Source organism: Ammospiza nelsoni, chromosome 12, assembly GCF_027579445.1.
Source record: "Ammospiza nelsoni isolate bAmmNel1 chromosome 12, bAmmNel1.pri, whole genome shotgun sequence".
Classification (NCBI taxonomy): domain Eukaryota; kingdom Metazoa; phylum Chordata; class Aves; order Passeriformes; family Passerellidae; genus Ammospiza; species Ammospiza nelsoni.
In genome coordinates this window covers 13160788-13444846 of record NC_080644.1, presented here as the reverse complement: position 1 = coordinate 13444846, position 284059 = coordinate 13160788, and the positions used below count along the sequence as shown (strand labels likewise).

At 47.7% G+C, this 284059-nt stretch overlaps 2 protein-coding genes across 6 annotated transcripts; one reads left to right on the top strand and one right to left on the bottom strand.

Annotated features, from left to right (window-relative positions):
• Window positions 1-67323: 67323 nt before the first annotated feature.
• On the top strand, window positions 67324-79767 carry EIF2S2 (eukaryotic translation initiation factor 2 subunit beta). Its single transcript, XM_059480861.1, has 9 exons — window positions 67324-67477; window positions 71708-71891; window positions 72798-72901; window positions 73879-74014; window positions 74291-74391; window positions 74980-75128; window positions 75960-76016; window positions 76432-76517; window positions 79292-79767. The coding sequence occupies exons 1-9, from the start codon at window positions 67463-67465 to the stop codon at window positions 79465-79467; spliced, it is 1008 nt and encodes a 335-aa protein (XP_059336844.1). The 5' UTR covers window positions 67324-67462; the 3' UTR covers window positions 79468-79767.
• A 9260-nt stretch (window positions 79768-89027) lies between these two features.
• Window positions 89028-225179, bottom strand: RALY (RALY heterogeneous nuclear ribonucleoprotein). Of its 5 annotated transcripts, XM_059481014.1 has the most exons (11): window positions 224350-224389; window positions 178680-178764; window positions 176673-176816; window positions 110971-111235; window positions 106812-106884; window positions 98485-98532; window positions 97364-97521; window positions 95593-95706; window positions 94416-94561; window positions 90844-90892; window positions 89028-90619 (listed from the first exon to the last, which is right to left on the bottom strand). In XM_059481014.1, exons 3-10 carry the CDS (start codon window positions 176679-176681, stop codon window positions 90848-90850), a joined length of 858 nt encoding a protein of 285 aa, XP_059336997.1. In that variant the 5' UTR covers window positions 176682-176816; window positions 178680-178764; window positions 224350-224389; the 3' UTR covers window positions 89028-90619; window positions 90844-90847. The 5 variants fall into 5 exon arrangements, with proteins under 5 accessions (XP_059336997.1, XP_059336999.1, XP_059336998.1 ...); XM_059481016.1 differs by lacking the exons at window positions 176673-176816; window positions 224350-224389 and adding an exon at window positions 225075-225179; XM_059481015.1 differs by lacking the exon at window positions 176673-176816 and having other exon boundaries at window positions 224350-224427.
• Window positions 225180-284059: the final 58880 nt, after the last annotated feature.

The following is a 284059-nucleotide window of genomic DNA, read 5'->3' as shown; positions in this document are numbered from 1 at the left end:
GGATGGATAATTGGGTTCAGCACCCCCAGAGATCTGTATTTCTTGAGACAATTGATCGTTTGTACTTTGAAGCTGCTTCCCATTTTCTCAATCAGCCCCATTTGAGAAGAGCTATTCATCTGATAACTTACTTGTCAAAACTTGCTAGGCAAAGCAGGACAGAAGCAACGAGAGCTGTGGGTAATTTAAGAGATGAATTTGTGCTGGTGGCTTTCAAGAATCCCAACCACTGTAATGGAGATCAAACACATCTCTGAAACAGTTCAATCTAAGCCAGGGATCACATGGTAGAAGAAAATAAGCAGGCCAGGAATTATTATCTCATTTTATGTAAGGTTTCTAGAGAAAAATAAAACCTATATATGCACACATAGAGCACATAGTGCTCCAAACCTGGGGTGATGCAAGTCCTCTACTTAAAATACTTGTGTACAGAGCCATAGAACAGAATCACAGAATATTCTGAGCTGGGAGGGACCACAGAATCACCCAAGGCAGCCTCAGCCCTGCACAGACACCCCAACAGCCCCACCCTGGGCATCCCTGGCAGCCTCGGGGCTGTGCCCATTCCCTGGGGAGCCTGGGCAGTGCCAGCACCCTCTGGGGAAGAGCCTTTCCCTGGTATCCAGCCTGAGCCTCCCTGGCACAGCTCCAGCTGTTTCCTGGGTCCTGTCCCTGGTCACAGAGAGCACAGGCCAGAGCTGCTCCTCTGCTGCCCTTCATGAGGACATTGAAAACCCCAATGAGGTCTCCCCTCCAGGCTCTTCTTCTCCAGCTGAACAGACCAAGTCCCCTCAGCCTCTTGTCATATGGCTCCTGCCGACCCTTCCCCATCCTTGTGGCCTCCTTTGGATGCTCTCTAAGGGCTTAATGTCTTTTTTTATATTGAGGTGCACAAACTGCCCTCAGGACTGGAGGTGAGGCCTCTGCAGAGCAGAGCAGGACAATCCTGGGGAGATGTTGGGCCTGATGCCCTCCAGGACAGGGACATATCTCCTGGCTGCCAGGGCACTGCTGACTCACATCCAACTTGCCATCAACCAGGAGCTCTTCCTGCAGCTGCTTTCCAGTATCCCTTTCCCAGTCTGTGCACACACCCAGGGTTACCCCATGCCAGGTGCAGAACACAGAACCTCCCCTTGTTGAGCTCCATGCAGTCACTGATGGCCCAGGTCTCTCCTTGTTGAGCTCTCCCTGCAGGACCTCTCTTTTCTTTAAGGGAGTCAACAGCTCCTTCCAGTTTTGCATCATCTGTGAACTTGCTCAGTTTTCCTTCCAGTCCTGCAGCCAGGTGATTTATGAAGGTGTTGAAGGGCACAGGGATGAGGATTGAGCCCTCTGGAACCTCACTAGTGACCTGTGCCAGTCTGATGTCACCCCAGTTACTGTCACATTTGTGCCCATCCCATGAGCCACCCCATCCACCCCATGATGTGTTTGTCCAGTGCTGGGATGGATGTTTTGCCCAGAAGAATCCTGTGAGAGACAGTATAGAAAGCTTTGCTGAAGTCCAAAAGAATTACATCTGCTGGCTTTCCTAGATCCACCAGGTGTTGTTCCACACTTCCATAGAAGTAAATCAGGTTGGACAAGCAGGACTGTCCCCTCATGAAGCCCTGCTGGCTATGACCAATGGCTGCATTGTCCTCCAGCTGTTTTTCAATATTTCCCAGAATAACCTTTTTCCATGATTTTACTGGGCTTTGAAGGGACACTGACAGGCCCGTAGTTTCCTGGGTCCACCTTCTTGCCCTTCTTGAAAATCAGGACAACATCTGCCTACTTCCACTCAGCTGGGACCTCTCTGAATTCCCAAAATTACTCAAAAATCATCAAGAGAGGCTTTACGATGACATTAACAGCTCTTTGAAGATTTTTGGACAAATCCCCCATTGATTTTTAGGGATTGAGCTGGGGCATCAGATGCCACACAATTTCAACCGGGATTTGATCAATCTCACAATCATGGTCCTCCAGCAGAAGACCCTGAGACCCCCTTGGTCCATCATCCATTTTTTGCCTCCATCTTCAACAAGAATGACTGGGGGGGTCCCAGTGCCCTGAGAATCAATTGAAGTCACTGCCATGTCAAATCAGACATTCATTACAGACTTGGGAAGGCAAATGTGAAAAAGCTGCCAAACAGCAAAAGCATTTCTGTAGAAGGAACATCAGAATAGAAATTTGCAGATTTTGCCCCTAATATTTTAAAAAGAGAGCAAATTATCACTGTCAAGCAAATCCTTATCCACATGTGTGAAAATGGATAAAAACAATCAAAAATAGAGGAATGAAGTGTCTGAAGAATCTTGAGAGGATGAGGTTTGAACAATACAATGAGTCATGAGAGTTCCTTTGCAGAAGGGCTGCCAGCACTCAGTGAGGTCTCCCATTCTCTTACACCTGAGCTCCTGATCCCTCCTGAAAGCAGCCAACTGGGTTAAACAGGTTATACCTGATAAATTCTTGCTTATGCACGGGAGTAAATATAACAAATATCCCCGAAACATCCGGTTATGCACATTTGTCTTTGCAAAGTTCAGTGGAAAGCAGTTTAAGACCTTTGTTTTTTTATGTGGCACATCCCTTGCTGCTGGTTCTGCAGTGTTGCACTGCTATAATTTTTTTTTTCTGTGATAAGTAATGGAGAAGACAGGCATGTTTGAAAACCATTCAGAGAAAGCTCTGAGTTGGCAGTGGGAGAAGTGACAAATGAAGTGAAAATGAAACCAATCCGGTTTATGCTTTTGAATAAAATACTGTGAATTGAAGCATTGCATTTTGGTGTAATACTGCTACAGCTCAGGAGAGCTACATTATTATGTCTTTAATATTACATTATTATGTTTTACCTTAGACTCAAGAGGTCTGGTGTCCAATGGTTGCTCTGAAAGTCTGAAATGAAAGGATGCTGTTTTACTAGAAGCAGTCAAAAGGACTGAAACCACACGGCTACAGGTTGGTACTGGATTTACTGCTGGGTTTATGCAACATAAAAACCCCCAACCTCCCACTCCCTGTGGATAGTTTTAGCAGCTGGTCTGCAGGCTAAACAACTGAGTTAGCAGAATCAGAAATTGATAAAATATGAGTTTATCCATAGCAAAGCAGAAAGCAAGGCCGTTAGCACGAAAACCAATAAAATAGACACATAAGGGATGTTTGCAATTAGAGGATACATGCCTTAGTGAGCAGCCTACGTGCCTAAATAATTTGTTGTAAACTCTTGCCAATTAATTATTGATGTTAGTTGCTTTGTACCAATAAAGTACAATGAGCTATTGCTTTGCCTGATGAATATAATGAGCTGTTTTGATGTAACTAATGACTGAAGATCACGCTTTGTTAAGGGTATAAAACTTAAGAACAACTTGTAATGAAGAGAAGGCATTGTTGCCTCTGCACAAGTCTGTGTGTGTGTTATCTGTCCATCTCAACAGTGACAACTCCCTATTGATATTCTCTGGTTACTCTTTTCCCATTATCTCTCATCCCTTTTCATTGCTTGGAAATTCATATTGTGAGTTGTCTTTCACTCTTAGGATTATCTAAAATATTTCAGTCAGATTTGACTTAATTTCTTTACCTGTCACCCTCATTTTTAGAATCTTGTGGTCAATATAAGATTTGTTTTGCAATTTAAATACTTTAAATCCCTGTGAAGAGAAATAGAGTGTTTTGATGATGGAAATATTGAAAATGGATTGGAACAATTATAGGTAAAGTATTTATTGGAAAGCTTTATCCATCATATTTTTCATTATGTAATTTAATAATAGCAACTGCCCATGAACAGTTAATCCTAACCATCTCTTTCACTTTCATATTTAATCAGGAAGAGTTTTAGCCGAAGACTAAATGTTTCAAATTTGTGTGATAAACTTGTCTGAATTGATCCTGCTTTCATATTTAAAAAAAATTAAAAAATAAAAGAAAGGAAGTAAAGAAAAATAAAATCTTTAGAGGATACGTTCTTTGTTAAAAGTTTCTTCACTTGCCTAAAGAATGAAGACAGCAAAAGCAAAGCATTAGGAACAATGAAGGGAAGAGAGGGGCAATAGCAACATGAACTGAAAGGTGGCAGATGTACTTTTTATTGTCAGTAACATTTTCAGGACTTTAAACTGAAAATGTTTCTATGGAAGAAATTTCCATTACTCTGTGAAGTACCTGCTGTATTTCTGATCACTGCAAAACCCAGTGCCTCACTATGGCTCAAAATGCCAAATATGTTCACTATATATGTATATTTTACAGATAGAAAATGAGGTCTCCTAAGTGCTTCAGTATTTTACATGAAATTTTTGCATTCTTTGCATTTTAAGTTACAGGCTCTAACGATTGTCATGACCAACTCAATTGAAAAAAAAAATCATTTTAATTAAACAGCTAATTTACATCCAGCATTCCTAACTTTGGTAATTCATGTTACGTTCATAACATTTTTCCTATCTTAGTGAGTTACTGTGCTGTGAGGGATATATCTGAACAATAAAACAGGCTGTACTGTTGGGATCTTAAAATGTCCTAAATCAAATTTAATTGTTCTGCTACAGCCATATTCTAGCTAATCACAGAAAAGGATTTTAAGGACTCCATAATATTCAGTAACGATTGCCATTTTCTCAGCATCAGACATTTCTCAGTGGCACTGCTGTATGTTTCGAGATAAAGCACTAAATTTTTCTGTTGCAATGGAATTTGAAATGGAGGGGCAAAAATCCACTACAAAACCAGTATCACAATACATTTCTAATTTTAAAAATTATTTTGGTTTATACTTTCCTGCAACTTAAAATTTAAGATACAGGAAACAAAGATCAGTGGTCTAATTACCCTGCAAAAAAAAATTATCTGCGCTTGCCATCCTCCCTCACCAAATGAAGAAAAAGGTCTCAGAAATTTGCTAGAATTAATCTGAAAGTGCAGAACGTGTTCAGCACTTGTGTGGGAGCCACAAACATGAAACCCAGCGGCGGATTCAGAGACCGAGGCACCAAATTCATCAAACATTCAGAACTTCTGCCTTCTTATTTTCTATACCAGAAAAGCAGCAGGCATCTGATCCTTGTTAATGCTATCAGTGTGTTTACAGGTTTTGGAGTTCTGCACAGGTCATAAAAACATCTTGCATAAATCTGAACATGCATGATGATGTAGCATGTTCATAAATTTATTAAGAGTTGCTGGTACAATAACAAGAACATTTTGGAAGTGGTTTAAAACAACCCAACTCAACATTCAATGAAATCTCTCCTTAAAAAGAAAACTAAACTCTCCACAGTGAAGAAGCTACTTATTCTATCCCCATAATATAAGGAATTTGAGCCTGGTGTGTGACAAAACTCTGGAAGAAGTAAAAGTATGTTTCACATGAAAAGATGTTTATAAACCTTAGCTGTCCAATTTCTAAAGGCAAGCTTGTAATTTAAAAAGCAGAAAGAAAATACTGTCTTGCCCATAATGGAGATTTGCAGAAATTAATATGTTAATTTAATGAAAACTTGTCTCCTTTTTAAATATATTCAGTTTATATTTCACAAAAAATGGTGAGTAGTTATAATCTTCAAGTTTCAACCAACCTGTGCTGCTATTTTAAAAGTAAAAATATATATATCAATTTATGCCTACATATAAGCAGAATATTTAAACTATAGATTTTTCTGGCCCCTGTATTTTTGTTTTAGCTTGCTAAAATATCCATATCACATCTAGAGTTCTCGCTGGAGCTGTATCTTCTGAAAATATTGTGCTGTAATTTAAAAAAATAATGAAAAAATATAAAATCATTAATAACTTATAAATAAAAGCAAAGCATCCACTTACACCACAAAGAATATACTCACCCCAGGAGTGTAGATGAAGAAACTCTACCTCCAGCCAGAGTGGAATGTCATAAAAGTGCTGTCCATTTACTGGTAAGTCTGGCTTTTTTCATGGCGAGAAAGTCCACAGTGACTCAGATGAAACTAATCCTACTAAATCCTTTGATTTTTCTAGAGCTTCTTTGGGAACTCAGCTTTTAAGGCCTCTATCTACGTTTATTTTCCCTGAAAGGGAGCCACCAGAGCAGAGGAGGAAAGGGAAGAGCTCTGGGAGCGCGAGGGCTTCTGGCACTGCGGTGTCAGCCCAGGGGAGAGAGGCGCAGCAGGGTGTGCTCAGTACATCTTGTTTGGCTGCATCAGAGATGAACCTCCACTCTGCTTTCCTGGTTTTATAAATCAGACATGAAGTGAAGGAGGGATGTGAGCAGTCTTGCTTATAATAAATATCTAAAGCACGTTGGTAGAGGCTGTGCTTTGGATGGGTTATCATTTCTTTCCTCCCTCTCCAATCCGATATCAGCTGGGAATTCTGCTGTCAGTTCACCCCATCCTTTAGTTAAACAACAGAGGTTTGTAATCAGGTATGTAGGGTGCAGGAGACCCACCCAAGGGCATTTCTGGAGAAGAAAGAAACTTCTGACTTAGTTCTACTCTGTGGGTTGTGTTGTGTAACCGTGTTCGCAGGGGTCTTAGGATGAGGGAAGAGATGAAGATCTGACTCCATGTTTCAGAAGGCTGATTTATTATTTTGATATATATTTATTTATTATGATATATATTATATTAAAACTATACTAAAAGAATAGGAGAAATAATTTCTTCAGAAGGCTAGCTAAGAATAGAAAAAGAAAGAATGATAACAAAGGCTTGTGGCTTGGACAGAAAGTCCAAGCCAGCTGACTGTGATTGGGCATTAATTAGAAACAACTACATGAGACCAATCACAGATGCACCTGTTGCATTCCATAGCAGCAGATAATCATTGTTTACATTTTGTTCCTGAGGCCTCTCAGCTTCTCAGGAGAAAAAATCTTAAGGAAAGGATTTTTCATAAAATGTGTCTGTGACAGTATTGCTTGTTTTGTGCCTTTGGCCTTGGCAGCTATCACACGTTGAAGGCAAAGCCCCATCATAAAAGGAAATCTATAGCTTTGGCACATTCCTTCTATGAATTACAAAGTGATCAAGTGGCCTGGGTTGAAAGGGACGTTTACAGTTCCATCCCAGCCATGGACAGGGGCACCTTCCACTGTCCCAGGGTGCTCCAAGCCCTGTCCAGCCTGGCCTTGGACATCCCCAGAGATCCAGGGCAGCCACAGCTGCTCTGGGCACCCTGTGCCAGGGCCTGCCCACCCTCACAGGGAAGAATTCCTTTCCAATATCCTAACATTCACCCTGCACCCATCAGTGGGAAGCCCTTCCCTTTGTCCCATCACTCTAGGCTTGTGTAAATAGCGGCTCTCTCTAAATCTTGCTTGTCCGCTCCTTCAGGTACTGGAAGGCCACAATCAGGTTATCCTGAAGTACCTTCTCAAAGAAGATGCCTTCTTCAGAATAGTCTGATGGGATTTTAAGAAAAACACCCACTTGCACCCCCAAAAAATAAATTAGACTTCGCTAACTAGGCACTTCACCCGCTCTGTGGGCATGAGGCCTCCAGTCACCTCTCCACCTCACTCATGGTGGGCAACAGCAACCTTTGAGCATCCAATGCTAAAATCAAGCCACTGAGTGCTGGGTTTCAGACTAATTTATGAGGAATTAAAAAAGGCCACTGAGCTTTGTGATCTGTAGAGAAGGCAAATGGCTCTTCTTGGCTTCTTTGTCTTGGTATTTTGTTCATCCTTTGTCAGGAAGTTCTGATTAGACCCTGGCCTCCTCTGCAAAGGAAGATGGTTTGTGGAACAATGTGCAGATTACGACTTGGGGCTGCTGCTCTTTTGTCCCCTTCTCCAGTGGGAAACCTCTTCCTTCCCCAGCAGAAGAGCATTTCCTTCCCTTCCACCCTCAGGACACTCACTGATCCCAGGATGCCATGGCACTGTTCCAGCAGCTTGTTCAGGACGTGGAGAAGAACTAATGGCCCCCAAGGGGAGGGGGAAGAGGAATGAAAGCTGGCACTGGCTCCTCATTTCCCACTCCTGAAGGAGAGAAGGGACACACTGTAGGACTGTCATGGTCTGGAGACACAAGATGGGGCGAGGACACAGCAAGCTGGGGGTTCAAGTATTGCATAACAGAGTCTGACTTGGCCACACAGGGCAGGAAGCTGAGGCACAGAGCTGCCACAATGAACACTGTGGGTGTTTGGGGCCTGGTTGGAGTGTATGGCCAGCACTGCTGCTGCCATGGTGCTGGTGTCATCCATCCTGACACTGGGACAGTGTGAGTCAGATGCTGTCCAGCAGCAGTGACCTGAGTCAAGACTCTGCCAGGGCACTGCTGACTCCAGGGAGGTGGCCAAAAGCCTCTGGTGTTGGAAGAATCCACAGTGTTTTGTACAACCTGACTCATGTACTCTTGGAATGCTTTGTGTTCAAAGGGACCTTAAAGCCCACCCAGTGCCACCCCTGCCATGGCAGGGACATCTTCCACTGTCCCAGGCTGCTCCAAGCCCTGTCCAGTCTGGCCTTGGGCACTGCCAGGGATCCAGGGCAGCCACAGCTGCTCTGGGCACCCTGTGCCAGGGCCTCAGCACCCTCACAGGGGAGAATTTCTTCCCAATATTCCATCTAACCCTGCCCTCTGGCAGTGGGAAGCCATTGCCCCTTGTCCTGGCACTTTAGGCCCAAAATCCCTCTCCAGCTCTCTCAGAGCAACTTCAGGCACTGGAAGCCTGCAATAAAATCTCCTCAGAGCCTTCTCCAGGTTGAACAATCCCAATTCTCTCAGTTTCCTTATAGGAGAGGTGCTCTAATGATTAAATATTCTGCTTGTATGAACCACACTCACAGAAAAGAAAAGTGCAGATAACACCAGAAGAAAGAACTCTTCTCTACCTCTGTCTTGCCCTTGGTCATCACCCTCCACTGTGTGTGTCAAGGACTGGGAGGAGAGGCTGTTCCAGCCACCAAATGCCCCTTGTATTGATGACAATTAAGGGGATGGCACCAGGACAAGGGGAGAGGAAGAAGCCTGGAGCTCCAGCATCCAAACCAGTTCCTGCTTCCCTGATGCCTGGGCAGGGCACTTTGCTGAAGTGAGTCCTGCAAGACCTGCTCGACCATCACCTCTGCCACCAAGGCCTTCTCTCAGCCCTGCCTTTCTCAAGTCTAAAGGCATTTACTGGAATGGAAATTTTTATTAAGCAATAACTAAGCATGAATAAGCATTGTGCAGCCCTAAAAACCTTCTCCTTCTTTTTACTGAATGCAACACTTGTGGATTTTTATTTTTGCTAGCGGCATGACAGCAGTGCTGGGCTGAAAGCATTGCACAAGGATAGCTGTGCTTTTCCAGAGCCTCAGCTGTACCACACACAGGCTGGGAGAGCATGTTGGTCAGTGCTGAGGATGGGCACTGCAGCTACACATGTAAGCAATCTTCTGCCTCCAGTTTTCCCAAGAAGGCGACAAGGACACAGAACCCCTTGAAGCAGATAAAAGCATAAAGATTGGAGCCATAGAAAAGATGGTTAAATAACATGTCAGGCATTATTTCAGCGACAAGAAATCTCAAGAGTCTTTTTCACAAGTTTTGGGGCAATGCAGACCGTTGCATAAATGATGGTCTATAGCTGAAAGTGAGGCTTTCAGTTGATTAAAATATTGTTTATTAAGTGGTTATGAAATTGTTTTGTAGTAACTTTTGTTGTATGGAGTCAAGATAGAAAACCAAGAACAGTTAATCCTTCATAATCTAAGAGTACTTCATTTCAAGATGTAACCACAGAAAATCTGCATTTCATTTTTAAGGGGAAATAATATAATTTAATTCCTTTTCAGTATTTTCAGTTGATTTTTCTGTTGTTTAAATTACTTTAATTTGCATCAGGCTGAGCCTGGCCTAATATATGATTAGCAGATAACCTTGCTAGAACAAGCTGGAGACTTCCTCTCAAAACTTCTGATTCTTTCAGCTTTCTGTGACAGTGATTACACAGGGAATTTCCCTCAGGGAATTTGGTTGTATATTCACCAAACATTCCTCTTCGGGTGCATAGTAGTTGAAAATTTAGCTGAGAAAGGTAATTACATATTTTTGGCAGTGAAGCTGTTTTAAGAAAAACATCTTTTGCTTTTTCCTGAAAGTATTATAATTCTGACTGAAGATGCAATATAATATAATACAATATTATATAGGATGCAGTCTCTTCTCTCTCAATCTATAAATTTTTCTACCATACCCTTTCAAGCAACACAATTTTATTATGCAATTTTTCTGTCAGCCAAGAAGTAATGAAATTCAGCACTGGGAAAATACATTTCATAATGAGAACCAAATCTTCAAGTAATTGAAGTCAACAGGTCCAAATGGAGTTTGGTTGGTCATTTGAAACCACCTGTAAATCTTGACTCAATGTTCTGTGTACTGTCATGAACATATTTTATGAAAAATCCTTTTGCTAGGATTTTTCTCCTGAGAAGCTGAGAGGCCTCAGGAACAAGATGTAAACAATGATTGTCTGCTGCTGTGGAATGCAACAGGTGGATCTGTGATTGGTCTCATGTGCTTGTTTTTAATTAATGGCCAATCACAGTCAGCTGGCTCGGACTCTCTGGTCAGTCACAAGATTTTATTCTCATTCCTTCCTTTCTATTCCTTGCTAGCCTTCTGATGAAATCCTTTCTTCTATTCTTTTAGTATAGTTTTAATATAATATATATCATAAAATAATAAATCAGCCTTCTGAAACATGGAGTCAGATCCTCATCTCTTCCCTTGTCCTGGGACCCCTGCAAACACCACCACAGTGTACCTGGTGTAGAAACTCCCAGTGATACAGCTTGAGAAGCCTGTGCAAGTGGGCACAAAGGACCAACTTTGCAACAAAAAACTAACTTTGACTCAAGGAGAAACATGTCTTTTCTCAGGATGGCCTAGTTAACTCCACAGCCCCATCAAGACGTGCAAGAAGGCTCTTACCTTTGCACTTACCTCAAAACTAAATGGCCAAATATTAATGGACAGGGATCTGGCAATAATTATGGCAGTAATTATGGCAATAGCCAATATTGGCAATATTGGACAGGAATCTGGAATTTGCAATAGCCATTATATAAAGCCCTTCCTTTTTGATCAGTTCTCATTGTAGTATTTATCTAATTTCCCAATTTATCTGATTTCCTTTCTAATTAGAGTGATTGCATTAACAGAAAACATAACATCTGTCAGAACAATTGTGCACATAGTGAAGGCAGTATATTGCAGAGAAAACTTTGGTGCCTTGCCACCAAACATGCTCAGTGGTTTGTTTTGGGGCCCAGCACAGCTCCAGGAGCCCCTGTCACAGAGTCCTGGCAGCCCAGGAGTTAACATGTGTGTGAGGCACAGACCTGCCCTGCAGACATGTGGCTCTTCAAGCCACTGCATTTTTGGAAAAATCTGAAAAATGCTTGCAGCAGCATCAGAACAGAGGACAGGTTAAAAACTGCTTTACTCTAAAATCTGTTGTAAGACAAATGAACATGGATTGTTTTCATGCGCTTAAAGAAGGCACAGATTTTAGATGAACATGTGGAAAGTTAGAGGATAAATGAGGGACTCAGTTTTGATCTTTTCCCTAAATGGATGATGTCAAGCAACTGGCAGACACTACTGCAATTTGTCCATCAGAGCTGGCTGCAGTTGAGTGGTATTGGAATATTTCATAGGAGACTTTATTTTCTTCATAGTGGAAAAAGCCCATTCTTTATTCACATAACTAGTTTTTATACAGTTTTACAGACCTTGTGTGTGACTCCAATTAGTCAATAGCTTTCTTACCAACTACTTTAGTAGTAAAAACTATTTTACTTATCCATCAAATCTCTCTACTCTTCAATTGTTTACATATTTTCTTCACTAGTTTTCACAATTTTAATGTTTATACAAGTGCTAGTTGTTTTTCACCCAGGAATAGATTGTTATGTTAACAAACTACTCACAACAAAACTATTTTCACATGACAACTTGCAAAGTACTAACTTGACAAAGCCAACCATCCATTTAACAGAACAGACCTGATTTTATGAAGCCTTGCTTTTATAATTTTTCTACCTTACAACAGAATGGGACGACAATACTGCCAGCCAAAGTAGCTGCATCTTGGACAGGGACAATGTGTGAAGCTTTGCAAAAGGGTTGAGTAATGGTGTAAGTGCAACAGGCAGGGCAGTCTGCCAGCACTGATCTGCACCTTGCAGCACTCTGCTCCCAGTGCAGCAAAGACTTGCTGCTCACAGCTCCCCTCTCTTTACTTAACATCTTCTCCTTTGCTCTGTCCAGGGAGTTAAAAGCTTTCTTTTTAACTTTCCACTCCTGCTTGCATCAATTTTATCTCAATATTAAAATATCCCGTTCCTCTGGTCCATGACATGCCCTTCTGGTGTTACAGCAAAAGTGGCCAAGAAACTTTTTTTTTTTGCACAAACCTCCTGTCACATCATTTTTAAACCCCTGTGGTGTCAGGGTGCTGAGGGGTCCCCACTTTCCCAGTGGGATTCCTCGTCTGCTCCAGCCTGCCTGGAAATGGGGCTGGACTGGGGGTTCCTGTGACAGCTCTGTCCTGCCCGTCCCCCACCCCTGTGTAGGGCTGGAACTGGTGGGACAGTGAAGACAGAAGCAGAAGAGCCACATTTTGGAGAAGCCCCACTCCAGTGTGGCTGTGGGGGTCCAGAAATGACCATGGTGGTGCTTGCAGAGCACAAGAAACTTGGTGATCCTGCATTACCTGATGGTGCTGACATGCAGAAGGGATCACCCTTCACCTCTGCAGGAACCACTCAGATGTGTGTCCCAGAAAGAGCAGGCACAAAGCACCTCTCTGAAGTGTTTCCACACTTCTCTATTTCCCATCCAACTCTTCTAAGAGGAGCTCTAGGAAGTCTGTTATCTCTTCCACTCCTGAGCCAAAGATGTGTTCCCAGAAGTGCTCTGTGAGTGGGATGTGCTACTCCAAACATCCATATGGCTGCTGGGCTTGTCAATCTTATTTATAACCAGTGTCATCTATAAAGTCAAATGGAATTTAATGAAAGGTTTTACATAAGAGAAATGGATGCTCAGTTTCTTTTGTGCCTATGGAAAAAAAATGTTAATCATTGCCAAGATGATGCTTATATGGCTGGTGGCAGGTCCCCTCATGGTGCTTTTTTGGGAACTGGGAAGAACAAAAGCCTCACCTGAGGCTGGCACACATCACTCAGCTGTGGAGCACTCAGCTGTGGTTTCTCTTTCTGTGAATGGACAGAAATGCTACAATAATATGATAGTTTTCATTGAAGGGAGCTTTCTCAGTTTTGCTTAGTGGATGGACTAAAGCTACTCCTCTCTTTTTGTTTAGGACAGGGTGTCTGTATTCCTGTCCAAAAATCCTGGACAGAAAACAGAAATCTAGGAGCAACACAGAGGCAGCAGGAGGTCTGAGCAGAGTTGGTGTGGGCAGGGCTCTGCCTGGTTTTGGGCATCTGAGTCACGACACTGTTCCAGCTCTGGCTGATCTGCTGGGGCCTGGGACATTCTGTTCTGCCAGTGCTCCACCACAAACACATTCCTGAGCAGCACATAACATCTTCATTTTGTTGTCCATGGGTGGCACAGGCTCAGCATCTCTCTGGGGGCAGATGGGAGTGCTGAGGGGATTGCAAGCTCTGGGAAATCCATGGAAACCACTCAATTTCTTCAACATCTCTTACTTATCTTCCACCTGAACTCAACTTGTAGTGGAAGAATGGGTTGTGTGCAGCCCCACACACCTGGAAAAAATACATTACTTAGCAGATATTCCACTGGACCTGGTATTTTCACCACAAGTTTTGTTTTGCCCCAAGTGCAGTTTTAGGGCACAAACTTGGTGTTCTCAGCTGCAATGCTCCATCTGTCACATGCCTGGAGAATGCTGTGGCATTTTCATACTGCACTGGGACTTACCTGTGCCAGAGACTCAGGTAATTTTAGTTGTCTCATCCTACTCAGAGAAAACACATATTTTGCTATGCTTTCATTATTGTAGCAATGATGTTTAGCATTATATTGTATTCAAAGTGTCTGCTAAACACCAAAAAAAAGGTGAAAAAATGATAAAAAATGTATGATTTAGGAATATAATGTATCATGGAGTTATTTTTCTGGTGCCCAGAGAAGCTGTGGCTGCTCCATCCTTGGAAGTGTTCAAGGGATGGGGATTGGCCCAACTTGGTCTAATGGAAGGATCTCACTTTTACTGTCCAAAGACAGAAAATGGTGCATATAGAGTACCTTTCCCTCAAAGAAACTTGGGAACTTCCAAGACTACTTGCAGTGAGTGATGAAGCAATTAAACAAAGGCATGAAATTTAGTTTTGTCAGCAAATGTTTTGGGAAGCCTAAGTGAATGCGTGTTCACTAATGAAGCAACAATGAACAAGACTAGGAGGAATTTTCTGTTAGGCAGACATTGAGCAATAAGCAGTTGGGCTATTTAATCTGGTTCTCTACGACAACATCTAGTAAAAGATCCTTTGTTGCTTATGGGCTTTCTGTGAAAAGTATGAAACTTATAATAACTCAAACTTTGAGTGCCTGACAATGTAGATAGTGAGTAAATTGAAGAAAAACTTCAAAGGCTGAGTCTCCAGATACAGAATAGTGGATTTGTTGGAACACATTCAGCAAGCTTGTAAATTACCATCCCATTTCTTGATTCTGCAGGTTTTCTAGAATTCAGAATAAGACTTGGCCAATTTTTTTTAATCCTTAAAATGAAAACAATATTCATCTGTTTGGATCAGGTTTTGAAAGGTTTGATTTATCAAGGCTGGTTCAAGATCTGAGTGTTTGAAAAGGGCAATGGAAGGAAAACACTATCACCACTTAAGGCTGACTATCCATAGCAGCATCTGGCCTTGATATCCTCTTAGATCTATGATAGATCAATTCTGGTGTTTGAAATCCTGCACAGGGTAGGTTACATTCCCCTCCAGATGTTCCATAAGGTTTTTCTTTCAGTTGGCTGCATCTCCTTGAAAGGGTCAGTTTGAAATAATACAGTCTTGGGAGCTGAGGGAAGGTTTAAGGCAAAAGTCTGGAGTCCTCGAGAAATTATTCCCACGTTAAGAATGTTCTTTGTTCTTTGTTCGGTTTTTTGCAGAGGTCAATGCTTTATTGTCATTCTCTTAATAAATCACACTTTTTGTTTCTTGTTTCTCCTCCCTTAAGGGCTCAGATTTGTGCAATGCTGCAGTGCTTTGTGTAAATCGTGTAGGTTTTCCCAAGGATGGGCAATAAACTGAGGGAAATCCTGGGTCACCATAAAGGGCACGTGGGGCCCAGCACCACCTGTGTGCTCTCAAGTCCTCACCTGGACTCAAGGATGTGGTGGCACTCAGTGTTCTCTGCTCTTCCCTTACCCACAAACATCAATTTCCTGATTCCTATTTCCCAAACCTGAGTCTCTATTAATTATCTAAGCATGGCTACCTGAAATAAATCCAACCAAATTAATAATACATAATAATATTACCCTGTTCTGGTGACCAGCAGGTCAAAATGAGAGTGAGTGGCTAGGTAAGGTCCCTTCTGTTCCTGCCAGCTTTGGCTGTTTAAAGGCATCCTCAGTGGAGAATACAGAAGGTGAAATATGAAACTGTGAGGGTGGGCAGGCCCTGGCACAGGTGCCCAGAGCAGCTGTGGCTGCCCCTGGATCCCTGGCAGTGCCCAAGGCCAGGCTGGATGGGGCTTGGAGCAACCTGGGACAGTGGAAGGTGTCTTTGCATGGCAGGGGGGGGGGCAGGATGGGCTTTGAAGTCCTTTCAACCCAAACTTTACCATGATTCTATGATTTTGCGATTCTGTACGTCTCTGCTTTTGCTAGAAATATTGAGGTTTGTGGCTTTTCCCTCTGTCTTTAGTAAAAATAACAAAGCCTATAGACCAATACCCAAATTTGTTTTCGGTGTTCAGCTGGATGAAGGAGCATCACTGACACACAGGCCTTGGTAGGATTTGCTAGCGTGGCCTTCAGGCAGGGAGAGAAAGAGGCTTGCAAATTCCTGTTCCAGCTTATGTGTATTGACCTGGCAGGATCAGATATTCTTCAGCCACAAAAACCTTACAATGGAAAAGAAAAACAAGAAACATGGCCAGAAATGCCATCTAGTGAGGCTGTCAGCACAGGCCCAAGGAAGATCCCTATGCAGTGCAGGCTGAAAAATGCTTCAAAGAGCTTAAAAAGTTATCAACAAAATTAGAGCAGCAGCTGAACTAAGTGTGTGTTTCTAAATCAGTGGGTTTGTTTTGCATTTCTCTCTTTCACTCCTCTCTCTAGATGGAGCTGCTTGTAAAATAGTCCAGGAAACTGATTAAAATATGTTTTCAGTTTGTTCTGGTCACTGTTATTCTGATTATGGAATTAAATTTACATTCATATTTTCCCAGCCTTCGTGCCTTTGGCGTTGCTGTGGTTCATAACTTTGGTACCAAGGAGATCAACCTGTGCCAAAGACCCTCAGAGGAAACAAGAGGAATAAATCCTCCCTTGCTCAACCCTGCTCAGGGTGAAGCCCAGAGGGACCTGACACCTCCTGCTGAGCCTCAGGTGTCCTCTGACAGCTGCTTTGTGCTAAAATCATGCCCCTGGGACACATCCAAGCAGGACAACTTCTTCAGGGGCTGCCCTGGCTGTGCCCCTGCTTGCTCTCTGTGTTCTCTGCTTCAAGGCAAGCATAATAAAGAAATTGGGAATCAGGAAGACGAAGTGCAAGTTGTCATGATGGATGTCGGGGAGGAAAACTGATCTCCTGAAACAGCTTTGCTCAGAGCTCCAGGGAATGAGCAGTACAAGGGGAAGTGTTGCAGTGCTCACAGGAGGGAAATCCCACAATGATGCTTGGAAAGAAGTGAAAGTGTCCCCAGCAAAACAGGCACCAGGGAACGCTTGAGCTCTGGAACGGGATTCAAGCTTGTGTGTCTTTGTGTGCGCTTGAGGGTGGGAAGAGAAAGCTAAAAGCTGGGCTCTGGAATCTTTAAAAGATGTCAGAAACGGGATTTTGAGATCCTCTACACAGAAGACAACATTTGTTTTTATGACCTGGTGCAGTCAGTAACATTTCCTTTCCTAAGGAGTCCCCAGATCAGTAATGATTTCCCCAGGCAGTCACTTCTCACTTTGCTCTGGGCATGTTTAGTGCAACACCTTTTATCTGGTAAATATTTCAAATATTAACTATTTTTAAAGGGAAGTTGTCTTTGCCTTCTCTCAGCTTGCATTAAATCAACTCTTTTCAGCTCCCAAAGCAAGAGCAGAGACAGCAAAAGTCTGAGAATATCTGGAGATGTTTGCCCATGTTGGATTGATTCAAAGAGGCTGCCCATGGGACTGTGGCTGTGCATTTCCCCATTGCTGATGGGACTCAGCAGCCTCTAGAATTTTCTTCTCCTTATTTTCATAAATAAAACTTTGATTATATGGAATAATGACTTGAGTTTAAGTCTAAATATTCAGAATTATAACTTTTCAAAATGACAGTTTGAGAGGCTGCAGTGTTTCCCTGAATATAGAACAACTGGCTGTATTTATTTACTTTAACTCTTACTGCCATTTAGAAATGACAATAAATTCATTTATTGCATCTGTTCTTTAAGTATTTATCATGCAGATTTGTCTGTGAAGAAATGGTAAAATAATACACAAAAAAGAAAAAATAACAGAAATGTGTAATACATTTATATTTCTGTTGAAACACAATTTATTGTTTCTGTAGAAAATTCTGGCTGAATTCAAGAAATTGAACTCCAGAAATAATAAGAATAGCAGGGGGGAAATAAATAAAATTCTAATAAGTTAAACTCACTAAATATGGAAGTATATCTAGTAAATTTTTATTTGGTTTATTTATTTACCCCCTGCTATTCCTATTCTTTTTAACAAGAGCTTATAATACTAATAACTTATGAGAAGTTTAATAACTTATTGGAAATTTAATAGGCTATCAAGCTTCTATTAATTTATTAGAAGGGTTTTTAAATAAAAAAGAAATAAAAAAACTTCTGAAGCAAGTTTAATGAACTTCAGGAAAAAAACAATAGCTAGGTACATAAAATTCTAATTAGTTTAATAACATCTGTCTATTAATATCTTTATTAAAGACCTGTTTTTAATCTAATTGTGAAAGAAATTCTTTGTCATAGAGATGGGAAAACCTCCCAAAGGAGTTGTGAAATGCAGATAGTAGCATCTAAGAATACTCCTGTATTATTTCTCTGAGCTTGTGCTGAAGTAAGAGCTTTCTGCTGTTTTGTGTGCTCCCTTAGTGAGAGAGTTCAAGGGTTTTTAAATATGCATTTTGAAAATTGATCACTGATTGCAATTTCAGAAAATGTAACCTCTCAAGAGTCAGTTTTGTAGCAAACCCCAGGCTGAGCTGAGAGATAAACAGAGGCTTGATGGTGATATGGGAACTAAAAGAGACAGAAATTGCAGTTATTTGCTTCTCCTTGCAGATAGAAACACACACAGGACTGAAACAGAAATCAAGCAGTTCTTTGAACTTCAAAAATACTGCTTAAATAGATTATGCTGAAGGCAAAGTGTTTACAGACTGTAGCATGAAGAGAAACATCTGCTGGTGGATGGCAGCTGAGAACTGAACATGGACCACAGTAGGACAACATCTGGAAGTGACACAGTGCTGAGTCTCCCTGTGAAAAATGAGATTTTTTGGTATCTGTGCAAGGAATGTATCATTGGGAAACTGCTCAGAACTGTGCCTAGTTTTGTTGCCCTTTTTCCATTGGCCCATTTGTGTGTGAATGAGCAAACCCCAAAACGTTTTGGTGTTTTCCAGCAGCTTTTCAACTGCTGAGGATGAGTGAAGTTCATAAAATTTATGCAGCCTTCTGTCTTCAAAACACAACTGAAATGCCTTCTGGTGTGTTTGAGAAGCTGCCCTTGAGTGAGGCTGGGCAGAGCGGTTGAAATGAAATAGTGGGAGCTGAAATGTGTGGGACTTGCCCAGCAACCAGAGCTGTGCTATAGCAAAGGAACACTCTGCCCAAGCCCGACAAATAACTGCTGCAAACCTGCTGCTGGGGGCATGGTCCCCTTCCCAAAATCAGGTTGTGCAGGAACAAAGTGCCTCCTTTACTTCCGCCTAACTTTACTTGCTCTTTCCATCCTCTGGAAAGCTTAGGGCCTCTCAGCATCACCCATGGGACAAGTTCTTAGTCTGAATTTTCATTTTCCTTTGACTCCAGCAGTGCAGAAGGAAAGAGTCTTGACCAAATATCTATAAAATTATAAATTATAAATATTCTTTATAAATATATGGATATTTCATTCCCTAGTCCAGGGAGAGGTATGGGAGCAGAGATGCCCTTCCTGGCCTTCTCACCCCAGCCCATGGTCAAAACTCATAGAATTCAAACTTTGATCCCAAAAGAGCATTTAGCCACCAGCCTTTGCTGATTGTTCCTCAGTCCCAGCCTCACAGTCGCCCTGCTGCCACCAGCTCAGTTTTCAATCCAGATATTTGTGCAGTATTACAAAAAATTTTCTGTTTGTCAGGACAAAGTGCTTTAAGCTACCAAGGGAACACCTGGAGCTGTGTCAGGCAGGGTCAGGCTGGATACCAGGGAAAGGCTCTTCCCCAGAGGGTGCTGGCACTGCCCAGGCTCACCAGGGAACGGGCACGGCCCTGAAGCTGCCAGGAAATCTTGTGGTTGTCTTCTGAAACTACAGTGCGATGGGAATTTTTGGTTTGCTTGGTTTTTTGCTTCCCCCCTCCATCTTAAATTGAACTGTGGTGTAAATTTTGCTGGAATTTAGAGTAGTCATTTACAAAAATATGCCTGTCAGGGGGAAATAGCTCTCTGCTCCACAGAGACACCCTTCTGCTGCTGACCAGCATGTGCTGAAATGGTCACAGTCAGAAGAACTGGGAATTAAGTCATGAGTGTCCCAAGGGAGCCCCTTTCACCAATTTGGCTGATTTTCAGGTAATAATACAGGACATCTCAGAAACCCCAACTGACTGATATAGCCAGTTCATCTCCCTCTCATCCATACAAACCCCACAGTTCAATATCCTGAATTAGACACAAAACAGGGATTCTATTCCAGCTGTCTGATCTGAACTTTATCTGATTTCCTGGAACTTCAGAGCCCTGAATGGGTTGACCTGGAGGTTTTTGTGGCAGTAGCTGTGCAGAAAGTGGAATTCAGAATGAAGGTTATAACACAGCCTGCAGACTCTGATTCCAGGGAGCCAAACTGATGGTACCTCCTTCGGTACAAAGAGAACAAGAGAAGAAAAGAAGAAAGAAAAGAAAGAAAACTTCATTTCCATGAAGAAAACTTCCTTTCCAAGGAATGGCTGCTTGGCAAAAATGCTCTTCATGGGCTGGGACTGGCATTTCTGGCACCCTCTGCCTTCAGAAACAGCCTGATCTCCATAGAGAAAAATGGGTCTTGGTCACATGTAGGCAGAGCTCTGATGATAAAGGAAAAGAGTTTTGAGGCAGTGGGGAGTGTCCTTATCACAAAGTGCTACAGACAAAGTTAATTGGCGCTGAGACCTTTTGAGACATCCTTGCAGGAAAAGAAAAGGTATCTGGGATCACCATGGCTTTTGTGCCTTCTGCAAGGGCCACAGCACTGTGTGGGGGCAGGAAATTTGGCATTTGGAGCTGGCAGCAGGGGCGAGCCTGGCAGGAGCAGAACAGGGCGATCACTGGCTCCATGCGTGTGACGCTAATTCTTGGCCTCATAAGGAGATTGTAATAACACTGCTTTGTTCCACAGCTGGAACCCTGGATATAGAGAATTTCAGACTTTCTGTGCTGCCAGGCACTGACCCCCAGGAGAACACTGCATTGACCCGAGGCTGTGGAGAAGCTTCCAAAATGGAATGACAGAACTGAGATTGTGGGTGTGGAGTTTGAACAGAAGTGTGAAATATCACAGGGTGGAAACTCAGAGTTTAAGGGTTTAGAGTACAGTAATAGATATAAAGCAAGATGGAGGTTTTAAAGTGGGGCCTGGTCCTTCTTCTTCACCTTTTTCTCCATGGGTTTGTGTGGTTTTGTGCAATTGGATAAAAATGTCCACATTGCAGGTGGTTGGTTATTGGGTTAAAAGTAAAAATAATTTAGGTATCATTTCTTAATTGGACAGTTTATCCTTAAAAGACCTTGTAGAGAGAGAGATGGGGCTCCATTTTTAGTTTGAGTGAAGTGCTGTAGAGCTCAGGGTTTGTGAGACTGTGACATAGATAAGAACTAATAAACATCTGATTTCCAACAAGAAAAACCATCTCACAATTTAATCCCAACCTTGGCAAAAAGAAGTTAAAACTTGACATTCCACCTTATTGTATTTCTCGCCTTACTAACATCCAATTAACTTCTATTCAGCACTGCTGGGCACAAGCCAAAGCCAGCTGTGCCCCCCCAGATGTCCCTCAAACCCCTTCAGAGGCTGGATGCCTCTCTCATCTGCATAAATGTATCACCTATTACCACAAATGTGATGTGTATTTAATTTCTATATTCCTATCAAAGCAATTCCAGCAGTTTAATGCCTTGCCCTTGCCTCTCTCACTGACTCACAGGGGTCCAGCTCTGGAGTGAAGCTTTTTCACGAATTCCACTTATTTGCCATGGAGAGAATTTGGAGCTTGATCAACTCTCTGTGTTTTCTTGTAACTCTGTCTTGGTTTGGAAAGACAGGAGTCTGCTAAGGAAGGCTGCAGTCTCCCTGAAATGGAAAATGTAAACCCTCCCCACCCCTCCAAATTCCTATACATTTTAAATTAAGGCGCCCTCAGGCAAAACAAAAATGTGGGAACAGGAATAACAGTTCCTTACTAGGGAAGAAAATAAAAGGATAAAATAAACAATGCAGTAAACCAAACCAACACTGCCAGAGTCAGAACCCAACCTGACACCCTGTTGGTCAGGGTGTTGGTGGCAGTCCCATTGGAATTGTGGCTCAGCCCTCCTGCAGTGTCAGGGCTGGTTCTGCTGGAGCAGGGATCCTGGAGAAAGGTGCAGTCTCTTCCTCTGAAGATCCAGTGGGAGAGGCAGCTGCTGTTCCTCTGGGGAATCCAGTGGAGAAGATGTGCTGGTGTTCCAGAACCTCCAGATTATATCCAGGTAGGAATGCTTGGCTCCTCCCTCTGGGCTCACATCTCCCAATGGGATACCGTAGTTCTTATCAGACATGTAGGGACATTCAGTAGCTGTTATCAGCAGGTGTCTCCCCTGAGGGAGGAGTGGGTGTGGAAGAGATAAGGAAAACTGCCCACTGAACAGAAGACAACTGCCATACAGATGACAATAGAATACAATTTGTTTGGCAATCCAGGACACTCTGAGTGAATCAGCTGCTCCCAACAGCATTTGAGGCTTACAATTACAGAGCTCCTGCCTAAGGGAATATTTGACAAGAAACCCAGAGGAAACAATACAAGTTGACTCTGAAGTGGTGGCTTCGTGCAGAAATTCAGGAACTTGAAAAATACTGGATTCTTTTCTTCTATATTTTGAGGTTTTAGTGTACTATTAGTGTATTATTAAATGTTGGGGGGTTTTTTGTTGAAGTTAAGATTGAAAGTAAGATAATAGTTTGTGTTTAGATTTAAATGTTTGTTTTTTTTAAATTTATGTTATAATTTTATAAGTAGTGAGTTTTGTAGTATTTTATTAATAAAGTATTAAATAGCCAACTATTTTTATTATGAAGTTTTTAAAAGTTAAACTATCTAATTAAAAAAGAATACTTAAATTATTTTTATTTTTAACTTAATAACTAATAACTTGATCTCTTAAGTTACTTATCTGTAACTTATATTTTGGTTTCAGGTTTTTCTGACCCACTGCTGGTGGAGAAGTTTTGGGTGATTTGTTGGCTTTGGGTTTTTGTTGACTTGTGGGGGTTTTTTAAGAGAAAGAAAACAGAGTGTCTGCATTACCTGAACTCCACTTCGTCTTGTAAATCAAACAATTGAAAAAATACACCTTGCTCTTGCAGACCTGGATACAAAACCAATTCATTGCCATCCACAGGTCATTCTGTTGGTTGTCATTGTATTGCCAAGAAAAAAAAAAGCAGTTTGTCTGTCAATTATTTGAGTGCCTAGATATGTTAAAAGGTGATGAAGAGTCTGTTGCATGTCTAAAAGTGGCTCTGGTGGCTCCTTTCTAAAAGACAGATGCTTTTTGGTGTAGGTTTTGGTTTTTTTTTTAAATTTTCTTTTTCCTCTTGGTAGCCCAGCTTCAGCTTGTAATCAAATACCATCCCCCTGTGAAACTAAAACTGCTGTTTACTGTAAAGATGCGTTCCTTAAATTGTTCCTGTTGATACTGGGAAAGTTGTGTCTTGGTTTTTGCAGCCCAGTTTATGACTGGAGGGATGTTACTGAGGGCTGGCTCATAACTGCACATGTTGGTAAGCAGGGTGAGGCTCCTCTGCATCTGTGGGGGATGGAGTTAGGAATGCTGGGTCCAAGGTCACTTATCTTAAATAACCTCACAGGAACATCTTTTTACATTGTTTGAACACATAATTAGGGGGAAAGGAAATCTGTGGTAAGAATCAAATAATCCAGTTAAAAATTACAGAGAAAACTTCACATCTGAAAACAGAATGGGTTAGAATTATTTTGTGTGCCTCTCACCATAAAGTGAGATGGGAGCTGTGGATGTGGTTTATTTACCTGCCAGTGAACCCTTTCCCAAAAACACCAATCTCATGGGTGCAGGGAGGAGGAAGCTGGATATTGTCTTCATCATTCAGGAGGGGTTCTGGCAGGAGCAGAGCTGGCATCCAGCTGTACAGAAATCGGGCCCTGACTGCCGTGGTTCAGCTGTATTTCTGACCTGATCATTTCCCTTCTGTCTCCTCTCTGTCTTAGCTGGCCTAATACGAAGAGACAAGAAAATCTTTCTACATACCTGACTGTGGGCATTGAAACAACTCCAGTTTCAAGATCAAAGTCAGACAACTCGGGGTGAAGGAGAGGTAAAAGCTGCAGTTACTGCTATGGAGAGACACGGTAATGGGAATAAAACCAGACATCTGCAGTGCTGGTCTTACTGCAATTATCCATCTGCAATGGCTGTTGCTTCAAGGGAAAAGCAGCTCAAAATTCACAGTGAAACCATGGGCTGTTTGAACAGCATTTCAGCAGCAAGGAGATACCTTTGAAACAGCCTCCTGAAGGCTCTGCCATTGTTGCAGCAATGGGAAAGCAAAGGAGCAGCTTAACAACAACCAATAATGGAGGTAAAACCTCTTGTCATTGAGGTAAAACCCCTTGTCATTGATGTAAAATCTCTGTCCTGATTGCCAGGAGTGTAAGGGCAGACAGAGCAGGGCAGGGGTGGAGCTTTGGGCTCTGCAGAGGATTTTGTGACAGGGACAGACAGGATCTGGGGCCCTGTGGGATGTAATTATGGGATGTGATGCTGGAAGACGTTGGCTTTTACAGTGGTGCCCTTTAATGAGGTTAATGACTGTTTAAAATGCCCCAGAGGCAGAGTGACACTGCTGTGCAAATCCCAGAGCCCACCCCTCATCCCCAAGCTTGTGATGCTCACAGCAAGCAGATTTGGGGATGTAAAGTCTCTGAGTGAAATATTCTGTTTGGAGACATGTGTCAGATTTTCTCCAGTAGATCTGCACTGATGTAAATTAGTTCATATGGTGATATTAATTTAATTTGGGAAATTAAAGTCTGTGAGTATGACACAGCTCTTATTTTTCTTTTACTTCCCTCCTGGCTAGGAAGGTAGATGATTTTAATTTTTTTCAATAGTTTATATTATTTTTATTTATTTACTGAAAAATGGGTCTTGGGAGAAGAAATACACTAAGTTTAGCTCTTCCTTGTGAATATAGAAAATGTGGAATAGGTATCATTGAATTCATGTTAATGATGTTTTATTTCAAGTACTGTGGGAAAAGCAATGGAAGGAAAATAAACCTTTTTCTTTGGCTTCCTGAGGCAGGAATAGAAGAAGGGAGGGATGGTGATTGTACCCACCCTCATCCAAACAGGCAGCCTGCATGGAATTTTGTCACTGTAAGGCAAATTTTTTTAAAAGTGCTGTCCAGGTCAGGTCACCTCAGAAGCACTTGTTAGCCAGATTTCAAGAGAAATAGGTTTTCTGTTTAATGCACATTTCATACAAGGATTTGGAATCTCTTCTGAAAAAAGAATCTGTAATAAAGCCAACACTGATGCTGTTCCTGTGCTTGTCACCTTGCCAAAAAAATCTCTTTTACACATTATTGCAGGCACTTCAAAAGCACTTTTTGGCTACTCCCTTACCAATACTGCTAGAGGACCATTATTTCTAAGTCCCCCAAATTAAAATGTCTTTGTTTTTTTGCAAATCTTCTGCTACTTCTTCTGCCACCAGTTCTGGTGTTTATGACTCTGGATTTGCAAAAATAATCTGGAATTGTTATTACTTTCCACTCCTCATCTTAAGACACTTTTCCTTTGCATGTTTTCCATCCCATCTCTTTGTCTTCTGATGTAATTTTATGCCCTGCTATTCTTTTCTAAGTTCTGTTTTAAAATCAGCATGGGTGGAATTACTGAATCAAGCAGTAATCACTTAAAGAGATTTATTTTATGCTTTTTGCAATGAAGAACTTTGAAGCAGAGAGGTTTCAAGAACTTGACTTTTTGGATGCACTGAACACAAGGGCAAGGAAACATTGTGTCAGTTAAACATTAATCAGAAAATGCATCTTCATAAAATCAAAAAGTTTTACAGAAATAAATGAATTTCAGTGAACTCTCTCCAAAGCCCTTCCAGGTTTTGATGAATTCTTTCCTGCTTTGTCTGATGCCTTTTTCCCTTGGCTTTGTGTTTTCTTTAGAATAGTGATCTGAAATGCCTGACTCTTGTTTGGTGGTTCTGCTTTAGGGTGGGGGTTTTTTTCCTTCCCTTTTCATAAAGAAGCTTTTAGGGAAAATATCTTTTTTTCTAGGATCCATCCTTACCTCTGTGCAGATGCAATCCAGTCCACAGCTGCTGCAGCTCCTGTCAATGCTCTGTCAGCTGCTCTTGCTCTGTTCCTGCAGTGCCCAGGGTGATAAATGATCATCCCTGGGAGCTGGGCAGGCTTTTGGCAGACTGTTGAGCATCTGAATGTTTCATTTCTTAGGTCCAAGGCAATTTTGCTGTTGCTTGCTTCCTGGAAACAATTGCAATTAAATCTGAAAGCCCCTTATAAAAATTGCCCTTATTTCTGTTAAAACTTTTTTTACAAGCTCCGCTAACCGCTTCAGTCTGTCCCCAAGCTCTCAGAAGGGCCCTGTGTGTTCTTCTGCCTATTTCTATGTTGATTTAATTTATGTGATTTTCCCATGTTATTTTTATTTGGTTTAGAATCATGGAACCACTGAGGTTGGAAAAGACCTTTAAGATGGAGTCCAAACATAAACCTGACACTGCCAAGGCCACCCCTGAACCACGTCCCTCAGTGCCATCTTCATGTCTGGCAAGTGCTGAGGTTTTCTGAGAGGCTTTTCTGTGTCCTGCACAGACAGGACCTGCTGATCACGCTGGTGATTTGTGCTCAGCTCTCTAAAACCCCCTTGGGTGGATCTTTCTCAGCTCCATCTTGTCTTGCACCAATTATTTCTCCTCTGTCCCTCTCCCTCCATCCCCATTTATTCTTTCCCAGTTTACATTCTTAAAAGAAAATAAACATATGGCCAGACTTACAACTCTCCATTTCCAGCTGTGCTTGATTCTAATTTCATGACTGCTCATTTTAAAGCTATTTAATGTGCCACTGTTGGTTTGTATGGTTGCAGTTTCTCAATCCCTGTTTTGCACCGCACTGCATCCCTCTCTGAACGAGTGACACTTGGCACTAATGCTCTAAGAATACTCTGTACACATTTCATCTGCCCTCAGACTGCCAAAGGCTTTGCACAGAGGAGGAATCAGCCTCAGCACAAACAGGGAGTGATTCCCAGTTACAGGTTGGAACTCTGAGTCCCATGAACAGGAACTGAGTGAAAACAAATGTAACTGATTATTATGAAACTCAGAGTTGCCTGTATGTTCTGGTTTTCCTCTAGAAAACAAAGCAGTTTGAATGTTTAAAGCTGGTTAATTCAGTCCCCTCTTGAGCTCTTTGATGCAAAGGCTGGCTTCAATCTGGTTACATCTGATAGAAGGGGCTGAGGACAATGATAGAAAACAATTAATTCTTACTCATTTAATCTTGGGATCCAGTGGGATTAGGAGTTTTTGTTTTCAAGTGGCCTGGTTGCTGTGCAGGATGATAGAGTAACAATGCCACAGTCTGAACACAGGAATAAAAATCCATTAATGGATCTGCAGAGGGGCTGCAATGTGCTGCTGTGCAGCCCCTTCTGCTGGCCAGTTTAGAATTCAAAGAAATGAAATCTCTGTATGGCACAGTCCCCTCCATGCAGGTACACAACTGAGTGAATTCTTCTGCTCCTGGGAGATTTTCAGCTCCAACACTCAGAATCCAGAGAGGGCAGGGGATGCACCAATTGCTGGGGTTTAGCTGAGAGCAAGCAGGATCAAAGAAATCATCTGGAATATGGATGGAAATGTGGAACATTGCTATAATTCTAGATATTTGTTATTATTTTAACCACTTAAAATTTTTCCCTCTTTGTTTTGGTTTGGTTTGTGCGGGGTTTTTTTTTGTTTTGTTTTTTTGTTTGTTTGTTTGTTTTGGTTTTTTTAATTGGGAAAAATTGTCTCATTTTTTAATCTCTTTCCCTTGGGCAAGAAGAAATACAGAGAAATGCAGTGAATGTCAATGCCTCCTTCTGATCTCTCCAGTGCCTCCAGGGCCAGCAGTCAGAAATACCATGAGAAAAACATAATTAATTAACTTACAATTGCCTTTTGCCCAACCTGGAAATGAAACTCGAGATGAGTTTAGTAATATAAAAGTGGGTTTTTATTTGAAGGTTTCAGGGGCAGTTATGGAAAGCTGTCCACAAAAACCCACCCCCACAGGGGTGAGTACATTTTTATAGGTTTTAGGACATTAGCATAACTGATTAAAAGCACCAATTAGCAGCACAAGTGGTGAGGCAATTCCCCCCCAGGTCCAGCCCTTTCTCTGGAGTCCCCCTTGGCACTGGCTGTGCTCTGTCCATGGAATGGATCTCCAAGAGTTGTCCATGGCCTTGGTTCCCAGGAAGAACCAAGACAGCTCTGGGGTCTTGTAACCCCTCTGGGCTTGAAGCTCTGGAATTTGTTTTGGTTTTTTTGCCTGGGGAAAGGCCTTGGAAAAGTATTGGGAAAAAATAGTCACTAATACAATAGGTGACAGAGGTACAAATACATGTGTGAAGAATACAGAGAACATATCAAAGAACAAAATGCAAACCCCAAGCAGCATCACAGAGGTGTATTTAGTAGCAATCACTGACTGAAACTCCACATGTCACAGAACAGAACAGTTCCTTTCAACCACCAGTGGAGGCCCAGCTTCTATTAAAATTAAAAAAAAAAAAGATTTTATTCCATTCGCATTGTCAGATGTGGCAATAGATATTTTTGGTAGTTACAGGGAAACAGCCCTAAAATTCACTCAGTGGATTTTCCCTCAAGTATTACAGTCAGCTGTGATTATGGGGATGATTTTATCTTCCTAGAGACACCTGCAATGCTCCAAGCAAGCAAAGTCACCAAGCCATGCCTAAGAGGAATGTCTGAAGAGCTTCACAAGTGCACAGAACACCATTCCTGCAATTCTCAGGAAAAGCACAGCTTTTATTAGCAGGGAATTTGAAGGAAGTTCAGCAGGTAAAACATGGTGACTTCTAAAACTGAGCTGTATTATCTCATATTTTGTCACTTTCTAAATTAATTATAAGTGAGAAAACTAAGGGAAAAAAGAAATCTGAAACAAAACCTGGAAACACATATTTTGAGCTTAAGAAAGGTGCTTTTTGTGTTTCATGTTTGCTTTGACACATGGAGTATGTATTGTTGGTTTGCATTAGAGCTTGACTTTATGACAAATAAGCTTGGTCCATTTGCATATTGGGGGTTAACCTTGCAATTACACCATCAGGTAATGAAGTCAATTACCCCAGGTTTGCTCCCCCAACTCACTTTTGTTTCCCTCTCTAGGCCCTGAGGCAGTGAGGTGTCCTTGATTGCCAGGCCCGGAGAGGAATTGTTGTGTCTGCCCAAGCTGGGAAAGCAGCAGCTCACAGTGAGTGTGGGGTTTGGAGTTATACACTAAAGAACTGCAAGGTTACAAATATATGAAAAATAAACAAGATAAAATCCTAAGGCATCAACATGAAATGAATGGAATGGGTGATCCATAGGTGTTGCAATATTGGAAACACTCCACTTTAAGTAAAACAGTTTATGTTGATTTTGCCAAATTGCCAAGGGGAGCCTGGAGCTGGTGCCACAGGGGCTCACCAGTCCCTGCAGCTCTTCCCCCCAGCCCATGGCCAGGGTGGCTTTGCCATTTCCCAGCCATTTGTCACCCCTGCACACCCAGCCTGTGCCCAGCTGGTGCCACTTAAAGCTTGGCCTAAATTAAAGCTGGCCCTAATGCTTGAACAAAGAGAAATGTTATGGTTTCAGGCTCTTTCTTTCCATTTACAAAGTACTATCTCAACTTCAAGCAAGAAGAAAACCAGCCCTTCAGCAAATATTTCTCATTGATGGATGAAAAATCTCCCCGCAACTGGATCTGCTCAGTTTTCTCCTCCTTGGCTTGGATCACACAGCTCTTGACTAAAATGTTAAAATTTAACTTGATTTCTTTGGCTTATCAGGATTTTTTTTTCATGGCTGAGGTTGTGTGATTTCAGGCACCCTGGAAATTTCTAGTGCCTTCTGCCCCACCTTATCTTAGGGAACACTCTGCAAATTCTAATTTACCTGATACTGGACAGGTATAATCTAAGGGGAGGGATACAGGTAAATAATGTCAGAGCAATTATAGCCTAATTCTACTTTAAAAGAAAATTCCCCTTTTGAGCACAGGCCACATAGAAATGTTATCTACAAATTTTTTCATTAACCAGCTCACTCAATCTGCTAATTCAGACCATTTTACAAAGGAATCTCTATTTTCTCTATTTTTTATGATTCCAGCAGTGCTGGGAAACACAATTCAGCTTAAACACAAGAATAATGGGGGAAGCACACCATGGACAAGGCCTGTGGAAATGGAATTGTTAAATGTCATTTTGGGAGGTTTTCTAGGATCAGTGGAAATAGCTGCTTTATTAACTGGCATGCAGAAAAAGAAGAATTAGCTTGCTTAAAACTATAAGGATGCAGTTATCAACCTTTTTCCTCTTCCTTCATCACTGCTTCCTCCAGGTCTGTAAAGGACACTGTAGATTTCCCTTTATCCATGGAACTCGTTTGCTATGGTGATGCACAATGACAGTTAGTGCAATGTATATTCCCAGACAATTTGCCCATTTGCAAGGAACTAATTTTGTCTCAAAACAAGCAATTTCTTTCATGGATGTCAACAGCAAGAAGTGGAGTTGTTCCAGTCCTTGCTGTGAATGATGGGGAGCTCAGGATTAAGAGCTGTGATGGGAAAGAACATAAATGTTAGCTTTGACTGTTAAAGAGTGCTGAGCATGAGTTAAGCAGAGCACTTAGAAGCATGGAATGGACAGAATGTCCTGAGCTGGGAGGGACCCCCAGGATCAGCCAGGGCAGCCCCAGCCCTGCACAGACACCCCAACAGCCCCACCCTGGGCATCCCTGGCAGCTCCTGGAGCTCTGGCAGCCTCGGGGCCGTGCCCATTCCCTGGGGAGCCTGGGCAGTGCCAGCACCCTCTGGGGAAGAGCCTTTCCCTGGTATCCAACCTGACCCTGCCTGGCACAGCTCCAGCCATGCCCTGTCCCTGTCCCAGAGCAGAGATCAGAGCTGCCCTCGGGAGGAGCTGACCTCAGGCTCCTCCAGCTGAACAGACCAAGTGCCCGCAGCTGCTCCTCATGGGCTTCTCCTCAAGGCCCTTCATCCTCCTCCTGTCCCTCCTTTGGACTCTCCAAGAGCTTTAGATCTTGTTTATGTTGTGGTGCCCAAACCCACCCCCAGGACTCGAGGTGGGGCCACCCCAGTGCAGAGCAGAGTGGGACTGTCACCTCCCCCAGCCAGCCTGATGCACCCCGGGACACTCAGAACCAAAGCAAGGACTGTGCTCCTCAAGGTCATGCCCAAACTTTGATTTTCACCCTAAACAGCATTTCAATCCTTGTTATTGTGCCTCCATTTTTCCCTCACTGTGTGTCACTGGGTTTCAACATTTCCCCCTGCAGTGCCATTGTCAGGACTTTTTCTCTTACTTCTTTCCCTCTCTGCTCATTTTATTTTAAAATAATTTTTCTGTGGACAAACCCATGCTCTCTTCTTCCTTGCCTCCCCAAGACATTACCAACCCTCCCCAAACTCCAGCCCTGGTTAAGCTTGCAGAGTCTGCCTGGGCTCGGGGATGCAGCCAGGCTCATCCCTGGTCCCCCAGCTGGAGATGGGGAACCCTGGGATAGACAAATGTACACAGGGCATCTGCAGATCCCCAGTGTTGGAAATTTGACCATGATTCTCACCACTATTTTACCAGCTCTGGGGCACCCTGGATGGATCCTGGAGCTGGTTCCTTGTCCAGGACTGCTGATGGATCCTCTCTGCATCCTGTGGGGCTGTAGCTTGCTAGTGAGGGCATGGCTTGCACTGGGGCCACCCTTGGCTTCTGGCCTGTGCCCCCTCCTGGGGGAGCCCCATTCTTGTTGCTTTCTGATGCATCTTGTTGCACAATCCTCATTTTGGAGTTCCAGTCAATTATTGCTGCCTTCCTGTGCTGTTACAAGCTGCCTTCTGGCTTGTGCTTGCATGGAGCAAGAGCCCACAGCAGCTGCTTTGGGATGGCAACCAGAAGGGCAAGGACAAAGCAGGTGTTTTGTGAGCAGTCCCTCCCTCTGGCCTTGGTGGCAGCTGTTCCATGGTTCAGCCGCTCTGAGCTCATTTTCTCTCAAGCCTGCTTGGATCACCTTCAGGCCATGCTGCTGCTGCAAGGGGAGCAAGGATCCAAAGGGAGCAGGGATTCACAGGGAGCAGGGATTCAGAGGGAGCAGGGATTCAGAGGGAGCAGGGATCCAAAGGGAGCAGGGATTCAGAGGGAGCAGGGATTCAGAGGGAGCAGGGATTCAGAGGGAGCAGGGATCCAAAGGGAGCAGGGATTCAGAGGGAGCAGGGATCCAAAGGGAGCAGGGATCCAAAGGGAGCAGGGATTCAGAGGGAGCAGGGATTCAGAGGGAGCAGGGATCCAAAGGGAGCAGGGATTCAGAGGGAGCATGCCTCGGGGGTGGTGGCAATGCTCACAGTGCCACCGGGTCACACTGTCACTGAAAAGGGCTCTGAGGCCCCTGGCACTGAGCCTGGGCTGGGTGAGGAGCGCTCCCAGAGCTGAGCTTGCAGCAGAGGCACTGAGCCCCTGAGGAGAGGCTGGGTTAGCCCAGAGCAGCCCCAGAGCAGCTCCAGCATTGCCTGCCTGATGCTGGGGGCTGGGAGAGGCACAGAACCCTGCCTGCACAGGGAGGATGAGGAAGAGGCCTGGGAGGAACAGACCTCAAGCTCTGCATGTCTGCACTGAGTGTAGGGGAAGCATTTTCCTGAGGCTGGTGAAGTAAAACTTAAAAAGAATGTTTGTCCAGTTGGGGAAAGATTACTTGATTATGTGTTGAAAATAAAAGGGAAAAGGGAAAAGAGGGAGAAAAGGGAGAAAAGGGGGAAGGGAAGGGAAGGGAAGGGAAGGGAAGGGAAGGGAAGGGAAGGGAAGGGAAGGGAAGGGAAGGGAAGGGAAGGGAAGGGAAGGGAAGGGAAGGGAAGGGAAGGGAAGGGAAGGGAAGGGAAGGGAAGGGAAGGGAAGGGAAGGGAAGGGAAGGGAAGGGAAGGGAAGGGAAGGGAAGGGAAGGGAAGGAGGGAAGAAAGAAAAAAAAGAAAAGAAAAGAAAAGAAAAGAAAAGAAAAGAAAAGAAAAGAAAAGAAAAGAAAAGAAAAGAAAAGAAAAGAAAAGAAAAGAAAAGAAAAGAAAAGAAAAGAAAAGAAAAGAAAAGAAAAGAAAAGAAAAGAAAAAAAGAAAAGAAAAGAAGAAAAGAGAAAAGAAAGAAAAGAAAAAAGAAAAAAGAAAAAGAAAAAGAAACTTATCTGAGAATGATAGTGGAGCCCTGGAAAAAGTTAAAGATAGAATCTAAAATGTTAGACTTTGTGCTTTCCCAGATCAACAGCACCTGCGTAAGCAGTATGATAAATGATATAACTGTTAGATGTGATGATTGTTTAGTAATTAAATATAATTATTATATAACCTTAAGAAGAATATTGAGAAACTATGTTGGAAATTCAGAGAGGGGCTAAATTTATGTATACAATAGAAGAATATAAGTTTAATAATTAACATGAAAGTTATATAACGATAGAGTATAAAAACATGATCATTTCGGATGTATGGTTGGAGTCAGATTTGGGTTGAATATACCCCTGACACCCAGAGCTCTTAATAAAAAGCACCGCATATAATCGCTACGTGATTATGTGTTTTTGACCGCTAACAAGAATGGAATGGATGCTTTGAATTTTCAGTGTTATTAAAGACATTTATGATAAAGGGCCTAAAGTATGAAAAAGGCTTTAAAAAGCCACAAGAGAAAAAAAAAATCCAAACCAAACAAAACCCAAACAAGATGAAAACAAAGCTGACTGCCAAGAGAAGAATACTCAGCCCTAGACCATAAAGAACAATTGCAGTCCAGACAGAAGGCATCCTAAATACAGAGACAGTCTGACTTAGAAATCATAAATGAAAACAACTGTCAAAATAAAGTTCAGTAGGGTGAAGAACAGTCTAAATCTTAGAAAAATAATGTCTTTTCATAAAGTGGCTCATAACAGTACAATGATTGATTAGGCTCAACTCTGCCCAGTGACATTTATAGTTCCAAGGTGATTTTTTACTGTGGAATTTTGGATTTGTTTGCCATGTAATTAGGAACATACACGTTTTTCTGCTCAGCTTTTAAAAGTGGACATGTTCTAGCCTAATGTCTCTGCTTTCAGCAGTCATTGATCCTGATGCTCTGAGCATTTCTCTGAGCTCCCTGGAGCTCAGCCCTGCTGCTGTGCCCCTCACACAGCCTTGGAAGGCACTGAGCTCCTCTGCCCCACATGCCAGGAGTCAAAACCAGCCCAGGACTGCTGTCCCCATGAAATCTTGGGCTCCTACAGCAGTTCAAGGGAGGAAAATACCAAGTCTCTTTGGTAGGCTTCTTATTTCCACCATTTTGGGCAAATTTTAAAGGCCATAGAGGTTTTCTGTGAGAAAGCCAATGAGAACGTGTCTCCACTTAATACCAATGTTATTTTAAATGGCTTCACTGAACACAAACAATTCCCTTTTGTGCAATGCAAATCCCAGAATTGTGGATTCTCAACTTTGGCCTCTCATTGGTGCAGTCAAAAAGAAGCAGCAACTTTAGAGCAATGAGAGACTCTAAGTCTCCTTTATAACAAGCCCTGTGAAAGCAAGAGACTCTTCCAGTATGTTATTTTAAATTCTTTTTTTTTTGCATTTTGGAGATTGTGAACATGTCAGAACTAATTTTTAAAGCTGCTTTGGCCATCTGGGGCTATTTTATTTTGCTTCTATCATGGGGTGCACGAGAAGAATTTAGAAATTCAGTTAAGCAAAAGACTTGCAGGACCTGCAGTTGCCTTTGGATGCTTGTACCTGATGCAGGAGTGAGGACTTGAGAGACACCTGGGCAAGCTGCAGAAGATGAATCTGTTAACACAGAAATGTAACTCTGTCCACAATACAAGGGTTAAGGTAACTTTTACAAAATCCAGATTTTTCAAGGTTATGTGACCAAATCCCAATGTAAAATTATTAATCAAAAAAGAGATCATGAGTACTGAAAAAGAGATACTTTGACTTTGTATCATCAATCAAGGATGAGCTAAACATCTTAGCACTGAGGAAGAATAGTGCAAAAAGTATAAAAGCATTTCATAAAATAAACTTTTCTTTTGGTTCCTATTTAGTGTCTGTTCCTGCTGATTTGTTTTTTTGTAAATCAGAGTATCGATGGAGGGAAAAGCACTTCTAAGGGATTTTATTGACTTGTTAACAGCACTAACAATTAATAGAAATTGTTAATAGCAACAATTGTAAGAGCAGTCTATAGACCTGATGGGAATCAGGTTTGACCCTTTCAGATGAGGTGATGATGAACCCCAATCCTGCAGTGAAGGTTTGCAATATGTTATCCAAGCTGTTGATCAGTCCTACAGAGACACCTGGAGCCTGGGGGCCTCAGGGGGTGTAACCTCCCACCAGCTTCACTCCTGGTCCCCAAAGTGCTGCTGCGTTCCCATCTCCTGCCTCCAAGTGGACTGACTGCACTCCTGACAGAGGAAAACACCAAATCCTTGGGTTTCAGCCCAGGGGTTTCCTCCTGTTTAGGAGAATTTTCAGGGTTTTGTGTCCATATTATTTCTGGGATGCAGGGTGTACTGCCTGGCGAAATATTCCTGCATAAACAAGACTGATGATATTGTTTTATATAACAGAGAACCAGAGAAAAAGCATGTAAGAGCAGTTGTGTTCAAATCAGGCCTCTGTGCAGCACCCAGATTTTAACTGCAGAAGCTCCTAATTGTGTGTGCAACTTCTGGCAAGGGCTCCCTGTCAAAAGGAAGGAGGCATGGAGGGTGTTTGATGTGCAGCAGGGATAATCAGTTCCTTACACATGGACCAGGGTGATGCCAAGATTAGTTGTTTGCTTTTGTTTTAGATGCCTTTTCTATACCTTTTATGTATCCTCAGTATTCTTAGCATGCATTCTTGCAATTCCTTAAGTCTGATAACAGCAGAGTCCTGGTATTCTGTTAGGCCAGGAGACCAAAATCCTAAAGGCCTCGTGGTGGGAGACCACAAAACCCTACACAGTCTTGGGAAACCAAGATCCCCTCTAGAATATATCCTGTGAACTGGAGATCTTCCCATCCAGGGGGCAATTTCACAGATGGGGCAACATCATGCCATCCATCCAGGCCTCCCACTGGGAATCCTTGTTACATATGCTAATTTGTAAGGTCTATAAATTGTACACACCATCTATTGTGTGCATGTATTGTCTTGGTTTGAACAGACAGGTGTCTGCTAAGGAAGGCAGGAGCTCCCCTGAAATGGGAAATGCAAACCCCCTCCCTCTGAATTATTATCTTTTTGAAATTAAGGGGCTCTCAGGCAAAGATATAGGAGCAGGAATAACAGTTCTTTTTTAGGAAAATTAAAAACACAAATGCAATAGTGCAAACCAACCCTGCCAGAGTGATCACAGGCCCTGGCCCCTGTGTGTCAGGGGGGTGTCCCAGCCCCATGCCATGGGGGCTCAGCCCTCCTGCAGTGCCAGCTGTGGCTCTGCTGCAGGAGGGATCCTGCACAAGGGGGGAGTTTTCCTCTGCAGCTCCAGGGCTGCTGCAGATGGGCCTGGGCTCCCTCTGGCCGTGCAGGGCAGCAGAAAGCTGCTCCTCTGGCAATGCAGGGGGCAAAGGCTGCTGTGCTGTGCCAGGCTCAGATTGGATCCAGGTAGGAATGCTTGGCTCCTCCCCTGGGCGGAGCATCTCCCCATGGAATGCTGGGATTGGATCAGCCCTGCAGGGACACTCAGTGGCCATGGACAGCAGAGATCTCCTGGAGGGAGGGTTGGTGTGGGAGAGATAAAGAAAAAACTGCCCCATGGACAGTAGAGAGCTGCCCCAGCTCTGACAGATACAGAAATCGAATGCACAGTCCTAAATCATATCTTGCAACCCAGGACAGGGCTGTCAGCTCCAGGAGAAAAACCAGGGGGATTGGTACAAGTTCTGCTCAGTCTTTTTCCAATCAGCACCTTATTGTGCAAGGTAGGAAAGAACTGCAAACACTGGAGCAGTCAGCTGGGTGAAGGGACACTCTGCAACTCACCCACATTTCTAGATGGGATTTCTGTGCAGTCATGGTTGGAAAATGGAGGCTCAGTGTTTTTGGTACACAATGAAAAGAAAAATGAACAGTGTTATTCTGGGCATATCATGGCCTTGCTCACAGGGATGCAAATGTTGCTTCCAATATTTTTAAGTTGCTGGCCTGAAAATTAACTTTTTTGTTCATCATTCTGATGGTAAGGATCTTCTTTGATTCTGTGAATTATTTTGAAAACAAAAAGAAATAATATTTGGTTCTTTGATCTTATTTTCAAGTGGTAATGTCATGGAAGCAAGCTGGAAATGCCTTTCCTTGACAGGAGAGGAAACTGTTCAGCCCAGAAAGTTGGTGTATTTGGTAAATTTGAAAGTCATTGCCTTGCCTCAGTGGTGACAGCAGAGCCACAGAGAGCATTCAGTAAATTTAAGACCAGGAAAAGGCATCAAGGGGACCAATGGCTCGTGAGCCATCCCAGCCCCTGTGCCCTCAGCATCAGCACAATGGAAAGGCAGGAATTGCACTGGGAAGAGGGAGCAGCTGGAAGGTGTAAAACAAATATGGAATAGACCTGGCCCTCCTCACAGTGCTCAGGCCTTGGTGCAGGGAGAGAGCCAGTGCTGGACACTGGAAGAAGAAAATGGGGTGTGTGAAAGGGTGCAGGAGAGATTAGTAAGGGATCTTTCCATAAGGAGACTGGGACCTAAAGAACTGCACTCCTGGTTTAGGGCAGCTGGAAGTATTCCAGTGAATGAACCCTGGAGTCCTGGTTACTATTTGGCTGCTGTAAGAGTAGAAAGGGTTGAGCAACAGGCAAAAATGTGAAACTACCACATTATTTTCAACACTTTCAAGGTATTTCTGAATCTATAAAAATGTCAATTCTTCAGACTTTCAGGGAAGAGACAATTTCCTGCTGATCTGATCCCAAACCAATTAAAAGCTTCAGCCCAGCAGTTAAGCCCTTGAGGTAGAACCAGATGTTGTGTGCTCTTGGAGAAGGGAGCTCGAAGGACCCAGCCAGCCCTGCCAAGGAAGTGCTACTGCTTCTGACCCAGCAGTTGTAAAAACTCAATTAAACGCAGCTCCTGCGGTAGCAAATGATCACAGTGCCATGTGAGCTTCAAAAGCAAGAGCAGAAGTAGAAAAGAAAGAGGAAAAAAATTATCTAAAAGAGCACAATTCCAATGAAAGCAGAGAAATATCTATGTGATTGAAGGCTGCTGTTTGTGGTCTTTTAAATAAGAGCTGGACAAGGCTCCAAATTATAACCAGGTGGCATCTAAAATAATTTTAGTAGATGGCCTGACCCCAGAAATGTGTCCATGTGTCTACCCTTAGGGTATGTAGATGTGGGAACAGCATGGGATGTATTAGAAAGTCTGGGGCAAGCAGGAATAGATTGAAATAATGAATATAGTAAAAAAAAAAAAAAAAAAAAAAAAAAAAAAAACCCAAAAAAACAGTGAGGCAAAGGAATAGCCTTTGCATCTGTAACTCCCTGGCATGTTCCCTTGGGGAAGGACAGAAAAGGAGAGTGACTGGGCAAAAAGAAAAATGGAAGACTTTGTGGAGCTTTAGATAAATAATGTAGGAATGGATCAGCAACAGGAGAAACACCAGCTCAGTATGGAAATGGCCTTGAGGGATGGGGGAGGATGTAAGACAAGGCTTCGGGATGTGCCCTTGGTCCCCAGGCAGAGACCAGGATGGAAGAAGGGAAGGTGAGCCCAGGGCCTCCATCCCATCAGGTGTGGATGACACAGGAAAAGCAGGTGAGGGACGGGACCCTGCAGGTGCAGGGGCTGCCCAAGGTACCAGGGCAATAAGGGGGTGCTGCTGGGAACTGGGGTTTCCAAACCTCCAGCAGGGGGGCACCACACCAGCCATGAATCTGCTATGGGATGCACAGCAAAATCCAAAGGAATTTGACCTACTGAACTACACATTGCCTTCAGAAGAGGAATTAAATAATCTTGTGCACAGCCTAATGCTACTGCCAGGAGAGTAGGAGCAAGACCTTCTGCCTCCAGCCTTTTTGTGGTAAACTGAATTAATACTGGGTTTAACAAAGCAGCATCCTCATCTTTTGTCACAGAGAAAGCTGAAATACCCTTGGCCACAGTGGAAAGCGGGGAGCCAACCCAGAGAGGCTTGGTAGAGCAAGGACTGGTGGTACAGTGCCACATCCCTATGGGGATCCTGTTTAGCAGAGCCTGAAAGCAGCTGCCAGGGCTCCTCAGCAAACCCCTTTCTGTTTATTAACAATTCCAGTTTAGTTTTTCATGTGGGAATTTGTGTCAAGAAGGTTTTTATTACTGATTTTTAGGGTTTGACACTGTTCTGTACCAAACACCTGTTGCAGCCCACACCTGTGCTGGCAGCCCTGATGTGAGGGGCTGGGACAAAGTGTAGCAAACTTAGCAAGTGCTTTACTCGCCCTGCTACTAAGGGGTGTTGCTACAAGCTTGTCTTGGCAAGGGACAGCAGCAGGGCTTGTGTTCAGCAAGAATTTCACAGTGCCCAGCTGTGAAATCATCCTTGCATCATCTGGAAGCAGGAAAAGTTATCCAGAGTTTACCTGGAGAGCCTGTGCTGTGTATGTGGCTGTGGTGTTCCATGGCCACTCAAATACAAGATAAAAAATTAATTACCCAAGTATTAATTATAGTTATGGAAACAGGATTCAAAATAAATTGGGAAGAGACCTGCCTGGTACAGAACAAACTGAAATGCCTGGAAGTAGATTTAGGTGAAAAGGCTGACTTTGCAGGAGCTCTTCTGGAAACACACTCATTTCAGAGCAGCCAGGGTGTGTGAGCCAGGTTGGTGAGAGCTGAACAAAGCTCTGAACCCCCAGAGTGGAACTATCTGCAGAGAATTGTGCAGCCTGGCAAGTGTGGCTGTAAGGGGCTTGTGCCAGCAAGGAGGCTGTGAGGGAGGGCAGGGTTTGGGGGGCTGTCAGCAGCTCTCCAACCACACCCATGGGCAAGAGCTGCAGGAGAGATAAATTCATTTGGATGTGCTTTGTATTCTCAATGCCCTCAGAGAAGAACAAAATTCAGGACTATTGCCCTGACCCATGCAGCCCAAATAAAAATAATGGGGGAGTATCTACTTGTAGGTTGTGCCATACCTTAGGGTTATGATATTTATTTCTCCTTCCCTTGGTTCTCAGTTTCTCCTCTTTTTTTTTCCCCAAAAAAAGAAAAAAAACTTCAAGCACAAACAGAGCAGAAGTCCCATGCTGGCAAATAGTGAAGTCCTACCTGTTTCTGGGCACAGTCCAAGTTGTTGTCATTTGTCCCTGTTTCAGAATTCCCCCTTGGGTAACTGATCCTTGGGGTTTTTTCAGCTGGCTGCAAAATTAGGAATTGGAAATATGAAAGGGAAGAATTTGCATTTCAAACTGCACAAAAAGGTCTCCAAAACAGCAAATGATCCTGTCAGTCTCAGGAGTCACCAGAGTAAAAACAAAGGTCATAGTTTGAAAGAGGGTGGCTAAATTATTAGAGCCTGTATAGGTCTTGACTTCAATGGCTTAAATTCAGTTTTCACAGAATCACAGAATCACAGAAATTCTAGGTTGGAAGAGACCTTTAAGGTCATCGAGTCCAACCCATGTTCTAACACCTCAACTAGATCATGGCACTAAGTGCTACATCCAGTCTTTTTTTAAACTCTTCGAGGGATGGTGACTCTACCACCTCCCTTGGTAGATGATTCCAGTATTTGACCACTCTTTCTGTAAAATACTTCCTCCTTAATTCTAGCCTGTATCTCCCTTGGCGCAGCTTGAGACTGTATCCTCTTGTTCTGTCTATTGTTGCCCGGAGAAAGAGACCAAACCCCAACTCACCACAGCCACCCTTCAGGAAGTTTTCCTTGATGAACTCTCACAGTATGAACTAGAAAGCTATGTACATAATTTTCTTGTTTCCTCCTTCTTCTCAATTTCAAATATGTCTAATTCGAGGCACATTTGTTCAATTTGCCAGATCTGAAATAATTTTTTTTTTGTTGTTGTTTCTGTCCTGCACCTCAGGCAAGAAATTCTCAGCTAAAATCTCAACAAAAGCTGGCAAAAATATACCCAGCTCATATCTTGTTTCTTAGCTGAATGGAACTGTTAAAGATAGACCCCAGAAGCCAGATGGGGCAGAGCCTCAATGCACAAACAGCCCCAGCCCTGCTGAGCCCTGAGCCCATGGATGGCTCCTGTCCTGCCCATGGTGCCCCAGTGGCATCTGACACTGCCTAGGACAGCCTGGCTCCATGCTCAAGTGGCCTGAGGAAGGGAATTGATAGTGGAGCCCTGGAAAATGTTAAAGATAGAATCTGAAAATGTTAGGCTTTGTGTTTTCCCAGATCAACTGCACCTGTGTAAGCAGTATGATAAATGATATAATTGTTAGATGTGATGATTGTTTAGTAATTAAATATAATTATTATATAATCATAAGAAGAATCATGAGAAACTATGTTGGAAATTTAAGGGGGGCTATGCTCGGCCGAAATCTATGTATACAATAGAAGAATATAAGCTTAATAATTAACATGGAAGTTATATAACGATAGAATATAAAAACATGATCATCTCAAATGTATGGTTGGGGTCAGATTTGAGTTGAATACTCCTGATTCCCAGAGCTCTTAATAAAAACCACCGACACAATCATTTTCGTGATTATGAGTTTCTGAACGCTAACAGAATTATTTCTGCTACAGGCATTGGATTCTGCCCTGGCTCCATCCTGGATGAGCCCGTGGGAAGCAGGACCAGAACTGCAGAGCTACAGTGCCAGGACACTCTGGCTGAACCTTAACCACTGTAGCTGAACCTCAACCACTGAACCTTAACCTTAACCACTGAACCTAACTATTTGCCTTGGTAATTTTGGGCAAATTTTGGAGAGAACTCCTAAAGTGGCTCCTCTAGGAAAGCAGATTTAATTGGCTCCTCTTTCTAACTAGTCTGGGAGAAAAATACTTCATTGGAGAAAAGTGTAAAAAACTTGTTTATTAAACAATAAAACCTAAACAATATTAAACAATAAAACCTCTTGCTGCTCCAAAAGAGATGACATACTCAGAAAAGTCCCCTCTCTGGGTGGCAGCTCAGCTCACTCAGTCTCTGATCAGTCCCATCCAGTGGCCCAGGCCACAGGTGGAGCTGCTGGTGCTCCCCTGGGTGTTCAGGCCAGAGCAGGTTTAAACAGGTCGAAAGAAAAGGGAAAAAAACCCCAGAGTCCAGGGAACTTCTTTGCCTCAGCTAGCTAAAACTAACTAAAACAAAGGAGAGCTCTGTCCCGCTGTCTGTCTGTCTGCAGACAAAACATAGTTCAGAAGGAATGTGGAGGAGCAAAGAGCTCCCTAGTCCACTTCTGGACATTGATTTTTCAGACTTGTAATAGGGCCACAAATCAATCAGGGAGAGTGTCCTGGGGTGACATAATTGATGCTCATATCTCCACTCATCTGTTTAGCCCAGAAATGGGTTTTGCACCTTTAAGCCAAGGCAGGGAAGAAGTAGCACAGGGTTTGTTTTCAGAAGCTGCACTTGTGTGGTGGTGTTTGCAGGGGCCATAGGATGAGGGAAGAGATGAGAATCTTAACTCTATGTTTTAGAAGGTTGATTTATTATTTTATGATGTATATTATATTAAAAGAAAATTATATATTAAAACTATACTAAAAGAATAGAAGAAAGGATTTCATCAGAAAGCTAGCAAAGAAAAGGATAAAGGAATGATAATAAAATCTTGTGACTGACTAGAGAGTTTGAGATAGCTGGACTGTGATTGGCCATTAATTAAAAATAACTACATGAGATTAATCAAAGATGCACCTGTTGCATTCCACAGCAGCAGATAATTATTGTTTACATTTCGTTCCTGAGGCTTCTCAGCTTCTCAGGAGGAAAAATCCTAGCAAAAGGATTTTTCATAAAATATGTCCATGACATGCACTCACTCCCCCACATTCCTGCTCCTGGACTGTTTTGTGGGAAGGTCCCATTGCTGTGCTTGAGCAAGGACTGGCTTCTTCCAAAGACACCTCTGGTTAACTGTCTCTTTCAGGAGCACCTTCAAAACATGATCTGCCTGGATCATTCTCATCACCTTCCTTAAGCCACTCTAAATCACTTGTTACCTGTTCTCTATCCGGCCATTCGCCCTCTACCATTGTCCCGGGGTGACGTTATGATGCTTGTATCCTCATTCATCTGTTCTGTGCCTTTAAGACCGGCTCTGAAGAGTGAAAGTTTTGTTTGGGTTTCTCTTGTCAGTGACACAGAGATGGGCAGCACATAGGGCTGTTTTCGCTTCTTGCTTTTGGCTTTCTGCTTTGCCCGCTCTCTCTCTGCTCTCACTTCTGCTTGCTTTTGCTTCTGCTTATTAGCTAGTTTAGCTAAACAGTCCAAATTCCTTCCTGGACTGTTTCTCCTCTCCTTTTTCTTCGACCATCTCGAACCTGCTCCAGACTGGGCCCTGGGAACACCGAGGGTTTGCACCGTTTGGCTGCAGCAGCTGCCCCAGCACCAGAGGGACTAACAGAGCAACCACCCCTGAAAGAGACTTTCTGATTTTGTCACCTTTTTCAGAGTGGTGTCACCCAGTATTGTTCATTTTGTGTGCTGGGGGTGCTGTGCCTGTTAAATAAACAGGTTCTTTCCACTTCTCTCTGAGGAATTCTTCCCGAACCGGTTGTGGGGAGGGGCTGTGTGGGTTTGCTTTCTGGAGGGGCCCCTTTGGAGATTCTCTACCAAGTTTGCCCTAAACCAGGACAACCATCCAGTGCTGAGCCACCGATCAGGAAAAGCCAAAATGCCTCTCTTACCTGCTGGTTGGTACTTGGTGTTTACAGGTGAAGGGAGCAAGGAGAAAAGATTCCTGGGAGGAAATTTTTTGGACTATCCTGCAGAACACCCTGAGATGTGATGAGGGCAATCTGTTTGCTCCATGTGGCATCAGCGGCATGGTGGCTGAGGGAACCTTTCCTTTAAACATTCACCCCAGCACTGGCAGTCGGGGTGCCAGGAGAAGTTGTACCTCTATGCCAGTCATCTCTGGGGCAGCTTGAACTCCTTCACAGGCTGCTAACACTAGAAACTGGGAACAGAAATGTCACCTCCATTGCCAAGGGGCTGAGCCACTGGAGGTACCAGGTTTGGAAATGAGGAGTGGAGATGTGGAGTGAAACAGGGTTTCTGAAAGGGGGGGAAAGACAAACCTTTGCAGCTGGGTTTCTTTCTCCCATCTTTGTTTTTAAGGACTCAGAAATTTTCTTTCTTTTCCTTTCTAGGAATTCAATAGATTCTCTGATCTGCTGGGATTTACATTAATTACAAAAAAAATGTGTCTGGTCTTTCCTTCTTTCTGTTTATTCCTTTCTTTCCCTTACACACCATCCATTTTTTGCTCTCTTTTTTTAAATTTTATTTCCTGTAGAGACTTGAATTTCAAAAATCTGCACTTACCTGTGGCAGTACAGCTGTGCAGAGGTAATATATCATTGCATCCAGTTCTAGGCTCTTTGCTTTCTCAAGAGGGAGACAATGGCCCTAATGTCTGGGGGCATTTCCACTGGGTGATTAACCAGGGTTCATTAGTTTTCATCTGCAATTTTTCTGATTCCATAAGGTTTTGCTGTTGACAAATCTGTCCTACTTATAAAGGTGTAAGAAATCCTTCCCTGTGAGGGTGGGCAGGCCCTGGCACAGGGTGCCCAGAGCAGCTGTAGCTGCCCCTGGATCCCTGGCAGTGCCCAAGGCCAGGCTGGACAGGGCTGGGAGCAGCCTGGGACAGTGGAAGGTGTCCCTGCCATGGCAGGGGGTGGAACAGGATGATGTTTAATCTCACTTCCAACCCAAACCATTCCATATGCTCCCAGGTGTTAAATCCCAGTGAATAAGGATGAACTCTACTGCAGATTTATTCAGTTAACATTGATGTTTTGATCCCCTCTTGCATTTTTTCTTCACACATTGCAAGAATCAAAATGTGTTTTGCTGCAGCCATACTCAAGCCATGCCAATTGCATTAAAACCAAAAAGTCAACTCAGAGGGATATTACATCATAAAATATCTAATAAACACAGAGGTAAAGCTGATACATCCTTTGTAGATAGTATCTAATGTATATAATATGTTGATTTTGTTCTTTGCTAAGCTATAAATACCACTTTTTTTATTCTTTTGAAATATAAGATTTAAAGGTCATGGTGTGGGCAACCATGTACTTTTAAGAATGATTGGGCAATGAAGAGAAAACCATTTCCATGTTATGTTTGGGGTAGCCTCAGGTGGTGCACAGGTCTTAACTTCTTTTATTCCAGTGCATGCCATTTTTATTACATACTTCTGTTCTCAATTCTCTGACTTCTGCATCGGGAACAGAAAATTAATTATTTTATCTGAATTACACGGAACAAATTTACAGGAGTTTCTTTTACGTCCCCCATTTTGCTCTGAATAATCTGACCAAACCTGAGTGCATCCAATGGGGCACTGAAAACCCACCTAATTGACAGGATTTCTTCTAAAAAAGAAATCCAGACTATGCCTTAGTACTACGGCTACTGCAAAACCAGTGCCCCGGGAGATGATACAGATAGTGAGGAGATGCCTTTTCCTTATCTGAAGAGATGCAAAAGTGCTTAAGGGTAAGCTGGCACATAACTTGTAAACCCATAAAATGGGCTGCTGTGCCCTAGGCCAGGGACTGAGCCAGCCCAGGTGTTGTCACCAGGTCTGAGGAGCTTCATGCTGACACCTGGAGAGGGCTCAGCTCAGGGACCAGAATTTCTCAGTCAGCTTCCAAATGTCTGTCCTCTTGGTAAATACAAATATTCCTGTTAGTCTTATGACTCTCTAGCCCTTTTCTGGATGCTCTTCAGTTCTTAACTAGTTTTATTTCATGTCTATGATTTTCAATCTATATCACAGAGGTAAGAAAACATCTGTTTGCAACCTGCTGCCTTTCACTTTGTTGTGTCTTCCCTTGTTCTTCCATTGTTCTTCCATTGAGTAGAACAGAACCTGAACCACGGGGGCTGAAGAAGACATCCAAGATCATCAATCCACTGTTAACCCAGCACCACTGTTCACCCAGTGCCACATCCATGTTTTTTAAAGCCTGCACTGCTTCCCTGGGCAGCTGTTCCAATGCCTTACCACCCTTTGTATTGTCTTAGGTTACAATGGAAGATGTAACCAAAATTATGTAATCTATCATCATCTTTACAAGCTGTTAAAAACAGCTGGGGCAGTGTTCTTTATCTCCTCCATGACTTGTCCCTGATAACTCCCTCCCTCCAGGAGATCTCTGCTGTCCATGGCCACTGAGTGTCCCTGCAGGGCTGATCCAATCCCAGCATCCCATGGGGAGATGCTCCGCCCAGGGGAGGAGCCAAGCATTCCTACCTGGATCCAATCTGAGCCTGGCACAGCACAGCAGCCTTTGCCCCCTGCATTGCCAGAGGAGCAGCTTTCTGCTGCCCTGCATGGCCAGAGGGAGCCCAGGCCCATCTGCAGCAGCCCTGGAGCTGCAGAGGAAAACTCCCCCCTTGTGCAGGATCCCTGCTGCAGCAGAGCCACAGCTGGCACTGCAGGAGGGCTGAGCCCCCATGGGATGGGGCTGGGACACCCCCCTGACACACAGGGGCCAGGGCCTGTGATCACTCTGGCAGTTTAAACCAGTCTTTTCTGCCTTTATTCTGATTTTCCTATGAAATTGTTCTGACTTGGAATTTCCTGCTGGTTTGTTTTCAAACTATACACCCATGACAAAACTTCCCCCAATATCCAACTCAAACTTTCCCTGGCACAACTTGAGGCTGTCCCTGTTTCCTGGGAGCAGAGCCACCCCCCACCCTGGCTGTCCCCTCCTGTCAGGAGCTGTGCAGAGCCACAGGGTCCCCCCTGAGCCTCCTTTTCTCCAGGCTGAGCCCCTTCCCAGCTCCCTCAGCCTCTCCTGGGGCTCCAGACCCTTCCCCAGCTCCGTTCCCTTCAGACATGATCCAGAAAACTTGATTTTCTCTATAATAAGCACAATCTTGTGTAAGTCTGTCTATTTCCACCTGTTCTTTTCTTTAATTTCTTACTTGAATGAAGAAATGAATTAGCATAGCTGTACCTTTGCAATTTATGTTACAAACATGTGGAAGATATTTCAGTGCAAAGAACTGGAAACTTGGCTATTTTCATCTTTTTCATAATTGGTTGGTCTAAACATTAACATTTCTTTGAACACAAGAAACACATTTTATAGTCAGAAATACTGTTTTTGCAGATGGCTCTGTTTCATCTAAGTAAATAAGGCTTTGTTTGGGATTGCACTGAAGTAAACAATGTGGTTGGAATTTCAGAGAAGAGAATGCAAATTAAGAAAGAACGAAAATTGAAGCTATTTAGCTTTGTCTCAACTTGAAAATCAAGTTTCATGTTTGGGACTTTTTCGTCAAATCAGAATTTTGCAACTGTTCTAAAAACCTTACAGAGACTATTTCATTCCCTTAAAGTCTTTCTGGTAGAAGAAGAGATGTCACTGCCCAGAGAACCATTTAATTTTGCAATCTTTCAATTACAAAGATATTAAATCTTTTCTCAAACACAAAAGAATTATTTGAGCCTACTTTTGATCATAATGCAATAATTTCCAGAAACTCAATAATTTTCTGTGTTTTTTACAGAGAAGACACCCAAACTTTATAGATCCTAATAGCATATAGGACCGAGGGATTGGTGGATGCTTTTTGTTGGATTATCTATAATCAATTATCCATTCTATTTGCAGGCCTAAATATTGGGGGGGATATGTTGCTTCACATTTCTTTCTTTCTCTCTTTCTTGACAGAAAATTGGAAACATCTTGAGTTTCCTGGGTGCAGCCATCTCAAAGTGTGATTATGAGCTTGTCTTCAGCCTGGAATGTAAGTGGTTTCTTAGTCCTTTGCTTCTCCAAGCCATTGGCAAGGAATTGAGCAACAGCACCAAGTCATCAGTGAGACAGAACTTTGTGAGGAATAATGTGATAATCCCCAGAATGGAGTTTTGCATGATGTGGAAACCCAGAGCACTGGGAATATTTCTCTGTCCACTCTGGGGTGCCCCGACTCCCAGGGGAGCACTGACTCTGACCCTCATTCATGGAGAAAGTTTCCTAGACTTCAAAACAGACTAGAATCCACAAAAGTGTGAAATAGATTATAGAGAGTAGTGTAGGTGTATCGCTTGGTGAGAAATTGAGGTTTTGGGATTTTTAGTATGTAGTGGATGGAAGCAAGATGGAGGGCACAGGGTGTCATCCTGGGCTTCTTCTTCATGCTTCTTCTTCCTCCTTCTTCATGGGTTTGGTGGCATTTTGTAATTGGGCAGAAAAGTCCCCATTGCAGCTCTTTGGGATCAGTGATTTGGTTAAAAGGGGAAATAATCCAGGTGTCAGTTCTTAATTGGGTAGTTTAGTCTTAAAAGACCTTGTAACAAGAGTTTGTTGGCCATTTAGTGCCTTCTAATGAAAAGCTGCCGAACTCACAGTGGTGAGACTGTTTTACTGATAAGGAATAATAAACACCTGAGTCCCAACATGAATTACTGTCTCAAGTGCCTTCAATCCAGAGCCAGAGAAATCGATACCTGGTACCCCCACAGCATGAGTGCACAAAGTGCTTGCAGACGGATAAATTACATCAAATATCTTCAGGCAGAAGGACAATCTGCCTTACCAGCTCCTCCTGCTCCCCAGACAGGCCACCCCTGTTCCTGGTTTCCTCTCACTATATTTAGAGTTTCAATAAGAGTATTATTTTTCCATATCCAAGATCACTCTCCTGAAGCCTTCTTGTGAAGGTTGCATTTTTGGCAAAGAAAACCAGTGCTGTTTGTCCAGGATAATGTGTCTTCTTGTTCCATCTTCTGCCCTCCTTCCTGTCCTTTCAAACAATTCCAGGGATATTACTGTAACCTGGGATCCTCTTCAGTGTTGCAGATTATCCTCAACACCATTTATATCATTTTAAGTTATGAGAAAGCTAAAGGAGGAGCAGCAACATTCAAAGGAAAAACTGTGAAACAAAAAGATAAAAATGATCGAACAGAAGTCAAAAATAATCAGGAATGTGGGAAATGGCTGAGGAAGATGACACCTAGCTGCTTCTTGGGGAAGGGATATTTCTCCTAAATTGTGTCACCTTTTGGGATTGCTGGGTCTGCACAGGCAGTCTTCTCCCAGAATTCCCAAGAGATCCCCACAACTAGCCCAAATTGGAAAGGTGCCTTTGGGTGCCCCACCACCCCCTGCCCGTTTTATGCATGTTTTGCCTGCTGATCTTGAAGATAAGCACCTCAAATTTCCCTGCAAGTGCAGAGGGGGGCTCTGGAATATTTGAGCAGAATGGTTCTTAATTGTTAAGACATTTGGGCTTTCCTCCTAATCAAGCAAAGTATTTGAAATGCAGCAGCCTTGTATTAAAACATATTTATGACTCAACCAAGCATCAGATGGCAGGAGAGATTGGAAAAGTACATTTTTGTTTCCCCAATCATTCTATTGCTCCCTCAAAACACGTTGTTCCCAAAATCCTTGTCCTGGCCCTGAAGCTCTGGCCCATCTGGCTCCACTGATGATCCATTGCTCTGGACACCTCAGGCACATGACTCAGGAGTTTGATTCCAGCCAGGCTTTTCCTCAAGGCTGCTGTGAATCCAACCCTCAGCAACTTGGACAGCCTCCCAAAGACAGTCAAGAGCAAAGTGTACTTCAGGAATCCTAACCCAACACCTGATCAGTGACCTTTGCAAAACTCAGCTGTTCTTTAATGGATCAATCATTTTGGCAAGGTGGCAGACAGGAGGCTGTGCCAGCCTCCCAGGGCAGGAGCCACATGGCTGCTGCTGGCATTTGTTGTACTGCTTTCAGTGCGATCTTGTCACCTCCCTCTCAGGACTGGCTCTCCCTGGAGCACTGATTTAGGCATCCAACTGTGGCCAGCAGGATGTCCAGGATATCCCACAGCATGCACCACAGTCATGGGGATTATCATGTGCACATTCTCTACCATGATGGTGCTGCCTTTCTTCATCCCTCATTGAAGAGTCTTCAGCTAAACTGCATCACTCTGCACTTAGCATTGCCTAAAGTTTAAACACACAATTTATGGATTTTAGTGAGTGTGATCTAGTGAACAGTAGCTCAGCAAATGTGGCAACTTGCCACATATACCCTAAATTCCTCATGTGTTGTTTCCTGGTTTAAGTTGTGCATGAAAGCATCTTTTATATATTGCAATGAATAAGTGATGAAGCAGACAGAAAGAGAAAATATTGAGGCAGAAATAGAGAATGATGTATTACAGAATCCCAGAATGGGTCAGGCTGAAAGGGATCATGGTGAGGCATCTGGTCACACCTCTCTGCTCACACAGGGCCATCCCAGAGCACATGGAACGGGGTTGCATCCAGACGGTTCTGGAATGTCTCCAGTGAGGGACACTCCACACTCTCCCTGGGCAGCCTGTTCACGGTCACTGCACAGGGAAGAATTTCTCCCTCCTGTCCAGGTGCAACTTCCTGGGCATCGGTCCCTGCCCGTGGCTCTGGTGCCATCGCTGGGCCCCAGGGAGCAGAGCCTGGGCCCTGCTCTGCCCCTCCTGCACACAGGGACAGCCAGGCCTGAGGCCCCTCTCAGCTGGGGCTCCTCTCCAGGCTGAGCAGCCCCAGCTCCCTCAGCTTTTCCTGGGCTCCCAGATGCTCCAGGCCCTTGCTCAGCTCCAGGAGCTCCTGTCCCTGCTGTGCTGAGGAGCCAGAGCTGGACCCAGCACTGCAGATGTGCCTCCCAGGGCTGAGCAGAGGGGCTGGATCCCCTCCCTGACCTGCTGGCAATGCTGTTCCCGGTGCTTTCCAGGATCCCAGTGGCCTTCTCAGGCCTTGGGGGATAATTCTGAGCACCGCTGGCTCATGGTTAGTGGTGAAGGACCAGGGGGAAAGTTATTTGCAGGTGTGATCCCTGTTACAGACCAACAGAAGCTGTTATTCCAGGTACCCTGTTTGAGCTGACCCATTCACAGCCTGCACTGGGCAGTGTTGTGCTGACATGCTGCTGTTGCTGGCAGAAACGCAGCTCAGAGGTGACCTTATCACTCTCTTCAGCTTCCTGAAGGGTGGCTGTGGTGAGCTGGGGGTCGGTCTCTTTCTCCAGGCAGCAACAGACAGAACAAGAGGACACAGTCTCAAGCTGCACCAAGGGAGATACAGGCTACAATTAAGGAGGAAGTTTTTCACAGAAAGAGTGGTCAAATACTGGAATCATCTGCCCAGGAGGGTGGTGGAGTCACCATCCCTCGATGTGTTTAAAAAAAGACCGGATGAGGCACTTGGTGCCATGATCTAGTTGGGATGTTAGAACATGGGCTGGACTCAATGACCTTAAAGGTCTCTTCCAACCTAGAAATTCTGTGATTCTGTGATTCTGGAGATGGGCCAAGTGCCTGCCTTCCAAAGAGCACCAGTGGGCTCAAAACACAGGAAGGGAACTGGCTGAGAGTAAAGTACCTCCAGTTTTCCTTGAACAGCTACTGATGCTTTGTAAAGGCTGACATAGAACAGAGACTAGAGAGAGCTAAAGAATAAAGTAGGGATTTATTAAGAGGCCTCAATGGATCCACCTGGGGCAGCACAACCCAAAATGGCCACAAAAATGGACAACTGCTCACGGGGTCTCTCCCTTTGATCAGTTCTGCTCCATTTGCATCTTGCAGTTCATTGTCCCATTCCAGCTTTAGCCCATGCAGTCCCATCCTGCTTGTTTTTCTCTCTCCAGCCCACGGTGTTTGTGCTCCTGGGCTGAGATTGGGATCATTTGTCCTTGGTGCCCAGCTAGAGCAGGAATTGTTTTGTCTCCCTGCTCTGTGCACAGAGCTCACCATCCCCTGATGTGAAGCCCAGACCCACACACTAAAGCAGCTCAGAATCTGAAAAATATTGAAGCTAAAACCTGAGACATCACTACATCATTTTTTTTTTCCTAAGGACTCCAAGTTGCATATAAATCTCATTAAAACCACATACTAGATGTGTTAAAGCTATAGCAAAAAGTTGTCTGGTGAGGCCAAAGATGACAACAAAAAGAGTTAAGAATGTTCCTTGGTAAAAAAAATTTATTTCATTACCAGATGATGAATACCACTCACTGGGAATTCTCAGTTCTCCTGCAAAACAACACTGAGCTGCAATTTTTCATAGTGAAGTTTAAAAATAGTTCTTGATGGCAACTGTGTGGAAAGCAGCTATATTTTTCAGGAAAGCTGCTATTGGTTTGAGTTGTAGAAAGTATTTGCTTCCTGTCTGCAAGCTGAAAGTCTCCAATGAAGTATATGACCAGGATGTTATTTCTACTTTCATTTCAGGTTCAAGTTTCTTGCAACAAATGGCTTCAATTATCACCGTAAGAGAGGATTTTTATTTTCTGATATTAAGAGACTTTGTTCTAGATTCTCTAGGGAGAGTCTTTCTGCTGTTACTTGCTCAGAAAGAATATAAATCTTGATCTGGGTTTTCTAAATTTCACTGGTATTAAAAATTACAGCAATTGTCAGAACTTTTTAAATGCCACCTCAGGTAGAACAGGCAGGTAAACTGCTCCGTTCCAGGATTTAAGCCCTGCGGAGCAGGCCTGGATAAAACACATGGCTGCAAGCACAGGATGCATCCCCAAAGAGAAAATGGTTGGGGTGACTCCACAGATTTGGTCATACATCTCTCAGGGCAGGAATTGTCTTCCTATATACTTCCAGAGCCCATGCTGTGAAAGAGCCATGGACATGAGAGAATGAGGCTAAGGAATGACCTCATGGATTGCTCCATGTGCGTGCTGGCTCAGGCCTTTCCCAGAAGTTTGGTGGCATCTGGTGTCCAGCCAGGGCCAGTCCACCACGTGCTCGTTTATCTCTGGGAGTGGATCTCAGGTTTCTGTGGCTGAGATGACCCCAAGGTATCAGAAAGTCTCTTTTTTTCCCAACCCTGTGACCAAAGAAGAAGCTGAGATTCGTTGGTTCTGGTTTTCAAGGTTGTTTATCTTTTCTTATCTATTCCATTCTTTCTCTGAGCTGCTAAGATTTGTCCAGCAGGTCAGGTTGTGGCAGTCATTGTCCTTGGGGTGGTATTAACTTTTTATACTAAAAACTGGGTGTACTTTATTTACAATAATTTTCCAGTACCTATCACCTATATTAGACAGTTTGTCTCTGAACCAATCCAAAATTGTCACCATTACAGCAGAAGTTGGAAGCTAAGAAGAAGAAGAAGAAGAAGGAGAAGGAGGAGGAGAGGAAATGCCCAGATCCCTCCATCTTGCCTCTTCAACCCCCATTCTAAAAATCCCTCAATTCTACTTTTTCACCCTGTGACAAATTCACTATCATTCTACTCAAACTCTTGTGGCTTGTAACTCTTCACACAAAGTTGGTAATTGTTTCCATGGGTTAAAATCAAAGGCATGGGTGTTTTTGACTCCGTGCCAAGGTCTCTGAGCCCCCTGCCAGGGTCTCAAGTCCTCCAGGGCAGCCAGAGGAATGTCCTGGGTCTTGACAGGTGGGGAGAGCTCCAGATTGTTCTTAAAACAGAAAGGAAAGGCAAGAGTCAGGCACAGAAGAAATCTCCAAGTCACCAGTGAGCAGATGAGCCAAACATGACTTTATGGGCTGGATTTATCTCTGTCCTGGGTTTCTGTTCCTTGCTGTTTACCATAGTTTGGCTTTGCCACTGCTGCAGCAATAATAAAGTCATAAATTTGGTCTAGACAGGACAGTCTGTTTCCCATAGAAAAAGGCAGGGATAACAATAGGCAGTGAATTGGATTTTGTCCCCTCCTGGCAACAAAGAGAAGTAACTTTGGGATTGCTTACTGCAAGGGACTTGAGTCACTTATTGGAGAACTCTTGCAACAAATGAAGGATTCCCAGCCCCTCCTGTGCAGAAGGGACAGCAGGAGCTGTCCCCCTCAGACAAGTCTTTCCCAATGGCTCCCTGGCTGGGCTGTCCCTCACCTTCCACCCAGTGCCTTGATCTACAGCACAAATCTGTGCTTGCCCTGTCTGTGTGAACTGTGGCACCAAGCTCAGAAAATCACTTGAATTGTGTCCTCAGGGGGTGCCAAAGAGGAGATGCAAATGGCAGGGAAGCGCTGAACATTAGGATCCCTGGGCTCTGCAGCCTGTGTTTTGGGAGCAGTGTGTAATCCAGAGCAGAACAATGGCACAGATCCAGTGTGAGCCATGGCAAAGCTGGGGTTTGTTCTGATGGGCAATGGAATTGAAGTGAGATGGTCCGAGATGCTTTAGTGCATGGGGTTCCCAACTCTGGGTAAATTTTTCAGGGGAAAGAGGCCTGTAGAAAGGTGTCGTAGACATCTTTGTGTGAAAATCCTTTCTTAGGATTTTTTCCCTTCTGAGAAGCTGAGAGGCCTCAGAAACAAAATATAAACAATGATTATCTGCTGCTGTGGAATGCAACAGGTGGATCTGTGATTGGTCTCATGTGGATGTTTGGATTTAGTGACCAGTCACGGCAGAGCTGGCGCTTGCTCTCTGTCTGAGCCACAGATCTTTGTTATCCATTCCATTCTATTCTTAGCTAGCCTCCTGAGAGGAAACCTTTCCTTCTATTATTTTTAGTATAGTTTTAATATAATATATATATCATATATAATCATATATATCATAAAATAATAAATCAAGCCTTCTGAAATATGGAGTCAGATCTACGTCTCTCCCCTCATCCTGAAAACCCCTGTGACCACTGTCACAGAAAGGGATTTTACTCCCTCCCCAGTGCTGCTATAAAGATGTGGCGCTCACAGACCAGGGAGGAAAAGCTAAAACAGTCATGCTGGAACTCCTGAAAGTCAGGCTGTCTCCAAAGGAGCTTCTCTGCAGAAAGGGCTTCATTATAGAATGAACAATCTCCCTCCACTGAGCCAAAATCTGCCTCTTCACCGCGGCATGACTCAAACCAGCCTCCTGGGCTAAATCACTTGAGTGTTTCAAGCAAACATCATCTTCCTGCAGGACTTGGGTCCAGCCTTGGCTTGACTGTTGCATCCTCATTTAGGAAGTCAGCAAAAATGAAGGGTGCTCTCAAGGGTGCTGCTAGAGGCCTTCAAACTGTGCAAACCTCCCAGCTCTTAAAATATGCTCTTAGAGAATATTTTAGTAACTGAATAGCTTGAACCTTTTCAAGATGTACATGGGGATGGATAAATCTTTGTGGCACTCATATTCTGACGCTAACACCCAACTGAAAATTAAAATCTATTGTGTGGAGTGGAAAATGCAGCCAAATGAGAGTGTAGTGCATGAGGGCAACAAAGCAGCTTGGTATGAGGCAATGCTTCATAAATCTCCAGGCACATTTTAGCTGCTTTGCCCATGCCTTCAGATGATTTACAGATCAAGGTGTCAGGAGAAGAAATATGGTTTTCACTTCTGCAACTTGCGCTCCTGACTTTTGTTTTCTTTCTCACTTGTCTCAATATAAACAAAATTATTCAATACCAAGGCAGATGTTTACTTGTTAGGAATGTCATGGCTCTCTTACCATGTAAGAAATACTTACAGGAAAGCATAATATTATGGGAAATACTTCTACTGAAATTACTCTTTGGGAGTCCAGAGTTCTCCAGACAGCTCACTGGGATGATGATGGTGCTACTGTTAGATCAGAAGGGGTGCCTGCTTCCCTTTTCCACTTAATGCCTTTCTTTTCTGGACCTTTATGTTCAAACACAGAGCTGGGAACCAATTTGTATTTAGATTTGTATTGCAGTTCAAAGACAAGCCCATTAGATGGGTGGGCAGAAACTCTGGACTATTTGCAGCCTTTGCTCTTCCTTTTACTGTGTCCCACAGACCCCAAGAAGAGGCACCTCCCCTGCTCCAGTGGCCAACCGAGATAAGGCTAATTGCTACCTTTTTTCTCTTTTTCTTTTTCTCGCTCTCTCTTTTTTTTGTTGTTTGTTTCATTGGTGTTTTGTTGTTGTTTGTTTGGAGTTTTTTTGTTGTTGCTGTTGGGTTTTGGACTGATTGGTTGGTTTTCTGGATTTTTTTATTATTTTTTTTTTTGCTTTAGAGGGTGTCAGTTCTGTTTGTCTTAACCTCTTTTTTGTTTGTTTGTTTGTGAGCAATCTGTTGGTTTGTGACCACTAATCCATTTCTGTTTGGCTTATTGCTGTAACACAGAATATTTTCTCTGCAGCTGTCCACCACCTGCAGAGACTGAAGAGAGCAGCAGCAGCCAGAGCATGACTCCCTTGCCATGTCCCTTGCTGGAACAGAACATCAGCTCCTGCAGATAAGCAGGGCTGATTCAGGATTGCACACACACTAGACAGCACAGAGGAGGAAAAGGGAGCACGCATTCTTGCTCTGTAGGGATTCAGATCTCCTTCAAACATGGAGCTGGGAGACAGTTTTGTTTTTCCATTCTGTAAAAGCTCCATTCATGGAGATGAATGCCCAGAACCTGCTGCTGTGAGAGCCTGTGAAGAGGGGGGAGGGAAGGACACTCGAGGCTGCCTTTGGAATTCCCTCTCCCAGCTGCAGCTGGTTGTACCTGCAGGTCCCAGGTGTAGGAGCTGCCCACCAGTGGAGGTCCAGCAGATCCAGATGTGCTCATGTGCCCTGAACACTCCATGAGGCTTCCCTGGTGTATTTGGTGCTGTTTGGTTCTGCCAAAGGTGCTCTTAGCACAGCAAACACAGCCATGGTTATCCTAATGGAAAAGATTTCCTATGGGAAATCTTGGGCACTGGAGCAAAATGAGATTTAAGGTCCCTTCTTCCCCAAAGCATTCTATGATCTTTTTTTGCTTTTGTGCACAAGTGCAGGCTTGGGTTTAAACTCTGCAGACTTCTGTCTCTCTGGTGACAACAGGCACTGAAATCACCCTCAGATCCCAGGATCAGCATCTTGTAAAGCAACAGGTCCAGCAACTCACCTGCATCTGGAGCAAATTAAGTGTTATTTTTTATAGATTTAATGATAGTGGTGCCTGCATGCTCATACTATAAACAATCTTTGTGCATTTCTTTTCAAACTGCTCCTAATATACAGAAGCAGCATTCTGGCCCATCAGAACTTGCAAAAATTTTTAGTGCCTTGATGACAGGATGGCCTGAAGTCAGGATTTGAAAGGCAATTCCATGAAGCTAACAGGCTAAATATATTATTGTTTGTAGAGAAAGCCCTGTCTGATATTCATCTAAGACACATTTATCCTGTTTCACTGCATAACTGAATCTTCTGCCTGTTTTACAAAGCTATTTTTCTTATTTTTAGCATCTACACCTGCCCCTCAGATCTATCTGAATTCTGCACAATGGAAAAAGAATCTTACATCTTGTTTTAAAATTGCCTCTTAGTTTGTTCCTAAGGAAGGCTGAGCACTGGTGTACCCTGTGCAGGGGCTGCACAGCTCCCACATGTGCTCCAGTGATATTCAAGTGAAAAATTAATGGCAATTGGGCAAGTGATATCTTCTCAGAGCCTGAGGCAAAGTGTCAGCAAGTGTTTCCAAGTGTTTCCTTCTGGCTCCACATTCCAAAAGGCCAGTGCTGTAAAGAGCACTGTGGGGGAGGATTCCAGCCCAGGAACTGCCACAACACCTGTGCAGCCCCACAAAACATCTCTGGCAGATGCTGTCCTGGCTTTCCAGGGGCACCAGCAGCCTCAGAGGGACAGCATTCCGTGCTCCCAGGCCAGCTGAGGTGTGTGTGAAGCCAGAGGTCTGTGTGAGATGCTGTGATGCTGGGAATCTTAAAAGTGTTTTTTCCTCGTACATGGCTCTGTAATCTATCAAGACATGTGACTAATGAAACCATCCCCCCTCATTAACCAAATCAGCTCCTTTGTAATTTACTGGATGCTCTCTGTGGCTCTGCTGTCACCACTGAGGCAAGGCAAAGGCTTTCAAATTTACCAAATATACCAACTTTCTGGACTGAACAGTTTCCTCTCCTGTCAAGGAAAGGCATTTCCAGCTTGCTTCCATGACATTACCACTTGAAAATAAGATCAAAGAACCAAATATTATTTCTTTTTGTTTTCAAAATAATTCACAGAATCAAAGAAGATCCTTACCATCAGAATGATGAACAAAAAAGTTAATTTTCAGGTCAGCAACTTCAAGATATTGGAAGCAACATTTGCATCCCTGTGAGCAAGGCCATGATATGCCCAGAATAACACTTTTCATTTTTCTTTTCACTGTGTACCAAAATCACTGAGCGTGCATTTTCCAACCATGACTGCACAGAAATCCCATCTAGAAATGTGGGTGAGTTGCAGAGTGTCCCTTCACCCAGCTGACTGCTCCAGTGTTTGCAGTTCTTTCCTACCTTGCACAATAAGGTGCTGATTGGAAAAAGACTGAACAGAACTTGTACCAATCCCCCTGGTTTTTCTCCTGGAGCTGACAGCCCTGTCCTGGGTTGCAAGATATGATTTAGGACTGTGCATTCGATTTCTGTATCTGTCAGAGCTGGGGCAGCTCTCTACTGTCCATGGGGCAGTTTTTTCTTTATCTCTCCCACACCAACCCTCCCTCCAGGAGATCTCTGCTGTCCATGGCCACTGAGTGTCCCTGCAGGGCTGATCCAATCCCAGCATCCCATGGGGAGATGCTCTACCCAGGGGAGGAGCCAAGCATTCCTACCTGGATCCAATCTGAGCCTGGCACAGCACAGCAGCCTTTGCCCCCTGCATTGCCAGAGGAGCAGCTTTCTGCTGCCCTGCACGGCCAGAGGGAGCCCAGGCCCATCTGCAGCAGCCCTGGAGCTGCAGAGGAAAACTCCCCCCTTGTGCAGGATCCCTCCTGCAGCAGAGCCACAGCTGGCACTGCAGGAGGGCTGAGCCCCCATGGCATGGGGCTGGGACACCCCCCTGACACACAGGGGCCAGGGCCTGTGATCACTCTGGCAGGGTTGGTTTGCACTATTGCATTTGTGTTTTTAATTTTCCTAAAAAAGAACTGTTATTCCTGCTCCTATATCTTTGCCTGAGAGCCCCTCAATTCAAAATTACAATAATTTGGAGGGAGGGGTTTACATTTTCTATTTCAGGGGAGGCTCCTGCCTTCCATAGCAGACACCTGGCTGTTCAAACCAAGACAAGCCTCCTCCTGTGTGTGCAGCTTCTGCTGATGCAGTCACCTGGTCTGACCAGTGCATCTGTCCCTGCAAAAGTGTGGGTGCTGCTAGAGGGGCAAGCCTTGCACATTGAACAAAGTATCCATGGTCTGTACAGATGGAGAATGGCTTAAAATGGGGGTTGAAAACCCACTCAACATTTGTTTTTTCCTTTATTGCAGATTTATTTTGAGGGCCTTAAGTCAATCATTCATAAATTTAGGTAATAGGAAGACAAGGAGCTGCTTCAGTGAAATATCTGCATTCACAGATCTGTGACAGTTTAGAAGTGGATCTAATTGTTTTTATTTTTGCCAAGGACTTTATTGGAATTCCAGAACCAAGATGTTATTTGGGTCTGTTAACACTTAAACCCTGGTGTTGCTTCATGCTGCCAATTATCACCAGTAGGTATGTGTCAACTTCCAATTAAGGAGCTGCCATGAGAAAATAACCTAAATCATATGTCCATGTGTATCCATTTTCCTCCTGCTCACAACTTGTGACAGAAGCTGTGTCCTGGATTGCCAAAAAAGTTGTATTCTATTGCCATCTGTATGGCAGTTGTCTTCTGGTCAGTGGGCAGTTTTCCTTATCTCTTCCACACCCACTCCTCCCTCAGGGGAGACACCTGCTGATAACAGCTATTGAATGTCCCTGCCTGGCTGATAAGAACTACAGCATCCCACTGGGAGATGTGAGCCCAGAGGGAGGAGCCAAGCATTCCTACCTGGATATAATCTGGAGGTTCTGGAACACCAGCACAGCTTCTCCACTGGATTCCCCAGAGGAACAGCAGCTGCCTCTCCCACTGGATCTTCAGAGGAAGAGACTGCACCTTTCTACAGGATCCCTGCTCCAGCAGAACCACCCCTGACACTGCAGGAGGGCTGAGCCACAATTCCAATGGGATTGCTGCCAACAGCCTGACCCACAGGGTGTCAGGTTGGGTTCTGACTCTGGCAGTGTTGTTCTAGTGTACTGCACCGTTTATTTTATCTTTTCATTTTCTTTCCTATTAAAGAACTGTTATTCCTGTTCCCATATTTTTGCCTGAGAGCCTCTTAATTTAAAATTTATACCAATTCAGAGGGAGGGGGTTTGCATTTTCCATTTCAGGGGAGGCTCCTGCCTTCCTTAGCAGACACCTGTCTTTCCAAACCAAGACAAGGTGGCATTTCCATCAGATTGGGGAAAAGTTTTTTATGCTCTTGTACCTCATTCCTAGGCACATCTTTGACATTTTTATCCACATGCAGTTTTCTGTCATATAGACCTGGAACAGAGTGCTTCCTGGCCATTCAGTCAGGATTTACTCCCTTCTTAAATGGATGCAATTAAAATGTTGTGTACACAGGGTGGGCCTGGACCAAAGCTAGTGACAATTTTTCCTAAGTGAGGTCTGAGTCAAGAACTGCAGCAGTGCTTTGAGCACTTCTGATCTCAATTAGCTTTCAAGGGAAGGAAAGTCACCAGTGAAAAAAGTGATGCCTCTACAAATGCTAGTCTTGCACCTGTTTTCTGTGAGAGGAGAAAAGGCTGATGGAGACAGGGAATATCAGTGCAGGTTTGGTTATGTACAAAGGCAGAGCCCTCTGTTCCTCATGTGCAGAAGGGACTGAACATCAACCTTGTTCCTGGCTCTAGGACCAACCCAGTCTCACCTGTTCTTTCTCAACCACATGTAGAGGTTGTCAAGCTCTGTGTTCATTTTCCTGGCTTTTTTAATACCCAAAGACATTTTTTTTCTCTTTCTCTTTCTCTTTCTCTTTCTCTTTCTCTTTCTCTTTCTCTTTCTCTTTCTCTTTCTCTTTCTCTTTCTCTTTCTCTTTCTTTTTTTCAATCTGTATTGGAAAGGGTACCTATCAAAAGCTCTGTCTGCATATTATTTTATTCCCAAATAGATTTTTCTGTGATTTTTATCAAGCAGAGCAATAAACAGTAACAATCTGTGCATTAGGGCTCCAGGAAGCTCCTGGACAGACTCTGCATCGTGGCTACCAAAGCAAGCTGGCAGAAATCTGACTATAAAAGTTACATGTTAAAGGCTGCAGTTCCCAACATAAGCATTTCTCACACACTGGACAAAGCATTCACTTCAAAGGACACTCTATGGCTCTCCAGGCAGAAAGTTTAGCAACCTGAGCTGTGACAGAGGGGAAACTGGGTTCTCTACACCTACAGTTTTCAGTGGATTTTGAGTACCTGGTTTGTTCAGTAACTGTTGAAGATGTCTGCAAACACCATGTTCAAATTATAGCAAAGAGCTGGAGACAGTCAGGAAAAGAACAAAGTCCTGCCTTCCCCTCCTCTCCTGAATAACGGGTGGTGTTTTTAAATTTCCCTTTGCAGGGAACACACAAGCGGTGTCAACCATAAACTTCTGGATTCTCTGTTTCTGGCCAATTTGAACTGAGAGCTGACTGATCTTCCAATATTCTGGAAAATATAGTGCTCTGAGCTGTACCACGAGCCACTGTGCCTTCCCTTATCCCCTTTCCAAACGAGGTGCAGGACAAAGGGGCAAATCCCTGGGTTGCTGGGGCCAGGCTGCCGCGTCCGGGCTCTGCGGGGCTCTGCGGCGCTACCCCGGGCATTCCTCAGGAATGGCCGAGGGAATCCCGGTGTCCGTGCTTGGGCAGAGCAGGGCAGAGCACTACCGTGGGCAGTGCCTGGGAATGGCGCAGGGAATCCCGAATGCCGGTGTCGGTGCTCGAGCAGAGCAGGGCGGGTCGCTGCTGCGGGCATTCCCACAGGGAATGACCGAGAGAATCCCGGTGTCCGTGTTCGGGCAGGGCAGAGGCGGGAATGCCGTGGGCATTCCCCGGGAATGGCGCAGAGAATCCCGAATCCCGGTGTCCCAGTGTCCCGCCCGGGCAGGGCCGGCCCCGCTCCCGGCACCACCGGCCCGAGCTGCTGAGCACGGGCGCCCTCTGGCGGCGGCGGCGGGCGTGGCCTTCCCTCAGGATCCCCTCACGGATCGGGGCCCACCCGGAGCCCCGGTCGGGAGCGCTCCGAGCCCGGCCCTCTGCGATCACTGCTGTGCCCATGGCTCTTCACACTCACAACCCACAGCGATCGCGGAATTAACAGAACGGTTCCAGTGGGAAGGAACCTTAAAGCCCATCTCGTTCCATTCCCTGCCAGGGACACCTTCCACTATCCCAGGCTGCTCCAAGGTCATCCAATCTGGCCTTGGGACACTTCCAGGGATGCAGTACCCACAGCTTCTGTGGGCAATCCGTGCCAGGGCCTCACCATTTGTTCCTTCCCAATATCCCGTCTAACCCTGCCCTCTGGCAGTGGGAAACCATAGCTCCTTGTCCTCTCACTCCAGGGCCTGGTCCCAAATCCCTCTCCAGCTCTCCTGGAGCCCCTTTAGGTACTGGAAGGGGGTCTAAGGTCTCCCAGGACTCTTCCTCAGGCTGAACATGATTCCATAACCTCAGTTCAGGTGTGTAGTTTGAAGTTTAGGCTGCTTCAAACAGATGTGATGTCTTCAGTTTTCAGCACCGTGGAACAGTCTAGCTTCAGTATCACAGCGAGCCCAAGAGCAGGGCTCAGAATTCAGCCAGGCAAACCCATGAGAAATTTGTTTGGAGGGCTGGGTAATACTCAAAAACACACTCACAACCTCCACAAGGGTGTTTCCTGTGACTGGGATTTCCACTGTGCCTTCCCCCCAAATTCAAGATTGCATTTGAAGTTTATTCCTCCCAGACTGTGACTGCTTTTCCCTGTAACTTGGGTAACTGCACAGTACTTGTATTGCACTCAGATTCTGAGCTGTAGGGATCTGAGCTTTAGTTACTGAAGTTAAAACTCTACTTGATCTGCTGGCTCATAGGCCTCCTCCTTATTGTCACAATGGTTGCTTTTCAATAAAATAAGAAAAAATGCAGAGTAAATCTGTCATTCTGTGTGTTTCTACAAGCTCCTTAACCCAGACTGCTTTTCTTACCAAAACTTATGCAGGATTTTTTTTCTCCAAAATATCAGATCAAAGACACAAGTTCCACCAGGTCTTGGCAAAATGTAATTGGTATCAACTAATTAACAACTAATGCACCTGCACTCTTCCACTTCAGGAACTTCATTAATTCACAAGGAAAGCAAGGAAAAATAAAGAACAGGGTAGTCTTGTGTCCTGAACAGTCTGTTGGCATGGGAAGGGGAAAAATCAATGTAAGGTGATCTTCCAGGTGTGCTTTGATGTTGTGGGGCTACAAGCAGGAGCTTCAGAGGCAGTGTTTTGTTGTCTGTGTGGAGAAACCCCAGCCCAGCATTCCTGGCAGCTCCTTTTCTCCTGAGGTTGTCCAGGTATCATGCACAACATTATGTTATGTGTTATTCACTAGGCAGCCCAGCTGAGGGGAATCTCAGGATTTTCGATCATTGAGTATCTCAGGGTATTTGTCATCAATAAAACACATTGCCCAAGTATTACTGATAAAGAAAACAGAGAATCTTATTCTACAATGTGTTAATAGGTATGTTATGGATGAGGAATTAGGGAATTATCTGAGTTGGCCTGGTACTGCCCAGGAATGTGATGGAAGTGCTATGCTCAGAACTGGGCACTGAGCTGTAGGAATATGGACCTTAAGTGAGGTGCAGGAGACAGCAATGGAACTGAGAATGAAATAGTTGGAGGGGCTGGGTTTCCATGGTTTGAAAAGGAAGGCTGTGGGGCAAGACAAGAAGGGGCACAGTGATATTCCAAAGGCCTGTGGGTTATCACACAGGGAACACTGAGCTGGGGTGTCCTCAGGGACACCGCAACAGCCACTGGGTTAACTCACAGCAAGAAGGGTGAGGAAATTTTGTTGTCAGGCACTTGAAGAGGCTGTGGAGGGAATCTCTGTCCATGGTGGTTTTTAAGAACAGCATAGACACACATAAGTGGAGAGGATACAAAAATATCATTATCCTGTCTCAGGACAGGAGGCTGGTCTAGGCAAACCCTGTGCAGTGAGGAAGGTGTTGGGGCAGTGCAGGCACAGCCAGCAGCACTCCATGTGCTCCAGCTTCATGCCAAGGAAAAGCATTCCAGAGCAGACAGGCTCATGACAGGAATATCAAAGCAAAAGTCTGCAGCACAAGAAGGAAGAAGAATTTGGAGGGAGACCCCGTTCAGTGTCACAGCAACACCAAACGTGTCTGATCAATGTATTTTCTCCAGTGACCAGGGACAGGAGCCAGGGCATGGCTGGAGCTGTGCCAGGCAGGGTCAGGCTGGATACCAGGGAAAGGCTCTTCCCCAGAGGGTGCTGGCACTGCCCAGGCTCCCCAGGGAATGGGCACGGCCCCGAGGCTGCCAGAGCTCCAGGAGCTGCCAGGGATGCCCAGGGTGGGGCTGTTGGGGTGTCTGTGCAGGGGCTGGGGCTGCCATGGCTGATCCTGGGGGTCCCTCCCAGCTCAGGACATTCTGTGACTCTCTGATTAAAGAAGAGCTGCCTGCAATACCTGAAAATCTGCAGCATCCCTGTGACACAAGAGCAAGTGACAAAGACACAAATGTGAGGCCAATACCCAGGGAAATGGGGTAGTACATAACCAAGAAGGAAAAGTAATCTTTTGAAGCTGGGTTTCAGGGGTTTAACAGAAAATTCCTGTAGTCACCTTGGGAGAAGGTAAAAAAAAACCTGTCCTGGTGCCTGCTTTGTCTACAAAGTGATGGCTTTGCTAACAGAGCGTGCTAGGGGCCCTCACTGCCCACTGAGGCAAGAGGAAAAGACAGAGGAAAGGAAGACCAAGGATAGACAAAATGTTTCCTGTAGGTGATAACAAAGTTAAATGATAGAGTGTGCATAAGTTTACATCCCCTAATGGGAAGTTATGGGTCTCCAAGAATCCAAATGACCTGGAAATATTAAAATGTAAAACAAACCCTGTAACAGTGTTTGGGTTGATCCTGTGCCTGCTCTGACACTATACCTTGCATGAAGCAGATGACCTTTAAATGTCAGAGTTGGTTGGGAGGCAGAGTTTTAACACCTCATGGTAAATAGCTGTTTTCATTGGTGCCACGCTCTTTTAGCGTGTGTTAGGGAAATGGAATGAGGAAGGTGTTCCTGCCCATGGCAGAGGGATCAAACAAGATGATTTCTAAGGTCCCTGCCTACCCAAAACTATGTGTGATTTTATGACAATGGGATTGGAGGATCTGAGATATGAGGAGAAGCTGAGAGAGCCTGGTTATTCAACCTATAAAGACAAGGCTCAGGGGGATCATATCAGTGTGATACAAGGCAGAGCCAGACTCTTCTGGGTGACAGAAAGGGCAGAAGACACGGGCTGAAATTCAGGAAATTCTGCTTAAACCTAGAAAAATGACATTTTATTGTGAAGATGGAACAGGCTGCTCAAAGAAGTTGTGGTGGCTAGATCCTTAGAGATACTCAAAACCCAGCAGAAGGTCCTGAGGAACCTGTTCCTGCCGCCCCTGTATGAGCAAGGAGCTTGGACCAGATACTCTGAGAGTCCCTTCCTACACCCACAGGTCTCCAGTTTCAGGGATCATACAGGCTGACCAACCAACCTGTACCCACACAAGCTCACCAAAGTCAGCTCTCTTCTCCAGCTGGTACATGACACCTGCCTGGGGGCTCTAAGCTGTTTATTTATTTAAATAGTTTAAACTATTTTAAACTATTTAGGAGGAATTTCTTCACAGAAAGAGTGATTAGGTATAGGAATGGGCTGCCCAGGGAGGTGGTGCAGTCACCTGGAGGTGCATAAGGGAAGACTGGATGTGGCACTCAGAACCATGATCTAATTAACACGGTGGTGATGGCTCATAGCCTGGGCTCAATGATCTCAGAGATCTTTTCCAGCCTAATTGATCCTGTGATTCTGTATTCAAGAGTGAGGAGAGACCCCCTGCCATAGGAGCCGATCGTGTCCCAGGAGCCATGATGTCCAACAGTGTTTTCACATTACTAAAAAGCAGAAGAATGCACATTCTTACATACAAAAAAGCCCTCAATGTTCTGACAATGGGGTATTTACAACAGCATGTCCCATTATAGACATCAAGGGCTCACTTTTAGGGTATGGTGGAGATCTCTGTTCAGAGCAGGTCAGGAAAAGCTCAGCAAGCAAAGGAGACTTGCATGGGAATGCCAAAATGCCAACACCAAGAGAGAACAGTGGCACAGCTGGAGGCCTGTCATTAGTGGTGTCCGAGCAGAGTTCACTCCTGGGCCCACTATTGTAGAACTTGCCCATCAATGGCTTGGACGAGGTGGGCAATACCTCCCCACCAGGGCCACTGTGCATCCCCTCAGAGAGATCTCAGCAGGCTGGGGATGGGCAGAGAGGAACCTTCTGAAATCCAGCAAGCTCCTGCACCTGGGCAGGAACAGCCCCAGACACCTGCACAGGCTGGGGCCAACCTCCTGGGGAGCAGCTTTGTGGAGAAGGACCTGGGGGTCCTGGTGGACAAGGAACTCTCCACAAGCCAGCAGTGGGTCCTTGTGGCCAAGGGGGCTACTGGGATCCTGGAAAGCACCGGGAACAGTATTGCCAGCAGGTCAGGGAGGGGATCCAGCCCCTCTGCTCAGCCCTGGGAGGCACATCTGCAGTGCTGGGTCCAGCTCTGGCTCCTCAGCACAGCAGGGACAGGAGCTCCTGGAGCTGAGCAAGGGCCTGGAGCATCTGGGAGCCCAGGAAAAGCTGAGGGAGCTGGGGCTGCTCAGCCTGGAGAGGAGCCCCAGCTGAGAGGGGCCTCAGGCCTGGCTGTCCCTGTGTGCAGGAGGGGCAGAGCAGGGCCCAGGCTCTGCTCCCTGGGGCCCAGCGATGGCACCAGAGCCACGGGCAGGGACCGATGCCAAGGAAGTTGCACCTGGACAGGAGGGAGAAATTCTTCCCTGTGCAGTGACCGTGAACAGGCTGCCCAGGGAGAGTGTGGAGTGTCCCTCACTGGAGACATTCCAGAACCATCTGGATGCAACCCTGTTCCATGTGCTCTGGGATGGCCCTGCCGGAGCTGGGAGTTTAGACCAGCTGCTGCCACATGGTCCTCTGCAGCCTGCTCCATACTGGGATCCCGGGGCTTTGAGAACAGGGCAGGATGTGAGATGAATTTCATTCCGTTCCGTTTCGTTCCCCGCCCCTCAGCGCCGCCCTCAGCGCTCCCGCCGCCGCCCGGCGCGTGCGCAGCGCGGGAACGCCGCAAGTCGCGCGAGGCGGCGCGGCGGGCGCGCGCAGGCGCGGGGCGGGGCGGGCGCGCGGCGCTGATGCAAGAGCCGAGCACGGACTGACCCCGCGGCACCGAGCGACCCCGGCCCCTCCGGCCCGCGGCCCCGCCGCAAACATGTCCGGCGACGAGGTGAGACCCGCCGGCCACCGCCGCTGCCGTCCCCGGGAGGGCCTCGCACGGGGACTGCGCTGCGCTGGGGCCGCCGCCATGTGGGTGCCGGGCCTGAGGCCTGCGGCGAGCGCGGCCTCCGCCCTGCGTGGGGCCGGGGCCGGGGCGGGCGGGGGTCCCGCCGGGCCGGGGCTGAGGCAGCGCGGGGGGCGCAAGCCGGAGCGGGGCCCTCCTTGCCCGGAGCCCCCGCGGGTGTGTGTGGGGCCGCCGGTCCCGGCAAGGCCCGGAGCTGCCGGTGTGCTGCCGGCGGCCGTCCCTGGCACGGAGCAGCCGGAGAGAGAGGCAGATGGCACCGCCACCGCTTCTCCATCGTGTTCTGCGCTCTTTAGCGAAACGCAGCCTTTAGGCAGTTAGCACTCGCTTTATGGAGCTTTAATATCTCGGGTTTTAACCTTGAAGCCGAATAGCAACATCTGGGCAAATAATAACTAAACGTTTTCCGGGTCTGGCGGTGTTTATCTAGGCACAGTACCGGGGAAGTTTATACATCCGCGTCTGAGAAATTTTTCAGTTGTAAATGCCCTGTGTTGACAGCTTTGCTGGCCTCATTTCCATTGCTCTCATGGGGAAAAGGAAAGTTTTCCCTGTGTGAGGCGCTCATCAGGCTGGTGTAGCCCTTGGGAAGCTGCTCTGGCCAGATCCAGGAGATGGCTGCTTCTGCCTTTGTATCTTCTCTCTGGTGTTGTTTAAAATACCTGTGTGGCTTGTTTCCTTCAGAGCAAAGTGAACACTCAGGCCTTGCAGAGAGACTTGTCCTGCGTCATAAAGGAGAACTGCTGTAATTAGGACTTATTTTAGTGGTAGCTGTCACTGACTTACTCAGCTGCTTTAACATCTAGAATGAATACGTTGCATTTTTGTGCCTAGATGTGTCATGGGAGCTGCAGTTCTCCTGTCTGGGCTGTTCTCTGTGCTCAGGAATGCTTGCATCAGGTGCTGCCTTACTCAGGTGATCACAGGGCCACTGAGCAGTTCATGGAGTGTTATGCTTTGAATTTAGTTTGTATCAGTAAAACTGCTTTTCTTGCATAGTGGATTAGTTTGATATTGAGGTGATTGCTGGGATCCACAGTGTAGTTGCACCTCTGGGCTGCTTTATGTGACAGACAATAAAGCTGATGGCAGATAACCCAGTGGAGCTGGCACTGTTCCTCAGGCTGGTGTGCACTGAGTGCAGGTGCCTTCCAGAACTGCTGGGTCTCTGGTTGCTGGGAGCCAAATACTTTGATATTGGTGTTAAGTTGGTGAAACTTTTTAAAGCCTGTGAAGTTGAGGAGGATGAAGGCACATGAAGACAAATTAACACTGAAAACTGGGATAGATGGTAAGAAGTTCATTGTGTTGAGCTGTAGCTTAAGGTTTTCAGAGTTGTGTATGAATGAAACTCATTGCTGGGAGCATCCCTGAGTGCTGCCCGGAGCTGGGGCACAGCAGGGGCAGCACAGCTCAGTTGTGGGGAGCAGTGGTCTGTTAACATCTGTTCAGTTTGTTCAAAATCCTACAAACCACATAATCCTGCTGAAGATCTAGAAGTTCTTTAAACCCTGCAGTTTTGTGAAGCTTCAGGCAGTAACATTAGAGAGTGCTGTGTTTGACAAATTGAAGTGCTGCTTGGTCTTGGTAATTTTGCTCCTCACCCTGGACATAAGGCAGTGTAAGGACACCTGAACTGACTTGATCAGGGCAGGGGTGGTGTCTGCCTCTTACACATGCCTGTGTTTATTCAGACTAGGGAAATCAGATTTATTTGTGGCTTCTGTTGGAATCCCTGCCATTTCCCACTGTCACAGCAGTTCAGAGCTTCATTGGCTTCAGTCTTGAGTTGCATTTGGTCTGTGAAACTTTGATTCCGTTCCCCTCTCTGTTCACTTGCTAATTTTCTGTAAATTTGGGATTTGGACTGCGTAGGCACTTGCAGTAAGGAGCAGGTATATGGAGATGGATGTGAGAAGAAACCATTGGTCTACAGAGGAGAAAACCCCACATGGGAATTTTGCTCTGAGAGCAGGCACAGGATGGGAATTTATAATTTTTTTCACACAGGAAAAGCATCCATGTTTGTTGTGTTTGTGCTGGGGGCTGAGGTTCCTGCAGTAGAAAACCTGCAACTTTGTAGTTTGTCAGCACTAAATGGTATCATAAAGTTCAGACTAGAGAGCAGAGAAAAGGAATAAAGAAAGTTTGGAAACACCTGCCTCAGAAAGCCAGAGCATGAGCAGCTGGGATATCAGGCTGGTTCATCTATGTCATGACTTGTTAAAGCAAATGTGACCTGAGGCTCCTGGTGAGTGCTTGTTGAAGCCCTTGGTGAACAAAACATTTCAGGCTTAGGCCTCCTCCTCCTCCTCAGGATGTGGAGTGTGCCATGTTGTGAGTAGGTGCTGGGTGTGCAGAAGCCTGGCTGGGGTGGCCTTGCTCAAGGCCACGGGGGTTTGATGCTGAAAACCAATCTCCTGCATCCAGGAGATGTCTTGGTGTGTCCAGCTCAGTGGGGTCAGGCTGCAGACACTCTGTAGCCACAAGAGATGCTTTATGGTGCTTCAGATGTCTTTTCCCTCATGGGAGATGCTTTATGGTGCTTCAGATGTCTTTTCCCTCATGGGAGATGCTTTATGGTGCTTCAGATGTCTTTTCCTTCACAGGAGATGCTTTATGGTGGTTCCAATGTCTTTTCCCTTACAAAAAGAGTGATTTGGGGTGGGTGGGTTGGTTCCTTCTTAGAAGCTGTTACATGTGATTGAGGCATGATCTTAGGTTTGTCTCACATGAGACAATCAAAACCTCTTCAGAGTCTTGGAGAGCATCTCGATGGAAGTGAGTCAGCCCCTTGTGCTGGATCGCAGGCTGTGCACTGCCATGCAGGCTGCTCTCCTGCTGTCCCAGCAGCCTGGGGAGTCCAGGAGGAAGCAGACATGGAACCAGTTGGACGTGCTGTGATTTCTGTGCATTGCAGCAGCATGATTCACACCACTATCTATGGAAGCAGCAGAGAAAAGCCCTCTGGCTTTCTTTTGAGGATCATTCCAGCACAGTGTGTGCAACTAAAGGCCCACCTCAGCAGCTTGAAAGCCTCAGGGGCCCTGGTGTATGTGCAGGCTTTGGGAAGGTTGTGCTTCTGACCCCTAAAACAGTTTGATGCCTTTGGTAATGCCTGTATGGAACATGGATGTTTCAGAAAATGGAAAGAATATCACAAGAACAGCAGATGTAGGAGAATGAGAAGTGCAAGGAGAGGTTGTGTTGTGGGGAGAGGAAAACCACCAGACTTCAGGGGGTAGCTGGGCAACAAGTTAGAGAACTGCTCCATGGTGAAGAGCTGGTTCTTTCCTGAGTGAGGGTGTTCATGATGGTGAAGTACGGCTCTGTGAGAACATCCTTCCATTACTGGATGAGGAACACTGGAGAAAGTGTCTAAAATGGTTGTATTTAATATACACTATGGTGTGCCAGTCCAGGCAGATGTGTGTAGCAAAGTGACCAGCTGGGATGTCAGCTTGTGTCTGAAGTGAAACAAAAAGCTTTAATGTGTTGGAATCAATCCCTCGGGTCTGCAGATGATGAATAGGTTAAAAGTGAGTCTGGGGTTAGTGCCTTCACAGCCAGACAAGGTGAATTAAGCTGCTTTGCTGGCTAAAGAGCTCATTAACAGCTTTTAATCACTTGGTGTCTGAGGTTCAGTTTCTCAGTCTGGGGAGGGAGAAGGATGAGACCTTTGCCATTTCAGTGTTCAGAGCTGGTGCAGGTCTTGCTCTATCACCAGCCCCTTCTAGGCTTCCTCCTCATCCATAGTGTTCTTATTCATGGCAAATCTTGCCTTGAATAAATCTGGGAATCAATGTGTGTCACAAGTGGAAGTGATATGTGATCAGACCATGTGCTTTGGTGGGGTTAAATTGTCCTCTGTGTGAAGTGGTGCTGTATTACTGCAAAACTGGACTCCATAATGGTCATAAAAGAGAGCTGGTAGCCAGTCTGTCAGACAGCCACAGCTTTAACATGTTTCCAGCTGCACTAATAAATAGGTGACAGGAAACTTGGACTGCAGGAAAAGCAGCAGATGCTGTGAACTCTGTCAGTTTTCCCTTGTAATTGACACAGTTGAGGTTGAAGCTGAAGAGCAGTTGGGGAAAAGTTATAAATAATAAATAGGGGATGATTATTGAGCTGCTAAGGAGCTCTTGACTTTTACAGATGATTTTCGATCCTACTATGAGCAAGAAGAAGAAGAAAAAGAAGAAGCCCTTCATGCTGGATGAGGAAGGAGGAGGAGACCTACAAGCAGAAGAGACTCAGCAGTCAGAAACAAAGGAAGTTGAACCAGAGCCAACAGAAGACAAAGATGTTGAAGCAGATGAAGAAGATAGCAGGAAGAAAGGTAAAGTGAATCCATGTAGATAAACTCTCAAAGGTGCTGTTTGGAGGCTACAAGCCCAGTTTCAAGAATTTGGCATCCCAGAGTAGAACACCAGAGCCTTGGTGTTGTGTTCAGAGATGTGTGAGTTGTCTCTGCTGCCTGTCTGGAGGGCAGTTTGGCCTCTTGCTTGGAATCACATTCACAGACACCACCAAGCTCCCAGGGGCTTATGTAATTTGCAATTTTCCAACTCAGTCCTTTGTGTAAAGCACTGAAAAGAGAATTTCTAAAGCAGTGTGAAGTTGTAAATCTTCCACGTGCAACTGTTGCAATAATTCCACAATTATGGCTCTTTTTCATTTGAACAACTAAACAATGGTGTGAATAAAAGAAACATCATTAGAGGAGGTTCCTAGTGTTTGGACCATTCTGAATGTGATAACCACAGTGTTCTTTGGAATCTTTCAGTAAGTGTATGATTGTGTATAAAACTTTGCTTCTTAAATTGAGCCCAATGTAATTTCAGGATTACCTAATTCAGAGCGCCATTAATTTAAATCCAGTTTGTTGCTAAATTGGCTCCTGCTGCAGACCAAAGAAACTGTATCTTCCTCCTGCACTTCTCTTTTTTTTTGTCCAAGCATCTCTAATGACAAAAGTGACTAATTTATCTTGTGCAGCAGAAAGAAAGATTGAACATGTAAAGAATCAAAAGACACAGTGAGAAGGTGCAGAAACTAAAGCAGTATTTGGGGGCAGAGGGGAATGGTCTCTTCAAACCTGAAGGATATCCACAGGGGTTACAGATCGTTGCTTATATCTTATTTTTTGAAGTTTTAAAGATTTGGATGTCAATTAGAGGCCTTAATGTCTGAACTGTTTCTACAGTTACCCTTCTTTAGGCAATCCTTTGGTTTTGTTTTTTAGATACAACAGATGACTTGGATGATTTAAATTTCTTCAATCAGAAGAAAAAGAAGAAAAAAACAAAAAAGATATTTGATATAGATGAAGCAGAAGAAGGTGTAAAGGTTTGTTTACATAACTTGACTATGGCTGAAAATTCTCTTGCTTCCATTTTCTTGAGATTGGCTGTGCAGGAGTTGTCTCAAGTCTGTCATTGTGTATTGGTACAGTTCATAACTAAACTTTACATGTCTTTAATTTTTTTTGATGAACATGTTGTTCCTGCCTGGGCTGTTTGTCCAGAAGTGGAAAAACTCTGCCTGCTCTGCACAAAGAGCAAGTGATTCACCAGTCTGCAGGAAGAGCTGATTAACCTCAAGGTTAATTGTCTTTTGGGGTTAGAGAGATAACTGGATGTCAGAAGCCACACACAGAGCAGTCCTCTGAAGGCCAGCACTTGAAATGAAGTGCACATATCTGCCAAGAAATCTGTTTTCACTCTGGTGTTTTCTTTAGAAAGGATTGGCTACTGTGCTGTGTTCCAGAAGGTGTACAAGATATTTTTACTCTTCTCAAGTTTTATTCCAAGTAGTGTTTTTGTATCACATGTCAGTGTAACTGGCAAGCCCAGAGAGCAAGAGGACAGAGAAATGTTATGTTATGCATAAACCTCCTTTTCAGATTCTGCCTTTTGGGGGAAGAAAATGTTCCTCTGATCTGCCTCAGGGGACAAAATACTTGCTCTGTGTTCTTTCAGTGTGCAGAATTGTGATAACAAATTAGAGTAGCACAGCTTTGCTTTCCCTTACTGCTGCCATGAGGGGTGTTCTGTTCCCTGCTGTCCTCAGATGGCTGCTGCCTTTAAGTGCAGTCTGACCTTGTTCCTGGCTAGCAGAAGTTCAGCCAGAAGGTGCAAATCTGGCCCTGTTATGGCAGTAGTGCAGGGTGTAGAGCTCTTCAACATGCTGGAATTCCATTCTTACCTGTTGGGTTTCAGGGCTGTGATGGGTGTCAGCAGCATTCACCCCTACAGTGGGGTTATTGCTGTTGCTATGGAGGGCTGTGGTTTACATGGATAAACTACAGTCTTGCTTCTTTACAGGAATTGAAAATTGAAGGAGATGTGCCAGAGACAGTAGAACCTGAAGATGACCTTGATATCATGCTGGGCAACAAAAAGAAGAAAAAGAAGAATGTGAAGTTTCCAGATGAAGATGAGATAATGGAGAAGGATGAAGGTACAAGTATAACCTAGCTCTGTGAGGTGGTGAAAGTGAAATGTAGTCCACCTTGTATGTTAATAAATTCTGTTCAAATGCCTTTTTTGTTCCAAACTTTATCAGAAAAATGTCCCCTAAAAGCACTGTATAAATTTCCCAAGAGTGCTGATGCCCCTTTTTGATAAAGAGAGAAGACTTGAGTCCATATCTGAGTGAAGTTTTCTCCTTTAGAAATCATGTAAGCATGAAGTTAAATAATGTTTCTTAATTAATCCCCCAAAACTTTCTTTACAGCATTTGAGGATGAAGATAGCAAAAAAGATGATGGAATTTCTTTTAGCCTTCAGTCAGGACCTGCGTGGGCAGGCTCAGAAAGGGACTACACATATGATGAGGTAATGTTCCAGAGATTTTTAAAACTTATTTTCCATGTTCATCTGCATCAGTAGAGCCTTATGCTCATATTTCCTATTTCTAACTTCAGAGTGAAGGACTTGTAGTCAGAAGCTCATGAGCAGAATATTAAAGGCATATATAATATAAAATAATAATATAAATATAATATAAAATAATGGAAATATAAATAATAAATAAAATATAATAATATAAAAGAAATAATATAATAATATTATATAAATATAATATAAAATGATATAAATATGAACAATAAATAAATATAATAAATGTAATAATATAAAGATAAATAATTAAATATAATATAAAAATATAATATAATATATTTTTGAAAAGCATATTTTTAATCACAGTAACTTTCACAGGGGACAATATTGGTTCTAACACCTCTGCCATGGGCAGAACAAACCCTGGGGGAAGCAGTGTTGGGATTTTGCATCGATCAGAACACTTTAAATGTGTTCTGAACAGCTGGGGAAATGCGCTTGGGCAAAGGTAGTCTGATATTCACTGTGAATGCTGTGAGGAATGGCCAGCTCTCACATGGCTGTGAATTCCTTCTTTTGCAGTTGCTCAACAGAGTTTTTAACATCATGCGGGAGAAGAACCCAGACATGGTGGCTGGAGAGAAGAGGAAATTTGTCATGAAGCCCCCACAGGTTGTGAGAGTAGGGACCAAGAAAACGTCTTTTGTCAACTTCACAGATATCTGCAAATTGTAAGTTTCCCCTTTGGATTTCCCGGGAAGAGCAGATGGATGCACTGCTCTGTGCTCCTGTAGAGTTTTCTGGCAAGCGGCAAACCAGGAGTGGAAGCTATTTCAGTCAGGAAGCTCATTACATTTCTCTATGAGAAGATATTTCTGATTTATTGAGATGATTTATTGAGATAATTTCTAATTTTGTATTTAAATTACAAAAATGGTAGATGGGCTGAAACTTGGTGAGTTCATTGGGTTCAAGCAAGTTGGGTCACCAGTGACATTTATGTGCAAGCCTCGAGGAGAAGGGTGGGAAAAGTTCTTTCTAATTTTAGCTGACTACAAATACTAATCTCTTGGTAAATGATGTGGACTCCAGTGGGTTTTTCCCACTGTTTCTGCAGTGATATCTGTCTTAATTATGCCATGTGAAGGCAGCTCTGTTCTTTGTGAGCAATTCTGTGAATGCAGATCTGATGGGTATCAAAAGTGTGCCAGAAAACAGGCCTGGTGAAACCCTGCTGAGGACCTGGAACACTAAGGGGAGTTGTTAATGGTAGCTACTAAATGTTTTTTCAGGGGTTGGGACAGTAAGAATGAAAAATCTTTAATGGAAAACTTTTCACTAGTTGCTGTAATTTTGAGTTGGGGTCATTGGGAGTTTTTTTGTGTGGACTGTTCAAGTTTCTTGTGTCCTCAGTAATTGTGTGTGTGCTCTTTGGGGCAGACCCCTGGCACTGCTCCCTTTGAAACTTTCTGACTTAAGTTGGATTTACCCTGCCAGTCCTGTATGAATACCAGATTTCTCTGAAGGGGGAAGGTTAAACATTTCCTTACTTTTATTTTCAGATTACATCGTCAGCCAAAACATCTCCTGGCATTTTTGTTGGCAGAATTGGGTACAAGGTAAGGCTGCTGGGCTCTGTGCGTGCTTAGGGTTGGTATTGGTCAAATATAACATTTTTGGGGTTAGATCTGTATAGATGGGCTGGAACATGAGGGGTTTGCTCCCTTCACTTCAGTGCTGTGCTGGGTGATTGAGGAGAGAACATTTTAGTGAGGAGGAACAGAGGGAAACTCCAAGACCAAGGTAATGGTCTTGTTCACTCCCCTGAGACAGACAGGTGAGGGTTGTGCCTGGGCAAAACTTCCTCTAGGAAGTAGCTCTGAAGAACCTCAGGATTTTGCATTTTTTGTCCCTACAACACAATTCTGTTTGTGCTCTTCTTGAAGAATATATCCTTGTCTTGCTTCATGTTCTTGATTTGTTTTAATGCTTCACACCTGCAAATCAAATAATTAATTTTCTCTTTTCTATTAGTGGTTCAATAGATGGTAACAACCAACTGGTAATCAAAGGAAGATTCCAGCAAAAACAGATAGAAAATGTCTTGAGAAGATATATCAGTAAGTAGAACTCCCTTTCCCCCTGCAGATTTCTCTTAGCCCCTTGTGATGCCCATGGGCCCCAGCTGTGTGCCCACCATGGAGGGGGCTCAGGAGCCACAACTTTCCTTTATCATGGAATAATGCAAATACAGGTGCTCTGCCCTGCACTAAAGCATGCCCAGGAAAGCAGAGCATTTGAGAGCTGCTTGTTTTCATCTGAGCCTCATATCTTGGCTTTGATGAGGACTGTGGAAAACAACAGTAATTGTTGATTTTGCAGTCTGTTGTACCTGTGAATTGACAGATGCAGTGTTAAGATAAGTTCTGTTTAAATGCCTTTTTTGTTCCAAAATTTATGAGAAAAATGTTCTATAAAAGCCCTGTCTAAGTTTCCCATAAGTGCTGGTGTCCCTTGCTGACAAACAGAGAAGATTTGAGTCCACATCTGAGTAGAATTTTCTCCTGTGTACCTTTTAGAAATCACATAAGCATGAGGTTAAAGAACGTTTCTTAATGAATCCCAAAAACTTTTTGTGCCCCAGCTGGTCAGAGGACTCAGATTGTGTCACAAAGCTCCTGCTTTAGTGCTGTGTCAGTACCAGAGCTGCAGACACCTCAGCAGAGAAGCTCAGGGAACACCAGTGGCAAATCTGTACTGGTTATTAACATTAAAACAGTGTCAGTGCTTAATGTACCACAAACCTCCTCTTGGTTAACCAGGGTGATTTTAGTGTTCCCAGCCCCTCTGAGCTGGTGGGTGTGTTTGAGCAGCGTTTGCAGGCAGCTCTGCAGCAGCAGCAGGGACCCAGATTAGTGGAATAGTATCCAAGAAGGTGAGAGGCCAGGCTGGGAGAAGGATTTGAACACAGATGTTGAGCAGAAATCAGTGGCTGCACAAGAATGCAGCAGTTCAGGTTCAGTCTGGATGGAGGGCAAACTGCAAAGCCTCTCCAGCTCCTAAAAGAATTGCTGGATTTTCTCTCTGAGTTGTTGCTGCTGTGGTGAAGCTCAGTGCCTTGTTGAGGAGCCAGGTCACAGGGGGATCAGGACAAGCCTGTGGAAAAGGTAAAAGGGGAAAACCTTTGCTGGATTTTGCAGCAGTGCCAGCAGCCCCACACTGGAGTCTGCAGGGGGTGCTGCATCCCCTCCGTGTCCATGGGAGCAGCCAGGGCTGGGCTGCGCCTGCCTGGCTCTGCCCCCATTCTGCTCCCTGCATTTGCAGCACAGCTGGCAGTGCACAGCTTGCTCTGCTGCCAGGGCTTTGTCCACCTTGGGAAAATGTGGTGGTGTTCACAGGGGTCCCAGGATGAGGGAAGAGATGAGAATCTTGACTCCATGTTTCAGAAGGCTGATTAATTATTTTATTATATATGTTATATTAAAACTATACTAAAAGAATAGAAGAAAGATTTCATCATAAGAGTAGCAAGGAATAGAAAGGAATGGAATGATAATAAAGTCTTGTGACTGACCAGACAGTCCAAGACAGCTGGACTGTGATTTGCCATTAATTAAAAACAACCACATGATACTGGAATTAATACCAATATATCCAGATGGGATATGCCTGGGCTTGTCTGGCCCTTGCTGCTTGACCAAAAGGTGGCAACTGTGGTGTTTTCACCTGAGACCCTTTTGGCTGACTGGGTGTGTGGTGTTTCACCCCACAGACACTTTGGGCTGGCTGGGTGTGTGGTGTTTGACCCCACAGACCCTTTTGGCTGGCTGGGTGTGTGGTGTTTCACCCCACAGACACTTTGGGCTGGCTGGGTGCTGCAGCTGGGCCCATGGGGACAAGTCCAGGCCTGCAGGAGCTCTGGTGGTGCTGGGATGGAGCTTCCCCCATAACAGGGGCTGCTCCTCAGGTTTCCCTCTGCCAGAGAAGCTTTGAGGCGATGGTGAAGGAAAGGAGTCGGTTCTGATGGAGGGTTTGGATCCAGAGCTTTATTCTGGCCCACAGGCCTCTGGATGCAGCACCAGCTCCAACAGAACTCCCTGAGCCCGTGGTTGCTGCTCCTTTAACCCCGGGGAGAGGGGCAGGGAAGGGGCAGGGAGCCACCAGCCAGGGACAGGAGGGGAGGGACAAAGGGACAAAGGACACCTGGATGGCCCAATGCCCCCAGGGGTAGAGGGCATCCTGTGAATCTGCCAATCACTCGATGCCTTCTGGAATGCCAGGACTGACAGACAGTGCTGGGAGGGGAAAGGAGAGGGGACTGACACACCTGGGGAAGAAATCTACAGGGAGAAACCCAAGGTATCTGAGGCAAACCATGACATCACACTGCAACTACATGAGACCAATCACAGATGCACCTGTTGCATGCACAGCAGCAGATAATCATTGTTTACATTTAATTTCTGAGGCCTCTTGGTGTTGTCTTATATATCAAGAGTTCCACTATCATTATAGTGCAAGGATTCCGTATCACCAGAGCTTTATACCTTCTCGAAGTTTCTTGTAGGCAGCTCCTCTAAGCACTGACTGTTCTGGCTCTTGCAGTAACCATCTGACTCCAGATCCCACCAATCCACTGGTGTTACTGGCTACAGGTGTGGCCTGTTAACATCAGGTCTGTTCCTAATCTTTAGTAATTGGTTCAGCTGCAACTCTTTGGGGGATAAGATTACATTCTACACCACCTTCATTTACCCATACTGTATCCCCCTACATCTCAGCTTCTCAGGAGAAAAAAATCCTAGCGAAAGGACTTTTCATAAAACATATCCGTGACAGTTAGAGTTAGTAGCTAAAGGATTGTAGTGAGCGATTTGTCCCTTTGTCCCTGCAGAGGAGTACGTCACCTGCCACACGTGCCGCTCGCCGGACACCATCCTGCAGAAGGACACGCGGTTATACTTCCTGCAGTGCGAGACCTGCCACTCGCGCTGCTCCGTGGCCAGCATCAAAACCGGCTTCCAGGCTGTCACAGGCAAGAGGGCACAGCTCCGTGCCAAGGCTAACTAGCTTTGCTAACCAGTGCTGCAGTTGGCAAAGTGTTCTGGGGAGATGGGACTGGACAGGTTTGCCATCCGAGTGGATTTACCGTTGTATTAAAGCGAGGTTGTAAAAACCACAAGAAATTTTGGCTTTTGATTGATTGGTCTGTGAAATCCTTGCAAGATGCAGATCCTCAAGCTGTTCACATACATTTGCTCATTGAATATATTTTACCAACTGTAAGGAGTGTGGTGGGAAAGGAGGTGCTTTTTAATCCGTTCAGACTTCTGTAAAAGATGAGATGAATTAAAGATACTATAACAGTGAGTGTCTTGGATTTGGATTTTTCCTTCAGTTTCCTCTTCAAACACTGGTGGGAATGGTTGGTGTGTTGTTCTGCAGATCATGCCACTGAGCTATGTCCAAGACCCAGAATGAAGTTTTAAGATAAAGGTTATTTTGCTTTTACATAACAGGCTTGTTTTAGTTATGCTGTCATGAAACAGAGAAACCAGGCACAGAGTCCCAGGGCTGTCAGGCCAACATGAGCCCTGCTCCTGCTTGTACAGCCATGGGTGCCTTGTGCACAGGCTTAATTAGGCAAAAATAGCTCTGAGACAGTTCAGGCACCAGGTTGGTGCTGAATCTTAACACAGATTCAATAAACTGTACTGTAAGTTTTCATAGTGTCATAGTACTAAATTTTGCAATTTCTAATAGAGAAACGTTTATATTTCTGAAGTCCTGCACTCTTCATCACTTTAAAATAATCTAAATGCAGCAAAAAAACAACAAAAGTAATAGGTCTAAATGTCATTATATTGTGGCTGCAACAGAGTCTTCTCTAAATCCTGAATTTGCAGGAGACACTGCCAAGTAATTTGGGTTCCAAATTAACACTTTTTGCTTCAGGATCTTCCCCTGCCCTTCCTCTGCTGGCAGTGCCAGCGCCCTGAGGGGACACCTGGTGCTGTCCTCGCTGGGATTTGTGTAGAAGTTCTTCCAGCTGGGGATGCAGTGGGGAGTGAAGGATCCCCCTGGGTGCAGGAGTGGGGACAGTTGTCACCTGGTTGCCAAAATGTCCCAGGGGAGGGAAAGGTGCAGCAGCTCAGGGCCCCAGCACCCACCCCTGCGGGTCAGGGGAGCAGCCTCCTGCCCAGGGGAGCTGGTCCTTTGAAGGCAATACAGCAAACACCACAACTTGAAGGGTTTCTACTAAGTTTTAACCTTTGTATGTTAACACAGAGCACAGTATTGCTGGGGAGTCACTCACTTGCTATTTGAAAACTTTGACAGCGCTGTAAGGTGAAAAAAATCAAGGTTTTATGGTCGGTTTCTTTAAAAGCATTTTGAATTTCAAGTGAGCTATAACAATGTTGGATGTATCTTAAAGTGAATAAAGCCAGGATCAGTGCCTCTTGTAACATTATTGTTGTATTCTTGTTTCTTCCTCTAGCAAACAGTCTCCTGTTGGGAGTTAAACCTTGCAGAAGTGAGAGTTGCCTTTTTGTTTTGGCGACTTGCTGGTGGGGCACCCTGAAATAGCTGAAGAGTAATGATACTTTGTTTTTAAATGTTTGTTTTTCCCTGGGTCAAATACCTTCAACATATTTAAAAAAAATACAGTGTGGCCTTGAGCTGCTGCTGTGTTTCAGTGCTTTAAATGAAAAGTTTGATTTAGTGAAATAGGATCAAAAAGATCCAAGTTAATAAAAGACTAAATCATTGTTCCAACCTCTCAGCTGTGAGCTCTGGCTTGCAGGAGAGTTTCAGAGGTGTGTTTTGTAGATGTGCTTTGAGTCTGTGCATGAAACCCTGAGGGCTTTTAATGACTGATATTTGAGTGCAGCATCTTGAGCTGTAGGCTCAGATCCTGCTGTGGGATAAGAATAACCTCACTAATGCAGGAAATGCCTGTCTAGGGGCACATATCAGTTGGGGCTTATTTTTTTTAGGAAAAACTTCACAGTACATTCAAATAATGTTGTATGAACACAAATGCCTCATGCTGCTCATGAGGCTCATGAGAGTTTGAAGTGCAGTTGTATTCAGAGGCAAAAAAGTTTTTACTTGAGCTGGCTGTGAGAAAGCAGCTTAGAGATGGAGTTCTTCACAGAGGAGCTGAGGTTCTCTGTGTCTGTGTGCAGATACCTTTTTGGAGACAGAGCTGTTTTTTTTACTGAGCTGAAAATTGGCTGTGTGGAGATGATGGAGCCAGATTTTAGGTACTGAACAACAGGTGAGCTGCTCCTCAACATGGGTTTTACCACGTCCAGTTCTCCACCTGATCCAAGTAACCCGAGCATGCAGGGCTGTTCCATCCCAGCAGTGAGGGTGAAACATCTGCCAGCCCAGCCCATCCAAGAGAAACTCATCTGAGACTTGTCCCTGGAGGTGCTGGGAGAACAGAATTGCTGTTGTGGTCATCAGCCTGAGCTTCCCTGGTGCCTTGGAAGAACAAATCTCTTTATCCCCTTTACTTCTGCCAGGATGTGCTTTTATCTCCTCTGTCACGTGGTTGCAGCTCAAGGGGTTGGGGACCTTGCTCATGTCCCTGAAGTAACCAGGGAAATGGGAACATCTCATCCCCTAATTGTGCACAAATCCAGGGGGATCAGCTGCCCTGGGGCTCCTGTGCTTCTGTTCTGCTGGAATCAGTGACAATAAACTCCATTGCTAGGAGCTTCTGGCCAGAGCAAGAATTTCACCATTTTTGTAACCACAGCTGGTGTAAAGGAGCAGCATTTATGAGATGGCTCCATGGAGAGCTGGGAGGTCCTGGTTGGTGACAGTGTGACATTGTGCAGTGTGTCCTCCAGGTATGGCCACGATGGGGCAGCTTTCAGTGAGATTGGGGCACCTGGCATTGTCAGCAAGGAAAGGAAAAAGCAGATTTTCAAAGCTGCTGCTATCAGGACAGGGTTTGTCACAAACTGCAGGGGGTGTTGAGCTTTGATCAGGTGAAAGGACCTGGGGGGGGGCACAGGAATAGAAACAGGAAGTTGCTGAAAATCAAGAAAATGAGAAGTTGAGTGTGATGCTGACAGCTGAGAATCATTAGAATTTATCTGTTCATCTTCTAAATAACATTTCTCCAGCTCTCTGTTTTGCCCCCATGCTCAGTTTTCCCCTCGAGGATTATTCCAGATTAGTGGAATAGTATCCAAGAAGGTGAGAGGCCAGGCTGGGAGAAGGATTTGAGCACAGATATTGAGCAGAAATCAGTGGCTGCACAAGAATGCAGCAGTTCAGATTCAGTCTGGGTGGAGAGCAAAGTGCAGAAATTCTCCAGCTCCTAAAAGAATTGCTGGATTTTCTCTCTGAGTTGTTGCTGCTGTGGTGAAGCTCAGTGCCTTGTTGAGGAGCCAGGTCACAGGGGGATCAGGACAAGCCTGTGGAAAAGGTGAAAGGGGAAAACCTTTGCTGGATTTTGCAGCAGTGCCAGCAGCCCCACACTGGAGTCTGCAGGGGGTGCTGCATCCCCTCCGTGTCCATGGGAGCAGCCAGGGCTGGGCTGCACCTGCCTGGCTCTGCTCCCATTCTGCTGCCTGCATTTGCAGCACAGCTGGCAGTGCACAGCTTGCTCTGCTGCCAGGGCTTTATCCACTTTGGACAACTCCACTGGCTCCAGTTTGGGTTATTATGGGTGAACAGTCAAATCCCATGGCAGAGAAGGGAGCACAAGTCCTTGTGTCCTTTCCCCCAAATGCAGGAGCTGAGGGGCAGAAGGTTTGCTCTTATCAGTTGCTTAAATGATCCTGTGACTGGAGGAGGGAAAAGGCTTTTGGGAAGATGTTACCTGGCAATATCTTCCTTCTAAAGTGAAACAGCTTTTCTCCTAAAGAGAAACAAGTTCAGGGGCTGGTGCTGATCCTTAACACACATTATTAACACACATTATCTCACCTGGACAGGCCTCTGTTTTGAGGGGACCTCACCTGGCTTCAGTCCCTGGGCTAACAAGTTTGGTGTTTGCAGCTCTTTCATTATCTTAACTTTTTTAGTCATTATTTTAGCTCTTGCATTATTTTATCTATTTCAGTGATGAAGACAGGGCAGTGCCATGATTCAGCCAGTCTTAGTTTCTAGGAAAAGCCTGAAGTGCTTTTCCTGTAGGTGTTTCACCATATTTGAATATAGATAAGCTCTACATAAACATTCAGAGGCATCACAGCATAACCCTTACACTCTTTCATATCCTTGATAGAGAATGGCTGTCAGTCTGTCCCAAGCCCAAGGCAGCAGTTCTTTATAGAAGGAGAAATTCCAGCTGGCCCTGGAAATGTGTTGCTGCCCAGCAAACCCAAAGAACTCAAGTATTTTCCCCACCAGAAGAAAAATACTTCTTCACTTCCCCTGCTCTTGTCTGTATGGACAGGCTCAGTCCTTGCTGTTCATCATTTTCCTTTTGACACATTGCAAAATTCTGGATTAAAGCAGTCACCACATTACCTCTGTGTTGGGAAGAATTTTTCTGCTCAGAACCCACCAGAAATTTGTGGTACCTCTGTCCCTCCCTCTCCAGCCCACTGCATCCCCCACAGGGGTCTCTGTGCTCACAGAAATTCTGCTTTTTCTAACAGAAGCAGCATCCATAATTTTACATTCCATGGTAAAGCAAATCACTTTTAAAATCCATTGTTTCTTCCCCCAGGCCTGCTTTGGGTAATTATCCCATAATTTGGTGTATTTCTTTCTCCAGTGTGGAGCACTGCACTGGGGGGAGCAGGACTGTGGGAGCAGTTTGTGCCCTGGTTGTCACCAGTGGCACGTGCTTTATTACAGGGAGGAACTCTAGATGTGATTAATTTTGAAAATAAGGCACAGAAGGCCAATAAAAAATAAATGTTCAGTTACATTTTTTGTTTTGTGGACTGAAATGTCTCTATGCTGCTCATGGCCCTCAGAACCTGCTGCAGGCCTTGTGCTGTTTTTTTGTTCAGCACCAAAATTGCCTCTTTTCCACCAAGGCTGTGGAAAAATAAGTTCTGAGAGATGTGAGCTCATCTGAAATGAAGCTTAAAACATTTTTCTTTGCTGCCTTGTCCCCACCCTCCCTGACAGCCTCAGACGAGAGAGGGAGGAGTGGTTGCTTTCTTTATTCTTCTGAAGGAGCTGTCTGGGGTTCTCCTGATGTGGTGATTTGGGCTCGAGGTGTGGCTGTTGAGGCTCCCTGGTGGTGGCAAAGCCCTTGCTTGGGGCTGCCTGTGGAGTCTCGAATACTGCACACATGGCAGTTTGGTTTTAATCCCAGACCTTCTCCACTTGCCCAAAACTCAATTAATTCAATTTCCCTCTACTCTTTGTTCTGGATGAGGGAAGCGGCCTTTATTTAAATCCTGCCCCTGGCCAAGAACATCCCTGGATTTGAGGAAGGTGGGATGTGCTGGGGCTGGAGCCCCTCTGGAGGTGCTGTGGGCACAGAGGCCCCTCCTGAGCTGCCCCAAAGCCCCTCAGGGGCTGCTCTGGCCTGTGGGGACAGCAGGGAGGCTGAGCTGAGCACAGGCTGGGGCTGTCCCAGACCTGCTCTGCTCACCCAGCTCTGAGCAGACCCAGGAGTGCTGGGCTCTGCACCCCTGTGCCAGCCTGGCAGAGGCAACAATGCCCTGCCAGAGAGGGAATCTGGGCAAGGAAAGGTGCTGGGCTCGGGGTTCTGTGCTGGAGCGGTGCAGGGTGTCCATCCTGCCACATCCCCCTGTGCAGGACATTCCCAGTGTGGCCGAGTCCTTTGGCACCACTGTCCCCATCCCAGGCCTGGAGGCATTTTCCTGCCAGAGGATGGAGAAGCTCCACCAGGAACCTCTGGGGCTCTTGGCCACATCTCCACGTGCAAAACTTTATTGAGAATGATGCCCTGTGAAGGCTGCCCTACAGCAGAGACTGGACAGAGCTAAAGAATAAAGCAGGGATTTGTTAAAAGGCCTCAATGGATCCACCTTGGGCAGCACAACCCAAAACGGGCACCAAATGCATGCCCAGTCACAGGGTCTCTCACTTTGATCAGTTCTGCTCCATTTGCATCTTGCAGTTCATTGTCCAATTTCAGCTTTAGGCCAAGTCCTATCCTTCTTGTTTTTCTCTCTTCATTCCGCCATTGTTTGTGCTCCTGGGCTGAGATTTGGATCATTTGTCCTTGGTGCCCAGCTGGAGCAGGAATTGTTTTGTCTCCCTGCTCTGTGCACAGAGCTCACCATCCCCTCATGTGAAGCTCAGAACCACACACTGAAGCAGCTCAGAATCTGAAAAATATTAAAGCTAAAACCTGAGGCATCAAGAAGAGGGAATTGAAGCTCCTGCAACTAACAAGAAGACAATACAGGAGGGACACAACCACTGTAACAGACACAGCAAGTGGCTCTCACAAATTCCCCAAAGGACAGTCCTGTTACAACTGAAATGTTCCCCAAGAGCTGCACAGCCTGGAACTGTGATGTTCATCAAAGTCAATGGGAGTTAATAAAGTCAGTGGGGGTTTTGTTGCATTTCCTAACCCAGACAGAATGAATGATTGCAGGCATTTTGGCCCCAGTGATTGTTCATGTCCAGAAGCAATGGAAGGAGCATTTGGGACTGGAGGAACCCTGCTCTGCTGCTCCAATGCTTGTCCAGGCCAGCAAGGGGAAACCAGGGCACCAAAGCTTCCTGCACACCTGCTGGTGCCACGCCACGCCATGCCATGCCATTTAACCCACAGTGTGTCAGCAGCCTCAGACACTCCCATTCCTGCAGAGGTGCAGGCAAGGCAGCAGGGACAGACTCTGAGGGTGTTTCTAAGCAAGACCTTGCCACTGATGGGATGGGAGCAAACAGCAGCACAAGTGAGAAGCCAGGTGAGGTCCAGGACATTTGGGAATGGGACCTTCCCTCTGTGGGTGGTGGGGAAAATCTTTCACAAAAGTTTTATTTATTTTTTTTTTCAAGCTCCCACCATGGCAGCTGTGTATGTTCAGTTGAGCTGCTCAGTTTATGTTGGTTAATTTCTTCAGAACATGCAGATGTTGAATTAATTGTTGCCTGTGGGGTTGTTCTGGAGAGAATGGAGTGGCCCAGCCCTTGTCCTCCCACATCCCAGCAGGGCAGGGACAATTTCCAGGAGGGGACACTGGACCACAGGAGGTTGAGTGCAAACAGGGTGGGAGCCTTTACATTCCTTCAAGAGCTAATGGGGTCTGACACATCTTTTTATGTCATTGATGTTTAGAGGGCCCTGGGGAGGACCACACCTCTGTCAGGCAGGACAGCCCTAAAGGGCCGGGAGCTGGCTGTGCCTCTGAGCCAGAGATGAGATGGGGAAGAAAAATGGCTTGGCTAAACTTCTGCTTGGAACTAAGGAGAAAAGAAGAATTTTTGACTTTTGGAAGAACAGGGAGGCAATTTAGAGCAACCACAAGAGTGTTGTGGGGTTATGCAGGGAGAAAATAAGAAGGGTTGAAGTTCAACTTGAACTTATCTGGGTACTGCCATAGAAAACAATAAAAATGTGGTTGTAAATACAACAGCAACAAGACTAGGGCTAAGGAGAATATCCTTATGGGAATCTCCTTATGGGAGATGTCCTTATCATCCTTTATGGGATGTGGCTGGGGGCTGGTTTCTTTTCCCACCTATCAAGGGATAGGACAAGAGGAAACGGCCTCAGGTTGTGCCAGGGAAGGTTTAGGCTGGGTATTATGGAAAATGTCATTTTGTGGTGCTCAGGCATTGGCACAGCTGCCCAGGGCAGTGGTGGAGTCCCCATGCCTGGAGGAGTCTAAAAGAGTTGATGTGGCACGTGGGGACATTGGGATGGCCTTGGCAGAGCTGGGGAAGCTGGGCTGGGTGCCTTGGAGAGCTTTTCCAGCCTAAATGGGTCTGAGGAAAAACCTGCTCAGAGCAAGGGTGACCCCTCTGGGGCCCCATTCCTCTCCTGACAGAGCAGGGAGCCAGCAGGGAGCTCTCCAGGACCTTCATGGCCACAGGGTGATGGAGGGGTGGGGGTGTCCCTTTCCCCCCTCAGCTGGGCTCTCTGCAGGGACAGACAGACATCACTGAGCACCAAACCCAGAACTCCTTTCCTTGGGGCCCCACCTACAGCCAAGGGAGAGTGAGCTGCCCTGCAGGGCCTGCTCAGAGCCCCCCAAGTCCCAAAGTAATGAACACAATCCAAGCAGCTCTTTGCTGTCTGTGCTGCAAGGCTGAGCTGCAGTGAGCCCCTGAGGCCCTGCAGCCCTCACAGCTGGGCACAGGGCTCAGCAGATTGGAGGTTGGGCTGATTCCCACCTTCTGACAGCCAGTTTGACTTGGTTTTGGGGGTTTTTCCCCCCGGGTGCTGTTCCTCCTTCCAGGCTTAAAGACACCCAGCCATCAGCCTGATGCTGGCTGTTATGAGTAGAAAAGTTGCCTATTTTTTAAAAGGTTGAAGAGTCCACAGGTTGGGCCAGTTGCTGCCAGCGTGGAGTTCTAACTGTTCATTGTTGTAATCACCTGTTGTTTTCGTTACCTGCCTGTCACTGATGGTTAAGAATTCTTCCTTAGTTGAGTGACACCCTGCTGCTTCCTGGAGGAGGGCGCCCAGTGAAGAGGAGGGGACAATGAAGTTGGCATGCAAATGACCTCAGAGCCAGCATGCAAATGAGGAAGCCCCTCACCAAACCTAGCAAAAACCCCTAAAACAACGAGCCAACACAAAATTGATGAATCAAAGTGATGTCTGGACGTGAGGAACAGAATCCAGAGTTCGCCAAGGCCTTTTTACCCCTCACCCTAACCTAAAAGATGTCCTGGAAAGAGGACCTCGAATGTCAAACCAAAAAGTGGGAATCTGATGGTTTTGCGAGGACAGAAGCCCCAGCTCTGCCTGCAGACAAAGCTGCATTTTTCCTCCTCCTCCGTGCCACTCCTGGGAGCAGCAGCAGTGTGACCGCAACCCATCAGTTCTTTCCACCCGAGATGATCACTTTTAATAAAGGCATTAAAAAGGAGAAAGATCTCCTGCCCTGTTTATTTCACTGCTGTCTCCCCTTGGAGGGAACTGCTGGCAGGACAGATGGACAGGAGGGTGTTCAGACATCTCAGACTCACCAGAAAATCACCAGTTTTGTTCTCCAGGGCTGGGTGGTGGCTCAGCCACAAGGAACCAATCCAGGATGGATGGACTTTGGAGAAACCTGGTCCAGTGGAAGGTCCCCAGGAGATCACCTTTAAGGTCCTTTCCAACCCAACCATTTGGGGTCACTGGTCCCTCCTGACACGCTCTGGTGTCACCCAGAGCAACACTTGCTTAAGGAGCAGATTTTAGCAGTGCTGGCTTTTGCAGCCTGGCACACAGCACAGCAGCCAGACTTTTCTGTCTGTTATGAGCTGGACCAGTGAAAAATCCAGAGATTAAAGGCCTGGATTTGGCCCCTGTTCTCCTGCATCAAAGAAGTTTCCAAGCCTCCAGGGAAAACCCCAGAACTCCTGTGAACACAGATGTTTTGCTCAGACCAGTGGTATCTACCTTGGGCAAGGGAAAGTAAATCCTGCAGGCAGACCTGAGGCTTGGAAATGGAAAAAAGACAGAAGAAACAAGTGTGTGTGTATGGCAGAGAGAAGAGAGGGAAAGCAAATTAGATTTCTTTCTTTTATTATACAGGATTGTATGTACAAGGTCACCTCTCCCAAACAGCAGCAGCACAGTCAGTTCACAGCCAAACCTGCAGCTCATCTCTCCAGGCCTGGAGAACAGCTCAGGACAACTCAGTGCAGACCTTGCACAGCAGCTGGGCCAGGGCAGGGCAAGCACGGGGCTCCCTCCAAGCCCTCCTCAAGCAGCCCAAACTAAGAAATGCAAAGAAAACTTTGTGCTTCAAGAGCCATGCGTGCTCCAGCATGGCCCCAGGGGCAGGGCAGTGTCACCCCTGGAGCTGCTTTCCCTTCACCCTTCCAAGAGATGCTGTGGATGAGGTTGGAGCACTCAGGATCCCCCAGGTGTTGTGACAGGCCAGGGGGAAGGTGTGGACTCTGCTCTGGGTTCCAAGCACTGCTGTGTGTGGGGGATCTGGAGGGGAAGGGGCAGGCAGGACACACCAGGTGTGAGGAGTAAAGTGCTGTGTGAGGTTCAGCCCCCGGGAAAACGGGAGGAGCCTGGGAAGGACAAAGAGGAGAGAACTGCTGAGGCCTCTGGGCTGTGGGGGTCCCAGGAGGAGCCCTCTGCTCCCAGCACGGGGCAGGGCACAGCAGCAGCTGGGAGCTGGGAGCAGGGGAGGTGCTGCACAGGCACAGCCACAGTGCCAGGGCATTCATTCCCTGTGCCCAGCCTCGGGCACGCTGTCACCCTGGCCATGGAGCTCAGGCAGGAGCAGAGGGGTCACACCACGCTCCTGACGTGCCCTCACTGCAGCAGGAGGTGGTGTGGGCAGCCAGGGAGGGTCTCTGGCTCCAGGCTGTAGGAGTTGGGTGCTCCACATCCCTTCCAGGAGCAGCTGGTCCAAGGAAAGGGTCTCATCCCCGCCCCTCACTCTGCAGAGGGCTGCTCAGCCCTGACACGGTGGAGAATGAGGACACCAAAGCACTCAGGGTGGTGTTTGCTCGCTCTGTCCTGCTTGGGATCGCTTGATTTCCTGCAGCTTCCTCTCCCCTTCCCTCCTCAAGCAGCTTCCCAGAGCACAGCAGCTGCTCCAGCAGCGACTCCTTTGCACCTGGAGGTGACTGTGGACACACAGCAGCTCATGGGGCACAGAGAGGTGGCAGGAGGTGGCTGAGCTGGAGAACAGCACCCCACAGCCTCTGATCAACAGCACCTTCAGCACAAGAACACAAACTGTCCAGACTGAAATACTACTCCTCCCTCAGTTAGGAAATGCTCTGGCTCTCACCTCACACAGGAAAATGTCTTTATTGGGCTGGGCTGAGCTCTCTGCTCTTCTGCAAGCAGCTCTACAACACTGCCTGGGGACACTCCTGCTCTCTGTGGTGGCTCTGGGTTGTGCAGAGCTCCTCTGCTGCCTGCAGAGCTCCAAATCCATGGCAGGGGTGGTGGGGATCTGCTGGGAGGATGAGTTTTCTTTGCCTTTGCTTTACAGATGGATGGAAGATGTCGGGCCATGTTTCTCCTTTGAATGCCAGGTAGAGATGACAGCAGCACTTCCATTCAGCTTGCCTTGCTCAACGTGCCAGGACAGGGTTCAGCCTCGTGCTTTCCTCACTCTGTTGCTCACAGCTGCAAGGAGAGAAGGGGGAGCTACAGCACTGTGCTTGAACCCCACAGATTTGTCACTCAGGAAAGGGGGTGAAGGGCTGGCCAGTGACCCAGCTGAGCAGCCAAGCTCCATGCTAGGAAAACACAGAGGATCAGTGGGAAAGAGCCTCTCCTGAAGCAGCAACCCCCAGGCCCAAGGGGCACAGAGGGAGAGCTCTGGCTCCATCAGCAGCACGGGGCTGTACCTGGTTACTGTAGCCTGGCATCCTCCACGTCTGTGTAATGGCTGTTCTCCTGCAGGGAAAAGGGAACCACAAACAGTGAATCACCCTGTGTCCCTCCTGCCCTGCCTGGGACACCTCCCATGTGGGCACCAGCTGGTCCCTGCTGTGGGACAGCAGTGCCAGGGTGCTCAGTGTGATGGATGAGCTACAGAACACACCTGGTATGGACACCTGGCAAAAACACCAACTTCCCCTGGCTCCTGATGCTGAAATGACTCTGCCAAACAGCCCTGGGGTGTGCAATCCCCTCCAGGGCTTGGAAGTAACAGAATCACAGAATCATTCAGATTGGAAAAGACTTCCAGGATCATCAAGTCCAACCATTAACCCAGCATAGATGTTCACTCCCCAGCTGTTCCAATGCCTGACCACCCTTTCAGTGAAAAAATTTTCCTGATCTCCAATCTAAACCTCCCCTGGCACAGTTTGAGGCCATTTCCTCTCACACCCTGTTTCTGCTCCCTGGAACTGCCCAGTGCTGCCAAGGTGCCTCAGTCCATGAAGGCAAATCCTGATTCTGCTGCTGAGCACAGGAACTGGTCCCAGTCTGCAGCAGAACTCATCATCCAGAATGGTAACACTCATCCAGCACTCCAAAGGCCACAATAATGGCCTTTATAATAATGATGGTGCTGAACTGCTCCCCAAGCAGGGCTTTGGAAAGCATGTGTTTGGACTGCCCTGATGGTCTTGGAAGTGTTTTCCAGCCTTTATGGTTCTCAGTGGAATTTGCTCCTGGAGCTGCTGAGCAGAGCAGCGGCACTGGGGAGTGAATGGGGTGCTCACAGTGCTGTTTACCTGTGCAGGGTGGGGATTTCAGGGATGGAAATGGATCCAGGAGCTCTCTGCAGGGACACAAGGGGCTCCAGAGGGAAAGGAAAGGGAACAGGCTCTGCCTGAGAGCCAGGGGAGGTGGCCTTGCTCAGGGCAGGCAGAGCCAGCAGCACTGGATGTGCCTTGGAATGAATGGGCTGGGATCCTCCTCCTGTGGGGGAGGACCAGGGTGACACCCAGCTGTGACACCGTGGCAGGCACCCCCTGCACACCACTGGGGCACAGACCCCTGGGGAACCTGCACCCCCCTGGCATTTGTGGGGTGGAGCAGGGCTGGAGCAAGAAACAAAGGCTTTGGGACAGCATCCAGAGTAAGTTCTGACCCAGCTGAGCAGGGCAGGAGGCATCATTCTGGTTCCTGATGGCCAAGAACACCTGGTCAGGGATGTGAAGGTGGAGAGAAGCCTTGGCTGCAGAGCCATGGGACTGTGAATCCAAGTACACCACAGAAGGGATCAACACCAAAAGCAGGATCAGATCCCTGAACCTGAGAGAGCAGATTTGGGGCTGTTCAGGGATCTGCTTGGTAAAATTCCATGTGAGACATCTCTGGAGGCCAAGGAAGCCAGGACATCCAGATCCTATGGTGTGAGACTTCAGTGGGCTTCAGACTTCAGCACCAAGCCCAAAAACTGTTTAGATGCAGACTGGGCAGATAAATGACCAAAACTGCAGGAAACCAGAAGAAAATCTGACTGCAAATCAACCACAGTGTGCTGGGCACATCAGAAGTCCTTCAGCTTTCCCTCCAGAAATCCCTCTGTGTGCAGGGATCTCCCCTTGAGCAGGGCCATCCCTCAAGACACCCCTCAGCTGACACCAGGCATTGATGGGCTGGCAGGTGTAATTTTTTGCACACATGTGACATTTAATACACAATAATCTCTGTATCCCCTACTAAGTGTAGTAAATAGTACTGACCACCAATCCAGCTGCACCTTATCTGAGGTTTCCAAATCCAAATTTATGGCTCAGAACTCAATAAACTCCCTCAGCTCTGAGTGACCTCTGGCTCTTCTCCTGCCATGCCCCTGCCCCTCAGAGCCAAAGGGATTTTAGGGACCCCATGTGGGTGCCATGGCCATGGTGACAGCCACACTGGGGTGTGGGATAAAGGAGTCACTCCAGGAACTGCTCAGTGCTGTGAGCTGTGATGAGCTCCCTGCACACACTGCCCTGACCATCCACAGCACTCAAGAGCCTGTCTGAGGCTGGCAGTGGAACATTTCTGGTCTTGATGCCACATCAGGACCAGGGAGTTCCAGAAAACAGAGATGTGAGCTGAAACAGTCATCTTTTTCTTCTCCTCTTAATGAGGACCAGCTCTTCCCAAACCACTGCCAGCAGATGTCCCTCCAGTGTTTTCTTACCCCTGCAAAGGCAGAGGAGTGCACATTTTTTGTTGACAGGCTGTGTGCTTCTTTATCATCATTAACATCAGCAAGTTTCCCTCTAATGTCTACCATCTGTTTGCCCTGATGTAATTCAAGCCTGGCCTTCCTTTTCCTGACACAGTTTGTGCCTTTCTTCTTCCCAGTGCCTGGAGTGACCTCTCCCCTCCAGCCCTGGAACAGCTCAAGGATCCTGTTCAGAGCCCTCACCCAGTTGGGCAGGAGAGCCCAACCCAGCTGGGAGTGTTTGGAGCTGGAGCAGTTTAAGGCTGTGGATGTGCAGTGTGGGCACCCAGGGATCAGGGGTGAGGAAGAGGAGAGGGATGCTGAGCTTCATCCTCACTTCTGCTGCCACCAGTGCTGGGCTGGGGAGGGACTGGAGCTGTTCCTGGGGCCACTCAGGGCAGGTCATGTCCTCCCACCTTGCTGCCCTCAGCCTGGATCTGGAGCTGATCCTGTTCTCCCTGGTTTGGGATAAATGGCAGCGCAGCCAGTGTTACCACAGTGCCTGTCCTGTACCCAAACACTGGGCTCCCATCCAAGTGCACAGATTTGTCTCTGGGTTCACCAGGAACACCCCTGTTTGGGGCAGGACTAGGAGCAGTGGGGCTGGGGTCAGACCTTGGCTTGTGCCATGGGACAAGTGCCTGTGGAGAGGGACTTGGGACAAGGGCCTGGAGGGACAGGACAAGGGGAATGGCTTCATATCGCCAGGGCAGGGACAGATGGGATACTGGGCAGGAATTCCTCCCTGTGAGGGTGGGGAGGCCCTGGCACAGGGTGCCCAAAGCAGCTGTGGCTGCCCCTGGCAGTGCCCAAGACCAGGCTGGACAGGTTTGGAGCACCCTGGGACAGTGGAAAGTGTCCCTGCTGATAGCAGGGGTGGAATGAGAAGTTCTCTAAGGTTCCTTCCAATCCAAACCCTCCTGTTACTCCATGAATGTCTGGTCAGCTGCAAGGGCACTGCAAATGCAGCTCATCTAACCCAGCCTGTCCTTGTGGTGTGTTTAAATCCATCTAAAAATCACTTGGGAGCAGAGTGGATTAGTTTAAACCACTCCTAGCTGTGAAATCAAGGATAAATGTTTGAATTTCAAGAGCCAACCATGTTTCTTCAGCACCTCCACACGTGTTTGCATGGGCAGTGCTTCTGCAGGCTTGGAAGAACAACCTGTGACAACAATCAGATTTAAATACTGCAATTTCTTTGGAGGATGGAAAAACCACTTTTCCTGTGGATGTGGCAAGTTCCAGTAAAGCTGTGTCCCCCTCCTTTGCTGCAGGGATGCATTGCCCAAGCTCCCTTACCAGTTCATCTTCACACTCCTCCCGTGCCAGCCCCTCCTCCTCGCCCTCGTCCCCGTTGAGCGGCTCCTCCGCAGTGGCCTCGGCCTCGGAGGCCGTGTCCTCCTGGGACACCTCGCTCTTGCTGCTCTCCACCTTCTTGCGGGCCTCTGTGGGGACACAGCCATGTCAGGGATGGGGAATGGGGACAGACTGAGCCTGGGCCAGGGATGGGGAATGGGACCACAGCCTGAACCACAGAGCCAGGGCTGGTAATGGGGACACAGCCTGACCCTGGGCCAGGGATGGGGAATGGGGACAGACTGAGCCTGGGCCAGGGATGGCAACTGGGACCACAGCCTGAACCACAGAGCCAGGGCTGGTAATGGGGACACAGCCTGACCCCCAGGCCAGAGAACCCCACATCCACTGGGATGGGGGGAAATAATAATGGTGGGAATGCTTCCTGCCATGGGGGGGTTCTGCTGATTTTGAGCAGGCAGCCTGGAACACCGTGGAGAGGGCAGAGAAGGTTCTAGATCCCCCAGCAGGATGGTGGGAGCCAGGAATAGGGATGGGGATGGGGACAGGGACAGAAACAAGGATAGGATAGGGGGGATAGGAATAGGGATAGGGATGGGGATAAGCATAGGATAGGGATTGGGATAGGGATATGGATGGGACAGTGGCAGAAAAAGGGATAGGAAAGAGTAAGATAGGATATGGGTAGGACATGGGATAGAATGGGATAGGATAGGGGAGGATAAAATAGAAATATGATAGGAAATGAATAGGAAATGAATAGGAAATGAAAAGGAAAGGAAAGGAAAGGAAAGGAAAGGAAAGGAAAGGAAAGGAAAGGAAAGGAAAGGAAAGGAAAGGAAAGGAAAGGAAAGGAAAGGAAAGGAAAGGAAAGGAAAGGAAAGGAAAGGAAAGGAATAATGATAGCATATGACAGAGTAAAATAGAATAGTAGAACAAAAAATGCAAACTAAAAAAAATACATGCAAAAAAAAAAAAAAAAGACAAAAAAAAAAATCCTCATAATTTTAAACCCGAACTCTGCAATTTCAGGAATTTTGGTGTGTAATTTTGGCCTATGATTCTGCCCTGGAACCTGGGGGTTGACACTTCCCTGTCAGAGCCTGGAGGAATGCGTGATGCCCAAGGCCAGCCCTGAGGCATCCCCACCCCTACTGACCTGCAGAGAGCTTCTGCTCCTCAGCAATCTGCTCCAGCCGGCCCAGGAGAGCGTCGATGTTGGATTTGATCTGTGTCAGCTCCGTTTTGATTGTCTGCAGCTCGCTGCTCTTCACTGGGGGGAGAAGGAAGGACAGGAAGGCACTCAGCACCCTGCAGAGCAACCCCACCCCACACCCTGCCCAGGGCAGCTCCCTCAGCAGGCAGGAAAATCAGGGAGAAGCCCAGGCTGGGAAGTGGCAGGGAAGCTGCTCCCAAAAGAGCCTGGGGTGCTGTGTCCAGGCAGGCTGCAGAGCCTGACCCCAGGCTGTACCTGCACCATAGCTCCTCCAGAACTTTACACTAATGTTTACACTAAAAATTTCTGAAAGCAAATCAAATAATATCAAATCGGATCCTTTACCTTCGTGAAACACCCCTGGAACCCCAAGGAGAAGAGCTCCTGGGTTCTGTGAAATTGGATTTTTATGTTAATTTTAAATACATGGGAAGAAATCAGTCTAAAATTTAAAAAACGTTTCTCCCTATCACTCTCTATCTTATTGTATAAGAATCAAAATTTTCGGTACAATTACACTTCTGGCAGCCTTTCTAAATCCAGTAATGCAGCTGCCATCAGGAATGTTTTTAGTTTATAAAGCCTTTTAGTGGCTGGAGTAGAATATATAAGCACTTGTACCCCACAATAAATTTGGATTATCTCACCAGTGTGAAAAATGTGTATTTTATGACTGGCTTTTTGCAAATACTAAAATTAATATTATATGTGTTGTGTTAGAAAGTTATGCTGTATTCATTTTCTTAAGTAGTGTGTGTTAAATATAGTTTTAAGTTATAACATAAGGTTAAAATAAAAACTATGCTATGTAGGATACTTTTTTTCCTAAAAAAAGGACTTGCACTGAGATAGCAGCCACAGGACACCTTCTTCCTGCCTCGCTCAGCCCTGAAGACACCATCAGGATTCAGAGGAAGAAGTTGACATGACCAGACAGAATCCTGTGTTTGAATGGAATTTATGCATCATGTATGAGGTGTATGAATATGCAACAGGCTGTTGTTTTTAAGGGTTAATCCACTGTTAACGTGGGTCCTTTTTGGGCTTATGCTGCCCAGAAAAAGGCACCCAGACCATCCATAACTCTTTGTTTTTATGGTCTCATATTGTCCTAATCCAAATTGTTCAAAATTTTTATTGCTCTAATTACATTGCTATTTTTATAACCATTTTATTACTATTCAACTTTTGAAATTTTAAAACGAAGTGATTGGCGTTTTTCACAGCCGGAACACCAAATCCCCGTCTCATCGCCTTCCCCAGGTGCACCTTGCAGCGGGGCTGCTGTTCCCAGCCACTCTGAAGTGGTTTTGGGAGCTCCCCGTGAAACCTGAACCTTTCAGTGGCTGGAACACAATATATAAGCAGTTGTACCCCATAATAAATTCGGATTCTTTGACCAGCACACCGAATCCCCGTCTCATTGCCGACACTGTGCCTTCCCCAGGTGCAACCTCACAGTGGGGCTGCTATTCCCAGCTATTTCGAGGTGTTTTTGGAGCTCCCCGTGAACCCTGAGCATTTGAGTGGCTGGAGTAGAGTAAGTATATAAGTAGTTGTACCCCACAATAAATTCGGATTCTTTGACCAGCACACCGAATCCCCGTCTCATCGCCTTCCCCATGTGCATCCCCACAGGGGAGCTGCTGCTCCCAGCCGTTCTGAGGTGTTTTTGGAGCTCCCCGCGCTGTCCCCAGCCCTGGCCCACACTCACACTTGATCTTGGCCGAGCTGTTGGCGATGGCCGACCTGGCGAACAGCTTGACGGGCAGCGAGGCCTTGACGCGCCGCACCAGCGGGATGGAGACGCGCGGCCGCTTCACGGGCACCACCCGCGGCACCGGCGACACCCGGCCCCGGTACTCGAAAATCCTGAGGGGAAACCAGGGGAAGGGAGGCGGCTGGGGCCGGGGCAGCCCTGCCGAGCGGTGTCCCAGCCTTGCCGAGCGCTGCCCCGGCCCCGCCGAGCGGTGTCCCGACCCCGCCAAGCGGCCGTCCCAGGGATTGGGGCCATGGGATGGCACCCCACATCCTGGGCTGGACACCCTGCCCCCCAAATCCCTCCTGCCCCCAAATCCCTTCTGCTCCCAAACCCCTCCCGCTCTCAAATCCTTCCTGCTCCCAAACCCCTCCTGCCCCTAAACCCTCCTTGCACCCAAATACCCCCAGCTCCCAAATCCCTCTTGCACCCAAACCCCTCTTGCCCCTAAATCACTCCTTACAGCCAAACCCCTCCTGCACCCAAATCCCCCCTACCCCTAAACCCATCCTGTCCCCTAAGAGGAATAGTGGATTTGTCTTTCCAAACAAGCCGTGGGTCTGCTGGTAGATAAAACCACCACTGGGAGAAAAAAAGAAACAATGGGAAGGATTCCACTGATTGATGAATGGAAAAAGATATTTGCCTTTACAAATAAACTTTATATTTGCTGATAAATGAAATTGGAAGATGAAAGAATTGAAAGATGAAAGAAACAATGGGGAAGGAAAAACCCTAAATTCCAAAAGAATTAAAAATTAAAAAGGAGGGTTATACATTAGAGGGAAATCTTTGGGATCAGGTGTTTCAGTCTGTACCTCTCAAGTACCTCAGCCAGTAGGGAAAGAGAGAAGGGAAATGTGGCTGGGAAATTGGGATAAAAAGGAGGCTGAGTCCTCCAAAAATTAGAGAGACCCCAGGGAATGCCCCATGGCCTCTCCCTTTATTGGAATAAAGTAAAAGGATTCCTCTATCTCCTTTTTGGACACAAACCTCTGATATTTGTGGATTAATTTTCCAAACACCCCAAATCCCTCCTGCCTCCACCCCACAGAGCCCCTCGGGCTGGGTCTCACCTGTCGTAGAAGTCGTCTCTGTAATAGTCATAGTCGAAGTCGTAGCCACTGCAGAGACAGTCAGGGTTAATTAGTGCTGGTAATTCATTATTGCTGCTCCCTCACTGCCTGCTGGGCCATCGAGGATAAAGAACTGGATCCCGTGCATGGGGACCCTCCTGGCTGCAGGGAGGAAGACTGGGGGGCTGAAGGCAGAGGAGGGTGGTGTGGCCAGAGGGTGTTAATCTGCTTATCTCAAGGAGGAGCAAGAAGATGTGTGTGGAGAAAAGTTGGGACAAATGGGATATTTATGGGGATATTTATTGATTTAACTTCTCTCCCCCCAGGCAGACAATGCCCACGTCCTGCTTTCTTAAGCTTGAGATGCATTTTAACTAAATGCAGGAGCATTGTCCACTCCTGGACACCCAGTAACACTTTCCCCCTTGCTGCAGCTGCATTTTAACCCAAAGTAGAAGCATTCCCCACTCCCTGGACACCCAGTAACACTTTCCCCCTTGCTGCAGCTGGTGTTTCACAAGGCAGCACAAATCAGGAGGTTTCACCCAACACATTGGGAGCAGCTGCCCCAGCTGAACCCAGCACCCTTCTCTGGTGTGCTAAGCTCATTAACACTCAATTAACGCTCAATTAAGGGCTAATTCAGACGTGGTGCTGGTGGTCTCCTCTCTGCTCTGCACAAACAGAATGCAGCCCTAAAAACCAAAGCCTGTCCTGCCTCCTGGAAATGGCTGAAAAGAATCAGAGATGGATGGGGAGAGGGAAGGGCTGAGCAGAGGGACAGGGGACAGGGCAGGATGACCCGCGGGAGTGCAGTGAGAGTTCATCCGGGCTCCTGCATCTCTGACAATGGCAACAACAACGTGGCTGACTGGGCTGGCTGGGGGGAAGTGTGGCTTGGACCAGGAATTCCAGGAGCTCTGTCCTGCCTGTTGTGGCACTGAGCTTCCCAGCCAGTGCTCGGTTTCAGTAACTGGCTGTGTGAAAAGTGCCTATTGTATGGTTCTACACAGATATTTACTATATGTATTATGTTGTATTGGTTAGTAGTGCTGTATTAACATTTTAATAGTATGGTAAATGTAGTTTTGTACTTAAAAGATAACTTTTGTAGTTAAAATAGGAACTATGTATGTGGGATTTTTTTTTAAGAAAGGAGGTATTTGCACCAGATGGCAGCTGCAGGACACCTAAATCTTTCAGAGAAAGAAAATTTAAAGCTCCATTTTCAGAAGAAACAAACTTCTTCCTGCCTTTCTCAGCCATGAAGATGCTGTTAGGATTAAGAGGAAGAAGCTGACACTGACCAGACAGAATCCTGTGTTTGAATGGAGTTTATGCATCATGTATGAGGTGTATGAATATGCAACAGGCTGTTGCTTTTAAGGGTTAATCCTCTGTTAATGTGTGTCCTTTTTTGGGCTTATGCTGTCCAGAAAAAGGTACCTGGACTGTCCATAACTCTTTGTTTCTATTGTCTCATATTGTCCTAAATTCTAATTGTCCAAAATTTTTATTACTCTAATTACATTGCTATTTTTAAAACCATTTAATTACTATTAAACTTTTAACATTTTAAAACCAAGTGATTGGTGTTTTTCACAGGCTGGTTTCTGAAAGATGATTTTTCCACCCTCCTTGAGTTCCCCAGATGCCTGTGGCAGCATCTGGAGACCCAGCCTGTGCATAGAGGGGACCTCAGCATGGCTGGATACACCAGAGCTGCTTTGGGGCCAAGGAGTTGGTGCCAGGGTTAAGGACAAGGAGGTGGCACCTCCTGCCCTGGGGACTTCAGTGAGGAGATATTCCATAAATGCCTTATCCCTGAGCAGCTGCTGCCTGTGCCATTCCACGGGATGAGCACTGCAGAGTCTCACTGCTGAGCAAGGAGACTGCTGGGGAGATGTGACTGTGGAGGTGTGATCACCACAGCCCTCCCAGATGCCACTGCATGGTGCAAAAGAACCTTTTCTGACAGATGAATTCCAGATTCTTTTCAGGCCCTCCCCTTCTGAGCTGAGTTGTAGCCAACATTCCTGCTGGGCTCAGAGGAGACAGGAACATCCCACAGCCTCCGTCCCAACCTCTGCCTCATCTGTGTTTGTTTATTCCCTCTCTGGATTGAAAGGGAAAGGCAATTCCTCGCAGGGCAGCTGTTGCTGGAATGAACCCAGCTGTTTGTGGGGCTGAGGGAATGGAGATCACAGAATGAGGCACTGCCACGGAGCTTTTCATGATGGGTAACTGGATTTTTGTTCTAACCCAAGGTGAAACCTGGAGATACAAAAACCCTCCAAGAAAATAGCTCCCCTCAGCCTGCCAATTCACTTTGATCACTTAGGATGTTTGACTCCAGGTTTGTTTGAATCCAATAAATACAAAATACCATCAAAAATAGGAAGCCATTTGAAAGGAAAATTGAAGTAGGATGCTTCTACGCTGTTACACTCTCCCTCTTCAATTTTTCCCCTCTCCTTAGATGCAACTCAAATGAAATTGCTGCAATTTTGTAATATTTTCAATCCTGACAGGCTCTGGTGAAGTGCTTCTGGCTCTCTCCAGCACAGCCAGTGTTATCCCCAGTCCCAGGCAAAAGCCAGTGGGATCTCCCTGTGGCTCCAGGGCTCCCAGTGGGATGAAGCAGAGCCTTCATCCACAGCACAAACTCTCTCTGATATCCTGGGTTTTAAGTTTTTTTCTTCTGTTTTGGTGTGCAGCTTTTAGCTTTATATTAATGTTACTGGGATCTTTTCACAGGGTGGTGGAGACAAAACAATTCTATAGGAATGGGGATAAACTGATACCTTTGCTTTTTCCTGTTCTGTTTGGTGTGCAGCCTTTAGCTTTATATTGATGTTACTGGGATCTTTTCACAAACAATCCTATTCTAGCTGGAGACTCAAGGACAATCTCTGCAAACTTCAGGCCCAAAGCATCAACAATGTGAGAAGAGGAGGGCAGGCAAGCAAGCAAGGAGGATGAAACTTCATCATTTGAAGCTAATAACTGGAGAATTCACTACTAAAACTTAGAAAAATGTGAGATCTCATGGCCAAGCTCTCTTGTTTCCATCTTGGAGCCATCCAGGTACTGCCAGGGTGTGGCCTTTGCAGGCTCCTCAATAAATCTCCACTTGATTGCTCTGAACTCCATCCAGCCTCTGTTCCAGCTCCCTGAGGCATCACCTCCACAAGGAGCTGCTCCTGCTGGGCAGCTCTCTGTGGCTTGGAGACCATGAGGCAGCTTTGGAGAATTTGTTCATAAAGAACACAAAGCTTGGAGATGTTGGGCAAAATTCTGAGACACTCAAATTCCTTTTTCCTGACCCCAATTTACACTCCTGGTCTGAGCCAGCTTCTCCTCCAAGCCTTTGCTCCCTGGCAGAGCTGTGGGATCAGCACATGGGCAGCTCCATGGGGCTGTGAGGATGGAGAGGAGCTGCAGCCCCAGCACACAGCAGTGCCCTGCTGCTGCCAGCACTGCCCTGGGCACAGGCTGGCACCTGGGAACAAGGGATGCAGCCCTGAATGGGGTGGGCACCTCCATCTCCAGCACTGACCCTGCCCTGAGGTGTTTGGGCACCTCTGCCCTGCTCCTGGGCTTGGCTCCAGCACCAATGGGATGAAGCTCAGCCTCAAGTATCTGTAGATCCCACCTGGAGAAGGTTGGAGAAGAGCTGGAGAAGGACAGAGATGCCCAGGAGCCCAGGTGAAGCCACTTCCCAGAGCAGTCAATCTGCTGGGTGAAATGCCAATGAGCCCTGTTGATGTTACTGCACTGTGTTATTCCCTATTTCCATGGGATGTGGAACAGAGCTGGGCATGCCTGTGTTCTCCTGGTGGGAATCACTCCTGGCACATCTGCAGGACATCCCAGAGGCACTGAGGGGGGCACACCATGCCTGCACTGCAGGGCAGGGGCCCCAGAACATCTCTGGGTGCAAAACCACCCCAAGGGTGAGGGCTTCTCCTGCCCTGCCCCTGGATCTTTAGGGGATTGGGAGACATTTCCACCCTTTCAAAAGGAATTATCCCAAGGAGTGGTCCTGACCTCCCAAAACATGAACCCAGGCTCTGCAGGGCTGCTTGGATTCCTGCTGACCGTGGGGCAGCCCTCAAGGAAGGCAGGAGGCTGGAATGAGGGATTTGGGCAGCCTGTGGCTGTGTGACCCTGCTCTAACTCAGCAGTCACTCACAGATTAACAGATGATGCAGGGAGGCAGGGTTGGATGGTTTTAGCAGCACCCCTGGAATCCCCTAGCAGCATCCCTCAGGCTTTGAGCACAAGGCAGGTCTGCCAGGATGAATCCAGGACAAAAGCTGGTGAAAGGGAGAGCTTTTAGGGATGATTGATCCTGAAAATTCCACTGCACGTAGGATAAACCATCCTGAGGCTGAGGGATCATTCCTCAGTGACCTGGCAGCTCTGTCTTTGTGTACAGGAATAGTTTTTGCTGTTTTTCAATCAGCTGGTGACATTGCAGAATAAAGCAGGGACAACCAGAGTGAAAGGCTGGAGAGCAGGAAGGCTTCAAGGAACACCCTGCTTCCACCTCCTGATGCATTGCCTCTGCTCTGCTGGCCTTTAGCAATCCAACATTCCACTGCCTCAGGTTCAAAATGCAGCTGTTGATAACTGAGGGGTGATTGTTTGCATGTGCTGCCTCTCCATCACATTTGTGGGGCCACTTCTGAGCCTGGAGCTGAAGAGCAAATGTGCATTTAAGCATCTGTGCTTTAATTCCTGCCTGGTATTGCTGATCATGAGTGCCATGGTGAGCTCAGCTCAGCTCCCACCCTTCTGTCATGGCATTACTGCAGTGGAAAGCTGCTTGGAAAATGTGGCACTGATCAAACACATCTTGTGGAGCTGTGTGAGACCCCTTCCTCCTGCACACAGCCAGGGCAGGGGGAAATAAAGGAATGTGGGATGAAGCCTGGCATTCCCAAAGTGCTGGGGCTGCTCTGGGCTGGGACATCAGTGCTCACCTCCCCCTCTGCCCCGGGGCTGCTCTCAGCCCTGTCCAAGTGCATTTGGCACTGGGATGTCACTGCCCCAGCACCAGGGCCTGGGAGGGGTGTTTGGGGAGGGGCTGACACCAGCTCTGGGTGTAGCAGGATGGATGCCAGGGCTCATGGGCTGTGACATCAGTCAGCAGTGCTTTGTCCCTGCCACCACTTCAGACACCCTCCTGGGGCCACTGAGCTGCAGACATTCACCCAGCAGCTCTTGCTTGGGCTGTCCTCTCTGTCCTTGTGGCCATGGAGCAGCTTCAGCCCCAGCTCTGCAGGGCAGGGCAGGGATTTGTGCCTCCAAAAGCCCAGAGTGGCACTGGCAGAGCCACCTTCCCTTCCCAGCCAGCTGACAGCACCTGGGTGGCATCTCTGGCACTAACCTGAATGTGGCCCCAAATGCCCCAGGAAATCCTGTCCAGACATTTGCTGTGCAGGCAAAAGAAAAATTGTCAGAAGGGAGATTTGGAGAGTTTGGAGGGGCAGTGAGTGACTCCTTGGGGACACAGTGACAGCAGGGTCTGTGGGGATGGCCAGGGTGCCAGGCAGGAGCATCCAGCCCTGTGCAAAGGAATGCTCTGGGAAGTGCCAGAGGGAGGGAGGGAAGGAGCCCCAGAGATGGGGGAGAGCAGTGATGGCAGCAAGGCTCTGTAGGAAGTGAAGGTGCCTCGTTTGGAGACACCTGAGAAAACTGATGGCGGCACAAGCCTGGGTGGAGGTGGATGGGAACCTACATCCCCAAGGATTTCTGTTTAACACCTGGACACCCACCTAGGCTTGTGGATAGGTAAAAATGTCACAGCTGCTGCTTTCCGTACGTTCAAAGTGGAATTTTCCTTGCCTTGCCTTCCCCTCAACCCTCCCATGCAGACTTGGAATGAGGCAAAGCAAAAGCCAGCCTTTGGAAAAATCCTCTGCTCTGTTTAACATGGCACTTCTATAAATTACAGTGCTGTGATTTTTTGAAGTCTAACATTTAGCAAAATTGATGGTGGTTTGGGAAGCTGTAAGCACAGCTCGCTGCAAACCTGGGATCCCTGTTTTCCAGGAGATATCCTAAGTTCTGCCAGTCCAGATGGCAAAGTTTTAATCTGACAGCCAGTTTGGGATGAAATATTGCTGGGAACAGGAGCAGTGCAGTTCTCTGCCCCATATTTTAGCATTTCCATATTTGTGGAAGGGAGCAAACATCTCTCTCAGCAGTCTGAAGTCTGAAATATTGGTCATTGCAGAGGAAGGGATTAGTGCTGCAGGCAGGGCTGAGCAGTAAATGAAAAGCTCGTTAGTGCAAGATGTATGGAAGGAGCTGATGTGTGTGATGGCCCCAGCCCCACGTGAGCAGCCCACAGTGGAGCTGAACTGCAGGATTGGTGTCAGCTCTGCTCCTACCTCCCTCCCCTCAGGTGGAATCCCCTGGGAGCCCAGAGAGCCACGTTGATGAAGATTGCAATGCAAGATGTTTTCCATTACCATCTGCATGGCAGATTATCTTTGTCAAGTGGGCAGTTTGCCTTATCTCTCTCTCTCTGAGTGACCACAATCACTCCTCCCTTGGGAGGGGACATTGCTGATAACAGCTATTGAATGTCTCTGCATGGCTGATAAGAACTACAGCATCCCATTGGGAGATGTGAGCCCAGAGGGAGGAGCCAAGCATTCCTACCCAGATATAATCCAGAGGTTTTTGAGACACCAGCACGGCTTTCTCCACTGGATTTCCCAGAGGAACAGCAGCTGCCTCTTCTTCCACTGGATCTTCAGAGGAAGAGACTGCACCTTTCTCTACAGGATCCCTGCTCCAGCAGAACCAACCCTGACACTGCAGGAGGGCTGAGCCACAATTCCAATGGGACTGCTGCCAACACCCTGACTCACAGGGTGTCAGGTTGGGTTCTGACTCTGGCAGTGTTGTTCTAGTGTACTGCATTGTTTATTTTATCCTTTTTTTTTTCTTCCCTATTAAAGAACTGTTATTTCCCGTTCCCATATTTTTGTCTGAGAGCCCCTTAATTTAAAATTCATAGCAATTTGGAGGAGTGGGGAGGGTTTACATTCTCCATTTCAGGGGAGGGTCCTGCCTTCCTTAGCAGACACCTGTCTTTCCAAACCAAGACACATGTCCTGTGAGGGCCCAAAGGATGGGAGGAGAAATGTGCCTGAAAGCTGCACAGGGGGAGCTTGGCTGAGAGGCTCCTGGAAGGAACCTGGGGATCCCTGTGGGTGGTGGGAGGCTGCTGGGGCTCTGGCTGTGCCAGAGCTGCATTTTCCAACCAGAATTTGCCATTCCACACCACACCAGTGCAGGACCATGTGGCGGAGTCTGAATCACAAGGTTCTCTTCACCCTTCACACTTTGTTCTTATTTTTCTGGAAAAATCTCCAGTTCTCTCATGAGAATCCCTTTTTGCTACACCCACCTATAACCTCAATACTGATTTTAGTCTTTTCCTCCCAAACTCACATCTTCCAACTCCTTACTCAGCCCCTCGGTATCCTCACCATGAGACTGGCATCAAAATCATGACAATTTATACATAAAACACATTTGAGGACCTTGTTTTTTGGTTTTGGGCACTCCTGATAGACCTTTTCAAGTTTCCCCTTCTGCAACCAGAAGCAAGAACTTAATGAGTTTCTCCTGCATTCCCCTGACTCCAGAGTCTGAAGCTTAAATGAAAATCTTCACCTCTTGTGGAAATGATGATAAATTCCCTCGAGCTGAGGGCTCACTGGCATCTGTAACACACCCCATGTGCCACAGACCTCTCCATGTCCCACCTGCCCCTCCTGTTCCCTTGATCCCTGGGCTGTGCTCCTCAGAACAGGCTTCCCTGGGACTTCCTCCTTGGTTCACCTCCATCTGGCACCCCAAGGGCTTCCCACTTTCCTCCCTTCTCCTCTTTCCCTACATGATCCCTGTTCCCTGTTTTTCCCCCACTTGCCCACTCCTGCTCCCTGGCTGCAGGGATTGGTCCTCTTGCTCCCCCACCTCTGCCCACCCTTCTCCAACCCCTGCACAGGTGGGACCATGCCCAGGAGATCTCCCACCACCATTGGGACACTGCCAGGGGAAGGAGCCCTGGGAGCAGCTCTGGGTGTGCCCAGGAGATCTCCCACATCCAGGAGATCTCCCACACCACCACAGGCACTGGCCAGCCCCAGGGGCACTGCCAGGGGAAGGATCCCTGTGAGCAGCTCTGGGTGTCCAGCAGTGCCCAGGCTGCTGGGGGCAGGCAGCAGGGAGCTCAGGGCAGGGGTTGGGGGGTGCTGGAGGGCAAACCCCAGCCCAGACTCACCGCTGTGGTGAACACCTACCTGTACAAGGCAGAGGCTGCTCTCTTCAGCCCTTTGGGTCTGTTGGGTTTGGGCTCCCCGGCCATGTTGATGTCTGCAAGGAAGGGACACACAGCTGTGACAAGGCACGTCCCTGCCCACCTCCATCTGCACCCCCAGGGAGCTGGGGTGATGCACACAGCCCTGCCACAGAGAAATGAGCTCCCCCACCCACTGCCACCTACTCTGGCACAGCTGGGGCTCCACAGGAAGATGAATAAATCCCTGCATTTGAAAAACCTCCTCCTTTTCCTTTCCAGAGCCACTCACCATTCCCTGAGCAGTCAGCGCCCTGCACATGGTCCTGTCCACACACACAGACCCAGGACAGCTTTCCTGGGAGAATTCAGTGTGATTAGGTAAAATTCAGTGCTGAGTGCTGAGCATGTACCCTTGGATCCTCTGGGAATAACCAGGAATGCTGGGCACTGCCAGCTGGGCACTGCTGTGGGTCGGGCACTGCTGTGGGTCTGGCACTGTTAAACTGTGCATGGCGCCCCTGCCTGAGCTCCTCTAGGGGCAGCATCTTCTGCCAGGGGAGGGGAGAATGAGCTCCTCTGATCCCCTGAGGGATTGTCACTCCTTGGCCATGGTGCCAAACGTGCTTCTGATGTGAGAATAAAGTGACACAGCCAATTCCATGGAGCTGCTGAGAGCCTGGCAATCCAACATTGGGTGTGGAGCCAGAATTCTGAGAGGGGAGTGGTGGCAAATGCCCCACTGCCTTCCCAATCAGCCCTAAACCCTGCTGGTTCTTCAGGTCCTGTGTGCATGAAGAGGTGCCAGACATCTGGGCAAGTCAGATCTGAGCTGAGCAAGGATTTCCTCATGTGGACCAGCACTGGCAAGTCCACCATGAAACCACGGCCCACAGACATGGCAGGAATAAACAGAAAGGAGAATTTATATAAAAAACCCTCATATTTCAAAAATCCAAGTAGTGGAAGGTGAGGGAGTAAAAGAGCAGCTGCTGAGTCCATGGTGTTGGTAAGAAGCCTCTTCATCAGCTGGTGTGAGGCCAGTGATCCCCAGGAGCTCAGAGGAGCCACCCCTGTGTTTCTGGAAAAGGCTGGCTGGGTTCAGGAGACTCTTCCTCACAGCTGGGTTACCCACCGAACATGCTGGTCCTCAGGACTGTGCCCTGACCTGCCCTGAGGGTCCCCCAGAGAGAACCAGGGGCTGAGTGTCCCACCCATGGGCACATCCTGCAGCTCCATGAGACCAGTGCCCCACGGGAGCTTTGGGATGGACCAGAGAGGTGGTGGGAGAAGAAGGTCCCAGCATGGTTTGGGTTGGAAGAAATCTCCCCTGAAAGCCCATCCCATCCCCTGCCATGGCAGGGACACCTCCCACTGTCCCAGCCTGCTCCAAGCCCTGTCCAGCTTGGACACTTCCAGGGATCCAGGGGCAGCCACAGCTGCTCTGGGCACCCTGTGCCAGGGCCTGCCCACCCTCACAGGGAGGAATTCCTTCAGTGATGCCTTGTTTTCTGCTACCTCCACCTTAGGGGCATCTAACCAACTTCGAGCACATCAGGCCATTCAAAACTTTTGGTTTTTCATGTTTTATGAAGGGATTTTATGAGGAAATGTGGACAGCTGGGTCCACACCCCATCAAAATCCAGAGCCTACAAAGTGATCCAAAGGAACATCTTGCTGACTTGGGTATAACCTGGAAAATCCTCTGCAAGAGCACAGGGAGGCTGCAGCAGTGCTGCATGAGCTGAGCAGGAGGAGCACAGGCTGCACACACAGGACACAGCTCTGGAGGGCATGGACACACTCCCACTGCCCAGGCCTTGCTGTGCAACTCCTTGGTGCCTTTCAGGCTCTGTCAAGAGGGGCAGGCAGATCAAAGGCAGCTGAGTTGGTATCTTGTCCAGGACATGAACAGGACACCCAGCTATCACACAGTCCTTCTGCCTCCTTCTGGAATTCCAGGCCTTTGGGACCAGCAGAGATCAGAGGTTTTCTGAGAGGTTTTCCCCACAGCAAACCTTTCATCTCTCTCTTTAGCCAAGTGAGCAGGTACTCCCTATCTCTTGGCCACATCTCCTCTGTCTGGAGCACCACAAGGAGCTCCTGGGCTCCCCCAGGCCCTCTCCATCCTATCTCAGGCTGCACATGTGGGCAACATCTGGGCTGGAAGCGTTCCTGGCAGGCTGAGCTCTGCCAGGTCTGCAGCTCCACTCTCTGGAGCTTGAGAGAAGTTTCTGGTATCTGGATAAACCTCAGAGGAAGCAGCATGGCCTCAGCACAACTTCCCATGTCAGGCTGTGCCAGCAACACGGTGGGAATGGGCTGCAAATTGCTTTGCTGGGTGTGCATTGCTGCAGCAGGCTTGGAAATCACCATTTTTCACTAAAAATCAACATTTTCCATTAAAAATCCTCTCCCCAGTTCCAATTCTCAGCTTGGAGCTGGTGACACCTCAGAGCAATCTGAAAAAGCAAAGATGCAGCTGGGGGGATTTGCTTGTTAGTTCTCATGCCACAGCAGTGCAGACTGGGGGAAGTTCTCTTGTTTAACATTGGCTGGCTGAAGTCAGGCTGAGCTGCTCTGGAGATCCTGACAGGCTGAGGGTAAGGCTGGTCCTGAAGGGAATCACTGAATCACAGAATGGGTTGGGTTGGGTTGGAAGGGACCTTAAAGCTCATCCAGTGCCACCCCTGCCATGGCAGGGACACCTTCCACTGTCCCAGGTGCTCCAAGCCCCATCCAGCCTGGCCTCGGGCACTGCCAGGGATCCAGGGGCAGCCACAGCTGCTCTGGGCACCCTGTACCAGGGCCTCAGCACCCTCACAGAGAATAATTCCTTCCCAATATCCCATCTGTCCCTGTCCTCTGGCACTGGGAGCCATTCCCCTTGTCCTATCCATGTCTTTGATACCAGGCAATCTTTCCCCACCCTTGTTCTTCCCCAGCAGTTCCAGGACAAGGCCCTGGGATGATCCAGAACTCTGCTTTTGCTGTTTGGCTCCTCCAATCACAGCCCAGAGCTGAGGTTTTGGACCACAGTGCCACATGTGCCTTGATCCCATCCCACAGGGGAGCTGGCAGCCTCCAGCCCCTGCCTGGGGGTGCTGTTGGAATGCTGTTCTCCAGCTCTGTGCCTGGCCATGCATCCTGCTGACCCTGCCTTGTCACTCTGGCCCTGCTGGGTCATCACTGGGTCAGCCCTGACCCTGTCTGCAGACCCACCATCCCAGTCTGACCAGGCTGGAGAGCAGCATTCCAGCAGAATTCAATCATCTCACTGCGTCAGCTGTTTGGAGAAAGAGCCCGACCACCAAAATACTACCTGCTTATAAGAATTATCCTGAGTTTCATTTCCAAAAAATGGGGGAAAAGGCCACAGCACAGCCCACCCCACCCAGTACGCTGCTAGGGAAAAAGGCCACAGCACAGCCCAGCCCTCCCTGGGGCTGATGGAGATAAAGGCAACATCACAGCCACAGCACAGGCCTCCCAACAGGCTACTGGGGGAAAACACCACAGGACAGCACAGCACAGCCCACCCAGCCAGTTATTGGGGGAAAAGGCCACAGCACAGCCCACACAGTGGGCTACAGGGAAGAAGGCCATAGGACAGCCCTCCAAGGGGCTGCTAGGGGGAAAGGTCACAGCACAGCCACAGCACAGCCCTCCCAGTGGGCTACTGGGGGCAAAGGCCACAGGGCAGCCCTCCCAGAGGGCTGCTGGAGATAAAGGCCACAGCACAGTCCACCCAGGGGGCTGCTAGGGGGAAAGGCCACAGGACAGCTCACCCAGCAGGCTACCGGGGGACAAGGCCACAGGACAGCCAGCCCAGGGGGCTACTGGGGAAATGGCCACAGGACAGACACAGCAGAGCCCATCCAGCAGGCTACTGGGGAAAAAGGCCACAGCACAGCCCAGCCCCCAGCCCAGCCCAGCCCTCACAGGGGCTGCTGGAGATAAAGGCCAAGCACAGCCACAGCCCAGCACAGCCCTCCCAGCAGGCTACAGGGAAAAGGCCACAGGACAGCCCAGCACAGCCCTGCCAGGGGCTGCTGGAGATAAAGGCCAAGCCCAGCCCAGCCCTCCCCAGAGCTGCAGGCCGCAGCAGGCCAGGGCCCTCCTTCACTCCCTCCATCCCTCCCTCGCTCCATCCGTGACTCACCCAGGCTCTGGCCGGCCAGCACGCGGCCGTTCTCGCCCAGCACGGCAGCGCGCGCGTGCCGCTCGTTGGAGTACTGCACGAAGGCGTAGCCCTTGTGCACGGAGCAGCCGACCACGCGGCCGTACTTGGAGAAGATGGTCTCCACATCCGACTTCTTCACCACCGCCGTGTTCAGGTTGCCGATGAACACCCGCGAGTTGATGGACTTGGGGTCATTCTTGTTGGTGATGTTGCTGGTCTGCACCTTCAAGGACATCTTGGATGCCTGCAAGGAGAGGTGGGGAGGCAGGAGGGTGTGAGGAGGAATTCACAGAGAAAAGGGTAGGGAGCAAAGTTCTCAGAAGCAGCTCCTCAATTTCAGCTGGTCATATCCCATCTCTGGGAGCCTCTGGGTGTTGGGAGACCACTGGCACAGTCAATCCTGAATTCAATATATTTTCAATTCAATCTAAATTCTTGATTCTAGAAATCAATTGATCAGGCTGGTTGGTTTTGTGCAGGGCCAGGAGCCATTTTGGCTCCTCAGGGATGTTTGTGGGAAATGGATTTGTAGAAAATTCTTCAAACTTGCCAGAAGCAGCTAAAGCTGATAGGCCAAGAAATGCTTATAGTGTATTGTAATTAAGAAATTTAATATAAAGACATAAATTATAACAAGCAAGGAGCTGAACTTCAATAATGCTTGTGGGTCCCTTCCAACTCAGGGTGTTCTGTGATTCTAAGGTTGCTTTTAGCGGAGAAACCAAGATTTAAATCCATTTCACATCTAAGTGAAAGCTTTAATGCTTTCATACCAAAGCTTTTACCTGTCTGTGCTAAACCACAATTCAAAGAACTCTTTGTGAAGCAGTTTGCATCCAGCACCTTGGTTCATGCCCACTTTTCCAGGCTTTCCCCTGCCAACACTGCCCAGCCCTCACCATGCACAGGGATGGGTTTGTCCCTGTGAGGCCACACTCGCACCTGGAAGAGGACTTGGGATTCCTGGATATAAACAAAGTGATGTAAGCAGTGATCAGCCCACGTGCTCCTGCTGGCACCGGCACTGCATTTCCTGCACGCCAGGCTTTGGGCTGGACTTTGTGCAAACAGGAGGTGTCACTGTTAGCCTAGAAATCACCATCACAGCAGCTGGGAGCCACTCCAACCCCTTCTCGTGGCTGCCAGGCAGGACAGGATCCCCCTTGGGATCCTTGCACATGTTCTTCTTCTCCTTCTTCTTAGCCTCCATCTTCTGCTGTGATGGTGGCACTTTTGGATTGGTTTAGAGGAGAGACAAACTGTCTAACATAGATGATAGGTATTGGACTATGATTGTAAATAAAGTACAGCCAGTTTTTAGTATAAAAAGATAACACCGCCCTGAGGATGGTCAGTGTGCCTTAACCCGACCTGCTACACAGATCTCAGCAGGACAGACAGACAATGTATTAGATAAGAGCAAATAAACAACCTTGAGAACAGAGCCAAGGAATCCCATCTTCTTCTTTGGCTGGGAAAAAGAGACTTTCTAACACCTTGGGGTCATCTCAGAGACCTCGTCACCCTTGGAATTCCAGTGGCCCTGGGGCCACCTTGGGACACAGAGGGGGCAGAGCCCACCAGCTGCTTGCTCTGCTGTGTCCACTGAGAGAATTAAAAATGAAATAAAGGCTCAGCTGGAGCCAGAGCCATAGTGACTTGTGAGCCAAAAGTGAACAGCTCCTCTCTTCACTGCTGAGGTGCATTTTGTGTTATGGAACAAGAAAGAAACTTCAGAGTGTGACAGGGAAGTGGTACAATAAATCAGAACATCACAGATTGTGGGGTTATTTAACAATCACAGGTCTGTGCAGGGATGTGCCTGGGCTGATGGGAGGTGGGACAGGGCCACCAGATGGCCAGGGCAGGGTCAGGCAGGGTGATGGCCACGCTGCTGGCAGGGCTGGGCAGGGGGACCTGGTGGCTCTGCAGATGGAGCTCTCCAGGGCCACTGCCCATGCAGGCAGCAGGGACAAGGCAAGGCCAAGGCTGGGGAATGCTCAGAGGGTTTGGGCGCCATCACTGGTGTCTCACAGGACAGCTGCGCATGGTGCTCTGCTGCTGCCACACACGAGCCGGGAATCCCCTGCAGAAATCAGCCTCCCTTTCTCCTCTGTGGATTTCTTCTTAAACACAGCACCCACTTGGCACCACTTACTGGCCTCCTTCCTCTAACAACTTGAAAAGGGCATTTTAACCATGCCTGTAAATATTTCATACTCTATCCCTGCATTCCAACAGGGAATGTGTGTCCAGGTGGGATCCAGCAGAGCCATCAGCTGGGGGGGCAGAGTGGCCTCTCCAGCCAGCCTGGAACACCCAGCAGAGCTGGGTCGGAGCAGATGTGTTTGTTTCTGTGGGTCAGAAACACCCACACAGCACACACACATATTCCTGGCAATTCCAGGACATCCCAGTAACCACTGCTGCCATCAGCAGGGGCATCTCCACAGCTCTGAGTTCACCTTTCAACTGCCACAAGATGAGCTAGAAATGGAAAAAATACAAAAGGCAACAAGGAATAACACTTGGACATGAATAAATGAAAGGTGCAAAGGGGTTCTTCACCTCCAGCACCCCAGAGAACATCCAGGACAGAGTATCAGGATTATCCCAGTTTTCTGCAAGGGAAACTGAGCTCCAGACAGGAGAGGTCTGGGATGCAGGGGCGTGTGCTCCCAGCCTCACCAAAGCCTCCAGAGATAGTGCAGTGGCACTCCCAGTCCCAAATGCCCCAAAGACACAAGGAGACTTAAGGATGAGATTGCTAGGAGTAAGATAGATCCTTTCCTTTCCTTTCCTTTCCTTTCCTTTCCTTTCCTTTCCTTTCCTTTCCTTTCCTTTCCTTTCCTTTCCTTTCCTTTCCTTTCCTTTCCTTTCCTTTCCTTTCCTTTCCTTTCCTTTCCTTTCCTTTCCTTTCCTTTCCTTTCCTTTCCTTTCCTTTCCTTTCCTTTCCTTTCCTTTCCTTTCCTTTCCTTTCCTTTCCTTTCCTTTCCTTTCCTTTCCTTTCCTTTCCTTTCCTTTCCTTTCCTTTCCTTTCCTTTCCTTTCCTTTCCTTTCCTTTCCTTTCCTTTCCTTTCTCCTTTCCCTTTCCCTTTCCCTTTCCCTTTCCCTTTCCCTTTCCCTTTCCCTTTCCCTTTCCCTTTCCTTTCTCAAATCACAGAATCACTTGAGGTGGAAGGGACCATAAAGCCCATCCAGTGCCACTCCTGCCATGTCAGGGACACCTTCCACTGTCCCAGGTGCTCCCAGCCCTGTCCACCCTGGCCTTGGGCACTTCCAGGAATCCAGGGGCAGCCACAGCTGCTCTGGGCACCCTCACAGGGGACAATTTCTTCCAAATATCCAATCTAAACCTACTTTCTTCCAAATATCTAAACCTACTCCCTTCCCTTTCCTTGCTTCCTGCCCTCCCTCTCTCCTGCCTGTGCCATCCCCAGGGACAGCACTGAGGCCCCAGCACGGTGACCCCAGGAGCAGCTGGGGACATCACCTGCACCCAGGCTGGCTCTCCTGCACCCTGTGACACCAGGCCTGCCACCTGAGCCTGCACACAGCCCTGGAGCCTGGCATCTGCCCAGGGTTCCCCAGGGGTTCATCCCACAAGGGCACCTGTGTGCCACCACCAGGTGAGAAGGAAACGCAGCAGGATTAACTGAGCTTTGCACCCCAGACATTCAAGGATCCCCTGGGCCATTTTTAGGGGTGGTGAGGATCACTCCAGGGTCCCAGCGAGCTCCCACACCCCAGGACAGGCCATGCCCCTGTTCCATGCAGGGAGGAGGATGGATGCCAGCAAACTCCTCTCCTTGCCTCTGTTTCTCCTCCCTTCCTGTGACAGCAATGTCACACACTGTACCTCTGCTGCTAACGTGCAGGAATCCCTTAAAAATCCTGCAATCCACCCAGGAACAGCCTGGGGTTGGCACTGGAGTGCTGATAGTTGTCCCCTCCCTGCTCTCAGTGCCTCGTTTCCCAGATTAGAGGGTAATTGAGAGCCAGGTGGTGCAAACTCCAGGGGAGTGAGGAATTGTCACAGCAGAAGGGAGAGCAGAAAGCAAACCCAGCCCCCTGTGTCCTGCAGGAGCTCTTTGTGTCACTGTGACAGCAGCAGCCTGGCTCTCCTGTCACAGACATCTTTTATGGAAAATCATTTCCTTAGGATTTTTTCTCCTGAGAAGCTGAGAGACCTCAGGAACAAAATGTAAACATTGATTATCTGCTGCTGTGGAATGCAACAGGTGCATCTGTGACTGGCCCATGTTGGTTGTTTCTAATTAATGGCCAGTCACAGTCAGCTGGCTCAGACAGAGAGTCAAGCCACAAACCTCTGTTATCATTCCTTCCTATTCTATTCTTAGCCAGCCTTCTGAGGAAATTCTTTCTTCTATTCTTTTAGTATAGTTTTAATGTAATACATATCATAAAATAATAAATTAGCCTTCTGAAACATGGAGTCAGATCCTTGTCTCTTCCCTCATCCTAAAACCCCTATGAACACGGTCACACTCTTCTGTCCCTCTCATCATGTTTGCTCACAGGAGGGGAAATGGGGATTTCTATCCTAGGATTTTCCAACCATGGGATTTTCTATCCTGGGGTTTCTACCCTGAGTTTTTCTGTCCTGCCCTCATCTCCACCCAGAACACCACCACACATTTTTCCAGCTTGGAGGTTTGACAGATGCAGACATCCTGCAGGGACCTCCAGCACAGGGCACAGGGACAAAGCTGGTCCCTGCCAGGTTTGAGGCAAATTTGGGGTATTGGAAAAAGCAGCAGCAACCTGGATGGATGGTCCAGCCAGTGGAGCTCCAGTGTGAGTGGGGTGCTCCTTGTTCAGGTGTTTTTACCATCTCAGATACTCCTGTGCAGGGCAAAGCCCAGCCCTGACCTCACTGCTTTTTGGAGGTTGCCCTTGCTACTTTCATCCCAAACCTTTCATGCCCAAACATCTTTCTTGCCACTTGCAAGGGAGCAGCACAGAAAATTTTTGGAACTTGATGGAGGCAAACTCTGAGTAGGGTCTGTTGTGACAGCACACAGGGGAATGGTTTTGAACTGAAAGAGGGATTGGGAAGAAATTTTTCCCTGTGAAGGTGGGCAGGCCCTGGCACAGGGTGCCCAGAGCAGCTGTGGCTGCCCCTGGATCCCTGGCAGTGCCCAAGGCCAGGCTGGACAGGGCTGGGAACTGCCTGGGACAGTGGAAGGTGTCCCTGCCCATAAGATGATTTTTCAGGTCTCTTCCAACCCAAACCATTCTGTTTCTAAGAACTTGTAGGCTGAATCAGCAGCATTACATGGGAAGGCAAAAATCCACCACAGCACCATAGGAGTGATTTGCACTTTCTTGCAAGCAGCCAGAAAGTTTTAGGGAAGGTCTGGGCAGTGAACATTGCCCCAGATTCTCCTGGCTGTTCCACAGGGAGGATATCTCACTTTGGGCAGCCATCAGGCTTCCCCTTGGCTCTGAGGGGGGATTTAGGAGAATCACAGGATCACAGAATGCTTGGGTTGGAAGAGACCTGAAAAATCATCCAGTGCCACCCCTGCCATGGCAGGGACACCTTCCACTGTCCCAGGTGCTCCAAGCCCTGTCCAGCCTGGCCTTGGGCACTGCCAGGGATCCAGGGGCAGCCACAGCTGCTCTGGGCACCCTGCTCCTGTTTGGTTGTTTTTAATTTTTCCTTTAAGCTGTAAAAAGGCAGTTTTGAGACAGGGGATTGCCCTGCCCAGCTCCATGGGCCACCCCCAGTGCCAGCCAGCCCTCCCTGGGGAGCCCTGAGCCATTTCCTAGCCAGTCCCCAGTCATGAGAGCCCAGCTCAGAAGTTTGGTTTAATAACCAACACAAACCCTGCACTCTTTTCAATAACTCCTGAGTCCCCAGCGAGCCCTGCACACAGACCTGGAGGCTCAGGAAGATCCTGCTCACTGCTGTGGGCTCCAATAAACACAATTAGCTGGGAGGAAAAAAAACAGTGCTTGGGTTTTCTGGGGAAAACACCTTCAATCCTCCCAAACATGAGTGTTAAAGGGCTGGGAAGTTATTAAAAAAAAAGGGGTAGACAAAGATGGCACAATTTTTAGACTGGTTCTGCAGGCCCAGGGCTATATTTATATACATTTTAGGGGGATATTTGCTGCGCTTAGAGCTGGGAAGGCTGGAAAGGTGGAGATGAGCTCAGCAGGAGCCAGACTGAAGCTGTGGGGTCCCTCTGTAAACCCTGCTCCCCCTGTAAGTGCAACCAGGCACATCCCAGGAGGAGAGGAACCTTTCCCTGCAGGCAGAGCAGGTCCTGGGGTCCCTCCAGTGCCACTCTGGGCTGTCCCCTCCTGAGTGACAAGGGGATCCTTCCACAGGGCCTATGAATTTCTCCCAGAACTTCCCAAGGCTCCATCACGGAATCATTAAGGTTGGAGAACACCTCTGAGATCATCAGGTGCAAGCATCCACCCAGCACCACCCAAACCCCATCCCCAAGTATCACATCTCAAGGTTTCTTGATCCCTTCCAGGGATGGTGACCCCACCCCTGCCCTGGGCGGCCTGTGCCAATGCTCCACAACCTTTCCATGAGGAAATTGTTCCCAACATCCAATCTAAACCTCCTGTGGCACTGCTTGAGGCCATCAGCATCCCACCCATCCAGTGGCAGCCCCTGAGCTCCTAGTCCTCTGGAGGTGGCACCAAGCCCCTGCTGAGGACCCCCTCAGGGTGGTGTTATCTTTTTATACTAAAAACCGGGTGTACATTATTTACAATAATTTTCCAATACCTATCACCTATGTTAGACAGTCTGTCTCTACTGTAAACCAATCCAAAAGTGCCACCATCACCCAGAAGATGGAGGACAAGAAGAAAGGAGGACAAGGCACGCCCAAATCCCTCCACCTCGGCTTCTGAATCCCCCATTCTAAAAACCCTCAATTCTATTTTTCTACCTTGTCACAAAATAACTATTATTCTATTTAAAGTCTCCTGGTTTGTAAGTCCTCACGTAAAGCTGGTAATTGTTTCCATGGGTTGAAATCGAAGCCACAGGTGTTGACTCCATGCCAAGGTCTCTGAGCCCCCTGGCAGGACCTGGAGCCCTCCAGGGCAGCAGAGGGATGTCCTGGGTTCTGTCTGTCCGTGCTGCAGTGGGGGAGCTGCTCCCACCCTGCTGCCCCTGCCAGCCCCACCTGGCTGTGCCAGCATCAGGGCAGGGCAGGGCAGGGCAGGGCAGGGCAGGGCAGGGCAGGGCAGGGCAGGGAAGGGAAGGGAAGGGAAGGGAAGGGAAGGGAAGGGAAGGGAAGGGAAGGGAAGGGAAGGGAAGGGAAGGGAAGGGAAGGGCAGAGCAGGGCACGTGTCCTGCAGGGTGCCAGCACTAATCCAGCCTGCCCTGGCAGATGTGGCTCTGCAGGGGGGTGGCTCCAGCCCTGCCCACGCTGACGCACGGGGAGCAGCCGGGGCTGGCACTGGGCTGGTGCCACCTGTGCTGCTGCCTCTGCGCCAAGGGCAGGGGCAGCTCCTTTACCCCTCAGCTCCTTTACCCCTCGGCCGCACAAGTCTGAGGATACAAATATACCTTCCACAAAACCTATATATATATATATATATATATCTTTCACAAAACCAAAATATTTAAAATAAAAAATATGTATTTCACAAAAATAAAATTAAATACATCTCACAAAACCAATATATATATTCCATAAAACCAAAAAATGCATACAAAATACATATATTCCACAAAACAAAAAAAAAATTATTTCACAAAACCAAAAAATATGTATTCCCCAAAACCAAATATGTATTCCCCAAAACCATAATATAACAAAAAATTTATTTCACAAAACCAATAAAAATTTATTTCACAAAACAAAAAAAAAATCCACAAAATGAAAAAATATATGTATTCCACAAAACAAAAAAATAAATATATTTCACAAAACCAAAATATATAAAATAAAAAAAATTCACAAAACCAGAAAAAATATGTATTTCACAAAACAAAACAAAACAAAAAAATTCACAAAACCGAAAAAATATAACTTTTACAAAACCAAAAAATTTATATATGTACTTCACAAAGCCAAAAATAATATATTTCAAAAAACCAAAAAATAAAATAGCATAATTTAACATTAAAAAATTTAAAACAGTACAAAAACTTTTTAATATAACTAGCAAGCTATAAAACCACTAAAAACCAAAACACACCTCTATATAAAGCACACATTAAAAAATTACATCCTCCCCAAAAAACCCACCTTAATTTTAAAACTAAAATCCTCTTATAAACTATAAAAACCCTTTTTCCCAACAACACATAAAACTATAGAAAAAATTAAAAATTCAAATTAATCTTAAATAAAAACTTCTATACCAAAATAAATAAATAATAAAATAATTACAATCCCATTAAAAATAAAAAAATAAAAGCTGGTGAGCCCTGGGAGATGCAGGGCTGTGCCCAAACACTGGGGACACAAGTAGCTCCCCCAGTTCTCCTTCAGCCCTCCACCATGCTCTGCAAAGAGCCTTATTTTTGAATTTTTAATTAAAACAAGTCATTTCAAACTGCAGAAATCCTGCCAATCCTTTGAAAAGCTGGCTCTGGTTTAAATTTCTGAAATCCCCTGTAACAGAGCCATAAATAATCAATAGCTGTTTAAATAAGTATTTAATCAGCTGTTAAAGGTACAATAGTCACAAAGTCTGTCAGGTCAGCACTCAGTTTATGGCTGTGGCTCGTTACCATCTGCCCTATGTATTATTTATGCCTGTAGAAGATTAAAAATCTATTCATTAGAGCATTAAATCCTTCCTAATAAGGGTGATAAAGGATGACCTAGAGCTGGGCAGTGGGAGCTGTCCAAGCAGGCCCTGCTCCTCACCCTGCCTTGTGTGCACACAGCTGGGGCTCCCCCAAAAGCTGCACAGAATTCACAGAACTCAAGCACAGAATTCACAGAACTCATAGAATTCACAGAATTCCCACAATGACCAGGTTGGAAGAGACATCCAAGACCATCGAGTCCAACCCAGCCCCAACCCATCACCCAAACCCTGGCACCCAGTGCCACATCCAGGCTTTGTTAAACACACCCAGGGATGGGGACTCCACCACCTCCCTGGGCAGCCATTCCAGAACTTTATCACCCTTTCTGTAAAAGCTTTTTCCCGATCTCCAACCCTATCCAAGGGTGAACTTTGACTGTTCCCTCCAATGTTTACAACTGCTCAGCACTACAAAGTTATTCAAGACCCTAAGTTCTTGTTCACTTATGCTTGCTTAGCCAAGAGTCTAGATGTTCCCAGACAGAAAATAAATAAATAATTTGAATAATTCTAGTTAATATTTTTAATAAAAGTGGGTGCTAATTGATGGAAAACTGTGGGCCGTGAAGCTCAGTCACACAAATGTAAACAGTAATCAATATGCATGATCAGTCATTATTTACTCATCTGAAATAAACGTTTTTTTTCAGAGTGATTTCCTTTGTATTTCCTGTATTTCCCTTGGCACAGCTGGAGAACTCACAGAATTCTCACAATGACCAGGTTGGAAGAGACCTCCAAGACCATCGAGTCCAACCCAGCCCCTCACCCAAACCCTGGCACCCAGTGCCACATCCAGGCTTTGTTAAACACACCCAGGGATGGGGACTCCACCACCTCCCTGGGCAGCCATTCCAGAACTTTATCACCCTTTCTTTAAAAGCTTTTTCCCAATCTCCAGCCTGTATTTCCCTTGGTGCAGCCTGAGGCTGTGTGCTCTGGCTGTGTCAGTGCTGCTGCAGACAGAGCCCAGCCCCAGCTGAGCACAGGCACCTTTCAGGAGCTGTGAGAGTGATGGGGGCAGCCCTGAGTCTCCTTTTCTCCAGGCTGAGCACCCCCAGCTCCCTCAGGGCCTCCTCACAGGGTTTGTGCTCCCAGCCCCTCTCCAGCCTCGCTGCCCCCTCTGGATGTGCTCAGTGTCCCAAGGTCCTTCCCAAGCTGAGGGGCCAGAGCTGCACACAGCACTCAGGTGTGCCCTCACCTCCCAAGGCTGGGGTCACCCTTGAGCTGCTCCACTCCACCCCTTTGGAGACAGTTTTACCCCACAGAATCATGGAATAATTTGGGTTGGAGGGGGACCTTCAGAGATTGAGCTGTTCCACCCTCTTCCACACCTTCCCCTGTCCCAGGCTGCTCCAAGCCCTGTCCAACCCAGCCTTGAATACTCCAAGGGATGGGGCAGCCACCACCTCCATCTGCTTGACAAGGCTGGAATTTTGTCTTTGAAAGCATTTTCTCCATGAAAATATATTTTAAATTAGGGCACTTTTCTCCTAGAAGCCCTCCCTCCTTTGATTGCAGAATATGCAACAAGTGGAGTTTCCAGGAGTCTCTGCTTCCAATCATCTCAGAAATCTCTTGTGAACAGACCAACATTCTTTTTGACAGCAGCAAAATAAATTTTAAAGGTCAATTGAATCAGATAAGCCCAGTCTAGCAGCCCTTTCAGATGCAGAATTCCATGGACAACATTTAGGTTCTGTTCAAGAACAGAAACAGAATTCTTTGGAGGAAATAATCTTCAAAAGGAAAAAAAAAACAAAACAAAACAAAACAAAAAAAAACACCAAAAAGAGGAAGAAAATGAAAAGGAAACAGCAATTAAATAGAATGTCATCCATAATCCCACCAGTGCAAAACCTGATGATTACCTACCAGGTACTGGACAATGCTACATGCACTAATCTAATTAAAGGCCTTTTTTACAGGCAGCTGAAGCCAGCTCATTAGTGTGTTACTGAGATGCTCATTAATGGCTGGCCATGACTAATTTCTTGAGAATTATTCCTTAATTCTTTATCATTCCCAGCCTAACAGAAAAACAGAATGTTTCCATTCCCCCTCCCACTCACACAGGTTCTGATAATGTTCCTTAATGAACACCCCCCACCAGCCCAATTGTTGTTTTAACAGCAAATGATTGATTTATTTATGGGGAAAACCAAGTTTTTGGGAAGTTTCTCAGCTGGTAATGAACTGGCATTGCTGCTGCTGCTTTCAGCATCCCCTGCCCCCATCCATGAGCCCCCATCCTCCTCACGCTCACACAAACCCCTTTGGCCATGGCCAGGAGCTCTGCCAGGCTCCAGGGCTGGGCCACATCTCCCCTTCCCAGGCCAGGTTCCTGTGGGAAGGACACATGGATTTCTCACCACAGGGAAATGGTAACCTAGAAAATTGGGGCTCAGAAAAGCCCCCATTTCATGCTGCCAATTAATTTAATTTAACTCCTCCGGGGCCACCCAGCTGCCAAAGAGGAGCTGCTGGAGGTGGAGCTTCACTGATGGAATCCCCTTTTTGAGCTCCACCGGTGCCTTAAATCATTATGGTTGAAAAAGGCCTCCAGGATGATCCAAGTCCAACCATTAGGCTCATGTCCTAAGCAGAGGTGCTGCACTGTGCTGCCAGAGCTGCTGGAGCACCCCAGAGCTGCCCTTCCCAGCCAAACTGGCCCTGCTCACCCCCCAGGTCACCTCTGCCAAGCCAGGAGGGTGATGGCTGCTCCTTCTCAGTGACTGAGCACAATCATGGATTTCCTGTCCCAAAATCCTGAGCTGAGGACAGCAGGACAGTCCCCAGCCAGATCAAAGGGGTCCCAGAGCAGACTGAGCCTTCCAAATGCCTGTCCATGTTCTCCTGCAAAGAAAACCATTAAAAAAAGGTTTTCTTCCTGTGAAAAATGCATGTATTTTATGATTGGCTTTTCACAAATATTAAAATGATGTTATATGTGTTATGTTAGAAAGTTATGTTGTGTTAATTCTCTTAAGCAGTGTGTTAAATATAGTTCTGGTTATAAAAAATCTTAAAATAGAAACTATGCTGAGTAGGATACTTTTTTAAAAGAAAGGACTCACAGCAAGATAGCAGCCACAGGACACTTGAACCTTTCAGAGAAAAAGAATTTATTGCCCCATTATCAGAGGAAACGAACTTCTTCCCACCTCGAAGGCGCTGTCAGGATTCAGAGGAAGAAGTTGACACTGACCAGACAGAATCCTGTGTTTGAATGGAATTTATGCATCATGTATGAGGTGTATGAATATACAACAGGCTGTTGCTTTTAAGGGTTAATCCTCTGTTAATGTGGGTCCTTTTTCAGGCTCGTGCTGCCCAGAAAGAGGTACCTGGACTGTCCATAACTCTTTGTTTCTATTGTCTCATATTGTCCTAATTCAAATAGTCCAAATTATTATTACTCTAATTGTAATACTATTTTTATAACCATTTTATTACTATTAAACTTTTAAAATTTTAAAAACAAGCGACTGGAGTTTTTCACGCCTCCCACCCGCTGAAGGACCTCCTGTCAGGGGCACCCCCAAAGTCACACAGCTGCTCCCAGAGATTGGGTTTGTGGTGTCCCCCATGCAGGGAACGCTATGCTGGTGATGATGATGATGATGAGGAGTGTGGAGAGCTGGCTGGGGGAGCAGCTGGGGCTGCAGGACCCTGCTGGCTCTGCTCTGGGATGGAGGTGGCTCCTCACAGACCCCCCTGGTAAAGCCAAGGTGCCCAGGGCTTGTTCTTGTGTGGTGGATGATGAACCCCCAGGGAATCTGTGATTGACCCTCCTGGATTCTCAGGGTTTTGGTTGTTAATTGCTGCCCTGAGATGTGCAGGATGTCTCTGTTTCAGCCCACGCATCCAAAGAAAGAGTCAGAGCTCTTCACATTTCGGTCCTGAGGTTGTTTATTAATTCTTATCTATGAAATTTTCTTCCTGCCCAGCTGAGATCTGCTCAGCAAGGCAGCCACAGACACTCTGACCACTCCCGAGGTGGTGTTGTCCTTTTATACTACAAACAACATATAACATATTTACACTTAATTCCCAATACCTATCACCTATGTTAGACAGTGCACTTCTACTCTAAACCAATCCCAAAGTGCCAACATCACTGCAGAAAATGGAGAAGAAGAAGGAGAAAGGCTGGACACGCCCAAGTTCCTCCATCTTGTCCCCAAAACCCCCACACCAAAAATCCTAAAATCTACATTTTCACCCTGTGATCATTTTATTATTACACCATTCAAACCTGTGTGACTTTCAGGTCCTCATACAAAGCTGGTAACTTGCTCCAGGGGTCAAAGTCAAATCCCCAGGTGTTCTGGGCTGTGTGCCAGGGTCTCTGAGCCCCTGACGGGGTCGTCAGCAACTCTGGGCACCTGGAGGGATGTGCTGAGTTCTGACACTGGATGAACCCTGAGCAGCCAACCCAAGCTCATCTCCTCTGCTGAGTGCTCATCTGCAGGTGCTCAATGAGCTGCTGTGAGCTGTGCCCCTGTCCCTGCACACAAACACAGGACAGGGGTGAGGAGCCTCAGTAGCCTCACTGAGAACCTTCACAAGCTGAGGGTTTTGCCACGCTCCTTTCTCCTCTCTGAGTTAATTACCACTGATTGCCTTTCACAATTATGTCAGACACTTCCAATATGCAGAATGACATGAACAATTAAGACACAAATCTCTGTGGAGTGGCTGGGATGTGGTTCCCACTTCATTTCTGGTTGGATTTGCTGAGGTTTGGTTGTTAAAATGCCACCTCTGAGGCTCCACAGAGACTGGGGAGGCTCCTTCTCTCTAGGGAAAGCATCTCAGGTGGGACAGGGAGACCTGGGCTGCTCCAGGGGCCAACTACAGCCAGGCCTGTGGTGGGAGCTGTGGGAATCAGAGGGGTTTGGGAAAGCTGCACAAGGCAGGACTCAGAGACAGCAGAACTGTGATTAGAGCTAAGCAACAGCCATGAGATTGGTCAGCAGAAAAATGATGTAGGAAGTAGAAAAGGACAAATAGAACAATGATCTGTGTATTAATGCTTGTCTAGAATAACTGCCTAAGCTACAGAAAAGTTTATCTAGCAAGATATTAGGAAGTTCTAAGCTTAATAATGGAGCTCTGTGCATTGTGCTTTAAGGCTTCCAAGTAGGTACTATATTCGAAAGAAGCAAGCATTGTTTAACCAAAGGTACTTGTGCTTATAGTGGTTGGATAGAACTACTGTCAATGTGCTTTTGCTTTGTGTGATTGGTCAAAAAACTTATAAAGTGAGTTGTAACATTCAGTTCTTGGTCTGCTGCCTGGGATGTGAGCTGGTAGCATCTTCCCACTGTCATAACCACGGAATGAGACTGATGGTGGAAAATCAAACAGCTCAAGGCACATTCCAGCAGTCCTGTCCTGTTTGTGATTTGTACAGAGCCCCCAGCTTGTGATAAAAGCCACTCCTCCTCCTCCTGGTGAAAAATAAACCCTGCTCCCATCCACTGCCCTTGGCCTCTCCAGCTGTCCATGGATGCCAGGACTAAAGCCAGGCCTGGCTGTGCAGAGGGAGCTGTGCTCCCCTGGGGCATGATGGCCAAAGCTGAGATAGAGCCCATCATCTGCTGCTCTCCTGCTCCACCAGTGCCAGGGTGATGGGTCAGGCTGGGAGGGCTCCTGGGACTCTCTGCTGATGCTGCTTTCAGCCCTTCCTGGGGACAGCATTCAGCTCCCACAGAAGGGGCTGAACACACAGACCCCCTTTTAATAAAACAGCAAGATTAGTAGCCCATCATTGTTTGTTGATTATGGTCATTCTTTTCTGTAAATGAAGTTTAAAAGTCATCAACAGATTTGTCAGCTGTGACTTATGAGCCCTCCCTGGTGCAGGGGAGTGAAGCAGTGACAAATCCCTTCCACCAGCACCGCATCTGTTATGTGTGAGGAGTCCCAATTACCAGGGACCCCTGGAATCCATAAACAAAGAGCTACAGAAATGTCCTCACAGCTGCTGGATCATTCCTCAGAGCTGGCAGGGCCCTGCCAGGCTCAGGCACCAGGCCCATGGGGCTTTCTTAGTGCTAGCCAAGCCCTGGGCCCAGCTTTGGAGGTGATGGAGCTTGTCCCAGGCAGGAGCTGAGGGCTGGGGCCCTGGGACATCCCCATGCAGGGAACTGCTCCTGATGGTGACTGACACCGGCCGGGGGTTATTTACAGAGCACGAACGAGATGGTGCTGCTGTGGAACGTGCCTTGAGCTGTTTGATTTTCCACCATCAGTCTCATTACATGGTTATGACAATGGGAAGATGCCACCAGCTCACAATCCATGCAGCAGGCCAAAAAACTTAATGTTACAACTCACTTTATAAGCTTCTTAACCAATCACACAAAGCAAAAGCACATTGACAGTAGTTCTATCCAACCCCTATAAGCACATGTACCTTTGGTTAAAACAATGCCTGCTTATTTCAAATACAATACCTGCTTGTGAGCCTTAAAGCACAATGCATAGAGCTCCATTATTAAGCTTCAAACTTCCTAATATCTTGCTAGATAAACTTTTCAGTAGCTTAGAGAGCTATTCAGAAAATGTTAATACACAAGCTATTGTTCTATTTGCCTTTGCTTTTTCTACAGTTTAAATAATTTTTCCGCTGACCAATCTCATGGCTGCTGCTTTAGCTCTACTCACAGTTCTGCTGTTATCTGAGGCCTGCATCTTGCAGCTTTCCCAAACCCTCTGATTTTGTGGATTCCCACAGTGATGATGATGAGGAGGAGTGTGGAGAGCTGGCTGGGGGAGCAGCTGGTGCTGCACCCAGTGCTGGGGCTGTGGGACCCTGCTGGGCTCTGGGATGGAGGTGGCTCCTCACAGATCCCCCTGTTAAAGCCAAAATTCCATGGCAGGCTCTGTGGGGAGCCTGACACTCCTCACCCACACAGGATGCTTGTCATTCTGATTTTTTAATATTTTCTAAGCCTTCTGATGTTTACATTCTCCTAACAAACTTTCTCACACACTTCATGTAAATAAGTTATTGGTTTGCATTCTTTTCTGGAGGAGGAGAAATTTGATGGACTGTTGGTTTGTCCAGTGTCATTGGAGAGTGTGACGAGCACTTTCACCCTCCAATCCACTGTCAGTTCTGGAAATCTGTAAATGTTGGAATAAGAAATTAAACTTCCCCTTTTTTACCTTGAGAACAGCAGTGTGTGTGTGTTGTGTTATTTTGTGTCCTATAATGACAGATGCTCAAATCTTCCCCACAGCAGGCAGGCCCCCCTCCTGCTCCCACTCACGTCAGGCCCACACAGAGGGGCTGTGCCCCTGAGTCCTGGCAGGGAGGCAGAAGCTCTCCAGGTCTCTGCAGATCCATTCTCTAACCCAGCCCAGTGTGGGGTTCCACACAGAGCTGGAGCCTCCCAGTCCCTCCCAGTGCCCTGGGGCAGGCATCACATCACATCTCCAACTGCCTGGGACACTGGAGAGCTTCTTGTTAACACAGGAGCTTATCAAATCAATTAGATCACATTAAATGGCAATTTGGGGCTCATCACACCCAGCCTCCTCTGGGAGAGGCCTCTGGACATCTCCTGTGTTTGGCCTGCTGGAAGGAGCACTCACAATGGCAAACCTTGCTTTTCCAGGCACAAAAACCTGTCCCTGAAACCTCTGAGACAATCTTCCCTCCACAATCTACTCTGCCAGAGCCCCCTGAGTGTCCTGGGGGAGGCACAGGGAGCAGGGATGTGGCCCTGCAGCTGTGGGGCTGCAGCACAGCAGTGCCAGCAGCTCTGCCCTGCACTGGCAGCGGCCAAACCCAGCCCTGGCTGTGGCAGCAGCAGAGATGGCAAAGAGCAGCCCTGGGCTGCCCTGTGTGCGTGCCTGACATCCTCATGCCCAAAAACTCATCACCCTTCTTTCACCCTCACAGGCAAGCAGGCAGGAATTCATGTGAAAAATGTGTATTTTATCATTGGCTTTTTGCAAATACTAAAATGAATATTATATGTGTTATGTAAGAAAGTTATAAATTTAATTTTTTTAATGTTTTAATTTTCTTAAGTAGTGTGTTAAATATAGTTTTACATTATATCATAAGGTTAAAATAGAAACTATGCTATGTAGGGTACTTTTTTTAAAAGAAGGGACTCACAGCAAGACAGCAGCCACAGGACACCTGAATCTTTCAGAGAAAAAGAATTTATTGCTCCATTATCAGAAGGAAGGAACTTCTTCCTGCCTTGCTCAGCCAGAAGACACGGTTTAGGATTCAGAGGAAGAAGTTGACACTGACCAGACAGAATCCTGTGTTTGAATGGAATTTATGCATCATGTATGAGGTGTATGAATATGCAATAGGCTGTTGCTTTTAAGGGTTAATCCTCTGTTAACGGGGGTCCTTTTTCAGGCTTATTTTGCCCAGAAAGAGATACCTGGACCATCCATAACTCTCTGTTTCTAGTCTCATATTGTCCTAATTCAAATTATCCAAATTATTACTACTCTAATTATATTGCAATTTTTACAATCATTTTATTATCATTAAACTTTTAAAAAATTTAAAAAACAAGTGACTGGCGTTTTCCACAATCCTGTTACCCTATTTTCCCTATTTAACCCAGGCAAAACTGACATTTACCAGCAAACCTGGCTGCCTGGGGCTGTGCCTTTTCCCCCTGATGCCAGAGCCCAGCCTGACCCCAGCTCTGTTTGCTCTCCTGGCTGTGCAGGGATCCTTGGCTGTCACCAGGAGCTGTGAGCACAAACAGATCTGTCTGCACACGGCTGCTCACAATTATTCATTGTAACAGTAGCAGTGGCTGGGAAAGCAGCAGCAGCAGCAGAATGATTTAATTTTTATAACCTTGAGTGCCCCCTGCCCTGCTTGGATGAGTTTCCTCTGTTATTTCCATCCCCCAGGGATGCAGACCCCACACTGCTCCTGAGCCTTTCCCTCCATGCTGAAGGCTCAGCCTCAGCTCTCACATACCCAGGGCTTGTTCCTGTGTGATGGATGATGAACCCCAGGGAATCTGTGATTGACCCTCCTGGATGAACCCTGAGCAGCCAAGCCAAGCTCATCTCCTCTGCTGAGTGCTCATTGAGCTCTGTGAGCTGTGCCCCTGCACACAAACACAGCCCAGCCCTGATGAGCTGGAGCTGATGAAGTTGAATGGGGAATTCAAACTGGTTTATGGAATTCTGTGGGTCACTGCAGTGGGATTTCAGCCTTTCCCTCATCCCCCACTTAGCCAGGGTGCTGCTGTGCACAGAGTCACCCCCTGTGCACCACAGCCAGGACAGACAGCCACGAATCCTGGGACACTTCTGGTCATGGGAAAAGCAGGAGGTTTTGTAATTTATAATTTCTGGATTTTTATCTATTTTATATTTTTATCTATTTTATACAAGAGTCTGAGCCATGCCAACACCTCTGTGCCACACGTGCTTAGGACCCCATTACTGCACACTCCCAGCACTAGAAACAGAAAAAGGAAGAAAATTTCATTCTGAAGGGTTTTCCTAACCCCCCTCCATCCACAGGTTTTATAATTCATAATTTAGGTATTTCTATTTTATACAAGAGTCTGAGCCATGCCAACACCTCTGGCACTCTGCTGATGGTGCTGTGCCACACGTGTTTAGGACCCCATTACTGCACATTCCCAGCACTAGAAACAGAAAAATTAAGAAAATTCCATGTTGAAGGGTTTTCCTCGCCCCCCTCCATCCACATGGCTTTTGTTTTGTTTAACCAGTGACAGACAGCTGCTGGGTTCTTGGCAGGTGGGGTCTGCAATGGCAGCTCCTGGCACCCATTTCAGGCTGCACTGGGAGCCCACTGGTGAGCAGCACTTTCTGCTGGCACCAGGGGAATTTGTGAAACTCACTTTGATTTTGTCAAACACGGCTCCCACCATGCCTCTGCAGTGGAGAACAGCAAATGGACCCCAAACACTGCAGAATCTCAGGATTATTTGGGTTGGAATATCCTCTAAGATCATGGTGTCCAGCTGTAATCCCAGCACTGCCAAACTCACTCCTGCCCCATGTCCCTCAGACACGGCAGGAATAAAGAGAAAAGAGTGTTTATTTTAAAAATGCTCTCTTTTCTGTTGTTGTTAAAAACAAAACTACTTAAGAGGGTGAGAGAAGAACTCCTAAAGCTGTGTTTGTGTCCCTGCCCAGAGGACCCCTCACTCCTGAGCAGAGATGAGGACACATTCGGCAGTCACCTCCTCCAGAGGGATTCAATTCCTTTCTCTGCGGCTCCCACAGAGCCTGGCTGCCAGTTCAGGAGCACATTTCAGACTGGGAGGGCTCTGCATGAAGAACATTCATACAAGGAGATGAAAACCTCCCCCTCTGGAGCACCCATGGGAACAAACACCTCACATGGGAAAAATTCTCTTCCTTTCACTCTGGTCTTTAACCTCCCCATAGGGCCACAGTCCTCTGAGCTGCTTTCTGGGTTCAAGATGAAGCCGTGAAGGTTTGTTCAGAGCTGTGAATCACCTGAAAAACAGCCTGGAAATGCCAATGCTGGCAGTGATATCTGCTGCAGATAAGGTCTGTAGGGTCATTAGTGCCAATCACCCCCCAATACACATCTTGTTTTACAGCCAGATCCCAAGCTGGGTTTATAGAGATAAAGAGGTATTGATAAACTGAGACTCCTTAAAGATGTTTGACCTGGGACACGTTTTCACTCGGAGATCTGAACGTTTACTCTGAGAGCTGGCTGAGGCTGCAGGTGCTGTAAGGGGGCCATGACAACACCCAGTAGCTGAGGATGAGCCCAAATTCAGATTATAAACCAGGAACAAACACCAAACGCTGGGGGTAATCAGCCTGAGAGGCTCCTTGCTCTGACAGATCCTCTGCTGCTTTTAAAGCAAGGCAGATAATCCTCCTAAAAAACCTGCTACCTCTCATGTGCTCCTTTAATATGGAATTCAGGGCAGTCCTGGGGCCTGATTTATACAGGTGGTCAGGGATAATTTGACTTAATAAATTTATTCATCAATTTATCATACACATGCCAGCTCATGCACATGGTGCTGTCTCTCTCCAGTTTCACATCCAGAGGGGTTCTCCCTTTGTGAGCACCAGCACATCCTGCAGAAGCAGGGACTCCAGTTGCCTTGCTAAAGCTTGAGGTAGTTCTAACTCTTCATCTAAAATACCTAAGAATGAGCCTTTGGCTGTTAAACTACAGGTTCCCCCTTTTAAAGGATGCTCAGGACCTACTTCAATTCTCTTTGGAAGGGTGCCCAGAGCAGCTGTGGCTGCCCCTGGATCCCTGGCAGTGCCCAAGGCCAGGCTGGACAGGGCTGGGAGCACCTGGGACAGTGGAAGGTGTCCCTGCCATGGCAGGGGTGGGATGAGATGATCTTTAAGGTCCCTTTCAACCCAACCCATTCCATAATTTTAGTAATCTAATGCTGTGAAACCAAAGGACTGAGTGGAATTCTGCAGAAGCTCCATGGATGACACAATTCATGCCATCATCACATTTCATTTCTACTCTTCAGAAACAGTATTCCTTGTGGAAATTGCACCATTCACTCAGTTTAAACCATCAGCTCCAGCCTCTGGGAAATGCAGTGGAGCTCAGTGACGAGGAGGTGGGCAAATACAAGCATTAAATAGGTGCAGGTGGAAAAACCTCAGCCAAGCTCAGATGTGGCCACCTGGAAGCTCTGCACAGGTTGTGCCCTGAGCTCCCCATGAGGAGTTTGTGCAGTGCCAAGGGCAGCTCAGCAGCAGAGTCCTGTCCTGGGCTGGTGCCACACAGCCAGAGAGGGGCAGAACGTGGTGGAGAGGGGTAAAACTCCCAAAGGTGGGAGAGGAAAAGGGTTTAGAAAGAGACCCCTTTCTTCTTAATCAGCTTTCAGTGTATTAAATCGTCACCCCACCCTTTGGGCAGTGCCCCCCTCCTGCAGTCAGGGAGGTGCCAGGCAGAGCAGGAGGGCATTACACTGGAATTTGGGGAGATTTCCACACCTTTACAAAGCTCCCTGCTGCCTGCAGCCTCCTGACTAGAGAGATTAAAGGGATTAGAAGCTTATCAATGATGAGGCAGGGAAGTGAGGGGCTTTAGGAAATACCGAGGTCTTAATTTACAAGGAATGTTTAAAAATGGAGTGAGGATTTTCTCCCACAGGAGGGTTTCATTGTGAGGGAAGGTTATTTGACCAGTAAAATGCTTGGCCCATCCCACGTGGGAATCCCAATGTATATTTTACACAGCACAGACAAAAAGCATCTCTGCTTTACAAGAGAGGTGAGCAGAGAGAAGGGCAGGAGGGCAGAGGACATGGGTTCATGACCACAATGAATAAAGCACTGCTGGAGCAGAGCTGGGAACACATTTCCACATGAGTAGTTCATTGACTAAAAACTCTATTTTGGGGTGGGCTGAGCACTACTCCCAGAGCATGCTGGTGGAGCACTTGCAGGATATTTTGTTTTCACAGACACGTGGGCAGTGTTTTAGTTCAGCACTGCTGGGCAGCAGCACCTGCTGGGCTCTCTCCTTGCTTTCACCTCCAGCCCTGCCCTGGAAGGGCTCTGCTGTTCCCACAGCTTGGGCCAATTCAGCATCCAGCCCTGCTTAAACCAAAACTTGACAGAGTCTGTAAGAAGGAAGGTTTGGAAAGAGCTCTTGGAGGCTTTCCAAAGAGGGGTTTACAGAATATGTTCTTCCCTCTACATTCTCCCCAGGCAGAGAGAAGGGCAGTGCAGGGCAGGGTGGGTGTGCTGCAGAGGCTGCAGGGTCCTGGATTTGGCCAACAGCTCCCAGACACTTGGATAAAAAGGGCTGCTCCACACTCCCCAGGCCTGTTTCTGCAGGTATTTCCTTGGCCATGAATGCAATTCCTGCAGAAATAATTCCCAGGGTAGGTTCCTTTCTGTGCTGGCCCTTTCAAGAGTTTTTTCTCCATCCTTAGTCCCTGCTGATGTGTGTATCCAGGTAATTCTGTAACACCAGGAACCCAGGCAGTGTGTGCCTGCAGTGAAAGCTTCATTTTCACAGAATACAGAATGTCCTGGGCTGGGAGGGACCCCCAGGATCAGCCAGGGCAGCCCCAGCCCTGCACAGACACCCCAACAGCCCCACCCTGGGCATCCCTGGCAGCTCCTGGAGCTCTGGCAGCCTCGGGGCCGTGCCCATTCCCTGGGGAGCCTGGGCAGTGCCAGCACCCTCTGGGGAAGAGCCTTTCCCTGGTATCCAGCCTGACCCTGCCTGGCACAGCTCCAGCCATGCCCTGTCCCTGTCCCAGAGATTGGAGCTGCCCCTCAGACTCTGCTGCTCCAGGCTGCACAAACTGAGTGTCCTTACCCTCCTATGCCCTTCCAGGCCTTTAACAATCTTTGTGCCTTTTAGAGACCATCTCCAAATGCCCACCATGACTGTGCACAGCTGCACCACATCCAGAAACCTCTGAGAGCCCAGCATGGGAAGGACTCACAGTGAGAGCCACCCCTGTGTGCAGCTCTGCTGGGACAGTCTGGAGAGGTCCCTGCCCCTGGAGGCATCTGCTCTGCTTGCACTTCCCTTATCACAGCATTCCAGAGTGGGTTGGGTTGGAAAGACCCTAGAACTCATCCCATCTCACCCCTGCCATGGCAGGGACACCTTCCACTGTCCCAGGTGTTCCCAGCACTGTCCAGCCTGGCCTTGGGCACTGCCAGGGATCCAGGGGCAGCCACAGCTGCTCTGGGCACCCTGAGCCAGGTCCTGCTCACCCTCACAGGGTCACTTATGCCAGGGGCTCCTCTGCCCAGAGTCCCAAGAGTCCCAGGAGGAGTAATGGCCTCACAAGAAGCCATTTGGGATGATTTTTGATGTATCTTATCTCTCACAGAGCAGAGCTGGAGTCACACATTATTCTGGAGTCACACATTACTCTGGAGTCACACATTATTTCTGCTCATAAAATCCAGCCCAAGTCCAGACACCTCAGTGCAGAGCAGGGAGTAAACATGGCATCTGAAGGGAAGGAGAAAGTGAGAAGGGTTTTTTGGGTCTCTATAACTAACCTTGTGACACTTGTGCATGGCTGACAGTCTGAGAGGGTAAATTCCGACACACATTTTGATGTAGTTCAGCCTCCCCTGCAATGCATAAACCATAACAAAAGCAGGGCCATGCCAGAGGCTATGAACTGGAGGATTAAACCTCTTAACCTGCTTATACTTCAAAACCCCTGTGCAAAGTTTAATTAAGGCAGATCAGGACTCTCAATGGAATTCAGTAATTTCTGGTGGTGCCTCAATTAAATCCCCAAATCCCACCCATGAAGGTGAGAAGGGGGGAAGCAAAAATGCCCCACTGGGGTTTCCAGGTCCCAACAGTCTGACAATGATCCCAAGGTCTGTGGAGCCAGTTTGTCCCACAGATCCCTTGCTGTGCCTTGCAGACAACGGCTGTATTTCCCGATCTGCTCCATGGTTCACTCCTGCAGAAAAATCAATGATCACTGTAATCACAGCTCAGAGTGCTCCTGATATGGTTCTCCTTCATTCCCTCATTTTGGAGGTGGACCTGACTGCTTTCTATAATTTGCTCCCGATTTATTTTTGGGGCTGTCACCAATTCATCAGCCTCAGTGTGGCCAGCAGGACCAGGGCACTGCTCACCTCTGCTCAGATCCTGGGATCAGTTTTGGGCCCCTCATGACAAAGACACTGAGGGGCTGGAGTGTCCAGGGAAGGGAAGGGAGCTGGGGAAGGGTCTGGAGCCCCAGGAGAGGCTGAGGGAGCTGGGAAGGGGCTCAGCCTGGAGAAAAGGAGGCTCAGGGGGACCTTGTGGCTCTGCACAGCTCCTGACAGGAGGGGACAGCCGGGGGGACTCCAGGGACAGGAGGAGAGGGAACGGCCTCAGGCTGGACCAGCGAAAATTTCAGTGTGAGATTAGGGAAAATTTCATCACTGAAAGAGTGGTCAAGCACTGGTCAAGCACTGGACAGGCTGCCAGGGCTGTGGTGGAGTCCCCATCCCTGGAGGCGCTCAGAAGCCCTGTGGATTTGGCACTTGGGGATGTGGGTCTGTGCAGGCCTCGGCAGGGCTGGGGCACGGCTGGACTCCCTGCTCTCAGAGGGCTTTTCCAAACTAAATGGCTTGAAAAGCCAAACTGGCTGTCTCACAGGATCTGCTGGTGGCCCTGGGGCCCATGGGGGTGGCTTTGGTAGCTTTTGTGCCTCTCTGCCCCCTGTGTGCCCACGGATCCCACCTGGAGCCAGCAGGGCTCAGCCTCCCCCAGCCTGAGCACAGAAAATCTGGTGATTCAGAGAGGAGGCTCCAGTAACCACAACTTGAGAGAGCTCTTCCCAAGGCTGCCAGGCTCTGGGGGATTGCAGAGCAGGGTGCAGGGGGTGTGTCGCAGACATCTTTTTATGAAAAATCCTTCCCTTAGGATTTTTCCTCCAGAGAAGCTGACAGGCCTCAGGAACAAAATGTAAACAATGGTTATCTGCTGCTGTGGAATGCAACAGGTGCATCTGTGATTGGTCTCATGCAGTTGTTTCTAATTAATGGCCAATCACTTCCCAGCTGGCTCGGACTCTCTGTCAGAGACAAACCTCTGTTATCATTCCCTTCTATTCTTAGCTAGCCTGATGAAACCTCTTCCTCTATTCTTTTAGTAGTTTTAATGTAATATATATAATAAAATAATAAATCAGCCTTCTGAAACATGGAGTCAGATCCTCATCTCTCCCCTCATCCAAGAACCCCTGAACACCATCACAGGGGTGTTTCTTGTGGAGCAGAGCAGGGAAGGCAGTGAGTGCAGGCACCACGATCCATCAGCGGGGCAGAGCCAGACAACTGATCTGTGTGCTGCAATTCCACTTCCAGCCAAGAAAAATGAGCCATCAGCACAGGAATTATGTGTGGCAGGGAAGGACAAACTGCTCTAATCAAATCACCAGTGCTTCAGATAACTCCTGGAAGAACCCTGGCACCCAGGTCCATTTGGAGGGAGATATTGGGCTGTGAGGATGCTCCTGGCAGGACAACGAGGCACAGACACTGCACAGCCTCCCCCCATCCAGGATGGATAAATAAACACTCAGGAAGCAATGCAATGCTCTTCCAGAATACAGATCCCCGGTGCTAAGATTTCCTGGCTCCCTGCTACACAGCCAAGGTGTTTTGATTTAAGCCAAAACATAAATAAAGAACTTCCCGACTGCATGGTGAGGTGAGGCAGAGGAGGATGGTGGGGAGGAAATATGGAAGCAGTGAAAGCTAAAGCTAATCATGAGACTGACTGGCTCCTGAAGGCAAGGCTTTCATCTGGGTCTCGCTCTGTTATTTTCCTCAAGAGAAGTGTGAACCTCAGGGTCAACACCTTGAAGCTCCTTTCAAGTTTGCTGATCTGAGCAGCAGTGAACTTCCTTCTGCCCCTGTGCTGGCACAGAGCAAAGCCCAGACCCTGAGAGGGTTTTTAATTCCAAATCCTGGGGTCCTCACCACAAGAGGGATGTGGAGTTACTGGAGAGAGTCCAGAGGAGACTACAGACATGCTCTGAGGGCTGGAGCCCCTCTGCTGGGACAGCTGGAGGTGCTTACTTGGAGGGGAGAAGGCTCCATAGACACCTCAGAGCCCCAAGGAATAAACAAATTCCCTCACTTAGGGACAAACAGGACTACCCTGAAGCCCTGAGCAAGCACCCCTCAGTTCCAGACATCTTTTATGAAAAATCCTTCCCTTAGGATTTTTCGTCCTGAGAAGCTGACAGGCCTCAGGAACAAAATGTAAACAATGGTTATCTGCTGCTGTGGAATGCAAGAGGTGCATCTGTGATTGGTCTAATTAATGGCAATCACAGCCCAGCTGGCTTGCACAGAGAGCTGAGCCACAAACCTTTGTTATTATTCTATTCTATTCTTAGCTACCCTTCTGATGAAATCCTTTCTTCTATTCTTTTAGTATAGTTTTAATGTAATATATACCATAAAATAATAAATCAAGCCTTCTGAGTCAGATCCTCATCTCTTCCCTCATCCTGGGACCTCTGTGAGCACCCTCACACCCCTCCATTAGCCCTCATGTGGCTGCAGGTGCTGCCCGGAGGAGGAGGAAGGCCCTGCTGTGCCCAGCAGGTTTGGAAGGCACTGCCTTCCCCAGGCAGGCAGCACTGGCTCTGCTCACAGCTCCCCTGCTCTGTGATCTATGACACCTGGGAACTCTCATACATCCACTGGGCAGGCTCATTTATACAGGGCTTGAGAAATAGATGGTGTATGAAGTGCAATTTGGTGCTGTAGCAGAGCTCTGTCCCCCTTGGGGTGTCAGGGCATTTGATTAAAGCCCTTTTATGGGAAATCAATATTTTCCTCATTATAACTTTCATTCTCAGGCCTAAAAACTACTGAGATGGACTTGTAAGATGCTGCACTACATGCATGCACACACGGCTCTATTCATTAGGGGACTAATCCCACAGCATTTATTTTTCTTTCATAAGCTCTGACAGAGGTAAATAAGCAGTGAGGGGATCTCTCTCTGATGGGTCAGACACCACCTGCAGCAGGCATGCACTGTTTAGCACTGGATTAAAGGATCCTGCTTCCAAAAACTGGCTCAGATCTCCCCAAGATCCCAGCCAGAATCTTGGATAAAACTCTTCCAATGCCAAAACAGCCTAAAGGCTTGAGTTCCACTCAAGGGCTGAGGCTGAGCCTCCTCTGCTCTTGTGAGACTCTACTGTCCAGAGGAAGCCATGGAGATGCTCGAAGGGCTGGAGCCCCTCTGCTCTGAGCCAGGCTGGGAGAGCCAGGGGGGCTCACTGGAGAGGAGAAGGAGCCAGGGAGAGCTCAGAGCCCTGGAGGTGAGGAACTTTTTACCCAGGCAGAGTGACAGGGCACAGGGGAACAGCTTTGAACTGAAGGAACAGATTTAGCTGAAGGGTTTGATGTCCCTGTGAGGGTGGGCAGGCCCTGGCACAGGGTGCCCAGAACAGCTGTGGCTGCCCCTGGATCCCTGGCAGTGCCCAAGGCCAGGCTGGACAGGGCTGGGAGCACCTGGGACAGTGGAAGGTGTCCCTGCCATGGCAGGGGGGGTTGGGATGGGCTTTGAGGTCCCTTCCAAGCCAACCCACTCTGGGATTCCATGTTATGATTCCTGCTCAGTGGAATGAAATGAATAAAGCACTGAATTGGGATCCATGTGACACAAACTTCACTCAGGTTCTGCCTCTGTCCCCCTCAGGAGCTCTGTGCTCTGCTTTTCCCTTCAGTACCCCAGGCTGAGGTCACTGTCTCAGTGAGGTGATACCTGCACACAGACGTCCGTTAGGGGCTGGAAAAGAAGCGGGATCAAGGCTGGAATTTTGGCACAGAGCCTGTGGCTCTCCCCATGGGTGGTTCCAGAATAAGGGATGTGAGGCCAAGATGCAAATGAGGAATAAAGAGAGGATGGGTCCTCTGTCAGTGTCCCCAGCCCAGAGCTGTGCTTCTGATTCCACTCTTCTCTTGGGCACCTCCACTATGGACTCACTTGGTCCTGGAAAGATCAGGATGAACTTCATCACCTTCTGCTGAAAGCAGTTCAGCCACTCCACCCAGCCAGTGTGACAAAGAACAAACTTCTCAACAAGATCAAAAGAACAAAGTGACTGTGATGGCAGAATGAAGGGACAAAGTCACAGCATCAGCTGCTGAGAGAAATGTTTCTGTTTGTTAGGTTTTTTTCATTCAAAATACAAAATTTCATTAACATCTGAAAGGATTGAATATTTCTGCTTGCTCCCTGGAGGTTAGGAAGTGGGAAGGAAAAGTTTGCAAACATTTTCCAACTCTCCCACTGTTTATTCTTGGAAAAATGTCAGATGTTCAAAATATATCTGAGGGTTTTGTGCCCAGGCACACATGGATAATGATGCTGCTTTGCAGTGGGATCAGTGTGTATGAGAAATGCCTCCATTTAGAGGAAATATAACTGGGATGGGGTTTTATCCAGGATGAATGGGATCAGACAAAAGGGAGTTTTGAAAGGGACCCAGCTGGTTTGGTGGGGCCAATCTTCCTCTGGGTGAAAGCTGGCAGCGTGCAGATGGGGATGTGCTGCTGGGAACAGCCAGCACCAGCCTGAGTCTGATCCAGGGCTCATCTGTGCCCTGTTACCTTCCCCAGCTCCACTACTCAGCCAGACACACTCTCACAAAAACCCAAAATAAATTCATTTGTCTGGGTAAAGACATCCAGACAAGAAATGTTGCCATCCTATATCAAAAGGTCCCATACCTCCTTGGTGATTTCTCATGTGCATCTCCTCACAGCACTGACTCCTTCTTCTTGGGGGTGGTATCTCATACACTGTCCCAACTTCTAGGCTCCCAGGTCTGCCTAGCTATAGCTCATCTGGATTTTTAGGCTCTCAGGCTCTTGGTCTGCCTGACTCTACCATCTTATTTCTCTTAGATCTGCAGTCATCTTCTTGATTCACCTTGGGATCACAATTATTTTCACTTAAGTCCTTTCTCCCAAATCACCACAGGATCATCTCCTTACTGCTCTCTCTACAGTTCTCTGCCCAATCACTACAGGATCATGTCAGGGTCACCAACTGTTGTCCTCTTATTGCAAAGGTTCCCATCCCTTCTCAGTGATTTCTCATGGACACCTCCTCACAGCATTGACTCCTCCTGCACAGCCAACAAACCACAGCTGTCTTCACAGCACAAGCAACAAACTCCAACTCCGTTATAGCACTCATCCTTACTAGTTACAGCTGTGGCCTATCAAGGGCAGGCCTGCTCCTAATCTTTGGTAGTTAGAACAGCTGCAGCTCCTCAGGGGCAAGATTACCTTCTGCACCATCTTTATTTTCTTACCTCCTATCTCTCCACAAAGAAATACAGCACAGAGCCAGGCATCAGTGCTCCAAGGGATAGCAAACACATCCCCAGGTCAGCCTGCTCTTTGTGTCCATGCCCAGCAGGAAAAACCTCCCCAAGGCTGGGGTGCCAAGGGGCAGCTCTGCATTTACAGCCCAGCACTAATGGTGGGCTTGTCCTCCCCTCAGGTGCTCAGGGCGCATCTGTGGGAATTATAAAATCAGAGGGTTTTGGGAAAGCTGCAGAAGGCAGGCCTCATAGACAGCAGAACTGTGGTTAGAGCTAAGCAGCAGCCATGAGATTGGTCAGCAGAAAAATTATTTAAAAAGTAGAAAGGCAAGGACAAATAGAATAATGGTCTGTGTATTAACGCTTGTATAGAATAACTCCCTAAACTACAGAAAAGATTATCTAGCAAGATATTAGGAAGTTTGAAGCTTAATAATGGAGCTCTGTGCATTGTGTTTTAAGGCTTACAAGCAGGTGTTGTATCCAAAAGAAGCAAGCATTGTTTTAACCAGAGGTATGTGTACTTATAGTGGTTGGATGGAACTACTGTCAATGTGCTTTTGCTTTGTGTGACTGGTCAAAAAACTTATAAAGTGAGTTGTAACATTCAGTTCTTGGTCTGCTGCCTGGGATGTGAGCTGGTGGCATCTTCCCATTGTCATAACCATGGAATGGGACTGATGCTGAAAAATCAAACAACTCAAGGCATGTTCCAGCAACCCTGTCCTGTTTCTAGTCTGTAAATAGCCCCCCTGCCAGCAATACACATCCATCTATCCAACACCCATTTGCCAGGCAGGATGAACCCCTGGTGCCTCCTGACCCCACACATGACAGTGGGGATCTGCACTGCCCCTGCCCCAGTCATTTCAGGATTTGCCACTGAGGGATTTTCATCATTTTGAGAAGCTCAGACACCAGAAGGGAGCCCTGCTGCTTCCCAGCACTGGCAGGATTTACAGGCACGGCTAGGGGAAGGAAACTTTAGGAGATTTACACACTTTCTTTTCTTTCAAAAGTGTCGTTTTATATTTCCTGACCTGGTTTCCAGGCTCACATCTGCACATGAGCTCACAGGAACCAGGCTTGAGGATTAGAGGCAAGCAGTGCCTTTAGTGCCTTTATTTGAATTCAAAGGTGTCAGGAATAAAGCCAGATGTGTCTCCTGAGCTCCCCAGTGGATTATGTCCATCAGGGACAGGCACATCACCTGAGAGCTGCTCCACACCAGGGCAGTGCCAGTGGAGATCCAGAGCTGGCACATGGGGGGAATCCAACAGATTAGCATCTCTGCACTCAAATTTGATTTAAATGGTCACTCACAAGTTTGAGTTTTAAAAGTATCTTCTAGATTTTCTTAATCAGGGGTTTGATGCTTTATTTTAGTTTTCATTTGTATAAAAGAAGGTTTTAAAGATATGAAATTCCACAAGAGATGGAATTCCCCAAATCCACAAAAATCTGAGATTCAAAGATGCCAAAACAATTGCCCCTAACTCTGGAAACTTCTGAAACTCCTGAGAGGCACTTGGTAACTGAAATAAAAAGCTAATAAACACCTTGTACTCCTACAATGTGCTGTGTACTGGGGAGCAGACACATTCCCAACAACACCACACTATGTTCGTTAGAAAGATCATTACATTGCTTTTGATTTAGTGTCAGGAATAAACTGTGGATGAATGATGGAGTTTTTTAATGAGTTCAAAGTCCATGAAATAATTTTCTTGCCTGGGTCAATTAGAATTTCAAAGCAAAATTCCTACGGGACCAATTTATTGGGAGTGCAAAGAGGCTTTTGTTCTGCATTTCCAGACACTCCATAGGCTGCCTGTGTTTGGATATCTGGGATTTTGCTTACTCAGATAAGGGGCTGAATGTCCCAGCTGAGAGCTCTGGGGAGCAGCTTTCCCTTTCTGCCTGATAACACAGATTTTGGTGCTGTTAAAAAAGAAATATCCTGCACAGTGAACACTGTTTTAGGCTGGAAATGGGGCTGTGTGTTCTATTTCTGTATCTGTCAGAGCTGGGGCAGTTCTCTGCTGTTCCTGGGGCAGTTTTCTTTATCTCTCCCACAGCCAACCCTCCCTCCAGGAGATCTCTGCTGTCCATGGCCACTGAGTGTCCCTGCAGGGCTGATCCAATCCCAGCATCCCATGGGGAGCTGCTCCGCCCAGGGGAGGAGCCAAGCATTCCTACCTGGATCCAATCTGAGCCTGGCACAGCACAGCAGCCTTTGCCCCCTGCATTGCCAGAGGAGCAGCTTTCTGCTGCCCTGCATGGCCAGAGGGAGCCCAGGCCCATCTGCAGCAGCCCTGGAGCTGCAGAGGAAAACTCCCCCCTTGTGCAGGATCCCTGCTGCAGCAGAGCCACAGCTGGCACTGCAGGAGGGCTGAGCCCCCATGGCATGGGGCTATACCAGTGGAATGGGGCTGTGCCAGTGGAATCTGTCCATCAGGGACAGGCCGATCACCTGAGAGCTCCTCCACACCAGGGCAGTGCCAGTGGAGAGCCAGAGCTGGCACATGGGGGAATCCAACAGATGGGCAAAGCAAACACAGGGAATTACAGAATCCTAGAATGCCCTGGGCTGGGAGGGACCCCCAGGATCAGCCAGGGCAGCCCCAGCCCTGCACAGACACCCCAACAGCCCCACCCTGGGCATCCCTGGCAGCTCCTGGAGCTCTGGCAGCCTTGGGGCCGTGCCCATTCCCTGGGGAGCCTGGGCAGTGCCAGCACCCTCTGGGGAAGAGCCTTTCCCTGGTATCCAGCCTGACCCTGCCTGGCACAGCTCCAGCCATGCCCTGTCACAGTGTTCACAGGGGTCCCAGGATGAGGGAAGAGACGAGGATCGGACTCCATGTTTTGGAAGGCTGATTTATTATTTTATGAGCTATATTATATTAAAACTATACTAAAAGAATTGAAGAAAGGATTTCATCACAAGGCTAGCAAGGAATAGAAAAGGAATGATAACAAAGGCTTGAGATTGAGACAGTCTGAGACAGCTGGGCTGTGATTGGCCATTAATTAGAAACAACCACACGAGAGCAATCACAGATGCACCTGTTGCATTCCACAGCAGCAGATAACCATTGTTTACATTTTGTTCCTGAGGTATGTCAGCTTCTCAGGAGGAAAAATCCTAAGGAAAGGATTTTTCATAAAATATCATGACTACAGTCCCTGGTCACCAGGGTCCATCCATGTGAAATCCTCTGCTCCACAACAAGGGGCACTTGTGGAAGTGCTCAGTACCCTGGTGCTGGTCCAGGCACACAGTTAATTATTTATGCCCAAGAGCAGCCTAATTAGATGCAACAGGACACCCCTCCAGCTTAAGTGTTTTGCTGGAGCGGCTCCCTGGTATAAAATAGAAAGCCAGGGTCTCTGTGCAGAATACAGAGGGATTTTGATTAAATTCTTCTGATGGGGAAGGCAGAAGGGAGAAATGTAGCCTTTATTGAATGCCCTCCTCAGTTTACAGTTTATATTCTGAAAAGCTGAGTGGTCTTAAGGCAGGGAGGAAGAGCTCAGCATGGCCTGCAGAGAGCATCCTCCCCTGCTCACCAGGCTGCGCTGACATGGAACCTAAAGAGGAACCAACCTTATCTTATCTCTTCAGTCAAAAAGAGAAAAATGGAATGAGGGTGCTTCCTCAAAGGAGGGACAGGGCTGTGTGAGGCTTCCCCACTGATTCTGGATGCCCCCAAAGGACCAGCACACACCTGCAGAGAGAGCTGAGCTGCTGCCTGCCAGGAGCAGGTCCAGTTGGGCAGAACCACCCCCAGATCCAAGCAAAGCCATGCAAAGGACAAAGGGAAGTGGAACAAAGGGGTTCCCCCCCCCCCAGTTTGGAGGTGCTGAACTTGCCCAGCAGTCAGAGTGGCAAAGGGGGATTATCCCAATCCACCAACAACCCCCAGCTCTCTCCCTCCCTGGATCAAGGCACTGAAATCCTCCTCCGCCAGGCCTGCCGGCACTGCTACGTGCCTGTAATGACCACAATGACAATTCATGTCTCCCTCAGCCCTCAGAGACTCCAGCTGTGGTGATGACCTGCTAAAGCTCATCTCATTCCAACCCCCTGCCATGGACAGGGACACCTTTCACTCCTCCAGGCTGCTCCAAGCCCTATCAAGCCTGTCCTTAAGCACTTTCAGGGATGGGAATGTTTCTCCACTGTGTTTCTTCACCTTCTCTATGAAATTATTGGATATATTCAGTATTGCCCTGCATACACTGTCCCCTGGCACTGCTGCCACCCCTGCCAGGACTGCCCCAAAACCACAGATTTGCTGAGAGCTTCTACTAACCTGTGCCAAAAAATCCCAGTATTTCCCCAAAAATCATCAAATGGCTTGGCTTGGGAGGGACCTTGAGGACCACTTTGTTTGAACCTTGCTGTCATGGGCAGAACCAGCTTCCACCATACCCGGTAGCTCCAAGCCTTGTCCAACACAGTCTTGAAAATCAAACCATGGAAGATGAAAAACATCCCAAAGCAGCAGCACTGGAAACTCCCAGATCCCACAAGATGGCAACTTCCTCCTGCATGTTTCCAGCAGGATTTCCACAGGGTTTTTTACCAGCAGCTGGTTTGGAGGGGGTTTGGCTGCTGCCAGTCTGAACACAAACTGTGGCTGGGGGTGGTCAGCACTGCCCAAGCTCTGCACATCAATTATAGAATAGATCCTATCAATAAATAACAGCATGGTTCCCCAGAGCTGGCTGCTCTGAATTCACCTCTGTCCCACCTCTCTGCTCATCCCAAGCCACTTCCTTCAGAGTTTCACCTCGTTGTGGATTAACCCCTGTGACGGTGTTTGCAGGGGTCTGAGGATGAGGGAAGAGACGAGGATCTGACTCCATGTTTCAGAAGGCTGATTTATTATTTTATTATATATATTACATTAAAACTATACTAAAAGAATAGAAGAAAGGATTTCATCAGAAGGCTGGCTAAGAATAGAATAGGAAGAAATGATAACAAAGGCTTGTGGCTCAGCTCTCTGTCTGAGCCAGCTCACTGTGACTGGCCATTAATTAGAAACAACCAACATGCGACCAATCACAGATGCACCTGTTGCATTCCACAACAGCAGATAATCAATGTTTACATTTTGTTCCTGAGGCCTCTCAGCTTCTCAGGAGGAAAAATCCTAAGGAAATGATTTTCCATAAAAGGTGTCTGTGACAAACCCCAGCTGACAGCTCAGCCCCACAGAGCTGGCCCCCTTGCTTCCCCTGGGGGGGATGTTGGAGCTGGAAGGGTAAAAATGAGGAAAGCACACCTGCTCTGCTCCCAGCACAAACCCAAACCAGCTCCTGGCAGGAAAATCAGCCCAGTGTTGTCCCAAAGCAGCCCCAGTGGGATCTGCACCAGCTCCAGGTGGCCAGGCAGGTATTTAACCCCTGCTAGGTGTTGAAGATTGCAATGCAAGATGTATTCCATTACCATCTGTATGGCAGACTATCTTTGTCAAGTGGGCAGTTTGCCTTCTCTCTCTCTGAGTGACCACACCCAATCCTCCCTCAGGGGAGACACCTGCTGATAACAGCTATTGAATGTCCCTGCATGGCTGATAAGAGCTACAGCATCCCACTGGGAGATGTGAGCCCAGAGGGAGGAGCCAAGCATTGCTGCCGGGATATAATCTGGAGGTTCTGGAACACCAGCACAGCTTCTCCACTGGATTCCCCAGAGGAACAGCAGCTGCCTCTGCCACTGGATCTTCAGAGGAAGAGACTGCACCTTTCTGCAGGATCCCTGCTCCAGCAGAACCAGCCCTGACACTGCAGGAGGGCTGAGCCACAATTCCAATGGGACTGCTGCCAACAGCCTGACCCACAGGGTGTCAGGTTGGGTTCTGACTGTGGCAGTGTTGTTCTAGTGTACTGCATTGTTTATTTTATCCTTTATTTTTTTTCCTTTTCCCTATTAAAGAACTGTTATTCCTGCTCCATATTTTTGCCTGAGAGCCCCTTAATTTAAAATTTATAGCAATTGGGAGGGGTGTGGAGGGTTTACATTTTCCATTTTAGGGGAGGCTCCTGCCTTCCTTAGCAGACACCTGTCTTTCCAAACCAAGACACCAGTCCACGAACTGCCTGTGCCTGCAGGGCACTGCCCCCTGAGCAGGGAGGGCACAGCCTGGGCAGGAAAGGTTTGTGCAGAGCTCAGCAGGTGAACAGCAAACCCACAGCAGGGGCTGCTCAGGGTTTCCTGTTTTATTCTGGCCACACTCATGTGCAGATTTGTAACCCACTTGGCCTTTAAATGAGTTCTAAATTCTGGGACTGGATGGATGTGAAGGACAGAGTATGTTTCTGTCACAAAATAAAAAGGCTGCTTTTGTGCAGAGCAGGAACTTTGTTCCCCCCCAGATCCACTCCTGAGCCTCCCTGCCTATGCACACCCACGGACAGAGAGCTCTGAGAGCAGCTGTGTGGTCTCAGCAATCCTCCACCTCCAAACAAGTCAGAAATATTCCTCAGGAGCAAAGACAGCAACCAGAGCCACTGATTAGATGAAGAAACTAATAAAGAAAACCTTTCCCAGATCACAGAGGCTGTGACTCCGAGGCAAAGCTGAGTTTTAGGATTATTCCACTTACAGCTTCAGAAGAAAATTCATATAAATGACAGCCTACCCTGAGTGCCCCCTTTGCAGGGGTGCAGTGGGCACAGCAAGGAGGGCCCCTCTGCTGTGACCTGGGGAGGGAAGAAGGGCAGCAAGGAAAAGTGCCCAGGGATGGGAGACAGGAGATGCAGGACCCAGAGCAGATATTGAACAAACCAGTGTGGGAGGCAATTTAAAGTAAGGAATGATGAAGTAGGCAAGGAGAAAAACAAACCCCAGAAATGGATTCCTTTCCAAAGAGAGGGGAAGACAGAGTCAGCAGCAAGTGGTGCCCAGCAGGGTGAGCTACAGATGCTCCTGGATGTGACAGCACTGGGGAGCAGAGGGCTGCAATGACACTGGGGCCACCTCATGTGCTGCTGGCCTGGCCTGAAAGGAATGGGCCACAAACCCAAGGGAGTGAAAAACACCAATCACTTGTTTTTAGAATTTTAGAAGTTGAATAGTAATAAAATGGTTATAGAAATAGGAATATAATTAGAGTAATAATAATTGGGACAATTTGGATTAGGGCAATATGAGACAATAGAAACAAAGAGTTATGGACAGTCCAGGTACCTCTTTCTGGGCAAAATAAGCCCAAAAAAGGACACACATTAACAGAGGATTAACCCTTAAAAGCAACAGCCTGTTGCATATTCATACACCCCATACATGATGCATAAATTCCATTCAAACACAGGATTCTGTCTGGTCAGTGTCAGCTTCTTCCTCTGAATCCTGACAGTGTTGTCATGGCTGAGCAAGGCGGGAAGAACTCGATAATGGGGCAATAAATTCTCTTTCTCTGAAGGACTGAGGTGTCCTGTGGCTGCTATCTGGTGTGAGTACCTCATTCCTTTCTTTAAAAAAATCCCACATACACAGTTTCTATTTTAACATGTTATAACCTAAAACTATATTTAACACACTACTTAAGGAAATTAACACAGCATAACTTTCTAACATAACACATATAATATTCATTTTAATATTTGTGGAAAGCCAGTCATAAAATATGCATTTTTCACAGTGACTCAGCTGCAAAGACCTCCTTGACTCCCTGCCTTGGAGGCTCCCACTGCCCAGACTGGGAGCTCTGTGCCATCCTCTGCTAATCCAGCTCCTGGGACAGCTCATTTTGGGAACATTCCTTTGCCTCCATTCCACAGGGCAGGATCAGGGACCTCTCAGGACTCCTGTCCTTGGCTCTCCCCTCCATCTGCTCTCCTTCCTTGCTGGTTTCCCTGTGTCAGAACCCAGGACATTCCTCTGGCTGCCCTGGGTGACTCGAGACCCTGGCAGGGGGTTCAGAGACCTTGGCACGGAGTCAAAACCACTGGTGCTTTTGATTTTAGCCCATGGAAACAATTACCAACTTTGTGTGAAGGTGTACAAGCCACAAGAGTTTGAGTAGAATGACAGTGAATTTGTCACAGGGTGAAAAAGTAGAATTTTGGGGGATTTAGAATGGGAGTTCAAGAAGCAAGATGGAGGAATCTGGGTGAGTTCTGTCTTTCTCCTTCTCCTTCTTCTTGTCCTCCATCTTCTGCTGTGATGGTGGCACTTTTGGATTGGTTTAGAGGAGAGACAGACTGTCTAACATGGGTGATCGGTATTGGAAAATTATTGTAAATAAAGTGCATCCAGTTTTTAGTATAAAAAGCCAACACCACCCCAAGGGCAGGGACTGTGCCACAACCCGACCTGCTGGACAGATCTCAGCAGGTCAGAGAAAGAATGTTATAGATAACAGAAAATAAACAACCTTGAAAACCAGAGCCGAGGAATCCTGACTTTTTCTGCGGTCATGGGGCTAGGAAAAAAGATTCTTTAATACCACAGGAGCCATTTCAACCACAGAAAACCCTGAGACCTCAGGAGGTGATGGCAAAGCAGCATGGGGTGGGGGAGCAGCCAGGCTGCTGCACTTTGGCTGCAGTGCCCTTCTCCAGAGCCCAGAACTGCCCATGTGGGACCCACAGGTTCAGATTCACCAGGAAACTCCCACCTGCAAACCTGGTGTCCCTGTGGGACTGGCCCTGAACACCTCCCTGCCAGACAGATGAAAATACTGAAGTTTAAATTGCTAGCACGAAAAACACACTGGCATCTGCAGGGAGACTCCCTGTTATGCAAAAACATGAAATACCTATAAAATTAAAAAATAAAAGAACAAAACCAACAGGCTACTTGAGCATCCAAGAGAAAATCTGTGTTGCTCATTAACTGCTGCCTGCTAAACGGGTTCCTTTCCCAAGAGAGGGGGAGACAGAGTCAGCAGCAAGTGGTGCCCAGCAGGGTGAGCTACAAATGCCCCTAGATGTGAGAACTGCCCATGTAGGATCCATAAGTTCAGGTTCACCAGGAAATTCCCACCTGGAAACTTGGGTGTGTCCCTGGGGGGACTGGCCCTGAACACCTCCCTGCCAGACAGATGAAAATAATGAAGTTTAAAGTGCTGGCATGAAAAACACGCTGGCATCTGGAGGGAGGCTCCCTGTTACGCAAACACATGAAATATCTACAGAATTAAAAAATAAAAGAACAAAACCAACAGGCTACTCGAGCATCTAAGAGAAAATCTGTGCTGCTCATTAAGTGCTGCCTGCTAAATGGCCAGGCAGTCTTTATTAACCAACAACTGCAGCAGCAAACTCCAGTGACAGCAGAGCTCAGGAAATAAAATAAATCTGAGAGAGTTGCCAGCCCAGGCAGTGGAAACACCAGGGTTTGCAGCAATCTGGGATGCCTGGGGAGAGCAGGGGGAAGGACATGCAGAAATTGGCTGGGCAAGCTGTAACTACACTGAGCAGATCACCTCAGGTTAGCAAAGCTGGAGTCAATACCCAAGCCTTCAGATTTAGACTTTCAATCAAGTGCTTAATTAACAGAGCCCAGAAAAGCAGAGTTCTGCAATTTAATGAGACACTCAATGCAGAGCTAAGTGCTTCAGATATCCAAGCTTTCAAAAAACATGAGAGACAGATAAAAGAAAGTGAAGACTATGCAAATATAACCCCTCCTTGGGTCAACTGCAAGGGTTGCTGCAAAGAAATGAGGATGCACCATTGCTGGAACAGCTCTGAGACAGTGACAGAATCTTTATTAAGGGGCTTGATCCTCCATGGCTTCAGCTCCCCAGAGTTCAGAAGGACATCCCAGATTTCCGTATGAGACAGGGAGAGCTGCCTCCTTGTCTTGGGTTGGAAATGCAAGATGTGCCTGGGGCTGGGTGTTCTGTCCCCATCTGTCAGAGCTGGGGCAGCTCTCTGCTGTCCATGGGGCAGTTTTTTCTTTCTCTCTGCCACAGCCAACCCTCCCTCCAGGAGATCTCTGCTGTCCATGGCCACTGAGTGTCCCTGCAGGGCTGATCCAATCCCAGCATCCCATGGGGAGATGCTCCGCCCAGGGGAGGAGCCAAGCATTCCTACCTGGATCCAATCTGAGCCTGGCACAGCCCAGCAGCCTTTGCCCCCTGCATTGCCAGAGGAGCAGCTTTCTGCTGCCCTGCACGGCCAGAGGGAGCCCAGGCCCATCTGCAGCAGCCCTGGAGCTGCAGAGGAAAACTCCCCCCTTGTGCAGGATCCCTGCTGCAGCAGAGCCACAGCTGGCACTGCAGGAGGGCTGAGCCCCCATGGGATGGGGCTGGGACACCCCCCTGACACACAGGGGGACAGGGCCTGTGATCACTCTGGCACGGTTGGTTTGTATTGCTGCATTGTTTATTTTATTTTTTTTTCCTAATAAAGAACAGTTATTCCTATTCCCATACCTTTGCCTGAGAGCCCCTTAATTTCAAAATTATAATAATTTGTAGGGATGGGGTTTACATTTTCCATTTCAAGAGAGGCTCTATAGCAGACACCAGTCCTTCACACCAAGACACTCCTGCAGTTCCCTCCCCTGGGTTATTCACCTGTATGGACCAAGCTAGAAGTGGCCAACAGCTGTGGTGGGAAATCCAGCAAAGTTTCACACAACTGAGTCTCTTCAAGTATCTCTTTGTCTCCTCTGAGTGTTCTGACAGGAGGATCAGAACACAAAATGCCCAAGCAAAGCTGGAGGTGCCCTCAGTGAAGGAAGGCACCAGGACAAGTGGAGAAATGAACTTCAGATCCACATAGACCCTGTGTGCCCTTGCCTTTGTCCTGACCCCGAGCTGGCCTGGCCAGAAGGGGTTAATGGTACACATCTGGAGAGTCTGGGGAGGCACCAGATCACACACCTTGATGAGAATGGCTCTGTGCAGTGCCATACTCCTGCTCTGAAGGCTAAAGGTTGTGCTGAACCACAGAAGGAACCCCAGAGTGGTTTGGGTTGGAGGAACCTTAAAGTTCACCTTAAATGTGTCATGGCAGGGACACCTTTCCCTGTCCCAGGCTGCTCCCAGCCCTGTCCAGCCTGGCCTTGGGCACGGCCAAGGATCCAGGGGCAGCCACAGCTGCTCTGGGCACCCTGTGCCAGGGCCTCCCCACCCACACAGGGAACAATTCCTAATTCCCAATCTCCCATCCATCCCTGCCCTCTGGCAGTGGGAGCCATTCCCTGTGTCCTGTCCCTCCGTCCCTTGTCCCCAGTCCCTCTCCAGCTCTCCTGGAGCCTCTTTGGGCCCTGGAGGAGGCTCTGAGCCCTCCTGAGCACCCTCAGCTCTCCCACCCTGGCTCCAGAGCACAGATCCTCAATCCAGGCTCTTGGGCTCCCTGTTTGACAAGCACCATGGGGGCCCTGTGGAGGGTGAGGTCCAGGGCAGGGGTCTGTGGTGGTGTTCACAGGGGTCTGAGGATGAGGGAAGAGATGAGGATCTGACTCAATGTTTCAGAAGGCTGATTTATTGTTTTATTATATATATTATATTAAAACTATATTAAAACTATACTAAAATAATAGAAGAAAGGATTTCATCAGAAGCCTAGCTAAGAATTGAATAACAAAGAATGGTAACAAAGGTTTGTGGCTTGGACAGAGAGCTCAAGCCAGCTGGACTGTGATTGGCCATTAATTAGAAACAACCACATGAGACCAATCACAGATGCACCTGCATTCCACAGCAGCAGATAATCAATGTTTACATTTTGTTCCTGAGGCCTCACAGCTTCTCAGGAGGAAAAATCCTAAGGAAAGGACTTTCCATAAAAGTTGTCTGCAACATGGCTCAGACTCTAAACTCAGGGCTTGGGGCTTGGCAGAGCTTGGGCACTTCCAGTTTGAAACCTGATGCTTAATTCAAGATCAAAATTCTACAGATTTAAAAAAAAAAATTATAAAGTACAGCAAGTGGCCCCCAAAGGTGATTCAGGGCTGGAGAAAATGCTTGACAAAAGGAAAATTAAAGGCTTTGTTCTGTTTAGCTTATCAAAAGGGATGTGGGATGGTGATGTGATTACTGTGTGTAAGAACCTTCATCTGCAGACAATACCAGATACCAAAGGGCCCTTTAATCAAAAGGGTAAGGACAGAACAGGAATTAATGGCTACAAGCTCAAGCCCAACCAATTCAAATGAGATAAAGGGCACAAATTATAGCAGGGAAATGATTAACCACTGGCACGAGTGACAGGGGGCAGGGGAGTCTGACTGTTGACATCTTAACTGCATTTCTGTCTGAGAGAGACACTTGAATCACACCCAGGTTCCAGGCTCAGCGCTGGGCTGGACTGGGACTGAGCAAACACAATGGTGGAATGACAGTGATGGGCTGATCCCAACACCTCCCAGAGCCTCCAGCCTTCTCCTTATGGAAATGCATCCCCAGGGATCCCTCCCCCTGGTCAGAGCAGGGTAACACTGCCCTCGTGGGAGATGCCAGCCTGCCCTGGGGTGCTCCTGGGGAGCACAGATTTGGGAATCCATGCACAGCCCACCCCCTCTGCCACTGGACTCTGCCTCACATTTTGCAGAAGCAGCTGCTCAGACCAGACCTTGCCTGTCTGTGTAAAACAGCAGCACCAGGTGAAATGTTTTATTTGCTCCCTTAAATCACAGCTCTGCTTTTTCTACACTGCTCTAAACACCAGCTCCAGCCCCCAGCTCCATTATTTCCTGCATTTCACACCCGGAGAATATATCCTGGCAATTCCCCTTGGCTCTGGCTTTGAGCACAGTGAACAATTACACTCAACTGCACTGGTGAGGCACCGTTAATGAGGCTCATCCACACACACTTCACTGCCAGCAGCGGCTGCACGAAGCCCTGCACGGAGCCAGGAGCTGCAGGCTGCAGCCCTTCCCTGCAATCTGGGTCCTCCCTGGGTGGGAGCCCTGCCCCGGGGCTGCTCCTCTCACCAGCAGCTCCTGGGGGTGCCCAGCTGCAGCTCTGAGCTGGCACCAGGGCATGGACACCAGCAGCTCTGGGCGCTCCCTGTGCAGCACAGAACCATGGAATCAGTGTGGAAAAGGAACCTGAGACCAACAGCGCCAACCATCACCCAGCACCACCATGTCCTAATTCATGTCCCCAAGTGCCACAGCCACTCAATCCCTCTTCAATCCCTCCAGGAATTCACAGTATTAACAGAATGAGCAGGTTGGGAGAGACCTTAAAGACCATCGAATCCAACTGTCTTGGTTTCCAAAGCCAGGTGTCTGCTAAGGAAGGCAGGAGCCTCCCCTGAAATGGAAAATGCAAACCCCCTCCTTCTGAATTGTTACAAATTTTAAATTAAGGGGCTCTCAGGCAAAAATATGGGAGCAGAAATAACAGTTCTTCACTAGGGAAGAAAATAAAAAGATAAAATAAACAATGCAGTAAACTAAACCAATACTGACAGTCAGAACCCAACCTGACACCCTGTGGGTCAGGGTGTTGGCGGCAGTCCCATTGGAATTGTGGCTCAGCCCTCCTGCAGTGTCAGGGCTGGTTCTGCTGGAGCAGGGATCCTGGAGAAAGGTGCAGTCTCTTCCTCTGAAGATCCAGTGGGAGAAGAGGCAGCTGCTGTTCCTCTGGGGAATCCAGTGCAGAAGCTGTGCTGGTGTTCCAGAACCTCCAGATTATATCCCGGCAGCAATGCTTGGCTCCTCCCTCTGGGCTCACATCTCCCAGTGGGATGCTGTAGCTCTTATCAGCCATGCAGGGACATTCAATAGCTGTTATCAGCAGGTGTCTCCCCTGAGGGAGGAGTGGGTGTGGAAGAGATAAGGAAAACTGCCCACTGACCAGAAGAGAACTGCCACAGAGATGGCAAAGAGAATACAATTTGCTTCACAATCCAGGACAACAGACCAGCCCCAGCCCCTCAACTAAACCCTGGCACCCAGTGCCACATCCAGGCTTTGTTAAACACACCCAGGGATGGTGACTCCACCACCTCCCTGGGCAGAACATTCCAGAACTTTATCACTCTTTCCATGAAAAACTTTTTCCCAATCTCCAACCTATAGGTTCCCTATTTCCAAGGGAAATATATTTCCCTTGGTGCAGAGTCCATCACTGCTCTGGGCAGCCTCCCAGTGCTTGGCAAGCCTTTCCAAGAAGGAATTTTCCTTGCTATCCAGTCCAAGAAGCAGCCCTGGCACACGGGTGCCACCCCACACCCAGTGAAGTCCTGGCAGCACCAGGGACTGGCACAGAGACTGGCTCTGCACTCCCAGGGAGCCCCAGCTGAAATAATTTGGTATTTTGGGGTTCTCTCCTCTGCAGACCATTCCAGGGGTGACATCCAGGTCATTTCTCAGAGGCTGAAGGAGCAGCAGGATGTATTTTCCCAGGAAGTATTTTCCCTGATCCCCAAGGACACCCAGCACCCCCTGAGGGACTGCACATGCTCTGGGTGGAACTGGGAGCCCAGCCCTGAGCTGGTGGGACACAGGCTGCTCTCCCAGCCCAGCACTTCTCCATGCTGGTGGCACATGTGTCCCCATCCCTGGGAATGCCTTAACAGAGCCACTGCTCTGACAATATTTACCTGCAGGCTGCCAAGTGCTTCTCAACTGAGCAAATATTTGTGTGCTACACCCTGACAGCCCCCATGGCTGAGAACAGCATCCCTGGGCCATGGATCAATGGGATCTGCATGGCTGAGGCTGCTCCTCCACAGCCCCAGCCCCAGCAAAGGCCAGCAGCTCTTGTGCCTCAGGTGTGACAAGGGGACGTGCCCAGGGACACCCCAGAGTGCCTGGGGACACTGAGGTGATGCCAGAACAGAGGCTGGACAGAGCTAAAGAATAAAGTAGGGATTTATTCAAAGGATCTCCTCCATGGATCCACCTTGGGCAGCACAAGAGCCCAGCCAGGGCTGCACCCAAGATGAACCAAAATGGCCCCAAAATGCACGAGCGGGCACGGGTGTCGCATCTTTTCATGAAAAATCCTTTCCTTAGGAATTTTCCTCCTGAGAAGCTGTGAAGCCTCAGGAACAAAATGTAAACAATTATTATCTGCTGCTGTGGAATGCAACAGGTGCGTCTGTGATTGGTCTCATGGGGATGTTTGTAATTAATGGCCAATCACAGTCAGCTGGCTTGGACACAGAGCCTGAGCCACAAACCTTTGTTATCATTCTTTTCCTTTCTATTCTTAGCTTAGCTAGCCTTCTGATGAGAACCTTTTCTTCTATTCTTTTAGTATAGTTTTAATGTAATATATATCATAAAATAGTAAATCAGCCTTCTGAAGCATGGAGTCAGATCCTCATCTCTTCCCTCATCCAAGAACCTCTGCGAACACTGTCACACATGGGGTCTCTCCCTTTGATCAGTTCTGCTCCATTTGCATCTTGCAGTTCATTGTCCCATTCCAGCTTTAGCCCAGGCAGTCCCACCCTGCTTGTTTTTCTCTCTCCAGCCCACGGTGTTTGTGCTCTTGGGCTGAGATTTGGATCATTTGTCCTCGGTGCCCAGCTGGAGCAGGAATTGTTTTGTGTCCCCACTCTGTGCACAGAGCTCACCATCCCCTGATATGAAGGTCAGACCCACACACTAAAGCAGCTCAGAATCTGAAAAATATAAAAGCTAAAATCTGAGGCATCATTTGCCCTGCTCCCTTCTGCCACAGAGGTGGTCCTGAATTGGGATAACCCCAAATCCAGCCCTGAGCAGACCACACAGCTAACATCCATAACCCCCTGCTGGAAAAGCCCAGCTCAAAGTGAGAGGTTTAAGAAGTCTTTCTATGGATGTGATCCATGAAACCTCCTGGGCAAGGCTTTGTCTGGCTCCCTGAAGCAGGAGACAGGAGGTTTTGGGGAGATCCAGCCTTTCCAGAGGGCAGCAATGGGCTGCAGGGTCAGGGCAGAGCTCCTGAGCTGCTCTGTCCCCAGCACCCAGCCAGAGGCAGGAACAGCCTGAAGGAGCAGGAAAGTGGGGAGTCCAAAGAGGGAAATGGGTCCACACTTTTTCCTGTGTCTGGGAATGCTCCTGCCCACTCCTGCTGATCCCTGCCTGGGGCTGGAGCTGCCAGAGCTGCTGGATTTGGGCATCACAGGCTGCCCCACATCAGGCTCCTGCCCTGTCACAGAGGCATGAAAACTTATATTTGGGGTTCAGGGAAAACTCCAGTTCAGCCACCCCAGAGATCAAGCAATTACTGCTCATTAGGAGGTGAAAACTGAGCAGAAAGGCTTTAGGGACATGGTCTGAGGATGGAGGGTACAGGGTGCACCACCCCTGGGAGGGAACCAAGGCAAACGTTTTCAGCATCTCCAGGAGGACATTTGGCCAGCTGTGACCTGCCCAGGGTGCTGAGCCCTGGTTGTATTTCACCCCAGGAAAGGCTGGATGTGGCATTCAAGGACCCAGGTGTATTCAGGGATCCAAGTTTATTTTACTCCTTCTGTGCCAATTTGTCACCCCAATCTCCAGCAGCCCACACTGGTCTGGCAGGGTTTGGAAGCAAATATTGCCCTTGAGGAAATGCTGGGAAAAGAGACCCCAAATGAGATTCATGAGGCTTCCCTGAATGGAATTCCCAGGAATGGAATTCCCAAGTTTCTTAGAGAGAGACAGAGTACCTGCACCAGGGAGTGGGGCTCTGCTGAGGAATCCTCTCTCTCCTATCAGAAAATACCCCCCTGACAACTGGAAAGGGAAGGAAAGGGGTTTCAAATGAAATCACAAAGTTTAAAGGAAAATGTATCAACCATGACCCTCTTTTCTTAGATTAAAACTCAAATTTACAGTTTATTATTTCTCAGTGAAGCTTACAGCTTTCATTCCTTGTATTAGAAGCAAGACAACTGCAAAATGAAAAACTTTCTCTGACCATTGCCCCATCCCTGGAAGTGTCCCAGACCAGCCTGGACAGGGCTTGGAGCACCCTGGGACAGTGGAGATGTCCCTGCCCAAGGCAAGGGATGGCACTGGATGGGATTTAAGGTCCCTTCTAACCCAAATATTCTATGGTTCCATGATCTTTGAGGTCTCTCTCAACCCAAACCACTCTGTGACTCTATGATTCTACATCAATTTGCACTGAAAAAGTCATTTTTAAACTAAAAAACTTGAATTAAAGCTCATCCTTTTAAATTTTCTTCTGTAGAACGAAATCACCAATGTTATTGCTATGGAGAGCTATGAAATCTATAAAAGGTGGCCTTCCCATCAAATTCTGTGATCATGGCATTATTGATGTATCCCCACTCCACAGGGCTTCCCTGCAAAGAGCCTGAAAAATTCTGATTATTGAGAGCATTGGTCAGCAAACTGCCAAGTGCCGGACTATTTGCTGTGATAAATAAATAAAACTGCTGCTTTGCCCTTTAGAGCATTGATTACATCTGGGTAAAACAAACAGGAAAGGAAAAAAAAATAATAACAGGATGATTTACAGTTGCTCCTCAACTCCACTCAGCCTGGGTGAGGAGCTGCTGTAAATTGTGCTGTTCCCAAGGTGCTGCAGTGGTGAGGATTGAACCCAGGATATTCCTTCCTCTGGCTGCCCTGGGGGACCCAAGACCCTGGCAGGGGCTCAGAGACCTTGGCATGGAGTCAAAGACACCCATGCCTTTGATTTTAACCCATGGAAACAATTACCAACTTTGTGTGAGGATGTACAAGCCACAAGAGTTTGAACAGAATGATAGTGAATTTATCACAGGGTGAAAAAGTAGAATTTTGGGGTGTAGCCATGATATTTTCTGAAAAATCCTTTCTTTTTCCTCCTGAGAAGCTTAGAGGCCTCAGGAACAAAATGTAAACAATGGTCATCTGCTGCTGTGGAATGCAACAGGTGCATCTGTGATTGGCTCATGTTGGATGTTTCTAATTAATAGCCAATCACAGCCCAGCTGGCTCAGACACTGTCCCAGACACAAACCTTTGTTATCATTCTTTGTTATTCAATTCTTAGCTAGCCTTCTGATGAAATCCTTTCTTCTATTCTTTTAGTATAGTTTTAATGTAAGATATATCATAAAATAATAAATCAGCCTTCTGAAACATTGAGTCAGATCCTTGTCCCTTCCCTCATCCTCAGACCCCTGTGAACACCACAACATTGGGGTTTTTAGAATGTGGGTTCAAGAGGCAAGATGGAGGAATCTGGGTGTGTCCTGTCCTTCTTCTTCTTCCTCTTGTCCTCCATCTTCTGCTGTGATGGTGGCACTTTTGGATTGGTTTAGAGTAGAGACAGACTGTCTAACATAGGTGATAGTTACTGGAAAATTATTGTAAATAAAGTACACCCAGTTTTTAGTATAAAAAGCCAACACCACCCCAAGGGCAGGGACTGTGCCACAACCCGACCTGCTGGACAGATCTCAGCAGCTCAGAGAAAGAATGGAATAGATAAGAGAAAATAAACAACCTTGAAAAGCAGAGCTAAGGAACCTCGACTTCTTCTTTGGTTGTGGGGCTGGGAAAAAGAGACTTTCTGACACCTCAGGAGACATTCCAGCAACACAAACCCGAGAGGTGAAGATTGAACCCAGCTGTGGTCCAGCCCAAACTGGAGGGGATGGCACAGCCCTGGCTGAGGGGGGCTGCAGGGTCAGGGGGGCAGAGCTCCCCTAGCCCCTGCCCAGAGGCAGGAACAGCCTGAAGGAGCAGGACAATTGGGAGTGCACAGAGGGAAATGGGCCCACAAGCTGCAAAAGCTTTTCCAGAGAGGAAAGGCACTGAGAGAGCAGGATCCTGGTGCAGACCAGGAGCAACCTCTCCTTTCATCACACTTTGCAGAGTCCCTGGTAGCCTCTCCCACACTGGCCACGGTGCAGGAACACAGGGAGGGCTGGAACTTGGACCTTGCAACAACATATAGGGTGCCCAGAGCAGCTGTGGCTGTCCCTGGATCCCTGGCAGTGCCCAAGGCCAGGCTGGACAGGGTTTGGAGCAGCCTGGGACAGTGGAAGGTGTCCCTGCCATGGCAGGGGTGGCACTGGATGGGATTTAGTGTCCCTTCCAATCCAACCTATTGCAGATTCTATAATTTTGCAGGTGGTTTCTCCAACACTACAGATCCTTCTGCAGCTCCAAGCCCTTAAAAGCACAACAGGCTCAGGAGCCACCACAGAGCCCAGGGGGCTGCAGAGCTTGGGGTGGGGTGGTGTGGGATGGGTCTGTCCTGCTGGTGCTGCAGGACCTACACCAGGTGAGCACGAGGGTGTCTAAGGCAGCATCAGCTCAGGGCCACCAGGACAGCAGATGGTGACAGGCTAGGGACAGGGGTGGCACACACCTGATCTCCCACCACATTTCCCAGCCACAGGGATGCTTTAGGGTGGGAAGCACTGCAGGCAAGAGCTGCCAGACACCCAGGGCACACAGGAGGCTCTTGTGGGGGGACAGCAGGAGGGGACAGCCTGCAGAGGGGACAGCAGCCAGGAGATCCAGGTGTCTGTCCATGCACACCTTGCCCTTGACTTTCCCTGCCTGCTTCCACACATGCCCTCAGCTCAGTGCCATCCCTCCCTTGCCCCGCCATCCCTCCCTTCAGCACCCCCATTCTGTCACCATGACATCTTCTGAAAAATCCTCTTTGCCCAGGGAAAAGCTGAAAGGCCTCAGAAAAGAATGAAAACAATAATTATCTGATTGTTTGGGAATGTGGTCTGGAGATCATTTACCAACAGGTGCATCTTTGATTGGTTCCATGTGAATTGTTTTTAATTAATGACCAATCACCATCAGCTGTGTCGGACCCTGAGGAGTCAGTCAGGAGCTTTCATTATCATTCTTGTAAAGCCTTCTGATGTATCCTTTTCCTTCTTTAGTATATAATTTCATAATATAATATAATATAATATAATATAATATAATATAATATAATATAATATAATATAATATAATATAATATAATATAATATAATATAATATAATATAATATAATATAATATAATATAATATAATATAATATAATAATCAACCTTCTGAGAACTTGGAGTCAAATTCTCATCTCTCACCTCGTCCTGGGGACCTCACAACATCACACCCTTCTCCTTCTCTCTAATGGAAAATGATGGCACCAGACAGCCCCAATTTCCTTTTCCACCAAAGATCCTGTGCCAAACCCTGATTCATGCAGTGAGTAAGAGCAGAGCCCTTAGTCCAAAAAGGTGATCTTGGATCTCCAGAGGCTTCTGCCACCAGGAGAAGAGGCTTCACTTCTAATTAACTCCTGGTGCTAACAAACCTGCCTGCAGCAGCAAGCTCCCAGGGGTGTTTCTCCAAGGGCTTTGCAGGAATGACACTGGCATCCCATCCCCTGCCAGCCCCATCCAGCCTGGCCTTGGGCACTGCCAGGGATCCAGGGGCAGCCACAGCTGCTTGGGCACTCTGTGCCAGGGCCTCAGCTCCCTCACAGCAAACAATTCTCTCCCAGTATCCCACCTAAATCTGCCCTCAGTAAACCAAAAACCATTAGAAGAATACCAAAATTTTATTTTCTGTTTGTAGCCAGAAACTTCCTGTGACCCAGGGGGCTCACCCCACCTTCCAGAAGGGAATGTGCAATAGGATCCAGACCCTTTGGCCCCTCTACTTTTTCTCTGTGAGCCCCCAAACCTTGTGCTCCTCTCTGTCCATCCCTCTCCCCCTGCCAAGAGCAATCCCTGGGACAGAGCTCCCTGTAACTCTGAATTTTATGGAATATAGATCTGCTTTCTGCCCAGCTCTGAGCTTTGCTGACTCAGAGGAAAGGAATCTGTAATGATCCCCTAGATAGCTGTATTTTTCTTACCTAAGTGCTCACAAATTGCATCCTACCAGCAATTAAACAGACTGTCTCATTTTTTCACAACAAAAGTAATTTGTAATTCCAAAATGTCCCTTAAAAGCCCTTCCTTCCTTTTTATACTCCACAGCATTTGCAACTCAGCTCGGTAATTTTGGAATCAATAACTAGAGAAAGGGGGCAATTAGGGTGTTAATTGGGAATCACCAAGTTACTTCATAGAACATATTCCATATTTATTTATTTATTTATTTACTCCAGAGCTGCCTGCTCTGCCCAGACTGCTCCCACCACACAGATGCTGCTCCATCCCCACAGCTGGGGCTCAGAGCAGCCCATCCCTCCTCCCAGCTGGGCTCCTGGCTGGAAACACCAGGCAAGTGCTGCATCTGCTACACGGCAAGGGAATGCAGAATCCTGGAGGGATGAGCAGGATTTACCTTGAACTGAGCTCTCTTTGCTTCCTGGGACCAGGTGGAGAAAACCAGCCTGGTCCCTGTGGAGAATTACAGTGAGGAAAGGGGAAAAGGATTTTCTGAAAATGTTCTTGTCCACCATGACCACAACCATTCTATTTTATAAATGATACATTTTGTTTCCTGCTGACTGTTTTAGGTTATTCCTAGAACTGGAAAATAGAAGTGGCCCAACAGAAAGCAGGGGTTTGGTACTAAAATACCAGTACCAGTAGTACTTTAGTACTACTAGAATTACTAAAGTACCAGTAGTTTTGGTACTAAAATACCAGTACACATCTAGTATACTAGTGTACTAAAATAGTATACTAGTATACTATAATACTAATATAATAGCATTATGTATTATATATAGTATAGAATACTATATATAATATATATGGCATTAAATATTATACATATTATATTACTGATATTATATAAATATTATTAATATTATATTATTACATTATGCTATAATAATATAAAATGAAATAATAATTAATTAATATGAATTAATGAGTCAATATTAATAGATATTGCAATTATGTTATATATTATATTATATTATATTATATTATATTATATTATATTATACCCTAGATATATTAAGATACTACTATATCTGAGATACTAAGATATACTATATAATATAGTATATATTAAGATATAGTACTATATATTATATATTTAGTATAATTATATATTAAGATATAGTATATATATAGTATATAATTAAGATATAGTATGTAATTAAGATATATTAATAGATGTTATATTATATTATATTATATTATATTATATTATATTATATTATATTATATTATATTATATTATATGTGCTATACCATAGATATATTAAGATACTATAATATCTAAGATACTAAGATATCTATATACTATATAATATAGTATATATTAAGATATAGTACCATATCTTATATACTAAGTAGTATATCTTATATATTAAGATACAGTGTCTATATACAATATATAATTAAGATATAGTATATAATTAAGATATTTAATAGATATAGTAATTATATTATATCATATCATATCATATTATATTATATATTGTACTGTTAGTATAGCAGTATTATATTATACTATATAATAATATTAAAATACTGGGTTTTGGTACTAAAACACCAGTGATGTAGTTACCAGTCCAGATCACATTTCAGACACCCAGGCATCCCTTTCCCTACCATGGGAGTGTCTGCAGATGGGGTCCCTGAGGCAGGCAGGGTCCCCACACTCAGGGCAGGCTCAGAACCCCACAGTGACCTCGGGGCTGTGGCCTTGTCTCCCACCAGGGCAGGGAGAGGATGGCTGTGGGAGATGATGGAGGAGCAGGGAGGGAGCAACTCTGCTGGCTGGGGGTCAGTGGAGCCATTCCCTGTGTCCTGTCCCTCCATCCCTTGTCCCCAGCCCCTCTCCAGCTCTCCTGGAGCCCCTTCAGGCCCTGCAAAGGGCTCTAGAGTCTCTCTGGAGCCTCCTCCAGGTGAGCACCCCCTGAGCGTCCCCAGTCCTGCAGGCACATCCCCCCCAGCCCTGTCCCTCCTCCCTTGCAGGCCGACATTTCTGCAAGCAGGCTGCTGTTCTCTCTTCCCCTTTCACAGCAATTTCAGAGCCACAGGAGGCACTCAGGATGTGCCAGACTGGGCAGCCCAGGCACTCAGAGATGCACTCTGCCTTCCCAGCTCCCCCTGGCAGGGATCTTCCCCTATCAGGAGGATATTTCTGGTATCAGAGTGCTAATGCAGCCTGGCTTTGGATGGATTGGCAGCTCACCACCTGCAGGATTAAGACTTCCATCAGCTGGCTCGGCACACAAAGAGCAGAGTCTCTATCAAATCCTAATACCTGGTGATTCTGCAAGTTTGGGATTAATAGCAAGGATAAGGAGGAAATGCAAGTCAGCTGAATGCAGGGGGATGTTATCCCAGCTTGGGAACAGCTCCCTGCACCAGCACAGAGCCCTGGCACTGGGAGCATGCAGGGGATGAAGGCACAGAAGGACAAACATCCCAAGGGACTGCAGGACTATGGCAGGCACTGGGAATAGTGCTGGAAATGAGGTGAGGTGAGGAGAATGAGGGGCAGGGGAAGCTCAACGTGAGGAGGTCTCAGAAGTGGTCTGAGGTGCAGCAGTGCCCTGCTCCTGCAGCATCACGCTATGGCAGCTCATCTGCACCTCAAGGGAGGGGATTCTGCTCTGCTCTGCTCAGGTGAGACCCCCACCTGCAGAGCTGCCCCAGCCCTGGGGCGCCAGGGCAAGAAAGAAACGACTGAAACAATGATTGAATGAAAAAACTGATTTTGATTGAACAAAAAATTATTGAGATTTGACAGAATAAGTGTGGAGAGCCTGGTTCAGTTCCGAGGCTTGATTTTGTAAATAACTAGGTTTCAGGCACCTTTTCTATAAACAATAAGATTCTCAGACAGTCTTCCCATAACAGGCAAAACATTCTGTCCTTGGGCTCTCTGGGAACAGATAGCTGCTCTGGGAACAGATATGAAGGTTTTGAGAACTTTTCATATCACAGTAGGAACGCTGGTCCTGTCTTCAATAAACAAACCACAGGTATTGTAAAACAAAAGGAGGGGTTAGAGTTTTCTCTGCAACCTATCGTGAGCTCAGATTTTGCAATATGCATGAAGTTAATTAACACTGTTATATAAAGTGGCTGATTTAATCAATAAATCAGAGTTGATGCTGATCAACAACAAGATGGGTTGGCTCCCTTCGCTTTCAACAAATAAGTGGCAAGGAGGCCACGGAGATGCTCCAAGAGCTGGAGCCCCTCTGCTCTGGGACAGGCTGGGAATGCTGGGGGTGCTCATGGGGTGAGGAGAAGGATCCAGGGAGAGCTCAGAGCCCCTTCCAGAGCCTGAAGGGGCTCCAGGAGAGCTGGAGAGGGCCTGGGGACAAGGGATGGAGGGACACACTTCCCAGGCTGAGTGTGCCCACGAGCTGTACCTGTACCTATGGGATTCCTTCACCACAGGGTCCTGGAGCCAAAATTGAGCCAGGTTTCACTTTGCTCCTCAACCTTCCAGCGGCTCGTTAACCCTGCTACACCATGTCCTGCCCTGCATCACACAGGAGGCACCACCCAGGCACCAGGGCCCTGCAAGAGGAAGGGTTTTCCCCAAATCTCCTTGCAGATGGGTCTCAGCACGTTTGCACAGCCAGGAAAGGCAAGTGCAGCTTCCTCCACCCCTCCCAGCGCATCAAACCCTCCAGCACTTTAAACTCCAGCATTTATCCTCTGCTTGTGAGCATGAGAAAGAAAATAAAGTTCACTGGGAGACTTGGCTGGGTCCAGATCAAAAACTTTCTATTAATTTCATACTTTTTCCTCACATTACAAAAGAATATCACCTCATTGTACAGTTCTGCAGATTTCACGTGCCATAATGCAGCATCTCTGTGTGCTCCCAATTTCTGCCTGGCCTTGGCTTGGAGCACCCCTTACCTGCCTGTTTTTATTTACAAGTACAAAGGCAAGCTCCAGTGCAGCTTTAACCCCCTGCTAAGAGAGATATTGGTGTTTATTTCTAGCTCCTTGCTTGCAGAGAGCCCATGGAGCAGGGAAGAGGTGGCATTCCCAGGGGAAGGCAGATGGATTGAATCCAGCAGCACACCGAGAGAGCCTGGGGTGTTTCACAAAAGAACCACAACTCACAGCAGAGAAGAAATTACCCAAAAAGATCCAAACACATCCTGCTCTGTCAGTTCCTGTCTCCATGCAATCTTACAGAGCACTGCTCTGCACATGAGCTTTCCTCTCCACAGTTTGAGTTTGCTCAAGTCTCACTCTGAATCTCAAACTGAGTCACTGACTATGGCTGCGCTGTGAGCCCTGATGAAGGAGGAATGATGATGAGGACTCCATGGATATCAGAAGGTTAATTCATTACTTTATTATACTATATTATTCTATACACCTAAAACCGAACCTGCCAAGCACTCAACCCTGCACACACTGGACTGAATCTCATGACTGTCCCCCAACAGTCCCCACACACACACCTGGCCCTGACAGGCCAAGGAAACAAAACCCCCTCACTGTGGGTAAATAATCTCCATGTTGCATTCTACTTTTGCACAAACACAGACACAGCAAATGATAAGAATTGTGTTTTCCTCCTCTGAGGTTCAGAGATTGTGAATCCCAGAAATATTCTTGGGAAGAATTGTGCCTTGCTTTTCTCTGTGAAGAGAAATGTGGCTACAGCTGACTGACCCCAAATGGTCTCCAGCTTCTTTAAAGGTTTCCTTTGGCAGCTGGGAAACAAATCCTCCCAAAGTGCTGCACAGTGCTCTGCCATGGACTGCATGAAGGGTTTGGGTTGGAAGGGACCTTAAAAGCCCACCCAGTGCCACCCCTGCCATGGCAGGGACACACCTTCCACTGTCCCAGGCTGCTCCCAGCCCTGTCCAGCCTGGCCTTGGGCACTGCCAGGGATCCAGGGGCAGCCACAGCTGCTCTGGGCACCCTGTGCCAGGGCCTGCCCACCCTCACAGGGAACAATTCCTGCCCAGTATCCCATCCATCCTTGTCCTCCTTAAGCTTAAAGCCTTTCCCTCCTCTCCTCTCACCCCACACCTTGGTAAAAAGCAGGGTAATGTAAGGATGGGTACAATGGGGGCTGTTCCTACATAAAAAAGGATATTTCTGTACCTGGAGACAGAGGGAGAAGAGAGCCAGTCTCCTTTGCTCATGCATTGATAAAAATTGTCAAAGATGGACAAGGAGAGCTTCTTAATTTGGAAAAAGGGTCAGCAGCTCACAGACACCCACAGATTTCCCTGTCAGCATCAGGGAACTGACCTACCTTCAGGAGTTACAGGTGATCCTACCTCAAGGGCCTAACTCAGCTGAAGAGAGAAGAATGGGAAATGGGAAGAATGAGGAAGAGAAAAGAATAAGAGAGAGAGAACAGAATAAAACCAATGGAATGAACAACTTGCCATGTTCCCCACCCAGTTCTGCTGAGTGCAGCAGCCAGGCCATGGGCATTACAATCCTCCAGTTCCCACATTTTATTCCCGAACCAAATCTAACCATGCTAACAGCTCACTGTGGAACTATAGGTATTTATAACCAGCCACCAATTAAACCAGTGATGCTGCCTTGGTTCCTCTGAGATCTTCTAAGCTCCACATGACCCATGCAGTGCCTGTTGTACCTCCTCATTTTCCATATGATTACAACATGCCAGGGCTGTTACACTCCAGGATTTCCAGTTTGATGCCCTGGGAGTCAGCAGGTGGAATGAATGACAGAATCATGGAATGCCCTGAGCTGGGAGGGACCCCCAGGATCACTCAGGACAGCCCCAGCCCTGCCCAGACACCCCAACAGCCCCACCCTGGGCATCCCTGGCAGCTCTGTGGTGGTGTTCACAGGGGTCTCAGGATGAGGAAAAGAGATGAGAATCTTGACTCCATGTTTCAGAAGGCTGATTTGCTATTTTTTGACATATATTATATTAAAAGAAAATTATATATTAAAACTATACTAAAAGAATAGAAGAAATATTTCAACAGAACACTTGCAAGGAATAGAAAAGAATGGAATGATAATAAAATCTTGTGACTGACCAGAAAGTATGAGACAGCCAGACTGTGATTGGCCATTAATTAGAAACAACCACATGAGACCAATCACAGATCCACCTGTTGCATTCCACAGCAGCAGATAACCATTGTTTACATTTTGTTCCTGAGGCCTCTCAGCTTCTCAGGAGAAAAATCTTAGCAAAATGATTTTTCATAAAATATGTCCGTGACAGAGGTGTTCAAACTCTCCTGGAGCTCTGGCAGCCTCGGGGCTGTGCCATTCCCTGGGGAGCCTGGGCAGTGCCAGCACCCTCTGGGGAAGAGCCTTTCCCTGGTATCCAAAGGACAGGATATATCCAACCACATCCATAGCCAGAGCCACTTTCAGCCCCACCCTTGACACCCTGCTCCTCCATCAGACAGAACCAGCTCAGCTGCCATGGACAGATCCCATGGAAATGGAAATCCCATACAGGAGCACAGCTCTAACCCAAGTATTTTTTAGCAGGAACAGGGAACTCTGTAGATACTCACTCTGCTGAGCCTCAGCCTGCTGTGCTTTGTGCCTGTTCTGCAGGGGAGCAGGTAATAGCTCATGATCTTGCCTTGCTGTGTGTTTTTAACAAACATATGGTTCCCATCCCTCTGACCTCTTTCCCACTTTTGGGCTCAGCTTGCAAATCACATGGCCACAGATGACAAAATAACCTGAATATCTGCAGTAATGTGCTTTCCAAAGCCATTGTGGTAATGGCAGGGACTGCTCTGGAAGTAAATGGACCATTTATGGTGGCAAATAAAAGCCCTCAATTCTTCACAGCCATGGAGCAAAGCAGGGGTTCCCTCTTTGTCTGAGCTCTGGGAGCTGGGCTGTGCCAGCCACAGGGCAGCTGAAAGACAGAAGAAAAGTCATTTATTCCCTCTTTCCTTCCACAATTTCCCCAGTGTTTAAATGCAGAGCAGGAAAAAGCTTGAGAGCAGCAGGAGAGCTGGGCTGGGAGCAGCCAGGGCTCAGCCTCAGCTGCACATCCTCATCCCCAGGATAACAGCAGGAATGCAGAGCGCTGGGCACACAGCTCCCTCCTGCTCAGGGCTGGAACCAAGCACAGCCCAGCCCTGGAACTCCTCCCTGCCTGCAGGAAGCTCAGCACAGAATCTGCACCAGGGGATGGCCACCAACCCCTCCCACCTGGATGAGGCTCCCTGGGAAAGGAGATTTTTTCCGTGTGAAAAATGCATGTATTTTATGATTGGCTTTTTGCAAACATTAAAATGAGTATTATGTGTGTTGTGTTAGAAAGTAATGCTTTGTTAATTCTCTTAAGTAGTGTGCGAAATATAGTTTTAGGTTATAAAAATTGTTCAAATAGAAACAATGGTATGTAGGATATTTTTTTTAAGAAAGGACTCGCACGGAGACAGCAGCCACAGGACACCTGAATCTTTCAGAGAAAATGAATTTATTGCTCCATTATCAGAAGAAATGAACTTCTTCCCACCTTGAAGGTGCTGCCAGGATTCAGAGGAAGAAGTTGACACTGACCAAACAGAATCCTGTGTTTGAATGGAATTTATGCATCATGTATGAGGTGTATGAATATACAACAGGCTGTTGCTTTTAAGGGTTAATCCTCTGTTAAAGGGGGGGTCCTTTTTTTGGGCTTATTTTGCCCAGAAAGAGGTACCCAGATGTCCATAACTCTTTATTTTTATTGTCTCATATTGTCCTAATTCAAATTGTCCAAATTATTATTACTCTAATTGTATTACTATTTTTATAACCATTTTATTATTATTAAACTTTTAAAAATTTAAAAACAAGTGATTGGGGTTTTTCACATTCCTTATCATGGCTTTAAAGGGATGGGGAATCACCCAGAGGGAATTTTGAGACATTTAGGGTTGAAGCCAAGCCCAAGCAAGGGAGGGGATCCAGCAAGCAGCAATCCCAGCAAGCAGCAATCCCAGTTTTATTGGGCCAGGAATTACAAAGCAGCAAGGTCAAGAATGGGGGGAAAACTCATCCAAGCAATTCTGAGTGGGAGGGAAGGGTGGGAGATGATGCTGGTGAAATCAAACTGGAGAAATCAATAATGGGAGAGGGCAGAGGGGGTGCAAGGGACACAGGAAAAGATAAATTAAAGGCTTGCCCAGGTGTTGTGATGGCTAGTGAGCAATAAATTAAATTAAAAAGGGCAACAGGGACAAGCAAGGCACTGTGAAAAATTAATTAAAAGGAAGGGAGGCATAACCAAGGCATAAAACATGGGTGCTCCTGGAAGGATTAGAGGAGCCAGGCAATGAAGAGGCTTTGGGAAGTGTAATAGGAGCCAAGGCAGAGGCTGTGACCACATGGGAGGCTCAGGCAAACAGCACAGACACAATTCCAGACTCTGAGAAGTAGGAAAGCATTAGGGAAAAAAAGAAATCTCCTGCAGAAGAAGATGCTCAAACAGCAAACTTCACTCCTTGGCTTTTGTAGCCAAAATGCAGCAAATGTTGAGTCCCCCCAGCTGGCTCCTGCTGTCCCCTGTCCCTGCCCAGTGGAGGGACAGTGTGGGGCACTGGCAGGGGACACTGCCCTGGGGGTGTCTGCACAGACACAGCGAAGGGGTGAGGGGGCCAGGCTGGGGCTGGCTGCCCCCAGGGCCCCCCCAAATGCACCCCAGGCTCCCTGCAGGCATCTGTGGCATTCACATTCTCTGGAAAAATCCCTTCACCCAGGGTTTTTCTCCTGGGAAGCTGGGAAGCCTCAGAAAAAAGGAAAACAATTCTTATCCCATTTGTTTCTCCTGTGTTGTGCTCACATGTGCAATGTGTTTGGAGATTGTTTACCCACAGGTGATTGTTCCATTGCATTCTGCTGGGAGTTGTTTTCACTCTTTGGCCAATCAGGGCCAAGCTGTGTCAGGGCTCTGGAGAAAGTCACCAGTTTTCATTATTATCTTTTAGCATTCTGTAAGTATCCTTTCTGTATTCTTTAGTATAATATTGTAGGGGGATGCAGTGTGGGTAAATGAAGGTGGTGTAGAATGTAATCTTTTCCCCAACGAGTTGCAGCTGGACCAATTACTAAAGATTAGGAGCAGGCCTGATGTTAACAGGCCACACCTGTAGCAAATAAGAACAGTATTATAAAAGAGCGGACTGGGGAGAACTGGAATCTGATGACTTCTACAAGCACCAGGAAGAGTCAGTGCTTAGAGGAGCTGCCTATGAGAAACATTGAGGAGGGATGAAATTCTGGTGATATGGAATCCTCGCACTATAATGATATGATAGGTCTCTTGATATATAAGGCAATACAGTATTCTTTAACATAATATAGTATTATAAAGTAATAAATGAGCCTTCTGAGAACATGGAGTCAGATTCATCATTCCTGCCTTCCTTGGGGCATCCCCCAGCTTCTGAGCAGCCCAGCTCAGCCCATCCTGGGGTGGATTCATCCCAGTGCCTGCTGCAGGCTGGGTGTGGGTGAGGCTGCAGGACAGGCATAGACTCACAGATGGAGTACTGAGCAGGGCTGGGGCACAGGGGAACACCCTGCTTTCCCCCAGGCCTGGACACTGCAGCTGCTCCACTGTGAACACAGCAGTGCCATGAGCTGCAGAAGGGCTGGTGGGGAGAGAACAGCTCAGACACTCCACTGGAGCATGGGGGGAGCAGAACTTGCCTCAAGTCCCATTTGTGTCCCCTGCACATCACCCAAGGGCTGCAGCCACTCCCTGCATCACCTGGCACAATGGTTTAGGTTGGAAGGGAGCTTAAAGCTCCCTTACAACCTAAACCATTCTGGGATTCTGTGACATGATTACAGGAGTATTTTCAGGCCCTTCAAGCCACGGGGGAAAAGAGAGAATTGGCCAAGTCTGGCTCACACCTGCCTTTAAAGCAGCTTTCTTTGAAATGAACAGGCTGCCTCAGTGCTAAGGAGATTATAAGCACAGACACCTCTGCCAGAGGAGGGAAGAAGGAATAATAAAGGCATTCAAAGCTATGACAAGAAAATGGGGGAAAATAGAGAAAAATAATGCAGCAGACTTTTTGGATCTAGCAGGAGGGGTACACGAAAGATCAAGACACAGCCAGTGACAGGCAAAGCTGGACAAGAACAGATTCAGAACATCTCTATGGGGCTGAGCCACCCAGCCCAGGAGAAGCACAAGGACTCTCCTGAGTCGCAGCAGACACTGAGCAGGCAGGGAAGGCTTGCAGGGAAAGTAGGGCGAGAAATGATGGATAATTAACAACACCAGAGAAAGCTCAGTGGCCCACAAACCTCTGCCTGCCCTGCCAAAGTTCTCCTTGGCTCGGGAGCAGAGCCGTGGGAAGCCAAGGATGGTTCAGTGCACCCCAGCCCTGCAGGCTCAGGGAAACTGGGATTTGAGGAGAGGGGAAAGGGGGATTTCTTCTGGATCTCCACAGCTCTGGGTTCTGCTCCCAGGGAACAAGGGACAGGACAAGAGGAAATGGCCTCAAGTTCTGCCAGGGGGGACTCAGATTGGACACTGGGGAAATGTCTTCATCTGAAGGGTGGTCAGGTGTGGCATTCACGTTCTCTGAACAGAGAGAGACGTAATTCTCTCTCCCAGGATTTTTCCTGGGGAAGGCAGTGAGAAGCTCAGAGAAGAACAGAAAACAATTCTTACCTCTATTCGCTGCTCCTGTTTGGCACATGTGGAATGTGTTATGGAGATTGTTTACCCAAAGTGATTTGTTAACTGGACACCAGTGAAGGTTGTTTGGTTTCCTTGGCCAATTGGGTCAAAGTTGTGTCCTGGCTGTCTCAAGACAGTCACAGGTTTTTGTCTCTAATACCTTTCTAGTATAGTTTTAATATAGAATTAGTGTAATACAACACAGCTTAATAAAGCATTTATTCAGCCTTCTGAATCATGGAGTCAGAGCACATTATTCCCTACATCGGGATTGTCCTGATTCAATAGTGAGGCATTAGAAGAAGCTGCTCAGGGCAGTGGTGAAGTCACCATCCATGGAAGTATCCAAAAAACACGTGGATGTGGCACTTGGGACATGGTTAGTGATGATCTTGGCAGTGCTGGGTTGTGGCATTCACATTCTCTGGAAAAATTCCTTCACCCAGGGTTTTTCTCCTGGGAAGCTGTGAAGCCTCAGAGAAAAGGAAAACAATCTTATCCCATTTGCTTCTCCTGTGTTGTGCTCACATGTGCAATGTGTTTGGAGATTGTTTACCCACAGGTGATTGTTCCATTGCATTCTGCTGGGAGTTGTTTTCACCCTTTGGCCAATCAGGGCCAAGCAGTGTCAGGGCTCTGGAGAAAGTCACCAGTTTTCATTGTTATCATTTTAGCATTCTGTAAGTATCCTTTCTGTATTCTTTAGTATAATATAGTATTATAAAGAAATAAATTAGCCTTCTGAGAACATGGAGTCAGATACATCATTCCTGCCTTCATTGGGACATTCCCTGCAAATACAGTACTGGGCTAAGGGTTGGATTTGATGATCCTGGAGGTCCTTTCCAGCTGTAATGGCTCCAGGACTCTCTGAGGAGATGCCCCATGGGAGGTGAACAGGGTGCAGATGTCCTGGCTCCCCACAGCACAGCAAACCCAGGCAAAGATGGAAGGGCTGAAACAAGGTTTGATTACAAGGATTTCCCGGGTATACCACAGCAAAAACAGGCAAGAGACCAAGGCTGCCATGGTCCCTTTGTGTCTCTTCTCTTGGGAAGGGGGAAGGAACAGCCCACAATCAAGTGTTTGTCCCAAACAACCACAGAATGTCCTGGGCTGGGAGGGACCCCCAGGATCAGCCAGGGCAGCCCCAGCCCTGCACAGACACCCCAACAGCCCCACCCTGGGCACCCCTGGCAGCTCCTGGAGCTCTGGCAGCCTCGGGGCCGTGCCCATTCCCTGGGGAATCCCTACAGAGGAAAGCTGGGGACCCACATCAGCCCTCCAAGGTTGCCCAGCACATCCCAAGGTCAGCCTCACTGACCATGTTTCCAGTGGAACCTCCACCTGTAGTAATTACATATCCTCTGAACACAGAGAGACATGGTTCTCCCAGGAAAATCCTGGGACGCTGTGGGAAACTTAGAGGAAAGAATTCACAGAATTATTCTCTCTCTTTCTGTAACCATTGTTTATAGCTATGGTTCTCCAGAGTGTGCTATTCATAGTTCAATGTGGAATTTCTCTTGGGGTGTTCACAGGGGTCCCAGGATGAGGGAAGAGACAAGAATGTTGACTTCATGTCTCAGAAGGCTGATTTATTATTTTATGATATATATTATATTAAAACTCTACTAAAAGAAGAGAAGAAAGGATTTCATCAGAAGGCCAGCAAGGAATAGAAAAGAAATGGAATGACAATAAAAATCTTGTGACTGCCCATAGAGTCTGAGCCAGATGGACTGTGATTGGCCATTAATTAGAAACAACGACATGAGACCAATCAAAGATGCCCCTGTTGCATTCCACAGCAGCAGATAATCATTGTTTACATTTTGTTCCTGAGGCTTCTCAGCTTCTCAGGAGAAAAAATCCTAAGGAAAGGATTTTTCATAAAATATGTCCGTGACAGTCCACCAATAGGTGAGAGAAGATTCCTAAAGGCCAATCAGGTCTTAGGTCCACCATTGTTTCCATAAGAACTGTAGATTTCTAATAATAAATGCCTTTTCATGCCTTCTGATGATGGAGTCTCTGTATCACCTTTGGCTTTCCCTGATACTACTGCAGTGATATTCACCCTCAGGAAGAAACCAAAATTAAGGATTTTAGCAGAGAAAAACCCCAACATCCTGTGTCAGAGGCTCATCCAAACACAGGGGGGTGGCAGCATCTCCCTGCTCTGGGTGGCACAGCCCAGCCTCTCTCATGTTCCACCACAGCTTTTGTCACAGCACTGCCTGGGAAAGGTCAGTGCCTCAGGGAAGCAGCACATCTGATGATGAAATGGCAAAACAAGCAACTTTCTGGCTTGTTTCCTGAAATCTCCAGTTCAGGCCGAGCTGGAAGCAAATCTCAGGTCTGGATTCCTGTAGATGAAGGACTGTGGCCACCTCACTGCATATCTTTTCTGCATTTCTTGCTAGCCCTTCTTTGTCTCCTTAAAAAAACCCCTAACACCCATGCTCACATGTCACATTTGATGCATCTGCCAAGGCCAGAGCCATCACATCCCATCCAGCACACGTCAATGCAGCCTTGTAAGGGGAAGCTGAGAGATGTGCAGGGAGAGCTATTTTTGTACCTTCATTTTAAGGCACCCCCTTGACTCCCTCCTTTCTGACTCACATTCCAGCTCCAGAACAGAGGAATGCAGCCACAAAGCTGCACCAGGCAGGAGAAGACATTCTGACAATATTTTCACCCAAAGTTTGAGCACAGCCACAGCAGGAGGAGGGATTTGTGCCATCATCTGTCTGGTGTTTGCATAAGCAAAAGCTTTTTTACTTAGGAAAAGATTTTACATTTTCCATTCACACATTACCTTAATCTGATTTAACCTCCAAGGTTTGAGAGGTTCTGAGAAACAGATGATTTCCAAAAGGAAATCCAGGAATGAAAAAAGAAAAACAAAAATCCTCCAGTCAGATAATTTAAACTGACATTGTATTTCAGTAAGATCAAGATTTGCAGAAAACTGAGCGTTCATTAAGAATCACTTGCTCAGCTATTGAAAGAATCAAACATTTGGGTTGATCACAGAAACCAGCTCAGCTCTAGAGATGAATCACTGGCTTAAGAAGGTGCTTTTTAACCCATGGCTTTCTTGGGGCATGGGAGTTTTGCTTGAATGTACAGGTTAACAATTCCACATGTGCTCCAGTTTCTGTGCCTGCTCCAGGTTTTATGTCCCAAAGCAGGAGTGGTGCGATGCCCTACACTGTCACAGACATCTTTTAGGAAAAATCCTTTCCTCAGGATTTTTTCTCCTGAGAAGCTGAGAGACCTCAGGAACAAAATGTAAACATTGATTATCTGCTGCTGTGGAATGCAACAGGTGCATCTGTGATTGGCCCATGTTGGATGTTTGTAATTAATGGCCAGTCACAGTCAGCTGGCTCAGAGAGCCCAAGCCACAAACCTTTATCATTCCTTCTTTTTCTATTCTTAGCTAGCCTTCTGATGAAATCCTTCTATTCTTTTAGTATAGTTTTACTGAAATATATATCATAAAATAATAAATCAAACCTTCTGAAACATGGAGTCGGATCCTCCTCTCTTCCCTCAACCTGAGACCCCTGTGAACACGGTCACAGGCAATCCTTCACAGGAGCCAGCTCAGAACATGAGTTTTACCTTCAAAATTTTCTTTGTGTCTTTGAATATTTTTTACAGAAGATAAAGATTGGGGAAGAGTGCATTTTATGGGGAATTTCTGCTTGTGCCCTCCTCAGCCTGGTTTCTGTTGGCTCACAACTCCTGTGGAGCCTCTCGAGTGAGCTCCCAACTGAGTGGTCTGTGAAAAATGCATGTATTTTATGATTGGCTTTTCGCAAATATTAAAATGAATATTATATGTGTTGTGTTAGAAAGTTATGCTGGTTTAATTCTCTTAAGTACTGTGTTAAATATAGTTTTAGTTTATAAAAATTGTTAAAATAGAAACAATGCCATGTAGGATACTTTTTTTAAAAGAAAGGACTCGCACTGAGACAGCAGCCACAGGACACCTGAATCTTTCAGAGAAAGAGAATTTGTTGCTCCATTATCAGAAGAAATTAACTTCCTCCCACCTCGAAGGCACTGTCAGGATTCAGAGGAAGAAGCTGAGACTGCCCAGACAGAATCCTGTGTTTGAATGGGATTTATGCATCATGTATGAGGTGTATGAATATGCAACAGGCTGTTGCTTTTAAGGGTTAATCCTCTGTTAACGTGGGTCCTTTTTCGGGCTCGTGCTGCCCAGAAAAAGGTACCCGGAAATCCGTAACTCTTTGTATTTATTGTCTCATATTGTCCTAATTCAAATTGTCCAAATTATTATTACTCTAATTCTATTACTATTTTTATCACCATTTCATTATCATTAAACTTTTAAAATTTTAAAAACAAGTGATGGGCATTTTTCACATATCCAACCCTGATTCCCTGACAGAGGCACCTCGGGCACAGAGGGGAGCTCAGTGCTGGAATTTGGCTTTTTTAGGCTCAGCCACGAGCCCTGTGAGGGTCCCATCCCACAGCCCTGGGCACTGCAGCCCTCCCCAGCTCCTGCCCCTGCAAGCTCCCAGGCTCTGCAGCCTCCTCCTGACCTGGTGTTCTCTAAATTAAGCAGCTGTCAGATCCCTTCCTTCCTTGGCCCACGGGGTGCTAAGAAGGTCACCACAGACGGGAGCTTAAAGGGCTGCCAGTGCCCCCCTAATCCTGGCCAGGCAGGACTGCTCTGACAAGGACCTGAGCAGGTGATTAGAGCCTGGAATATCTGTGCTCAGAGCCCTGCTGGCCCCTCCACCCACACAGAACATTTCAGAGCATTCCATCCCTTTTTGGCTGAGGCACCCAAGGATGCTCCTCTGTGTGCTCTCATTGAGGGCACTCCCAGCCCTGTAAGGATGGACTCAGTACCAGCTATTTCCAACTCTATTCCTGCAATAATGGGCATTTTCATCAGCCTCCCTTGTTCTCCAGTCACTCTCTGTGTGCTTCTCTAACTGCCTCAATGACAGATACTCCCCCACTGAAATATCTCCCAAGGAACAGGGAGCTCTGCAGCTCCTTCTGGGATCTGCCTTTATTCTGGGTGCCACAGTTAAGTGTGGGGAAAGGTGAAAAATGAAAGAGCAAATCATCAGGCAGCAGTGTTCAGGTGTCAGGAGTTCTGAGGGAGGGAGGAACTTGCTGGATAAAAGACAATTCCCTCCACTTACAGTAAATACCTTGTACAAAAAGAAGGGTCCACAGTTCAAAACTCTACTGAATATGCCAATAACCAAAACAAAATTTGGAAACATTTCTGGCATTGTTCTTTGTAAAAATGTTTTCAATAGTAAAAATCCATGGATTTCTTCAATGCTGCTGAATCCCACAATTTCATTTGCTGAGTTAAATCCTGGTCTGTGGAATTAGGGTTCAGTAGCTGTCTTTGCCATGCAGAACAGGGTTTTTAGTCAGGTCCTTTGTTCAACCTATCTGTGTGCCAGAATATTTTGTGTCAGAATATCCTCACTACCATCACAGGCAGGTACACTAACCTGGAACAAAAAATGGTTATAGACAAATCTGATCAAACCCAAGTTCCCTTTCTCCCTCACCTGCTTCATTTTGATTTGAAGAAGTTCAGGTGAGTCTTTTCCCTGCTGTTATTTGGAGTTTCCTGGATTAATTTCCAAATAAGATCCTTATTTACTGGGGTGGTAATCTCCAGGGGTCCATCACCAACAGCACAGCTCCTGCCTCTGTGATAAGAAGTTTTATCTGATCAGGTTTGTTTTTTCTCTCTTCTATGCAATATCCAAAGGCACACTCCAGCTGTGATGCCAATGAAAAGCCAAGTTCTGCAAACTCTGCTGAACTGGAAACTGAGGACCCACCCCTGGAAGTGCCCACAGCCAAGTTGGAGCAGCCTGGGACACCATGGGCAAGGTGTCCCTGCCCATGGCAGGGGGGCACTGGATGGTTTTTAAGGTCCCTTTCTAACTCATTCTGTTCATCTGTAATTTCTGCTTTAACCATCTGCCCAGGAGCTGGAAAAGAAACCCACTGCTAAAACCACACTGCTGCATCTTCCTGCCATGTGCTGAGCACAGAATGAGGACACCCTGAAATCTTCATCCTCTGCTGAAGCAAACCCCAGCTTTCACTGCCCTGAAGTCCAAGGAAACTCCCAGCAGAGCAGGCAGAGCCCTCCCTGACCTCGGGGCTCAGCAAGCACAGCAAGTTTCCAACAGGCACAGCCATTCCCAGCAGCATTTCCCAACCCTCAGGTCATGCTACCACTGCACTGATCCCTAAATCCCTTCCCATTGCTCCATAAAGCCTCTGCTTCACAGAGGTGATTTCAGCTCAGCACCCTGGCCAAGCTAGGTGTGGGGGATGTTAAACTTCCTAAATTGTGGGGATAGGAACTCCTCTGTCCTGCCCTAAGCACTGACAAACACAGCCCCAGCAAGGAAACACCAGGGGAATGTTCCCTCCCAGCCCAAGGGGCAGAGGCAGCAGCAGAGCTCTGAGCCTTCTCTGGCCCCAGCCCCACACAGCAGCAGCAGCTCTGCACCTCGCCTGCCCCAAGCACAGCAATTCCAGGGATGGTTTTAACTTTGATATTTTCCAAATTCTCTGCTCTGTTCAGGTATGTAACTCTTGACACTTCCTATTAGGTGTCAGCAGGTTCTCTTCACAGTTTGACAAAGCAATCCCTCCCCAGCTGGAGAATCAAGGACAACCTTTACCCAAAGAGCCCAAACAATGCAAAGAGAAGGGGGCAAGGCAGGGGGCTGAGATTTCATGATCTGGAGCTGCAATTGGACAGCTGAACCCAATATGTAGATGAACCAAAACTGATGAAAGTGTAAAAACTCCTGACCAGGATCCATCTTAAATTCAGTCTGGGTGCAGCCCTGGCCGGGTTCTTGTGCTGTCCCTTTAAGGCCTTGCAATAAATCCCTATTTTGTCCATTTAGCTCTGTCTAGTCTCTGCTCTAGATCAGCCTTTCAAGGCACCTCCACCTGCCTCTCCCTGCCTGCCCTTGCTCTGGGATGAGCCCAGCAGGGTTCACCTCCAGCTTATCCCAAGCACACTCATTTTCACCTCCCCATGACAAACTGCAAACAGAACTTCAGCAGCAACACAGGCAATGAATGTGACACGCAGACATGCCCAAACCCGTATCCAAAACAACCCACAGGGTATAATTACAGACTCAAAAACAGAATTAAGCTGGGAAAGACCTTTGAGATCCTGGAGTCCAACCTCTGACCCAACACATGGCACTGAGTGCCACATCCACACCTTCCCTGACCACCTCCAGGGACGGTGACTGCACCACTGCCTGGGCTTCAAGTGACCCAACCCCAGCCCCAGCAGCACTGGGGACAGGTTCTCAGCACACCCACCAACCTCTGACTCCTGAACACTCACACCAGCCCAGGGGAAGGGAAATCAGCCTCTCCCAGCAGGCACCAAGGGAGGAACCCTCAGAGTGCCCCAGAACCAGGGTTCTGTACAGCCCCTCTCCTGCCAGGGGGATGCTGCCCCAAATCCCAGGGCTGTGCCGTTCCCAGGGCTCTGCCCCCCCCAGGAGCACCCCAGAGTCACTCACCAGGGCTGGCTGGGCCCCTGGGTTCTGTCACTGTCCCCGTGCCCGCAGCGGCAGCGGGCGCAGCTCCTCTCCGTGCCTCTTCACCCTGCAGGAAGCAGCACATGCAGGAGGGTGAGCAGATAATCCACGACTTTCTGGGAGCTCTGCAGGGCTGGGAGCAAAGCTGCTGCTGTCTGCAAGGATCAGAGCTGGGACTTTCTGAGCTAAGACTCTGAGCTGCTTAGCAGGGAGCTGGAAGCAGAGCAGACAGGGGTGGTTGTGTTCCCAGGGCTGAGCGCTGGGGGGATGTTTCAGGCTGGCTCAGGCACCAGAAATCCCACAAAAACTGCTCCATCAGGTTAATGCTAGCACAGGACAGGGATGGAGGCAGGCAGGAATTTTTGGTCACCATAGCTGAGGGAAAAACCAGAGTTTCTTCTATAGGACGTGAAATAACATAATGCGGACACGCAGCTCTTCCAAGGTGAAAACAGAATTCTTAATTTTTGACTCTAACATTTATAGATTTCCAAAAGTGACAGTGGATTGGAGGGTGACAGTGCCATCTCTCCAATGACACTGGACAAACCAACAGTCCATCAAAATCTTCCTCTTCCGTAAAAGAATGCAAAACAATGAATTATTTACATAAGTGTGTGAGAAAGTTTGCTACAAGAATGTAAACATCAGAAGGTTTAGAAAAAACTTAAAGAATCAAGACAACAGTGAAATATCCCACAGTAAAACTTTTTCATAATTTTGTTCATTTATTTATTTCATATTTGGAAAATATTAAATGTTGAAACTGAAAATTTTACTTTGAGTTAGGCCATGGGAGACAAAACAGGGAGGAACCCCCTTTAATTGATGCACTTTAATTAACTGCCTGCTTTGTCAAAGCCCTGCTCCTGCATTCTGAAGCAAATTCCCAGCTTTTCAAAATAAACAATACCTCAATTTGGCTTCAGTCTTAACTGATCTTTAAATGTCCCATTTTCCTGGATCCATCCCCACAGAATCCCAGTGAGGTTTGGGTTGGAAGGAACCTTGAAGCTCATCTTGTTCCAATTCCCTGCCATGGGGAGGCTGCTCAGGTCCTTCAATTAGCAGTTCTGTGCCCATCCCACGCTGGGCTGGGTTTCTTCAGCCGCTGAGCACATCAGCCACCTTTCCTGACCCACCTTTTGGGCAGGGATGCTGCTCAGCCTATGCTGCTCCCACCTCTCTCCTGGGAGCAGGATGTGCCTTGCAGGAGGCAAACAGCAGAAGAATCTCCTGTATCACAGACAGGAAACCCTAAACCAAGGCCAGGATAGGTTTTCCTGTTTCACTTCAAGGGGCAGACCCAGCTCCCCATCGTCCCTAATTTTATATCTTGACATCTCCATCTTCTGCCTGTGAATTCTCTCCTGCTGTCACAAGGTCACCAGGCCAGCTGGAAAGCCATTTTTCACACCCTGGCTAATCCAGAGGCACCTGGCTGCCTCCTGCCAATGGCAAAATGCTGACAACAAAAATAATTAGTGGGCAGCAGGACCATGGCTGGGTGACAGCACTGGCCTTTACTGCACCAGCCAAAAATTCAAGGGATTCAGGAGCAGCTCCTGGCTCTTCCCCAGGCTCCTTTTGTGACCCTGAGCTCCATCTCCGTGCTCTGAGGTTGGTAACACTTCCCAGACGTGGCCATGCAGGTAAACTAATTTATGGTAAGGAAATAATTCATTAGGATGTGAACAAAGGTCTGTTTAGAATAAAATTGTAATTTGCTTAAGCTTTTCATCACATTTGTGCATTAACTGAATATTCCCAATATTCTCACAATGTCTGCCTGAGCAGATTGAGTGGAACAGGGTGCCCAGAGCAGCTGTGGCATCCTTGGAAATGGCCAAGGCCAGGCTGGACAGGGCTTGGAGCACCCTGGGACAGTGGAAGGTGTCCCTGCCATGGCAGGGGTGGGATGGGAAGAGCTTTGAGGTCTCTTCCAGCTCAAACCACTCCCTGATTGTGAGAAATGATGCTCACTTCCAAAATTTAAAAGGTTTATTAAAATCTTATCAAAAATGCAACAGAAGACTGAATAGAGAAAATATTACAGCACCAGGAGCAGAGGATTTTCCCCACCATGTGCTCATCCACACCATGGAGGTTTCACCTTTTAACCCTTTAGCCCCTTCCAAAGTTCTGTCCACTGGCTCCTTTTCCCTGCCCAGTGGTGGAGTTCACCGCCTTAAATCCTGATTGGAGCTCAGGTGCTGCCATAGTGACAAACTGACCCTCCCAAATGTCCCAAACCCAGGCCAGCCCTGATAACAACACAAGGGGGTAAAACATAACTAGAAATCTATAAAACTTCTCTTAACATATACAGGATATTTGCCTTTTAATTGTGAGAGTCCACCATGGCATCACTCATCTGTCACACTGTCTCTGTGAAATGTCCAGGGCCAGGGGATGCTCTGCAGCAGGAGGCAGGTCAGGAGGAGTTAACTCCTCCTCACTCAGCTGGTTCTGTCATGACACTGATGAAATCCCCCACAGGACAATGGTCCATGGAGCACCACCCATTCTGCAATCAGATCAGGGCTGGCAGAGTGCCCTCCCTGTCCCAGGCAGAGCACAGGCACCCCTGGAGCCCAGCTGAGTCACAGAAATTCTCAGAATGACCAGGTTGGAAGAGACCTTCAAGATCATCGAGTCCAACCCAGCCCCAACCCCTCACCCAAACCCTGGCACCCAGTGCCACATCCAGGCTTTGTTAAACACACCCAGCGATGGGGACTCCACCACCTCCCTGGGCAGAACATTCCAGAACTTTATCACTCTTTCTGTAAAAGCTTTTTCCCAATCTCCAGCCTGTATTTCCCTTGGTGCAGCCTGAGGCTGTGTGCTCTGGCTGTGTCAGTGCTGCTGCAGACAGAGCCCAGCCCCAGCTGAGCACAGGCACCTTTCAGGAGCTGTGAGAGTGATGGGGGCAGCCCTGAGTCTCCTTTTCTCCAGGCTGAGCACCCCCAGCTCCCTCAGGGCTTCCTCACAGAGTTTGTGTTCCCAGCCTCATTGTCTCCTCTGGATGCTCTCAAGCTGCTTTCCCTGCATCCCTCCCCAGCACTGCCCCTGCCTGTGGGCACCATGCCAGCCTCCAGACACCCCCAGCTCAGAAAGGGAATGAGAAAGATCCCAACATCCCCAGGCAGATGGTTTTCCCTGCCTGTAAAACACGAAGGGGGCTTGTAGCCCCACATTTCTCTTCACAGAGAAAAGCAAGGCACAATTGTTCCCAAGAATATTTCTGGGAGTCACATTCTCCGAACCTCAGAGAAAGAAAACACAATTCTTATAATTTGCTGTGCCTGTGTTTGTGCCAAAGTAGAATGCAACATGAAGATTATTTACCCAAAGTGAGGATGTTTTGTTTCCTTGGCCTGTCAGGGCCAGGTGTGTGTGTGTGTTGGGACTGTTGGAGGACAGTCATGAGACTCAGTGCAGTGTGTGCAGGGTTGAGTGCTTGGCAGGTTCAGTTTTAGATGTAGACAATAATATATAATATATAATATATAATATATAATATATAATATATAATATATAATATATAATATATAATATATAATATATATTATTGTAGATTATATAATATTATATTATATATATTATTATATATAGTATTATATATATTATATACGTATAATATAGTAATTAATTAGCCTTCTGATATCCATGCAGTCAGATGCACCATTCTCTCCCCTTGGTGGGGCCATCACAGCATTGCCATAGGGGCTCAGTGAGCAGGGCATTCTGCTGAATCCCAGCACACCAGGACAGCCCAGAGACAGGAGAGAGGAAAGAGAAGCCCTGAGCAGCCTGTCAGAACAGCAGCAGTGGGGATAATTGGTTTGTACACATTCCTCCCCCACCCAATTACCAGCTCAGTTTGGTGGTTGATTGCACAGCACTTTGGGCCAGCAGAGCTGCTGCTGTTTCCATTCCTGCACACATCACCCTGTCCCTAAATCATCTCTAATAGCTCCTCTCCTCAGTGCCCTCCCAGCTCCTTCCAGCCCCATCAGCACGAGGCAGGTTGCAGATATGGAGGAGCTGACATTTCTCTTTTGAGTAATTTGCAGTGGATTTCTTGCCTGTTTGATGTAGTCATTTTGTTCTCTGCACTGATGTGACATTAATTATTGTTAAATATTCTTATCTGTTACACACAGTTCTGTTTAGATAAAGGTCAGTGCGTGAACCCCTGACAGTGCTCGTTGCTGCCATGCTCCAAAGCCAATTTGTCATCCTCTCCCTTCAATACCTTCATCTTGGTCTCAGTTCATTTTTCCATTAATTCAGGCACAGTAGAGAGCCATTAAAAAATGCAAAATCTCTCAGCTGTTCAGCTCAGAACTTGGATAGGGAATGATGAGTCTGAGGAGCACCAGTTGCACAGGGAGGGCAGAGAATAAAGCCCAGGAAAATCCAGCAGCAGCCTTTTAAGGAACTGCATGGCTGCCCCCCAACAATCTGTGCATAATTCTGCTTTAATGATCAGCTAAGCCTTGTGCAGCACAGCCTGGTGTGAGATGGGGTAACAGCACAACCCAGAGGCCCTGGCACAGGGTGCCCAGAGAGGCTGTGGCTGCCCCTGGATCCCTGGCAGTGCCCAAAGTCAGATCAGAGAGGGATTGGAGCAGCCTGGGACAGTGGAAGGTGTCCCTGCCATGGCAGGGCTGGCACTGGATGGGCTTTGAGGCCCTTCCCAACCCAAGCCAGGCTGGGTTCATGATTCTCTGCTGTGCCCACACCACCCTCTCTAGTCAGAGGCCAAGCTCAAGCTGTCCCAACGTTCCAGAGCAGAAGCTCCTCCAGCAGGAACCCATCTCCCCCAGACCTGAGGAGCAGCTGGGTCTGTCCACTGTTGAAAGCGAAGGGAGACGACCCATCTTGTTGTTGATCAGCATTGACTCTGATTTATTGATTAAATCAGCCACTTTATATAACAGTGTTTATTAACTTCATGCATATTGCAAAATCTGAGCTCACGATAGGTTGCAGAGAAAACTCTAACCCCTCCTTTTGTTTTACAATACCTGTGGTTTGTTTATTGAAGACAGGACCAGCGTTCTCACTGTTCTCAAAACCTTCATATCTGCTCCCAGAGCAGCTATCTGTTCCCAGAGAGCCCAAGGACAGAATGTTTTGCCTGTTATGGGAAGACTGTCTGAGAATCTTATTGTTTATAAAGTGGTGCTTGAGAGAGCCTAATTATTTATAGAATCAAGCCTGGGAAATGCTGCTTTATCTCTACCTTTTACTTTTCCCTCAGCTGTATACCTTCATGGCCTCTTTCTTTCAGCCATGCATGAACCAGACTCTGCACTGTCCATGGCCAGAGAACCTGCACCAGCCTCTGCTCTGTCCTGCTTTTGGTCTCTCTGCCCAAAGAATTCCCCTCTGCCACCCTTAGGAGTCACTCCCCACCATGTTACCTGCAAGGTGGGACTGCAGAGCAGGGACAGCCCTGCTGGGACTCACTCCAGCACCCTCGGTCCCTGCATGCCTTGGGACCCCTTGAAGAGCCCAAAATTGAGTCTCCACAGCCCATCAGGAGTGCTGAGAGCTCCCAGCAGCCCTCAGATGGCTGTGCCTGGGGCAGGTCACACATCCTGCAGGGACACATGGCAGCAGGGACAGCCCAGCTCAGCTCCCACTGCAGGAGCAGGGCTGGAGCTCTGGGGCTGAGCAGACCTGTGGGGCTGCCCAGCTGCACCTTGTGGGCTCCTGTGCTCCACCCAAAGCCGTTGGAGCTCTGGTCACTGAGAATTTCAGACTTTCTGTGGTTTTAGGCACTGACTCCCAAGAGAACACTGCATTGACCTGAGGTCATGGAGATGCTTCCAAAATGGAATGACAGAACTGGGATTGTGGGTGTGGAGTTTGAATAGAAGTGTGTGATATCACAGGGTGGAAACTTAAGAGTTTAAGGTAATCATAATACAGCAATATAATATAATATAATATAATATAATATAATATAATATAATATAATATAATATAATATAATATAATATAATATAATATAATATAATATAATATAATATAATAACATATTGGAGCAGCCTGGGACAGTGTCTGCCCATGATGTCCCTGCCCATGGCCTGGGTGGCACTGGATGGGCTCTAAGGCACTGGACGAGCTTTAAGCCCAGTAATATATATATTATATATATTATAATATATAAAAATATATATTTTATAAAATATTATATAGTCTATATATTATATTTATAAGATTATATATATTACAATATATATAATATTTTATAAAATGTAATATATTCAATATATTATACACAGTATATATAATATATAATATATTATATATTATATATTGTTATTATATATTATATATTATATATTATATATTATATATTATATATTATATATTATATATTATATATTATTATATATATAATCCATATATGTAATATATATTATAATATATAAAATATATATGTCATGTGCTCAGCCCAGCACTTGGCAAATGGAAGAACATTTGAAACTTTATTCTAAGTGGCATTTTATATATATATTTATAGCAAGATGGAGGTTTTAGGGCAGAGCCTGAGAGGCTGCTCCTTCTTCTTCACCTCCAGCACAGCCATAACCCAGAGCCAGCCTGGTCACACTCCAGAGTCCAAGCTAAGGGAGGCTGAGAGAGCCCTACAGAGCTCATGGGACCCATGGAGAGGAGCTAAGCCCTCAAGCCAACCAATTCAGTGACAAGGACCAGGGTCAAGATGCTCAGGAGGCTCCAAAGCCAAGAACAGGACACTGAAAGGGCTCAGCTGCCTGCAAAGGCGGGTTCTGCAAAGGTGGATTTGGCATGACTGAAGTAGCACATCATGAATCATGTGCTCAGCCCAGCACTTGGCAAATGGAAGAACATTTGAACCTTTATTCCAAGTGGCATTTAATTTTGCATTGTGCTAAATAATTCTGTACTTGTAAATAAAAGGGAATGAACTCCCAAACTTGTCCCCCACTCGGTGAAACACAAGGAAATGGTGCAAAGTGCTGAATGTAATCAACTGTGGGGTTTTTTCCCTTCACTTGGAATCTCAGAATCATTAAAGCTAAAAGGACCTGTAAGACAAATGAGTCCAACAATGCCAAGCCCGCGTCCCTAAGCCCCATGCCCACATGTTTTCTGAACACTTCCAGGAATGCTGACTCCACCACTGCCCTGGGAAGTGTATTCCAGGGCGTCACCATTATTGCTGGGAAAAATCTTCCCTAATCTCCAATTTAAAGCTCTCCTTGCACAACCTGAGGCCCTTTCCTCTCCCCCTGCCCATTTTCAGTGGCAGCAGAGCCCAGCCTGGCTGCACCCTCCTGTCAGGGAGCTGGAGAGAACAAGGAGGTCCCTCCTGAGCTTCCTTTTATCCAACAATTCTTTTCTACAATGGAATGGGTGGGTGTATCATCACAATTAGACACAGTCCTTACATCCAGCCCTTCATTAGACTGGTCTAATTAGAAATTCACTCAGTTATTGTACACTGAATGTGCAATAAAGTCCTGCCTGGGTGGGGTTCCATGAGACAAGCACAGCTTCCCCTGGAGCTTCCAGAGCTGACATAACCTGGAACAAATGACACCTGCAGTGCTGGGACCTGCACAAGGTGTGCATAATGCTCAACATCAGGCTGATTCTGCATGGCTGAAAGGCAGGAATCAGGCAAAACCATCTCATTGATAAGAACCACAAATAAACCCCTGGGCAGAGGGATTTTGCAGCCTCTGCTGCAGCAGAGCCAGGGGAAGCAGCAGCTCTGCCCCCTCCTCTCTGCTAAATCAGGAGCAGGAGAGGGGAGAGCTGGGTTGAGAAAGGTATGAGGCAACACAGGTCCTCTCCAGCCCAGAGGACACAGTGTCCTGAGGCTAAAAATACAGAGACAAACCAAAAAGTCAAGGCTAGCAAGAGGCATTAGCAGAGGCTGTTTATTTCTGTGGGCAGGGAGCACCCAGAGAGAGCCCAGCACTTGGTGCTGCCTGACGGACAGGCTGCTGCAGCTGGAGGGCTCAGGTTTCCTGCACACACAGGGAACTGTCCCTGTCCCCACTGTCCCCCCTGTCACACCTTGCCTGCCATTATTTTTAGCTGCTGCACAAAGCGGGGTGATGTGCAGGAGCAGAGGGACAGAATAAAGCATGGAAACACCACCCTGGGGAAGGCTTGTGGTGCTGTTCACAGTGGTTCCAGGATGAGGGAAGAGATGAGAATCTTGACTTTCAGAAGGCCGATTTATTATTTTATTATATTATAAGAAAATTATATACTAAATTATATACTGAAACTAAACTAAAAGAATAGAAGAAAGGATTTCATCAGAAGGCTTGAAAGGAATAGAAAGGAATGAGAATAAAATCTTGTGGCTGCTCACAGCCTCGACACAGGTGGCTGTCATTGGTCATCAAGTAAAAACAATTTCCCATGCTGGGTAAACAATTCTCCAGATCACATTCCAAAGCAGCAAAACATGGAGAAGCTGAAGCTTGTCAGGAGAAAAGATCCTGGCAAAAGGATTTTTTATAAAATATGTCTGTGACACAGGGATCCAGGATCATCAAGGTTTGTGAATAAACTCATCCAGAGTGGGATCCAAGATAGAAATCTCTGTACCAGGCTTTAGCAGTGGGAGATGTCCCTCACCCTGGTCAGGGCTGGGCTGCCCCTGCTGCCCACAGTGCCCCCACCACACCTGGACACACCTGCCACAGCCCAAAGGTCCCTGGAATGCTTTCACCACCAGAACCAGTGGGACACAACTTCACTGGCAGCCCTAAGGACAGGGATGTGTCCTGAGCCTGCTCCACACAGAACCATCACAGAATCCCAGAGTGCTTTGGGTTGGGAGGGACATTTAAGACAATCTCTGTCCACCCCCTGCCACGGCAGGGACACCTTCCACTGTCCCAGGGTGCTCCCAGCCCTGTCCAGCCTGGCCTTGGGCACTTCAGGGATCCAGCGGCAGCCACAGCTGCCATGGGCACCCTGTGCCATGACTGGAGCTGTCAGAGCTCATCTGCCCTCACCTGGCACAAACACCCCCAGTGACACCAGTGTGGAGCCAGTGGAACACCAAGGGAACACCACAAGGGGCCCCTGGCACTGGCTGTGTGCCAGGCTGAGCCTCCCACACAGGGCTCTGCAATTCAATTTGCCTTCCTTCATTAACCACAATGGATTCACATCCCAACCAGAACTGAAAACAATCAATTATCTCTCTATTTAACCTCACTGCCATCTTCACATTCCCTCTGTCCCATCCAAACTCTGGCAGGGCTGACAGAAATTTGGCAAGCTCTTCCCACTGCAGGACAAACTTCCAAGGTAGAGAAAGGAAAACATCCCAATTTTTCTGCAAGAGTGACTTCAGCACTAACTACTGCAGAAATATGAACAGAAAACTCCAGACTGATAAGTGCAGCTGATCCCTCTGCACCTTGCACTCCAGAGCAGGGACGGAGCTCTGTGTCCTGCTGGAAGGAACCACATCCCTCTGATGGAAATGCTGCTGGACAAGCAGGCACTTGGTTTTCAAGGCTGATGGCAGAGGTATCTCATGGCAAAAGAGCACCCAAGAAGTTTCACCCACCAGCACATGCTGTTGGCTCCAGGAGCTGGTGCAGCAGTGAGAATCACAGAACAAAAGATCTCCAGTGTGGGACTGTCACTGTCATATTTTCTGGAAAAATCCCCTTGCCCAGGATCCTTCTTCTGGCAAGCTGAGAAGCCTCAGAGAAAAAGGAAAACAATATTATCTCATGTGCTTCTCCTGTGTTTTGCTGCTTTGGAATGTGGTTGGAGATTGTTTATCCAACAGGTGCTTGTTTCATAGGTTTCATGTGAATTGTTTTGACTTAATGACCAATCACAGCCAGCTGTGTCAGGACTCTGGAGAGTCACAAGTTTTTCATTAGTATCTTGTTAAATCTTCTGTAAGTATCCTTTCTCTATTCTTCAGTATAGTTTTAGTATAGCATAATTATAATATAGTATAATATAATATAATTAATATAATATAATATAATATAATATAATATAATATAATATAATATAATATAATATAATATAATATAATATAATATAATATAATATAATATAATGTTATATTATATATCCTTCTAAGAACATGGAGTCAGATTTATCATTTCCTTCCTGCCACAGGAGGAAGGAAATGCAAATCCCACATGGGATAATTAATTGTTTGTGCTCCTTTGGCCTCTGAGAGCACATCAGATGAGGCAGAGCTGGTCTGACACTGAAGGGAAGGTGCTACTGCTGCTCTGCCATGGCTGAGCTTTGACACAAACCCAGTAAGTCCCAGCCCAGCAGCCACCTGGACCCTTGGTCATGGTGCACAGACCATGGTACCACAGAACTCTGACCAGTTCCTCACCCTCATTGTCACTGACCCCTCCTGAGAGCCTCCTCCCAAAGGAGTCAGTGGTCCCAGGGCAGCCACAGGAGGTTCCTCATGGCCAGGGGACCTCCAGGGATGTCCCCACCATCCACACAGCCCCAGCTGGAGAGGGGGATGTTCATTCTGCACCCAGCTGGGTGGTTTGCTGGACACCAGCAACTCTTTTCTGTACTGGAATGGGTGGGAGTATCATCACAATTAGACACAGTCCTTACATCCAGCCCTTCATTAGATTTATCTAATTAGAAATTCACTCAGTTATTGCACAGGATGGATAAAGCCCTGCCTGGGTGGGGTTCCAGGAGACAGGCACAGATTCCCCTGGAGCTTCCAGAGCTGACTGATAACCTGGAACAAATGACACCTGCAGTGCTGGGACCTGCACAAGGTGTGCACAATGCTCAACATCAGGCTGATTCTGCATGGCTGAAAGGCAGGAATCAGGCAAAAAAAATCCCACATGGAAAACACCATGACAGTTCCTACCAGTATCTCCTTCTTCTGCAGAGATATTCAGGCAGCACAATCAGGAGGCTGATGCTGCAGCCCCTGGTGCTGCTCTGGAGCCCCAGACACCCAGCTGGGACCAGGAGATGGGATGTCCCCAAGCCACCACTGTGGTTTGGACACAGGAATGAGATATCCATGTACAGAACACAGAGAATGTCACTGGGGGAACTCCTAAAGGATCAGAAGGCTTTTGTAGCAGGTCAGGCAGGCAGATGGGAGAGCTGACCATGGAACTCAGATCCAGCCCACTGCTGCACCAGCTGGGGAGCTCCAGGATCATGCAAGTTGTTTGCCCTTTTTGGGCTGTTTATCCTAGAAAATTCACCAGCTGAGAGGGGATCCAGGCTGCTGTCCACAGGGCAAGAGTCAGGTCAGACAGAAAATAACCTGGGCTAAAAGAGAAACTGCTACACAGATAAATCAGAATGGTTTGGGGTGGAAGGAATTTAAAAGGTATTTAAAGACCATGGCATTCCAGCTCCTCTGCCTGGGCAGGGATTGCACCCAGGCTGCTTTGAGCCCCATCCAACCTGGCCTGACCAGGTTCAACCAGATGCTTTTACACTCCAGCTGAGGGGGACACAACCCAAAGTCATTTTAATTCACCCCAGGACAGAAAAGCATCTTGTGGCACTGTCAGGAGCTGATCTGGACTCACCCTGTGCCCTGCAGCCTTTAAAAGCTCCTGGGCATTTCCTCCTGGCATGGCTGTTGGCACAGCTCTGCACCAGGCACTGTGATGGGCTGAGAGCTCTCTGCACCCCACAGGAGAACAAACAGCACTAAACATTCAGGGAAGCAGCAAGAAAATGCTCTCCTGAGAGACCTGAACCTGAGGGTTTTTACAGATGGGGAAATGAAGCAAGAAGGCAGAAATGGCCCCCAGGCACAGAGTTATTTACTGGGAAGTGAACAGGCAGCTCTGCTATCAGATGTACACAGGGCTGCAGCATCTCCACCCCAAGGAACTCCTCCCAGCCCAGGGATGACCAAAGGCATGCTCACACCTTCCCCTGGCTGGGACAGGGGTGGCCAAAGGGCCACCAAAGAGCCTCTGAGAAGGGAACACCTGTACCACCCCGTACAACTCTGCGTCACCTTCACTGGCTCGCATCTGTAGCCATGGTATTTTCTGAAAAATCCCTTTGCTAGGATTTTTCTGCTGAGAAGCCTCAGAGGAAAAGAAAAACAATGGTTATCTGCTGCTGTGGAATGCAACAGGTGCATCTGTGATTGGTCTCATGTGGTTGTTTCTAATTAATGGCCAATCACAGTCCAGCTGTCTCAGACTCTGAGAGTCACAAGCCTTTGTTATCACTCCTTTCCTATTCCTTTCAAGCCTTCTGATGAAATCCTTTCTTCTATTCTTTTAGTATAGTTTTCATATAATATATATCATAAAATAATAAATCAGCCTTCTGAAACATGGAGTCAAGATTCTCATCTTTTCCCTCATCCTGGAACACCACCACACACATCCAGCTGGGAAAAGTCATGGCAAGATTTGAAAAAAGCTGGAGAGAGAGAAAACAGCAGATCTAAAAGTGGAGCTACCAATGCTCCAAAAATCCTGGCTTCTCCTGGTGGGTTTTTTTCCATGACACTGCATTTTCCATAATCTGGCAGGTGGGAAAAGGGGGAAGCAGTTAAACAAACAAGTAACTCGTGAGGATAAGAGCATTTGATTAAGGGGCACTTCAAAGGAGGTTCTTTATAAACATTTGAAGGACTCTAATACATGTCTGCAGTCATGTTTGGAGCTAATTTAAACAATCTGTTTAATTGCACAACCAGGTACGAGTCAGATTATACAGTAAAATCTGGTTTTCTTCCTCTTGCACAGCCTTCCCTTAGGTTTGTGGTCCCTGCTACTCAAATTTCTCCCAGTCCTGCTTGTGGGAATAACACTTTTCCTGCTCCCCTTGCAGGCTCCCAGTGCCCAGTGACTGCAATCACAGCCCTGAGCAACACTCAGGGACCCTCCAGCTTCTCATGCCAATCACAAACACACAGCAAAGCTGGAATTTCAAACATTGCTTGAAGCTGAACAGCTCTGAGAGCTCTTCACCAAAACCACTTGATGGACAAGCTTGGGAGAAACCTCCTGTCTGGAGCAGGGGCTGGTGCAGAGGAACCTGCGTCCCACAAGAGCCTCTGAGATCCCAGAGAGCTGCTCCGAGGGCATCATGCCAGCATGGTTTGGCTTGGAAGGGACCTTAAAATTCATCTCATTCCACTCCCTGCCATGGCAGGGACACCTTCCACTGTCCCAGGCTGCTCCAAGCCCTGTCCAGCCTGGCTTTGGGCACTTCCAGGGATCCAGGGGCAGCCACAGCTGCTCTGGGCACCCTGTGCCAGGGCCTCAGCACCCTCAGAGTGAGGAAATTTTCTCTAACACCCAATCTAAACCTCCTCTCTCAGTCAGAAGCCATTCCCTGTGTACTGTCCCTCCATCTCTTGTCCAGAGTCCCTCTCCAGCTCTCCTGGAGCCTCTTTATGCACAGGAGGTTTCTGAGGATGATGGTCCTGTAATACTCCAAGAACAGGGGGAGAGCAGATGGACTTAGGGAAGAAGTGTGGTGGTGTTCACAGGGGTCCCAGGAGAAGAAATGAGATGAGGATCTGACTCCATGTTTCAGAAGGCTGAATTGTTATTTTATGATATATATTATATTAAAAGTAAATGATCTATTAAAACTAAACTAAAAGAATAGAAGAAAGGATTTCATCAGAAGGCTTGCAAGCAAGAAGAAGAATGATAAAAAAGCCATTAATTAGAAACAACCACATGAGGCCAATCACAGATGCATGTGTTGCATTCCACAGCAGCAGATAACCATTGTTTACATTTTGTTCCTGAGGCCTCTCAGATTCTCACGAGAAAAGATCCTAAGGGAAGGATTTTTCATAAAACATGTCTGTGACACAGAAGTTCATTCTCACTTCACTTAAAAGCATAAATCCTCCAGTTTAATCCAAAGCCACTCACTAAACCAGAACAGCAGCTGTGCTAACTGCAACATCTACTGTGGGCACCCCTGCAGCTCCCCACCGGCTTCTGCAACTCAAACCTTGCACAAAAATCCCAGGAGCTGCTATCCAGCCCCTCAGCTCTGTGGCAGATCATGCAGGTGGTTGGGATTCAGGGATGGGATGTCAACCTTTACTCACACAGAGGCTCCAAACCCAGCTCTGCAGCTGCATCCCAACACAGTTCTGAGCTCCACAAAGGAGCAGTTCTGCTGAGAACCCCCCTTCTCACCCCACTGTCCCCTGCTAGGTCAGCCAGGGTCAGCAAAGCCATGGGGCAGCTGAGCTGTCCCTGCTGCGTCAGCAGCTCTGCAGGGCCCTCCTGGCTCGCTTTACTGCTGGGCACACGTGGCTGCTGCTGGCCCAGACAGACGGAGGCAGGTGGGCACACGGGGGGCACGGCCTGAGCCCACCCACAACCCTGAGGGGAGATACAAGAACTGCCCTGGGTTGTAAAATATGTGTTCTGTCCCCACCTGTCAGAGCTGGGGCAGTTCTCTGCTGTTCCTGGGGCAGTTTTTTCTTTCTCTCTCCCACAGCCAATGCTCCCTCCAGGAGATCTCTGCTGTCCATGGCCACTGAGTGTCCCTGCAGGGATGATCCAATCCCAGCATCCCATGGGGAGATGCTCCGCCCAGGGGAGGAGCCAAGCATTCCTACCTGGATCCAATCTGAGCCTGGCACAGCACAGCAGCCTTTGCCCCCTGCATTGCCAGAGGAGCAGCTTTCTGCTGCCCTGCATGGCCAGAGGGAGCCCAGGCCCATCTGCAGCAGCCCTGGAGCTGCAGAGGAAAACTCCCCCCTTGTGCAGGATCCCTGCTGCAGCAGAGCCACAGCTGGCACTGCAGGAGGGCTGAGCCCCCATGGGATGGGGCTGGGACACCCCCCTGGCACACAGGGGACAGGGCATGGTCTGACTCTGTTAGGGGTTTGTTTTGTAATGCTGCATTTATATTTTTAGTTTTCCTAATAATGAACTGTTATTCCTACTCCCATATCTTTGCCTGAGAGCCCCTTAATTTCAAAATTATAATAATTTGGATGGAGGGGGTTTGCATTTTCCATTTCAAGGGAGGCTCCTGCCTTCCCTAGCAGACACCTGTCCGTTCAAAGCAAGACATTCCCTGGTTTCAAAGAGCATCCCCCCTGGTTTGATTTAGCCCAATTTGTCCTAAATTGATTTCCCATTCCCACTGGCTTAAGGGAAGAGCAAAACAGCTTGGAAGAGTATTACTGATTCTTGCAGCAGAGCAGATCTGTGCTGGTTAGAAAATGTAAAGGTCTCATTGGGGCAGGAGTATCAACTTGGGACTCCTGGCTGTGTGTGTGGAGAGGAGATTTACCCCTCCAATGCTGCCCCAGCTCTGGGTCCTGAGCACAGGAAGCACCTGGAGCGGCTGGAGGGATGCAGAGGAGAGATTCCCCATGGATCCCCCAGAGATGCTGCAGGGGCTGGAGCTCCTCTGCTCTGAGGAAAGGCTGAGAGAGTTGGGGTTGCTCAGCCAGGAGGAGAGAAAGCTCCAAGGAGAGCTCAGAGCCCCTTCCAGAGCCTAAAGGGGCTCCAGGAGAGCTGGAGAGGGACTGGGGACAAGGGACGGAGGGACAGGACACAGGGAATGGCTCCCACTGCCAGAGGGCAGGGATGGATGGGATATTGGGAATTAGGAATTGTTCCCTGTGAGGGTGGGCAGGCCCTGGCACAGGGTGCCCAGAGCAGCTGTGGCTGCCCCTGGATCCCTGGCAGTGCCCAAGGCCAGGCTGGACAGGGCTGGGAGCAGCCTGAGACAGGGGAAGGTGTCCCTGCCATGGCAGGGGTGGACCTGTGTCACCTGTTCTTCCAAGCCTTCTGATGTTTACATTCTTGTAATGCAGTTTCTCACGCACTTTTATGTAAATAATGATTGTTTTACATTCTTTTCTGGAGGAGGAGAAATTTGATGGACTGTTGGTTTGTCCAGTGTCATTGGAGAGGTGGCACTGTCATCCTCCAATCCACTGCCACTTTTGAAAGTCAACAAATGTTGGAGTCAGAAAATAAACTTTCCTTCTTTTACCTTGGAGGTTCCAGCGTGGGTGTCATTTTATTTGGTGTCCTACAGTGACAGACCTGGATGAGTTTTGAGGTCCCTTCCAACCCAACCCAGTCTGGAGTTCTCTGATCCCCTCCTGCTGTTGGGCCTGGCTTTTCATAACCACCTGGAGAACGTTGGTGATCCAGCATCCCTGGAATTCCTTAGGATTGCAAATGGGACACAAATCAGAAATAGACCTGGCCTCCACTCAAAGTCTGCCTGTTCAACATTTAAATATTAACATTGAAACCACATTAAAAATGGGTTACGTAGTACAGTCTTACCTCCATTATTGCACCTCTCACTTCCAGGGAGCCTAAACCACTGCTCCAGCTGCAGAGCCACATCTGCACTGAGAATGTCACATCCCACACAACAACCTGCCAGAATCCCTGAGGAGGTGCCACCAGGACAGCATCCCTCACCCACCTGTGTCCTGCTGTCTCTCCCCTCAAAAATGCCATCATCACCTTTCCACAAGCACGAGTCCCCATGAGATATTTTATGCCCAGCCAAGCTGTGCCATGGGGCACAAGGTCCCTTCCACAGAAACCCAACCCTGCAGCTCAAGCCTGGCTTCCCTCCTGGGATGTATGGTCAAGGAGGAGTAGCAACCATGGACATACAGCTATTCCCTATTCTTACAACCCCCAAACAAAACAAAATCCAAACCCCTCATGCTTTTAGGGGGGGTATATTTCACTGAGTTTAAACAGGAAGCACTGGGACAGTAAAAACACTAAAATCCACACAACTGCTCCCCTCTTTTCTCATTTAGATTCCATGTTCCTGGCCATATTTAAGTCACAGGATCCCAAATGTTCTTTAGTACTAATATCCACCCTTGCATGTCGACCTGGAAGATTTTTCTCTCTCATTCTACAAAATAAACTTTTAGTTTTTATAAACTACAGCGCCAGTTCAAAACTGGACAAAAATCAAAGTGCATCAGCCCTTCTCCCACGCTGGGCTGCTCCATAAATTAACCAGCTCAGGGAGCAGGGACAATGAATTGGTGACATTGCTGTGCCTGGAAAAGCAGCCAGAGAGTCCTGGAGGAAAGAGCAGACAGGTTTCACATCTCCTCTGCCTGCTGCAGCACATCTGTGAGAGCCTCAAAGAGACCCCCCAGCTTCCCAAATGTGGTATTTTTGAGGTCCCCTGTGTAGGGAGGAAAAATGAATCTGACTCCATGTTCTTAGAAGGTTAATTTATTATTTTATTATATTATCTTATATTAAAGAATGCTATCCTAAACTAAAGAATAGAGAAAGGATACTTACAGAAGGCTTAACAAGATACTAAAACAAAAAATTAATGACTCTCCAGAGTCCTGACACAGCCTGACCATGATTGGTCATTAAGTAAAAACAATTCACATGTTGGATAAACAATCTCCAAACCACATTCCAAAGCAGCAAACACAGGAGAAGCAAATGAGATAATATTGTTTTCATTTTCCTCTGAGGCTTCTCAGCTTCCCAGGAGAGAAATCCTGGGCAAAGAGGATTTTTCCAGAAAATATGACAGTGACTCCCAACACCTGGAAACTTCCCTTATTTCTTCCCATTTGTAGGAATGATGATTTCCACCTCAGCCCTCTCATAGGAAAAATGCTGCTCAGTTTGCCCTGAGCCCTGAAGATCATCCCATATTCCACTTCCTTCTCACCCTGCCTGTGGCTGTAATGTCTCCTTAAGCCCTGCAGCAGAGCAGAGGATTCCTGGGGATTTTTCCCAGTACAGCTCAAACTCCCTGTGATCCTGGCCTGTCTCATCCGAGATGCAGAGGCGCTGCAGCACTGCCGGGTGCCATCCGTGCCCTCCTCACTCCAGCTCCAATGGGCATTTCTCCACCAGGCCAGGGCTCAGGCTGTGCAGATGGGCAATTCCCTCCCACCAGCAGCCTGCAGGTCCCCTGGGACACCAGGACAAGGTTCCAGTAGGGATCAGGCTGGACATGACCAGGTGCCAAGGAGGGACTGGTACCCACTGAGTTAGAGATCCTGGGGTGGGCAATGCCACTTCCCTGGCTGCAGGTGGAGGTTTCCACTGGGAAGCAAAGACAGAAACAGATCTGGGGTAGAGGAGCTGGCAGGGGGCAAGGAGGGAGCTGAGCATGCAGGGGCAGCAGGAGCAGAGCACAGAGGCACTGGCTCACTGCAGCATCATGTGCAGCATCCCACAGGGGCGCTGCTGCTCTGAGCAGCCTCTAAAGCAACCCCTTCCCAAGGACACAGGGCTGTGCTGATTTGGTCCCACTGATCCAGACTGGTCCAAGAGGGCAGCTCTGTGGGCAGAGGGGAAGTGAGAGAGACTTTCCCTTTCTCTTCCTTCACCATCCTCCCTAAGGACAGACACTGATTTCTTCTCTGTGACAGTGACAGGACTGAGGGAATGGCTGGAGCTATGTCAGAGGGGTTTAGGTTGGGTATCAAGGAAAGGCTCTTCCCCAGAGGGTGCTGGCACTGCCCAGGCTCCCCAGGGAATGGGCACGGCCCCGAGGCTGCCAGAGCTCCAGGAGCTGCCAGGGATGCCCAGGGTGGGGCTGTTGGGGTGTCTGTGCAGGGCTGGGGCTGCCCTGGCTGATCCTGGGGGTCCCTCCCAGCTCAGGATGCTCCATAATTCTGTGATTAACAGAGCACAGGCTGAGATCCCAGCTCCCAAATCCACAGGCTCCTTCCTCCTCTCCCAGCTCAGTGCTGGTGCCCAGCAGAGCATCCCTGTGAGATCCTGGAGCTGCTGCCCTTACCTACCCCAAATTCCATGAGCTCAGGTGCTTCCCCCCAGCCAGCCAGGATCCAGCTCCTAAACCTACAGTTTTAAACAGTTTTAAAAGCAGCTCAGCACTTCAGATCCCCTAAATGTAACCACACTGCGCCTTATCAGGGGGTCAGAGCAAGGCAAGAGTGGGACACAGGCACACACAGGCAGGAGCTTCACCCCTCCCTCCACAGCACGGGGATCAGCTGGGGATCTCTCCCAAAGCACACTGACCTCTCATTTTACCACACGGTGAAGGAATCCTATTCAAACCTTGCCTCCAGCAGCACAGTATCTTGTTTCAGTCCTGCACTGAAACAAAGCCTGTGGCTGCAGCAGTGAAGGACAAGCTCCCAGCAGCTGACTCCATGTTGGGGGCAGCACTGGAGGGAAGGGTTTGGAGCCAGGAGCCCAACAGGGCTTGAGGGAAGCACTGGAGGAACCTGTGAGCACATGGCTCAGGTGGGATCCAGCTGCAGCTCCTGGGATGTTGCAGCTGTGGTGCCTCCAAGCATGAAATTCCATGACAGTCTGGGGATCCCACCACAAGGACTGCTGGTTAAAAATGTGAATCCCTCTGCAGAATCAGAACCTACAAGCAACAATGGACTCTTTTCATAGAATAGCCCAAGGCAGTGTTTGGGGCAGCCTTGTGCTCATCCCATTTCCAAGCTGGGGAGGGTCCAGTCCCAGTAAATACCTGCTGAGAGTGTCAGGACCCCAAACAGCAAGCAGCCTCCCACAATTTTCATTTCAGGTATCCCCCACACTTTGCCCTTGATGAAAGAGCAGGTTTGATGGAGCCACAGGCAGCTCTAGGTACAAAGCCATCACTCATTCTGGTCCCTAAGCCCTTGCCCAGCATCCAGCTGCTTCTACACAACCCAGCACTGGGCTGTGCCCTGGAGAGCAGCAAAGCCCAGCTCTCAAAGCACACCAAATTAATTGGGGTCTTGAAATAGTGAGGTCAGAACCAATTAGCTCAATTTGACCCAGCTGCTTTAAGCAACATTTTTCTAGTGCATTGGAGCTTGTTATCACACAGATTCATCTTGGTGCCAGGTGAAAAATGAGCTGTCAGAGCAGGTGTGACCCTTGGGGATGCATTTTCATCCTTTCTGGGGGTGACAACAGGAGAGAGCAGCCTGGTGCTGCAGCACTGAGAGCTGCTCTGGCCAGGAGCAGCCTCTGTGTCCACTGCTGGTTGAGGGAAAAAAAAATGTCCAGACACCCCTTTCCCCCTGCTCCACATGGAACCTGGCCAGGACACAAAGTTCAGCAACGTTGTGTCATCAGTAACTTATTAAAATTAATGTTTAATAACTCTGTGCCCAAGCAGGGGCAGCCACAGAGCCCAGGGACCACATGAACTCCAGCAGTGGGGCTGCAGTTCACCAAAATTCCTGTTCTGGACAATTTTAATCTGCAGAAAGGCCAGGCTGGATGGAGCTTGGAGCAAGCTGGGATAGTGGAAGGTGTCCCTGCCATGGCAGGAGTGGCACTGGATGAGCTTTAAGTCCCTTCTAACTCAGTCTGAGATTCTATGAAAAATAATCCTGCTCTGTCCCTTTTCACTTTAGGAATGAAAAATGCAGATCAGAGAAAGCCCAAGCCACATCATCCACATGAGCAGCAAACTCAGCACCTGGGGTTTTACAAAAATGAAAGAATCCTCAACAAAACTTAGAATCCTCAAAAGAACTTTCCCTTTTCCTGAAAGAAAATGTACAGTTTGAGGGGCTCTTTTCTAATGAGAAATGTTGAAAGCAAAAAAAACATTGTTTGATTTTTTTGAATCGGTATTTCAAAGCAACAAAATAAGCAGCACAATAACCCCATTTTATGTGTCACTGTATTGACATCCCCAGCTCTGTGAATGGCACTGCAAACCCCCTCAGTGAAGTGGAAACCACCAAATTCTCCAAATTTGTTTTTATTCTGTGAGCACTACTTTGAGTCTGTCAGATGTTCTTGTCAGGATGTCACACACTGAAGCATTCAGAATTCCTCACAGACAAATCCCCAGCTCCAGCAGCTCTCCACAGGCAGCAGTGGGGGCTGCTCACCACACCTGGCACAGCAGCAGCTCAGGCTCTGCTCCATGGGAGAGGCTTTCAGAGGAACCCAGGAGAGGAGAATTCAAAGGTTCCCCTCTGTCAGGAGCCAGGACCCTGCCAGGGGGCTCAGAGACAGGGGACACAGAGCCCAAGATGCCCCTGTGGGTTTGATTATGACCCATGGAGCAAATTACCAACTTTATATGAAGATCTGCAAGCCACAACAGTTTAAGTAGAATATTAGTGAAGTTATCACAGGGTGGAAAAGTAGATTTTAGGGTTTTTAGAATGGGGGTTCAAGGGGCAAGATGGAGAGGTCTGGGCGTGTCCAGCCTTTCTCCTTCTTCTTCTTGGCCTCCATCTTCTGCTGTGATGATGGCACTTACAGATTGGTTTAGAGTAGAAGCTCGCTGTCTAACATAGGTGATGGGTATTGGAAAGTAATTGTAAACATTGTACAGGTAGTTTTTAGTATAAAGACATAACACTGCCCTGGGGCAGGCAGAGTGCCTGGAACTGTCCTGCTGAGCTGATCTCAGCAGGGCAGGAGAAAATATTTTATAGATAAGAAACAATAAACAACCTTGAGACCGAGAAATTAAGAGCTCTGACTCCTTCTTCAAGTGCTGGGCTGGGAAAAGAGACTTTCCAACTTTTCTCAGGGTCATTGTGACCAGCCAGAGATCCCAACACCCCTCTACATTAGAGGCCACTCAGCCCCAAATTCCTCACTGCAGGTCCAGCCAGCTTGGGCTGATCATGACTGGGACACCCCAAGCAGGATCACAGTGAGGAGCTGCCACAGCCAAAGCATCAGTGAGTGATTCAGGATGGAAAACCCTTCAAAGATCACCAGGTTCAGCCACTCCCCAGCACTGCCAAGGCCACACTAACCCATGTCCCCAAGTGCCACCTCCACCTGGATTTTAAATCCTCCCAAGGATGGTGACCCCACCACTGCCTGGGCAGCTGTTCCAGTGCTTGACAATCCTCTCAGGGAAGACATTTTCCCTCATATCCCATCTAAACCTTCCCTGGTGCAGCCTGAGGGTGTCCCCTCCTGTCCTGTCACTCATCCCCTGGGAGCAGAGCCCAACCCCAGCCTGGCTGCACCCTTAGGAAGCTGTGGAGAGCCCCAGGAGGTGGCACATCCCCTCTTCTGGCACCTGGGAGCAGGGAGAACCCCTAACCCCAGGGCTTGGGAATGGAGATCCCCTCTTAGGGCTTTACACATCCCCTCTTAGGAAACTTCCCACAGGTTTCCACTAGGGAGACTGTGATGTTGTGAGGTCCCCAGGACAAGGTGAGGGATGAGAATCTGACTCCCTGTTCTCAGAAAACTGATTTATTATTTTATTATACTCTATTATACTATATTCTATTCTATTCTATTCTATTCTATTCTATTCTATTCTATTCTATTCTATTCTATTCTATTCTATTCTATTCTATTCTAAAACTATACCAAAGAAAGAGAAGGATACATCAGAAGGCTTTACAGGAATGATAATGAAAGCCTGTCACTGACTCCTCAGAGTCTGACACTGGTCATTAATTAAAAACAATTCACAATTCTGGATAAACAATCTCCAGACCACATTCCAGAGGAGCAAAACATGGAGAAGCTGAGGCTTCTCATCTTCCCAGGAGAAGAAATCCTGGCCAAGGGATTTTTCAGAAAATATCACAGTGACAGGAAACTTCTTGTTTCTGTCAGCCCAGCTCCCCACACCAACAGCAGCCCCACATGAAAATCACTGGGGTCACTCCTCAGTGTGCCCACAGCAGTGAGGAGAGAGCTCTGGCAGTGCCAGGGCCAGGCTGGGCACTGGGAGGTGTCCCTGCCCATGGCAGTGGGAACGGGATGAGCTCCAAGTTCCCTCCAACCCAAACCAGCCCAAGGTACAACTGCAGGGCTAAGATGGCTTTAGAGATAAGAGAGATCAAAATAAATGCACTCATTGAATAAGCACTCACTCCTGAGAAGTGTTATGGAATCAGCCATGAACCCTTCCTGCCTACCTTTGATTGAAATAATGCATTTATAAAATTAATCTTTCCCTAATATCCCCTTATTATCATAACCAAACCTAATGAATGCAATTAAAGCTAAAAGTCTCTCACTTTCTTTCCTTTCTGAACAGGTTCCATTTATTGGGTTTTCTTTTTTTTGAAGCCCTGGAACAGAGGAGCAGCTGAATGCTCAACTCACACAAACAGAATTAGGAACAAAACCCCAGCCTGAGTAGCTGTTCCTCCAGGATTCCCAAACACACAGCCTCAGAGATTAGGGAAATGGAGGGGTTTGTGCACAAAGCAACGAAAATAAAAGTTAAATGTTGTGTTGGGCCAAGAAGAAAGCAAATTCACCAAGGAGTAGCTTTATTAGTTTCAGCAGGCTGTGGTGCTTCCCACAAGGCATTAATACAGCCTAATTGGGAGGGGAGGGATGGAGCTCAGCAGCTGCTTCCCAAACTTTATCATTATTTTCCATGAGGTCCCAATTTTCCCTGCTGCCTTGGATTTGCTTTGCCTCTGCATATTTTGCTGTCCTGTGCTTAGTTTTCTTTCCTCTCTTCCTCCTCCTCATCTCTCTCTGTTTTATCCCAACCCCCAGGGCTGGCTGCTGAGAAAGAGCCTCCACAATCCCCTCAGAGCCTGCAGGACAGCACATTCCTGCATCCCCATCCAGTGAACTCAGTGCCACATCCAGATTCTTTAAACACATCCAGGGATTTCTGTGTCCTGGTTTGTAGGATGTGGTTTGGGGCTGTGTGTTCTGTCCCCATCTGTCAGAGCTGGGGCAGTTCTCTGCTGTTCCTGGGGCAGTTTTCTTTATCTCTGCCACAGCCAATGCTCCCTCCAGGAGATCTCTGCTGTCCATGGCCACTGAGTGTCCCTGCAGGGCTGATCCAATCCCAGCATCCCATGGGGAGCTGCTCCGCCCAGGGGAGGAGCCAAGCATTCCTACCTGGATCCAATCTGAGGTTTGGGAACACCAGGTGGCTGGCCCAGGGAAGGGTTGGATGGGATATTAGCAGGGAATTCTGCCCTGGCACAGGTGCCCAGAGCAGCTGTGGCTGCCCCTGGATCCCTGGCAGAGCCCAAGGCCAGGCTGGACAGGGCTTGGAGCAGCCTGGGACAGTGGAAGGTGTCCCTGCCATGGCAGGAGTGGCACTGGATGGGCTTTAAGGTGCCTTCCAAGCAAAACCATTCCAGGATTCAATGATCATCAGCACCAAAGGCCCTGCTGTGGAGGCTCTGTGGAGATCAGGATGAATCCAAAGCAGTTCACAGGCTGGAAACACCAAGTTGGGATCCTGTGGTGGAACAGCCCCAAGAATTTTCACCCTAGGCTAAGATTCTAAGGATACACTCCCAGCAAGGATCAGGGAATCACAGAATGTCCTGAGCTGGGAGGGACCCCCAGGATCAGCCAGGGCAGCCCCAGCCCTGCACAGACACCCCAACAGCCCCACCCTGGGCATCCCTGGCAGCTCCTGGAGCTCTGGCAGCCTCGGGGCCGTGCCCATTCCCTGGGGAGCCTGGGCAGTGCCAGCACCCTCTGGGGAAGAGCCTTTCCCTGGTATCCAGCTTGACCCTCCCTGGCACAGCTAAAGGATGTAGGGACCCAAGCCCCACCTCCCACCCCAGGAAGCTACTATTGATGTGTCACTGTCATATTTTCTGAAAAATGCCCTTGTCCAGGATTTCTCTCCTGGGAAGCTGAGAAGCCTCAGAGAAAAATGAAAACAATAATTACCTGATTTGCTTCTCCTGTGTTTTGCTGCCTTGGAATGTGGTTGGAGATTGTTTATCCAACATGTGAATTGTTTTGACCTAATGACCAATCACAGCCAGCTGTGTCAGACTCTGGAGAGTCAGTTTTCATTATTATCTTTTAGCCTTCTGCCTGTATCCTTTCTGTATTCCTTATTATAGTTTAGTATAGCATTCTTTAATATAATATAGATAATAAAATAATAAATTAGCCTTTTAAGAACATGGAGTCAGATTCCTTCCTCCTTTGTCTGGGGGACCCTGAAAATCTCACAATTGGTGAGCTCCCAATGAAGCTCTGAGAGGTCCCAGGCTCCAGCCAGGTCCCTCCCTGGGTGGGTTCCAGCCCCCCCAGGCCTCAGGACACAGCTCAGGAATTCCACACTTCATCTTCTGTCGTTTGCTCCCCCAGAGGAAGCAAGGCTCCAAATTGAATTATCTCAAAGAAATCAATTCCAGATCAAACCTCTGTGAAATTATAATTGCTTTAATGATCTGCAGGCTGGAATAGACAGGGCCCAGGGAAAGCATCATCCACCTTCCCTGCTCAGTTCATAAGGCTCCTGTAGGAATCAGCCTTTGTTCACAGGGAGCATTAGTGTTTTCTAATTATGTATTAATTTAATCTACTATTAATTTTCAATTATTGTTATTACACAGGAACTTCCCTTTTCCCAAATGTGACTGCTATGTAAGATGCTGAATTCCAAGCAGCTCTGGGGTGAGCTGACAGGCAGCTGCTTAGCCATTAAAAGGGGGGAAAAAAAAACCTTCAACAACCAATTCTGATGAAGACATTCCAACCAAACAAATTATATTAAAAAAAAAGACACACACAAACCTTTCTGACTCATCTGGAAATGAGCAGCATTTTACCAGCAGCCTGTTTAGCCTAAAGGCTTAAATCACTTAGGTATGGTGTGTCTGTGGAGATTTTCATTAGAATTGACATTTTGACAACTGCAAAAAAACTCTACACAACCCTGCTCACAACATGACAGGCAGTTTAAAAATAATTATCAACCAGAGGACAAAGGCAGCCGGGGGAATGAAGTTTCACTCAAGTCTCTTCTTCCTAAAGATGGCATTTAGAAAATAATCAACCCTCCTTCCTTAATTAACACAAGATGCAAAAATAGCTCTGGATCTTCAGCATTACACATGAGCAGGAGCAGAAGGGACAGGGCTGCGAGCAGAGCTGCCCTCCATGGGCAGCAGGAGTGTCTGAGTGTGGGGGGATTTCATTCTTGGATTTCACATTGCAGGGACTGCTGGGTCAGAGAGCTGCTGGCTCTGGGGGTGGGCTCTCTTCACTATGGAAAACATCCAAAAGATCCCCAAGGGAAGAGGAAGCTCCTGGAAAACACAGATTATGTCAAAGCCAACCAGTCTGTGTCACAGACATCTTTTATGAAAAATCCTTTCCTCAGGATTTTTCCTCCTGAGAAGCTGAAAAGCCTCAGGAACAAAATGTAAACATTGATTATGTGCTGCTGTGGAATGCAACAGGTGCATCTGTGATTGGCCCATGTTGGATGTTTGTAATTAATGGCCAATCACAGTCAGCTGGCTTGGACAGAGAGCCAAGCTACAAACCTTTGTTATCATTCCTTCCTATTCTATTCTTAGCCAGCCTTCTGATGAAATCCTTTCTTCTATTCTTTTAGTATAGTTTTAATGTAATATATATCATAAAATAATAAATCAAGCCTTCTGAAACATGAAGTCAGATCCTCATCTCTTCCCTCATCCTCAGACCCCTGTGAACACGGTCACACACAGGGAGCACCCCAGGGTCTCTGTGCCATTCCCTGAAACACACAGCCTAAATCCCTGCAAGGAAACCTTTGGACAAGCCTGCAGAACACAAAGAACAGGACAAACCTGATTTTTTTTTTTTCTTTTTTAAAGGAATAATAAAGTCCACAGTTACTTCATGAGGTCAGCAAGGTTTCTTTTGAGCCATGTGGCCCAGGTGTGCCATCTGCCAGGACTCCTGCCCTGTCACAGCCCCATTTATCACAGAGCTCTCTCCTTCTATTATTGTGTATCAAAACAGCTGCAGTGAAACCAGAACTACTCCCAGCTCAGACCAGAATATCAGCAAGCCAAGCTCAGCTCATGAGGTGCAGAAGTGTTCTGGCATGGAAAAGCTGCATAGTGAAGAAAATCCTCCTGGTACAAGGAAAAAACCTCATTCTGTGGAACACTCCTGGCATCTCCCAAGAGATGTCACCATAAAGATCAAGAACTTGGCAAGTTGAACATAAACTGGACTGACAGAGAAACAGAGATGATAACTCAGGACATCTTCAAAAATTAGTAACTTAGAGCCCTGCTAGGGCTAAAGGGGCTCCAGGAGAGCTGGAGAGGGACTGGGGACAAGGGAGGGAGGGACAGGACACAGGGAATGGCTCCCACTGCCAGAGGGCAGGGATGGATGGGATATTGGGAATAAAGAATTGTTCCCTGGCAGGGCGGGCAGGCCCTGGCACAGGGTGCCCAGAGCAGCTGTGGCTGCCCCTGGATCCCTGGCAGTGCCCAAGGCCAGGCTGGATGGGGCTGGGAGCAGCCTGGGACAGTGGAAGGTGTCCCTGCCATGGCAGGGGTGGAACTGGATGGGCTTTAGGGCCCAAATCATCCTGGGATTTCCTCACAGACAGCACACAGTGGGATTAAACTGGAAGCAGGGATATGAGAATACCCATAAAGTCTCAAAGACCTCACGTGGAAGCACAGACACACTCTGCTCCCACAGAGAGCAGCTGAGGATGTATCCCCACAACACCCCAAGGCTCCTCAAACTCCATGATTTTTTAATGTATCTATGTTTTTTTGCATTATTCTGATTTTTTTTAGTACCTACCAGAATTACTTCCCTGTGCTGCCTTTCCAAGCTCATTGCTGCAATGGTGGATGAGCACACAGGAATTACAAACACTCACAACAAGGGAACCCTGAGGAACCACAAGGACTTCATTGGCTTTTGGGGCCTAAATCAGAATATAATTAAAAAAAAAACTCCCATACCATCATCAGATGCAAGGGTGCAGCACATGATTTTTAAGAGACCATCAGGAACCTGAAATTGCAGCACAAGTCTCTCCAAACATGCACTACAAGGTCACCAGCTCCCAGCATCTTCCAAGGTTTGGCAGTGTTTACTATTGGGTTCCTGACACTTGAGGCTCCTGAGATCAAGCAACATGGAAATCTTGAGGTTTTTGAGGTTTTTTTTTTCCCCCCTGTGCCTGGTGCTGGCCATCCTGCTGAAATAGCTGCAAGAATAAATCTTGAAAACAACATCCCTGGAGGAGGCCAGGCAGCAAAAGGTAGAGAGGAAAGAAAAGTGAAACACTCAAAAAATAATACAGTATCTGAAATCATGGGATCACTCATTCCAGGATATTTACCTTAGGACAGAAAACGGTAACAAAAACCCACCAAGAATGGAAAACCTATATATGGACAGCTAAAATTTACTGGAAGATATTTTACTCAGTGAATACCACAAACAGGAATGGGGCTTGGTTCAACATTTTAGCTGCTTGTGCCAGATGATTACCTGGAAATAGCTGCAATTCCACCAAGGGAAATGTGCATGGGACAGTCCAGATGTGCAGGGCTCCTGCTTGAGTCTAACAAAATGAGCCAGGTTGGAAAAGACCTTTGAGGTTGTCAGGAAAATTAATCCACAAACACCAGAGGTTTATGTCCAAAAAGGAGACAGAGGAGTCCTTTTGCTTTATTCCAATAAAGGGAGAGGCCATGGGGCATTCCCTTGGGGTCTCTCCAATTTTTGGAGGACTCAGCTTCCTTTTTATCCCAATTTCCAGCCACATTTCCCTTTTCTATTTCCCCATGGCTGAGGTACTTGAGAGGTTCAGACTTCCCAGAACACCTGATACTGAAGATTTCCCTCTAATGTGTAACCCTCCCTTTTAAATCTTATGGAATTTAGGGGTTTTTCTTCCCCATTGTTTGTTTCATCTTTCAATGTCTAATTTCATTTATCAGCAAACCTAAAGTTTATTTCTAAAAGCAAATATCTTTTTCCATTCATCAATCAGTGGAATCCTTCCCATTGTTTCTTTTATCTCCCAGTGCTGGTTTTATCTACCAGCAGACCCAGAGCTTGTTTGGAAAGACAAATCTGCTATTCCTCTCAAGATCATCAAGGTCAATCTACAACCCAACAGCTCCTCATCCAGTGAACCATGGCACTGAGTACCACATCCAGATTTTAAACACATCCAGGGATTTCTGTGTCCTGGGTTGTAAGGGATGTGTCTGTATTCTGTCCCCACCTGTCATAGCTGGGGCAGTTCTCTACTGTCCATGGGGCAGTTTTTTCTTTCTCTCTCCCACACCAACCCTCCCTCCAGGAGATCTGTGCTGTCCATGGCCACTGAGTGTCCCTGCAGGGCTGATCCAATCCCAGCATCCCATGGGGAGATGCTCCGCCCAGGGGAGGAGCCAAGCATTCCTACCTGGATCCAATCTGAGCCTGGCACAGCACAGCAGCCTTTGCCCCCTGCATTGCCAGAGGAGCAGCTTTCTGCTGCCCTGCATGGCCAGAGGGAGCCCAGGCCCATCTGCAGCAGCCCTGGAGCTGCAGAGGAAAACTCCCCCCTTGTGCAGGATCCCTGCTGCAGCAGAGCCACAGCTGGCACTGCAGGAGGGCTGAGCCCCCATGGCATGGGGCTGGGACACCCCCCTGACACACAGGGGACAGGGCCTGTGATCACTCTGGCAGGGTTGGTTTGTATTACTACATTTTTATTTTAAATTTTCCTAATAAAGAATTGTTATTCCTACTCCCGTATCTTTGCCTGAGAGCCCCTTAATTTCAAAATTATAATAATTTGGATGGAGGGGGTTTGCATTTTCTATTTCAGTGGAGGCTCCTGCCCTCCTCAGCACACACCTGTCTGTTCAAACCAGTGACTCACACCTGACTCCTGAGCCATCCCCAGCTCCCACCACTCACTCACCATGAAACCAGCACATTTCTTCCCCAAAAGGGGCACAAAAAGTGACTTCTCCCATCTCCTAAGCCCCTTCCCAAGGGGGAGGGTGTCACACAGGGCCACCAGCACTGACTGACAACTCCAGGGCTGCAGGAGCTCCCCACTGTCCCTGCAACCCAGATAAATGTAAAGTTTGGTCAAATTGCTTGGGCTGGCATGTTTTCTGCCTTCCTTTAAACCAAGTAACTCATGCTAATCTGCAGCTAAATCCCACCATCCCAGAGGCACTGCTGACATCAGTCAGGAATAATTCCCATTCCAAGGGACTAACCACATCCTATTGACAAAATTCAGTGTCACATTTTTATTTAAAGGAGTCTCAGGCTGTGCTGAACAAGCAGGAGACACCTTGTTTTGAGCATTATTTCAAGAATGGCCAGATCTGAGCTGCCCCCAGAGGAGCAGGCTGGTTCTGGCAGGGTCATGTATAAAACATCACCCAGCACTGCAGCTTCTGCAGCACACAGCTTTGAAGAGTTATTGTTTATGGATGGGGGATTTTAATAAACTGGAGCCAGCAGGGCACAAAGGATTCCCAGCTCCTGTGGCATTCCCAGGTGATTTATGAGCAAAATAATCCACAGAGGCAAATCAAAGCACAGCCTTGGTGGCATCCTGGGGTGGCAGCAGAGGGACAGGCAGCACTTCCCAGCTGAGAACAGAGATTCCAGCTCCTTTTTAACACTCCAAGATAATGGAGACAGCCTCAGCGGAGTGCTGGAGACCCTCAAGTTCCTCCTGGGCTCAGACCAGGGTGGTTTGCTGCTGAATCAGCAGCAGGGATGGACAAGGCTCCATGTGGAGAGTCTCCCTGCAGAACAGCTCTCTGGGCAGGCAGGTGAGGAACCCAGCCCAAAAGGGGCTCAATTCCACCTCAGTTCCCCCCAGCCTTGCACAAGGAGCAGCCAGACAGAAAATTATTGCAGAAGGTTAATAAATTCCTCTTAGAAAATGACAGAGGGCACACAGGGTGGTGGCAGGGTCGGGGACAGAGCTTGGCAGACTTCTGACAATCCCAGGACCTCTGTGGCCCTCATTGCTCCTCCTGAGTTGTCACACTTGGTTGTCACAAAAATCCTTGCAGCAGCTCACGCAGAGCTGATTTCATTCCAGCTGTGAGGAGGGAGAGAACAAGCAGGCTGCTGTTCTGGAAGCAAGCCCATCCCAAAATTCCAAAATGCAGAGCTGCTGCCTCCAGCTGTCACACCAACATCACTTCCCTGGCACCACGGGAGCAGCTGTGCCCCCTGGCACCCAGGCCCTGCACAGGGAGAGGCTCTCTGCTTCTTGGCATCCTCAGGGCAGGATCCCCAGCACCACCACAGCACTGGGACCAGTATGGAACTGGCTGCATGTGCTCCTCTGGAGAGATGTTCCCAAAGTGTCTGTGCCTTCCAAACACCTGAGCTTTGCTGTATTTGGCTACTGAGACCTTCCAGGTCTTTGTCAGGAGAAAGGCAGCCCCAAGAGCTGAAGAGCCAGTCCTTCACAAGGCCACTTCTCCATAGATGGAGGTCCTGCTGAATGCAAAATCCTCTTTACCTCTGAACTTTCAGGAGGGAAACCTCCTCAAAGCACTGAACTCAGCCTTTAGCCCATCTTCTCCCACTGAGGTTACATCAAATTAACAAAGGCCTTGATGAGCTGCTGGGAGGCTCGGCCAGGCTCACTCCCCTTGAGGCACAAACTTCCCCCAAACCTTGCTCAGAAGGACTTTCTGCCATGAAAATGTTTGAGATTCATTTTTCTGGCCAAAGCAGTAATTTCACTTCTGCTCTCAAAGCAGAGAATGGCACAGGATCCTTTCTTCCTCCCTCCCTTTTTTAATCTCTAAAAATAAGGAGTTTACACCCTGCTTTTAAACTCAACTCAGGAGAAAACTGCAAAATACTCGAGCAAAATACTGTTTGCTTTACAAACAGAACAGCTGAGAGACCCCCAAGAGCTGAGGGACTCCACTCATGAACTCACCAGAACCCAGAGCACAGCAAACAGCAAATTCACCCCTGCTCTGCTCTCTGCCTCCACTTCAAATCCCCAGGGTCCCCCCTCCATCCCCTGCCCAAAACAAGCCCAGATCTCCTGCTGGGACTCCTGACTCACCAGCACATTTCCCTTTTAAAGGTCAAAACAAATGTGTTGTGGCAATGGGGATTTCATTAGCTCCCTCTTAGTTGCAGTTGATCAGCAGGAGTTTAAGAGATTGGTTGCACTCTGGAGCTCCCCTAACAAGGCTCTCTCCATCTTCTTAGGGAAGGAGGGAAGGAGCAGCCATGGGAAACGTCTCATCCCTGCATCTGTGGCTGAGCACAGCAATTAGCAAGGTGCTGTCAGCAGCAGAGCTGCACTGGGATGTGCTCACACTCATTTACACACCCAGAAACAGGAGTGCAGCTGGGATCCTTGTAGAGCAGAACAAGCAATTTTCAATTAGTCCAATTTCCCCTCAAGTGTTCCAACACTGCTCATTTCCATGAAGCTTTGATCAACTCTGTGAATTCCAAGTCCATTTCCTCCCACTGGAAGCCAGCTCCAACCCAAGAGCAATGCTTCCAAATCCATGGGTCAGTCACAACCAGATTTGTCTTGGGACAGAAAAGGGTAACAAAATCCCCACCAAGAATGGAAGACTTCTATATGGACAGCAAAAACTTACTGACAGATATTTTACTCAGTGAATAGCACAAACAGGAATGAGGTTTGGTTCCACCAGGGGCTGCTCATTGTCCCAAGCTCCTCAGTGAGTGCCCATCCAGCTACTTCAGGACACAGCTTCCCATCCCATGTGGAGTCTCCTGGAAAGCTGTCAGCTCCTGTAGACAATCTCTCCTTTGCTGAATCCTCCTTTGTTGCAGATGCTGCTCATTTTCAGAGGAGGAGGTGGCAGCTGGAGCCCTTCTTTCAGTTCAAATGTTTCTTGGTAAGACTTGTGGAGCAGGCAGAACAATTTGAACGCTGGAAGAATCTTCCACCCTGGGTTGCATAAGGACATCCACACATCCATCTTCATCTGCTCTGATCCCCCTTGGCCACTGCTCCAATTGTGGTGGCTTCCAAGGTCAGCTCAGCTCAGGAAAAGTAATGTGGGCAGCAGAGCCACTTCCCTCTTCACATTTAAATGAACCTCAGGTCCTCTGTTGATCTGTTTTTAATGGATGTTCAGGGACCCGTTTTCAAGTTCCCCGTCCAAAGAAGCCCCTTCTGTGAAAGTTCCCACATCCCTCACAGAACCCCAGGACTGAAGATAGAAGGAACTCCCAACATGTCCAAACCAGCCAGACTGGCTCAGCTCTCCTGTCCCCTGGGCTGGGATCAGCCTGAGGAGATGAGAGGACCCTGCTGAGTGGCAGATCAGCAGAACAGTGTCCCTCATCCCTGCTGGCTTCACCCCAGTGGAGCATCTCCCACAAAACCACACACACCTGGATCTGAGGCAGTGCCCATGAGCAAGGGGAGACTCTCAGCTGCCCTACAAGGTGTTAGATCAGGTCCCTAACCCGCTCCTGGGCATGACAGGCTGCCTGTTTCCAACTCATTTTCTCCTCCACCACTGCCAGTCAGAAGAGGTCAAGGAATCCCAGAGCAGGAGTGGCTGGGGGGAGGAGAGGGGAGGAAAAGGCATCTGCATGTGAAGAAATACAGCAAGAGCAGCACGGGCTGCAGAGATTAGGGAACAGGCTTTTCAGTGGGAGCAGAGCACAAGGCAGCTGCTGGAAGCAGGGCAGGGAAGCATTTAGCATTTCCAGCTGCAAGGCTAATCTGCTATGACACCGAACCCAGCCTGGATCCGCAGCCCCGATAAATCTTTCATCAATAAAGCTCTTTGTCACCAAGCTGGAGCACACCAGGAAGGCAGCAAACTCCACCTGCACACACAGCCCCTGGGGGGGCCTCCCTGAGGACATTTCTCATGGAGGCAGCATGTGAATTTTGTGATCCTCCCTCGCTGGCTGCAGCGAGGAAACGCTGTCAAGTTGAGTCTTCGTAAAGAAGCAACTCCACATCTGACCTACATAGAGTGCACAGATGTGAGTAGCCTCGCACAGCACGCCACAGATTTTTTTTTTTTTAATGCAGAAAAAAATTCAACACCACCTGCTTTGCCTGGGAACGTGCAGGAACAAAAGGCAGCTGTGCACAGGAGTGCTGCACCAGGATTCTGCTGGGAATTCAGGAGCAGCACGTCCATCTCTTTTTGTTTAAATACATTTGACAGGATTGCCCATCCCTGAAAGTGTTCAAGGCCAGGCTGGACAGGGATTGGAGCAAGCTGGGATAGTGGAAGGTGTCCCTGTCCATGGCAGGGAGTAGAAAGGGATGTTCATTAAGATCCCTCCAACCCAAACTGTACAGACATCTTTTATGGAAAATCCTTTCCTTAGGATTTTTCCTCCTGAGAAGCTCAGAGGCCTCAGGAACAAAATGTAAACATTGATTATATGCGGCTGTGGAATGCAACAGGTGCATCTGTGATTGGCCCATGTTGGATGTTTGTAATTAATGGCCAATCATAGCCCAGCTGGCTGCGACAGAGAGTCCAAGCCACAAACCTTTGTTATCATTCCTTCCTATTCTATTCTTAGCCAGCCGTCTGATGAAATCCTTTCTTCTATTCTTTTAGTATAGTTTTAATATAATATATATCATAAAATAATAAATCAGCCTTCTGAAACATGGAGTCAGATCCTGGTCTCTTCCCTCATCCAAGAACCCCTGTGAACACCGTCACACCCAAACCACTGTAGGATTCTGTGATTTCCAAAACTGGGACTCAGCTTTTACTCCCAGGACTGGCAGCCCTGTAAGCTTGGGCAGGAGTGTGAAGGATTGCCATCCATCCATCCATCCATCCATCCATCCATCAGGGATCCTCACAGGATCATTCATGGCACCAGCACAGGGACAGAGCCCTGGGGCTGCTGCATCAGGGCACAACCACAGCAATGCTGCAAAACCTCCTCACCTGAGATGAGCTGCACACTCCTGCAGGTGACCTGGCCAAGTCCAAGCCCATTAGGAGAGGGTGAGATCAGGCTCTTCTCTCAGGGAACAAGCAAGAGGAGGAAACAGCCTGAAGCTGTGCCAGGGGAAGTTTAGATTGGATATCAGGGAAAATATCTTTGCTAAAGAGTGGTCAGGCATTGGAGCAGTGGCTCAGTCACTGGAAGTGTTCAGAAACCATGTGGATGTGGCACCTGGGGACGTGGGTTAGAGGCAGACACAGTGCTGGGTTAACAGTTACACTCCATGGTCTTAGAGGTCTTTTCCAGCCTCAGTGATTCTGTAATTTCAGGTGTCTGTTACCTCTCAGAGTTTAACCCTGAGACAAAAAAGGTCAGAAATCAGTTGATGCAGCAATAGCAAACAGGTGCTGAGGGCAGACTGGCCAAGGAGGCTGCTCAGAGCAGGGCCAGCTCCTCAACCCAACACCAAGCCTGGCAAAAACAGCAGCTATGAGTGAAATCCCACATGCCAGGCATTGCCCAGAGTCCAGTCCCTCAGAGAGCATCAGCTGTGCCAGGGCAAAGCCCCAGGAGATCAGCTGTGCCAGGGCAAAGCCCCAGGCACGGGGTGGCAATGGGCAGGAGCAGCAGCCTGGGATGGAGCACCTGCCCCTGGCTGGGGCTGGTCAGGGACCTGCAGGGTCTGGGGGACACCAGAGCAGCACAGGAACGTCCCAGAGAGGGGCTGGGAGCTGGGCCTGGCTGTGCTCCCAGCCCTGCTCTGCTGCCCAAGGTCAGCCCATGTCACATGCCCTCCTACCTGCTTTATATTTAGAGCATCGAGGCCAGAGCTTCATTTACCTCCCTGCTGGCAAGGGCAAATGGCAGCACTGGATACCAATCCTACAGACTGCTCAGATTTGGTTAAATATTTTTTGGGGGGTGGGAGTACAAAGCAAATCTAGAGGGTGGGAAGTCCATCAATACCTCCTGGTTGTCTTTATTCTCACTAGGTAACTTTGAGCAAGCAAAATTTGAGGGATGAACAAGAATTCAAGGAGTGATCACAGCACCAAAGGGACACTTGGACAATGCTCTCAGGCACAGGGTGGGATAGCTGGAGTGTCCAGGAGTTGGACTCAATCCTTGTTGGTCCCTTCCAGCTCAGGGTATTTCAAAATTCTAACAAAATAAATTAATTGGTTTGCATCAATTTTATCAGCTGGTCTATTTGCTATGGAGATTCCTCTTGCTCAAGACTGTGACACAGAGTAAAATAAGTTGACAAGCTTCAGGGTAAGGAAAAAAAAAATAAAATCCAAACTTATTGCCTGATTTAACCTGGAAATGTATAAAGCAGTCACTGGCAGCACAAGTCCTGGCTGCCTGCACCTCAGCAGCATCAGCCTGTCTGGTACTAACAGGGAAAACAATTCCAGCATGGGCTGAGGGCACCTACTTCCAAAACCACTTTATTTTAACAAAAACTCAGTGGATCTAAAGGCTGTTTCCCATCACTGCACAAAGCTTTCTCTCTCACATCACTGTCACATTACTGCAGATTGTGGAGATGCTCAGGAATGCTCCCCTCCTGTTACAACCCAGGAAAGAATTTAAAATTTACTGTATTTATAAGATTGCTGGTCTGCTTTGCCCAACTGCATTTTGCCCCAGGATATGGCACCCACCCAGCCTGAGCAGCCTGTTAAAGTGGCTCATCCTCTTTTTGGGGACTTGGAGAGAAAAGGCTGTGTGTAAACATGCAATATTTACTCCCCAACACGCTGCAGTTTGGCAGCCCAGCTGTGCAGACTTGGGGCAAGCCATGAATTACTCACATCACTGAGTGGGTAAAAGCCTCTGACTCACTGAGCCAGAACCCCCTGCACCAGTGCCTCACAACAAAGTACAAAATGTAGATGTTGATGCTACATAGAAGGCTAAAATCTATTAACTCTGAGGTCACACTGCTTTTCCCCCCTCTTGCAAACCAGGGGTTGAAAAGGCAGAGAGCATCAGCACACAGAAGGGGATGGGGACATGGAATCTGCAAATTGAACTGCAGGAGTAGACTGGAATGAGATGACCCTTAAGGTCCCTTCCAACCCAGACCAGTCTCTGACTCTGTGATATGATAAATGATGATAAAAGCAATAAATGCAGACACCAGCCTGGATCACAACCCCACACAGAGCTCAGGCTGCTGCAGCCCCTTCACTGAGCCCAGCTCCTCAGCCCAAGCCCTGCAGGACGTCCTCTCACCAGGAATTAAGGGGATTGTGCATGTAAACAACCCGCTCCCTTCCAGCTCTGCCTGGGAGGGAGGCTGGTGTGACATGGTACCAATTAAATGTTAACAACACCACAAAAAACTGGGTCTGCATAAAGGAGCACCAGAAACCTGCTCCAAATGATTGATTAAACCTTCCTGCCTGTTCAGCTGTAGCTCTGGGCTTTTCCATGCTGAATTAACCACCTCTGCTGTCTGCTGCCTGTTTGACACAGAATAAATGTTCTGCTGTTAGCCAGTCCTTCTTTTTTTTTTTTTTTTTTTTTTTCCCAGATCTCAGTGCTCAAATGGCAAAGGAAGAGATCCAAAAGTTGCTTTTCCAAACTTCCCTGCCAGCAGTTGCCAGTGTCAGGCATCACCTCAGCTCTGCACCCCATTGTCTGAACAGCATCACCCCACGGAGCCCCCCAGCCCTTCCCTAGGGAGCAGCAAGGAGAAAGATCCCAGTGCTGCAATAAGGGGAGAAAAAGTCATTTTTAAACAGGATCCTGCTCTTCAAACACAACACTGCCTTGAAATTAGGTTGCACTTTGGCTTTTATCTTCCCTGGAATCCCTGCTGCTCTGCAGGCTGGGCTGGAAGATGAATCCAGGAGAACTGGGCAAAAACATGGGAGCAGCTGATTTATACTTTGGCTGAAAGAGCTTTAATTCTCCCAGCCCATACACATAGCCCGTTCATTTGGGGGGGAAAGGTAATTTAAAATATCTTTCCTAATGTCTGCTGGCAGAACAAAGATGAAGGACTGGAAGAGATGATCAATGTTTAAGGCCATCTTCAAAGCCATTTGGGGAGCTGCTGAAGATAAACAAGCAATTGGGGCCCAGGAGCCAGGCTAAAAGCTGACAGAGAAATTGCTTTTTTTCCAAGGCAAACAGAAGGCAAGGAATGGCTCAGTTCAGAGAGGCTGCGCTCTCCCCCTCGTAATACGAGCAGGGCAAGAGACCAAATTTAATTTCTTCCTCACAACAAGTTTAATTAAATCATCTAAGCCCTCCCTGCCTGTCTCCTGCCACGAGGTGTGGCTGTGCTCACAGAAGGCATCAGCAAGCTCGGCATTATTCCCATGGAAATGCTGTTTGTGCTGCAGTCAAATGGCTGGGGAGCCCAGCTGCAGGGAAGCACTGGAAAACATCTCCTCATGAACAGGAAAACACCCAAACCCCACCTGGGACGTGCAGAATTACCTGCACAGCTTTCCTGCCAGGCGAAATTCCCAAGGGGTTTTTCTCCTCACCCTCACCTGTGCCCTGAGGGTGCCACCAGAGGGGGCAGGATGGACACTGGATGCAGGGCTGCAGCTGCACCAAGGATTTTTCATCTTGAACTGAAAATTCATAGCCAGATCCTTGACTTTGGGCAAGGGATGGAGGGACAGGACACAGGGAATGGCTTCCTACTGCCAGAGGGCAGGGATGGATGGGATATTGGGAATGAGGAACTGTTCCCTGTGATGATGCTGAAGCCCTGGCACAGGGTGCCCAGAGCAGCTGTGGCTGCCCCTGGATCCCTGGCAGTGCCCAAGGCCAGGCTGGACGGAGCTTGGAGCACCCTGGGATGGTGGCAGGTGTCCCTGTGTGGCAAACATCTTCTATGAAAAATCCTTTTCTTGGTATTTTTCTTCTTGAGAAGCTGGGAGGCCTCAGGAACAAAATGTAAACATTGATTATCTGCTGCTGCAGAATGCAACAGGTGGATCTGTGATTGGCCCATGTTGGTTGTTTCTAATTAGTGACCAATCACAGTCAGCTGGCTGCAACAGAGAGCTGAGCCACAAACGTTTATTATCATTCCTTCCTATTCTATTCTTATTATTTATTTATTATTCTGTTATTATTTATTTACTATTCTGTTCATCTTTCTGATGAAATCCTTTTTTCTATTCTTTTAGTACAATTTTAATGTAATATATATCATAAAATAATAAATCAGCCTTCTGAAACATGCAGTCAGATCCTCACCTCTTCCCTCATCCAAGAACCCCTGTGAACATCCCTGCCTTCCCTCCCTGGATGGGCTTTAGGGTCCCTTCCAACCCAAACCATTCTGGGATTCTCTCAGAGTCATCACAGAGGTGAGGTTTTATTGGCCTGTTGAAATGTGTGAATGTAAGAGCTGCACTCTTTGGAGCAGAAGTTAAAAAATTATAAATAAAAACAGTAAGTTTAAATTACTAGAAGAGCTCAAGAGGATTTCTGCCATGCTTACAGCTTTTACCAACTCCAGAAGGAGCTTCAGGAGCTGTAAGAGCTCCAAGCATTGCAGACTGCTGCAGCACCAACAAAAATCCCTGTTTTCCAGCAGGCACAGCCCCAGGGACGGGAACCAGGAGCTGCTGAGCCACCAAACCCCTCCAGTGCTGCCCCTCAGCAGGAGCACAGCTCAGGCCAGGCAGCACCACCAGCTCTGCAAGGGCTGTCCCGCAGCAAACACCCAGATTTTTGCTAGGTTTGAAAAAGAATTATGTCTGAGCACCTGCAGTTTTCTACACAGGGGCCACAGGCTGGGCCAGAAGAGTCACCCTGAAGGCCTGGCAAGGGGAGGGTGTCACTGGAGGGCAGGTGAAAGGCAGCCGTGGGCACTGAGGGCACTGAAAGCACAGCTGCCCTGGGCAGAGCTGGCACAGCCAGGGCTCCCCACATCCTCCCAAAGGAACTCCTTCCCTCACTAATGCTCCCAAGACACTTTTCCAAAAGAAAGTCTGCTAAAGACAGAAGGGCAGCACGAGATTTAGACTAACCAAGACAGCAAGAGCTTTGATGGGGAGACCTACAACCACGTTCTCTGCCCACTGTGACCTATGCCAGCCTAGGCCGAACTCAGGAATTCACACATTAAAATGAACACTAATGGTTCCAAAACAGTGTCAATTGCCACATTCTCAACACCTCGTGCAGAAATCGTCTCCTGTTAAGTGCCAGCAGGCAGAGCACCAGGGGAAGGCTCCCCACACCCTTCCAAAGGAACTCCTTCCCTGACTAATGCTCCCGAGACACTTTTCCACAAGAAAGTTTGCCAAAGACAGAAGGACAGCACAAGATTTAGACTAATAAAGACATCAAGAGCTTTGGTGGGGGGGGGGACCTGCCCACCTCCTCTGTCCACTGTGACCTTTGCCAGCCCATCGGAACTCACGAGTTCACACGTTAAAATAAACACCAATGGTTCCACATTGCCACCTTTTCCTCAACACCTTCTCTTGCAGAAATTCTCCTGTTAAGTGCCAGCAGGCAGAGCACCAGGGGAAGGCTCCCCACACCCTTCCAAAGGAACTTCCCTCACTAATGCTCCCGAGACACTTTTCCACAAGAAAGTTTGCCAAAGACAGAAGGGCAGCACAAGATTTAGACTAATAAAGACATCAAGAGCTTTGGTGGAGAGACCTGCAACCACCTTCTCTGTCTACCTTTTGCCAGCCCATCCTGACCTCAAGAATTCACACATTAAAATGAACACAAACTGTGCCCATTGCCACCTTTCCTTCAACATCTTCTATTGCAGAAATTGTCTCCTGTTAAAGTGCCAGCAGGGGAAGGATGTTGTCCCTCCCAGGGAGGTGGGACACAGCAGGAATGGAGCTGCACCGCCTCAGTTATTCCTCCTGCTCTCACTTTTAACCCGGCCATTCTCATTCTGCCGGCAGTAGCAAGCTGAAAATGAGTTCACATTCATTCCCAGCGCGGCTGTATTTGTTGAAATGTAAGCTGCTTGCAAAAGCATCATCAGATAAAGCCCTGGCACTTCTCAGCTCCTTTTGTTTGGTACCATCTCCACACGGAGGTGATGCTGCAGATACCACCAGGGAGTCACTGAATTCACACACACAGCCCAGAGATGCCCATCTATTTACCTTACTCTTGGTAGAAACAAACCCTAGCGACCTGGCATTGTGTTTTCTATTTTAAACCAGATCTTTAGGAGCAAATTAAAAAAACAAAAAACAACCCAAAAAACCAGTTGTGCAACATCACTGGCAAAGTCTATGGCTGTTTAGGAAAGGAAATATTCTGCTGCAGGCGCAGGGATGCTCCTGGAACAGAGCTCAGCATCCTGCTGGGCACATCCTGCCAGGCAGCTCTGGCACCAGGGGGGAAGGAGAAGTCCAGAAGCCCTGAGATCAACTGGGGACCTTCCCTGCAAAGGCCAAGTCTTGCCTCAGATCACCAGCACTACTTGCTCTACACCTTTGCAATACATTCTCAAGTCTTGCTTTAAAAACACAATCAAATATTGTGATTGTAGGTGCCAGGCTGAGCTGCAGCTCAGAGGTGCCCCTGCAGAGGCTCCATCCAGTGCCACATCCCTTGGTGCTGGGCAGCCCCGGGCCAGCAGGACAAGCAGCATTGTTTGGGTGTTACACAAGAGCCAAAAGGGTGACTCAGGCTGCCCTTATAGCCCTTCCCGGGCATCCAGAGCCAGGGCTGAGGAATCTGCTGCCCCCAGGGCCAGGGGGGCTGCAGGGACACCTCCTGCCCAGGTGAGACAGCCCTGGCACTGCACCTGCAGCACATTTTCAGACAAAACCGACTCTCCTTTCATTTAAGGACAAGCAGCCATTCCAACACTCTCAGGATTTCACCTTTCTCTACCAAGGAGCATCTCGCTGGGAGCTCACAGCACTCCAGACTGCAGCCAGCAGACTCTTCCACATCCATGCTCCAGCATCATCTGTTCCATCCTGCACAATATTCCCCCAGCTCGGGCTCTGCAGGAGCAGCTCCTCTGTTTGCCCACAGCTTGGCAACACCAGGATGCTCCTCCTGATTGTTTCAGGCTGCAAAAGCCCCAAGAAAAGCTTTGGATTCACTATGTGCGTGCAGACCGGCCTCTGGAAAAGGAAACAGCCTTGGCTTTGGTATTTCCAGCATCTCAAACACCAAACTAGACACAGACAGATGTTAATTCTGCAGAACACCCATCTAAGTCAATCCCTGCCCGGTATCACCTCAATTCTGCCTTTTCTAATGCACCTACAGTTAATTTTCTATTGGAGATGGAGCTGGCAGACCCTCTCATTAAATACACACTTTCAGGTGAGACCCCCCCAGGCACTGTTACTCACTGGAATTAAACAGGTACACCAGGACTGGTGGTAAAAATAAAAATAGCCCCAGCTCTGGGCACGCCGGGGAAGGCAGCAGCCTTCTGTGCACAGCAGCAAAATCAACTTAATCACAAATGACAACTTCTGAAAGCCTTTACTTTGGATTCATCCTTGGCATTTTTCTAGGCCAGCTTGAAAACAAAAGCTTTGTCTTCTTAAAATGCAATTGCCTGAGGCACCTCTAAAAAAAGTGACATAACTCAGGTTTGAAAAATGCCTCCTGGGTTTCAGATCCTCCTAAGAGCCTCTTTACTATTCAGCTTGATTCAGATTACCCAGATCAGCATGAACTCTACAGATTTAGCCCCAGCTACCAGCACAGGTATAAAATGCACACATTTAGGATTATATTTTTAAACTATATGATTAAAGCTCTACAGTTATGAAAAAAGAACTTGTTATTGATCTGAATGGTTGCTCCCTTCCTTTTCTCCAGCAGGTTTATAAACACTCTCTGATGACAGTTTATTCTGAATTTCACTCTATTCAGTTTCTTCCAGATTTTTTTTTCCCCCAGCCTGTTTTTCTTGCTGGGTATTTTCAACCTTTCCATCACAAACCTCAAGCTGTGAGAAGAATGAGCAACTTGTTTTGGAATCACAATTTGAGCCTAAAATTTGATTCTTGTTTCTTCTCCCCTGCATAAACCTTTTTTATTTCAGTAATTTTACGAGCAGTGACTCTGTGCTTCTGCAAATCCAGGAGCATAGCCCTGTGCCAGTAACTTGATGGGAGGGGGCTAGGAAGGAAAAGCTGCAATTTTGTGAGACAGACACAGCTACTTCCAGTGCCTACAATTAACACCTTGGATAAATCCACAGTACCTTTAGCATATCACAGATTTTTAAACCCATAGGCTGTTTTCTTTGAGCAGATACAAATTTATTGCTAGGTCTGAAAATTCCTTATGCAGCCACCAGTGAAGAAGTTAAATCAAAAGGAGTTTTGTTGTTTTCACTGAATGATTTGGGACACAGAGAGCTGTAAGCTGTCTTGGTGATGGCAACACGTTAGAGTCTTTTTCTGAATGATCAAGTCCCATCACTTACTCCACATAAACTGTTCTCTGTCGAGAGCTTTAATCCTCTCTTTTCAATCCCTAAATAAAACATCCTCCCCAAACGGACTGTCTATTATCAGCCATTTCTAAAGAAAGTGGCTCTTAAGAGACACACCTCTTTCTGCTTTGCCGTTCTCCTGAAATCCATCTCCAACATCAGCCTGACAGAAGTGAAACAGCAGCAATCTTCCCCAGCTCAGAGAGCTGGAGGAGTGTCTGAACACCCTCCCCTCTCCAAGGAAGCTTTCACACGCGGCCAAAACCACAGAAAGGCTTCCAGGAACGGCAGCAATAAACCTTGTGACAAGCTGTCAGCCAGAGCCGGCAGCCCAGGAAGATGCTCCAGGGTCAGGGTCACACATCTGAGGTTCTGCTTGTGGAACTGCTCCTCAGCTCCCATCCCTGCATCCCAGAGCTCACCTGAAAGCCAGGCTCCTTCCCTGTCCTTTACAACAATGCAAAGAGCCCAAATCCCAACAAACAGCAGGATACAGGGCAAAATGAGCATCCCAGGACTGACTTGGAAACCAGTCAGAATCCTTCCCTGTCCTTTAGAACAGTGCAAACAGCCCAAATCCCAACAAACAGCAGGGAAAAAGAGCTCACCTGGAAGCCAGGCTCCTTCCCTGTCCTTTACAACAATGCAAAGAGCCCAAATCCCAACAAACAGCAGAATAAAGGACGGGGCAAAATGAGCATCCCGGAGCTCACCTGGAAGCCAGGCTCCCTCTCTGACCTTTAGAACAATGCAAAGAGCCCAAATACCAACAAACAGCAGAACAAAATTACCATCCCTGAGCTCACCTAGAAGCCAAGCTCCTTCCCTGTGCTTTAGAACAACACAGAGAGCCCAAATTTCAACAAACAGCAGAATACAGGACAGGGCAAAGGGAAAGCGGCACCTCCAATTCGCTGCTGAAGGGAGACCCGGAGCGGAGGCATCTGTGTGAGAGCTCTGCCCTCCTCCCGCAGCAGGGGCAGTCCGGAGGGGCAGGGACACAGCCCGGCCCTGCTGGCCCGATGACAGCCAAGGAAAACACGTTCAGCCAGGGCACTGAGCTCCAGGGCCAATGCCAAGGGCTGGTGCTGGCCCTGCCAGCTCGGGGAGGGCGGCAGCAGGGTCCGACCCGCGGTGCCACCGCCGTCCCTCCCTCCCCGCCCGGCCATCGGCCACCACACGGATTTACTGCTGGGGAAGGACAGCAGGTTCCTCAATAGGAAATAAAAGAGTCTTTTCTCCTGGCCCTGAATGTCAGCCCAAGCCAGCCGCGATGCCACTGAGTTCAGTCTCCTCAGAGCCGGAGCAGCCGCTGCGCTGAGGGCAGGCCCCCGAGCCCCACAGCTCGGGCTGGTTCCCGGCCAAAACCGGGAGAAATACACTCTGAAGTGGTGGAGTCACCATCCATGGAGGAATTTAAGAGAGGTGTAGAAGTGGCACTTGGGGACGTGGTTTAGTGATGGGCTTGGCAATGCTGGACTCGATCTTAGCGGGCTTTTCCAACCTAAGTAATTCTGGGATTCTGTGCTGAAGCATTGCAGTACAACTGCGATGGGCTGTTCCTGCAGGTGGGCTCTTGCTCTTCAGGAACAAGAAGAGCAGTCAGAAAACAGTCAGAAAATAAAGGTGCACATCCAGTTTGCTGTCCAGTTAGACAGAAAATAAAGGTGCACATCCAGTTTGCTGTCCAGTTTATGTCCCTGCTGTCCAAAGAGAATCAGCCGCCGGACACCCTGCCAAAGCCACGGCCAGATCTGACTGTTTCACACTCACCAAAGCTGCTCTGGAGCAAGAGCCGGAGTTTCACACATCACCTCAAATCAACAGAATCATTAAGGTTAATAAAGACCTCAGAAATCATCAGGTTCCAACCTCTGACCGAGTCACCCCGTGCCAATTAAAACGGCCGAGTGTCACATCTGCTAATTTTTAACATTTCCAAGGATAGTGACTCCACCACTTCCCCCGGGAGCCTGTTCCCACATACAGCTCCCGACAGACACCAGCAGCCCCGACACAATCGCGACAGAGAAGCTCCGGCGGTGCCGGCACCGCGCGCTGGAGCCCGCAGGGCTCCGCTCGGACCCGCGGGGAGCGGCGCGGCTCAGCGCCGCTCGGGCTCGGTATTCCGCCTGTTTTCTCGCTACGAAGCCGCTCCCGCTGCCCGAGGCCCCGCTGGCAGAGCAGCCGAGCATCTCCGGTCTGCAGGAGGCACGAAGTACCCCGCGACCGTGCGGTCACACCGCGGACATCCCTGCCAAGCGCCCGGGACCCGCGCAGGGCTCAGCCCCGGAGCCATCGCCGCCCCGGCGGGGTCGGACCCACCCGGCAGCCGCTTCTAGGCGCGGCACTTCCCCATCCCGTAAAATGAGGAAGACGTGCATCAGGGGCGGAAAAACCTAACCATACACAAGAAAACCGATAGGGAAAGTGGAGACTGAAAAGGAAAAAAAAATAATAAAGCAGCACTAAGTCACTGTGCCACTAGCAAGGGGAGCCTGCGCTACCAGCACGGACCGCACGCTCCGGCTGGTGGGAGCAGCACCCCGCAGCAGCCGGGGAAAGGGGCGGCAGCACTCACCGGGTAGTCGGTGCCGGGCAGGTCGGTGCCGTGCGGACGGAGGGCCCGGCCCGTCCCGCTTCGCCCGCGGGAGCCGCCGGCTCAGTGCCGCGCACCGCCCCGCGCCGCGGCTCCTTCCCGCCGACCGTACCACGGCTCCGAGCCGGGGGGGACCCACGCGCCGCGGAGCGCCCACCCCTCTGCCCACCGCCCGCTCTCGCTGCTACCGCGGCGCAGCCTGTACCGATCCGCCCTCACGGGGCAGTGCCGGGCAGGCCGCTCCGCCGGGGCTCGGCCTGGGGCAGCGCCGCTTGCCGCGCACGGCCCGCTCCCTCCCGCTCCGCTGCCCGCGCGGTGGAAGAGTCCAGAGCAGGGCGGGCGCGGGCGGGGCCGGGCGCGCGGGGCTGCTCCGGGCGCGGGTCCCCGTGAGGGAGCGGCGGGGCGGCCCTGGCCGGGCTCGGCTGCGCTCGGGGCTCTCGGTGTCCGCTCTCGGTGTCCGGCCCTGGCCCTGCACCGCGGCCCGGGAGCTGCGGAGCAGCCGCTCTCAGCGCTCGCAGCGGCACCGCTCTTTGCCTACCCCCGGTTCACCGGAGCCGCAGCCGAAGTTCACACCCGCCGAGCGCGCAGCGGAGCCACGGGTCGAGCGCGGAGCTCTGGCCCGGCCGCTCTTCCCCAGGGGCTCTCGGTAACAGCGCGATGCTCAGCTCGGCTGCTCCATTCTGTATCCGCCTGCTCCTGGCACTCACCGGGAAGGAAGCGGTTCCTTTGGGAAAATGATGTTTCCTGACCGAAATTAACGCCCGGCATTTCGCCGCTGTTTAAAGGCGAGGGAAGGCCGGGCTGAGCGCCCCGGCGCTAGAGGGACCGGCACACACGGAGCCGTGCAGGGACAGCATCGCTCGGAGGTGGCACACGGGTTCCACAGCTCACGGCAGCGGGGTCCGGGTGACATCAATGCAAATAATTTCATGCAGCTGCTCTCAACAGCGTGCTAGGGAAGGGCAGGAGCTCAGCACCGGGAGCGAGCCATCAGAGAGGCATAAATCACAATCGCCGTCAAGTCCAACCATTATCCCGGCGCTGCCAAGCTCACCACTAACCCATGTCCCCAAGTGCCACATCCTCACAGCTTTTAAACCCTCCTGGGCAGCTGTGCTGGGGTTGGACAACATTTTCAGTGAAGAAATTTATCCCTGTTACATGCCTGGGATAGTGCAACAGAACAAATCAATCAAAGCAAATCCCCCACAAGTTTTCCCCACTCATCCCAACAGAATTATAGTGGCATTTAAGCAATCAGTTACACAAAACTGTCTGACACAGTGCTGGTTGCTGATGGGACTGTTGAGGGGCTCAGAAGGTACCTCTGAAGGTTGGGTAAAGAACCCTCAGTAAGGTGAACTCTCCTGTCAGCATCAAGATGTCTCTGGCTGTGAGCTGGAGGCAAGAGCTTGCTACCTACCAACCCAAATGGGAGCAATTAACTGGCTTTTTATCTTAATTTTTCTTGGGCAGCTCATGGCTGACAGAGGGCAGGGATTAGATTGGATATCAGGAAGAAATTCTCCCCTGTGAGGGTGAGCAGGCCCTGGCACAGGGTGCCCAGAGCAGCTGTGGCTGCCTCTGGATCCCTGGCAGTGCCCAAGGCCAGGCTGGACAGGGATTGGAGCAGCCTGGGACGGTGGAAGGTGTCCCCGCCATGGCAGGGGGTGGGATAAGATGGCCTTTAAGGTCTTTTCCAACCCAACCCATTCCATTATTCCATAATATCCCTTCCAAGATCCAGTTTTTCACCCGCACCATGTGCTTTCCCCGGGCAGGGCTGAAAGCCACACCAGCTTCCTGGTGGAATGCACTGTTTCCCATGAAATCCAAATTCCCCAGTCTGACACAGGATGTTGCTCTCCCTCTCTTCTTGGAGAACAATGTCCTCTTTGGGTTTGGCCTTCCATGATAAATCCTCCCTCAGAGTGAGATCACATCAGGGCTGTGATCAGGGCATCAAAGTGTCTGTTGTGACCATGGCATCTCCTGCTTTCCTTCCAAATTCTAATTCCCTTGGAGCTACACAACAACATTTCAGAATCATTTAGTGATATTTTCCCAGGGCTAGAACATTCAGAGCTTTCACCAAAATTCTCCACCCACCAAAGCCCCAGGAATGTCTATAAACTTGTGCAGCAGCAAGTGCTTCTCTTATTAGTCCAGAATTAAGTTTTCATCAAACCCTGATTTCTTTAGAGCCCTATTTATTATTGCTTAACAATCACTTGAAAGTCTATGGGTGGGAAGCAATACAAAAGCATCTTTCATTATTCATTAAGGACAAGTGATGCAGGGCTTTTGGAAGTGAATAGAAAGTACACAGGCTTTTCTGCATTTAAAACAATTATTTCTTATTAATAACCCTGCAGAAAGGTGCCCCGTGGAGATGTGCAGTTTGGGTGTTTTGAAGTTCAGTCTCTTGATCACAAAAAGAGTTTTTCTTCCTCTGTGACATTCCTCAGCAGAGATCCTGTGAAATGTTTTGTCATTTTTATTTAAAAAAAAATATTTAGGTGATTATTTTTGGGGGGGTGTCCCCCCTCCTGGGATGGATAATAATGTAGTGATGATCATGGAGATCAAGACATGATCTCTGTGACAGTCTGTCAGGAGAATAAAAAAGCTGCAGCAGGATTGGGGAGCCACAAGATTCCAGAAGAGCTCAGGTTGGAAGGGACATTGAGGGTCTCATTTTGAGGGTGCATTTGTCAGGTCATTGGCATGGTCCAGCAAAGACCCCTGAGGGGTCTTGCCCCTTGTAACTGGCACGCAGGTAGAGCTCAACCCATCCCTAATCTCCCTGGAGCCCAGGGCTCCTCCAGCCTTTACAAAGCCACCTGCACTGGGAGGTGCTGATTTGGTTTGCCAGGAGGAAACCACACCCAAGCCCTTCCCAGCACCAAGGCACTGGGCTGCTGTGGGTTTCCATGTGAGGAGCCACAGAAGATGCTCCTTAGCAGCGTTATCCCAGGGAGAAGTGGACAGGGACCTCCAGCCTGCAGAGCTGAGGATCTGCTGATCCAAGTCCCTTGGTGTGCCCTGAACACTCACACACTGCTCTGAGGCTGAAGAACCACTCAGAACAATTTTGCTGAAGTCCCACTGGTGAGGAGGAGCTCCAGGGCATGGCCCAGCTCCTTGGTGTGCCCTGAACACTCACACACTGCTCTGAGGCTGAAGAACCACTCAGAACAATTTTGCTGAAGTCCCACTGGTGAGGAGGAGCTCCAGGGCATGGCCCAGCTCCTCTGGCTGTACTTTCCCTGCGGATCTGTCCCTCCAGTCCTGAATGGGTGTCCTTGAGGCTGCAGACTGGGAAATTCAGAAGGCCCTTGTCACCGTCATATTTTCTGGAAAAATCTCTTTGCCTAGGATTTTGCTCCTGGGAAACCGAGAAGCCTCAGAGAAAAAGGAAAGCAATAATTATCTGATTTGCTTCTCCTGTGTTTTGCTGCTTTGGAATGTGTTTGGAGTTTGTTTACCAACAGGTGATTGTTCCATTGGTTTCATGTGAATTGTTTTGACTTCATGGCCAATCATGGCCAAGCTGTGTCCAGGCTCTGGAAGGAGTCATGAGTTTTCATTATTATCTTTTAGCCTTCTGCCTGTATCCTTTCTGTATTCTTTAGTATAGTTTAGTATAGTATTGTTTTATATAATATTGTATTATAAAATAATAAATGAGCCTTCTGAGAACATGGAGTCAAAGTCATCATTCCTTCCTTTGTCTGGGAGCCCTGAAAATACAACAGGCTGTGCAAGAAGCCAGCACGGGGTGGTGCACAGGCAGAGTGCCATAACCAGAGAAGGAAGCACAGGGAGCCCACAGAGCATCCATTTGGTGGGGAGCTGTTCCCAGAGTCCCACTGCCAGCAGAGTCTGGCTGTGCCTCAGATTCCCTCAGTTTGTCCCCTCCCTGCCACCTCCTGCCTCTGCCTCCCTGCTTGGAAAAATGGGGCAAGCCACACTAGAGGTGATGTCTGTGGGGACTTGGGGCCATGTGGGGCCTGGGGGTGCCAGCCCAGCTGGGAAGGGGAGAATGTGGGGTCCTGCCAGCCTGGAGGGGCAATCTGGGGATTGCTGAGGGCACTTGGTTTGTCCAGCTGGAGAAGAGAAGGCTGAGCTCAGACCTCATCAGGGGCTGCAGCTCCTCCCGAGGGCAGCTCTGATCTCTGCTCTGGGACAGGGACAGGGCATGGCTGGAGCTGTGCCAGGGAGGCTCAGGCTGGATACCAGGGAAAGGCTCTTCCCCAGAGGGTGCTGGCACTGCCCAGGCTCCCCAGGGAATGGGCACGGCCCCGAGGCTGCCAGAGCTCCAGGAGCTGCCAGGGATGCCCAGGGTGGGGCTGTTGGGGTGTCTGGGCAGGGCTGGGGCTGCCCTGGCTGATCCTGGGGGTCCCTCCCAGCTCAGGACATTCCATGATTCTGTGATTCCCTGGGAGCAGGACTGAGGGCAGAGCCCCTCCATGGGGAGCTCCCTGAGCCATGGTGCAGCTCCCAGAGCTCCTCTGAGGGGGGGCTGCCTGCTGAAACATCGAAAGAAAGTGAGTTTGTGGTGTTGTGAGGTCTCCAGGATGAGGTGAGAGATCCAAATTCTCAGAACACATATTATATTATATTATATTATATTATATTATATTATATTATATTATATTATATTATATTATATTATATTATATTATATTATATTATATTATATTATATTATATTATATTATATTATATTATATTATATTATATTATATTATATTATATTATATTATATTATATTATATTATATTATATTGAAAGAGAAAAGATACATCAGGCTTTACAAGAATGATAATGAAAGCTTGTGATTGACTCCTCAGAGGCTGACACAGCTGATGGTGATTGGTCATTAATTGAAAACAATTCACATGGAACCAATCAAAGATGCACCTGTTGGTAAATGATCTCCAGACCACATTCCCAAACAATCAGATAATTATTGTTTTCATTCTTTTCTGAAGCCTCTCAGCTTCCCCACTCTCCCCCCCAAAAAATAAAAAATCCTAGCAAAGAGATTTTTCAGAAAATATCATAATAACATGAGTCCACCTGTAGGACCTTTCCCAGGCTCCTAATTGGATGTGGGACCCTAGAAGATGGCAGGTCCTTTTAATTCTTTTTATTGGCATGTTTATCCTAGACACTGTGTGTGGCTGGATCCTTCAGACATTTAACTCTCTCACCCTTCCCATCACCCTGTTTTCAATCTTCTACATTTGATTTTTTGTGCTGGGAGATAGAGAAATACCAGTGGGTTTCTTTCCTCATTTTTTCTCTGTTTTTAATGAATTTTTCATTTTGTTTCACTCATACAGAAAGAATAACAATGAAGCAACAGTGTCAACATAGAAAGAATTTGCACCAAAGTCACACCATGGCCAATCTGCAGCAGCAATAATAGATTCTGTGAATCCCACTGAAGGGAATCATAAGTGGAAGGGGTGGGGAGTGCAAATGAAAGGCTCTGAACTAATTTGTGCTTTCCACACCACAAAGCCCCATTCCAAGGAGCTGTTTAAAGAACAAGCAGAAAAAATAAAATAAAAAAGAGCGCTCTGCCAAAGCAGATTTCTAATAGGAGAGAAGCAAGAAATACCCAGGTGCTTTGTGATGTTTAGAAAAATAAGTTGCTTGAAAAGGCAGATTTCTCCATCTCCATCTCCATCTCCTGGGAGATGACCAGGATGCTTCCAGGGGCTGGGATCACATCTGGGCTGAGCAGGCACTGGAGTTGGGCTGGATTTGCTGTTGTGCCAGACTCTGCTCTGCAGTGGCTGGCCCAGTAATGGCTCTGCTTCCCAGGCTGAGCCATGTTCTCCTTTTATATTTGTTGTTCTTTCCAGGAGGTGTTAACACCAATTTATGAGCTCAGTGGGATGACAGAGCCGGGTGAGCAGCGCTGACCTTGGAACTCACCTCTCGCAGATTTCTTTTTCCACCCCATCTCAAAGTCAGTCTAAAAGCAATAAAAGGATGTTGGAAGGGGGGAGCTGGAGCTCATCCACTTGATGTTAAAGGAGGGAAAACTCAGTGAACATGATCTCAAAAAGCAGGTGCCTTGCAGGTGGCTGTATCCATACTGCTGTCGTCTCAGGAAGGGCTGCACAGCTCCCCTCAGGCTCCTGCCCACAGGAATTCCTGCCAAGGAGTCACAGAATCATGGATCAGAACATCCTCAGCTGGAAGGAGCCTCCAGGATCATCCAGGACACCCAACAATCCCACCCTGTGCATGAGTGTTGTCCAAATGCTCCTGGAGCTCTGGCAGCCTTGGGGCTGTACTCCCTGCCCTGTGTATCCTTTTCTTCCAGGATCTGCACACTACATGCAGCTGAAAACACGCTGAAAACAAAACCTATGCTTATTTTCTTATATTTTTCTTACTGTTACATTGAGGAAATCAAAGATTTGCTGCTAAGGACTCCCTCCACCTTACAGGATGCACAATGGGAGGCAGCACAAAGAGGATTCTCTCAGAAAAGACAGAAAAACAATTAATATGTTGGCGAAGGGGGAGCAAATAAAGAATATTTCTTCCAAAGATCATTAAAAAGAAGCCAATTTGCCTAAAGTGTGGTGGTTAAACAGCTCTGGCACATGTTGTCCAGAGAAGCTGTGGCTGCCCCTGCATCCCTGAAAATTTCTAAGGCCAGGCTGGGCAGGGCTTGGAGCAACCTGGGATAGTGGAAGGAGGGGCTGGAATGAGCTGATATTTTGGTCTCTTACAACACAACATATTGCATAATTTTATGAGTTTCTTCCTCAAAACAACACTTTGTCTGCCAAGGTACTTTGTGGCCCAGAAATGCTGCCCAGCTCCAGCAGTGACATTATGAGCTACCAGGTGAAGGTGACTGCTTTGAGTGTGTCCCCAGGGAAAGGAGCAGGGACACTGATGACACAGGGCCACACCTGCCCAGGTAGCTCCTGTTCCCTTGGTTGTTGTTCCTGGCCACAAGCACCAATAAATCTGCCACTGTCTGGGCATCAGCAGCGCTTCCCAGATCGACTTTGCTCTGCTTGGTTCAAGTGCCTGACAAATGAAGGAAGCACAAGAACGATAAAGACTAAATCTTATCTTAATAGCCTTTCATTATTAACTGTCTCCAGATTTATGTGTCACTGGAGCAGGGAGGGAGGGAGGGAGGGAGCCAGGCACCACTGGGGTGAGCCCAGGCAGGTTCCTGCCTTTTTCCATCAGTCAGGTCTGGCTCTGTGGTTGGTTTTTTGTTTCTCTACACTGTAGGGAAACTGTGCATGTGCTGCTCTTGGCCTCCAGGTCCTTTCCCTCTTGGATCCCCTGGGATGTCAATCCTGTGGAGAGGCAGAGGCAGGGACCAGCTCCTCATCCCAGGCTGCTCCAGGTAAAAGGGAGAAATGGGGGCTCTCCCAGCTGGAAAAGAACACTGAGGAGCAGGATCATCCAATTCCCCAGCAGGATGCTTCCCACTGCCTTGGCCATGCTCCAGGAGAGGGATGTGGATGTGCTCCAACAATGCTTTTATTTCACAGCCCTTTCCTACCTTCCTGTGCCACCACACAGACTCCTGCCTGCTGAAACCTGCTGTGCCAAAGGATTTCTCACCTGGGAAAGCTGGCAAAGCCCTGTCCACTGGCAGCTCCCGTGGGTGTGCATTGACAAATGGGTCCAGCACCACGGGAGCTGCTGGGGAGTGGGGGAAGGACCAACCTTCACCTGAACAGGGAGGAGAAACGTGGGGAGGGGTCTGGCAGCAGGGACTGGGTGCTACAGCTGAGCCCAGCGCCCCTGCCTGGCTGCCAGAGCTGTGCTGATGGCAGGAGAACAGCAGCAAAAAGAGAAAAATTCAAAGTGGCTTGGGAAGCTCAGATCAATCCCTTTGCAAACCCAGCCAGTGCCTCCCAAACCATGTGGTGTTTCTGCCTGCTGGAAGCGTGGGATCCTTTCTTAGGCACATCTTAATTTGTGTGTCCTTTAGCACTTTTCCCTAAAAAGTCCCAGTTGCCATCCAGGAGTTCCCATTCGTAGCTGGAGCACATCCACTTCCCTGAGACCTGCTGTCATTAGGTGCCCAGGCAGAAATCCCACAGAAATGCTTTAATTAAAATGGACATTAAGAGCTCACTCATTCAAGCCAAAGAACATTAGGAGGAATTTAAATGAAGAGATTTTTAAATCTGTGACATTTGTTCTAATGAGAAAACACTTTCTAATCCTAAGTGTCTCCTAATTCAAAACAGATTGGAAAGACTGCAAGTGAAAACAATTTTTTTTTCCTCCCAAAAACACGTCCTGTAATTAGTAGACCTAACTGGCAAATACTATTTGTCTGTTCCTTAGAGCTTCCACATCAGCTTGGAAGCAGAAGGTGACAAACAACCTAGGAACGAACCCACAGGTGTTGGTATTTTATGTTAGGACAGGTAACAGAACTCATGGAAATTTCCACCAAATCAATCCCAGCATCTGAGGTGGGGGGGAAACTGATATGGAGGATGCAGGATGCTCCTGATCCATCTAATGAAAGGGATATTGCTGCAGCCAGGGCTGGATGCTGAGGAGGGGCAGGGAAGCAATCTGTTTGCAAAAGAGGAAAAACATCCAGTGATTTGCCAGAGTGGGACTATTTTTGTCTGGAAACACTGAGATAATGAAATGTGAAATAACAGCAGACAGAAAAGTGTGAATCCTCAAATGAGAGTAACATGGGGGTGCAGCAAACCCTTTCAGGGGGGGTTAGACAGGTGTTAGAGAGGTGAAATACAATCCCTCCTCCTTTGTGTTAATCATGAAAGAGTAGGCAAGAGAACTGAAGGGTCTTTAATTTTTTGTGTGTTTCACAAATAAAAGTCCCACACAGTAGAAGGTGACACGTTCTACTCCCCCTTCAATTGTCTTTTATTTGGGAATATTGCCCTCAGTAAGGCTGGAAACGTGCTGGGTGCTACTGCACCTTTCTGGGAATCCCAGACATCCACAGTTTGTAAGGACTTTATCCTTTTCCCTAGGAAAAAAGAGACTTGATTTTGCCAACAGAAATCCCAGCAATTTTGTCTTTGTTTGAACAGACAGGTGTCTGCTAAGGAAGGCAGGAGCCTCCCTTGAAATGGAAAATGCAAACCCCCTCCCTCCGAATGATTACAGTTTTGAAATTAAGAGGCTCTCAGGCAAAGATATGGGAGGAGGAATTTTATTAGGGAAAAAATAGAAGTAAAATAAAAACGTAGTGATACAAACCAACGCTGCCAGAGTGATCACAGGCCCTGCCCCTGTGTGTCAGGGGGGTGTCCCAGCCCCATGCCATGGGGGCTCAGCCCTCCTGCAGTGCCAGCTGTGGCTCTGCTGCAGCAGGGATCCTGCACAAGGGGGGAGTTTTCCTCTGCAGCTCCAGGGCTGCTGCAGATGGGCCTGGGCTCCCTCTGGCCATGCAGGGCAGCAGAAAGCTGCTCCTCTGGCAATGCAGGGGGCAAAGGCTGCTGTGCTGTGCCAGGCTCAGATTGGATCCAGGTAGGAATGCTTGGCTCCTCCCCTGGGCGGAGCAGCTCCCCATGGGATGCTGGGATTGGATCAGCCCTGCAGGGACACTCAGTGGCCATGGACAGCAGAGATCTCCTGGAGGGAGCATTGGCTGTGGCAGAGATAAAGAAAATTGCCCCAGGAACAGCAGAGAACTGCCCCACCTCTGACAGATGGGGACAGAACACACAGCCCCATTTCCAGCCTCAGACACATGGAAATCCCTACAATATCAGCAAATGAATTCTCCCAAAGTAAGGAATGTATTTTCAACAATAGCAGCCCATCAGCTCTCCCTGTCCCTATGTGCTGGGACAGTGACCTGGTGCTGGCAGCTCATCCTGTCCCAGGGCTGAGCAAGATCCTCTCGGCTCAGAGCCCTCCAGGGCTGCTCCACAGACAGAGTCCTCCCTCAGCCAGCACCTGGATTTGGGAATGAGAATGAGGTGTTCTGCTGCAAACTGGACAGGCATCAGCCTGGATCCAGCCTCCCGCCTCCTTCAGATTTGGCAGAAGTTGGCTCCACAGCTAAAATTCACCATCAGCCTTACTCCTCCAATGGGACAAACAAAAGGATCTGGATACAAAGATCCCAAGCCTGGATTTGTGGCATGGATCCACCTTTAGTTCTGTGCACAACATTCTCTTCCCTAAAAAGGAGCATGGTTGCAGATGACACGATCCTGTTTAAAATCCAGACCTGCCCGGTTGCTGTGCTGGAGGGGATGGTGGTGCCAGTGGCTCCAGATGGATCAGGTTTGCCTTGTTTCCTGCTGGCTCTCTGTAAATCCATGAGCATAAGTAACAGCACAATTCCCAGAAAAAACACCTGCTTTTAAGCTTGGATCAGTAACCCTGTGAAAGTGTCTTTGTGTTCATCCTACTTTGGAAACATGAAACACTTTACCTAAGAGTCCAATTAAACCAACTTGGGCTTTAAAGCTTGGGTACTCAGAGGCATCTTCCTGAAAGAATAATCCTGAGCTGGCATAAATGGATACAAATCAGTGAAGATCAAGAGACTGACACCCAAGTATGCTCCCTGACAACCCTACTTAGATCTCAGTAAATCATCTCAAATACTGTGCAAAAACTCAGAGCTGTTCTGAAACCCTGCAAACACAGAGACAGAAAATACATCCCTTATTCTGGGAGAATTCATTTGCTGGAAATATGGAGTTCCTCAGGTTCTGGGTGCAGAATTTGTAAACATAAAGAATTTAAAGCAATTTGCCAGTTTTGAAATCAGGTCTCTTAATCCTGACTGCCCTCTGAGATTCCATCTGCATCTTCAGGTGGTTTTGTAGCTGTTTTAACCTCTCCTCCTCCTCTTCCTGCTTTGACTTATAACCATGGATGACCCACCATGAATAAAAGATTAGGATGTGCCAGATTCAAAGGAAACCTTTGCTTCTGGGGTCAGTGCTCCAGCTCCTGAGCTGCAGGAGCCCAGAGGGGTCAGCACTGTTCTGGATCATGTGGATGCCCTTCCAGTCACCTCCTGGTCTAGGTTGAGAAAATAATGTTTCATCTGTGAGACCTAACAGGGCCAGAGCTCTGAAGGCTGTCAGTTCTGGGTCTGTTTTCAAAGAGATAACAGGGCCTGGCACCAGCAAGTCCACAGGAAGAGGGATGAAGGCTACAGATGATGGGTAAAGGCTCCAGTGATGGCCAAAGGAAAAAAAAAAGGATCTAAACTTTGAATTTCTGCTCAGGATCTCATGGCCCATTCTGCTCCAACCCTGCATCTGAAAGCATGGAAAGGATCACCCTGTGCCAAGTGATGCTGGGCGGATCCTCTCCTTGGATCTGGTACTTGCAGTGGGGTTTTGCTCAGTTGTTGCCACATTGAGAACTTGGACAGGCTTCAACTTGGTTCATGTCTTGGTTTGAACAGCCAGGTGTCTGCTAAGGAGGGCAGGAGCCTCCCTTGAAACGGAACATGCAAAGCCCATCCCTCTGAATTATTATAATTTTGAAAATAAGGGGCTCTCAGGCAAAGATAGGGGAGTAGGAATAACAGTTCTTTATTAGGAAAATTAAAAATACAAATGCAATAGCACAAAAAAAATCCCAAACCAGCCCTTCCAGAGTCAGACCATGCCCTGTCCCCTGTGTGTCAGGGGGGTGTCCCAGCCCCATGCCATGGGGGCTCAGCCCTCCTGCAGTGCCAGCTGTGGCTCTGCTGCAGCAGGGATCCTGCACAAGGGGGGAGTTTTCCTCTGCAGCTCCAGGGCTGCTGCAGATGGGCCTGGGCTCCCTCTGGCCATGCAGGGCAGCAGAAAGCTGCTCCTCTGGCAATGCAGGGGGCAAAGGCTGCTGTGCTGTGCCAGGCTCAGATTGGATCCAGGTAGGAATGCTTGGCTCCTCCCCTGGGCGGAGCATCTCCTCATGGGATGCTGGGATTGGATCAGCCCTGCAGGGACACTCAGTGGCCATGGACAGCAGAGATCTGCTGGAGGGAGGGTTGGCTGTGGGAGAGAGAGAGAAAAAACTGCCCCAGGAACAGCAGAGAACTGCCCCAGCTCTGACAGGTGGGGACAGAACACACACATATCCTACAACCCAGGACAGTTCAGCTTCCAGGCAGTGAAGGGGAAGGTGCTGATCTCCTCTTTCAGGTGATGCCAAACAAGGAGATGCGATGATGCTGTGTCAGGGAAGGTTCAGGTGGGACACTGGGGAAAGGTTCTTCCCCCAGAGGGCCGTTGGTCCCTGGAGCAGGTTCCCCAGGGAAACAAATGATCATGGCAGAGCCTGCCAGAGCTCAAGGAGAACCTGGACAGTGCTTTTAATCCTCTGTTTAGTTCTGGATATTCCTGTGAGGAGAAGGGAGCTGCTGATCCTTGTGGGTCCCTTTCAGCTTGAGGCAATGTGAGATTCTATGAAACTCCTGAGAAGGACCTGCCCAAGAAATCTGCCTTGAGGAGAAGGGATTGAGAGGTGTTTATGTCCCTTTGGCCACCCCTCCTGATGGTTCATCTCCCTTTTGAACACGTGCCTTGATTCCTCCAGACACTGTTCATGTCTCTGCTGGGCTCAAGTGGCCTCCAACACCCACCTTTGCCCTCTGAGAGCATTTCCCCAACGAGCAGATGCCCCATGAGCATGGGCACCACCCAAACCATTGCAACCCCCCCTTCAGAGCACTTCTCCCATCTTCAGGTCATTCCTGGGCTCTTCTCCAGGCAAAATCTCCTCTCCAAAAGCCTTTTAATCCCCCAGCACTGGAGCTGGGCCTGGTGCTGCTTGGAGAGCTGTGCACAAACAAACCCAGCCTGATGCTCCCCTGCTGAAACTCCCAGCATCACACTGTGAGGAGATAAGAACTGATTTTGAACAAACTGATTTCTTATCAGCTGGAGGTCCGATTTTGTGGTCTGATACTTCCTCTGGCAGCAGCTGTACAGGAATACCAGGACAGCTTAGGGGCTGTGGTGGCTCTCAAAACAAACAGGGATGGCAGAACTGGGTCTGCTGAAGGAAGGCATAAATGAAATTCACCTTCCAGCATTCACTGCAAGTGAAGCTGATCTGCATTTCTTATACCAAGCAAAGGCTACAGCTCAGATGCTAATTTTATCTTGCTGGCTTTGTAGTGTCCTTGATCTTCAAGAGAATTCAAAATAACATGGAGCAAATGTATAACTAAGTCGTTTTAAAGAAGGAACTGCAAAGTGCATAACTCTGCTCAAGGGGAAACAGCTTCTCTGCTAAACACGGAGTATGAAATCAGATCATGCTGGCAGACTGAACAAATGGGCTCTTTACTCCTCATCCTCACAGCAGGGCTCTTAGGGAGCTCGTTTCCATCTGCCCTGCAAATCCATCCCAGTGGGAATGTGCAGGAGAGCCAAGCCCACCCTCACCTCCTCATGGCTTGTGGCAGATTGTGACAGATTGTGACCCTGCCCTGACACAGCTCCATTCCACCTCCTTGTTTGGCATCACCTGCAAGTGGAGATCAGCACCTTCCCCTCCACTGGAAGTTAAACCAGGTTTAATCCTGTCCAGGTTCTCAGTGTGGCAGCAACTGAGCAGAATCCCTTTGCTGAGCAGACACAGGTGAGTGATGACACCAGGAGCACTTTGTGCCAACCCTGGGCACAGTTACTGCAAGGGACCCTTTTCTCTGGCTGGAACAGCAGCCCTGGTGCTGGGGCTGCTCCTGCCTGCACAGGCTGGCAGACACCTGAGAGAGCCCAGCAGGGCCAGCAGGAGTGGGGATGATAGTGGGGCCCTGGAAAAATGTTAAAAATAGACTCTGAAAATGTTAGGTTTTGTGTTTTGCCAGATCATGTGAAATTGCACCTGAGTAAGCAGTATAATAAATGATATAATTGTTAGATGTGATGATTGTTTAGTAATTAAATATAATTATTGTTAAATCATAAGAAGAATAATGAGAAACTATGTTAGAAGTTTGAGGGGGGGGGGCACGAGGAGCCCATGCTTGGCTGAAATGTATGTATGCAATAGAACAATATAAATTTAATAATTAACATGAAAGTTATATAACGATAGAATATAAAAACACGTTCATCCCGAACCCATGTCGGAGTCAGATTTGGGTTTGTACCCCTGACACCCAGAGCTCTTCAATAAAAGCACCTGCATAGAATTATTCTCATGTGTTTCTGAACGCTAACAGGGACACAGCCACTGTGTGCTGCCATGGCTGGAGGGGAAGCCCAGGCCCAGGAGAGCTGGGCTGCAGTGTTTGAAGCCCTGCCGAGCTGCCAGTGCAGCCCCAGGGTCAGACTGGGCTCCCCTCCCTCTGCAGAGCTCCAGCTGAGGCAGGCCTGAGCAGGAGCTCCAGGGCTCCATGCTCTGCTCCAGGAGCAAACTGTGCTGAACTCACTGTCCAGGTGCACCTGCTGGAAGGTCCTGGAGGCTTTAGGGGAACAGCATGGGCTGCTGTGCCAGAGTGGGGTTTAGGTGGTGGTTGCTGCTGCCTGTTTTCCCAATAAGCATCTCCTGGAAAAGCTGCTGGGGTGAGCATTCAGACAAGTCCACACACACCACACTCACCAGGCTGCTCTCCAGCCATGGGCCCTGTTAGTCCCACCCCATGTCAGGTTACAGGTGAGCTGGGGCAGAGCCTGGAGTGCCAAGCAGCATTTTCAAACCAGGAGCAACCACAGCTCTCCCACCATCATCCCCAAATTACTGTATTTGCTGGGAATGTCCCAACAAAGGCAGGAATGATGAATCTGACTCCATGTTCTCAGAAGGTTAATTTATTATTATATTATATTATATTATATTATATTATATTATATTATATTATATTATATTATATTATATTATATTATATTATATTATATTATATTATATTATATTATATTATATTATATTATACCAAAGGATACTCACTGAATGCTAAAAAGATAATAATGAAAACTGGTGACTCTCTCCAGAGCCCTGACACAGCTTGGCCCTGATTGGCCAAAGAGTGAAAACAACTCCCAGCAGAATGCAATGGAACAATCACCTGTGGGTAAACAATCTCCAAACACATTCCACATGTGAGCACAGCACAGGAGAAGCAAATGAGATAAGAATTGTTTTCCTTTTCTCTGAGGCTTCCCAGCTTCCCAGGAGAAAAACCCTGGGTGAAGGGATTTTTCCAGAGAATGTGAATGCCACACCCAAGTTATTATCTTAGTCTGTCCCAGGCAGAGCTGTCTGGCACAGAGCAAAAAAGAGATTTCTCCATGCTACAGGGAAACATTCTTGTCTTTCACTGGTACCAAACTGCAGAGAAGTCCCTGATTTCCAGGTGAGAGGTGCAGGGGTGCAGGAATGGTGCTGCAGAGCTGCCACAGGCCTGGGAAGGGACAGGAAGTCCCTGGGCAGACAATTCCCACAGCAAGGGTGCCCTGGGGATACCAGGACACATCCTACCTGTCTTTTCAAACTCCTATGAAGGAAAAAAGCAGAAAAATGCATGTCAGGTCAGAGAAACACCCACCATGGCAGGAGGGAGGGCAGGCCCCAGAGGGCTCTTACAGAGGGAGCTGAGAGGACAGAGATTCCTTTCCTTTCCTTTCCTTTCCTTTCCTTTCCTTTCCTTTCCTTTCCTTTCCTTTCCTTTCCTTTCCTTTCCTTTCCTTTCCTTTCCTTTCCTTTCCTTTCCTTTCCTTTCCTTTCCTTTCCTTTCCTTTCCTTTCCTTTCCTTTCCTTTCCTTTCCTTTCCTTTCCTTTCCTTTCCTTCTTATCTTTTTCTCTATTTCCTTCTTCCTTTTCACCACTCTCTGTGTTCACCTCCACACTCATCAGGGCACAAGCTGGAATTCCTGGTGTGTCTGTGAGGGCCAGGAGTTGAACTGGATGATCCCTGTGGGTTCCTTCCAGCTGGGGATGTTTTGTGATATTCTCTGAGGTTATTTGGCCTCAGCCTCCCTCCTCAGCCAGGGCTGGGGTTCTCACAGCCCCATCACATCTGCTCCTGGAGGACTGGTCAGGATTTTTCCTTGTTAAGGTGAGTGCAAGGAAGGATTGAACCTGATGGCACCACAACCTAACCACAACATCACCACCCCTGCAGAGCTGAGCACATCAGCTGGGCACAGGGGGAGGAGGGTATCTGCCAGGGAGCTTAGACTCTGCTCCATGCCTGCATTTTTTTTCCAGTTAGAGATAGACAAAGTGGGAAAAAAAAAAAACAAACCAAAACCCAACTAAAAATCCCAACAAAACCAGACAAACAAAACCCCCAAAACTCCCAAAAAAACAAACAAAAAACCCCCCAAAACCAAAACAAAACCTCAAAACAACAACAACAGAATGAAAACCACTAAAACCCGAAAACAAACAAACAAAACTGGAAAAGCAGCAGAATTGAAAATAAGAAATGAGCTGGGGTATTTGTTCTCTTTGCTTGGATTTAATACTCCTTGGAATGAAGCAGTGAGAGGCAGATCCTCAGTTCCTGAGCTCCTGGTGCCAGCCCCACTGCTCTGCCCTGGACTCTGCTCTCCTGTGAACCCTGCCATGCACTGGGACCCTGCACTCAAATGCTGAAGGTGAACCATGAGAGGTGCTGAACCTTCCTCTTTCTTGAGCACTTTTGGCCTCAGATCCTTTTCTCCAGCCTCTCTGTGCTTTCATTAAGAGTTTCCCTTATTTCAGAGCAGGTGCTTGGTCCTGTTCTTAATGAACCTCTCTGCTCCCTTGTAAACAAGCCCTTTATGAGCTCCACAAGCATGTGCTTGTTTCTATTTATACTTTTTCCATATCAATATTTGAAAGCACACTCCCCTACACTGCATTCCTTCCCTGTGCCCTTTTCCATCCCTGCTGCCTCATTCCCACCTCTGCTTTCTCTCCCAGGTTCATCCAGGCTCTTTTAATTCAAACTTAGGTTTTTCATTTCCTTTGTTGGCCTGAATTAAATAATTGGGAACTTTGTTTCTGAATGATTTGCATTCACAGACATCTCCATATCCCTGCAGAGGTGTCGTCCTCTACATGAGCTAGAAATAGGTGGGAAGTAAACACCTGAATCGTGCAGGCATTCTTCTGAGTGTGCCTGCTGTGCACCTGGCTTTGGAGAGAGCTTCACACCCATTTTTGTGCTGGATTTATAGGGATGGGACACCAATCCTGGGAGGAAAGGCTGAGAGAATTGAACTTGTTTGGCCTGGAGGAGAGAAGGCTTTGGGGTGATCTGATTGTGGCCTTTGGGTGCCTAAAGGGGCTCCAGGGGAGCCAGAGAGTGACTTGGGACAAGGGATGGAGGGACAGGACACAGGGAATGGCTCCCACTGCCAGAGGGCAGGGATGGATGGGATATTGGGAATGAGGAATTGTTCCCTGTGAGGGTGGGCAGGCCCTGGCACAGGGTGCCCAGAGCAGCTGTGGCTGCCCCTGGATCCCTGGCAGTGCCCAAGGTCATTGGGGCTTGGAGCTTGGGTTGGACATCGGGGCTTGGAGCTCCCTGGGACAGTGGAAGGTGTCCCTGCCATCATGGCAGGGGTGAAATGAGATGGACTTTGAGGATCCTTCCAGCCCAAACCATTCCATGACTCTGCTGCTGCTGCACCTTGTGTTCTCAATCCTCATCTCATTAACAGAGGAATTCCTGCTCTGGTTGGCAACCTGTGCAAAGAGGAGTGCTTCCCCTCTCCCACCAGCTGTAGCCAGGGACGAGACTTCAGCTCCTCCACCACAAGTGCTGGGAGTACTTTGTAATGTAAATAGCACTCCTGGTATTTTTAACAAGCACCTGCTTTATCCCTCTGCCTAATGAGAGCCTGGACAGAAATGCAGTGAAAGCACACCAAGGTAAGACTGCCATTTAAGCTAATTAACAGCAAATTAAATTAAACTGACACACACATATATTTTGGGCTCTTGCATCTAACAGGAGGCAATGCTGCAGAGATTTCATTATTCTCATTTCCCATCACCTGCTTTTTTTCCCCTAGCACCTTCCTACCCAATTACCTGGGGAAAGGAAAGGGAGAAAGATACTAAAGCCAATAAGATAATTCTCATTTACATAAAAATTTTTCTGCGTTGTGTTTAATAGTCTGTGAGTAACTGCAGAAGAATATATAGTCCATTCTTTAAAAAGCTCCAGTGCACTAATTGAAATTAAATTACATGGAACCCAGTGTCTGGCTCCTGCTCATTTGGAGATAATATGCAAGCCCCAGCTTTGTGTGTTATTATATTATTAATATTGATGGATGAAGCACTGGAACCACCACAGAGCCACCTCCCAGGTGCAATTCCCCTTCCTCCAGCTGCAGGGGAGCCTGAACCCATCTCCCATGAATATTCTTCCTTTGCTGCAGGCAGTGCTGGGATCCTTTGGCATGCTGGACATCCAGAGCTGCAGCTTCTGGTCCCTCTTTGCTGCATTAAGCCCGTGTCACCATGATATTTTATGGAAAATCCCTTCACCAGGATGAAGCTGGAATTGCTTACCCAGCATGTGAATTGTTTTAATTTAATGACTAATCACAGCCAGTTGTGTCAGGACTCTAGTCTGTCATGGGTTTTTATTATCATTCTTTTTTAGCCTTCTGGTGGATATGATATGATATGATATATGATATGATATATAATATAATATAATATAATATAATATAATATAATATAATATAATATAATATAATATAATATAATATAATATAATATAATCCTTTTGAAAACATGGACTCAAATTCTCATCTCTCCTCATCCTGAGGACCTCACAACCGTGAGTGATGCAGCTGCAGCCTTTCCTCCACGTTCCTCTGCTCCTCTCACAGCTCAATTAATCCCTCAGGGGGACGCTGCCACCACAAACAAGATTTAAGGGAATTTCATGCCAAGCTGGCAGGCCTGGAAAGGGAAGGCTGGTGCTCCCTGAAGAGGCAGAGCACCAGGAGCTGCTTCCCCACCTTCCTGGGAGCTGCTGGGGTTCACTGTGCATGGAGATCACTGCTCACCCTCTCCACGAGCTGCTAACGAGGGAGCCAATTAGTGCCAGTTGTGATGGGAGCACTGCTTCCACCAGGAGCTGGAGTGAAACCTTTAACTCGCCTTGCATAGGCAGAGGAACACAAAATGTTCAAGCAAATCCACGAGTTGGGAGGGTTTAGGGTACCCCCGTGGGTTTTAGGCTTTGTTTCAGATGGAAAGGAAAGGAAAGGAAAGGAAAGGAAAGGAAAGGAAAGGAAAGGAAAGGAAAGGAAAGGAAAGGAAAGGAAAGGAAAGGAAAGGAAAGGAAAGGGAGAGGAAAAAGAGAAAGGTTTCTTGCCCTTTGGATGATGAAACTAATTCTCCTCATCTAAACTAATCCCAGGTTTTCTGGAATGACTCATGCTGAAATGGTCCCTTGGTGGTCTGGGACCTTGGAATAACGAGTTGCCAAGGTTGGACACCAGTCCCTGCTGCTGGGGGCTCCAGGGTCAGCCTGTCAGCCCCTGCCAGCCCCGCAGGCCTCCTGACATTCCCAATGGAGCAGGAGAGCCAGGAGCTCTGAGCTGCTGTCGTGCAGCTCTGTAAGATCCAGAGGGAGCAGGACACAGATGGGGAGCCATCCTGAGGGGCCCAGCAGGGTCTGCCAAGGGTTCCAGCTCCTCAGTTCCATCCCATTCCAACCTGGAAAGGGATCTGAGCTGCTTCTCTGCCTTTTGCTTGGCCCTCTGCAGGGTTAGGGAGAAGACAAATGGTTGTGTCCCTCCAGGACCTGGTTCCTCAACTAGAGACTGTCGCAGACATCTTTTATGGAAAATTCTTTCCTTAGGATTTTTCCTCCTGAGAAGCTGAGAGGCCTCAGGAACAAAATGTAAACAATGGTTATCTGCTGCTGTGGAATGCAACAGGTGCATCTGTGATTCGCCCATGTTGGATGTTTCTAATTAATGGCCAATCATGGCCCAGCTGGTTCAGACAGCAGAGCCACAAACCTTTGTTATCATTCCTTCTTATTCTATTCTTAGCTAGCCTTCTGATGAAACATTTTCTTCTATTCTTTTAGTATGGTTTTAATGTAATATATATAATAAAATAATAAATCAAACCTTCTGAAACATGGAGTCAGATCCTCATCTCTTCCCTCATCCCAAGACCCCTGTGAACACCGTCACAGGAGACAGACTTTTGATGATGCAGAAGGCCCTGAAGCTGTGCAGAACAGCCCCAGAGGAGGGTGAGCAGCTCCCAGAGTCCTGCAGCTCTGAGAGCTCCATGGAGTTCCCATTCCCAGGCCTGGGAGCAGCAGCACTGCCTTGAAGGAGGCTGGAGCTCGTTTAGATCACTCAGTCCTGCCCTAAAGACTGAAGATCTGGAGGAGTGAAGTTTGCTTTCAAAGGAGCCATCAAACACAGCTCACACCCCGACAGGAAGGGAGCATCATCCAGTGAGGTAAATAGGAATGCAGGCTCCCCCCTGTGCTTCAGATGAGTCACCAGGAAAACGTTCCTGAAACCTCCTGTCAAACAGACTTTACATTAAAGGCAGCATTACAAGGCACAAAGTGATTTTTCTCAGGACATTTATGAAGTCCTGCAGCTAATTAATCCATGCATTTACAAAAGAAATGCTTGACAATACACAGAGTTCAGCCAAGTTCAGGGAATGAAAGAAAATATCAGATCAGGGAACCTGCACATCTCCTTTGGTCCGTGACAGATCTCCTTAGCAGCAAATCCCAGCAAGAAACCTCTCTGCTTTCCCCCTCAAGTCAAATCCTTTGTGTCAAACCCTATTTTTATCTCAGCCCACTGAGCTCATGAGGGTGAAACCTCCATGGAAGGACCCTGAGTTCTGCACCACTGCTTTTAATGGGAGTGCAGTGGGGAAAGAGCATCCAGTGCTGCTGGAGGTGCAGAACATTGGAGAGCAGAGGAAGCAACACAGAACTTCTTCCTCAAACACAGAAATTGTGCTTGGATCCCTCACTGCTACCTCAGGAGCCTGGCTTGTTTGCAGCTCTCCAGATCTTTCCCTTTCCTGTTTGTTAAAATGGGGATTATATTTTCTTTATTTCCAGTCATCAGGAACTTCACCTGGCTGCCACAATTTTTCCAACACGATGAATAGTGGATTAGGATCTCCCAGATCCCTCAGTGGTTCCTGGGAGGAGGTGATCCCTGGATTTGAATGGAAAGGGGGGAAATTTAAGCTAAATATTGGGATGGCAACAGATGGATAAGGATAAAACCATCCTGGGAGCAAACTGACACTGGGCTTGGAGGAGAAGGAACAAAGAGAGGCTGTAACAGGCTGGTGGTTTAGGAAAAAGCAGCAGCCCCCAGTGCAATCCCAGAGCTCAGACTGCAGGGCATCAACAGAGCTGCTCCTCACCTCTGTACCCAGCAGGACTTGCCCTGCCTGGATCTTTTCCAGAGGGGAATTGGCAGTCAAATCACTTTCATTGTCAGTTCCCTGGTTTTATGGGGCTTCTGTAGTTCAGTGATTTTTACAGTGCAACTTTGGGCAATGAAGGAGGCCCTTTACAGAGTTCTGGCTGGACTGTGTGGGGTTTAAAAGCTGAGCAGAGCTGGGGACAGTGGGAAGGATTACACAGACTGTGCCTCTTCATGAAGATGCTGGCAGGAGGTCCCCATGGAGCTTCCAGTAAGGAAGGAAAAGCAAAGCCTTGCTGTAATAAACTCCTTGAATTCAGCACTGACACCATTGTGGGGTTTTGAGCAGCCAAATCTTTCTTTTTTAGCTTCCCAGGAAACACACAGCCACATACAACATTTGCTTGAGGAAACACTGGCTTCCCATTCTCAGCAGCAGAGTAAACATGGCAAAGAAGATTTGTAGAAGATACCCATTGTTATGAGTAGCAGCTGCCCATTTTTTAAAAGGTTGCAGAGTTCACAGGTTGGGCCAGTTACTGCTAGGGTGGAGTTCTAACTGTTCGTTGTTGTAATCACTGGTTGTTAATAGTTTTTCATTAACTACCTGTTGTTGATGGTTGGGAATTCCCCTTTTGTCAGTGATGCCCTGCTGCTTCCTGGAGGATGGCACCCAGATGGTGAAGGGGAAGGGACATCGAGGTTGGCATGCAAATGACATCGGATTCAGCATGCAACGGGAGAGACCCCTCACCAAACCTAAGAAAAAACCCCTAAAAACAACGAGCCAACACGAAATTGATGAATCAAAGTGATGACTTGTGATGGTGTTCACAGGGGTTTTTGGATGAGGGAAGAGATGAGGATCTGACTCCATGTTACAAAAAGCTTGATTTATTATTTTATGATAGATACTACATTAAAACTATACTAAAAGAATAGAAGAGAAGGCTTCATCTCAGAAGGCTAGCTAAACTAAGAATAGAAAGGAATGATAACAAAGGCAGCTGTCTCAGACTCTCTCTCTGAGCCAGCTGACTGTGATTGGCCATTAATTAGAAACAACCACATGAGACCAATCACAGATCCATCTGTTGCATTCCACAGCAGCAGATAATCAATGTTTACATTTTGTTCCTGAGGCTTCACAGCTTCTGAGGAGGAAAAATCCTAAGGAAAGGATTTTCATGAAAAGATGTCTTCAACAATGACTAGACATGAGGAACAGAATCCAGTATCCACCAAGGCCTTTTTACCCCTCACCCTAAGCTAAAAAGATCTTGGCTAGACAGAGGACCTCGAATGTTGAACCAAAAAGCAAAGGGATTTCCTGATGGTCTCGTGAGGATGGAGGCCCCAGCTCTGCCTGCAGACCAGAGGACAAAGCTGCTCCTTTCTTCCTCTTCCATGTCCCTTCTGGTAGCAGCGGTGCATGCCACCCATCAGTTCTCCCCACCCAAGCTGATCGCTTTTAATAAAGACATTTAAAAGGAAAAAGGTCTCCCGCCTGTGTCTATTTCACCCATCAGCTGCTGAGTGGGTTTCAGGATGAATTCATGCAGCCGTGCCCCGCAGAGGCTCAGGGATGGTGGCAGCACACACCCCTGCCCTGTGCAGCATCCCTGGGCAAGGGGAGGCAGCCCTGGCGCCTGCTGAGGTGTCAGACACACCCTGGGGCAGCACTGAGGGCTGGCAGGGCCCAGGCTGTGCAGGCTGCACCTCACCAGGTGTCATTGACACTCAAGGCTCATTTCACCTTCCCTGTGCACTTCAGCCAGGAGCCAGGAATGACCTGAGGGCTGCCAAGGCCTTTCACATCAGCTCTGCACAGAGCCCTCAACAGATGGGCAGGTGAGGGACAGAGTGGTTCTCAAATTATTCCATGTAGCTTAATTATGTCATAATACCATCTTTAATGCATCTGAGGAGCTTGGAAGGACTCCTTTCATGCCTAATTGTGAGGCTTTCTGAGAGAGCAATCACTGCTCAGAGGTATTTTCCAAGGATTTTTCTGTCTTTTGCCTTTGTAACATCAGTCAAGCAAACCACTATTGAGCAGTCTCTGTAGCCTGGCTCCCTTTTTAACCTCTCCTGTAAAACCTTTGGATATTATTATCCTTTCCCTGTTTGTTCATGTCTTAGGAGTGCAGATGCTTATCTGGGGCTTGCATTAGTGCACTCACCAAACAATGGAGACATGAAAGGAGCAAAGGGAGCAGTTAGGTTGAAAGTCTTTGGGATGAGTGTGGAAGTTCTTTGTTGGTGAGTGAGGAGCCCCCTTTGATCTGGCAGCCGCGGGGAGGGCAGGCAGGGATGCAGCAGAGCCAGGAGAGGCTGCACAGAGCCCCAGCTCAGGGGGAAAGACTCCCCCAGGGCTGCTGGAACCCCCAGCCCTGAGCTGCTGCTCTGCAAAGGCTCCTGCTGGGCAGAGGGCTCTTCACTGGGTCACTCACTGCCCACGAGTGCAGGGGAGCTGGGGTAATGCCTGGGCTGGGCTCAGTGCAAACACAGATGCCAAACAGACACAGCCCCACAAATAAACAGAGCCCCCCAAACAGACACAGATCCCCAAATAAACAGAGCCCCCAAACAGACACAGATCCCCAAATAAACACAGATCCCAAACAAACACAGCCCCCCCAACAAACACAGCCACCAGACACAGATCTCCAAATAAACACAGATCCTCAAAACAAACACAGATCCTCACACAGATTCCCAAACACAGCTCCCCAAGCACAGCTCCCCAAGCACAGCCCCCCCCAAACCAGCCCAGACCTCCAAACAGATCCCCAAACAGACACAGATCCCCAAATAAACACAGATCCCCAAATAAACACAGCCCCCCAAACAGACACAGCTTTCCAAACACAGTCCCCCTAAAACATGGATTCCCTAAATACAGATCCCCTAAACACAGCCCCCAAACAGTCACAGATTGCAGACACAGACCCCAAACAGACACAGCCCCCAAACAAACCCAGCTTTCTAAAAACAGCCCCCCTAAAACACAGGTCCCCTAAATAAAGATCCCCTAAACAGAGTCCCCAAACAAACACAGCCCCCAAACCGTCACAGCTTCCAGACACAGACCCCAAACAAGCAGAGCCTCCAAACACAACCCCCAAATACAGATCCCCTAAACGCAGCCCCCAAACAGACACAGCCCCCAAACAGACCCAGATTGCAGACACAGTCCCCAAACACACACAGCCCCCCAAACAGACACAGATCCCCTAAAACAGCCCCAGACTGCAGACCCTGCCCCCAGCAGTGCTGGCTGTCCCCCAGCAGCCCTGGCCAGCACAGAGCCCCTGGGCCGGGGCAGAGCAGCTTGCCCAGGGGCTCAGGTGAGCAGCATGGGGCTGTGGGCACAGGGTGAGGGTGAGGGTGAGGGGAGCCCTGGGCAGGGCTGGGGAGCATCCCCCAGCCAGCAGCACATGGTGTTCTCCATCCCCCTGCCAGAGTGGCCTCACAGACCTCTTGGGAGCAAACACACAGCAACTGTGACCTTTGGAAGGGATCTTGCACTGAGGAGCTCTCTAATCAGACAGCCATTATTGGTTCAGAATGAACTTGGTGGTCAGTGGGAGTTGGACACAGTGGCTCCAGCTTTGCTCCAGCTGTTCCTGTGCCCCTGATCCCACAGATACCCTTTGTGTGCAGGCCAGGCCCAATTTAAACAGAAAGGAGACAGAGCTGCTTGGTCTGACATTGCTGGTGTCCCAAGGGACATTAATTCCCCTCCCAACTGCTTTAATTTCTTTTCATTTTGCCTGGAAACCAGCCCATGGCTCATCAGAGTGTTTCATGTTCACTCCTCAAAGTATTTCAAGAGGCACAGCTCCAGCTGAGTCAGAAGTACCCAAAGAGCCTCTCTTCACCCCTGAGCTGTTTGTTTTCCCTCCCATGCCTGCAGAATAACCTGGGCATGACGTTCAGCTGTGGCACCACCAGAAGGTCCCTTCTTAACACATCAACCCACACCCTCCATCACACAGGGACCATAAATCCCTGCTGGGCTCCCAGGTGAGAGAGGAGAACAGAGTCAGATTTGCCCGTAGGTGTGGGCCTGGGTGAGGGACATTCATCTTCATAATTGGTTCTGCTGTCTTTAATATAATTGCTTCAAAACCAGTGCACTGTTACACTGATAGTTATCAATTATGTTATACTGACAGCTAGAACTCCTATCCTGTGTAGCAAATAATTCTGATGGAGATCTTTTAGTCTAATTGTAGCCATGATATTTTCTGAAAAATCCTTTAAAATCATTTAAACTCCCCTGAGAGGGAGTTTAGAAAGCAAGGAGGGTCCTTGCTGTACCTCCTGACTCAGTGGGAGGGTCTCCCTGAAAAACTCTGTCTGAAGCTCCCACTCTGCCCAGGACACTGGAAAAGTAGGGATGGTGGGGATTTCCTGCTGCTGAGGAAGCACCAGGAATCATGGCCTCTCTCTGATAACCCTTGCACATTTAACATCTACAGTAACAAGTCAGCCAGCACTCTCCCAGCTACATTTTGTTCTGTCATTCTGAGATAAGGAGCAAAGGAGAAAAAAAAATTATTAGAAGAGTGAGGAAGCCACACTGGTAATGGCCCTTGCACAAAAGCCAGGGAAGTTTCCTCTCTTATCAGACAGCATCATCCTGCTGTGCTGCCACAGGACACAGAGATGTCAGCCCATTTAGATTTCCTTTGATCTGGCAAAGGCACCAGATCTGCTGCTGGAGGTGTCTGTCACAGCAAATCCTCAGCTGCACCTGCAGCACCTCCCAGGGAGATGGGAGCAGCCTCAGGCTCCTCCTGCCACCAGCTCAGGGAGCTCTGGGAGTGTTCCTCTGGGAATAAACCCAGGAGCAGCACTGCTTTGGATCTGTGAGGGTCTGTTCATGCTCTTTCCACTCTCCATCGCACTGAACAGGTTTGCTGGTGTAAGATCACAGGTGAGGGGCAGAGGAGCATCCCTGGGCACAGTCCTTGCCCTCAGACCCCACACTGCTCATTCATTCCCTGGGCTTTCCAAGTGCTGCTGCTCCAAAACCCACATGGAAGGGTGTGTGTGGGGGGGGCGGTTCTTCAGGATTTCTCCTTTCTTGTTTACCTGTTCATTTTAACTTGGGAAGGAGGCAGATTCTTCTCATTTATGCTGTGAATAGAAAGCAAACCAAGGTTTCCCAGGTCTCCATTCCACAGGGAACTGTGTCAGTGCCAGCCTCCCAGCCAAAACCACTCAAATACACCCCCAAATGCTAATTCCACACCTCCCACATGGCACCATCACCAGAGCTCACTGGCCCCAAGGCAGGAGGGAGGAGCTGTTGCCAGACTTTGAACTTTCAGCCACAGCCTCAAGACCTCTCATTTGTCCAGGAGAAGCCTCCCATACTCCCCAGGAAAACTCACCTGGCGTGCTTTTCTTGGTCCTGTCAGCATCACCCTGACACTCACACATTGCCCAGAAGCTGAAATAGCACAAGCAGCAGAATTAGACAGCAGGGCATGAACAGGGAGCTGTTATGTGTTAAATCAAAGCATTCAATCATGAGGCCAGAAATATTTACATCAGAGGGAGCTCAGAATAGAAGTGAGGCAGCAAAGATTTTGGCCACTGGAGCACCAGAAAGGGCCACCAACCCTGATATTTCCACAGCTGATTTTCACAGCCAGGCCTTGGTATCTTTGCTGTAAGCCCACAGTCAAAGCACTTTGCACAGACTCTTTTCCTAAAGCCCATCAAGGGCTTTGCTGGCCCAGCTCCAGGAGAGGAGAGCCACCAGATCTGGTTTGGGAGAACACACGGTTGAGCAAGATCTGTGTAAAGCTCCCCACTTATATCAGTGTCATCCTCCACCTTGATAACAACTAAAAATAAAGCGCTGCAATAATCAACTAGATTGACTAAGACAGATGCTGCTTTTAACATGTGTACTGTAATTAACTTACAGAGGGCTAGAAAGCTCCATCTCAGCCTCTTCCCACAGTGGAGGAAGTTTGCCTTTCTAATAATAGGAGCTGGTAACACATGTTGAATTATAAAGTAATGAAAGTTGGTTTTGGCAGGAACAATCCAGATTTGTCGTGCTTCCATTTAATTTCCAAGTCTGACAGGCGCTCTGCTCCCAGCGAAGCCTCTGCTTTTCCTGGAGCTCTGCTGAATTTCTTTCCATAAGGTAGGGCACAGAACCTCGGCAGGAGGAGGGGGATGTGTCTCAGGGACCCTCCTGATGATGCTGTGCTGACTTTCTCACACATGCTGGCGGGTTTGCACACACGCTGCGTGCACACCCACACAAAACCTGCCCAGCCACAAGCTGAGCTTCCCCCGGGGTGCCTCACCCTGAGCCACCACAGATGGGATCACACAGCACTGTGTGAGCAGCACACCAAAGATGTTCCCCTGCCCTCTCCCATTTGTGCTGTGAGGAGAAAGCAAACCAAGGGTTTCCAGGTCTCTATTCCCTGGGAATTGGTGTCAGTGCCCTCCCTGTCAGTGCCTGCAGGGCTGTGTGGGGCTGGGTCCTGCCCTGCCTGCTGCCTCAGGGCCACTGTGCTGGGACAGCCCTGGCTGGAAATGGTACTGAGCACCCCTTATATATGCAGGGAACACCCCAACAAAGGCAGGAATGATGCATCTGACTCCATGTTCTTAGAAGGCTCATTTATTACTTTATGATACTATATTATACTAAAGAATACAGAAAAGATACTTAATGCTGAAAAGATAATAATGAAAACTGGTGACTCTTTCCAGAGTCCTGACACAGCTTGGCCCTGATCGGCAAAAGAGTGAAAACAACTCCCAGCAGAATGCAATGGAACAATCACCTGTGGGTAAACAATCTCCAAACACATTGCACATGTGAGCACAACACAGGAGAAGCAAATGAGATAAGAATTGTTTTCCTTTTCTCTGAGGCTTCCCAGCTTCCCGGGAGAAAAATCCTGGGTGAAGGGATTTTTCAGAGAATGTGAATGCCACAAGCACCTTCTGGGCTACAACTTCCCTCACAAATCCTCTCCCAGGCCCAGTTTTCAGAGCTGGAGTTCAATGGCTCTTCACACCCTTCTTGGACCATCTCTGGTGCCAGCAGCTCCCTCCTGCCTGCCTGAGCTTCTCCCTGTCACTGCTGAGTCAGGAGTGGATAAGTGACACAGACTCTAGGTCAGGAGGCTAAGAGGCCAGAAGCCCCCAGTTTGCTGGATTCCCCTTCTTTTCTATTCTGGTCTGATACAGGTGGACCTGATTGGTCATTCAATCAACACATTTCATATGATTGGCTAATTAAGAAGACACCCTTCGATAAACATGAGAAAAATATGTTTTTATTACGAAACACCACCTGCAGATAGTTCACTATTTGTTTACCATTCTTTCTCTCTGCCTGGTAAAATTTCCCAGCCCAATCAATGGTAAAGCTTATCTGGCTTTCTCTTTCCCTGATCAGACTGTCACATCCACATCTCCCTGCCTCTGCAGCTCCTCAGCTGAGTTCTCCTGTCCCCCCTGCTTGGCCAATTCCCCCCTTTTGGCTGGGATGTGGCAGGAATGCAACTCAGGCTGTGCTGGCTCTGATCTCCCAGCCACAGGAACCTATGACGGGGTGCTGGTGTGGGTTCTGAGTCCCAGCACCATCCTGGGTGTTCTCAGACTGTGCTCTCTGCCCTCCTGCTGGCCTAAAAGCTGCTCACAGCCTCACATCTCTGCTGCCAGCACCCTGAGGTGACCCTGTCCCTCTGCAGCTCCCCACTCCAGACCAGCCTGACCAGCAATAATTGACCCTCTCTCTCCTTCCACAGAATTCACAGAATGCCCAGGTTGGGAGAGACCTTCAAGACCATTGAGTCCAGCCCAGCCCCAACCCCTCAACTCAACCCTGGCACCCAGTGCCACATCCAGGCTTTGTTGAACACACCCAGGGATGGGGCCTCCACCACCTCCCAGGGCAGAACATTCCAGAACTACATCTGCTGCCTGCATCCCCCCAGGCTCTGGGATTTGTGGAACAATTTGTGCCAGTCTGGTTTCTGCTTCCACACATTAAAAAACACCCCCCTGATAATATTTCTGCAGTGCTAATGTGTGTGTGTGTGCAGACATCTGCTACAAATCCTCATTCTTGAAGGGGCATCTCCAAGACACCAAAGCAAGGCCAGGAATGCATTTGGTCAGATGTGGCCAAATTTTGAATATTTTTCCCCACATTTTTTAAGTGATTAGGACTCCAATGGAAGTTTTTGGCCATGTCCACATAACATGGCATTGGCCTGGCTTCCATCTGTCTCCTCTGAGCTCTGGGGAAGTGAACTCAGGATTCACCAAGAATGCAATGCCCTGAGAGATCAAAGGTAGGAATGAGATTCCTTTCCTGCTCCAGCATTGGTTCAACAAGTTCAGCCTTGAATTTCCTTTTTGTAAGACCTGGTGTGTCTCCTACCACTCACTTGCTATTTATTTAGTACATTTGGCTTCATACAAAGCCATGACCACCCACCACACAGCCTGAGGGGTCAGCCTGAGGGGATCAAGGGCAGAACCAGAGCAGTTTTGCTTCCACCAAATGAGGAAAAGGCTGTTTTGTGTGTTCACACAGCAACAGGGAGGTTCTGGCCCTGATGTTCTCGTTCGAGGTGCTGCAGGCTGGCTGCACAGACACATCCGGGAGAGATGGAGTTAGTGACAGGAGCCCAGTACACCTGAGCAGGGCTAGCAGCACCACGAGCAGGTGAAGGGCTTTCAGTGCCCCCAGGAACCTCCCTCACTCCCTCCTTTTCCACAGCCTGTGCTGGGTGACTCAGCGGAGCTGGCCATGGTGGCTGTCTGGGTTTGAACAGCCAGGTGTCTGCTGAGGAAGGCAGGAGCCTCCCTTGAAATGGAAAATGCAAACCCCCTCCCTCTGAGTTATTATAATTTTGAAAATAAGGGGCTCTCAGGCAAAGATATGGCAATAGGAATAACAGTTCTTTATTAGGGAATAAAAAAAAAAAAAAAAAAAAAAGCAGTGATACTAACCAACCCTACCAGAGTGATCACAGGCCCTGTCCCCTGTGTGTCAGGGGGGTGTCCCAGCCCCATGCCATGGGGGCTCAGCCCTCCTGCAGTGCCAGCTGTGGCTCTGCTGCAGCAGGGATCCTGCACAAGGGGGGAGTTTTCCTCTGCAGCTCCAGGGCTGCTGCAGATGGGCCTGGGCTCCCTCTGGCCATGCAGGGCAGCAGAAAGCTGCTCCTCTGGCAATGCAGGGGGCAAAGGCTGCTGTGCTGTGCCAGGCTCAGATTGGATCCAGGTAGGAATGCTTGGCTCCTCCCCTGGGCGGGGCATCTCCCCATGGGATGCTGGGATTGGATCAGCCCTGCAGGGACACTCAGTGGCCATGGACAGCAGAGATCTCCTGGAGGGAGGGTTGGCTGTGGGAGAGAGAAAGAAAACTGCCCCATGGACAGCAGAGAACTGCCCCAGCTCTGACACATGGGGACAGAACACACAGATTAAGTTGCAATCTGGGACAGTGGCCACGCCACAGCTGCTTTTTCTCACATGAGAAAGCCAGAGTGGGGAGTCTATCCAAGTCAGAGAGCCTCTGGTTTGTGATGCAGAGCCCAAACCAGGACATCCCCTCTGCTGCTCTGCTCCCTGGGCCTTTACAGCTCTGCTCCCACCAGAGGAGAGCTTGGATCTGCTTTGATGCACTGCTGCTCTCCCAGAGAGGAGAAACCCTCTGTGGTGTGAGGAGGTCAAATAACTGCAGGAGAAGGGAGGGAAAGAAGCAAACATGGTCCTCCCAGCAGCACCAGGACCAGAGGTACCATTTCAGCTCACATTTGGAACCTAATGCTGCATTTCAAAGCCTGATACTCGGACTCATGCTAAGCACACCCATCATTAAATCAAAGTCCTGATACTTGGCTTATGGAATAGAATGAAATCTTGCCAAAAGTCACATTTCATGGCCTAGCAGTCACCTAGAACAGAAAGTACAAAGTGCTGGACACTTCTGGTATCCCTTGTGTCACCCCAGCAGCACTTGCCCCAGCCAGCATTTGTTGTATCACAAACACATGGGTGATTTTCCAAGGATTATATTTCATTTGTATCAGATTTTGTATCTAAACATGCAAAAGTCTTCTCAGGTAGCCACATGTAATGCAGGTGTAAGTCTCCAAGCTCTTTCCAAGCCAGAAGTGCAGAGATCATTTCAGTTTCATCAGGGCTGTGCCTTTGCACCAAGGGTTAACCCTAACCAAGCTCTAGCTCTCACACAGGGAAGTTAGATCCATAAAATAAAAGGGGAGATAGAAACACATAGCAGAGGCTCTGACTTCTGAAGGTTTTCAAATGCCTCCAGGTGGGGAACGCTGCTCAGAACATCCCAGTGATCTGCAGGAGAGAACAGGCTTGGAAATACAACACACACACACAGACGCTGCCTGGGAAAATGGCAAATGTAACAGTTATCCTTCAGCTTTGTGGCTAGACTCAATCTTAGAGGGCTTTTCCAAACTTAATGTACCTTTGACTGTGTCCTTTTAGTGTAAATCACTTCTTTTCCCCTCACACCTCTCACTGCTCCTCAGCAGCAGGAGCTGAGCTCACCAGGACAATGCTGCACTGGAGAATTTTGTGCTTGGTGAGAGATGCCCCTTCCCCTCCAGGGACAGAGAACAGGGAAAACCCTCCCTGCCTGGGCCAGGCTGTTCTGGGAGGAGCAGAGTCCAGGAGAGCCCTGGCTGCCAATCTGAGCAGGAACCTCATTTCCAGAGAGAGGTGTCTTGGGATCTCTCACTGCTCAGAGTGACCCCAAGATGTGTTGGAAAGTCTCTTTTCCCAGCCTGGTGCTCTAAGAAGGAGTTAGAGCTCTTCAGTTCTCGGTCTCAAGGTTGTTTATTGTATCTTATCTATAAAATTCTTTCTCCTGCCCTGCTGAGGTCCATCCATCAGGACAGTTCCAGGCACTCTGCCTGCCCCCAGGGCAGTGTTATGGCTTTATACTAAAAACTACCTGTGCAATGTTTACAATTACTTCCCAATACCTATCACCTATGTTAGACAGCGAGCTTCTACTCTAAACTAATCTAAAAGTGCCAACATCACAGCAGAAGATGGAGGCCAAGAAGAAGAAGGAGAAAGGCTGGACATGCCCAGTTCCCTCCATCTTGCCCCCTGAACCTCCATTCTAAAAACCCCAAAATCTACTTTTTCACCCCATGATAAATTCACTATCATTCTACTTAAACTGTCATGGCTTGCAGATCTTCATCTAAGGTTGGTAATTTGCTCCATGGGTCATAACCAAAACCACAGGGGCATCTTGGGCTCTGTGCCAGGGTCTCTGAGCCCCCTCCAGGGGTCCTGGCTGCTCAGGACAGCCAGAGGGATGTCCTGGGTTCCGACAGTGAGGGAGAGGGAGCCCTGTGAGCAGGCAGGGACAGGTCCCAGCTCACAGGCCATGCCAGAGAAGGTGGCATCCCTGGAGGCGTTTGAGAAAAGTCTGGATGTGGCACAAAGTGCCAGGGTCTGGCTGACAGGGAGGTGTTAGCTCAGAGCTTTCACTCCATGATCTCAGAGGTTTTGTCCAACCTAATTCTGAGTGATTCTGACTGTGGCACACTGGGAAAGGAGGTGCAAAAATTACTGAGTAAGGAATGGGTGATGTTGTGGGAAACAGAACCCTTGGAGAAGATAAAATACCCTGTTGAGGACAGAACCTGGACAAGGACAGGTCACTCTCCCACATTTTGGAAGCTGGGACCTCCCTAAGTGCTCCAGTTGAAGGCTGACCTAGGACAAGGCACTGAGAAATGCTCAAACCTCATAAAGGCCTTGGTGCCTCTTGAGACAGTGACAAATATGTGAGACTGTCACTTGAGACTGTGACAAAGATTCCCTGCAGCCCTGAGGGCTTTAATTGTTGAAGGCAGCATCACTGTAAGAATTGGAGCTATTTCCTTGACTAATATCAGTAAAGGATGGCCCAACAAGGTTTTAGGATGTCTGTGTGGGTTCACATATTTATCAATAATTCCTACATATATTCAGACTTGTTCTTGCTACAGAACCATCCGTTTGCTAGAACCAGCACCCCACTGTTTGTGTCTCCTACCCTGTTACTCCTAAAGTTTCAGGGTGGCAGGAAAAAAATAAACAAAAAAACCCCTCCAAACCAACCAAGCCCTGCTGCTGCCATGGGATGCCCAGCCCTGAGGGAAGAGCAGAGCACAGCCCCACCAGTGCTCTCTGCCTCCTTCTCACCCAGCTACAGCCACAACCCTGACTGCTGGGTTCAGCAGAATTACCCTTTATTGCCAGATGACAGCATGCAGCAGCTCTAAAGGCAACAAAATTCATCTGGCTGCCTTTTCTATGAGTGTCTGTTCTCAAAATGCAGTCAAAGCCACTTTCAGCTAGTTTCACTTATAAAAAGTCCAGCAAACCTGTGAGTTTTACACAAAATGCGAGCCATAAAGCATCAAAGGTTCTGTTGGAGGGTTGGTGAACTTTAGCAATGCCTTTGATGAAAATGGTCTGAGTTTCAAGTGTGTAATGAAACCCCAAATCATTCAAGTTTCACATGGTTGCAAATATTTCTCACAGTTCTGATCAAAGGTGTATTCAGCAGGGAAGAGGCTTTGATTTTGCAGTACAGGGGACGTGCTGAAATTTTCAAAGCCAGGCCCTGGGATTTAGCTGAGCAGTTCTTCTTGGAAGCAACACAGCTAAACTTAGCAATGCTTATGGGGAAGGAAGGAGAAGATGCCATGTTTGGATTATTCCTGTCCCCCCTAAACCCCTTCCCAGGGGGAAGCTTTAATCCCCTCAGGGAGCCCAGGGGGCTGCAAGCCCCAGCAGCAGCTTTGGCTTCTCCAGCTGCCCTCCCTGCACATTTATCGCCAGCGCTCTTCCCTGACTTCTCTCTCCTGGCTGCTGACACTGCTGCTCTGTGCACTTCAGAGGGAAAACTGGAGTGTTTGGAGGAGCCATTGATGCTGCAGGACTGGCTGCTGACCCACATTCCAGCAGACAGGGCTCCCTGGCTGCCCATCCAGGATCCTTCTACTGTCACCATCACATTTTCTGAAAAATCCCTTTGCCAGGATTTCTTGTCCTGGGAAGCTGAGAAGCCTCAGAGAAAAATGAAAACAATAATTATGTGATCTGCTTCTCCTGTGTTTTGCTGCTTTGGAATGTGGTTCGGAGATTGTTTACCAACTGGTCACTGTTTGATTAGTTTCATGTGAATTGTTTTAACTTAATGACCAATCACAGTCCAGCTGTGTCAGGACTCTGGCGAGTCATAGGTTTTTCATTAGTATCTTGTTAAATCTTCTGTAATATCCTTTCTCTATTCTTTAGTATAGTTTTAGTATAGATAATGTAATATAATATAATATAATATAATATAATATAATATAATATAATATAATATAATATATCAGCCTTCTAAGAACATGGAGTCAGAATCATCATTTCCTTTCTGCCACAGAGGACCCCAAAAATACCCCACTCCCCCGCCTTGGGTGTGCCTGGCCAGCAGGAAACAGGAGAGCAGCCTCATCCTTGCCCTGCTCAGCCAGGAGACCCGAATCCCTCCCGAGGCAGAGGCAAATGCAAATGTCTGGGTTTAACAGCACTGCCGTGCTGGGAAGTCCTCATTTGTGACAACAATTTCCATGGCAACAGACTGAGCTGGCTGCCAGGGCCGGGGTCCCCTTGGAGGAGCAGGGGAAGGAGGGAGCAGAAAGCACAGAGGGATGTGGAGGAGCAGCTCTCAGCATTTGTGTCAGCAGGGCCAGGCTCCTGCAGGGCACAGCTCCCAAGGAAGGGGAATTCTGCTGGAATCCAGAGCAGAGGATGCTGTGATGGGCCTGGCTGGGGATAAGGACACACAGACACTGCCCAAACCTCCTCTCCCCAGCTTGGGATGCCCTGCACAGCCCGGGGCTGCTCTCCCTGCTGGGACAGGGCACACCTTACCGGGCCAGAGGAGCACTTTTACCCTGTGGGCAGGGATGGATGGGGTGGCAGCCATTCCCACAGCCCTGCAGGTGGTGGCTCTGGCCCCATGTCGCCTCCCTGGCCTGTTTGTGTCCCCTGAAGGCAGCAGCCAGCAGGACTGACCAGGGGCACTGACCAGGGACACTGACCCCTGACCAACTCTAACCAGCAGCCCTGACCAGCTGCACTAACCAGCAGCCCTGGCCCCCGACCAGCAGCCTGAGCCAGGCTCAGCCCCACACCAAGCCACCTTTCAAGCCTCGGTCACCTGCAGAGAAGCAGAGCTTTGTGTGACAGCCACAGCTCTGTTACACCACAGGCACACTGCAGAGGCTGTTTTTCCTAAGAACAGCCCATTTTCCAGGCAGCCTGGCATGATTCTGCAGCTCATTCCCACACCCAGTTTCCAATCAGTACAAATAATATGCACAAGCATCACAGAGCCATCAGCTGCTGCCCCAGGGGCAGGAACAGAGCCTGCTCAGACAGGGCTGGGGCAGCCAAGGACTTTCTTTTTAGGCAACAGCAAGTTTATCTGGGTAATGTGTTCTGCTTCTTGAAAATTCTGTTATTTTCCCTGAGACATTACAGTAAGTGGCCTGGTAGCCCCTTGGGATTCCATCCAATAAATCACATCACAGCCATTTAACCCCAGAGGTGGCACCTGGGGCTGGCACATCTCACTTTTGGGTGTCCAGAGACCTTGATGCAGAGAGCCTTGCAAAGCCAAGGCAAATTTTTCCTCCCTGCCTACCCAGCTCCTTATTTAGTTGTTTTTATTGTCCAAATAAGAGGCTACTGCAATAACAGCTTCAAAGAGTGGAAGCCCCAAGGGCAGAGAACATCCAGCACCACAGAAATCTTGAGTAGCTTCAGTATTAATTGATTAAACACTTCACCCAGCAACACCAAACACCCCCATCCCTGAAATTCAAGCCTCATAAAGGCTTTGGTGTTTCTTGAGAGTGACAAATAGGTTGAGGAGCTTTTTTTGCACAGATTCCCTGAAGCCCTGGGGCCTTTAATTGTTGAAGGCAACACCACTGTGAGAATTGGAGCTATTTCCTTTACTAATATCAGTAAAGGATGCCCCAACAAGGTTTTAGGGTGTGTGTGTGGGTTCAGATATTTATCAATAATTCCTAAATATATTCAGTTTTGCTCTTGCTACAGAACCATCCATTTGCTAGAATCAGCACCTCATTGTGTCTCCTACCCTGTTACTCCTAAAGTTTCAGGGTGGCAGGAGAAAAATTAACAAAAAATCAACAAAAACCCCTTCAAACCAACCCCCAAAAAACCCTAAGTGGAAGGAGAGCTTCCTCACAAAGCTTACACATATAGAGGCGCTCATTTATCCAGGTTAAACCACACTGCTCCCAATCTCCAGGCAATATCCCAAGCAAAAACCATCTCTCCCCTCACCCCAGCACACTCACAAGAATTTTGGGAGCCAACCCTTTATTCCTCAGGAGGGTAAACACTCAGATTCCTGCCTGATTTGCTGAATTGGGTATTTTCTCCCCCTTCATGCAAACGAGCAGTTAATTATTTACCAGCCTGTCTGTAATGCTCTAGTTTACATGCTGGAATTTACATGATTTATTAAACAAAATAGCATTTTAAAAGGAATCCTGTCATAGACAGATACCGAGCAGTTTTTCCTGGAGAAGGAGGTAAATTGAGGAATTGCAGCCCCTGCAGCCATTTCCAGCTCCCTCCTCCTGCCATCCCTGAAGCCTCAGCAGCTGCCCAGCCCTGGGGAGGATGCTGGTGAGGCAGAGGGAACTGCTTCCTCATGAACACATCACTCATGAATTCCTAAAGAATTGTCCTAAAAATCGGGAAGGTCAGCTTGAACTTTGTGGTTTTAGTGGCCCTAAAGTGGAGCACTAAAGTGAGAAATTAAAGGGTTGTTTAACCCTTGCAAGGGGATTTCTTCTCTTTTAAGCCAAGTCTGCTCATTCTTCTGCTGTGAAAATCTGATTTGGTCTGAGAAAACCTTCCATAGTAGTTGTGGTGGATCATTTGGCTGAAAAGCTTTGCAAATGTAGAAAAAAATGTCATTTTCCCTATTTAAAATCTTTTTTTATGCTGTAAAACAATATCCCATTTAGGAGGAAACTGCTGCTGCCTATTCCTGAGCATTATTCATTCCAGAAACAGGCTGTGATGCTGTAGAGCCTGACTAATTCCTGACTGGGAATTACTGTGTGCCTCTCAGAGCTGGACCTTCTGAACACTCAGCCAGAGCCTCCAGCAATTAGCTGAGCTCCTCTCCCCTAAGTGCAAATGAACCCTGATGCATTTAAGGATGAGTCAAAATGATTGAAACTGAACTACAAATAATAAACATATCCATCATTGTCCCCTCACTGATCACACCTGTATCAATCACAATCTCTGCAGCCACCACAGTTCCTCCACTGCTTCAAGTACCAATGTCCTTGCACTTGGCACGGGCATCCTGCAATCCCTAACTCATCTTTTGTCAGCCAAAATGTCTCCTAATTTTCTATTTTTGACAAGCAGGGATGATCCATCACTGCTAAAACAATAGGTTCATTTGTTATTGCAGGAAATGATGCAACTGAATAGAAGTTACACTGCAAAAATCTGTAAATAAAAGAGATTTGGCTGAAAGTGCAAGTTAGAGGTATCCAAATAGAAACAAAGTGAACTTTTGGGCAGTGGCAGTGCTTAAATGACTGAGCCAGGTTACTGAGAGATGGATGTGGAGCCTTTTGAACTGAGGTGCAGTGCCCTTTTCAAACACTCAGCTCTGCTGCCAGTCCCTGGCTTTGATGTAGAAATCCTGGGGTGAACTTTGGGTTATCAGGAAGATCAGGCTCGATAATCAGAATGGGCCATTCTGGCCTGAAAATCCCTGACAAGCTGGAGCAGAGAGTGTGAGGATGAATTTTTCAGCACTGGCACTGATGTCTCTCTACTTTTGCAGAGCTGAGCTGTGGAAATGTTCAACAGCAGCAGAGTCAGCACAGCAGAGTCTGGGGAAAACACTCAGCAAGACACTGGGTGGCTTGGTTTGAACAGCCAGGTGTCTGCTGAGGGAGGCAGGAGCTTCCCCTGAAATAGAAAATGTAAATCCCCTCCCTCTGAATTGTTGTAATTTTGAAATTAAAAGGCTCTCAGGCAAAGATATGGGAGTAGGAATAACAGTTCTTTACTAAGAAAATTAAAAATACAAATGCAATAGCACAAACAAACCCCTGCCAGAGTGATCACAGGCCCTGTCCCCTGTGTGTCAGGGGGGTGTCCCAGCCCCATGCCATGGGGGCTCAGCCCTCCTGCAGTGCCAGCTGTGGCTCTGCTGCAGCAGGGATCCTGCACAAGGGGGGAGTTTTCCTCTGCAGCTCCAGGGCTGCTGCAGATGGGCCTGGGCTCCCTCTGGCCGTGCAGGGCAGCAGAAAGCTGCTCCTCTGGCAATGCAGGGGGCAAAGGCTGCTGTGCTGTGCCAGGCTCAGATTGGATCCAGGTAGGAATGCTTGGCTCCTCCCCTGGGCGGAGCATCTCCCCATGGGATGCTGGGATTGGATCAGCCCTGCAGGGACACTCAGTGGCCATGGACAGCAGAGATCTCCTGGAGGGCGGGTTGGCTGTGGGAGAGAGAAAGAAAACTGCCCCATGGACAGCAGAGAACTGCCCCAGCTCTGACACATGGGGACAGAATGCACAGCCCCACGTACATCTTCCAACACAGCACACTGGGGAATGTTGCCTCCCATCCCACGGGGATGTGACCAGTGGAGTGGGTGATTCTGACCCACGGGTGACAGCAGAGGTTTGCTCCCACCCCTACTCCTGCCTGACTTCCTCGGGATCCTGGCCAGGCTGGGATGAGTGTAGCTGCGTGGCTGCAGGCTTTTCTGAGCCCCCAGCCTGGGGGGATGCACACAATCAGCCTGGCTTTGTGTTTTCCTCTCCTCTTCCAGCACAGCAGAAAGAGGTGTGCAATAATCACAGGTAAGGACATCCATCCAGTGAGATCCAGCACTGCCCAGCTCTGGAGATAAAGCTGTGCCTAAACCTCCTTTCAGCTGAGCCCAGGTAGTGCTGGGCCCAAGGGCTGTTGCAGGTAAGACACAGAGAGAGTGCAGGATGTGATGTGGGAAAGACAAACTGCTGTGACATGAGCCCTCCCTGGATTGTCACCTGGACTGCTGCTGCCTGCCCCATTCCTGTTTAATGAATGCTCTCTGAACAAAAGGATGAGCAAATCATTATCAGATGAGGCAAAAAGAAAACTATCCCAAGACACATCTACCCTCTGCCTGTGAGGCTGGAGTTGCAAGTTTTGGTTACCAGGATAACAGCAGCAGGATGAATTTGCACCTGGACTCTGTGTGCCTCAGCTGTGGCCTAAATGTGTCATCTCCACAACAAAATGGGAGTCTGGCACCTGAAAATGGGGAAACTTAGGTTGGATATTGGGAAGTAATTTTTACTGAGAGGGCAGTGGGTGCCCAGAGCAGCTGTGGCTGCCCTTGGATCCCTGGCAGTGCCCAAGGCCAGGCTGGACAGGGCTTGGAGCACCCTGGGATGGTGGAAGGTGACCCTGCCATGATGGGTGGAACTGGATGGGTTTTAAGGTTCCTTCCAACCTAAACCATTTTATGATTCTATGAATGGTGGCTGAGCACCCTGGAAATTATCTGCAGCCAGAAAACACTCTGGGGACTCACTGGAAGCTCCTCCACCAACCCCAGTGAGCACTGGATCGGATTTGTAGGGTTTTAACTCAGGTGGATCCTGCAATATCCTCTGGGATGCCCTGTGGGCTGTGAGCAGTGCTCAGGAGGAGCTCTGGGGGCTCCAGGCCTTGCTGACCAAGAGATGGGAAAGCTGAGGAGCTCCTGGCTCAGTCCTCGTGCTCTGAGCAGTACTGCCCATGGTTTGCTCATTTTGTGAACATGTTTATCCTACTCCCTGTGGGAAGTCAAAGGATCTCTCTCAGACAGGTTTTATATGGCCTTTGCCTGTCAGACCCTGCCTGCAGCATCCTGGAAGGAAAATTCCCAGCAAGGATGAAAGTGCCACCTGGAACAAGGATCCTGGAGAGGACAGCAGTCTTCAGGACACAGGGCCAGGCATGTGGCTTTATGAGCAGCCTGTCCAGAGCACATGTTCCCTTGGGACTGAGTAAACCAAGCCTGTCCTCGGCTGTGTGCATCCCACTGGAGCAGCTCTGACTTCAGAGACAGCACTGAGCTGCCAGAGGGAGAGCGAAAAGGGAGAATTTGCTTTGGACTCCAGCTTCTAACTGTCTTTAGAGCTGAATTCTTCTACATCTGCAAACTTGGCTCAATTTACACAGGGCATTCTGATTCTCCCTCTCATCTGCTTCAAACATGGGATTAGGCAAAGCATTCAAAATCGAGGACAACCACCAAAAGCCCCCTTGGCCACTGAATAAACAAAGCCAGGCCTCCAGAGGGTGAAATCAATTCCTGTTAGTATTCTGTACCATGCAACAGGAGCAATTCCACTTAGCTCTGCCTTAAATGCCACTGTGTGTCACCCTGTGCAGAAAGTGATAGTTCCATTTTCAGCACATTGATCTCCCATGAAATCAATGGCTTGGAGCAGGTTCACCTGTCCAGGCTGGGAGCAGACTCAGCTCCCCAGTCCCTGCAGGGTGGGGGCTGGAAATGTCACTGCAGCAGCAGGAGCTCCTGTTGTGCTGCTCACACCAGAGGCATCTTGTGGGATCCTTTGAATCCTTCACCTCAGAGAAATCCCCAGGACCCTCCCTTGGAAGATAATGTATGGTCTGGTTTGAAAGCAAAACCAGTGAAAGACTCCAAGGCTGAAATACAATTTATTAGAAAAAGGGGAAAAAACACCAAATACATGCAATAATGCCAAATAAAAACCACTGACAGAGTCAGAATACAACCTGACGCCCTGTTGGTCAGGGTGGTGGCAGCAATCCAGATGAAATGGTCTTGTTGAGGTGGTGATCCTGTAGAAATGATCTGGTAGCTCTTGTCCCCTGGAAACCAGTGGGTAAGGACAGCTGTTCCTCTGGGAATCCAGTATAAAGACTGATTGCTCTGTCCCAAACCCCAGATTAGATTATATCCAGGTAAGTGTCCTTGTGGCCCGCACTGGGAGAAGGATGGTTTCTTTTCCCACTGGCTGGATTGGGAACTGTCTCTGGGGTTTTCCTGCCTTCCTGTGCAGCTCTGAGCATGGCCAGGGCTCCTCTGGGCCACTCTGGCTGCATGGTTGCTGCTCATGCTGAGTGTCCCCAGGTGCCTGCATCTGGGTGGGGGCAGCTTTCTGTGCCCCCAGGGTCAGGGACTGCACTGGGCCTCACCTGAGAGGTGAGAAACTCCTTTTTCTGCAAAAAGGTGCAGAAGTGCCTGCTCAGGTGAGCCTGCAGCCTCCAGGGACAGGAGTGTTGTGGGTAATGGAGCCCTGGACAAAGAGCCACCTTTGTCCTCAGGGAGGAGAACATTTAGGCTGGGTGGTTCTGAGAGTCCCCTCAGAAGAAAACAGCCTGAACACATTTACACAGGCAGACAGGACAAGCAGGAAAGGTTTAAACTGCAAGAGGACAGACGTGGTATTTTCAGGGTCCCCTGCATGAAGGGAGGAAATGATTGAATCTGACTCCATGTTCTTAGAAGGATAATTCATTATTTTATGGTATTATATTATATTAAAGAATGCTACACTAAATATACTAAAGAATAGAGAAAGGATACAGACAGAAGGCTTAACAAGATATTAATGAAAAATCTGTGACTCTCCAGAGTCCTGACACAGCTGGACTGTGATTGGTCATTAAGTAAAAACAATTCACATGTTGGATAAACAATCTCCAGCCACATTTCAAAGCAGCAAAACAGAGGAGATAATACTGTTTTCCTTTTTCTCTGAGGCTTCTCAGCTTCCCAGGAGAAGAAATCCTGGTGTAGGGATTTTTCAGAAAACGTGACAGAGAGATTTAAATTAGCTGCTGGGAAGGAATCCTTCTAGCAGTGAGGGTGCTGAGGCCCTGGCACAGGTGCCCAGAGAAGCTGTGGCTGCCCTTGGATCCCTGGAAATGTCCAAAGCCAGGCTGGACAGGGCTTGGAGCACCCTGGGATAGTGGAAGGTGTCCCTGCCATGGCAGGAGTGGCACTGGATGGGCTTTAGGGTCCATCCAACTCAAACCATTCCATGATTTCTGCCACTCCTCTTCTTACTGGGATCTCTCAGGGTGTGCAGAGGTGAGAGATGGGAAGCATTCCCATATGGAATATTGTTAATTATGGGGCTCTGTTGCTTTGTTTTTCTAAAGTTCTTCTAAGCCTTCTGATGTTTACAGATTTGAAATGGAGTTTCTCACACACTTTTCATGTAAATAATGATTGTTTTGCATTCCTTTCTGGAGGAGGAGAGAATTGATGGACTGTTGGTTTGACCAGTGTGGCTGGAGAGGTGGCAATTTCATCTTCCAATCCATGGTCACTTTTAAAATTCTATAAGTATCGGAGTTCACAAATAAACTGCCCCTTTTTTGCCTTCAACATCTAGAGTGTGAGAGTCACTCATTTCTGTGACAGGGCTCAGCTGAGATTCCCACAATGAACAATGGGCACTGTCTCTGAGTACTGGGGACCATTTTGGGCACAGGGAACCTTTCCCAATGAGGTTTACGGGGTGGGAAACAGAAACAAAGTGCAAAATAATTTGCCCATCTTGCTCCTTAGCCAGAGCAGGAGGGCAGATGATGCTCGAAAAGGAGCTGATAAGGGGATAAGTGAAATATCTGATGAGAAAGCTGCTCTCCTTCCTCTGCTGGACATCCTGGAAGGGAAACCCAGCTGGTGGAAAACAGAGTGCAGGAGTTGCATAAAGTTCTCCAGCTGTATTTGAGGTGGCTGAGTTTTACTTAGACTTATTTCACATCCTTCATTCCCATGCCACTGATGCTCTGATGGGTTGTATTTATCAAGCTCCTGTGACAATCTCTTCTGAACTTTGAACATCAATCTATCTCCTTCTACCTGTCTGGGGCTGACTCCATTTTTTAGGAGCAGAGGAAGGTGCTCTGCTCTGCAGGAATTTGTCACTTTGTCACTGCCCTGCGCACATCCCTGTGGAGGCCAGTGTGGCTCTGCTCTGTCACTCTGTCCTCAATCTCTGGGAGGTTTCTGGTACAAAACCCTGTCCCAGGAGCAGGAGTATTGGATTTGCTGGGAATGCCCCAATGAAGGCATGAATGATGCATCCTACTCCATGTTCTCAGAAGGCTCATTTATTACTTTATGATACTATATGATATTAAAGAATACTAAACTATCCTAAAGAATACAGAAAGGATACTTACAGAATGCTAAAATGGTAATAATGAAAACTGGTGACTCTCTCCAGAGTCCAGACACAGCTTGGCCCTGATTGGCCAAAGAGTGAAAACAACTCCCAGCAGAATGCAATGGAACAATCACCTGTGGGTAAACAATCTCCAAACACATTGCACATGTGAGCACCACACAGGAGAAGCAAATGAGATAAGAATTGTTTTCCTTTTCTCTGAGGCTTCTCAGCTTCCCAGGAGAAAGACCCTGGGTGAAGGGATTTTTCAGAGAATGTGAATGCCGCACAGGAGTGCTTTCCTGGCACAGCTTTGCTCTTCTCATCCCTCTGAGCCGTCCACGTGCTGACATCCCTGCAGAGCAGTAAGGGATGGGCTGGGGAGCACAGGGATTTTTTGACTAAATATTCCAGGAAGTATTTCTGACACTTTTGTTATGTTCTTACATCACTGCCTGCAGCAGGATCCCAGCTCAACAAACCCAATTTCTCTCTGTATTTTGAGCAATGCTCTCAGGGATGCATAGGGTGATGTTGAGGGGGTGGCTGTGAAGGGTCAGGAGTTGGACTGGATGATCCTGGTGATTCCCTTCCAACTCAGGATATTCTGTATTCCACAATTTTGAGAAACCTCACAATAATCTGTGAATTTCCTAGTATGTAAAGAAATATCATAATAACATAGAAATAGAAAGAATAATAATAGTAATAAAAGAATAAATATAAAAGAATTAAAGAAATAAAAAAGAAACAAATAATAATGATAATTTTTAATAATATAGAAATATAACGATATTAGCTCAGTGGGCATTAGACCTAAAAACTTTAATTGTTCCAGTCTGGTTTTGGGTCTCTGTACTTATAAAAGAATTAAAGAAATAAAAAAGAAAGAAATACAATAATAATAATAATTCTTAATAATATAGAAATATATTTGCGGGCATTAGACCTGAGAACTTTAATTATTCCAGTCTGGTTTTGGGTCCCTGTACTAGTCTGTCCCACTCAGCCCTTTGTTGTCCCTCTCTGCATCTCTGGGAGGGCGTAGGGAAGTCTAAAGGCAGGTCTGAGTTCTCTGCCTTGGCCCTGCTGCAGGTGACAAGCCTGGGCAGCCCAGAGCAGCTCACAAACCATGCCCAGGGTTGAAAGCCCAGAGAAGATTCAGAGTGACAAATGAAAATATTACAAAATAGGAGCTGGAAGTGATTTCCTGCCTTTCTGACCTATTATTAATGCAGTTGTAAGGGAAATGCTAAACTCCACTGCTGTGATCTTGGCTTGTAACAAGCTCCCCAGCACCTCTGCAGGGATTTTTATTTTAGCCTGACAGGTTTTAGAATTTAATTTTCAGTGGTTTAGAATTTGTGACCTCCCCAGCTCACCTGAGCTCATGGAGCCCAGACGCATTGGCTGTGTCTGCTCACCACACAAGAAGACACTTCCCCAAATTTCCCCTGGAAGTTATACAGCTGGATACGTGGGGTATGAAGGAAATAAAGTGCTCCTCATGAACATTAATCTGAAGCAGCTCTGCCTATTCCTTTGGAGATTTTCCACCTGGTTTCCAATCATTTGTGGAAGGCGTGGTTTTCATTGAAACAAACGTTGGCCAAAGCAAACATCTCCTGACTGCTGGGGTCCTGGTGCATCTCTGTGGCAACAGGACCACAGTGCTGGATCCTCTTGGATTTTCCTGTCAAGGCAGGCAGAAGCAGATTGATTCCAAATCTCCTGTAGAGTCCAAGGCTCTGCTGTGAATCTTCAGGAGATGCGCTCTGGGACTGGACACCAGCCCAGGGTCCCTGTTCGGGTGCCACCTGTGGGTGGCTGTGCAGCTTCCCCAGGCAGGTGCTGTTGGGGTGCCTGCAGCACCAAAAGCATCTCGACTTCAGGCTGTGTAACAACTCCCCCAGCCCACCAGACACCCGAGCCCAGATAGAGTTATTGAAGCCTCACCAGAAAAACAAGAGAGTTCTTTGCATAGTAAATCCAGCAGGATTTATTAACAGTAGATCTGAGGGTCCTGGTAAGGTGATGGTAAGAGGAATTCAAGGAGATAAGGTAGAGGCAGGAGCAGACAGGAACACAACTTCTGCTGAAAGGAACCAATGACAAAGAGCCAAGAACAGGGGAAAGGGCCAGGGTATATGACTAGGGGAAGGCAGGCGGGCTCAGGATGCAAACCATCCAATGGGGAAGGGAGTCAGGGGAGGAGCTGAAGTGGGGTGACATGGGCTACACCAATGAGGGAGTGAAGTGGGAGTGGTCCTTCAGAGGAACCAATGGGGGAACAGGGGGTACAGTATTTTCTAGAACTGGGGAATGAACAGCAGTTGACTGACAACAGGGCATTTGCATTGGAAAGCAAAGAATCATGGCGAGTTTGTCAGTTTCTCACTCCAACTTTACAGTGGTGTTTTCCCAAGGCATTATGGCTCTCTCTGCTCTGTGGCTGTCTCCAACATTGCTGGGCTCCATGGTTTTTCAGCTGAAGCAGAACATGGACTGGAGCTCAAAATTCAGAACAGACTTTGGGGTTTAGAAGAGGTTTTTCCAGGTCCACTTTGTGTCCCTGAGGGTATGGGCCACCATGGGCAGCTCTGAGCTGGCCATCCTGTCCCCCCTGAAGGTGCTGGGTACAGTTTGATGTGCTGGGGTAACAGGGATGAGGAACCTGAGTATCTTGGCCAGAATCATCACGAGCAGCATCTTTCCCTGCCCATTTCCCTTTGGGAAGAGCTGCCCAGCCACAGCAGGGTGGGAGGTGGCCCAGAGGAGCCTCTGCAGAGCCAGCTGAGTCCAGGGACCTTGGGTGAGGAGGAGGAAGAAGAGCAGACACCCTGTGGCTGCCACTGCCATGGGCCAGGTCTATCACAGAGCTGTGATTTCCTTCTTGTTGGGAAGGATGAAAGTTTGACAAGGAAGTCTCACATATATGTGTGCTTAGCAGAAAGATTTTTGAATGTAGAATCTGAAGAAGGAATAGAGATGGAAGCAAGTTTTGATATAGAAGAAAAGAACTGCTGAGCCAGTCTTACTGGATTACCAAGGAGGCAAAGGGTGTGTTAGTTAGAAGGGGTTTTTATGGCTTAGAGCAAAGGATAAACCCGCCTCAAAGAAGAAGATGTTTTTACCAAGCAGAAAGAGAGCACCGGCAAACAAGTCCGCAAATGTGGCAAGTAGAAAAAAGGTCTCAGGATTTTCTACTGAAAGAAAACGGGAAAACAACTTCTAGCTTAAACTGTAATGTACTAACTTTTAGTGGTTGGAGAACAGTAGCATGAATATGGTAATTACAGTAGTTATGATAGGCTAGAGATAATAGTTAAGGTATAGATTGGTTCTGCTGTATGAAGATGCTCAGCAAAGAAAAGTATATGATGCAATGTAACCAAAACCAAAGGGTCTCCAGGCCTGCCTGCAGCTGGAGCTGACAGCTGTGGACACAGCTCTGTCACCCACAACCCTGGGCTGCTGGAACACCTTGGATACAATAAACTGCATTTCAGAGAGCTGCCTGGAGTCCTGCATCTCTCATTTCAGCTCTTACCTTCTCATCTCCTGCTGAGCCCTGCCTGCTTCATGGATCCTGCTGCTTTGGGATGAAATGTCACTCTGGTGCTGCCAAAGCTCTCTGGAGGAAGGGAGGAAGAGGAGTTAGAGTCAGCCCTGTGAGTCCAGCCCAAGTCCAGCACAGAAGACAGGGCATGGCAGGGCTTGTCCTCAGTGTGTGCTGATCTTAGGAAAACTGTGACCAAGAGTCTGCTTTGTGTGGAAGTGAAGAGAACTGGCTGCTTCTTGAAGTGGCAGGATCCTGCCATCCCCATTAACAGCAAACTGTGAAACAGGCATTTGAAATCTTTAAGTATTTGCTGGTCAGGTTGGAATCTTGCTTTTAATGCTCTAAATTAGTTGTCTAGATCTCCAACAGCTACTGGGTGCTCTTTCTGGAGCAGGATGTGCTCTCACCCTCTTCCAGTGCTGGCAAGGCAAGGAGCAGAGCCCAGACCAAAGGGCTGAAAGGGTTAAACCTCCCCCATTTGCCTGGCAGATAAATAGGACCCAAATCAGTGACAAAGGTCCAGCAGTGCTGGCACTGAGGAGCTGGATGGGATGGGCCATTAGCCTTCGGCTGAGGCCAATCCAGGACTGGGGAATGTGCACCCCAATCCCCAAGGCCTGGTGGAAGCTGGAACCAGAGCCCTGGGGTGGGTGACACCGGAGGAGAATGTGCAGGCTGGGAAAAATCCAAATATAGCTTTAAAATGCAGCCTGAGCTGAGTGAGGGCTTGGGCTCAGCACATGGGGAAAGCAACTTGATGGTGACAGGTGCCTGAGCACTGACACTGTCTGCAAAGGGGACATTTGCATTAGAGGAAGCAAAAGGAATAGATTAAATGTATATTTAGGAGAGTCCTTTCAGGCTGGGAGCTGCTGGGTGGCTGGAGGCAACTTTTGTTCCAGATTGGGCAGGAACCTGCCAACAAAATCAGCCTTTTGGGGCTTGGTTATGGAGGAGGAGCAGGGAAAAGGGAGGATAGGTAAGGGCTGGGGGCTACAGGCAGGTGTGGGAGGATGTGCTGAGAATGACAGAGCAGAACATGGGCAAGGGCTGGAGAGGGCTTGAGGAGAGGCTGGGGATGGCAAGGAGTATCCTGAGGCATTAATCAGACATTAATCTTTGCTGCCTAATAAACAACTGGTAATCATCCCCAGCCCTTTGTCCTGCAGGTCCTGCAGAACTCCAGCAGCTTTCTGGTGCTCCTCATTATAGCCTGGCTGGAGGACTTGCTGTGGGTCAGAACATCCAAATCCTGCTGATTAACTGGGTGAGGAATCAGTGCTGCTGGACTGGAGGATATTTTTTCTTCTCAGCTTTTACTTTTTATAAGAATCCATGAGCTGGGGGCATTTGTGAGTTGGCAAAGTCAGGATCTCAGAAGCTGGGCACTGTCTGTGTGTTCTAAATCCACCTCTGGTTATGTGGGATGCAATTCCTGTTAATGAACTGAGCGTGCAGGAGCTGCCCTGCCCCTGCCAGCACAGTCCCTGCAGGTGCTTGGTTAGCAGCTATTTTCTACCAGCTATTTTCAGGAGGTTGCCTGGCTGATTAACTGGGATTCCAGATACTTTGTCTTGCCTGGTAACTATTCCAGCACATGCTGAAATGTGTTTGGGAACTTGTGGGAAATGGAAAGAGAGAAACTTCCACAGAGCCAGGAGGGTTTGATCTGCAACCTTGGAGGGAGCTTGGCTTGATGTACAAATTAAGGACACAGACATTAAGTAAAAAAAATCATAAACTTATGTTTCTATAGTTGTAAATAAGAATATACCTTAAGTAAATAAGAAAGTGTATTGGGTAAGATGGCAAAGATTCTATAGAATAGTAGTGTGATTGTGCAGAGTAAGCTGAGAGTTTAAAAGTTATAATAGAAGCATATGTGTATAGGTGTTAAAATAGGTTAGGTTATTATTACTAGGTTAAATAGGTTAGATTATTATTAGGTTGCAACAGAAGTGAATAAAAGTGGTAAGTTAGAAAAGCAAAATAAACCTTGTAGCAACTGTTTGTTAGGTTACCAAGTTATATATTGTCTTATTACAAAGAATTTGCAACTATTTTAAACTATGACCAACTGCTTACTCCTTTAAAATCTCTGAGATTGATGTTTATCTAAACAATAAATGGTTCTTAACCCAACAATAGTCCCATTCCTTTATTACAAAGCAGTAATGACAATGATAGAAACTGTGTCCTGAGATGGAGCCCCAGGGGATGTAATTCAGCATTCTCCAGGATGAGTAAAATAATTGAAATTTAGTTTTTATACAGAGGATTGAGAAGAATTCGTGCATGTGTCCAGCCTGCCCAGCACAGGGCTGGTCCCAGCCCAGAAGTGCTGATGATCTTTCTTAACCAACCTCAAATTTCTTCATTCCAAGGTAATGATCCTGCTGCTGCTCAGGTTCTTCTCCTCCTGAGTGATCTCTCAGAAGCCTTGGGTGGTGTCTCTTCCCTGCCTTGGAAGTGGCCAGGTGATGATTCAGGGGGATGCAGAACAGAAAAGGGATTTTGCAGGGATCAGGTCCTGCCTGCTGCACTTTTGGAGAGGGAACTTGCAGTGCCTGGGAGGTGAAGCTGACTGACATATTTTGCAGCAGCTGCCAGAGTCAGAGTGATTTTTGTGCCAAACCTGAGCTGTAATTATTGCTAATGGTGTCATGTTGACTTTGCTGCTTGTAGTGCTCAGCACAAAGGTGGGTTCAGTAAACACAGGAAACTAAAGCCAATTTATAATAAAAATCATGACTTCTGCAAGTGTGTGCCTGAATGAATGGAACAATGTGTGGGAACACTCATTCCAATCACAATAACAAATTTTCCAGCATTTTCTGATCCATTCTGTCCATTCCTCATCAGCATTCATAGAAGTAAATTGTGTTTGTGGAAAGTTCTGTGAGAAAAGGAGTGTTTGAATATTAATGGGAATTACAAGAAGTGACATGCAGCTGTGTGGGGAAAGCTGTAGGAGAAGCTCTCTGATGCCCAGCATGTGATCTTGGGGGATTTTGCACAGTTTCACAACACCTCTGTCAGCAAAAGAGGGGGCAAATGTAGGATCAGGTGACTGACCAAGCTCAAGTGGGCCATAAACAGCTGATACTCAAGCTAAATGAACTCTGGGGAAAGCCTTGGCTTAGACCTCTTCTGCCTACAACATTTAGCTTATGAATAAATAAATACATACATAATTACAATAGTTACTGGGTTATTAGGGTAGGTAGTGAAAAAATACCAACTACTGATTCCAACAGTGTCAGGTGTTTGCCTTAAACCCTTCAAGCACAACTTGTGAGCTCAGTTTGTGAAGAAACTGGAGCTGAATTTATTACTCAGTCCTATGACTGAGCAACTGTGCAGAGTTTTGTACTGGGGCCAGGGACTGCTGCCTCTGCTGCTTCCAAGGAGAAAATCACCCCCAACAAACAGGGCACAGCAGTGACTCCCTGAACAGAGATCTGCTATTAATGTAAGGATAATAAACAACTGGTTAGAATTTGGGATTGTTTCCTGGATGCAGATCTTCAGTTGGGCTGATGCCAAGGTGTGCGTTCTGTTCCATCCCCTCCTCCTCCAGTCAGGGGGGTGATCATTAATTTGTGTGCTCTTGATCCTTCTGCCTCAAGTTCCAATCTTGCACAGGGTTCCTCCTGAGTTTCTACCTAAATCTGAATTAGGGATGAATTTTTAGTGAGATCTCTGCTCAGCCACCCTGGGCTGCTCTGTACTTCTGGATCTGTGTGTGTTCCCATTGGAGTCAACTCATCAAAAATTTTTCCTATTTTTTTTTTTGTTTTTGCTTATCAGAGAATCCCAGGATGGTTTGGATTATGAGGAACTTCAAAGACCACCTTGTTCTGCCTTCCACTATCCCAGGCTGCCGCAAGCCCCATCCAACCTGGCCTTGGACACTTCCAGGGATGGAGCAGCCACAGCTCCTCTGGCAGAGTTTATTTTCTTTTTAACCAATGCTTGTCCTTGACCTATTTTCCTTATTTTGAATGAACTATTTCAAACAGTTTCATTTTATTTTGAAGGAGTGTTCCTAGCTAGTCCCCATTTCTGTTTATGCACCTCTGTTGCCTGGCCCACCCTCCTTGTATTCTCTGAACCTTCAGGCTCCAAATCTGCTGTCTGTGGATATTGAAGTAATGTCTGGCTGGATAAGGTTGCCTGTGAAGTGCTTCTAAATAATAATAATAAGAAGAAGAAGAAGAATAGTAACTAAAAAGCAAAGGGGGTCTTCTGAAGGACCAAAGTTCATTTAATGGGAAGTTTGTGGGAACATTTAGCAGTATTTTCTTGGCTCTAAAAGCTGTGGTTTGTGTGTCCTCTTCTTTGCAGGGTCTTGAGAAACGGAAGCAGGATGAGGGACAACTAAATTAAATTTTACCTCGTAAGAGTGGTTTAAATTTTTACCTGCTTAGACTGCTGCCAACTTTTGGTACACAGCCAGAGAGAGCTGTTGCCAGACTGGTTTGGGGGAGAAAAGCCTTTTCCATACCTAAACAGCAGGGAAAGGATCACTTGGACATGACCTGCTTATGACAAGAGCATTATGCCTGGAGCTGCTTCTCCTTCTCTATTTATTGATTGTTGTGTATAGTGTAGTATATAAGGTATTATTATTATTATTAATATTGTGATTATAATAATGTATACAAATTTACTTTGTCAAGTTTTTTTAGTTAAGGTGTACATTTTTAAAAGTAAGTTCTTTAATTATGATTTATTGTTTTAATTTGATTAATTAAATTTTTTAGTTTTTGAAGTTCTTTGTTCATGGATTTTGAATGGTTAGATAAATTTATATAATGTAATTTTCAAAGGTTTTTATAATTATGTTTATGTGTTAGTAAAAGAAAATTGACAGTGGCTTTGTTTTGTAAGGTTGTATGTTTGATAGTATTAATATTTGTTATTATGTTATTAATTGAAATGGACGTAGCATTGATTTTCTACAAATCTATTTCCCACACTTCTCCTCTGTGCCCTGCCCCCAGTCCCAGCTCTCTGTTTGCCCATGGTTCCCCCATTGTTTGTGGTGATCACAGTGCTGCTCCCAGCACCCCCAGCCTGCAGCAGGGATGCTCCAGTGCTTCTCTGAGTGAGCAGTGGCTCAAATCACAGCCATGGAGCAGCAGAGAGGGCTGGAGAACATTGTCTGAAGGAGAAAAATTACTTTTTTCAGAGAGCTTGTCTGAGGTTAGAAATGGGGCTGTGTGTTCTGTCCCCATGTGTCAGAGCTGGGGCAGCTCTCTACTGTCCATGGGGCAGTTTTTTCTTTCTCTCTCCCACAGCCAACCCTCCCTCCAGGAGATCTCTGCTATCCATGGCCTGGACAGTGTCCCTGCAGGGCTGATCCAATCCCAGCATCCCATGGGGAGATGCTCCGCCCAGGGGAGGAGCCAAGCATTCCTACCTGGATCCAATCTGAGCCTGGCACAGCACAGCAGCCTTTGCCCCCTGCATTGCCAGAGGAGCAGCTTTCTGCTGCCCTGCACGGCCAGAGGGAGCCCAGGCCCATCTGCAGCAGCCCTGGAGCTGCAGAGGAAAACTCCCCCCTTGTGCAGGATCCCTGCTGCAGCAGAGCCACAGCTGGCACTGCAGGAGGGCTGAGCCCCCATGGCATGGGGCTGGGACACCCCCCTGACACACAGGGGCCAGGGCCTGTGATCACTCTGGCACAGTTGGTTTGTATTACTGCATTGTTTATTTTATTTTTATATTTTAGCTAATAAAGATCTGTTATTCCTACTCCCATATCTTTGCCTGAGAACCCCTTAATTTCATAATTATAATAATTTGGAGAGAGGGGGTTTGCATTTTCCATTTCAGAGGAGGCTCCTGCCTTCCTTCGCAGACACCTGTCCTTTCAAAGGCAGTGCTGCTGTGTGCTGGCTCCGTGGGCAGGGCTGGGCTGAGCTGGGTCTCAGCCTGCCTGGAGCAGTGTCCCTGCACAGTCAGGGAATGCTGCTCCCTCTGTGCAGGAGCACAGGGAGATGAAGGGACACTGGATGGTGTCTGGGTGTGCTTTTTTTCCTGCCACTCAGGGTTTAAGTGCTTGTGTTGAAAGCTTTGTGCAGTTTAACCCCAAGGAGAAGGCAGACACTCAGTTGACAACAGGAGATTGTTTTCACTGAGGCTTTTTGTGGTACTGTAAGGACATGGGGCCTAAATGGGGATCTCAGTTTCTCCCAGAAGGAAGTTTTTTGGGGAGATGCCATCTAGAACCACTCTTTTAACTTCACAGACTTTGGGATGAGAGGTCAGATGTTCAAATATCTGCAGAGATCACAGAATCCCAAAATGAGTTAGGTTGAAAGGACCTTACAGCCCGTCCCATTCCACCCCTGCCATGGGCAGGGACACCTTCCATTGTCCCAGGGTGTTCCAGCCTGGCCTTGGGCACTGCCAGGGATCCAGGGGCAGCCACAGCTGCTCTGGGCACCCTGTGCCAGGGCCTGCCCACCCTCACAGGGAATAATTCCTTCCCAATATCCCATCCAACCCTCTGGTAGTGTGGAGCCATTTACTCTTGTCCTGTCCTGCTCTTATAAGTTCTGTCTCTGCCTGTCCTCAGTCCCTCCTTACAGGATCCTGCAGGGATGGGGCAGTTCCTTTCACCTGGACATGGCTGCTGTCCCCCCAGAGCCCCTGTGCAGCACCAGGCAGAGAGGTGTGGGGTTGATCCCATGGCAGAATTCCCTGAGAGCTGCCAGGTGGGCTGGGTGAGCAGCAGCCCCTGGCTGGGCAGTGCTGGAGCAGCAGGATGCAGGGACCCAGCAGGATTTTAATCCCCACTGCCAAGGCTGGGAATGACAGGATTTTTTTATTAAGTGAGAACAGTACCTGCTTCTTTACTCTGTAGGCTCCAGCTTGTAACTGAGAGTTAAATACCACTATAATTCTCCTTTACAATGCATCCAAGATCTGTTTTTACAACGTTGAGCAGTTCTTTCTCACAGGAGTGGAATCCTTGACTTTAAAGACATTGCTCCCACGAACAAAGATGCAGAACTATGTTTTACATCTGCATTGCAATGTAAATTATGGGATGGATGCTGGAATTATTATTCTTATTATGCTAGGAAGGTGGGATTGCCTCGGTCCCAGGGTAAGAACAACCTGTTCCAGGGGAAGATTCCCTGGTTGGAATGATGAGCCTTGAGGTTCCTTCCAACCCAAACCATTCTGTGATTCTGGCACTCTATGAATAACTGGGAAGTAGCTCAAAGGAACCTTAGTGATATGCAAAATAGAAGATGTCAAGATCTGACATTCTTCATTGCTCCTAAGGAGACATCTAATAACTCGTAAGTGAATGTAAATGTCATATCACTCCTAAAACATTGTGCATTCTCCATCAGCCAGAATAATGACTGATTATAAATGTTCCAGTGCACAAAACACCAACAAAACAAAAGGGAAGCATGAAATTAAATTAAAGAAATAAAGTGAGAAATAACAATAATAATTATGATAATGATTACAATGCTACTCTACCTTGCTTTTTTAATCCTCATCATCTGGAAGGGTCCGAGAGCCTGTGGGCAGGACTGCTGTGGACAAATCTGACCACAAAAACAGAAACCTGAGTTTTTCTAATTCTTTCTGGACTGGCAGTGAGGCAGACACAGAATTCTGGGGAAATTGAAATGCTTTTGGAAGGTTTCTTTGCAGATGCAAGCACTGGAAAATGAAAGTTGGCAGCAATAATAGCAGGTGAAATCACAGAACTCCAGGAGCTGAATCCTGCAGTTCCTCCCAGAGAGTGTCCACATGGGGGATGTTCCCTTTCCTCTACAGCTCCCAGCTTGTCTGCAAGAGTCAAGGAATAAAGGGAACATCCTAACTTCTTAGTTTTTCTCATTTTTGTCTTTGTATATCCTGTGGTGGATCTTCTTTGAACATTTTTATCTCTGCTGTGCCCACAGTGTCCATGGTATCATTTTCACGCTTCCTTATTCTGCCCATTTTTAGTTTTCTTTGGGGATTTGGGTAGAAAAACATAGTTTCCTCATGTTATTTGTCATATTTTGGATTATTTACTCAAATGCCAAGTTGCTGGGTTTTGGTGTTCCTTGGTAACTTTGAAAAGTATTCATCTGCAAAATGTCTTAATATGCCTCTGGAATCAGAAAAATAGGTGGGTTTAAAAATTGGTAGCTTAGATTGCAGGAAACAGTGGGTTTGTTCCCTTCCCCCTGCTCTTGGTCAGCTGTGCTCACTTTAAAAAGTAATAAAGCCAAGTGGTGTTGAGAAAAAAGAATGTTTTAGAAATCAAATAAGAGCAAATTCAGGAGGCATCATAAGCCTGGCAAGTGGTGGGATCCCAGTCCCAAACTGCAGCTTGCCTGTAAAAACCTTCTCCCTTGCCAGCCATTTCCAAAGGAATACTTCTTCCAGGGCAGCAGGAGCTGGGCTAAGCTGGGTACAGGCACAGAGGGAGGGGATCATGGTACTAACACTGAAAAAAGAGCAGCTCACAACTCACACTGACCCTGTGCTCCTGCAACCTGGCCTCTGAGAATCCCAGAATGAGCCAGGTTGGAAAAGACCTTTAAGATCATAAAGTCCAACCTATGACACAACATCTCCTCATTGTCTTGGTTTGAAAAGGACAGGTGTGTGCTAAGGAAGGCAGGAGCCTCCCCTGGAATGGAAAATGTAAACCCCTCCCTACAAATTATTATAATTTTGAAAATAAAGGGCTCTCAGGCAAAGATATGGCAATAGGAATAACAGTTCTTTAATAGGAAAATTAAAAATACAAACGCAATAGTACAAAACAAAACCACTGCCAGAGTGATCACAGGCCCTGGCCCCTGTGTGTCAGGGGGGTGTCCCAGCCCCATGCCATGGGGGCTCAGCCCTCCTGCAGTGCCAGCTGTGGCTCTGCTGCAGCAGGGATCCTGCACAAGGGGGGAGTTTTCCTCTGCAGCTCCAGGGCTGCTGCAGATGGGCCTGGGCTCCCTCTGGCAATGCAGGGCAGCAGAAAGCCGCTCCTCTGGCAATGCAGGGGGCAAAGGCTGCTGTGCTGTGCCAGGCTCAGATTGGATCCAGGTAGGAATGCTTGGCTCCTCCCCTGGGCGGAGCAGCTCCCCATGGGATGCTGGGATTGGATCAGCCCTGCAGGGACACTGAGTGGCCATGGACAGCAGAGATCTCCTGGAGGGAGGGTTGGCTGTGGGAGAGAGAAAGAAAAAACTGCCCCAGGAACAGCAGAGAACTGCCCCACCTCTGACAGATGGGGACAGAACTCACATTGCATTGCGATCTAGGACACTAATAAACTAGACCATGGCACTGGTGCCCTTTCTGTAGAAAAGTCACCTCCCAAGAAACACCCAGGGCTGGTTCCTGCTGCCAGCAGTGCCTGCAGGGCTGTGGGGATGTTTCCACACATGCTGGGTGATGCAGCGGCCACAGCAAGAGAGTCACAGATGGAAAGGGCAGAGCTGGGGTTTTGGATGGTGTCTGGATGCACTGGGTGGGTTTGCTGGGAGGGTGCTCAGCCTGGCTTGGCCTGAGACTCCTCCCTGGAATTGTCCTGTCACAGGGATAGCTGGGAAACTCCACAGTTCTGGCCTGGCTGCTCCAATAACGTTTGCTTCCAACCCTGTAAGTTCCTTTTGCATGAGCAATCTTCCTTCAGCTCTGTGTGTGCCAAAGTTCTTCCTCCTGGGTGCTCCTATCCCATTTCTGTCACCATCAGAAGGCATTTCCTTCTGGCTTGGCCTTGCCTTGTGAGGTCACCTCTTCCTTCCTGACTCTTTCCTTCCTCCAGATCCATGGAACTCACTGTCCTAAATCCCCTCTTCTCCAAGAGAGGAGGCTGCATCCCTCACTGTGCTTTCCAAAGCCAGCTGGCTACAAGTTCTTCTCTTCTAAGTGCCAAGGAGTGTTCACCAGGGGCTGGCTATTCCAAGAACTTTGGCTGTGTGTCTCAGAGCAGGAAGAGGAGAGGAGCAGCTGTGAGGAGGAGAGGGATATTATTGCAAAATCCCAGCTGGCAAGCCAGAATCCAGAGGAAAAGTGGTGAAAGGAAAGACCTGGAGGTCAAAGCAGCCAGAAAAAGCCCAGGGGCTTGACTTGCAAGGTCCCTGTGATAATGAGAATCTGTATTTTGGGCTCCTGACCTGAGTTTTCTGAAAGAAACAATGACTAATTGTGGTATGGTGCTGTCTGAATACAAAACCAGGGTGGGAAATCTATTTCCAAGCCTCAGCTGTTGTGTTCTGTGCTCCTGTAAAGCTCAGGCCCTGTTCACCCAGGTTCTCTGGAGCACAGTGCTGTTTGGAAATCCATGGAAATCTGTGCCCAGAATGGAGTTTTTTTAGTGACGATCTCCTGGCAAAGGGACAATTTTTAGAAGATCATATCTTGCTCAAGAAACCCAGATGGAGGTTGACTTCACCCACCATGAAATCAATCTTCAGTATTTCTGAATCACCCTCAAAATTCCCATTACTGTCTTCTGTTAAGTCCTGTAGGATTTTCACATTGTTTACATAGAACATTGTTGTTATTTTCTTCTCTTTTCCTCTGCCACGAGATCACCAGAGCCAGAGCATCCTGCCTCCAGCCAATTCATTCCCTGCTTCTCCTGTAGTCCCTGCTCAGCCTTCCCTCAGTTGGTGGATTCCAGTGGGCAGAGTGTGTGCCATGGATCCCTGCAGGGCCTGGTGAGTGCTTTGCTTCCCTCTGCTCCTGCCTGCAGGACAGTTCCTCACAGAAACACTTGCAGGGTGAGGTTTGCCACCCCTCTCCCCAGGGTGACCCCACCACTTGCACACTGAAGCACAGAGATGTTTGTGCACACAGTGCTGAGCTCGTGGCAAAGGGACATTTGAATTTTCCCCCAGAGCTGGTGCCTTTGCAGAGCTCTAAGCAGAGATCTAAGCTCACAGTGTGGATTATTCTTGTATTTTCAGGGATCCCCCAAGAAAGGAAGGAAAGATGACTCTGCCTCCATGTTCTCAGAAGGCTCATTTATTATTTTATGATACTATATTATATTAAAGAATACTATACTAAAGAATACAGAAAGGATACTCACTGAATGCTAAAAAGATAATAATAAAAACTGGTGACTCTCTCCAGAGTCCTGACACAGCTTGGCCCTGATTGGCAAAAGAGTGAAAACAACTCCCAGCAGAATGCAATGGAACAATCACCTGTGGATAAACAATCTCCAACCACATTCCACATGTGAGCACAACACAGGAGAAGCAAATGAGATAAGAATTGTTTTCCTTTTCTCTGAGGCTTCCCAGGAGAAAAATCCTGGGCAAAGGGATTTTTCAGAAAATATGACGGTGACAGATTATAACTTTAATAAACTAACCACATTTTCCCACAAGATACAACAGCATCTTGACCTCATTCCTTCTCCTGGCCTCACACAGGGAGCATTTTCAGAGTTCCCTGTTTATACCTACTCTCACTAATGAACAAACCTCTTGTGGGAACCCCTAAGCAGGCAGCAGTGTTTAGAAACAGAAATTACACCATGTACTAAATCATTCCCAATAAAATGAAATAGTTGGTGCACCAAATGAAGTAAATGCATTTTATTGTTGACTCATTAGCAATGCTCAATGCCTTCCAGCAAATCCCAATGTATGCAGATATAAATATCAGCTCCCTGCTTGAAAAGCCTTACGGGAAAAGGGACAAACCTGTAAATGAGCACAAGCTGGGGCAGCTCAGCAGAGGCTGCCAGAGCCCTCCTGCACCCTGCTGTTGTGGAGGTGCTCCTTTGCTGTTCCAGGCACTGAACTCGCTGCCCTGACCTCCATCCCTCTTTGTGACACTGGCTAAGGCTTTGGAGAGGAACACAAGACGGTATTGATCATGCAAAGTGCTCATAAAGCTTGTTTTTATGGGGGAGACCTGGGTGCACTAAAGCAACAGGCTGATGGGGTTTATTTGGAAACTGGAGCACGAGGGAGGGTGAGGGGATGGACTGGAGCCATCCCAGCCCCACAGCATCAGCAATGCCTCCCCTGGGAATGTGGTTCTGGAATTGGGGTTTAGTACCTCGGGCAAGCCTGTCCCTGACTGGTTTATGTTGGCATTATAGTGTAAAAGTTCTGTTATCATTACATTGCAAGGGTTCCATATTGCTAGAGTTTTGTACCTCCTTGATGTTTCTCACAGCAACTCCTCTCAGGCACCAACTCTTCCTTATTCCCTCAGTAGCCAACTGACTCCAGTTCCCCTCAGCCAACCAATCCACTCTTTTATAACACTCTTCTTGTTGGCTACAGCTGTGGCCTGTTAAAATCAGGCCTGCTGCTAATCTTTAATAATTAACCCAGCTACAACTCTTTGGGGGGTAAGATTACTTTCTATACTACCTTTATTTGTTTATATTCTATCCCCCTACAGGTTTATACTGGAGTCTGTTAGTGCTGCTTCACTTCAGCCAGGACCTAATTTTTGTAGGAGTAGATTTCCCCCAGCATTCC

Excerpts from the sequence above, each read along its gene's own strand:
- EIF2S2 (XM_059480861.1), top strand. Across the intron at positions 74,392-74,979 it reads GGGACTACACATATGATGAG|TTGCTCAACAGAGTTTTTAA; the intron begins GTAATGTTCCAG and ends CTTCTTTTGCAG. Across the intron at positions 76,518-79,291 it reads TGTCTTGAGAAGATATATCA|AGGAGTACGTCACCTGCCAC; the intron begins GTAAGTAGAACT and ends TTGTCCCTGCAG.
- RALY (XM_059481014.1), bottom strand. Across the intron at positions 95,707-97,363 it reads CAGCTCGGCCAAGATCAAGT|TGAAGAGCAGCGAGCTGCAG; the intron begins GTGAGTGTGGGC and ends TTCTCCCCCCAG. Across the intron at positions 90,893-94,415 it reads AGGAGTGTGAAGATGAACTG|GAGAACAGCCATTACACAGA; the intron begins GTAAGGGAGCTT and ends TTTTCCCTGCAG.